At 42.1% G+C, this 288,358-nt stretch overlaps 3 protein-coding genes, 1 long non-coding RNA gene and 1 pseudogene across 7 annotated transcripts; 4 read left to right on the top strand and 1 right to left on the bottom strand.

Moving 5' to 3' along the window:
• Nucleotides 1-6,584: 6,584 nt before the first annotated feature.
• On the top strand, nucleotides 6,585-145,472 carry WDR64 (WD repeat domain 64). The gene is made up of 28 exons (XM_059413995.1): nucleotides 6,585-6,729; nucleotides 11,942-12,072; nucleotides 30,569-30,671; nucleotides 32,198-32,301; nucleotides 35,739-35,768; nucleotides 36,993-37,103; nucleotides 39,808-40,022; nucleotides 43,542-43,676; nucleotides 63,139-63,218; nucleotides 74,280-74,419; nucleotides 88,503-88,629; nucleotides 91,823-91,971; nucleotides 94,107-94,230; nucleotides 96,580-96,755; nucleotides 105,113-105,286; nucleotides 110,237-110,367; nucleotides 113,379-113,480; nucleotides 114,502-114,571; nucleotides 116,240-116,276; nucleotides 117,044-117,174; nucleotides 118,672-118,777; nucleotides 127,697-127,755; nucleotides 132,009-132,118; nucleotides 134,975-135,163; nucleotides 137,104-137,209; nucleotides 140,296-140,376; nucleotides 141,396-141,509; nucleotides 145,388-145,472. Exons 1-28 carry the CDS (start codon nucleotides 6,585-6,587, stop codon nucleotides 145,469-145,471), a joined length of 3,264 nt encoding a protein of 1,087 aa, XP_059269978.1. The 3' UTR covers nucleotide 145,472.
• On the bottom strand, nucleotides 72,750-72,848 carry LOC132026331 (U6 spliceosomal RNA; annotated as a pseudogene).
• Nucleotides 145,473-164,164: 18,692 nt separating the features above from the next.
• Nucleotides 164,165-166,170, top strand: LOC132026058 (uncharacterized). Its single transcript, XR_009406750.1, has 3 exons — nucleotides 164,165-164,340; nucleotides 164,732-164,813; nucleotides 165,177-166,170. It is a non-coding gene; the product is annotated as an uncharacterized LOC132026058 (long non-coding RNA).
• A 22,452-nt stretch (nucleotides 166,171-188,622) lies between these two features.
• Nucleotides 188,623-221,354, top strand: EXO1 (exonuclease 1). Of its 4 annotated transcripts, none has more exons than XM_059413996.1 (15): nucleotides 188,623-188,806; nucleotides 189,156-189,375; nucleotides 190,695-190,863; nucleotides 193,375-193,494; nucleotides 195,500-195,623; nucleotides 196,589-196,726; nucleotides 197,875-198,087; nucleotides 199,165-199,352; nucleotides 200,078-200,174; nucleotides 204,877-205,102; nucleotides 207,401-207,647; nucleotides 212,705-213,263; nucleotides 215,942-216,043; nucleotides 218,424-218,617; nucleotides 220,615-221,354. In XM_059413996.1, the coding sequence occupies exons 3-15, from the start codon at nucleotides 190,703-190,705 to the stop codon at nucleotides 220,754-220,756; spliced, it is 2,511 nt and encodes an 836-aa protein (XP_059269979.1). In that variant the 5' UTR covers nucleotides 188,623-188,806; nucleotides 189,156-189,375; nucleotides 190,695-190,702; the 3' UTR covers nucleotides 220,757-221,354. The 4 variants fall into 4 exon arrangements, with proteins under 4 accessions (XP_059269979.1, XP_059269982.1, XP_059269980.1 ...); XM_059413999.1 differs by having other exon boundaries at nucleotides 207,404-207,647; XM_059413997.1 differs by lacking the exon at nucleotides 189,156-189,375.
• A 39,309-nt stretch (nucleotides 221,355-260,663) lies between these two features.
• Nucleotides 260,664-261,962, top strand: BECN2 (beclin 2). Its single transcript, XM_059414229.1, has 2 exons — nucleotides 260,664-261,592; nucleotides 261,797-261,962. The coding sequence occupies exons 1-2, from the start codon at nucleotides 260,664-260,666 to the stop codon at nucleotides 261,960-261,962; spliced, it is 1,095 nt and encodes a 364-aa protein (XP_059270212.1).
• Nucleotides 261,963-288,358: the final 26,396 nt, after the last annotated feature.

Raw genomic sequence — 288,358 nt, forward strand, 5'->3', positions numbered from 1 at the left:
CACGCTTCCTTCCCCATCTACAGTAAGTTGTCAGTAAATATTCATTGAATGAATAAAGAAGGACTCACTATATGCTCTCCATTCATTCATTCATTCATTCATTCATTCAATCATTCATTCTTTCATCGGTGCTGACCCCCTGCCCTCACAAAGCTTATATTCTGATTGTGCTAGGACAGCAGACAATAGTCAAATAAGTACATGTGCGGTGTGTCAAGTGCAGATACGTGCCATAAAGAAAAACAAGGCAAAGAAAGGGTATGGGGGAGAGAAGGAAAAGTTATTTTGTATGGGTGGTTCTGGATGGCTGTGGAGTTCCGCAGGCACAGGGAACATGTGCTGAGGTGGGAGTGTGCTTAGCTCGTTAGAGGAAAAAAAAACAAGGAAACCAACATGGCTGGTGGAGCAAATGAAGGCAGAAAGGTGAGCCGTGATTGGGCAGATCATGCAAGGCCATGGCCATTTTAATAAAAGGACTTTGGCTTTTACTCTCTCAGGGTCAAGTCCAGAGCAACATGTATGGGAGAGGAATAACAGCAGGGAACGAAAAAGAGGAGTAGGAAGCTCTTGGCAAACGTGTAAGAATTCCGAGAGTCATTTTTACAATATTATTAATGCTTAAGGATGTTCATTATACTTGAGAGAAACAGGCACTGCTGCCACAAATATGATTTAAACTGTCAACAATGATAGGCCATTCATTGGGGAAGGGAAGGTCTTTCCAACAAACGGTGCTTGGAAACATGGATGTCCTCCTGCAAAAACTGAAGTTGGACCTTTCTCTTAACACGGTATAAGAAAATTAACTCAGAAAGGATCAAACAGCTAAGCTTAAGCACTCAAACTACAGAACTCTTAGAAGAAAGCATAGGAAAAAAGTTTTCATTGCACTGGATTTGGCAAATAATTTCTGAGATATGGCACCAAAGGCACAGGTAACAAAAGAAAAACATGGATAACTAAACTCCAACAAAATTTAAATTGTGCATCAAAGGATGCTATCAAGAGAGTAAAGTTACAATTCATAAAATATTTGCAAATCATAGATCTGTAAAGGATTAATATCCAGAATATAAAAAGAACTCCTACAACTCAACAGTAACAACAAAAAAAAACCCCCAAGGACCCAATGCAAAAATGGGCAAAGGACCTGAATAGACGTTTCTCCCAGGATATATGAATGGCCTATAAGCACATGAAAAGGTACTCAACCTCATTAGTCATTAGAGACATGCAAATCAAGGCCACAATGAAATATCACTTCACACCCACCAGGATGGCTATTCTCAAAAACTAAGCTCTTAAACAAAAAATGGAAAATAATAAATGTTGACAAGGGTGTGGAGAAATAACCCTGGTGTACTGCTGCTGAGAACGCAAGATGGCGCAGTCACCATGGAAACAGTGTGGCAGCTCCTCAAAACATTAAACGAGTTACCATATGATCATATGATATGATCTATGATATATAGAATTATCACATGATGACTATGTAATAATTATCATTAAGTATTATAATTATGTAATACATATGTAATAATATATTACACGTAGGTAATATATATCACCAAAAGAACTGAAAGCAGGGATTTGAATAGATATTTGTACACCAATGTTAATAGCAGCCAAAAGGTGGAAATAACCCAAATATCCATCATCAGATAAATGAATAAACAAAATGTGACATACGATGGACTACTACTCAGTCATAGAAAGGAATGAAATTCTAGTACGTTCTAACATGCATAAACCTTGAAAACATTATGTTAAGTGAAATAAGCCAGACACAAAAGGACAAATATCATGTGATCCTACTTATAGGAGGTGCCTAACATAGGCAAATTCATGAAGACAGAATTGTGGCTGCCAGGGGCTGAGGTGGGAGGAACTGGGAGTTAGTGATTAGGATCACAGAGCTTTGGTTTGAGATGATGCAAAAGCTCTGGAAATGGACAGTGGTGATGGTTCATAACATTGGGAATGTACTTAATGTACCTGATGAACACTAATGTATTTTTGTACTGAATGTACTTAATGCCACAAAATTGTACTCTTTTATGCTACATATATTTTACCACAATAAAAAAGTATGTGCAAATTGTGCCTGCATCTAACAGAGTAGGAAAATAAAACAGATGTAACCAATTTATTGAGCAAGATACTCAGCATGTGTAAGCAGAAAGTGACTTTATTCTCTCTCCCATTACTCATTTCAAACGTCTTCTCTGCTCCTGTTCTTTAACTGTCTTTGGATGGCATTATATCAGGTCCCAAAGCCTTTCTGGTCACTTTCAATTAATATAAAGTCCTGAATATTGTAATACTGAAATGTTAAAACTCATGGAAAACTCAATTGTCAACTCTCCAAAACAGAGCCTGCTTCAGGCCTGGAGAACTTCAGGAGGTAGGTATGGAGGGGACAATAAATTTAGCTTCTCCCATTCCCTAAGTCTACGACCTTGGGTGCTGCTCTGGGCCCCTCTGGGATTTCAAGCAAAAATCTTCCCTGATTGGTAAAGTTGTCACCTGATGTTGGCACCCTCTGATTGTACCAGATTTTAAGTGCTGTCATTTTCTCTTCTAGGGTGATTCGTGGGTTCTTTTGAGGACCTGAGATCAGGGAGATCTGTCTCTCACAAGTCCCTTGACAGGGGCAATGCGTTGGTCAGCTGGCTGCTTGCATCCCCCTCTGGGACCCTGGTTAGGGCCCCCAGACCCTGCAGGCAGCCTTCTCCAGTAGGGGGCCCTGCTTGTTTGGCATCTGGCCTTCTGGAAATGTATGCATCCTCGTCCCACCAAATTCTGAATGTGGACTGCAGTGGAGAACAGGCCAGCCCCAGTCTCTCCCGTTTGGTGCCCACTGGGTGGAAGGAAGTGGAGAAAAGTCAGGGCCCCTTGACTACTCCCAAAATTCCAAGGAAGTGCTCAGGAGTGGTCTCCTCAGTCTCCTAAGGAACTGCCTTCTTTTCAGTAGTTTGAACCACTACCTGCAGAACTGGTTTTTCCAGTGTCTCTGTACCCGCTTGTGCATCAACTATGCAGCCCTGTCCTTTAGATTGGGGGAGTTCTTCAGCTGTATTGTGGGGCCCCACCCAAGGCACCAGGGGATCCCTTTTACTATCATCCTACACCAGAGCATTAAGTCATCCCTCTCCCGTATTTCAAGTGAGTCCTTTATAATGTACAAGGGGGTGGGAGTGAGGGGATTGGAGATGGGTTTTATCTGCCATTCCTGCATGGGATCCCTGATAACCCCAGCCTTCTGCATCAGGCACATGTCACCTACAGGGAACTTCCAGACCCCTACTCAATGGAGTAAACGTCCAAGGACTGGGATGCTGGCTCTCTAACCTTAGTCCCTGGTGGGAAACCCTTACTGAAAAGTCTTGCCAAATATATCTGCACCTTTTCCTGCCTTCTGAAACATCTTTGGGATGCCTGGGTGGCTCAGTTGGTTCAGCGTCTGCCTTGGGCTCAGGTCATGATCCCAGAGTCCTGGGACTGAGTCCCACATGGGGCTTTTTGGTCCATGGAGAGCCTGCTTCTCCCTCTGCCCCTCCCTCGTCTGCCCCTCCCCCCACTCATGCTTGTGTGCTCTCTCTCTCTCTCTCTCTCTGACAAATAAGTGAAAGCTTTAAGAAATGAAATAAAGAATTTAAAATAAAGATTTAGTAAATGTAATTGAATTAAACAAAAAAAGAGAGAATCTGGCATGCCTAGTTCTGAACGTCAATTCTCTAGTGCATATAGCTCCTTGGGTGTAGGACTCAGCTTAATCTATAAACTGTGTATCTGTCCACACTCCTCTTCCCCAAGATGCATACATTTGTTTAAAAATAAAACCTCATTTACAACCTTGCTCTTAAAAGCAGAGTGCGAGTGACCAAGGAGATAGGACAGAGTGGACACTCGATTTCTTGAAAGAACTGGTTAGTGAAGTTATGATTTGTATGTAATCAAGATAAATCAGAATTTGTCAAAGAAGGAATGACTGGGTGGCTCAGTCAGTTAAGCATCTGCCTTTGGCTCAGACTGGGATCCAGTCCCACGTCAGGCTCCTTGCTCGTCAGGGAACCTGCCTCTCTCCCTGCCTCTGTCTGCAGCTCCCCCTCCTCATGCTCTCTCTCTTTCTCTGACAAATAAAATCTTTAAAAAAAAATTAATCAATGAAGATATTACTCCTCTGGGGTGAAATAAGCATTCTCAGCTGATGCATGTGGCAGAGCACAAGAAGGGCATGATGCCAGCTGACCAGCTAAGAATCTGGACCATGTTTACTTGGACATTTTCAGGATAAAAAGATGACACAAGAACAGGTGAAGACATAGATCGATCAATCAATAGATATAGATAGATAGATAACCATACCAATACCATCGTAGTGAAATTTTTTATGTGTTAGTGAAATTTTGGGACAAAAAGAACCTTTATAAGCTTCCTGAGTGTGTGTGTGTGTGTGTGTGTGTGTGTGGTGGTGGGGGGGGGATAAAAACAAGTCATGTACAAAGGATCAGGGGTAGAATAGTTTATGATTAGCAGCAGAAGCTGATCCAAAAAGACTTTATAACAACATGAGAAGAAAAACAACAATGGAAGAATATCTTCGTACTATTCAACGAAAGTGATTTCCGACCTAGAACTATAACCCCAACCAAATAGCACTCGAATGCTATATCTTCAAATATGCAGGGTGTGTCAAAAACTTATCTTCCAGACACTCTTTCTGGATATAAGCCACCAAAATGAGGGAATCATCCATGGGAAAGAAAGGCATAGGATATAAAAGCGAGGATAAGGGGATTCCCTAAACGATGGCAAAGGGGTAGCGCTGTGACAGGGGTGTCCTGCTGCACAGATGGCGTCTTTCCAGGCTGCAGGAATGTGACCCAAGAGACAGGAGTGCTATCAAGATGCCTTCTTTTGTATCATCTTTTTTATACCAGCTCAGGGAAACCATTTCACCTATTATTTAATAGGGTTTTTTTTTTACTTTTATTTTTTTTTGTAATCTGTATGTCGGATATGGAGCTCAAACTCATGACCCAGAGATCAAGAGTCACATGTTCTTCCAACAGAGCCGGAAGATGCCCCATTAGAACAGTTTTAGAATTATAGAAAAACAGAATATAGTGCAGGCAGTTCCCATATAATACCTTCTCACTCTGTTTCTCTTCTTATTAACATCTTATAGGAGTTTGGCTTATTTGTTACAACTCATGAACCAATATTGATACTTTGCTATTAGTTTAAAGCCTAGAGTTAATCAGACTGCCTTATTCTCCACCTTATGTCTTTTTCCGTTCTAGCATCTCAACCAGGATACCACATTACATCAAGTCATTCAATCTCCTTAGGCTTCTCTTGGCTGTGATAGTTTCTCAAACATTCCTCATTTCTAATGGCTTTGATAGTTTGAGAAGTACTGGTCAGTGGGTTGTTGCTGTTGTTTTTTGTTTTGTTTTGTTTTTAGTTTTTTATTATTGAAATATATTTGACATACAGTGTTATATTAGCTACAGGTGTACATCATGATGACTGGACAATTCTATACATCACTCAGGGCTCACCATAAATGTAGGACCATCTGTCACCATCCTACATCACTGCAATCCTATTGACTGTATTCCGTGTGCCGTATTCAATTCATGACATCTTTTTTTTTTTTTTAAGATTTTTTATTTATTTATTTGACAGAGAGAAATTACAAGTACACTGAGAGGCAGGCAGAGAGAGAGAGAAGGAAGCAGGCTCCCTGCTGAGCAGAGAGCCCGATGTGGGACTCGATCCCAGGACCCTGAGATCATGACCTGAGCCGAAGGCAGCGGCTTAACCCACTGAGCCACCCAGGCGCCCTCAACTCATGACATCTTGAAGAACTTTCTTCTCAATCAAAAACTACTCCTTGCCCATCTCTGCCTCACTTATTTAAATCGAACGTCAATGGATAAAGGTAGAAGAAACGTTTTTATTTCCTCCGACCTCTAAAAATATCTTTTTCAGGAACATACATGGAAGGACACTTTCATCTTTAGAAGTGTTTTTAGAATGAATGTCAAGTTGACTTCCACAACATCTTGAGGAAGGCAGATGGTTTGAGGTAGGAGGAGTTAGAGGGGAGAGAAAGTGATGCCCAATTTCCTTCCCTAGGGAAGGAAATCCATTCTACTTCCCTCCCAGGGGGTGCCCCTCCCCCACATTCACTCAGTCACACACACATACACATTCAGACACACACTCACACAGTTTGTGAGGAAAGAAAGCTGAGTGCCCTCCTTAGAAAGGAAGGGGAGGTTACAGAGATATTATGATGCAATGAGGACCATATGAAAGACACTAGTAACATTATGAGGTCAGGGTTTTTACTGAAATGCTTCTCTATATGAAATGCATTAGACTAAGCCAGGCTAAGGTCCCAGTGGCGGCTCTGACTCCTACCCACAATATGAGATTTTAAGACCAAAGGGATGCGACCCAGGACAAAACTTGAGACAGCAGGGAGGCAGTGTGACAACTGGAGGTTGTTTCAAGTTGACAAATTTGTGCTCTTTCTTTCTGCACAGAAATAAGAGATTCCCTATGTCCCCATGGATACCAAGGAGCAAAAGCATTTAAACACTGAACTTCAGATTAATAATTTTAGGACAGCCTTGAAAGGGTTTAAAAACTTGGTTGAGCAAGCAGCAGCCCAGAAAAGAGATGAAAGAGGAGGACTGCTTACCCAGAAAGAAGGTAAGGTCAGTGATTATGAGCAGTAGAGTCAGGTGTGTGGATGAGAACCGTGAAATGTTTCAAGCCATCAAAGAGAAGCACCATGGCTTAAGAGCCAAGACATCGGGGCACCTGGGTGGCTCAGTGGGTTAAGCCGCTGCCTTCGGCTCGGGTCATGATCTCGGGGTCCCAGGATCGAGTCCCGCATCGGGCTCTCTACTCAGTGGGGAGCCTGCTTCCCCCTCTCTCTACCTGCCTGTCTGCCTACTTGTGATCTCTCTCTGTCAAATAAATAAAATCTTAAAAAAAAAAAAAAAAAAAGAGCCAAGACATCAAATGACTCGCTAAAGGCCTAAGTGGTCCTGGGGGAAGCTTCATTCACTTCTCTGCAGCTTAGTTGGCTCAAATGTAAAATTAAGAGATTGGATGAAGTGATCTCGAAGGGCTCTTCCATGGGATCTACACCCGATGGCTTGCTGGTTGACCTGGGACTCTCAGGAGTACACAGTGACCATTAGCAAACCATGGAAACCACCCTTCTCTCTCTTTACTTAAGAGTATGGTGAGACCATAAAGAGTTTCGTAAGCAGAGCAAAGTGTTTTTTTCTGCACCTTTGCTTCACTGTCTCGGCCTCTCCCCATATCTCTCGGCTGAAACGATTCAAGCATGCCAAGGTAAGCGGAATGAGGCAGGCAGTAGTCTGCCAAGAATATTAACAGCAGAAAAAATGACACAGAATGGGGGGTCAGCGCTCAAGGGGACAGCTTCAGGGCATTGTGGATGGCGCTGAGGACAGCAGTGACAGATAATGCTTACCAGCACAGTCCAAGACTAACAGAACAAAGCCTGCTGTTACAAGGAAAAGAGCAGAGCCCCTATTACTGTGATGGGTTTCACATAGCCAGTTTCTGCCTGTCCCAGGCTGTACAGCCACAAAAGAATGGAATTGTTGACTTTGGATGATCAAACACAAGCTGGTATTATTTGATAGTGGTCAAGAATTTATAAATCACCTTTGAAAAAGAGAATTTATAAATCACATTAGTAAATATAAGTTAATTGATTCTCTTGACAATTCTAATAGGCAAATATTACTATTATTGCTATTACCACCCCCCATCCTATTTGTTAAAGGATGGCAGGAAAATCATCTGCCCGAGAAATCTATGTGTTAGAGCTAAGCTTCAGAGCTTCAAGATGGACTTTTTAGATGAGTGTGAACTTGGCTGGGCTTCTAAACCACTACACAGAACTTTTATTTTTCCCCAGTCAGCCTGTTTACCCGTCTCTGTAATGGATTTCCCAAACCTTACCACTTCTGTTGACTCCTCTCTGGATCTCAGCTCCTTTCAGCCATGGTTCCAGCATCCTAAGGAAAAACAAGACCAAAAGACAAGAATCCCCTCAACCTCTCTTTCCTCCACTTCTGAATTTCCCCAAAGCAACATCTGTCATTTTGTCCATCTGTCCTCCTGTCCAAGGCTATCACTTTGCTGCAACAACTTCAAAATCTCCTTTACACCTGCTTTGTTCTCTCAAACTAAAAATATTCCCAAACATCCTGACTTTGACTTTCTCTTCCCTGTAAGGTATCACTGTATGCCTTTCTTTGTTTCTCCACTAAATTTCCCCACAGCATCACCACTTAATTTTCAAGCTATTCAAGTCTGACTTCTCTCATCACTTTGCTGAAAATGCTCCTAAAATGCTCCTACTGAGGTATCCCAGCACCTAATATGACTGCCAAGTTCGATTGTTTTCATTTTCCAGCATACCTGGCCCTTTCAATGCATCAGCTCACTCCTCTGCTTCCAGCTGCATCACAGCTCTCTCGTATTTTTTTCTTTCTCATTCTTTCTTTGCCTCTTTTTTTTTTTTTTTTGAAGTCTTCCTGTGTTCTCTCTCAGTCTTAAAGCCCTGATGCCATTCACCTAGTCTCCTAAACTAGATATCTTGACTATCTCATGGAATCTTACTCTTGGGCTATTACAACAGGGGTTCAATATAATCATCTTCTTGCCAAGAGTTATTCCTTATTTTTTTTTAAATGCCACATCCCTGGCTTATTAACTCTGCTCTAAAGTCCATATATGTGAACTTGGCATTTGGGGCTATTCCCAGCCATGCCTCGATCCATCTTTCTCATATCAGCTCCTGGAACTTTCCCTCTATGAACCTTCCATCCCAAAATGAACTTGTCAGCATTCCCAAGCACCTCATACTCATAATGCCTCTGATTTTGCATGTATCCTTCCTTCAGTGTAGAATATCTTTCCTCCCTTTCATTGTCCCCATAAGTCTTGCTCATTTTTTAAGACCAAATCAAATCTCACCTTTCTGTAAAGCCTTTCCCCAAACAAAGCCACCTTTAGCACAGTTAATGTACTTTCTTGCCATCTCGAGGATTTCCCTTGACCTGCAGAAACTGATGTGCGTTCCTGCCCCTTTTCTCCACAGCACTTGCCCTGTGAGTGCTCGGAAGGGGCTTTGTAACCCTAGGACTAGCCCAGTCTTGTGTCCAGGAAATGCTCCTTAAATGTGTGCTAAGCAGGGGTGCCTGGGTGGCTCAGTCGTTTAAGCAGCCGACTCTTGATCTCAGGTCAGGTCTTGATCTCAGGGTCATGAATTCAACCTGGGCATGGAGCCTATTTAAAAAAAAAAAATGTGTGCTAAGCAAACAAGGTAATCTTGCTTTCACTTCAACCTTCAAAGCTACATTGAAAAACTTCCCTCCTCTATAGTACCTATGTGTATATATGTGTAGGTATATGTATACATGTGTTGATACAGAACAAATATATTTCAATAGATATATAGTAATATAATTTTTAGAATATTATACTATAATACACTACAGCCCAATGTATAGTGGGTATATTATATGTCTATTATATATAATATAGATTCAATAAGAACTAATTACTGCTAGATTTCCTACTCTGACAGAGGGACTGATCTGAAAGACTATGAAGGAGAAATATAATCTTAACTTTTCAGACTGCTAAGGCTGGCATACCTTCATATTCGTTCTTAATACTGGAAAATAAGATCTGCTTCTCACTATAGGCAGGAAGCTAAGAATCAGAATGTTTTGATGTCAAGGAATTCATCTGTGCTCTTTAATCTTCTTGTCAATGACCTGATAGAATTAAAATCACCCTAGGAAAGAAAAGTTTCATCATCGTCCTCTAGCCACATCTACAATGAAATACATTTACATGGAGACACATTACATTCACCATAGTGTGAATTTAAAGAGACTAACCTATTTAGATATCTCATAAGAATTTTAAATGTTGTATGACCCAGAGGGAATGCTTTATTTTCCCTAGGAATCATGTTCCCTCCTCAGTTGCCCCTGCTTTGGTAAGTAGCACCAGAATCTGCTGAGTTTGAAAACCTGAGACTTAAGCATGAATCTAGAACAGGATTTCTCAAGTTTGGCACTACTAACGTCTTTGTTCTGTGTATATGAATGTGGGCTGTGGGAGGGGTTATCCCGTGCATTGAAGGATGGTTAGGCATATCTCTGGTCTCTATCGACTAGGTGCTGTAGCATTCCCATCCCTAATTCTAACAAGCAAAATTGTCTGTAGATGACGTTGCCAATGTCCCTGTAGGAGACGGAGGGGAAACCTCCCCTGGATGAGAACCCCTGGTCTGAATCCTGCCTGTCCTTCACTCATTACTCCTGCCCCACAAAAACCTCCAGTCCATTAGAAGTCTTTGCCATTCTGCCTCCAGCTGTATCTCACCATCTCCAGTACTACCTCTCAGTGCCTATATCACTTATCATCCAATCAAGGACATTTCCAAGCCAGAAAGGGGTTGTTATTAATAATAATTAATATTGTTATTAATAATATTGTTATTAATAACAATTAATAACTAAGTTGAAAAATCAGCTGCATTGTTCTGGCCACGCCTCCACGATCTGAAACCTGGACTAATGCACTAGCCTCTCTCTGGGTTCATAGCTGTCATTCTTACCTCTTGCTGCAGCCACTATGCTTTGAGAAAAGCAATACCTTACCAGCATGCTGAGAATAAAATACAAACTGCTGACTCCAGCCTGACCCTCCTTCGTGATAATCTCACGTGACAGTACTTTCCCCGCCCTCACTTCTCCCTACCCAGTGACCCTCCCAGAATATGCCAAGCTCTGTCCAGACTCAGAGTCCTTTTGTTTGTTGGCTTCTGCCTGAAATGCTCTTGTCTAGCTTTACGCATGGCTGACTCCTTTTTGTTTATCGGGTCTTGGCTTGATTTTTTTACCCATGTCCTTAAAGAGGCTTTCCTGAGGTCCATCGCAGCCCACCACCATTGATAGGTAATTCTATCACAGCACCGTATTGGTTTCCTTCCTAGTATTTAGCTCGCTCTGTACCTTTGTACTTTACACCTTTATACATTTACTTTGCTACTAAGGTGTGACATACAGGAGAGCTTCCGGAGCACGCTAATTAAGTGTTTAGCACAGTAGACGTGGACGTTGTAAACATTTCTGCGGCTACCAGCCAGATGCAGGCAAAGAACATTTCTAGCATCCCGGAGAGTCCCCTTACACACAGATAGCCGCTCATCCAATGCCTAACTCCAGGAATTAGTCTTGCCTGTCTCAATTGGTAAATATTTGTATCTTTGCATGTGGATTTTATGTTTCTCCCACTAGAGCATAAACTCCCTGAGGAAGGGAACTTGTTGATTTAGTTTGAAGCCCAGTGTCTAGCTCGGTTCTCACCCTTAACAATAATGATGCCTTTTCGTGTCAAACTCCTCCTTATCTTTAGACTCCATAGTAGCTCCCAAGTGAATCAGTAAATTTGGCAGAATCGAACTCAAGCATGGTGTGTGTGTGTCCACATACCGTCAAGGAACCGATTAAGAATTGCTCTTTGCTCCTGTCTCTTCTACCTGAGATGAGTTCTCGCAGACACTCCTGATTGGCAAAACTTTTCATAACAGGAAAGAATGAATCCACTTTCTTCTCTTTGTATTCCTGAACAAAACTCCTCGTTGAAACATAAGCTGTGGAGGAAGGACTGAAGACCAAATTTTATTCTAAGTAATATTTTAGTCAAGTACTGAGTTATGTTTCTAATGTAAAGAACCTTAAAATGAGGCCTTATCTGGTTTTAATTGGTTGAAATGAGGAAACTGATTAGAAGATAGGAAAAGGAGCTGAGTCCTTGGAGTTTGGTAACCATGTTCTTGCAATTTGTTACAATGCAGATGTAATCGATTATGACAAGTTTTATGAGGTTGTACAAGAACTCTTCGGTCCAGAAGTGAAGAGTCAAGATGTGAAAAGCTTTTACAGGAAACTCTGCAACAACCCCGATGTACCTATCGACTGGTGTGAGGTAGCATTTTTCATGTTTATCATAAGAAATCCAGGTATTGTTTCTCCTTGTTCAGAATAAATAATTTATCTAAGTGTGATTCCCACAAGGGTTAAGCCCACGGCGTGTATGTGGCATGTGTGAATGCCATTAAAGATGTGACCACTGTCCCTAACTGAACGTTAGTGAGACAGACAGAAGTTTCACTCTATTATTCATGGCTAACTCTTGAATACCTTTAGACGGAGCTGCCAAATGGAAGAAATATACATGCCATTAACAACAACCAATATGATAAATGCCTTCATTACATTCTCAAGGAGAGATCTTCCTTTTCAATAGTTTCAAAGCATACAAATATCATGTAAGAGAAGAAAAAGACTATGGTTGACCACCTCTACCATTTCCTGAGTCACTTCCTGTCTGTGCAGTTCTGTGTCCCTTCCACCATTGTCTGTTCTTGTATGAACGTAGAGACACATGTTTGGTTAAGTGATCTATGGACTATATATATATATCTCTATGGATCTACGGAAAAGGAGAAAGGAATGCCTCTGATCTTTGTTGAAACTCACAGAAGACTGCACTCTGTAGGTTTGTTTGTAAACCAGATTCTTCCTATTCTAAAAGGATTCGAGGTAACTTACAATTTAAAAAATTGCACACATGCTTATAAGCAATGGAAGTAATATTAAAAATTGCAGGCTCTTTCTCAAAAATCAGTAGATAGAGGGGCACCTGGGTGCCTCAGTCAGTTAAGTGTCTGACTCTTGATTTCAGCTGAGGTCATGATCCTCAGGGTTGTGAGATGGAACCTTGTGTCGGGCTCTGCACTGAGCATGGAGCCTGCTTGAGACTCTCTTCCTTCCACTCCCTCTGCCTCACCCCTGCTCAAAAAAAAAAAAAAAAAAAAAATCAGTAGATACAGTAAACAAAATGAAAAGCAAAGATGGAAAGGATTTGCCTATCATTTTTAACAAGCTGGTAGATGTCTATAAATAGAACTTTGGACCCAAGATATAGGAAAGACACATCTTGCCAACTATATACACATCACAAAGCTGTGCATGCATAAAAGTAAAAAAGACATTTCAGTAAACTCCAATATAAGAAAACTAGGAACCAATAATAAAAGATTGTCCAAACTCTAAGAACCGACCAAATAAAAAAAGAATTAGTTTTGGGGAAAAATTGTAAACAAAAAGCCTATTAAGCCTTTAAAGAATACATAATTCCTGCATTATATATAGTTTTGTACAACTTAAGAAAAGCCGATACGTTATCCCACTCATTTTATGAGACTGTAATAACATGAGCTGAACAGAGAAAAAATGCCAGGGAACGATAGGCCAATATTGATGCTGAAATCCTAAATAAAATTTTAACAAGTCAAATCCAGCAGTGCATTAAAAATTATTTCTGAGTAGAACTCATCCCAGAAAAGTAAGGGTAATTTAATATTAGAAAGTCCAGGAACATATTTCATTCAACATGTTAGAAGAGAAAAAAAATAATTTGATAACTTTGATTAGAAGTCAGCACGCTAAGGCCCACAGGTCAAACTGAACAGCCACGTGTTTTGCAAACAAGGTTTATCGGAACACAGAATACTCACCCATCTGTATACTCTGTGGCTGTGTCTGTGTTACAAGAACAGAAATGAATAATGTGACTGAGACTGAATGCTCTGTAAGTCAACAATATTTACTACCTGGCCCTTTTCAGGAAAAGTTTGCTGACTCCTGATCTTAAACTAACATAAAAAAATTTTTTGATAGAAATCTTGTAACCATTCCCGTTTTTACAAAGAAAAAAAAAAGTCTTAGCAGAATAAGAATGATGAACAATTTCCTGAATTTGGTAAAAGGTTGTGTTCATTTTCTGGAGCTGCTATAAAAAATGACCACTAATTTAGCAACTTTCCCCTGGGCTTTATTGACGTAGAACATTGTGTAAGTTTAGGTGCAGAATGTATTAATTTGTACATTTCTCTATGTCAAAATGGCCGCCTCCATAGGGTTAGCTGCCACCTCCTTCATGTCACATGATTACTGCTTCTTCTTTGTGGGGAGAGCATTAAAGATCTACTCTATTGGCAACTTGGAAGTACATCATGAGGCATTCTTTTTTACTTTTTTTTAAACTTTTTTAAAAAGAATTTTTATTTTTTTTATTAACATAATGTATTATTAGCCCCAGGGGTACAGGTCTGTGAATCGTCAGGTTTACACACTTCATAGCACATACCCTCCCCAATGTCCATAACTCCACCACCCTCTCCCTACCCCCCAAACCCCAGCAACCCTCAGTTTGTTCTGTGAGATTAAGAGTCTCTTATGGTTTGTCGGGAGATCCCATCTTGTTTCATTTATTTATTTATTCTTTCATCATGAGGCATTCTTAACCATAATTGCCATTCTGTACATTAGATCCCCAGAACACATCCATCTTGGAAGTCTGAACACATAATTGGAAGTTTGAACTCTTTGAACAACATGTCCCCTTTTCCCTGATAACCACCATTCTAGTCTCTGTTCCTATGAGTTCAGCTTCTTTTGATTCCTCATATAAGTGATATTATGTCTTTCTGTGTCTGACTTATTTTACTTAGCATAATGCTTACAAGGTCCACACGTGCTGTTGCAAATGCCAAGATTTATTTCTTTCTAAACTTCACAACTTCAGGAAACACACATTTACTATCTCACCATTTCCAGGGAGCAGGAGTCTGGACACAACTTAGCTGGGTCTTCTGCTCAAGGTCTCACAGGGCTGCAATCATGTTATTCTCATATGGAAACCCAACAAGTAAAGAATCTTCTTTCAAGCTCATTCCAGGGCTTGGCAGAATGCATTTCCTTGTTGTGTATGATGAAGGGACTCAGCTTTTTATTGGCTGGAAGCTGGAGACTAGAAGGTGCCCTCATGTTTCCAAGGCTGTCTGCAGTTCTTTGCCTTATGAAACACTACATAGGCAGTTCACAACTTCACTTCTTCAAGGCTTTCTGCACAGTCCCTGAGGACAGTCTTGTATAATGTAATATAATCATTGGTGAAATAATCCAGCACTTTTGCCTTATTCTTTTGATTAGAAGCAAGTCACAAGTTCTAGGCATACTCAAGGGATGAGGGTTCTGCAAAGGTGTGATGCACTGTTTGTGGGGGGAGGGGACTTACTTTAGGATGTGTTCTTCTTTTTTTTTTTTTTTTAAGATTTTGTTTATTTACTTGACAGAGATCACAAGTAGGCAGAGAGGCAGGCAGAGAGAGGGGGGGAAGCAGGCTCCCTGCTGAGCAGGGAGCCCGATGCGGGGCTCTATCCCAGGACCCCGGGATCATGATGTGAGCCAAAAGCAGAGAGGCCTTAATCCACTGAGCCACCCAGGTGCCCCTAGGATGTGCACTTCTAACCAGAAGTCTCTAGAAACCTCTTTAATCAAGGGTCATATTTAATGATAAAATAGTAGGAACAGTCCAGCGCCTGGGTGGCTCAGTGGGTTGAGCCACTGCCTTTGGCTCAGGTCATGATCTCAGGGTCCTGGAATCGAGCCCTACATCGGGCTCTTCCCTCGGCGGGGAGCCTGCTTCCCTCCCCCTCTCTCTCTGCCTGCCTCTTGGCCTACTTGTGATCTCTGTCAAATAAATAAAATCTTTTAAAAAAGTACTAGGAACACTCTCATTCAAGTTAAGAGCAAGAAAAGGATGCCTATTATCTTGACTGCTCTTCAGTACTTTACTGGAGATTGTAAGCAATGAAAAGACAGAACAAACAAACAAATAAATAAGATGTATAGATCAAGGACAATGAATCGTGACTGCCAAGCTTGCTTCTTTTTCTTTCTCTCCCTCCTTCTCTTCCTTCCTTCTTTCCTTTTTTCTTTTCCATTGTTTTTTTAGAGCCTGTTTCGGTCGAGCTTGCCTTTAGAGCGCTACATTCAATGGTCAATTTTCCAGTGTGTCTTGGGTTTTCAGCAGCAGGTTTCTGAGAGTTGCCGTGCGGTTACCTGAATTCTATACAGTGATGACCTATTTTTCTGGAAGGATCATGAGTTAATGTTTGTGTTGCTAAAATTAGAGGGAATGTTAGTCATTTTGTCAGAATCCACTACAGAGAACTTGAGAGTAACTGCTGGGTATTACCTGAGGAAAGGTTGGGCCAGGACCTGAAGAGGCCCCCTGATTGAAAGGCACAGGTAAAACGAGACAGCTGTATTGGTAATACGGCCAGAGAATGATGGGGAAATGTTGGATTTATCCTTAGTGAAGGTCCAGCGGCACAAAATATCGAAGAAGCTTTGCTAGGAAAGACCCTCATTGGAAATGGAACCCTTAGAAACTCTAGACTGCTGCACTGCCCAAAACACTTGCCCCTACCCACAGGAGGCTACTGAGGCCTGGAAATGTAACTAGTCTCAACGGAGATGTGCTATAATTATTGAATACACACTGGATTTCAAAAATGTAATACATAAAGGTGGTGTAAAATGGCTCTCTAGGAACTTTTTATATTGGTTACATGCGGAAATTATATTTTAGACACATCAGGCTAAAAATGTATTATTAAATGGTGCCTGGATGGCTCAGTTGGTTAAGCCTCTGCCTTCAGTTCAGGTCATGATCCCAGGTTCTTGGGATAAAGTACCGCATCGGGCTCTCTGCTTTGCAGGGAACCTGTTTCCCCCTCTCTCTCTGCCTGCTGCTCCCCCAGCTTGTGTTCTCTCTCTCTCAAATAAATAAATAACATCTTTTTTAATAAATACAATTAAATTAATTCACTCTTTTTACATTTTTAATGTGGCTACTAGAAAAATTTAAAGTTATATATATGGCTCTCGTTATGTTTTTATTGGACAGCGGAGAAAATGTATAAATAGACATAGAAGGAATTTGCCCTGATCAGCAAAGATGGATTTTTGCTGGCAAACGACTGAAAGATAGACAGACCACGTCCCACAGAAAGAGTCCAACTTTGTTTTTTAGGAACAGTTCCAGAAAGAATAAGTAGACATTTGGCATTGTTCTCTAAGAACACAAGAATAAGAGAAAAAAGTTTAATATAGTGTGTTTAGGGGCGCCTGGGTGGCTCAGAGGGTTAAGCCTCTGCCTTCGGCTCAGGTCATGATCTCAGGGTCCTGGGATCGAGTCCCACAGCAGGCTCTCTGCTCAGCAGGGAGCCTGCTTCCTACTCTCTCTCTCTCTGCCTGCCTCTGTACCTGCTTGTGATCTCTGTCTGTCAAATAAATAAATAAAATCTTTAAAAATATATATATATATAGTGTGTTTAAACATCAGAAGACCTAAGAAAATGATAACAATTAGCCACCATGATCAGAAATGCTCATTCTGAAGAATGTGACTTCAAATTCTTTACTCTCAACTGGTTCTACGGATAAGTCAGATGTGCAAAATATCCCTTTTTATTTGAGCAAAATTATAAATAGAGGCCCATACATCAAATATGTAAAAGTTTTTAAATTCTAAGTTTAGCAATTGTTAAATTAAGTAGGTTCTGTCCTCCAATTTTGACACACATGCCTTAGTAATGTCCTGGAAGTCCAAGTGAGAATTTAAAATTCTAGTACTTTGTAGTTTCATATCGAAACAGGGAGACAAGGGGAGAGTTAGGCCTGGCCTGTTCTCCTTCTTTGTGTGTGTGTGTGTGTGTGTGTGTGTGTGTCTGTGTGTATTTATATATAAGGATATAATATAAACATATACTCCGGGACTTCGGGATCATGACCTGAGCCAAAGGCAGTCGCTTAACCAACTGAGCCACCTAGGTGCCCCATATATGACATATATATTAACAAAAGCCCTTCATCATACAAAGATTAGCTTAAGAAATCCAATGAATAGTAAGACAGTCAGAGTTTTAAGAAATCAAATGAACGATAAGACAGTGAGTAATTTTGTGGGAATACAGAAATAGCTGTCTTTTTCCTAAAGGTTGTAAGTGTACAAAATAAACATGTTTTCTCAAGGATCTAGGCTCAATCACACTGTGTAAATCCTTTGGATACTGTCCCATCTACTCATAACTTGAATTCTGTCACTAAACTTGGAGTAGCAATAATTTTGAGAATCCACATATCCTCACTGTTCTCAATTTTTTAATGAACATTTCTCACGTGCAATGGTTCATGTACTTGAATTTCTAATGTAATATTTCTGGATGACCAAAAATATGAAAATGAGTGTATAATGAGTAATTCATATCAACATCAAATAATTTATGCATTTCAAGAAACAACAGAAGTCTGTTCATATTATATTACACACTTGGATTCAGAAAACCAATGCTCTAAAAATGTCCCAGGAGGCCAACAAAGGAGACACGGTCAATCCACTTATGTGAGAACCTGGCCTCCATGTTCTCAGTTTTGGAGAGAGAGAATTATGTTACAAATGTTTTGTTGTATGTAAACAGAACACTTCTTTGTCCTTAAAATAAATGGATGAAGGAATAAGTAAGGAACCCCAGACTGCTTCATTGTGTAGGTGAGGAATTAGAGCCCCGTTCTTTTCCACGTCTACCCCCTCTTTCTCCGTCTCCTTCCCCTTCTGGTTAGAACATCCTAATTATCTTGCATTTGTCTTTTTTCGGACACCTCCTATGTTCTCATCTACTCTCCTCAACAGCCCCTCCCCACCACGTAGACTGAGGCGGGCGATGTTTTGCAATAATAAAGATGAGGGAAATGAAACACAGAAAGGTTAATGGACTTACCCAAAGCCACAGCGAAAATGGGTTTTGGTCCTGGCGCTGAGACTTTCTCCTTCTGTCTGTACTAATTTCATATGACATTATTCTGTTGTATCACCTGGGTTCTTCTCTTCATAAATCACACGCAAGTTTAATAGAAACACTTGTGAGCAGCCTCTGTAAACTGTATATACATGAAGAAAAATGAGGTTTAAGAAAATATTGCAGGAAACATCTCCTTCTATTGTTCTGTCATTCTCCTCACAAACTATCTGTGTCAATGCTCCTAAGAGGCATTTCTATTCCAAGCGGTGTGACCTAACCTTTCTAACCTTCATATTCAACACCTGTAAAATGGAAATTCAGGGCTGGGAGACTAACTTTGTCTCAGAACAGATTACCATTTCTTAAAAAAATCAGCCACTGTTAACCTTATCAGGTAAGAAGAACTGGGTTTATTCTTTTAAAGTCAGGCACGAATGTAAAAAACTGATTCTTTTTTTAAAAGATTTTATTCATTAGAGAGCAAGTGAGCCCAAGCAGGGTGGGGAGACGGGCAGAGGGAGGAGAAGCAGACTCCCTGCTGAGCAGAGAGCCCAATGTGGGGCTCCATCCCAGGATGCCAGGATCATGACCCAGGACACTTAAACAACCGAGCCACCCAGGCGCCCCAAAACTGATTCTGAATACAAACCTCTTTGTTGTAGAAATGCCATAAAAAGGCGTACTTTCTTTCTCTAGATTTCATATTCAAGTGCACTTGGAAAAAATGAACGTTTATAGAATAATGAAACCTTGTAACTCAACTAAAACATCACCTAGACCTTTCTTTTCAATCTATAAGGAGAAAAATTAGATGTAAAGAGATCCAAGGAAATGTGATGGTATTAAGTTTATAAAACTAGTCAGTGCTAATTTTGGTAGAGATACAATCCACTTTTCCTACAATACAATGTTAGTCTGCATTTCCAGTGGGCAATTCATAAACACATTTTTTCCTAGGAGCCAACTCAAATTAATTTTTAAAAGAGGCATGCAACACCACATGGGTGCCTACAACTCTATTCTCCCCAAAGTGATTTTAAGTGAATTATTATAAATCTAAAACTGTATCTGCTAACTTCAAAAGTTTTTTTTTTTTTTTTAAGATTTTATTTATTCATTTGAGACAGAGAGAGAGCTAGACAGAGAGTGAGACACCATGAGCAGGGGGGAGAAGCAAGCTCCCCGCTGAGCAGGGAGCCTGATGCAGGGCTCCATCCCAGGAGCCAGAGATCATGACCTGAGCCAAAGGCAGTCACTTAGCCAACGGAGCCACCAAGGCTCAAAAGTATTTTTAAAATACTCCAGGGTAGATTAAAAAATAGGTTGACACCTTGCAGGTTTTTATTTTCTTCTATCTGCTTTTTATTTCCTTTGAATGTTTTACATGTTCCTTATGTAATCTGGGGAAAAAAGTGTAGTTTAATAAATGAATCACTTAAAGCATGGAGCAAGTCCTTTAAATAACATAGTTAACAAAAATTAATACTCTAATGCATTATTAACACTAGTTATAAAGTATTCCAGACATGTCACACGCACAACGACTCATCTGAAATTTAAATTGTTGAAAGAGAAATTTGAGATCTTTGAGGCTATAATTCATCATAGGAAATATGTTTTCTGCTCTTTAAAAACATTGTCTGAGGGCGCCTGGGTGGCTCAGTGGATTAAGCCGCTGCCTTCGGCTCAGGTCATGATCTCAGGGTCCTGGAATGGAGCCCCGCATTGGGCTCTCTACTCAACTGGGAGCCTGCTTCCCTCTCTCTCTCTCTCTCTCTGCCTGCCTCTCTGTCTACTTGTGATCTCTCTCTGTCAAATAAATAAATAAAATCTTAAAAAAAATTGTTTGATTAAAACATTTCCTTTCAAAACATAAAGCTGTTTGGTTTTGTTGACTGTTTCCTTTGCTGGGCAAACTGTTTATCTTGATTAAGTCCCATTAGTTCATTTTAACCCTTGCTTCCCTTGCCTTCAGTGATGTTTCTAGGAAGAAGTTGCTGCAGCTGAGTTCAAAGAGGTTGCTGCCTGTGTTCTCCCCTAGGATTTTGATGCATTCCTGTCTCACATTGAGGTCTTCCACCAGTTTTGAGTCCATTTTGTGTGGGGGGTAAGGAAATGGTCCAGTTTCATTCTTCTGCATGTGGCTGTCCAATTTCCCCAACACTATTTGTTGAAGAGACTGTCTTTTTTCCATTGTATATTCTTTCCTGCTTTGTCAAAGATTAGTTGACCATAGAGCTGATGGTCCATTTCTGGGCTCTCTTATTCTGTTCCATTGATCTATGTGTCTGTTTTTGTGCCAGTACCATGCTGTCTTGATGATTCCAGCTTTGTAATAGAGCTTGAAGCCTGGAATTGTAATGCTGCCAGCACTGGTTTTCTTTCTCAACATTTCTCTGGTTGTTCAGGGTCTTTTCTGGTTCGATATAGATTTTAGGTTTATTTGTTCCATTTCTTTGAAAAAAATTGATGGTATTTTGATAGGGATTGCATTAAATGTGTAGATTGCTCTAGGCAGCATAGAAATTTTCACAATGTTTGTTCTTCCAATCCACAAGCATGGAACATTTTTCAATTTCTTTGTGTCTTCCTCAATTTCTATCATGAGTATTCTTAGTTTTCTGAGTACAGAGTCTTTACCTCTTTGATTAGATTTATTCCTAGGTATCTTATGGCTTGGGGTGCAATTGTAAATGGGATCAACTCCTTAATTTCTCTTTCTTCTGTCTTGTTGTTGCTGTATTGAAATGCAACTGATTTTTGTGCTTTGATTTTCTATCCTGCCACTTTCCTGAGTTCCTGTATGAGTTCTAGCAGTTTGGAGTAGAGTGTTTGGGTTTTCCACATAAATTACCATATCACCTGCAAAGAGAATTTGACTTCTTCTTTGCTGATTCGGATGGCTTGTATTTCTTTTTGTTGCCTGATTGCTGAGCTAGTGCTATATCGAATAGGTGGTCATAGTGGATATCCCTGTCATGTTTCTGACCTTAAGGGGAAAGCTCTCAGTTTTTCACCATTGAGAATGATATTCATTGTGGCTTTTTCACAGATGACTTTGATGATATTGAGGTATGTACCCTCTATCCCTCCACTGTGAAGAGTTTTGATCAAGAAAGGATGCTGTACTTTGTCAAATGCTTTTTCAGCATCTGTTGAGAGTATAATATGTTTCTTATTTCTTTTTTTAATGAACTGTATCACAGTAATTTATTTGCAGATGTTGAACCCACCTTGCAGCCCAGGAATAAATCCCACTTGGTCGTGGTGAGTAATCCTTTTGATGTACTGTTGGATCCTTTTGGCTAGTATTTTGGTGAGAATTTTTGGATCCAAGTTCATCAGGGATATTGGTCTATAATTCTCCTATTTGATGGAGTCTTGGTCTAGTTTTGGGAATCAAGGTAATGTTGATCTCATAAAATGAGTTTGGCAGTTTTCCTTCCACTTCTATCTTTTGGAACAGTTTCTGGAGAATAGGTATTAATTCTTCTTTAAATGTTTGGTAGAATTCCCCTGGGAAGCTGGTCTTTTGGTACCAGTTGAGACCTGATTTGTGACCCAGAATGTGATCTATTCTGGAGAATGTTTCATGTGCACTAGAGAAGAATGTGTATTCTGTTGCTTTGGGATGGAATATTCTGAATATATCTGTGATGTCCATCTGGGTCCAGCAGGTCATGTAAAGCCTTTATTTCCTTGTTGATCTTTTGCTTAGATGATCTGTCCATTTCAGTGAGGGGAGTGTTAAATCCCCTACTATTATTATATTATTGTTGATGTGTTTCCTTGATTTCCATTATTAATTGGCTTATATAATTGGCTACTCCCATGTTAGGGGCATAGATATTTAAAATTGTTAGATCTTGTTGTTGGACAGAAAATTTAAGTATGATATAGTGTCCTTCCTCACTTCTTATGATGGTCTTTGGCTTAAAATCTAATTTGCCTGATATAAGGATTGCCACCCCAGCTTTCTTTTGATGACTTAGGATGGTAAATTGTTTTCCACCCCCTCACTTTAAATCTGGAGGTGTCTTTGGATCTAAAATGAGTCTTTTGCAGAAATCATACTGATGGGTCTTGTTTTTAATCTGTTCTGATACCCTGTGTCTTTTGATTGGGGCATTTAGCCCTTTTACATTCAGGATAATGACAGAAAGATATGAATTTAATGTCATTGTATTGCCTGTAAGTTGACTGTTACTATATATTGTCTCTGTAGGACTGGTTTGGTGTTTGCAAATTCTTTTCATTTTTGTTTGTCCTGGAAGCTTTTTATTTCTCCTTCTGTTTTCAATGACAGTCTAGCTGGATATAGTATTCTTGGCTGCATTATTTTTCTCATTTAGTGCTCTGAATGTATCATGTCAGTCCTATCTGGCCTGCCAGGTCTCTGTGGATAGGTCTGCTGCCAACCTAATATTTCTACTATTGTAGGTCACAGACATCTTGTCCTGAGCTGCTTTCAGGATTTTCTCTTTGTCTCTGAGACTTTTAAATTTTACTATTAGATGATGGGGTGTTGACCTATTTTTATTGATTTTGAGGGTGAGTTCTCTGTGCCTCCTGGATTTTGATGCCTGTTTCCTTCCCCAAATTAGGGAAGTTCTCCACTATAACTTTCCTCAATATACCGTCTGCCTCCCTCTCTCTTTCTTTCTGGGATCACAATTACTCTTTCTTTCTGGGATCACAATTACTCTAATATTGTTTCATCTTATGGTATCACTTATTTCTTGAATTCTCCCCTTGTGATCCAGTAGTTGTTTGTCACTTTTTCTCTCAGCTTCTTTATTCTTCATCATTTGGTCTTCTATATCTCTCATGCTCTCTTCTGCCTCATTTATCCTAGCAGTAAGAGCCTCCATTTTTTTTTATTGCACCTCCTTAATAGCTCTTTTGATTTCAACTTGGTTAGATTTTGGTTCTCTAGTATCCAGAAAGGGATTCTCTAGTATCTTCCATGCTTTTTTCAAACATGCCTAGTATCTTTATAATCATCATTCTGAACTCTAGTTCCAACATCCTACTAAGGCTCATTATGTTCCTAGTGGCTGGTACTGCCTTTTTTTCTTTTTTCTGAGGTGAGTTTTTCCACTTTGTCAGGTTGTCCAGGGAAGAACAGATGAATGAAAGAACAAAATGTTAAAAAGGTAACAACAACTCCAGAAAAATATAAAATATAAATATAAATATAAGTGGAAATATATATATATATATATATATATATATATATATACACACACACACACATACATACATACATATATATATCTCAAGGCTGGTGAATTGTAAGAGCCACACACTTGATTTGCAGTGTATAATGGTCCGTTAGAAGAAACTGCCTCCCAAAATTTTAAAGGAAAAAAATATATATATACACAAAAATAAGGGTAAATATGATGAAGGGATGGAATAGGACTATAAAGATGAAAATTTAAAAGATTTTCTTTAAAGATTTTATTTATTTATTTGACAGAATGATTACAAGTAGGCAGAGAGGCAGACAGAGAGAGAGGGAAGCAGGCTCCCTGCTGAGCAGAGAGCCCGAAGCGGGGCTCAATCCCAGGACCCTGGGATCATGACCCAAGCTGAAGGCAGAGGCTTTAACCCACTGAGCCACCCAGGTGTCCCGAAAATTTAAAAGATTTTTAAAAAGGAATTTATAAGATATAAAGTTGGGGAAAATAAATAAATAAATAAATAAATAAAATTTTTAAAAGGAGAGAATGTGATCAGGCAGGAGAGTAGAACAAAGCTATACACTAGATTTAGGGTATATTTGGGTCTGTTAGAAGAAACTGTATCCCAAAACTTTAAGGAAATATATATATATATATATATATATATATATGTTAAATACAGTGAATGGATAGCATATGACTATAAAATTGGAAATTAGAAAAAAGATTTTAAACAAGGTGTTGAAACAATATTTGGTTAAAATAGGAAAGAGGAAAAAATTTTCAAAAATAAGAAAAGAGGGGCGCCTGGGTGGCTCAAAGGGTTAAGCCTATGCCTTCGGCTCGGGTCATGATCTCAGGGTCCTGGGATCAAGCCCCGCATTGGGCGCTCTGCTCAGTGAGGAGCCTGCTTCCTCCTCTCTCTCTCTCTCTCTCTCTGTCTGCCTCTCTGCCTACTTGTGATCTGTCTGTCAAATAAATAAATAAAATTTAAAAAAAAATAAGAAAAGAAAAAATCAAGTTTTAAAAATTTAGCTTTGAAAGACTAAAGAATCATGGGGAGGAAAGCCATGAATTCTAGGTGCTGCCTTCCACTAGACTAGAATTCCTCAGTTCTCACTAATCAGTGAACTTGGTCTGGCTGGCTGTTCCTGCGGATCTTCTCTCCGGGAGACGCCTGCTGCGCCACTCTCAGGTGTGCTTGCCTGAGGCCAAACTGCACCGCCCTTGCCAGGGCCCGCGCTAAGCGATCCGGAGCTTTTGTTCCCTGAGCGCTTTCCGTACCGCTGTGGAGCACGGGAATGAAGATGGCGCTGCCCACTCTTGGGCGGAGGAGCCCAGAGCTCAGGGCCACACTCCTCAGTGCGCCCTCGGCGAAAAGCCATCAGTCCCTCTCCCTGGTCTCTGGCCGTGCTCCGAGCTCACCCCGCCTGTGACTCAGTGTTTCTGTCTCTGGCATGTGGCCCCGTTTGGAGTCTCCCCAAACCCCGCAGGTTCCTGCTGCGCTGCTTCTCCCAGAGCAGGAAGGGGAGTCTCCCTGGACCTGCCACTTGTGGCGTCGCTGCTCGAACAGCTGTGGTTCGGCTGCCTCGGGTTGTGATGTAAGGTAACCCTGAGCCGAGAGCTCCCTGCTCAGCTCCGTCTCTACCTCCGGCTTCCCCGCTCCGACACCTGGGAGCTCTGCTGCACTCAGACACCCCCGGTCTTCCTGGGACCCCGCGGGTCCTGAGACCACACTGTCCCTGCGAGGGCTCCACGCCCTGCTTAGCCTCTGGAGCGACGTCCCTCCGCGGAGCTGATTTCTGAAAGTGCCGACTTCGGGCGCTGCTCTACTGCTTGCTGTTAAATGGCTGACGGAGGGCCCCCCCCCCCCCCCACCGTCTCTCTCCATCCACCGCCTCGGATTCACTTCTCCACAAGTCCTACCTTCCAGAAATGGTCACTTTTCTGTTCAGAGAATTGCTGCTGCTCTTTTCTTTGATCTCCTGTTGAGTTTGTAGGTGTGCAGAATGGTTGGGTAACTATCTCAGCTGAATTCCTTGGAACAGAGGAAATTTAGGTCTGCTTCTCCTCCGCCATCTCGCTCCTCTGACCCATCCAGGTACTTTCTTATCTTCCTATTTACTAAGTAATCTAGTCATGATTTCCTCATTTGATTCTGACACCAAGGTGTGAGGTTGGGGTTATTATTTTTTACAGGTGGGGAAACTCAGGCACAGAGAAATTAAGAAACGCCCCTGAAGTCATGTGACTAGTAGGTCTAGAACCTGGCTTTAGACCCAAGCGCTAGTCAAAAGAACCAATATAGCCTGTCAAAGGAGCGCCTTCCACATCTGTTCTCAGACACTTAACAGATATGCTGTTCCTATGTCTATAAGAATTACTGCAGAATTGCAGATTGAGTTAAATAACTATCTGTAAACTGCTTTCACAGTATAAGTATTGTAGACATACAGAACGTTATCTCAAATTCAGTAATAATACATATGGTGTGCAATTCTATGACCCTGAGAAACCCTGGAATTCATTAACACAGAAATTATCATTTTTAACATCATCAATTTACATTATTATCTAAAAATTTGCCTCACTGTAGTCTGGAGTTAAATTGGTTGCAAGCATTTGCCATGTTTTTGTTGTATTTTACGCAGGGAATGTAAATCATACTGAATTGCACCTTATTTTATTTTATTTTTTAATTCAAGAGTTTCATTTTCTTTTAAAAAGATTTTATTTATTTATTTGGCAGAAAGAGATCACAAGTAGGCAGAGAGGCAGGCAGAGAGAGAGGAGGAAACAGGCTCCCTGCTGAGCAGAGAGCCCGACTGGGCCTTGATCCTAGGACCCTGAGACCATGACCTGAGCAGAAGGCAGAGGCTATAACCCACTGAGGCACCCAGGCGCCCCCTGAACTGCACTTTAAAAATGAGGATATGATAGGCAGAATTCTAAAGGTGCCCCTTCCAAGATCCCATGCCCTGGTTATTCAATCACACACTAATTTAGCTACTGCTACAAAAGGATTTTGCAGTTGCTAATCAGCTGAATTAAAGTAGGGATATTATCTGGGATTATCTGCAGTGGGATGGGGGGCAGTGTGGTATTTGAAGGGCCATTGCTGGTGTGAGACAGAGGACCCATGTCCTAAGACAGAAGAGAGGCCTCTGGGCAGAACCAGCAGGGAAACAGGGACCTCAGGCCAACAACCTGAATGAACGTAGAGCCAATTCTTCCCCAAGTCTTCAATAAAGAACCCGTCTCTGCTGACATCTGAATTTTAACCCATCAAGGCCCATGCTGGCCTTCTATGGAACTGTGAGCTAATACATGGGTGTTGTTTTAAGTCACTATGTTTGCAGACCTTTGTTTTGGTAGCCACGGAGAACTAACAGAGGGGAAAGTGTCAAAGTTCAAGAAGAGTGTATCTACTGTTACAACCACCAAAACCAAATGTGGCTCTAAGAGGAATTCAAATTCCATAGCAGTGAGAGGAGTTACAACGCTTGGAGCAGCAATGTTGAGACAGAAACGAAAGAAAGGGACTAAGGATTATTTTCTGTAATTGCTTTCGGTTTGTTGTATTTTTTTTTTTAAGATGTGAAATATTTTTTTTAAAGTAGGCTCTATTCCCAACATGGGGCTTGAACTCACAACCCCAAGATCAAGAGTCATATGCTCCACCGACTGAGCCAGCCAGGTGGCCCTAAAGATTTGAACAGGCCAGTAGGAAGTCAAAAGAATGCTAGTGAGAAGTGATAATAGCGGGAGAGGTGACAAGCTCGGAGGATGGCATCAAGGGGATGGAACCCAGAGAACAGGTGGAGAGATTTAGAAAGCAGAAATATTTTCCTCTGCAAGGGAAATTTTCCTTCTTCTATAGGAAGAAAGGATGTTGGTTTTGTAACTAGGGTGACAAGAATGCCAAGGAGGCTCTTGTCTGGTGGCTTGCCCTGTCATCTGGAGTGGGAGGGGGGTCAGCTGTTGAGAGTGACAATGAAGGGGGTGCATGTGTGGGACAGGAGCGCCTCAGGTTTGACTCTATTGCTGGGCACCACCAATGGGATCGCCTAGGGAAGCATGGGGGGGGCTCCTGAATATGGGGGGCCTCCAATGGGTGATTTTCTCAGAGGCTGATCAGCCACAGGGGCACAGGTATAAGACACACAGGTGGTCCTGTTACCCCGCAGTGGGGGGTGGGGGGGGTGCTTTCCAGGACAGTGCAGCGGTGGGAAAGGAAGGACCGTTGTGGGGATATGTGGCTGAGGCGACACGCCCCCAATTCTGAACTGGGTAAGAAAGGACTCACGGGCTACAGGGACCTGTTGGATTAGGAGGACAAGAAGCTGCATTTCCCTCCCAGTTCTGACTGGCTGGCTGGCCCTATAAACTTCTCTCAGTGACGCTCCCCTGCACTCTCCTGCACCATCCACTCAGTGCAGCACCTGCCCGACTAGCCTTTTTTTTATGAGCAGAACGGGTTCCATCCCCAAGTGCACTGATGGTTTTAAAGCACTATCCCCAAAGAGAGGCCAGTTTTCTCATGAGTGGTTGTGGTCTTGATATAATTTATTATTATTTTCCCTCTCTTCCATGCAGCCTTCTTAACCTAGGCTAATAATGATAGTTATAGCTAATATTTGTCTTAAACAATTCTTATGTGCCAAAGTGCAAAATGCTTTACACATGTCACCTCATTTAGACATCAGTTAAAAAAAAAAAAAGAATCTTGTGCCTTTATTCTACTAACGAGGAAACTGAGGCACAAGGGGTTGAAGGTGTTTATCAAGTGCTGAACGCCAAGTAGTTGTAGAGCTGGAACTCAAACACTGGGCTGTCTGATTCCACAGCGCATGCTCTTTGCCAGAAGGCTAAACCCTGAGTTCAAATGACACAGTGCTAAGGTGCAAACCAGAGAGGCCTGGGTGACTCAGCCGGTTAAATGCCCAACTCTTGATCTCAGCGTAGGTCCTAATCTCAGGGTCATGAGTTGGAGCCCTGCATTGGGCTCCATGGAGCCTACTTAAAAAAAAAAAAAAAAAATCAAGTTGCCGACCAATACATGACTGCTAAATGGCTATTATACCAGTCAGTGAGAATGAGAAAACCAGTGACACAAAATTCCTGTCCATTCCAACAGAGGTCTACTGAAAGCCCTCTTTCTCTCTTCTCAATCCTTCCCCAAAGCACAAGATGCTAAATCCACAGGTTTTGTGTGTATGGCAGAAGAGCCATGATTTCTGAAAAGATAAAATTTTGCTGGTGGGAAGAAGGGAAAACACGAGAGAGAATGTTTAGATCGCCTCGATCTTCCCACAGTGAAATCTAATCATAGAAAGTGATTAGGGCCGTCCTTGTGAGGCCCGCACGTGGGGGAAGATAAAGGAGGAAGTAATACCATTTGTGATGTCGCTGATGAAGAGACGTAGGTTAACATTAGTTGCTCAACTGCCAAGTAGCATCAAAATAAACCAATGTCATTTTAAAAAGCTAATACATGAGAGACTGTGGACTCTGAAAAACAATCTGAGGGTTTTGAAGGGGCAGGGGGTGGGAGGTTGGGGGTACCAGGTGGTGGGTATTATGGAGGGCACGGATTGCATGGAGCACTGGGTGTGGTGCATAAACAATTCTGTTACGCTGAAAATAAATTTAAAAAAAATTTTGGAAAAAAAAGCTAATATATGGCTGGTTTTGATTATTTTCAGTCGACTTGTTCTTGAGATCCTTTACACCAAAAGCGTGGCCCCTCATGAGGAGCTCATTAGAAATGCAGACTCTCTGGCCCCACCCCAGACCAACTAAATCGGAATCTGCACTTTAAAAGGATTCCCAGTGGTTTGTACATACGTTAATGTTCGATTCACCACAGTTCATTCCTTCATTCACTGACCAGCGCTAACTAGGCTCACCTGTATGAGAAATAATTGTGTCCTTCATTTATGAGAATTTTACTTCTGCTTATTCACAAAACAACTGAAGAACAGCTATCTTATTTTTCAAATTCCTTGGAATTACAGAATTTGACAGTTTATCTACAAATAAAGAATACTCTTCCTCCTTGGGATTCTCTCATAGTAATTTATTTTCATGCAGTGCCTAGAGAGTAGCATTTGGAACAGTTAAATAGAGAAACTATACTATCTCTTAAATGCCAAAACTCCCCTTAGTAGGGATGAAAAAACTTGCCCAGGAAGATTTATGGAAAATGGGTAGGAATGGCCAAATTCAATGTCAAGGTTCTCAGTGGGGACCCTGTCTGATGAAGGCTGATTTGATTGCCAAACAAAAATGTTAGCTCCTAAAGGAACTGTGAGTCTGAGCAAAGACACCAGCCTGGTACACCAGTTCATCCATCAGAAAGAAGAATTAGCAACTGTGTAGAAATCACAAGCCATCAGCATAGGATGTGTTGAATATAATTAGCTGCTTTCTCTTGCTATGGGCAATGCCCAGGCATTTAGAAAGCAAGGTGTTGACCACTCATCCAAATTAAACTTTAACTTCAACTAATATCAAACCTGTTACGTTACAACCAATTTTGAGATACTGCACATGTTTATATGCGTGTTGTTTGGCATTTTAGATCTTTGGATACTTCTCCTCTGAAGAAGATTCTCTTGCTTCCCAGATGGATGAAGAAAATTTGGTTTTCCTTATTTCCAGAAAACAGCGAGTTGTAATTTCAGGTGATATTTTTAATTTCCTTTCCAAATGAATATGGGTTTTAACATTTTCTCAAAAAAAATTGGGAGCTGAAGACAGAAATTACCCCTGCAGTTGAAAATAGCCCAGGTTGGGGGGAGCCAAAGGAGAGGGAGTGGTGGTAGCTTGGAACAGGACAGTGTTCTTAACCTTCCTTTCATTAGTTTGTCATTTTACTGTTTTCGTGTTTGTTTCAGTATAAGGGTTCCTAAGGAGTCTTTTAGACATTTTTTCCCTGATTGCACCCCCTGCACTCCTCCCCAACTCCGTAACACTTTAATATGTCGGATGTACTATGTATCTGTTTACGTAAGTTTGTGTATCTGTGCTTTATACACAAAAAGAGCAAGACTCATTTACGTCCCCCAAGAACCAGTCTTCACCCCCTTGAGGACTTTCTTTTGTCTTTTGAGAATACATGGATTAGGCTGATCACACTGGAGTATGAGATCTGTCCATTTGCTTTTCGAAGAGCTTACAATTATGAAAACTGATCACGCTGGATCACGCTGATCACGTTCAGCACATAGGCAAAAAACCAACCAAACAAACAAAAAACCATGAAGGAATCAGGTTTTTTTTTTTTTCCAAGACATTCAAAAACAAACAAAAAAATCCTTAATAACAACATTAAGGTGGTTTTATTCTCTTATGCCCCAAAGCCTGAGATCATATTAGGCTTTTACTCTGTGTAAATCATGATTGTGACTGTTCAAAGAAAGGATTCCTGAGAGATGTGGAAATCTCAAAATGGAATGATTCCAAAAGATGTTTGCAAAACTTGTTCTCTGCAAAATATGTGGCAGGAACATGAGTATATATATACATTTTCTCTAGGATTCATGCACCACATTGATTTGGAAAGTGTCATAAATTCAGATTAGTATCTCCAGGGCTGATGATAAAGCAATAAGATGTCCACTGACAGATGAATGGATAAAGAAGATGTGGTTCATATCTACGATGGAATATTACTCAGCCATCAAAAAGGATGAATACTTATCATTGATATTGACTTGGATGGAACTGGAGGGCATTTTGCTGAGTGAAATAAGTCAGTCAGAGAAAGACAATTATATGGTTTCACTCATATGTGGAATATATAAAACAACGCAGAAGATCATAAGGGAAGGGAGGGAAAATGGAAAGGAAGGAACTCAGGGAGACAAACCATGAGAGACTCAACTCTAGGAAACAAATTGAGGGAAGGTGGGTGATGGGCATGAAGGAGAGCACATGAGGTGATGGGCACTGGGTGTTCCATGCAACTGAGGAATTATTGAACTCTACATCTGAAACTAATGAGGTACTGTATGCTGGCTAATTGAGTTTAAAAAAAAAATTAGTGCTAAGAAAAACAACAGGTGCTGAGTTTTATGGTTTCATCTGCCTTTTCAGCAAAAAAGTAAAAAGTTTCTTTGCTTACTCTTTTCTTTTAAACACAGACCTAACAAATGAGTTTCAGGATCTTGACTGCTGGGAATTGAAATGCTTATTATGTTGTTGGCAGGTAGTAGAAGACGGGATGTGATTAAATGCATTGTCAAGGTCCCTCAGCTGGATTTACTAATCACAGCTTCTCAGAAAGGATTGATAACAGTCTTTAACAGCCAGGTAATTTGACAGCTCGGATCCCCCCTCCCCCCTCGTCACTTCCTCCTCCCATTCACGTGTTCCTTTGTTCATTCCCTCCTTCTCGGTCGTCTATGCACTGTGCATACTTACCAGCTGCAACAGCAAACATAAACATATTTCAGAGTGATTCCAAAAAAATAAAGACAGATGTTGCTAAAAAGAGAGGATTGCGGAGCCCTGGAGCAATTTTTGAGATTTTGGTAACTGCATTTGGCAGTGTTCCTCAGGGAGTTTTTTTGTTTTTGTTTTTTTTTAATAGTTATTTGTTTAAGAGAGAGACAGCACGAATGGGAGGGTCAGAGGGGCAGGGAGAGAGAATCTCAAGCCGACTCTGTGCTGAGCATGAACCCAGACACAGAGCTCTATCCTAAACCCTGAGATCATGACCTGAGCTGAAAGCAAGAGTTGGAAGCTTAACGGACTGAGCCACCCAAGCGTTCCTCAAGGAGTCTCACCAAACCATGTGGCATCAGCATAATTATAGGATGATCCTGGATAATTTCTCGGATAAAAATCAGAAAAACTCATGAGACAAGTGATTTTGTCAGAATCCTAACAAGTATAGAGGGTCCCAACAAGAACCTTGGACTTGGGGTTAAAAGGTGGTTCACATTCTGGCTCCTATGTTTTACCAGCTAGGCTGTTAAATAGGGAACTTTATGAGGCAACTTATTATGCCTCTTCTCCCATTTATGAAATGACACCAGAACCGGTCCTCTCTCCCTCAGCGGGCTGCAGTGAAGATGAATGACACAATGAACGCAGAAGCATTATATAAACGATAGATTCCCATGTCCGCGTAGCGCATAACTATTACTGTCCCTTCTAAATTCGTAAGTTTTGGGCTTCCACTTCCAAACCATGAGAGATTGTATTGGAATGTGTAATGATATAGACCACCCAGTATTTCACTATGAAAATAAAAGGGAATATCAAAAAATAAATATCAAAGCCAATAATTCCAGTGATGGGTTCATTTCCAACTAGAGATAAGCATTATACAAATAAACGATATTTAAAATGATCATCAAATGATTACAGTTTCAGCAGTAATGTTTAGTCCTTCAGGGATCAGGCTTCCTGGGCCCTGAGGAGGGGCGGTAGAAGGTTCCTGGTGTGGACATGGAGCTTGGCGTCCCTGCCCAGCTCGGGCACTCGCCAGCTGTGTGTGTGTTACCTGTGCATCTCCATGCCCTGGATCCTTCATTCAGAACCGAGGCAGCTGCGCTGCTGGAATTAATGCACACAGACCTAGCATCACTAGCATCACTAGCATTACCTAGCATCACTGTGAGCACTCAGGAGATGGTGGTGGTTGCAGTCACGGACAAACGGTGTGAACACAGAACTGCGTGGCCTCATCTAAACGTGAGCACTTTCCTCGCTCTCCTTCCTCCTTGGTGCCTTACTTCCCTTCTCATTTTCTTACTTTCATTTCCTCAAAGATAGACCAAAGACGGAGTGTAAAGAAGAACACGAGAAGAAAAATAATGATCTTCCTGATGACGTAGCTCAGGATTATGTGAAATAAGTGAGGGGGCCTTTTCATATTCCACAGACCTCTCTCTCACACGTGCACGCACACACACTCATTCACCCATGCTTAGAGGTGCGTACGTGTATATTCACAAACACATCTGTGTCTTATAAAAACCATGCGGTTGGAGAGAAAAAAAAAAAAAACGCTTAAAAATTACTTGAAGATTTGATACACCAGGGGTGCCTGGGTGGCTCAGTGGGTTAAAGCTTCTGCCTTCGGCTCAGGTCATGATCTCAGGGTCCTGGGATCAAGCCCCGCATTGGGCTCTCTGCTCAGCGGGGAGCCTGCTTCCTCCTCTATCTCTGCCTGCCTCTCTGCCTATTTGTGATCTCTGTCTGTCAAATAAATAAAGTCTTTTTTAAAAAAAGATTTGATATACCAGGAATAAACAGCATTTTGAAAGTTGTGTGTCTTACATATAGGATGACACATTCTGTGAAAAGCTAATGTTAAGGTAGGTCACAGGAAAAATTTATTAAAAGGTAGTCATGAACAACACAAAATATAATAGGTTAATCCATAATTTAGGTTCTCTGTAAAGTACAGTACACACAGTTAAGAATTTTCATGGTGTTCTCTAGAGGGTTTGGTGATAGACACTCTAAATGTCATTAGCAAAAATTCTTCCCCAAAAGGCTAGGTTTTCAAAATTCAGAAGATATCCATCAGGATTATGTAACTTTTAAGGATGGTAAAAGAAACTGAAGCATGTGCTTTCCACTAAGGATGGAAATACAGAAGTAGGAGAGGGAAATCACAAGAGTTCTGTTCTGGGCTCACCAGTTTCCTGAGGGCACTTAATATTTCCTGTCTGGAAAAACGTCCCTGGATGGAAAAGCGTCTTTGAACTCTTCAGATGAAGGACAGTCTGAGATGGCCACGACTCACAGTTTTAGGGATCTAATTTACGTTTCCCTCTTTTCACGCAATCTATTCCTTCTGGGCAGCCATTTTCTGTACTTTTCCCAAGACCACATGACCATGCAAAAGAAACTAGGTCATTCATAGACTTCAAATACTGACCTTGACCTTGGAAGCAATTAGCATGCCCTAAGGGGAGAAGAGGCTGCTCAGGTACCTTACAGGCCTGCGTGGAGTAAATCTATCTTCTCTACCTGCACGTACCCAGGCGTGAGATTCATGCAGTAGATAATTTATCCAGTAAGAGAGGAAGCCCACTGGGTAGAATATTCTTGCATGTCTCAGGGACCTAAGAGAGAACTTCCAAATGAAGCTGTGTTTTTCCCTGTGCGCACCAAGCTGTATTCATGCTGACCTAGTTCGCATTCTTTCAGACCACTCTTGCCATTGCTATCAGTATTATTTTGTATTCCCCCCTTTTGATATCCTATGTTGCTCTGAAAACTAAAGAATTTGAGACAGTTTGCAAACAGGGAAAAATCATTAGTACAGTGTAATCTAAGAGCAGTTATCAGACTTAAAGGCAAGCCACAGAAGCACTAACTATAGGGCGCTTGGGTGGCTCAGTGGGTTAAGCATCTGCCTTCTGCTCAGGTCATGATCCCAAAGTCCTGGGATCGAGCCTTGGGTCTGGCTCCCCACGGAGTGGGGACCCTGCTTCTCCCTCTTCCCCCAGCTCCTGTTCTCTCTCACCATCTCTGTCTGTCTCTTTCAAATAAATAAATAAAATCTTCAAAAAAGAAAAAAAAGGAAGCACCAACCGTGTCCAAAGCCAGCAGTGAATGATTCCACAGAGCCAGGTTTTTGAGGGAAAAGAGAAAAGGAGGAAACTCACAGAAGGTAGAAATGACAAGTAAGATTAAACCGTGGAGATAAAATGTTCTTTTAGAGCCAACTTTCTCCATTTTTATTATAGTGCCAGCGAGCTTTCATTCTTCTCCTCCTTTGTTTATAGATGAGAGTCCAGACCAGCACCAGTGTTACGGTAAGTACATGTTATAAACTCCTCATGAAGTCCGCTTTCAGAATGTGCTAACGGTTCCTCCATTACGAGCCACAATCTCGATGCAGGTCGAATAGGCTCTAAGAATAAGATGTCTTCATACTGTGAGTCTGTGACTTGGATCCGCACTAAACCTTGAGCAGCAGCAGAGGACCCTCACCTCGCTTGCTGAGGTTAAATTTATTTCAGAGAAGCGCTTGGAGACGGGACTCCCTGGAAGCTTCCATTTAAAAGTCTCCCTCAGGTTTTCCTGAGCTCCCCCTACTGAGGAACTAAAAAAACAAACAAACCCAACACTCTCCAAGTTGTGAGAACTACAAGGAAATGGCCAAGGGAAATAACTTGAAAACACTGTAAACTTGGAAATTGCAGAAAATATTTGAGTCCGATTTGGTAATTTACTTAATTCATATCGCTACCCAGAGAAGTGAACTTGCATTTGTAAAGCTGTGACAGGTTGCTCTCAGAGTCCCACCATGGCTTTGTGAGAGGTGTGGGGACACGCCTGCCTTTTCGCCCTGCTTATAGGCACTGAAGGCCCGGAACCACCCAGGACAGCACCAGGCCACCTGGCAGATGAGTCTGCCTCCTCTCTAAGCCTCGGAGCCTTCGCTTCTAAGGCTGAAACAAAGGTTAGAATTCTTAACGTAGGTCTGAAATGCGTGCAGCAGTGTCGGGTGCTCAGTAGGCCCTCGTAAACGGGGACTGTGGCTCTGGCCTTGTTGTGTGTCGTTGACATGACCGATCCCACCCGTGCCAGCTTGGTGACTTCAGGCAAAGCAAAACAGACTCAGCGGGCTCAACTCGGTTATTGACCTGGTGATCACTAAGGTCTTTTCTAGCCAAAAATTGTGTGTGGGGGGACAGGGCCAGAGAAGCGGCTTAATCTGGCCTCCCCCACGGCCCCGTGGAGAGGTGTTCTCCCGACAGTGAAGAGTGCACAAACATGCCTGCTCTGCTGGTGTCTCTTTGCCTCCAGGGAGCTGTGACAGGCATGAGCTCGTTCCTCACTCTCCAGCTGACCGTGCTGAGAAACTCAAGGGAAGTGTCAAAGGGCGAAAGATGAGAGCCTCTTCTCCAGACATCGGAGAAGAGACATTGCAAGGCTCCCCTGCAAGGAGATATAACTGACCTACTCTTTAGTAAGTAACCATGACCTTGGATAGACCAAAACCCGCCTCTCCCAATTCTGTTTTTTTCCCTCAGGACACCTCCTGGATCACAGGATGTGATTACCTCTCACAGCTGAAAAGAATCGTCGCCACTACAGAAAGGACCATCATTGTCTGGGATTATAAAGCTCAAGGCAGTGGCCAGGTACGGTGCCAAGAGGAACCCTCCAAGTACCGAGTTTCCTCTTCCAGCCCTCGAGGATGTGAGCAGTCCGCTTCCTCTGCCCAGTGTCAGTTCCTCATCTGTAAAATGAGGGGGTTAACTAATCCAGTCCTTGATTAAACAAGTTCAGCGTTACTATTCTGTGAGGCTCATTAAAAAGGAGCACTCTTTCCATTTAGTGCCTGTTCAATTTGGTGAAACTTGTTTTGTTTTTGAGAGAGAGAGAGAATTTCTTCCTTCTCTCATACCCTTCTCTGAATCCAGGTATTAACTCTTTGATTATGTTATCAAGTTCAGAGACTTTCCCTCCAGTTCAGCTTCATTTCCTAAGAAAATTACTAAAAATCAAATGACTCATTCTGGCAAAATATCTAATGGGGCAGATGCCAGTGTTGTTCCTTCAGTGCCTGACCTGTAACCACTAAAGTAATTTGCAGTATTTCCTGAGCACTCGCAGACGTATAGAAGCCATGAACAGGTTCCCTGCACTCAAGCAAAACTCAGTCTTGAAAGATGTCATGAAAAGACATAAAATATAACATAATGGTATAGCAAACTATACAGTAACAACAAACAACAACAACAACCAAAAAACCAAGGGCACCAGGAGTTCGTGGAGAGGCAAGATTATACAAAAATGCCCTCAGGAAGTGGCTGACTTCGAAGGACGAAAGACGAGGAGGATTAAGAAGTAATTAGCCTTCCTCCGTGCCCTGCTTGTCCCTAGGCTCAGTGAAAAACCAAACTTGTCATTCCTGTCCCCACTGTTGCACCCAGCGAATGATGCCAGCATGACTTGAAGAAGGCAGATTGTTGCCTCGCGTCCTTTGTTACGGGATGTGTCGCCAGCTCCTGGCTGCAGCCTCTTCTCTGCCCAGCTCCCTCCAGTTTTCAGTCTCGCTTCTCAGCCCCATGGAAGCCTCCATGGAAGCCTCCGGTTCCTCGAGGCCGTCCTCTTCCCTCTCCGTCCCCCTCCTCCCCCTCCTGTGCCTGCCTGCCTGCACCAGCTGGGCAGATCATCTGCGCCGAAGCCATCCCCACCTCCCACTCTCCGAAATCCTTTCAAACTCCAGTCCTGGTGAGATGTGACAGCCTGTTTCTTCGCCCTCACGGAGGCTCAGCCCTCCTGGAGAAAAAAGCCACGAAGCCACCACCGTTCGCATCACTGTAAATTCAGGGTCTGCAGTGAATCCTCATCTGAGGATTCACTGGCTTCTGTCAACTCTTTCTTGGCCTTGCCAAGTCACTTTCCCATCCCTGGCAATACTGCAAAAGGGCGAGACTGCCCTCAGGCTCTCTCCCTCTCAGCAGATGTACTCGTCCCTACTTTCCTGAGAAATTGGAGTCTACGAGGCCTGTCCTCTTCCAAATCCGGGCTCTCCCACCCACAGCTTCAGTGAGGACCCCTACTTCCTTTCCTCCTTCCTCTCTCTGGAGGCAAAATGCCCTTGCATCGGCCACTCCCATTGCCTCCTGCCTCATGCAGGGCCAAGCTCTTCCCTTTTTATTTTTTTGACCTTCATCTGTCCTTCTGGGCTCCTCATGTCAGTCGCTTCTGAATCTTTCTCTGGACCAGTTCATGCCAGATCAAAGGTCACCGTCCCAGACCCGGGGACCTACAGCGGCCTCTCCAGTCACTCGTTATCATAGCACCCTTGTTTATTTCCCCAGAGCACTTCGCACGATCCGAATGAAATGTTGTTTTTATACCTGCATCCCTGCCCTGGATTGGTGGTTCCGCCACGTCAGAAACTGGTATTCTTTATCAGCATATGCCCCATGCCTAGAACAGCTCTTGGCTCATCGTAGGTGCTCTGTGATTACTTGTTGAGTGACTGAATGATGCTCTAAATATGTTCAAATCTCACTCATCCTAGAGGAAACAAAACAAAACAAAATTTTCTTTAAAGATTTTATTTATGTATTTGAGAGAGAGATAGAGCACAAGCAGGCAGAGAGGCAGGCACAGGGAGACGGAAAAGCAGGCTTCCTGCTAAGCAGGGAGCCTGACATGGGGCTCGATCCCAGGACCCTGGGACCATGACCTGAGCTGAAGACAGACACTTAACCGACTGAGCCACCCAGGTGCCCCAAAACAAAAAAAAATTTAAATACTGTTTTCTTCTATCTTAGGTAGAGACTGATTTCTGGGACAGCCCTGGCTGTACAGCTTAGTGAACCCAGCACAACAGCCTAGAGGCAGCTTGATAGATGCTTGCTGAATATTTCTGGACAAACTTGGATGTTAGGATATGTGTTTCCTGATAACTTCTTATGACATAATTGGGGTATTAATACTTGATTTTCCTATTTTCCCATACAGTTTTATGTCAGCAGTCTTATAACAGCCAAACCTTCTTAGGCTTCCCATTAGTATTGCCTCACAAATCCAAGAGAGGGACATTCATAGCAACCAAATAGAAAATCTCATTAAAGTATTGAGCCCAAGGTACCTCACCTTTTTCCCAAAAAGTACCCAAAGCACGCAATGTTGGGCTCACAGTGAATGTTCATTAACTTTTACTTGCTTAACTTTTTTTCTTTTTTCAAATTTCTTTAACACAATGTGAATATCTAAAATTAAAAATATCAGAAAATAAGACTTTCATCATATCATAGGCAGTGATTACTATGTGGACATTTAGAGCAATGTAATAACTCACTGAAAGCATCCTTCTGCTTCTAGGAAAGCTATTTTGTCATAAAGCCTATGGATCACTGCCTTCTTTGTGTGTGTGTCGTGTCTCTGCCCAACCAGCTCTGCAGAGACGATATCCTCTTGGGGGATGATGGTGGTTTCGTGAACAAATTCACAATAAACAGTGATGACTTTGGACTAAAGCAGGCAAAATCCAAGAAAAAACTACAAAGCCAAGTCTTAGACTCAAAGAACTTTAAAAGGTAAGGGTATCACATGGGCAGTTGAATTTTTCTAATATAGACAGTGTTCAAGTATTTGTATAGAGAATGCAGTGTACCAGGCCCTATGGTAGAGATCTGAAATACAAAGCCGAACTAGAAACACTTCTTACCTCAAGGAACTTCCAGCATAACTGGGAAGAGAGAGAGGAAAATTAGCCACTGGAATTCCAATTGTAAATGTTATTGACAAAGTCTATAGGTATTTGAGTGAATTAAAGTGTGTAAATTAAATGAAAAAAGTTAAATAATGAAAAAACTGTAAAAAATATATATGACTATTTGCTAGCACTTGTATGGAAAGAGATCCTCAATGTAAAAGCAATGGATACAGAATTCAAAGAAAAAAATTGGGTAGATGTGGGAAAAAAATAAAAATTTCTGGACATCAGAAGATAACATTTTAAAAGTAAATAACAAACTGAAGGGGCACCTGGGTGGCTCAGTCAGTTAAGCGTCTGACTTAATTTTGGCTCAGGTGATGATCTCACAGTCCTGGTATCGAGCCCCACGTAAGGTTCCATGCCCAGCAAGGAGTCTGCCTGAGGACTCTCTCTCTCCCTCTGCCCTTCCCCCCACTCACAATCTCTCTTTCTCTTTCTCTCTCTCTAAAATAAATAAATCTTTAAAAAATAAATAAAAACTGTGATAAATATACTAAATATGAGAAACAATGGGTTGATACTCTTTAATAGTTTTAGCAGTTCAATTAGAAAATAATCATTCCCATGGGGCGCCTGGGTGGCTCAGTGGGTTAAGCCGCTGCCTTCGGCTCAGGTCATGATCTCAGGGTCCTGGGATCGAGTCCCGCATGGGGCTCTCTGCTCAGCAGGGAGCCTGCTTCCTTCTCTCTCTCTCTCTGCCTGCCTCTCAGTGTACTTGTAATTTCTCTCTGTCAAATAAATAAATAAAATCTTTTAAAAAAAAAAAAAAAAAAGAAAATAATCATTCCCCAAGAAAAATGGGCAAAGACTGTGAACAGATAATTTATGCAGAGACACACATAGTGCAAAGAGTCAATAAACATTTCAATGTGATCATCAGGCAAAAATGCTAACAATTATCTCCAAATGATGGGATTCTAGGTGATTTTTTGTTGTCTTTATAATGGACTGTCTTTTACATTTTTACAGTAAATATATATTACTTTTATTAGCAGAGGAACAAAGAAGTATTCTTAAAGAATTACAACTTAAAATTGGGTAAAATTTCTCATTTCTAACAATGAAAATGGGGTAGGGTTTGAAAATGGGGTAGATTCTGTAAATGGGCAGTCTCACCGACTATCAGTGGTGGAAGTTTGAGCTTGATCCCTTTCAGGAGAGAGATCTGGGAGATGCATCGATGTCTTACTAAACCTTTCTACATTAGGACCCAGGATCCCTATGCGTTTAAAAATATAAGTATCGTTATCACAGCATTGTTTCTAATAGTAAAGTCACTAGTGTCCAACAAGGGAGGAATAATTAATTTAAATGATTAATCATTTAGGTAAATAATTCAGATATTATATACATCTATAAAAAATATAGTTTCCACAAATATGTTTACATATTTTGTAAATATGTCCATATAAATATAATACATTTATATGTGAAATATATTTTTTTGTCAGACACCTTTTTTGGTTGGATATTTAAAATACCAAGAGTGGGGGCATCTGGGAGGCTCTGTGGGTTAAGCCTCTGCCTTCGACTCAGGTCATGATCGCAGGGTCCTGGAGTCGAGCCCCACATCAGGCTCTCTGCTCAGTGGAAAGCCTGCTTCTCCCTCTCCCTCTGCCTGACGCTCTGCCTGCTTATACTCTCTTTCTGTCAAATAAATTAAAAAAAAAAAAAAAGGCCTTTAAGTACCAAAGGCATTCAGTAAATCATAGTATAAGCATATTAGGGAATGCCATGCACTCTCATTTAATAATGTTTTGAAATATATATTTAATAACAAGGAGAATATTCATGATATAATATTAAGTAAAAACATTTAACTATTCTATGTACCTCGTATACCCTATTAAGCACTTCATTCCAGTTATGACAGGCTCTTTTTTTTTTTTTAAAGATTTTATTTATTTATCAGAGGGGGGGGCGGAGAGAGCGAGCACAGGCAGACAGAATGGCAGGCAGAGGCAGAGGGAGAAGCAGGCTCCCCACCGAGCAAGGAGCCCGATGTGGGACTCAATCCCAGGACGCCGGGATCATGACCTGAGCCAAAGGCAGCTGCTTAACCAACTGAGCCACCCAGGCATCCCATATGACAGGCTCTTGAATAGAAGCTGAGACATGAATTTTCTTTCTGAGATTTTTGTCACCCGTCAGAAAATTCCGTGGCCTCTTTCCCATTCCTGTTTCCATTAGCTGGATATGTTCGAAATGAGATGGGGCCTCTGAGGAATCTGAGGAATCTGGGTACAGCTAAATGAATGCTAATTTGCATTGGTTCTTTTGGGTGATTATTTACATGTAGATGATTTAATCATATAGAGATCTTCACGTACATGATTCAAATTATTCAAGACTGAGGAGGGGAGGCGTGTTCTTACAACAACAGATTCTCAAACTAACAAAATGAGAAGTATTAAGGCCAAAGGGGTAATTAAACTCTGGAGCTATCATTAATGTTTTCCTGCAGTAGATATTCACATAATTCATTCATTTTAAATGGGTGGGGGTAAGGGCATGGGTAGAAAACACCGGTATGCAAAATGTCGTACAAATTAAAGAAGAAAGTAGCCAGCACCAGAGTCCAAATTAAACACAGTCTGGCATGGAAGAAGAAATCTCTCTACTCTGTTTAATCCCATATTGTTGAACGTTCCCGCCTTGAGTTCTAAACACTTCTACACCTCAACGCGAATCTCAGGAACTTGGGAACAAGAATTTTACCTTAGTCATCCTTATGTCCTTTTACCTGGGATACAGTAGGCACTCAATAAGCGTTGCGAATGAGGAAACAAGTATACCGTAAAACATGAGTAAATATAACAACAGGAAGATGGTTTCCTCCCGGTTAAGACAAGAATTCTACCATAAAAGTTTTGACCCCTAATACTAAGCCTGTCACTGAAATGTCCTGTGCACCGATGAGCAAGGCTTTGGAGCCAGGAAGACAACTGTCCCAGCCTCAGCTTCAGTAGAAACACGGACTACCGGGGACTACAAATTTCCCCAGCTTTCTAGTTTGGAAAGTATTCATGGAAAATATGAACATGAATTGACTCATCCAAAACAAAATGAAACACAGTCCCTTTGGATGACCCGAATTTCTCAGTAAAGTGAGGATAATAGTGCTCGTATTAGACAGAGACGCTTCTAGGTTATTCCTTTAATTCTGAATCTACAGCTCGGTATTTGATTTGATAAATACATTTTTATTTTTCCATTTTAAATATGCTAGATGATAAATATTTAAACGGTTAAAAGTGGTATCAGGCACACGATGGTGCCCCACGTGCAAGCTTGTGTATGTCTAACGTAACCCCTCCCTTTTTTCTTCCCATTGCAGTGTTAAAAGGAAGCTGCATAATGACTGGGTGATGAAAATTAGATACATTACACCCCTGAGCTGTTTTGGGTCCTGCTCCTTAGACAGTGTTCATTCCCTGGTTTTGGAATCCTTGAAGAGACTTGAGGATAATTTGTAAGTACAGTAGTTTGTGTACATGAACTTTCTGCAACTTCAGACTTTTTACAACTACTAAGACCATGATGGCCCTGGAATTTACAAACTAGTTTTTAGAAACGTCAGGTGTAAATGATTCCATTTACTTGGAAGTCATGGACGTTACTCATGCAAATTGGAATATGATGTGTCCTCCTAGCAACAGTTTTGCTCATCTGATGTTTATTGCCACAATCTATTGGAATAAATCAATATGGGTCCATCTATAACCATATTGTTACAGTTCTGGGGGTAAGACTCATTCTTCCATGTCAACCGGCTAACCTGTACTCACAGGTCTGTAGCACAAACGTCATGTTCCAGGTGTAATAAAGACATGAAATGGCTTTCTTATAGACAGGTGCATTTGAAGAGTATGTAGTCTTATTTTTAATCTGGTTAAATATTTATTGATAACTATTCATATGTAATAATTATATAATATAACCATAACTATAGTATAACTATAATATAACCATAATTATATAACCATATAGTATAACTATAATATAACCATAACCATAATGATTAACACATAGTACCTGTGTGTTAATAATTATATTTACATATGATAACTATAAAACAGATGCTATACTTCAATTTTCAGTTGAAAAAATTAAAATTTTTTAAAAAATGTGTTAAGTTATATGCTACAACATGGATAGACCTCAAAACATGATGCTAACTGGCAGAAGCCAGACACAAAAGACTGCACATTCAGTGATCCCATTTATATCAAATGTCCAGAAAAGGCAAATTTGTAGAGATAGAAAGTAGATCAGTGGATGCCAGGAGGTAGTGGTAAGAGAAGGGATCTGAAGTAGAAACAGGGAAACTTTTGGGGATATTGAAATTGTTCCAAAACTTACTGTGGTGATTGTTATACAACCATATAAATTTACTAAAAATAACTGAATTGTACATTTACAAATCGGTGAATTTTGTGTTATATAAGTTATACCGCAACAAAACTGTGTTAAAAATGCATAGAGACTTCTAGTTTCTAGTCTAGCATGTGGAGTTTGGAAGTCATCACTTGGCCCTAACAGCAGGTGAAAAAGACAAAACTAAAAAATCAACAGCTCTTCTTCTCAAATCCTTCTTAAATCCTTAAAGAAGTGAAGTCACAGATCAAACTGCTGTCCTCAAATCTGGAGAGACAGACAGGCATATACTAAGAATCACAACTTACCAGAACAGAAATCCACAAACATGTACCTCTGGGAAACCAATATACTGTGATAGGAAAACCTAAACTGTGATTAACAAATCACTGGGGGCTCAACATAGAAAAGTCCAGGAGTTAAAAACTCCAAGGACCTAGTTAAAGGGGTCCCCATACTTTTGTGAATTTTACTTCCAGAAGCTCAACCAGTTTCCCACAGTGAATATTGGAAACTCCTCTCCTGCTTCTGATGGGGAAGAGGAAAATGTACCACATTCAAACACACCCAAACATTCTGTTCTTAGCAAAGTCTGTCCTCAAGCAAAACCATCTTACCAGATCCTAAGCTATTGGGGTTTTATCAAAGATTAAACGCCCTGGGAGAAGGAGATAACTCTAGCTTTCACACAGGAGAAGTGAAATACCAAATCCAGTCCACTCTAGTCATCCTGACTCACCTAAGGGAAGGGATGCTGCAAAACCATTGTGAAGTTCACAGTTCAGGGACACGGGCTCACCTAAAGACAGACCTAATCAAAGGGCTGTAGACCACTTTTGTTTCATCCCACCCACCTTACAACCTCATTATTAAATGCCTATTTGCAGCAGTTCCTTTTACACAATAGATTATGATCTCCTATCAAAAAAAAAATGTACAAGGCATACCAAAATGCAAAAACAGTTTGAAGATATAGAGCAAGTATCTAATTAAACTCAGATGCAGCAGGGATATTGAAATCAGAGGACTAGGAAGGTAAAATAACTATGAGTAATATGGTAAGACCTCTAATGGATAAAGTAGATACCATGCCAAAACAAAACAAAACAAAATAGGTAATGTAAACAGAGGGATAGAAATTTTAGTAAATAATCAAAAAGAAATGTTAGAGATTAAAAAAATAAATAAATAAAGAATGCCTTTTATTAGATCAAAAGTAGACTGACATACTTGTGGAAGGAGTCTCCGGACTTCAGAATATATCAATACTTGTTTCAAAAATGGTAAAGAAAAAAACCTTATATTTTTCACACACACACACACACACACACACACACACCTCAAAATGGATCATAGATGTAAATGTAAAACACAAAACTATAAAACTCCTAGAATAAAATCTAAATAGGAACTTTATAGATATAATACCAAAGCATAATCCATGAAAGGAATGGATGATAAGCTAGACTTCATTAACATTAAAAACTTGGGCTCTGGAAAGACACCGTCAAAATAACAACAACAACAAAAGCCACAGACTAGGAAAAAATATTTGCAAAAGGCATATCTGATAAAAAGACTCTTATCCATAATATACCAAGAACTCTTAAAACTCAACAATAAGAAAACAAACAACCTAATTTTTAAAAACAGGTCAAGGGGCTCCTGGGTGGCTCAGTGGGCTAAAGCCTCTGCCTTAGGCTCAGGTGGTGGTCCTAGGGTCCTGGGATCAAGCCCTGCATTGGGCTCTCTGCTCAGGAGGGAGCCTGCCTGCTTCCTCCTCTCTCTGTCTCTGCCTGCCTCTCTGCCTACTTGTCTGTCAAATAAGTAAATAAAATCTTAAAAAAAAAAAAAAGGTCAAAAGATCTGAAGAGACACCTCACCAAAGAAGACATACAAATGTCAATAAGCACATGAAAAGACATTCCACATCATAAGTCATTAGAGAAAGGCAAACTGAAGCCACAAGAAATATGGCAAACCCATAGGTAACATCATACTCATTAAAAGCTAAAAGCTTTTTCCTTTAGGATCAGGAACAAGACAAAGATGTACACTTTTACCACTTTTATTTGACATCATATTTGAAGTCCTATCCAGAGCAAGTAAGAAGAAAAAGAAATAAAAGGTATTCAAATAGAGAATAGAGAAAGAAGTAAAACTGTCATTATTTCCAGATGACATGATATTACATATAGAAAGTCCTGAGGACTCCAGCAGAAAGCTGTTAAAACTAATAAATTAATTCAGTAAACTGCAGGACACAAAATCAAATACCCAAATATGCAAAATATATACAAATATACAAGAATTAGTTGTGTTCTACACAATGAACTATTGGAAAGAGAAATTAAGAAAATAATCCCATTTACAATTGCATCACAAAGAAAACAAATTAGCTATGAATAAATTTCACCAAGGAGATGGAAGACTGAATACTGTATGACATTAATGAAAGAAATTGAAGAAGATACATGTAAATGGAAAAGATATTCCATGTTCATGGATTGGAGGAATCAATATTGTCACAATGACCATGCTACCCAAAGCAATGCACAGGTTCAATGCAATCCTTATCAAAATTCCAATGGTATTTTTTCACAGAAATAGAAGAAACAATTCTAAAATTTGAACGGAACTGCAGACAGCCCCAAATAGGCAAAGCAGTCTTGAGAAAGAGTAACAAAGCTGGAGACATTATGCCGTCTGATTTCAAACTAGTGCAAAATTATAGTAATCAAAATGGTATGGCATAGGTCTAAAAACAGACATGGAACAGAATAGAAATCTCAGAAATAAACTCACAATATACGACCAATTAATTACAACAAAGAAACCAGATGGAACAGCATAGAAATCCCAGAAATAAACTCACAATATATGACCAATTAATTACAACAAAGAAGCCAAGAATACACAATGGGAAAGGACAGTGTCTTCAATAAATGGTGTTGGAAAAACTGGACAGCCACATGCAAACAAATAAAACTGGGCCCCTATCTCACACCACACACAAAAATTAACTCAAAGTGGATTAAAGACTTGAATGTAAGAACTAAAGCCATAGGGGCGCCTGGGTGGCTCAGTGGGTTAAGCCTCTGCCTTTGGCTCTGGTCATGATCTCAGTGTCCTGGGATCAAGCCTCACATCCGGTTCTCTGCTCCAAGAGGAGCCTGCTTTCTCTTCTCACTCTGCCTGCCTCTCTGTCTGCTTGTGATTTCTGTCTGTCAAATAAATAAATAAAATCTTAAAAAAAAAAAAAAAAGAACTAAAGCCATAAAACTCCTAGTGTAAAACATAAGTGGGAAGATCCTTGACATTGATCTTTGCTGTGGCATTTTGAATCTGACACCCAAAGCAAAAGCAACAAAGGTAAAAGTAAACAAGTGAGACTACATCAAAGTAAAAAGCTCTGTGTAGCAAAAGAAATCAGCAGCAAAATGAAAAGACCACCTACTAAATAGGAGAAAATATTTGCAAACTATACCTCTGATAAGGGGCTAATATCCAAGTGTGTGTGTGTGTGTGTGTTTGTGTGTGTGTGTGTGTGTGTGTGTGTGTGTGTGACTCATACTACTCAAAAGCAAAAAATTGAATTAAAAATGGACAGAAGTTCTGAATAGAATTTTTTTTTCAAAGAAAACATACAGTTGGCCAAAATGTACATGAAAAAGTGTTCCACATCAGAGAAATGCAAATCAAAACCACAATGAGATATCACCTCACACCCGTTAGAATGGCTAAAGTCATCAGCATTTTCATGGAACTAGAACATATAATCCTAAAATTTGTATGGAACCAGAAAAGACCTCAAGTAGCCAAAGGAATGTTGAAAAAGAAAACCAGAGCTGCAGGCATCACAATTCTGGACTTCAAGCTCTATTATAAAGCTGTAATCATCAAGACACTATGGTACTGGAACAAAAACAGACAAATAAATCAATGGAGCAGACCAGAGACCCCAGAAATGGACCCTCAACTCTGTGGTCATCTGATCTTCAGCAAAGCAGGAAAGAATTTAACCAATGGAAAAAAGACAGTCTCTTCAAAAATGATGTTGGAAAAATTGGTCAGTCACATGCAGAAGAATGAAACTGGACCATTTTCTTATACCATACACAAAAATAAACTCAAAATAGATGAAAGACCTCAGTGTGAGACAGGAATACATCAAAATTCTAGGGAAGAACATGGGCAGCAACCTCCTTGACCTCGGCCACAGCAACTTCTTGCTACGTATGTCTCCAAAGACAAGGGAAACAAAAGCGAAAAGGTACTGTTGGGACTTCATGAAGTTAAAAGCTTCTTTACAGTAAAGAAAATAGTCAAAACTAAAAGACAACCTATGGGAATGGAAGAAGATATTTGAAAATGTCTTATCAGTTAAAGGGCTAGTATCCAAAGTCTTTAAAGACTTATTGAACTCAACATCCATAAAACAAAAAATCCAATCAAGAAATGGGCAAAAGATATGAATAGACATTTCTCCAAAGAAGACATACAAATGGCCAAGCAGACACATGAAAAAATGCTTCACATCACTCAACATCAGGGAAATACAAATCAAAACTGCAATGAGATACCACCTCACACCAGTCAGAATGGCTAAAATTAATAAGTCGGGAAACAACAAATGCTGGCCATGACGCTGAGAAAGGGGAGCCCTCTTGCATATTCTCACAAATGCAAACTGGTGCAGCTTCTTTGGAAAAAAGTATGGAGGTTCCTCAAAAAGTTAAAAATAGAGCAAATACAACCCAGCAATTGCACTACTAGGTATTTAACCAAAAGATAAGAACATAATGATTCAAAGGGGCACATGCACCCCAATGTTTAAAGCATCAGTGTCCACAGTAACCAAACTGTGGAAAGAGCCCAGATGTCCATTAACAGATGAATGAATAAATGTGTCTATACACACACACACACACACACACACACACACACACACACACACACACACGTATGCATAGCAGAATATTACTCAACCATGAAAAAGAATGAAATCTTGCCATTTGAAATGACATGGAAGGAACTAAAGGGTATTATCTAAGCAAAATAAGTCAATGAGAAAAAAGATAAATACCATATGATTTCACTCATACATGGGATTTAAGAAACAGAACAGATGAACATAAGGGAAGGGAAGGAAAAATAAAACAAGATGAAAATTGAAAGGAAGACAAACCATAAGAGACACTGAACTCTAGGAAGCAAACTGAGGGTTGACGGAAGGGAAGTGGGTGAGTGGAAGAAATAATTGGGTGATGGCCAGTAGGAAAACAGTACAGAAGTTCCTCAAAAAATTAATACAACTACCATATGATGCAGTGATTCCATTTCTGGGTATTTATCTGAAGAATATAAAACATGAATTCCAAACTTATATGGACCCAACATTAATTACAGTATTTTTTATAATATCCAAAATATGGAAACAAAGTAAGTGTCCCTTGATGGATGAAAGGGCAAAGAAAATTGTTACATATGTAGAATGCAGTATTATTCAGCCACAGAAAAAAGAATGAAATCTTGCCATTTTTGACAACATGGATGAGTCTGGAGGCTTATATCAAGTGAAATAAGCCAGACACAGAGAGACAAATCCTGAATGGTATCACTTACATGAGGGATCAAAAAAAAAAAAAAAAATCAAGCTCATGAAAACTAAGAGTAGAAAAGTGGATGCCAGGGGCTTGGGTATTGGAGAAATAGGAAAAAGTTGGAAAAATGTGTAAACTTTCACTTATCTGAGGATCTAGTGTGTAACATGGTGACTGTAGTAGATAACACTATATTGTACATCTGAAATTTACTAAGAGAGTAGAACTTAAGTATTCTCAGAAGAAAGAAAGAAAGAAAGAAAGAAAGAAAGAAAGAAAGAAAGAAAGAAAGAAAGAAAAAGGGGAAATGGGAGGAAGAAAGGGAGGAAAAGAAAGGAAGGGAAAGAAGGAGGAAAGAAAGAAAGAAAGAGAGGCATCTGAGTGGTTCAGTTGTTTAAGTGTTGGACTCTTGATTTGGGCTCAAGTCATGATCTCAGGATCATGATTAGGATTTTCTCTGTCTCCCTCTACCCCCTCCCTACTCCCTTACTCTCTCTCAAAATAAAAAGAAAGAAAGAAAGAGAGAGAGAAAAAGAGAAGAAAAAAAGAAAAAGGTAAATATGTGAGGTAATGGGAAGTTAATTGACTCAATGGAGGGGAATCCTTGTCATGGTGTCTTCATACACCAGATCCCAAAAACCCAAAAAGATAATAACAGAACAAAACACTGGCGGTCAAACCTTAAAACTATAAAATGCCTCCTTGATGATTTAATTCCATTATTTAAAATTCAATTTCTATCTAAAGAGTTGGTGAGTTGCAGTGACATTGCATCATAGCTGGAGGACTTGGGTTCGATTAAAAGGCAGCTGGGAAAATTGGTGAATAGTCTGTTTGTCCTACTAACAACGCACAGATGATAACTCCCAGATCCTTCCTATTTTTTTTTAAGAGAGACAGAGGGGGAGAGAGTGTGTGCAAGCTGGGGGGGGGGAGGGGCAGACGGAGAGGGAGAGAGAGAATCCCAACCAGCAAGCAGGCTCCATGCCCAGTGTGGAGCCCCACACAGGGCTCCATCTCCCGACCCTGAGATCATGACCTGAGCCAAAACCAAGAGGCAGTGGCTCAGCCGACTGAGCCACCCAGGCGCCCCTCTACTGAGTTTTTAAATGAAATGCACAAAAAGTGAGAGGAAAAGGGAGTCTCCACACATAGAGAGCTAGAATTTTTTTAAATTCTAAGATTTTCAATTTAAGAAACAGACTAACAAAATTAGAAATTTTATGAAAGAAAAGAGTATCACATCTCTAAAATGACTGACTATACCCTACATTTTCTTGAAAGTTAGAGTCTTCATGAAAGCCACATATTTCCCCCTCATTTAGAAAAAGATAAAAATGTTTATCTTGATGTATAACATATTGCACTGAGAAAATGAAGTAAAAACTTTTCACAGCACATTGAAAACAGTTTCATTTCCTAACATCAGATCTGATTCCACAAACATCATTTCTATGGCATAATTAATTTTCATTTAGTTTCTGTAACATAATTAACTACTAGTGATTATACTCTGACATTTTAAAGGAGTGCATTTCTGAAACATTTAATTAAGAGATAGATGCAACTTAATTTCTAATTGATTTGTATTATGTTGGCAATTTATAATATATTCATACCCATAAAGAAGCTTTTGGGAAACCATATGAAATACGATATGCCCTGTGGCCTCTATGAAGATGTATATTCTACTCCAACATCCAGAGAAAGGATTGTCATCTCCAAGATACACAAATCTACAGGCATGATTTTACCAGCACAAATATTCCCAGTACGTTCACCAGGGTAATTCTAACAGTCGACATGGTAACTGGAAAAGTATACACAGGTCATGTACTTCAGCCTTTAATCCAGAAGTGTATCAGTAATTCAATGAACATTTTTTAAAGATTTTTATTTATTTATTTATTTGACAGAGACACAGAGAGAGAGAGAGCGAACACAAGCAGGGGGAGTGGGAGAGGGAGAAGCAGGCTTCCCCAGAGCAGGGAGCCCAATGCGGGGCTCGATGCCAGGCCCTGGTTTCCTGACCTGAGCCAAAGGCAGATGCTTAATGACTGAGCCACCTGGCTGCCCTGATTCAACAAATATTTACTAAGTCACTATGTGTTAAGCACCGTGGACAATACAATATGTTTAAGGCTTGACCCCTGCCTTTAAGTACTTGAACTCTAAATGAAAAGACAAGAAATACAGCCTTAATCTCAATGGCATGCTGGAGTCAGCTCATATCAGCTGATGAGAGCTGATTGCTAAGATCTCAAGAAATTTGACAAACTTAATGAATACTACCATCATTTAAAATGTAATTTTATGAGCTCACAATTCCATTATATGAAAACCAAAAACAATAAATACTCAAAACTTGTCACTTTTTATTTTAGTACATTTTACTGTTCTGTATGTTCTTGAGGATTATATGACCTTAGGGACATAGGACTACTATATAATGGTGTTCAACTGTGTAACTTTCCCTAACCCCAAGTTCAGAGATGTCGTCTTGCTAGTTTGAAATTAGCTACCTTAAGAATACTTATACCATGGAAAACAGCAAATGTTATAAGCCAATGACTTCCCTGAGCCCCACTTCCCTGGCCCTTGCTCAGTATTAAACACTTACTGGCAACAACCGGTCAGTAAGATAGGATAATTCATACTGCAAGCAGAGCACGTTAAATTCAGTTGAATGGTTTATAGTTATTGGCATCATAGGGGTCAGAAAAAGGAGTAATAAATGATAGTATTTGAGCAAGCCCTAGAGGGAAGAATACGTCTTTTATAGAGGATTATGAATAAATTTGGCAGGGATATTATTAAATAAGAAAGGTTATGGCAGCTAATAATAAGCATGCCAAGTTGGCTTCTGAATGAATTAAGGGACTTATTTCTTCTTAAAGACTGTCTTTACAGTTGGTATATTTAGCTGTGTATTGGCACTCTCACATTGCAAAATAGAAATCAACACATTGTTCTGAAGAAGACTGACAAGCATCTAGAAGTTTTGTCTTCAGAAAACCCAATATCCCTCCCTGGCTGCTATGTCTTACATTTTTGGCTCTTGAAGGCTGTGACTCTCCCTATGCCTTCTCAATGGCCTCAGTGAGGTCTCTAACCCTTCATCTCCCCCATTAGCTCCAATTTCGTCAGCTCCCTCCTTGACTTCCTTCTCTCCCTCCCCACCTGGAGCCCAGACTCATCACCTGAGCTCATATCTCACCAACATTCTTCTGTGCTATGCATCCCCTTCGGCCATGCACCAGTCAGCAGAATCCTAACCCTTCTGCTCAACAGAGCCCTTGGTCCCTCCTCCCAGACCTTTGTGTCCTCATTTGTCCCTGTTTGGTCCCCTCAGACTATTCCCAGCTCCAGCTCTGCTTACTCTCCACAGATGTCCTGTCCTCCGTGACCACAAAACCCTGAGGCCTTTAGAGTAATTCCCAGCAGCCCAAATCATTTGGAATCTTCTCTATCCACACCTATCCTTGATCTTCTCTTTTTGTTTTAGAGGTTGAGACATCAAACATTTCATCATTGGCCTTGCATTTTTTAAACTTCTTCTGCAGGATCTTGCTGATCTCAGTTTCTCCCACTCTCTCATTTCCGCCTATAGTACTCAAGTCTCTTCTAATGTGAGTAATGTTTTGCTTAACATATAATCTCCTTTAAACTATTATACTATACCTCTTCCAGAAAAAGTACTCTTCTTCATTCACTGTCTCCACTACTTTGGCATTATTTGTTCTCTCTATAATCCTCTCTCATATAACCTTTCCCCATCCTACTCTGTAGAAGAGACTCTCAAGTTGGCCAGTGTCTACATTGTATAACTGAGAGACACTGAACTTGTCAGATAGCCTCAGGACATTCAGCATTACTTATCTTACTCAGTAAAACTCTATTCTCTTACCTTTTGGGAAGCCAAAGTTTTCTCCTGGTATCTTACTATTCCTTTTCTTTATGACTCCTCTTTTTGGTGTCTGCTGTTGAATGGGGTGTTCTCTAAAGTACTCTCCCTAGACAACTTTAATTCTCACTTTCTAGGCACTTCTTGGGTGATGTTCCTCTTCTCTAGCCTACTAAGACCTATATGCTGATGAAACCCAAGCTATTTTGGATTTTGGACTTAGTATACCTGCTCACCATCTCCACTTGGATATCTTATAGCCCCTCAAACTCATACGTTCATAACTGAACTTAACTCCCCCACTTCTCAATCTATATATTTTATAGGATTTTTTATTTCTCTTGATACATCAAATCATCCTAGGCAGAAGTCTGGCAACTCCTCGTGATTCCTTCCATAAACCACCAATCAACAAATTCGTCTGTATTCTCTTATGAACACTTGTTGGATCTGTCTTGTCTTTTGTATCTCTATCCCCTTAGGCTATGATCTCCAACTGGTATCTTGCCTCTATTTCATTACCACCAAAACTATTGTCTATTAGTCTTCCAGAGTATGTTTATGAAGATGATAGCCAACCATCTCAATAGCTTTCATGTTTCTCCATCCCCTACCATAGCACTTCCATAGTCTGGACCTGCCAGCCTCTTCACATCGTTCCCTTCACTGCCTTTTACTTAAGTTTCTTTAACTCTGAGCCTGTGGCTGCTCCCTGGATAACCCGTGCTGGGAGTTTGTACATGTTTGGTGCCGAAATACTCTTCCCAGTCTTCCTCTCTTCCTTTCTTTCAACCTCCATAATCTTTTTTTTTTAATTTTGGAAAAGAGGAAAAGTTTTTGTTTTTAATTTTTTTCCAATTTTATTGAGGTGTAATTGACCCCATAATCCTTCAAGGGTCAGATGATACCAATTCTAGGAAATTGTTCTAATTCTCTCTGAGTACCTCTTTCCCCAACTGGGTTAGGTATCCGTTTTGTGCCTCAGTCTCTTTATTTATTGTTTTTTAATTATGTTCAAGGGTGTGTCTTTAGAAGACACCAAGCTTTTTGAGAGTTATTAATATACCCAACATTGTCTAACTAATTGTCTTATGACTTGAGGAATTTGACCACTCTAGAAGAAACTCTAGAGCCTGAATATTTATTTGTTTAGAAAATACTTACTGATGAGTTACTAAATTTGACACACTGTTCTATATGCTGGGAATTTAAAGATGAGTAAGACTAGGTCCTTGCTCTTGTGTCTAATGAGAGAGAAAACAAAGACATTCCCACAGAGGATGATAAATGTCATGATATAGATATTAGAGAGGTATAGAGAAGAGCAGAAGAGAGTTCTTAGAACATCTTAAATAGGATTTTGAAGGGAGAAAAATTGGAGAAGGCTTCCTGAAGAAGGTGTCATGCATGCTGAGTTTTGAAGATCTGGTAAGGATTAGCCAGGCACGCCATTCCATGAGAGTAGATAAATAGCTACATGAAAGAGCTGGCATTTACGAAGATATGGAAATGAAAAAGAAAATAGTGAAACTCACTATAATTAGAGCACAGAAAGGGAGAAGGGTTGGGAAAGATGAGGAGGGACAAGCCAAACATGAAAAGGCCTACACACCAAGACTGAAGTCCTGGAGTATTAACCTGAGAGCTATATGAGCTATTCAATTCTTTGGCCGGGAGAATGGTCAATGAGGAGTTCTTGACAAACTGCCCTAGCAGTGAGAAGGGGAATGGGTTGGGGAAGGAGGAGGCAGGTTGGGAAGGAGGAGATGACTGGGGAGATAGGGTAATAGTTCAGAAAGAAGCTGACGAGAGCTGGAACTCAACTGGTAGAAGTGAGAATGGAGAGAGACCAGATCCATATATAATTTATAAGCATTGGCAACCTACTCGATGAGAGGAACAAAAAGAATCTAAGTTTCATTTTTTTGTTTGCAACCGTAATTTTTGCATATGTATTATATACCAAAAACTGTTCCAAGAATTGATAAACGGTATGCAAAAAAGACCAACTCTCTCCTCTCTTGGAGCACATATTCTAGTGGAAAAGACATAATCCAGTAAATGATACAAATTTAGGAAATGAAGTAGGGTTACAGGATGAAGTGACTGGAGGCATATTTTTGACAGGATGGTCAGGAGAGAGTACTCTGGGGAGCTCAAGTTTGAGCAAAGAGCCTTATGAGGTGAAGAGTCAAATCATGAAAGATCCAGAGGAAGTCTGAGAGCAGCGGAAGCTGCTGGGCTTCTGGCTGGGAGGGCTGTTTGCTTGGCCTTGCTGTTTCCTAGGAGAGAATGTGAGTGAAGGAGTATGCTGACAAGCAAGTGAGTTCTAATGTCACTTCTGCCACTTGTTGGTTGAGTGGTCTTGGGGATGTTACTTACCTGAACCTCAGTAACCTCGTTAATGAATGGGGATCATACTTTTTTATCTCCGAGGACTTTTGCATTGCTCAAACAAGCTGAAATGAGTGAAGGTCTCTTGAAAACTGTAAAATACTGTAACAGTTAAAAGGGTTATTATTTGCTTGTAGATATTTATGATCTTTCACAAAGAATTGATTTTTAAAGAACATTTTGATTTCTGTGTGCTGTCAAAATCCAGAATAATGACGGCACTGGGGGAAAAGAGAGGCACTAATCTTTTTCTTGGGGAAAAGTTATGACAGGGCCCATACTCCCTTTTTTCAAGCATTAAGATCTTTTAATCAAGTGGTGATTCTTGTGTTAGGTTTTAAATAGGGTAGTACTCTTTTTGCTCTCATTTAGATTGCAAAATGAGAGGGCAAATATGTCCTTCAACTAGCAGGATCCAAGGCAAATCTAATTCCCTTTTTTCACCCCAGTGGAGTAACCTCAAGAGCATGGCTTAGTTGTTCATATTCTCCTTTTTTTATTCCTTCTTTATGCTGTATCCCAATCCATTTTCCTGTGCATGTGCACACACACATACACACACACACTCACACACACCCACAAAGGCAATCATTCTGTTGGGTTTCATATATCTTTTTGTTTATACATTTCCTTAAAAATATATATTTGTATGTATTTTTAGTTTATGTAATGGTATTACAGGGAATTTAAATGCCTACTTTGCCCCAGTGTTCCACAGACTTGGTACTTAGTAGCTGTAAACGCTTAGATTCTCTGGAAGGTTTTATTTTTCAGACTAGCCAGTACTTTCTCATCCATGCTCTGGAAAGTGTCTATTTTGCAAGAGTCAGGAGTTTGTCTCTGAGCCCAATTCTGAACTTCCTAGTATTTACCATAACGCTTGGGACGTAGCTGATGATACATTCAGCTGGAGAGAGTCAGGATATGGAGGTAAAAATACTCAAGACAGCCTCAGCAAACGGTGATCATCGATCTATTCAGTCAGATTCTGGCTGAGCTTTTCAGCGCTTTCCTTGGGCCACTCTCGTAAATCTAGAAGCTATAGAGATTTCTCAAGTGATGCAGTATAATAATGTTTTCCCGAAACGCCGGTACCATTGGAGAGTCATCTCAAGAAGAGGACAGTCAGGTCCTCTTCATCGCTAGATTCAACATACCCCTATTTCTGCAATCTCCTATAATGAGTCTTAAGTCGAGCCAGATGAAACTGCAATTACACTAATACATGATTGGCCAGCTGTTAAAATGGGAGCCAGCACGGCTCCCAAAAAGGCAGGGAAAAAACTCCTCTTGAAAAAATTTCCATTTCAAACATGATTACCATTTTGGTTATAATTTTGTATGGTAATTTCACAAATGGAGTTTTGTACCAGCAAGAAAATGAACATCTGCAATTAATTATGCCGTGTAAAGGAGGTTGGCCTGTTGCAAGACAGAAGTTGAACCTTTAACCCTTGGATAGCTTGACAATTCCCCAGAGAGGAGCAGCTAACTATTCAGCATTACTTTTCCTCAGTTACCCAATTCGGTGGCAGGTCATTATACGGGAAAGTGGATAGTGCCCCCCCAAGCGGGTTGCAACAGAGCCAGGCAGAACTGGTCTCTGTCCTAGCACTCACGAGCTTTGGGACCACCGAACACCATGCACACAATACCATTAGCTCTTCTCCATCTGTTTTCCCATCTTTAGATGGGAAGGAAGACACCTACCTATCTTATCGTCTTATAAAAGGCACCTAAGTTACCTCATGTAGAGTGCTGACTTAATGCCTGGCACGTAGGACTCAGTAAATGTAAGTTCCTTTCTTTGTTCCCATCAGAGAGATACTGAAATGCATCCCCCCGCCCCCCAAAATGAAATAAAATAAAAAAGAATTTGAATCCTGAGAACAGGTGGAGTGACTGTAGAGATGTCCTGGTTTGGGCTTCGTGCTCCTGCATCTGGAGTAAGGGTCATAAAACCCCATGGACCAACTCCAGCAGGCCACCTGTTTTTGTAACATCTGCACACCAAGAATGATTTTTCCATTTCTGATTGCCGAACAAATCAAAAGAATAATACTTCATGCCCCCTGAAAATTATATGAAATTCAAATTTCTTTGCTTATAAAGTTGTGTGGGAACAGGGCCATGCTTGCTCATTTATGTATTATGTATGGCTGTTTTCATGCTACAGTGGCAGAGTTGAGTGGTTGGGACAACAGAGCCTGTATGGCAAAGTCTGAAATATTCATTATTTGGCTCCTTAAAAAAAGAGGCTGCCAACTGCTGATCTAGAGTTTTCTGTTGGACTCTCCCTTGTCCCTTGGGATTGGGCACAGTATGGATCAGTGGCAGGTAATACTGCAGAGTGTGGACCACTTAAAAAAATACCTCTGTGTGAGGCATTCTTACCTCACATCTTCTAGGAGAAAATAAAAATGCCTTCTTCCTCACTCCTTGCCTTGACTTCCACTAACTACCCCCACCTCCAAGGAGAGAAAAGATACTGGCTCAATAGCTTCTCTTTATCAGTCACCGAATCCCCCCCCCAACCCCCAAAGCCTTCCTATCTGAGTACCATCTTACATTCAATGAACAACACACCCCAGTTACCTCTTTAATTTCCATCTGAATAACTTCTTCCCTCCCAGATTTGCATTTGTGTGACAAGAGCAGGGAAGCTGAGGTGAAGGACACTATCATTCAGTTAGGGCCTTTTGATGGGAGACTGAGTTTTTATTTTTTTGAAAGAAATTATCAGGAAATGTTTCCCTTTCCAAAGTGCTATTGTCTCAAGAGGACCAGGGAAAACTTCAGAGGGAACTTCCCAGAATCAGTACATTTTTATTCTCTGTGATTCTGGAAAGAGGCACAGTCAACCAGGTGTTCATTTCTTAAGGATATTCAAACAAATATTTGTTGGGAGCCTTCTATGCTCAAAGTACCATGGTGTCTACATTTTATTTTCTACGGAACGGACCACGTGGGCCTTCCTTGTACATGAGACTGAGCCTGGAGCCATCCTGCCATGTGTGGTGTTTACGGGGCTCACTGAGACACCCTGGCCAAGTGGGTGGCCCACCCCTTCTCACCCACCACCTAATCCTTGAGGAGAGAAAATGGTGTGAGGGACCTGGGCTCAAGTCCAAACATAAAACCAAATATTTCCCTGCATTGTAAGATATGAGTAGAAACATTCTTCACTCTTTAGATGTAGGATGCTATAGAAATACCAGCTGATATTACCATGATAGATTTCTTACAAAGCGTTTGATTTCTTAGAATGGTCTGGTGTGTTTTGGTTAGAGTAAGATATACCCAGTAACAGAATAAAAAAGCAGCCATCAAAAGAAACGAAATCTTGCCATTTGCAACGACGTGGATGGAACTAGAGGGTATTATGCTGAGTGAAATAAGTCAATCAGAGAAAGAAATTACCATATGATTTCCCTGATGTGGGGGGTTTGGCGGGTAGGGAAGGAAAAAATGAGACAAGTTGGGATAGGAAGGGAGACAAACCATAAGAGACTCTTAATCTCAAACAAACTGAGGGTTGCTTTGCGACAGGTACAGAGAGGGTGACTAGGTTATGGACATGGGGGCGGGCATCTGTTGTGGTGAGTGCTGTGAAATGTGCAAGCCTGACAATTCACAGACCTTTCCTCTGGGGCAAATAATACATTTTATGTTAATAAAAATAATTAATTAAAAAAGAATATTATAGAGATGTGAACACACAAAAAAGCAATCTATTAAAAAGTACACAGTTGAATATGTATATAAAGTATCTATTTTTGAGTTTTCTCATCAATTGACATCAATTATAGCTTTAAAAGCTGAAATAGTTAAAGGTACAGTTCATTTATTTGTAATCCATCTAACAATGTGGGCCAGAAAAGTAGAGAGTATAATTCTATTGGGCAGGTATTTAAAACAACAACAACAACAAATGTAAATGCTAAATGTGTATAAGTTCCATTGCAGATGCTGAGAAATTGAGAAAATGATAGATTTTTTTTCATGATCAACTAACAGGATATCAAACAGTTCTTTTCCTGCTGCCTTGGGATTTTAGCTAATGCCCCATTTTCTAGGGAAGTCTGCTGAAACATCCTCAGAATTATTACAAGGTAGTCAGAGCAGTCCTGTGACCCTTCTGCCATTGTCCATCCCCAGCAAAGAGGGGACAACTAGCAATTCCAAAATAATTGAAGAGAAGAATCAAGGAACACAGCTGTGGGACTAATTGGGGAATGTTGGGGTGATTCATCTGTCTTCTCCGGGTGGAAAGTGGAGGTTGGAGAGAGAACTCCCCCTACCCCAAGCCAAGTGAGGACAGCTTCAGGAGAACCCATTCCATGAGAACCTGCCCCGGAAGAGCCAAAAGGGGTGGCGGGGGAAGGCTGCTGGCTGGGCCACATTGTGACTTATGTGGCCCTGGGTCCTTTGCCTTCATGGGTCCCTCCCACCATAATACTATTCCATATTCCACATGATTTTTGATATAACTTTACTTCCATATTTTTTCTGTTTTAGAAAACAGTAGATTTTCATGGTTTCTGGAAATATTTTTTTTTTCTGATGTGAGAAAAAATGAAAACATTTATCATGACCTCAAACTTACATTTTCTTTCCTTCTGATTTTAAGAACAATTAGAGCATTTTTGTAGGACCCTGAAAGTACCATGAGCCCAAGGCACTGTGCCTTCTGCTAATGGACACATTCCTCCCTTGGACCCATGACAGTGGGAGGGGCTGTGGTCACAATGACACTGCTCCATGTGGCAAGCCGTGTGAACTGTGTCCCGTGAGACTCAGGAGGTATCTTAATAGAAGCTGTGCTAATGGAAGCTGGCCCAAGAGGCCTTGCTGTCAGTGCAAAGGGACATGGGAAGAGGCCATGTTAGAGACAGAGGTAGAAGAAAATGGTGCCATTCCTGGTTTGTAACCCCATGAAGCTCAGCTCAGTCCATCTACCGGTGACAGTTAGAGAGTGTGTCATTGGCAAAACTCAAAATGAGTCCCCAGTCAGAACTGTCTGCTTCTTCTCTAGGACATTTAAACATTTTCACAATTCTGAATTCTGACTTTAGACTTATGTTACTACATTGAGGCTTCTTTTCATGAGCTTTGAAAAAGAAAGAAAAGATTGAGGAAGTATTTTATGTACTGATTTGGAAAGGTCTTCAAGATATAATATTAAGTGATAAAACAAAGAACAGAATGATATACACAACCGTGTGTGTTTAAAAGGAAAGGAAAGAACACGCAAGCCTCAGAGGCAAGAGGAGAAGAAGGCCAGTTGCTTTCCTTCCTTCCCTCCCCTCCCTCCCCTCCCCCCCACAATCTCCCACTCCCTCCCCCCGCCCTGGCTTCAGGGTCTGCTTACCTCCTGGTCTGGGGCTCCTTCTGGGTGCTCCCTTTCATGGCTCCTCCTTTCCCCATCTGGTCAGATGTAGTAACAGCTCTCAACTATTGCTAGCACCTGAGGGCAGTAGTAGTAGTATTATCCCATTTAATAAATTAAGACGCTGAGGCACTGGATGAAGTCAGGATTTAAACCTACACATTTTCACTCAAGCTCAGCTCTTTTAAGCCCAGCATAGTAATACTCACAGATACCAAGTTAACACTCAAAACCTATATGCCAAAATTATATAATAGATGCTCTAGTTGTAGGGAAAATAACATGGTACCAGGAGATAGAAAGAAGACACTACTCCATTAGTGAGGGCAGGACTGTGTTGAGGCAAGGCCCATGTGAAAAGGCAGCATGTGAGCTGACACTCACAGGAGGACGGTTGCTAGAGGGGTTGGTATCTGGGGCCAGCACATCTTGGGCTTGTGCAGAATCTCCCGAGGAGGGAGAGAGCTCAGTGCAGCCAGAAGGGGGGCAGGCTAGAGCAGAACGGCTGGAGCACAGCATGAGGGGAGAGAGGAAGGTATGGGGCCGCCCAGGACCACGCAGGCCAGGCAGGCCAGATGAAGGAGCTCAGCTCCTCTCGGAGCCTCAGGAAGCCCCTGAAGAGAAGTGCTATGCTATGCTGGTTTTAGGAAGACCATCATGGCTGAAGTTAGAGTTAGCAGACCATCATGGCTGAAGAATGACAGCAGGATTTGAGGTGGGAATGTAGAAAGAAAGATGGACAACAGTGGAAGCTGAGAAGTTAGCACTTTGTTGCAGAAGGTCTGGTGTGGGGGGGGGGGGTTGGAGGCTTGAACCTAAACACTGTAATGAGAATGGGAAGAAGTCAGATTTCAGGTGTATTTTAGAGGTTTAGTCAACAGGACTGGACAGCAGTGGGATGTGGTTGGTGGGAGAAGAGGACGTGTCCAAAGGTGTTCCTGGCCTTGTGTACACCAAACGGACACAGTTAGCCATCCATTATCCTTTCTGGATTAAGAAGGATTGGTCTCTGGTCACCACCCCGGCGGGGAGGACTGGGTTTCCTGTTAAGCAGAAACAGTACAGAGTACTGTGCTAATATCACCACATTATGGAACAAGTAGACTCTGTCCGTCAGTGCGGACTTCATCATTACTTATAATAGTTTCTGTGGTTACATAGATTTACCAGCTTAGAAATGAGCCTATTGTACACAACCTACATGTACGTTAGAATTAGTTGGATACATGGAATTGTAGAGGCTTTACATCTAATTTGTGTTTCCCAGGCCTGTCAGAGAGTTCTCCATGCCAAGAGGAGCCAACACTTTCTGTTACTGCACAAAAGCAAACGTGATTGTCACTGGAGGTAAGGGAACCGTTCGTGTTGTACAGAGATTCTCTACTTTGCCAACCGTGCTCTCCTTGATTAATCTAATGACAAAGTGCTTCTCATGAAATGACAGAGTTTTGCTCCTGGGGAGCCTTTCAGAGAGTTAAAACATTTGCATAAAGTTAAATCTGTCATTCTTTTTCTTTGTGCCTTCTGGATTTGATGGCACACTTAGAAGGTTCTTCCCCAGCACCGGGATATGGGTTATAAATTCTTCCATATCTTACTCTTTTTTATTGCTTTATATTTTATGTTTGGATCTTTAATTTTTAATTAAATTTTAATTTTAATTTTATGTTTGGATCTTTAATCTCTCTAGAAGTTATTTCAGTGAATGAGAGCATGAGATCCCAGCCTGGGGCCCCTGTGCGGGCTTTAGAGGAATTCTGGGGTCTCCTGTGGCCTATTGAAACTTGTGTGTCTATGTGCATTTTTCCGCAGACATAGTCCAAAGAGTTATCGAGTCCTCAATGGGGTTCATATTCAAAAGGGTCAAGGGCCAGTGTTTTAGAGTTAGCAGAAAAGAGGCCAAGGAGAGATCCTGGAAGCATTCTAATGTTTCAGGGTTAAGGAGGATGGGACATAGGACACACGGTCGTCTGTGGAGAGTATGGTATGTGTGGTTCAGAGGGGAAGGTGGAGGATAGAAACATTCCTCAAGCCTCATACTTGTCACCTCTAGCCCTAGGGTGCTAATACAGTAGGATGGCTTCGAGCCTGGGCTCTGGAGTCAGACCTTCTGGGTGCACATCCTGGTTGTCTTTCTGGCCTTGGGTAAGTCACTTAATCCCTTTAAGTTTCAGTCTACTCTAAAGTGGGACTGGATAATAGTACCCACTCATAAGATTATTATAAGAATTAAGCAAATTTGAATAAAGTACTTAGCACACAGTAAGTACACAATATAAATTTGCTAATAGTAATACTAACAATAACAAAAACACACATACTTCATATGGTGGTGCTTAAGATTAATTGAGATAATGTATGCCTGGGACATAGTAGATTTTCAACTAATATTTATTCAATCTGTCTACAATACATAGACAAAGTCATGTTGACAAAAATGTAGAGGTTTTGTTGGAATAAAATGAAACGGGAGGTTCCAGTCAGGAAGCTGTTCCGGGAGTCATGAGTGAAGTGGTGAGGGTCTGATTATTGCAAGTGAAATGGAAGAAGAAAGGACAGAGCCAATCCCATGGGAAAGAAATCAGTCATAAAACCTGAAGCCGGAATGACATTGGGATTAATAAGAGGGATCAATCAGCTCCGAGTTTGTAAGATCGGAAAACGGAAGAGTAGCAACTGTATTGTTACCAGAGATCAGGAAGAGGGTGCTCACGTGGGAAAGAGAGCAAACACATCTCAAGTTTGAGCTTGAATGTCAAGTGGGATTAGACACCTGGGAGTATGCTCCTTCTGGTGATGAAAAAAGACCCAGTTGGAGCTAAGGGTTATGAGGACCCCCAGGCTGCCAGTGTGAGTGTGATGAACTCCCAGGGGCACCTCAAGATCAGAATCACCTTCAACAAGGAGCATGTGGACTTGAAAGATATAAATGAGCAACGCAGAAACTCAAGTAAACATCAAGAAATGGCTTATACTGGAGATCTGAACATTATTAGGAAGGGAAAGAGTAAACACAATTTTTAAGAAAGCTCTGCCATCCAAAAGATCAACACATGTACCATTTGGAAAATGCTTTGAGCAAGAATATTTATTAAAAGAGCAAAAAATGTTTGATGAGTAAGTGCTCCCAGCTCCTTCCACATGAGATTTCTTCAAATTCCTTCCCCCAAAACACACACAGCTACGACATTTGGTTTTCTACCAAGATTAGCCTGCCTCAGCCCTGAAATGCCGATATTGGTAAGTACTGTTGACCCTTGAACAACACAGGTCCGGGATGCCAGTTACCCCCATGCCACCACAACCGACAGTAGAAAGTCCACACGTAACTTTGAACTCCCACAAAACTTAACTACTAGTCGCCTACCATTGACTGGAAACCTTACAGATAATGTAAACTTTGCATTTACACATATTTTGTATGTTCTGTATATTATATGTTGTGTTCTTACAATAAAGTAAACTAGAGAGAAGAAAATGTTAAGAAAATCATAAGACATGAATATGAATTTATAGTTCTGTAGTGTATTTATTTAAAAAAAAATGTGTATGAGTGGGTCCACACAGTTCAAACCCATGTTGTTCAAAGGCCAACTGTGTGAAGATAGCTACACTCTCACTTCACACCTGGCAATCTTCCCTGAGGACATAGAGCTAAAATGTTTTTCAGCAAATGCACAGTACTCATATTGTAATTTGTGCTCCGCTTTGGCCCTTCGACAACACTTACGTAAAACTAGCTTACGGTTCGAATATTATTTTTAACAAATTACATAGCAATCTACTGGAAAGCAAAACAAGCAAAAACAATGCATTGAAATTTAGAAGAGGTGGTTGTATTCATAGCTCAGACACTAACCAGCTGTATGATTTTTAGCTCTCATGTAATCTCCCGTTGCTCATGTTCCATATCTGGTAAAATGAGGAAGTTAGATTACAAGAATTCCAAGATCCCATTGAGCTTAAAGAATCAGAATTCTGTTGTTTAAAGAAATTTCTGTTCATGGGAGATAAATTAAAATGTCCTTTGGAAAATTTGGAACCCTCTCTGCCAATCAGGTATATTGTAACTTACTGGTACTCAGTGTATAGTCAGAGCTCTGTGCGCTCAGAAAAATAAGACGTTAATGGGCCACAGACTTCTAAATTTCAACTAAGGACATTAAGGAAAGAAAGCAAAGCATATGGGTAACAAGTCTGCAGAGTAGAATGTGGGGTTTATGGCTTGGACTGGGAGCAAGTTTCATGGCGCCTGGTAGTGATGATTCTAAGGACGAACAGGGGTCCAAGTCTTTGAGCTGTGCTAATTGAAGTTATCCTTTGAAGAGCTCCATGCCAGTCTAGAACTCATAAAGGAATGAATACTAAAATTACATGTTTTCAAAGCAAAAGAAGTGGCATGCTTATCTTACACTTTCTGGATCCCTGCTGCCCTTTGCTGAGTAGATGACTGTCTTGGCTTCTTCCTTGTGAGGGAAATGGCCCCGATCACTCAAGAGGAAAAGGTGGGGTGCTCCAGGGATGAGAGGGAAAGAGCCCAGTAGTCCTCAGAGAGGAAGCAGCAAAATCGCCCCAGAATCAAAGTGTGAGGGATATTGCCCTCAACAGGACAGGTCTTCAGTTCTGTGACAATCATGGCCTTTTGTCCTCCTTCAACTCAAACCCTCCACAGGAAACCCTCCGAGAAAGTAAAATGGCGCAGTTGAAGTGAGATCCCATTTCTAAAATCTGATTGTTCTGAAAAGATAAGCTATCCCATTAATCTTAACCAACTCCTTTGACCAGCCCTTTGTTCTCACACAAAATACTTCAAAATGTTAAGAATTGACCAGCTTTCATATAGTTTGTCATCTTAAGCATTTTAATCATTTCTGAGGGGAAAAAATGTGTTTAGTCCAGTTCTGGGATTCAAATCATTTTCGTGTTTACGGATTAAGATGTTTGACCTTCGTGAACCTCAACACTCATTATATTGTGAGATGGCCAGCTACATACAGCCTTGGAATCTTATTTTTCTAGCTCCTTTACCAAAACGAAACATTTAGCAGCATGACTGACAAGCAACTGATACTTCTCGCTGTGCAAAAATTATTAAATGGTCACAGTTACAGAGCCTCTGTTAGTGGAAGATGCAATTCCTCAGTGACTAAAGACACGTTTTCCTCAGGAGAATACTTTTGTTGATGAGTGACTCAGCCGAGCACGTTGCTAAATGTACCATGTGGCCCAGCTGATGACTCAACACATACTATGAAAGCCGCTTCATAAAGCATAGCTGAATGTGTGAAATTTGCAGGGACATTTGATGAGCTGGAGAAAACAAAGCCAAACCAGGACAAAGTACTTAATCCAAACAAAAATAAAAACAAATAAAATCGCAAACTTTCTGAGCATTTCTTTTTAGCTCATGGTTGTCTCTATCGGCCATTTTAAGAGTTAAACTCCTCCTTTGGGCGGTTCGATGTAGACAAACGATTCTCTGCCATGCAAGATAATATGGGGGCTCTGTGTGCATCTGTTAATATTTCATTCCACCAGCGTGTCTTGCACAACTGCTACAGACTAGGCGTCATGAATCACACAGATCAGGTTGCATTTTAACCTTCAAGAATTCAAAATTTAGTGGTACGAATAGGGCATGTAAATACACAGCTGTGATACCACGTGGTGCACAAGCAGATTCATGGAACTGAATTCATGGGACACATGGAACAGATTCATAATCAGAATAACAACAACACAGATTAAACACCGTCGGCTTAGTATCAGAGCTTAGTATCACCTCCATTTCTGGTCATTCTGGCTCTAAAAATCCACCGCACAGATAACATGAGGATTCCACTGCTATCATCAGAAAGCAAGCAGAGCTGGAGGACCTCTGGTAACCAACCAGAGGAGACCCTGGTAAGATGGGGCTTCCTTCATAATGCATGCTGGACAAAGCTTTTTGTTTGCCACATTTCCCACGTGGCAGTCTTCCATTGTACCCTTCTTCCTGTGGCACCCAAGTCATAGATTTCCTTCTAAGGGTAGCCTGACCTCATCTTCCAGGAGTGATAAAGTCCAATTCAGGGGCAGCCTGGCCAACCGCTTGGGGGCCTAAGGCTCAGGTTCTGAACATACTGCAGCAAGGGCGAGACTTTTCAGCCATTCCCAGCAAAAAGTCAACACAAGCAAGATACTGCTTTACAGGAATTATCTCGTGACCTTTACAATTCCAGATTGCTCTGTATTCCCACGGTAGTAACCTCTCCCTCCACAGCACACAATCATTAAACCTCAGAGTGGGAGGAAATCTTGGGAGATCAAAACTATACAGATAAGAAAATTGAGGCCCCAGAAAAGAGAATGGTTTGCCTCAACTCATCACCTGACATGTGACTAGGCAGCTGGGTGCTCCAGTCTGTTCTCTTTGCTCCCAGCCCCTGCTCCTCCCCCCTGGACCCCCAGGACCACTGTAACCTGGTTCCCACAGTCCGTCCCTCCCTTCCTTTTCTCTGTGCACTGAGCCAGCTCATGTCCTCAAGAGTGAGACATTTGGATCCACTGACTCACCAGCTGAGATAAGAACTTGCTAAAGGAAAGAAAACCCTATCTTTATATGTGACTCTATCAGAATCCTGGTTAACAAAAAGAGAGAAACTGAAAATAAATGGAAAATAACAAAGGAACAAGGGATTAACCCCTAACGAACCATAATGTATTGTTTATAGTATTAAGACCTACCTTCATATTGTTATTTGCTGTGACTACTTCCTTTTCCTCTCTAACTTTTATGCTTGCCCTAGAGGACCACTAGATTTCAAACTCTCCAGAGCAGGGCCCATGTTTCATACATCTGTATATCAGTTCCTTTCTCTTTCCCCCAAGTGTTTTATAAAACGTGCTGCAAAGGGCAGGGACTTAGAAGAAGAACAGAGTAGAATTAGCTCATATTCCAGGAACCGCTCAGATTATCCATGGATGACCCCATGTCATCTCACAATGAGGTTATGACATAAATTCTGGTCATCCCCATTATATATACAGATAAGGAAACCCAGACACAGGAGGTGAGATCACTTCTTTGAGCCATAAGGCTCGTGAGCTATAGAGCCCTGTTTCAAATCAAGGTAGACTTTCCCAAAACCAGTATTTTTTAAGCACTTCATGAGTTACTTGATTAGCCAACTCACTTACTTAGCAAACACATATTATGTACTTGCTATTTGTCAAACACTATAGATGAGAAATATGGCCTCACCAGATAATGGGTAAACAGATCTTTATACAAACCTCAATGGCTGGATAGAGTTCATGCCATAAACAAAATCTGAACCAATCGCCCTCAGAATGGGAAGAAGCGGCCTTAATGCCATCTGAGGCTGGGGACGGTGATCAGGGGCAGCATTAGGAAGGAAGGGTTGGAACTAAGTCTGAAAGGGAATGTTTTGGTCTTCTGAAGAAAAAAAAAAAAAGACTTTTAGTAGGGTCAGTATCTAGAATTTTTTTGTATCTTCAACATCTAGCAAAATGTCAAGTGTAAAGTAATTTCTCAAGATATTTTTCTTCTTGTTAATAAGGATAACATGGAAGTTTTAAGTTTAAAAATATATCCTACTTAAAAGAAAGAAAGAAACAAGGAAATGAAGCAAAGGAAATATCCCACTTACCCATTGAAAATAGTCCTTAAAATATCTTGGGTGCTGTCTTGGTCAGCTTAGGTTGCCATAACAAAATACCATAGGCTGGATGGCTTAAACAGCAGGAATTTATTTCTCACAGTTTTAGAGGCTGGAAGTCCGAGGTCAAAGTGCTAGGATGTGGTCAATGTCTACGAGAGCCTTCTAGATGGCCTGCAGATCCTGTTTTCTCGCTCTCAGAGAGGAAGCGAGCTCTCTGGTCTCTTCGTACAAGGACACTAATCCCATCATTAGGGCCCAACTCTCATAACTTCATTTAAATTTATTATCTCCCAAAGGCCCCATCTCCAAACACCATCACATTAGGGGTCAAGATTTCATCATTTGAATTTTGGGGAAGTAATTCTATCCATACCAGTTGCCAGAGAAATGGAAAGTAAGAGTGAGCTGTGGCCCTGAGATTTTTCAGCCCATCTCTAGACTCAGGTCCCCAGGGACCTCTGGAATGAAACAGGAGTCAGGCGAACATTCAACAGAGGCTTCTTTTTTTTGGATACAGGTTTTCCCTCTCTTGTGCTACTAGATAGTTAAACCTCTGGGCCAGGATTCAGCATCCCAAGATTGAAGTTATGGGAGCTCAATAAATACGTGAACTCCTACTGTGGGTTACACACTCGAGATGGTATAATAAGAAAAAGTTCTGCTTTTAAGTGGATGGTCCAGAAAATTGGGTCATTAATTTTAAAAGATGCCAGGGGCAAGGGGTACATAGGGAGGGGCTCTTGGTTTTAAAGACTATGAAGACATTCTGAAATAGTCTTGGAAATACAGTCAGGCTACAATTTGAAGAATGGTTTAGAATACTCAAAGGGAGGGGCCCCTGGGTGGCTCAGTGGGTTAAAGCCTCTGCCTTCGGCTCAGGTCATGATCCCAGGGTCCTGGGATTGAGCCCCGCATCGGGCTCTCTGCTCAGCGGGGAGCCTGCTTCCTCCTCTCTCTCTGCCCGCCTCTCTGTCTGTCAAATAAATAAATAAAATCTTTAAAAAAAAAAAGAATACTCAAAGGGGAGAAAGAAAAAGGTTAAGAAAATACTCTTTTCCCTTTTTTCATGGAGCCAGACAACATAAACATGGAATTATGAAAATATCTGTGTCTATCACATTTCCCTGGGTTATGAATATCCAACTGGCAAGTCACCTAATTCTCCCACGTAACTGACTGGTTCTTTCAGTGTGTGCAAGTATATGTCCATAAAAAGTCCAATATATATCAGCAAATTCATCCTGTGGACTACAAAATATATGCTACCTGCTTAACAATACCCCTTTGAATTTTAGATTTTGTTAATACATAAATTGTGAGTTTATAACTTAGGCTACCTATAAATTATAACTTAGGCTGTAAGGTTATTATTTAATCTTTTTTTCCTAGTGCCCTGAAGGTCCTGGGAAATAAATAAGATGCTCAAGAATGCATCAAATATTCCTACTGTGATACCATTTGCTGATATGTGATTCTGGACAAATTGCATTTAAATCATTAAATTAAAGTACAGTAAATCATTTAATTAAAAAAATTGGGGCACCTGGTGGCTCAGTAGGTTAAGCCTCTGCCTTCAGCTCAGGTCATGATCTCAGGGTCCTGGGATGGAGCCCCACATCAGGCTCTCTGCTCAGCCGGGAGCCTGCTTCCCCCTCTCTTTCTGCCTGCCTCTCTGCCTCCTTGTGATCTCTGTCAAATAAATAAATAAAATCTTTTTTAAAATAATTAGTTAATTAAAACAATTAGACTATGACTATGCATTAGTTCAGGTAATGCTAGATGCTATAACAAATAAACTCCAAGATGTGTAATTACTCAGACAAAATGGAAATGTGTTTCTTCTTAGTCATGTAAAATCTAGATCAATTCTCTTAGTTTACTGGCTAAAAGTCAATAATCTGACCACATCTAATTGTAAGGGAACCTGGGAAATGTAGTCTAGCTATGTGCCCAACAAGAGACAGTTAAAGGTGTAGTGATCAACTAGCCTGTCTTTACCATAAAGCTGGATGTGATGTGTGTGTGTCCATATGATAATAAAATATTATTAAATTTTAATTTTTACTACCACCAGAATTCTAATGGACCATGGGTATAGGATATGATCAAAAAATTCACAGGAAGAGATACAATTAGCAGATATACATGGGAGAAAATACTCAGCAGCATCAGCTGTCATATAAATTAAATAAAAACAAAGTTTCATTTTAGACATTAAAATGGCAAATATTGGGATGCCTGGGTGGCTCAGCAGGTTAAGCCTCTGCCTTTGGTTCAGGTCATGATCTCAGGGTCCTGGGATTGAGCCCGGCATCAGGCTCTTTGCTCAGCAGGGAGCCTGCTTCCTCTCTCTCTCTACCTGTCTCTCTGCCTACTTGTGATCTCTCTCTCTCTGTCGAATAAATAAATAAAATTTTTTAAAAATTAAAAATAAAATAAAATAAAATAGCAAATATTTTACAGCATGCTAATACCCATGTGCCGGCCAGAATCTGATGAAACTGGTATAATCGTATCTAGTTGATGGCCTTGGCATTTAGTTCGATTATTTTGGAAAGCAACCTAACAAAATGAGATTTTTTTAAGACTTTTTTTGTTTATTTGACAGACAAAGATCACAAGTAGACAGAGAGGCAGGCGGTGGGGGGGGGGGGGGAAGGGGGGGGGAAGCAGGCTCCCTACTGAGCAGGGAGCCTGATGTGGAGCTTGATCCCAGGACCCAGAGATCATGACTTGAGCTGAAGTCAGAGGCTTAACTCACTGAGCCACTCAGGCGCCCCACAATATGAGATTTTATCTCTGGTGTATATGCCCAAAAGAAAAAAAAAAAACCCACATGAATAACTATTTATTGCAGTGTTCTTGACTAGAGTTAGCAGGAACACTTATCGATAGACAAATGGTAGGAAATTTTGTTGTAGCAATTATGAAGGTGTGGTCCTGTGGTCTTCCATAAATGCAAGAAAAAAAATGAGCAAGTACATTTTATTACTTTAATTATATTGGATATATTAAATTTGTATTCTAAAAAAGGGTACAAATTTCCAGTTAGAGGATGAGTGAGTTTGGGGGATATAATATACACGTGGGACTACAGTTAACAGTATTGTATTTGTAGTTGAAAGTTATGAAGAAAGCAAATCTTACAAGTTCTTATAATAAGAAAAAAAAGGTAACCCCGAGGTGAGGCCCGTGTTAACTAACCTTACTGTGCAAATCACTTTGCAGAACATACTCATTCCATCCTTGCGCAGGGACAATGCTAATCTCTGCACTGTTCCAATTTTAGTATATGTGCTGCTGAAGTGAGCACTGTACTTTTTCTTTTAAGATTTTATTTATTTATTCATGGTTGGCGGGGGGGGGGGTGCGCAGAGGCAGAAGCAAGCTCCCCGAGGAGCAAGGAGCCCAATGCAGGACTCTGTCCCAGGATCCTGGGATCACGACCTGAGCTGAAGGCAAATGCTTAACCAGCTGAGCACCCCCCAAGTGACTGCAAGCCCTATACATACACCAAATAATCATGTTTCACACCTTAAACTCGCACAGTGTTTTATATCAACTATATCTCCATAAACTGGGAAGAAAACAAAAGCAACCAGTCCTGCCAATGTCACGTATGATAACAAAGTGACAAATCCATTCTACACAACTTTGATTTGGTCTGTCTCTCTCTGCTCAAAATAGCATGCTGTGATTTCGGGGTAAAAATAAATTTTAAGAAACAGTGATTTTTTTTTTTTAGCATTTTGATAACATTGATATTATTAATGGGTGTAACAAAGATAAAAGTTAGTGATCTTTTTGTTGTTGAGAAGTGGTGATCAAAATACCTGCTGAAAATAATTCAAAGTATTTAAATATGAATGGAAAAGTATTTTTCTTTACTCTGAAAATAAAAATTTATTTGTAAGAAAGAGGGGGGGGAAGAGTGAGCAGTGATTAACTATAGGGAGTGGAAGTAGGGATTCTGAGGGAAAAGAAGACTTTTTTCTTGAAGATTTAATTTATTTATTTGATAGAGATCACAAGTAGGCAGAGAGGCAGAGAGGCAGAGAGAGAGGAGGAAGCAGGCTCCCTGCTGAACAGAGAGCCCACTGCAGGGCTCAATCCCAGGACCCTGAGATCATGACCTGAGCCGAAGACAGAGGCTTTAACCCACTGAGCCACCCAGGCGCCCGAAAAGAAGACATTTTTGACAAAAATTATACCCTACTGTATTGTGTAAATCTTTTACTGTGTATCCATATGATTTTAACAATTAAAAAAATAGTAGGTATGCTATGGATGTAACTACAGGCAAATTATATATGCTTATGGATATGTGCTAGGAGGGAAGATGGAGACATTTGATTTGTTATAATGGTAGAGATTATGTGTAATTTTCCTCTTCCTCTGAATGTGAAAACAAAAGAACAGCTGTCTAAAATTCTTTGGGAAGTAAATAAAGCATAAATAATACATTAATCCATGAATGAGTGGGAAAGTACTGAATCAAGAAAAGGACTCATAAAATATTTATAAGAATTCACATTTGTGTGTGTAAATACAATTATTCCCAAACAGTCTTGACAGGAGGAAGGGGCTCCAAAACAAGTCAATCCTAGAGGGCGTCCTGGAAGAAGCAGACTGTGATTTGATATTAGAAGGACAATACGGTTATGATTGAGTGAGAGGGACTCTTTCAACTCTGACCAGCTGTGTCGCAGAGAAAACTAGTAACCCCCCATGTCGCCCTTTCCAGGAGATGACAAGGTACTCCGTTTGTGGCACCCCAACATCAGCACCAAGCCGGTGGGGAAGCTCCTGGGGCACATGTTCAGCATCACGGAGATCGTAACAAATGAGAAAGATCAACATATCATCAGCCTCTCCTCAGCAAAGGTAACAGAAAACAACATAAATGAAACCAGTCACATTTCTCCCTAAAATCAGCTACTGGAAAAACTAGAACACATAGAGTTTCTGACTGAAATAGCTGCTATCACTGAGAAGAATATTGTCAGGAAGGAGACGGAAATGATGAGCCACCGTTTCTGCCGGGGTTTCTGCTGACGAGGGCTTAGGGAAGAACACATCGGAAGACAGGCGTCCAGGGAGGAGGTGCTGGGAAGGAGCCAGTATGGGCCTCCCGTGGCAGATGGGACATTTTGGGCCAAGACAGAAAGCGCGAGGCTTCTGTCGTAGTGGCTGTCATTAAACAGAGTTTAACATGTTCTAACCAATGTGCTCAAATAAGAAAATAAACAACGAGTTACGAATATGAGATATGAGGAGATAGAATCATTGTATTTGCAAATAATGTGATTGTCTCCATGAAAAATTCAAAAAGATCGCCTTAAATTTTTAAATTTGAAGTACAGTTGATACACAAAATCGGCTTGAAATTTCAAGAGCAGATAAGTTAGTAACGTGGCTCGTGATGATAGCAATTTCTAAAAAAATAAGTTTCTGTGTAAGAGCAGTAACCACAGTGGTCAAAGAGCTAGCATTCACAAAAGCAAAAAAAAAAGAATGTGAAATACCTAGAAATAACCTTAACAAACAATATTCACTATTAATATTGAGATAACTCCGAAGTTTTTCTGATGTACTTTTATTTAAGAACATGAGCAGAGGGACATGCTGTTTCCACATAGGACTATGGTACTGTAAAAGGTATTCTCCATCAAATTAAGCTATTTTTAAAAGCTGTTATTTTTTATTAATTTTTATTTATTTACTTTTAAAGATTTTATTTATTTATTTGACAGAGAGAGATGACAAGTAGACAGAGAGGCAGGCAGGGGGTGGGAAGCAGGCTCTCCACTGAGCAGAGAGCCTGATGCAGGGCTTGATCCCAGGACCCTGAGATTATGACCTGAGCCAAAGGCAGATGCTTAACCCACTGAGCCACCCAGGTGCCCCTTGCTGTTATTTTTTAATGCTACTCATGATTATTGCAGTATCAGATTGCCAAGTTTAGTGTTAATGTAAAAATACTGACATACAAAAATATCTTAGAAACTTTGGAAAATAGCATTATAAACTGGCATTCTTCTTTCCCTATTAGATACGAACAGATATCCTAAAGCCACAATAAATGAAACAGAGCAGTAGTCAATGCAGAACTAGTTAAGACACATCCCTGAGGAAAGAGAAAAGGCAAGAATGAGTTCACATGTATATGGGAGTTTTTACATAATGAAAGTAGCACTCCAAATTGGTGGGCAATGATAGTTTGTTCATTAAATGTTGGGAAACATATAAGGAAAAAATATGTAATCAGATGATCACTTCATAACAAACCACAAAATACATCCCATGTATATTAAAGATCTTCAATGTAAAATATAAAAACATAGAAGTTCTGGAATTTTCCAGAAGAAAATATTCATATAGGTGAATATTCATATAGCCTTAGAGTAATTCCTAAGCATAACACCTGTGGCTAGAGGAAAAATAAATATGACTTCATAGACATCCAAACTTTCTATGAATTATAATAATAATTAACATTTACTGGGGACACCTCGGTGGCTCAGTCCGTTAAACAACTGACTCTTGGTTTCGCCTCAGGTTATGATCTCAGGGTCCTGGATCCCTCTGCTTAGCTGGGTCCCAAATCTGCTTGGGGTTATCCCCTCTACCTCTTCCCCACTCACGCATACCCATGCGTATTCTCTTTCTGTCTCTAAAATAAATCAGTAAAATCTTAAAAAAAAAATAATTACCATTTATCAAATATTCACCAAGTGCCACACACTGTGGACCATATTTTACATACTCAAACTCACTTGCTGCTAATAACAACCCTATAATTATCAGTTTTTTAATTTTTTTTATTTTTTTTTATTTGACAGACAGAAATCACAAGTAGGCAGAGAGGCAGGCAGAGAGAGAGGGGGAGGCAGGCTCCCTGCTGAGCAGAGAGCCTGATGCAGGGCTCGGTCCAGGACCCTGAGATCATGACCTGAGCTGAAGGCAGAGGCTTAACCCACTGAGCCACCCAGGCGCCCCTAATTATCACAGTTTTGCATATGTAAAGGCAAATGAGACCTAAGTAACCTGCAGAAGGTCACTTAGCTACCTGGTGGCTAAATGTAGCATCCAACATCAAAGAAAGAAAGAGGAAAAAAGAAAAGAAAGAAAGAGAGAGAGGAAGGAAGGCAGGGAGGGAGGAAGCAGCAGAGAACAGAGAAAGGGGAAGGGAAAGTAAGGAAAGAGAAGGAAGGAAGAGGGGGAGGAAGGAAGGAAGGAAAGAAAGGGAAAGGAGAAGAGGGGAGGGGAGAGGAGAGGAGGGGAGGGAAAGGAAGGGGAGGGGAGGGGAGGGAGAAAACAAAGAGTTTCTTCTTGTGATAAGGACTCTTAGGATCTACTCGCTTCTCAACTTCCCTGCACACCACACAGCAGGGTCCTCGGCAGTCACCGTGCTGTATGTGACATCCCCAGGGCTTACTTACCTTGCACCTGGAATTCCTTCCTCCTACTCCCCCTCCCCTCCACTCCGCAAGTTACGATGTATCTTTTCACGTAATCGAAACGTATTGACTTTCAACATTATATAGATGAACAATAAAGTGAAAATATCTAAACAATATATTATTTGAAATATCATGAAACAGTATGTAAGAAACTAAGCCATTTTATTTTTTTTAAGATTTATTTATTTGGGGGGAGGGGCAGAGGAAGAGGGAGAGAATCTCAAGCAGACTCCCCACTAAGAGCAGAGCCCAACGTGGGGCTCCATCTCACCACTTGGAGATCATAACCTGAGCCCAAATCAAGACTAGGATGCTTAACCAGCTGAGCACTTCACTGCCCCCAAATTAACACATTTTAAAATGTATCTTTGGGGGTGCCTGGGTGGCTCAGTGGGTTGAGCCGCTGCCTTCGGCTCAGGTCATGATCCCAGGGTCCTGGGATGGAGTCCCGCATCGGGCTCTCTACTCAGCAGGGAGCCTGCTTCCTCCTCTCTCTCTGCCTGCCTCTCTGCCTACTTGTGATCTCTGTCTGTCAAATAAATAAATAAAATCTTTAAAAAAATAAAATAAAATAAAATAAAATAAAATGTATCTTTGATCCTGTATTATCAGGGGAAATTAACAAGATGCTGGTGATTACCCAAGTACAAGATTGTGAATGGGTTAATTTTTTTTTCTTTTTTGTGTTTTTTTCTTTTCTTTCTTTTATTACCAATTTTTTGTAGTAAATAAGCATTGCTTTTATAATAAGGAAACTACTTTTAATTTTAATTAAACTACAAAGGAATTTTAATGGTACTGGAAAGACACTGAAGGTTTTGAGGCGCTTAAATTAAACCACATTATGAATTGAGACCTGGAGTCCCCTCTAGAGAAATGAAAGAAAACAAAGATATCTTTCTAGCAAACCTTTAGACCGCTCAGGCCCAGAGGTGAACAGACACAGGACATCAGCTTTCCAGTTTCTCGTAAACGGAGCGAGTTGTCTTAGCTTGATGCTCATTCAGGCATCCCAGCAGCTCCACTTGGTAAATTACTTAATATCTTCCACACAGAAATGTGTAAAATGTAGTTTTGCCTCCAGGATTGTTATAAAGATTAAATGAGATCATTCATGACTTCTTCAGAAAGCATTTATTTCTTGAGCATCTATTACATGACAGGGGCTTCAGAGAGAGAACACTGAGGCAGAGAGAGAAGAATGAGGCAGAAGGCAGAAACTTGACAGGAAGTCCATTCTAGGAGAGGAGAGACAAACAAAGCAGCAAATAAAATGGAAGACAGCAAGGAAAGTGTTAAAATGAACAGAAAACACAACCATGTGCGGTGACTGCAAATCACCTCTGAGGGGATGACAAGAAAGCGGAAACCGGAATGACCAGAGGCACCAGTCCCACAAAGACCTGGGAAACAAGTCCGTGAGGCAAAAAGAACAGCAAAGTAGGCATATGCATGTTTTTGGCTGAAGCTGTCATCACTATTAGGATCATTAATTACAGCAAAATTAACAGATGTTTTTACACATCTAACATTTGTTCAGATTTCTTCATAAACAAGTTTTCATCATGTCAAGCTTTACTAAATCGCCAGCCGGTGACATGACTTCTACTTCGCCCTTGGGTGAAGCCCTTCGAGCAGATTCCATCCTTTCTCCTGGTTCTGCAGACCCTCCGCTCAGCTATTTCTTACCTCTGCAGCTGCTACCCTTGTTTCTAGTCAAGGGCTCACCATACCCCATCTCCTGCCCCCAGAGAGCTGACCCAACTCTGACAGGTGCAGGGAGAAATAAAGACTTCTTTTCCGCTCCTTGACAAAAACCAATGGGAACCATGGCTGGCAACTTTCTCAAGCACAAGTCTAGATAGCAAAGATGATTTTTTCTTCTTTCTGCTGAGGAGAGACATGCTTGCTTTGATGACTTTTAACAGATGGCAAATGGGTTAACAGTTGTTATTTTGTTTTTTAATTTTCACTCTGGAAGTCAGCTTCACTAGGCTGGGAGTGTCCTCTAGAGCAAGAAGCAATGTCCTGCAATCAGGAACCATCCTGTGAATATTGTTGGAACAAGGTGAATATTGTCGGAGCAAGCCACAGGGCGTGGCGACCTAGCCTGCAGACTGGCTGGACACCATCCTGTTGAAGACCACGTCGAAGACACTCTCCCAAGTGAAGATGATGCTATTGTCTCGCTCCCAGGAAGCGTGGCTAAGAGAATGGCCTCGAAAAGTGGGCAGACCTGAGTTGCAGTCTGACTCTGACTGCTACAGGCTGTGACCTTGGATGAGTTATTTGAGATCACTGAGAAGGCTAACAGAACACCTTCCTCACAGGGTTGACGTGAAGATGAAATGAGATTAGCAAGCGAGCACACAACACAGTGCCTGGTGTGTAACGGGGCCTTGGGAAACATCAGCTGTCACCAGAAAGGCAGGTGCCCTCCACTCTCCATAGTCGGGGACGGGACTTGTGTTCATCTGTCTGTGTTGGTACTGGACCTCCTTTGTGACCACACAGGTGTAGATTATGGGTATGGTCTATGGCATGGGATGGGGGAGGCTTTCCAAAGACCCATGCTTCCGATGATGCTACCCATTTATTTATTTGTTTCTATCTTTCTATTTTTATTTAAATTCAAGTTAGCTAACATAGAGCATAGTACTGGTTTCAGGTGTAGAATTTAGTGACTTGTCATTTATACATATTTATATTTACATATAACACCATGTGCTCATCCCAAAAAGTGAGCTCCTTCATCCCCATCACCCAGTTAGCCCATCCCCCACCTGCCTCCCCTTGAACAGCCTTGTTTGTTCTCTGTATTCAAGAGTCTCTTAGAGTTTGCCACTCAGTCATTTATATTCATCTCCTGCTGAGTACCTGTCCAGTCTACATGACAATTAAACACGATCTCTACTCTCTCAGAGAGATGCTTGATGCCCCTCTGCACTCTTCACAAGCTACCTTATCTTCTGCTGAGCCGAGACTATCAGTGTTGCTTCATTAATTTCCATCTTTTCCACCTCAAAATTTTTCTGTATTTTTTGCTACTTTCTCTTCTTTTCCTCCCACCCAAGGACAAGCATTTCTCTTGCTTCCTGAATCGAATCCCTGCTCTTGTTCTCCTAGTCAAATATTGCCCCATCCAGAACCTTCTTTCAACAGCCAGCATCTGTCTTCTTGTTATGCTCAACATCCCTATCTTCAGGGTTTCTTGAAAAGGACCATTTGGTTTTTACTTACCCTTTACAAAATTCCTGCTTATCTACATCTGAATTGATTTTCCTCTTAGAATCCCCTTTTCCTGACTTCTGGTCTTCCTCCAGCTGTTAATGATATCAGCTGTTTCCCACTGAACCATGACCAGCTTCAAAGTCAACTTTAAACTTCTGCTTCCCTAACGCCATCCACTGGCCAGTCTCCAAGTCTCTGAAACATCTCTCATATCTGGCACCTCATTCTTGTTCGCACACTATGATCTTAGTTCACACCCACTGACAGGCTCCGAGTTTAAAGAGAAAGAGAGAGTAGAAGGCACTCGTGGTCTGCTACTTCAGTTTCTCTCATCTCCCCACCACCCAGATATTACACTGCCTCATGTTAATCACTCCCTTATCCACTTACAACCTTGTCAGTACCTTCTTACATATCTTCAGAGGCACCCCATACCTTGTAAATAAAATTCAAATTCTCTTTTCTAGTGTTTAAGGTTCTCTATGGTCCTTCTAGTTTTGTTGCTACTTACTTGTCTTTGGATAGTCTAAACATCACCCAACTCTTCCCCAAAGTCTTCATGCTTTCCTGACTTTGTCTGCAATCGCTCTTGTCCCATACCCACCAAACCATGCTTTAAATCTCAGTGAAATATCACACCTCCAAGAAGACTTCACCAAGAGAAAAATGGAGTTCATCTCTCTTTGGTGAATAAAAAATGTGGGTACTTGAAATAGACCAAGGGATAGGAAGAAAAACTGACCCTTTAAAATATATTTCCTTTAAATTGTAAAAATCAGAACTATTTTTTGGCTTTAGCTCCTTATGCTTTCTTTCCCTATGGGATTATTGAAACCAAATTCCAGCTGTTTTTGGTTTTGCTTTTCTTACTTTTTGGATAACTGGAAGCATCCATGATTGAGAGCCTTATTTTACTACTCCCAGCATTTGCCATCTTCTGCCCTTGCATTGCTCTTGGGACATTCCATTTTGGATAAACTCTTATCCTCAAGAGGTAGGAGTTACTAGTCTCAGATCTTTCCTCAGAGTGACTCTTGGAATTTACTGGGGAAGATCACTGTATGATATGAGCCTTCAGCTAACAGAATGTAAGTGACCAACTGTGAAGAGAACATATGAGTTAAGAGAAAGGAAGCAAGGGCACATGCTTTGGGATTCACACTCAACTTGAAGAGTCTGAAGCAAAAAAGTTAGCTTTTTGCTTATGTACAGGCCTTGTTCTCCTTCAATCTGTAACCCCGTGACGGCTCACTGACCATCTTCAAAAGAAGACTGTGTTGATGGTTCTGAGCCACGGGAATGGATATGCCTACAAAGACACTGGGGAACCAGCCCGTACATGAAGGTTCCTTCTGTCGTGGCTATCACTCTCTAGTTATATAATCTGGGACACTTGGCTGTCATTGCACGTTTGCTTAAGGTGGGCCATGATGTTTCTGAGTTTCTTCCTGTGGGACTGTTTCCCCTTGGCCCCACCCCCACTCCCGTCAGCTTTCAGGACCCTCAGACCTATTGAACAAATACACCTTTGCACGCACACACATACATGTTCACTACAGTCTACCTAAAGTGATTATACTTTCTGGGTGTGTTGTTGACATTAACTTTCATGTCTCAGTAAATAGCTCTTGAAGAAGCCTGACATGGTTCTTCGGCTGGAAATCTGGCTGTCTCTGAGCGATCCTACCAGGAATCTTGACTTCCCGCTGTCTTCATGTGAATCAGTCCATACATGAGGCCCTGCTCAGTGCCTCACACTGTATCCTGCCCAGGGCCCAGACATTGTTTCATGTAATCTCTGTCCGAAAGAAGTTAAAAACCTCATTCAGTAAATAAAACAGGACTGCCAAAAATCTTTGATGGCAAAACCTAGTAAAGACAAAAACATCAGGTTCAGCTCTCCTCGAGAACTGGAGCTAATTATGCAAGCTGGTTTTGCAACTCAGAATCAAGAAGGCATGAAATTGTAATCGCGGAAGGCAAGCTAGCAAAACTTAAAATGCTTACGCCCTTTGACACACAAATGCCTCTTCTAGGAATTTATCAAACGGGTATGTTTAGACTACTGTACAAAAATTACATATAATTTTTGCATCACTATTACTTTGCTAAAAGAAATAAGCCTACCTCCATCAGTTGGGGACTAATTAAAATAAATTAGGGAGCATTCATACAACAGAATACTATGCAGCCATTAGAAAGAATGAAGTAAATTTAAGTAGTTAAATGTGCCCTCACGTAGATGTAAGCTCTTTCTTTATGTGACCTTATTTAATATTTGCGACAACTGCATGAGATAGGTTCTGGTATAATCTCCTTTACAAATGTAAAAACTAAGGCTCAGAGATGTTTAGTGATTTGCCCAAGGTCACACAGCTAGTGAGTGGTGAAGGAGGATTCAGCTGAGCTTGTCGGTCTCCAGAGGCAGTCTTAGCCACACAGACTGACCTAAGAAGTAGAACTGGAGAGCCCAGAAGGACCTCCAGGGGAGGTGGGAAAGGGGATTTTGGTTTTTGCACAGCTTGAAATTTCCTACTAAACACATTGAATAACTTGGTCATTAAAAAGTTAATTTTTCAAAGACATCCTGGCTGGCTTCCCTTCGTTTCTGTTTGCCAGTTACCACACAGGAGAAATGTGAGAACCAGACAACCAAATTAACAGTTTTCATTCCACGTAGCAAAAAATTTTTTTTCTTCTTGTTATTTGTAAGAGCTTAAAAAACACATTTTTGCATTGAATTCCTACACAAGTAACGTTGAATGCCTACCATCTGTACCACTGTTATACATATCTATTTTCAAATTCCAAATGTGTCTATAAGACTGTGTCACCCTCAGAAGAGTCAGAATAGCAGCTGTCTTCAGGCTCTTCAATGTAAAGTCGTCTAGCCTTAATCTGATTCATTTGGGGTCTAAAATCTAATTAACCTCTTGTAATAGTTGGATAAAATTAGGAAGGCCAGCAAAATCCCAGCTTCCCTTGACAAATCAGAAATGCTGAATTCCCCATGCCCTTTCCACTATCTAAATGATACTGCAAATCTAAAGATTTCTGCCAATACAAGTTTTAGCACAGTGTTCAAACTTCCGCTCAGATAACTCTTACAGTGCATGATAATTCCTTGTGTTGTATCTATGCTCCTGAGCAGATAAAGGTCTGTTCAAGAACAGCTGTAAGTGTGCTTCTGCTGATCTTGTGCTTCTGTAGCACCTAGCTTGGTGTTCCAGAATTACTTACCGTATAAGGAATTGTGCGTGTCATGTCAGTTTTGCACCTTTTTACAGTCCTTTTTTATGTATCTCAAGCCAACTCCTACACATCAGATACTTTGCTCTAGGTCACTCTATAATAAATACCCTCCAAGATTAAAAAAAAAAAAAAAAAGAGTCCTTTATTTATTTTTTTAAGGTTTTATTTATTTGAGAGAGAGCGTACAGGGGCAGTGGGGAGCAGAGGGAGAGTGAGAAGCAGGCTCTCCCACTGAGCAGGGAGCCCGATGTGGGACTCTCCATCCCAGGACCCTGAGATCATGACCCAAGCCAAAGAAAGGCAAACGTTTAACCAACTGAGCCACCCAGGAGCCCCCAAAAGAGCACTTTATTAATGCATTTGGACAATAGTGATTGGTACTGAGTTTGCAAGAAAAGCCAGGAAACCTGGTTGAATCGAAACAGTCCTCTTACTCCTGGCTCAGATACACATAGAGTTTTCAAACTTTTTTGCTTCATCATTGTTTATTAATGATCCCTCACAAAAAAAATTCTTCAGAGGAGGGCTTTCTATTGTCCTTCTCTTTGATATTTAGGGATGGATGACTATCCTCAAAGCCTTACAGTGTTTCAGTTGAATTTTTCCCAATGTTAAAAAAAAATCCTTCCTCCTAACTCCTGCATTCCCAATTTATTTGGAAATCATTAGTTTTCTGCCACTAGGAGGTGAATATCTTCCGTAATTTCCATTTTACACATACATAATATTTAATTTATCATTGACAAACACTCCATTGTGCACACAGAGCTTCCTTGGTGTAAGTCACCTGTCTTCTCAGATTTTCTTTCTACAGCAACGCCGTCTCTCTCACAAACATCTTGCCCTTCCTAATCCCCGCTCCGTTCTGTGTCTCAGGCTTTGAAGCACTAACAGGGACCACAGGAACACTGTCAACCCCTGAGGGAGATGAGTAGGGAGGAGGACTAGGGAAATGAGTAGAGAACAGGGCTAGAATCAGCACAGCCTCACGCCTCCCCCTACTCCCCTTTCCTCCCAAGTAGTTGACGTATGAAGACCACCTAAAAACAGACTCAGTGAATTCTGTTTGCTGATGCCGTCCCATTTATTAATTGATTTATCCAGTTACAGTATGAGTTCTGTCTCTGCAGTGCTGCTCCTCTGTATGTTCGTACAAGGTCCTGGACCAAGACAGGGGATAAGCAAGCGAGCTGACCCAAATCCAGTTAAATAGCCAGTCGAACTAAAGAGAACACATAAGATACTGGGGAAAGAAATAGCATATGGTTCCTCCCTCAAGGGAGTACAGTTTAGTAGAGAAGCCCCTTAGCAAATCGTCACATGACAAGTGCTAATTGCTACACGTGTAGACGGGTTGTAATGGGCATCTGCAGGGGGGACATCTGAATTAGAAGGGTGACCAATGGAAGGTGTCCAAAGGAGAGGAGTTTTGGGATTTTTCAACTTAGAACCAGCACTATGTTTTATTACCATTAGTACATGTATAGATGTCCTTCAACCGTGGATAGTTTTATTTTGCATGTGTCAGTATTCTCTGTGAATAAATCCTACTGAAATTTCCTTTCTCAGCACTGTATTTTGAGATTAATCCACATTTCTACATATAGGTCTAGTTCACTTGTTTTAACTGCTACATGGGATTCTGTTGGAAGCACAAGATATGTGTATCCAACTTGGCCAATGAACGTTGGACTTGTCTCTACCCCTTGTAGCTTTGTGATTGTGGCTTTGCTTAAACAGAGATTTTTAATTCTAATTCAGTTAAATGAATCTATGTTTTATGGTTCATGCTTTTTTGTGCTTATTGAAGGCATCTTTTTCAGCTCAAGTTCATGAAGAGAGCCTCCTCTCAGTTTTTCTGAAAATTACAGTTTCTTTTACATATGTCTTCATGCTCCGTCTTCCATATCTGTAAACTTCCGCGACCTGGTCCCCTTGGGCAGCAGTCTAGAAACAGGTCTAGTTCCTGAGTCAGAAGTAGTCTTGGTTTAGTTTCTGGTCAAAGGCAGTGAGTGTCCTCCTCGCTCACAGGTCTCACAGCTTTCTGAACACTGTAGCTCCAGATGGAAGTAAAGCCTTAGCTCCTCGCTCTCGCTGCCCTGAACTGGGGAGCTGCTCCAGGTTCTTCCATGGAGTGCTAGGAGCCTCTGGTCCCCTCTGCCTGGGACTGCTCTCTGCTGGCCCAGCCCGGTCACTTCCAGGGCGCAGCCCCCTGAGGCAACCCCTCCCTCACTTCCTGTGTCTCTCTTGCTTGGATCTATTTATAGAGATATGTGTCTTGCTTTATAGGCTTGCTGTTTCTTTTTGCTTTCTCTTTTTTATATATCCTTTACTATTTCTCTGTGTCTGGAGAAGAAATGGCACATCAAGGCACAAACTTTTTGAGCTGTGACTCCTTAGTTCTCCTTATAACAGATTCGAGGAAAGGGTAGCAGTTCACTACACAGTGAGGGATATTGAAAGGCAGTTGTAGATGATAGGAAGAGTAGGTGGCATGCCCAAGACCAGAATGAGAAGGGTTTTGGAAATGGGGAGCTGGTTGGTATGGCTAGTAACAGAGATGACACGTGGGACCCGAGGACAGGTGTGGCAGATCTGCTAGCCCATCAGTCACCCCTAAAAATCACATAAAACACCTAAAGCACCAAACACTGAAGAAGAGAGAAATAAGAATAAAGAAATTAGTACTACTGTACAGAAAACATTACAGATTTTAAAACCCGCTCCCGTCAGTTCAGTGAAGAACAGAGTGCTGGTGTTGTATGTCTGCTCTAGAAACAAGAAACCTGAAGTTCCGGGAATCTAAGTGATGTGCTAGAGCTGACCCCTCTTCTGCCCTGTCCATTATTCTTTCCAGCAACCACCATTCAGAGCATATGCATATAGCAAAATGCCTGCCAAGCCTGAATGCATCTTAGCCAAAGCAATACAATCAGAGACAGTTTGAGTGGAGATAAATTTCTTTGGCACTCCTCGATTCTACTTTCAGGTTCTTCTCCTATTTGTCTCTCATCTGGACTCAGAGCCTAAATTTATAAATGGTTCGTAATACTTACTTACCGTATGGCACAAAAGACTGATAAGGTTCAATAGTTACTACCCTAAATTTGCATTTTGACTAGAACAAAGGAGGTAACTCCCAATCATACAGGTTCTGAGTACTGAGTACTGAGTACTGGCCCAAGGATCTGCACTTGAGGCCAGACTCCTCACCAGCACTCCCTAAATCACATGACTTAGACATCTTTATGTGTCTACACAAAAGAATCAAACTGCCTTTGCAACAATGAGGTGTGAACTCATTTAACTTGATTACAAGGGTCTCAAACAAGAAGTTAGTATCTCCCTGTTAACAAAATTACTCTTTTATATCTAGTTCCACAGTGACCACTCATTTACTCAACAAATATTCCAATTTAATGGGTTAATGATGACTATTATAAAGTGAAAATATTATTTAAGGATGCAGGCTAGAAAACATCACCTTGATCAAATCATGCTTCTTCCTGAAATTCAATCATGCTACAACTTGCTTACAAAAACAGAATAATGGAGAAGACTAAGATGGACCAGATATTTCAAGTGACCAAGGGTCAACTTGACTTACTTTTGCTGAATTTGTATTTTATTGTTTTTTCTAGTCTAATAACCCAAGCTCTCTTTAAGTAATTCGAGAGTTTAAATAATCTATTTCCCTACACTCTTACTATATCTAAGCCATCCCTAAAAATTACTTTCTGAATTTCTTAAATCCCTGGGCAGGAGGAGGGGGGAAGCTCTTAGAAACCTCATTCAGTAAGATGTTCCATCATTTTCTTTTAAAGATTTTATTTATTTATTTCACTTATTTACGGAAAGAACACAATTGGGGGGGGGGGGCGGAGGAGAGGGAGATAGGGAATTTCAAGCAGGCTCCAATGTGAGTGCAGAGCCTGACACAGGGCTTGCTCTCAGGACCCTGAGATCATGACCTGAGCCAAAATCAAGAGTCCAGTGCTCAACCAACTGAGCCACCCAGGTGCTCCAATGTTCCATCTTCTTATGTCGTAATAGAGCAATTTGAAACCCTCCACTTAAAATATGTCTTCTCTCTAATTTCCAATCTCTGGTGTAGAGAGAAGGGTGGCTTCATTTGAACTCTAAGTCATGATCAATCCTCCAAACTCTTAAAGAATAATAAATACCAGATTTCTCTGTAAGATAAAAAAAGAATCCAGTTCCTTTAAGCAAATTTTTAATCACTGCTCTATTTTTCTTTGATATTAACAATCATTGAACCAAGAACCGAATTGGAGTTTAGCAAAGACGTGCTTGTCAGATAAATCATACTTGTTGCAAGTTTTTTTTAACATCTTAATTTAATTTTATTTTTTTCAGTGTTCCAAGATTCCTTGTTTATGCACCACACCCAGTGCTCCATGCAATACGGGTCCTCCAAATACGCACCACCAGGCTCACCCAACCCCCTTCCCCTCCAAAACTATTAGTTTGTTTCTCAGAGTCCACAGTCTCTCATGGTTCGTCTCCCCCTCCGGTTTCCCCCAACTCACTTCTCCTCTCCATCTCCCAATGTCCTCCAAGTTATTCCTTATGCTCCACAAGTAAGTGAAACCATATGAAAAATGACTCTCTCTGTTTGACTTATTTCACTCAGCACAATCTCCTCCAGTCCCGTCCATGTTGATAAAAAGTTGGGTATTCATCCTTTCAGATGGAGGCACAATATTCCATTATACATATGGACCACATCTTTATCCATTCATCTGTTGAAGGACATCTCAGTTCTTTCCACAGTTTGACAACCGTAACCATTGCTGCTATGAAGATTGGGGTACAGATGGCCCTTCTTTTCACTACATCTGTATCTTTGGGGTAACCACCCACTAGTACAATTGCAAGGTCATGGGGTTTGCTGTAAGTTTTTAGGCGTGTACTGTAGGCTTTGGAAATGCTTCACCTAAATAGCTTTGAGTGGGGAACATACAGTGTGAAAGTGGTGAACTGTGTTCTTTGTTCCCCAGGTTTTCAGGGTGTGGGATGTACAGACTCTTTCACTATTACAAGTGTTCCATGACAGCCACGGGGGACCAGGAGACATGCAGATTTATTCCATGGTGTACGATTCCAATCATGGCATGCTTATTACAGGTGAGTGTGCCCAATTAGCAGCAGGCAAAACTCCCATCTTGACTTCAAGCGTTTTTTTAACTAACACTTGAGCACTAACCAGAAGAAAAATAGAAGCATAAGGGGAATGTGTTAACTGTGATTCATCACAGTAGATATTTCATTCTGTTCTACTCCTTCCTGTCTTTGCATGGCTGGGTAGATAAAATGCACCTGCACTTCCTTGGAAAAACTAGGTCAGCGCTTTAAGTTCTTGAGCCTTGGAAGATGGCCTTGGGCAAAGCAAGAAGTAGGATGTGATGTGTTGCTGCATAAAAGGCAAAGCCAGCTCCGTTTGACTCTCAGGAGCTGGTATATGAGCCGCCTCTGAGGGACTCCACCAGCATCCTTACCCCCTTTCTTCAGCAGGGCAGTTTGGTCCCATGCATTCTGGGGCCAAATGTCTAACCCCATGTCTGGCCCCAGGCATTCTGGGGCCAAATGTCTAACTTCTCAGACAGTTAGAAGGTGCTGATGTCCCCACCTGCCTTTGCATCTAGACCATAAAATGGAGAGAAAATAGAGTCCCCAATGACAGTTCCACAGCATGATGCCAACAGATTGGTTGCCTCCTTTATTTGTTGCCTCTTAAAAACACACTTCCTAAAGACACAAAACGTTGTTAGGCATTTACATTAAACGCGGCTCCCATGCATGCCTTCAGGCCTTAAAAGAAAAATGAATGCTATTACCAATACTTCCTCCTTCTGGAACACCAGCCCAGAATGCATTTCCTAAGCACTTTCCCACTGACCACCTGTTCTGAGTTCCTGTGGGATTAATTAAGGCAGGGAGACTCGCAGGAGACATGCTTTTGAAATGGTTGGTGCTATCTCTGCTAGTGGAGAATATAATTATTTTTAACTCTGGGTTTGTTTGGGTTTTTTTCTGGATTAGGAGTGAATGAGCACTTCATGCTTGATAGATAATTTTACATCTTGTAAAACAGAACTTAATTCTAGGTGTAAGCACTCCTCTTCTGTATTAGCTCTTCTAAAAAAAAAAAAAAAAACATGCTAATAACTGCAAGCAGATTTTCTCCTAGTATCCTTACTTGCATGTTTAATTAGTGGGCTCAGCATTCCCAACCCATTTATCACCAGAATAACTAAGGACTCAAGTATCAATTTTGCTACTACTTTGCTTATAAAAACATACAGCTCTGTGTGTCACTTACATTGACTGCTGCCATCAACTTGACATCAGAATTACATGAAGCTTATCTCCCAGACTTTACTTCATGCTTTGATTCCAGAGAAGCCACCATCGTAATCTAAACCCTGATGACAGCAGCATCACATTCTGGAAATGCTTTGTAGAATATACTGTTGTTATTGTCACTGTCATTTGTATTATTCCTCTGTTACAACAATGCCCTTTTGGAAAGTTCTTTGACAAAGTGCTTTCATGTGCTTTGTTTCATTTGACCTGCATAACCCCCCACAGGAGGTAGGAATGATTACTTATCCTAGTTTATAACTGACACTGAATATTGAGCAGTTCAGCTGACCAGTAGAAAACCACCAGGACTGATGCACCTGGGTGGCTCAGTCAGTTAAGCATCCACCTCCTGACGTCGTCTCAAGACATGATCTTGGGTTGGTGAGGTCAAGCCCCAGGTCGAGTTCCATGCTCAGTGCAGACTCTACTTGAGATATTCTCTCTCTCTACCACTCCCTCTCCCCCAACCCCCACCCCCACCACATGCTCGATCTCCTTCTAATAAGTAAAACAACAACAAAAACCCACCAGGTTAAAAAGTAGAGCTGGAATTCAATCCCAAAGCATGTGGCTTCTGAATCCACATTCTTTCTTTGTAACTGCATTGTTTCCACAGCAGTGCTGAAAACACAGAGGATTACCACTAGTTCATAAGCAGATCGAGTTTATGGTGTGGGTTCTGAATAAAGCTAGTCACAGTATAATAGTTAAAAGCTCTACCAGGAAGCTCCGAGTGTTGGTTATTGGCTTCCATATTCCTCCGTATTTCCATTAGAATATTTGAACTGAGAAATATTACCAAAAAAACTTTTTAAGTCCTTCTCTACACACGAACAGATTTTAATCTTAAAGTTTAAGCAGCTTTAGGAAAGGGCTTCGTTAACTCCTGGGGCGCCTTTTCCTGCAGGTAAAATTGGAAAATGGTGAGAAACCCAATACAAAGTGACCTTTGATAATTTAATCTCCATGACAATAAAACAGAGAAGTTTCATTTTGTCTGATCTTTAAAATGCTTTGGGATTCTTACTTACATTTTGAGACATTACACCAACACAGAATACATAGTTGGTTTTGAGAGTTAAATCACATTTGCCATTTGTTTTTGTGGGGTTTTTTTAAAGATTTTATTTATTTATTTGACAGACAGAGATCACAAGTAAGCAGAGAAGCAGGCAGAGAGAGAGGAGGAAGCAGGCTCCCCGCCGAGCAGAGAGCCCCATGAGGGGCTTGGTCCCAGGACCCTGAGATCATGACCTGAGCTGAAGGCAGAGGCTTTAACCCACTGAGCCACCCAGGCGCCCCCACACATTTGCCATTTTTAGTGTCCCTGTAAAACCAAACCAGCACCCTTAGGAAAATGCAAATGAGATATATCTGCTTTCCACCTACTTCCCCACGTTGATTTGGAAATTGGTCTTATTTAATATTGATGTTGCAAGCACTGGCCTGTAACCATTCTAATTCATTACATTTAATAAGACTGTGTTTACAGAGTGCTTTATCAGTTGTTGGTCGGGAAAGGCTAACAATAAATTCCAATCACTAGAGGGAAGCTTACCTTCAGCAAAAAGCTGACCATCACCGTGATTACTGGACACCAGATGGAGAAGCATGCGACAGGCACTCTTGAGAAGGAAAAATATAGACTAAAAAAAAAAAAAAGAAAGAAAAATAGGGATCACTGAGAAGAGGAGGTTGATAAATCCCATGGCCTGCACTTGAAAATTATTGATGGCCTCAACAAATGCTTTTTTCTTGCTGAATAACATCTGCTTTTCTTGTCAAAAAATGTTTTAGAGAAAATAAGTGTATCTTCACCTCATTAGATATCCTAGGAATCGATGTTACTTACCTCGCCGATGGGTTGTTTCCAAACACAACTGTTTGGGTAAAATCCTTTGTGCTTCAAAACTTCTAACGTTGGGTGTTTGTGACAATCTTCTTTCTGTTCCAGGATCTAGTGTTATGGACATGTACCCTCTGACCAGGATGGTCCAAGATACAAAACAGATTCCTCACACTCATGAACGAGAAATCAATGTCATGCTTTACAACAGATATTTTCACCAAGTACTTACTGTCTGTTCTGAATCCATCATCAAGGTGAGTGTATATTGGCTCTTCAGAAAGAAAAAGGCAAAGCAGAATGTTCTCTTTTGACAGGGAAGGCTTTGTGTGATTAAGTAAATGTAGTGGCCTGTGTGATGAGATCGACAGTATAGCTATTTTTAAACACTCACGAACACATGAAAAACAAGTATTTTCAGCCAGCTCAGACTGCTTGCTATTAAGCTGCAGCCTCAATGAAATAAATAAAGCCAGTTTTTTACTATAGGAATTTACTATAGGAATAAAATTCTTATTCCTATAGGAATAGGAATTTTAAAGGAAATATACCAAGGAAGGAGTACTAGGATGGATGGATGGACGGACAGGTGGATGGTGGATGGTGGATGGATAGATTAGATCGATAGATATGGGTAGATTAGATAGATTGATAGGTTTTTAAATCTGAGTTATGAGCAGAAGATAGGGTAAGAAGGAAGGGAGAGAAATTTATAATGTTTACTATAACCCCTATAGGTGCAGGATATGTGCCAAGTGCCTTCAATCCATGATCTTATTTAATCTTCATACTGGTTCCATGTGGACAGATAAAGCGTTTCATTTAAAGATAAGGAAACAGGGGCTCATGGAGATCAAGCAACTCGCCCCAGATTGCGTAACTAGTAAGCATCATAGCTGGGGTGTGTACCCAGGTTGGCCTGATGTAGCTCCCTTTGTCTGTTCCTGTGCATTCCTCCGCCTGACACTACCGTGCTCCCCAGAGGCCCGGGTACGCAACCATCCTAAGTGCATCAGTAATTACGACCACTGAAGCCATCTAGCAGTGATGACCGGCAGTGTTTGCTTCAAAGGAAACATGCATGCTCTCTGAAAGGAAACATCTGGAGCAGTAGAGAGCGTCCTCTGGAGGCGCTTTAAGGCCCCTCTCAATCCTGGACCCTCTGTACTCATCTGCTGGAGATTTTCTCAGGCCCAAATCTGGGAGTTCAGTTAACAGTCACCTAGTTCTGATAAACCTACAGAATAAAACCTACTCCGTTTTCATGAAATACTGACCTCTAGCAGGGACATGGTTTCCCTGTAAGGGAAAAGCGGGAAACTCACATCTGGGTGAGTTTTCGTACCTGATTGCTTGCTTGAAGAGAGATCATACTTCAGCCCAGAACATAGGTGACCTCTGAGACCCATTCATGCAGTGTCATTCATTTCTCTTCTCCTTTAAAGACCTTGTCTGCACTGGGGGCACTCAGAGGTTGAGAACGTGGGCTTTTGAGTCAGACTGGCCTCAATCAGGTCAGTCAAGAGCCCTTGGTTGGCCTCCAGATGACTCCATAAGTTCCCTCCGGTCTTGCTCTCCCTCCCTGATTCCAGCTGCGATGGCTGTCTTTCAGCTCCCTGGAGGGGCAACGTGCCTTCTCATCTCTGGCCTTTTGCTTCTGCTGCCTCGGCCCCACAGACCCAGAGGGTGACCGTCTGTCCTGCCAGTGCAGTTTCATTACTCACCGACAGTCTGCTTTACATGTGAGCACAGCAGATCCACGAAGAAGGAGAGATTTAGACCGAAAGGCCAAAGGTCTAGAGCCTCGACTGTGTTTCCAAAGAGAGAGAATGATGTATCTTGACATGTTTCTGGATTTTCTGATTATACCCAGCCTGATTACACAGACAGCCTTCTCTGAAGTCTCTCTCTCTCTCCCTCCCCACCTCCCTCCAAGAGGGAGGCCCATGCCCCTCATCAGATTATTTCTGTCCAGGGACTCCTGGCTAATTCAAATGAGTGTCAACAGGGAATAAATCCAGTTTTGTTTGTTGTTTGTTTGTTTGTTGTCCGCGTACTTGTTATGGTCACATTGCTATCTGGCGGCTAATCTTGTTTCATGCTCACAGCAGCAAAATTGGCGACTTCTTCCCCAGCCAAGGCTGCTGGAATAGTCAGTCTGTCTCCACCGCCTAGGTATGCAGCAGACACACTCGAGCATCCCAGGAATGATTCGACAGCACTGCATCTGTTAGAACTTTCTTCGGTCAAACCAACACTCAGGCCAGAATGTTGGAAAAGACTTTAGAAGAGCACAGCACTGATCTGGAGGCTGTGGTGAATACTACAAAATTTTGTAAGAGCCGAAGGGTATCTGGATGACTTGATTTTTTGTTGCTGTTCTTTCCTACAGGTTTGGGAACTCGAGACTGGCCTCCAAATATACCAGATTTTAGACCCTCATGGCTTCAGTGTTGAACTGACTTCGGCAGCTCTTGATGAGACTGGATTTCTTTTTGCCACAGGGGCATACAACGGTCAGATCCCTAACCCAAATAGGGCCTCCCTGCTTTAGTACCCGAGAGTTTGTGCTCAGAGCTCATCTGCTGCGTGGGTTGGAGACAGAGAGAACACGAAGCAGGCTGACATATGTCAGCATGCCAGAGAGATGGCTCTGCCTGGCTGAACAGCAGCAGACTCTGCTGTAATGGCCATCAAGGCTCAGCTGTCCATGCCTCATGTCGCATTTATATTATGGCTTTAACGTTCGCGGAAGTCTTTCACGCATATCTCATTCCATCCTTGGCAGGAATTGTGTTGCACGGATGCCTTTTGTCCTTTTAGTTTTGGGGACCATCAGCTAAAGGATGGATGTTTACATTTAGTAGATTGGGGGACCAGACAAAAATCCAACCAGCTTTGTTGTACAACACCCAGATTTCTACACGGGACTTAGGAGTCTCAGCTCCTTGGGGGCATGTCAGGCTCGGCAGTGTTGGTGTTACGTCACTTGCTGCTTCTCAAGCTATGGAGAACTGCATAGAACTTTCTAGAACTAAGCACTCCAGCCTGCCTTCCTTTTCACCTTACCTTGCTCTGACCTCCCACAAAAGAACTACTTTACCTAGACGATATGACCCACTTGTGTGCACTACTCATAGTTTATTTATTCTAGAGATGTATTTGCTAAGAAACTCTTGCTTGGAAGCCAGTGGGTGGGAGGAGTGAACATCCTGATGTGAAATTCTGATTTTTCCAAGTGTGACAGATAACAGTACACACGGAATGAAATCACGGATGCTAAGTTGATGAGGTGTGAGTAAACGCAACTGTTGTGCGTGTGGGACAGTTCTCCAGAAGGCAGTCTTAACTGCTCTCTGAGCATGCTCTCCATACATATGAAAATCAGTTATAATAGAAAGTCTGAGCAAAGCACACAACTGTTATCAGGAATAAGCCTTAAATTCATCCAGATAACTAAGATAGTACTTTTTGCAGGCAAGAAAGTCCTAGTTCATTGTTGGTGGTAGGGTCTAGAATCTCTTCAAACATGCCCAGTTTGTTCTCCTCAGAGGTCATTGACAAAGATGCTGTGACATCCTAGAGCAGCCTGGAAAGCAGGATTCTCTGGCTCTCAGAGCAGCTCTGCTCACAAGCTGGCAGCGCCCTTCATTCCTCTCCACCTTCCACCCTCTACCTAAGCTAAGCAATACTTCTTCCTGCCCTCTGCCCCATTAAATTTGACTGTCAAAGTCCTGAGGCAGCGAGAAATGCATGCTGTGACCCTGTGGTCCACATATCTGGGACTAAATGAGCGCATTCCTTCTTTCCATTGTTTGTAGGACTACATTCCTCCAGACCATAAAGTCATTGAGGGTAGGAAGCACCCCTGCTCACTCGGCATTTGTAGCTCCTCATGGAGTGCTGAGGATAGAGGGAGAATTTAGTCAGTGTTTAATGATGTCAGGAACAAGCAAATGGTAGGAGTTGTGAGTGTTGCTGATAGAGAGAACCTGGCAGAAGGAAATAAAAACAACATAGTGAGAACATTGTGGGTGTCCAGCAGGAGTAGAGCTGAGGATAAGGCATGGGGGTGGGGGTTGGGATTAAGGTCAAGCAAAGGGAAGAAAGTCCTGTAAGGAGCAGTCCCCTAGATTCTAAACCTGAGGTGACCCTTGGAAAAGCCCATGTGAAGAGACTTCCTACACGGTCTAGAAATAGCCATTCAATAGCCACGCCATTTATCACGCCCTCTGGCCTCTTCATCGAGCTCCCCGAAATCGAATGACCCAAGTTAAGTGCCAAGAAAGTAGGATTTCACATGTAAGAAGAAACTCAACACCCGTGTTGCATTTTCTTCCCATGCAACCGATAAAACAACTCAAAGCTTAAGCAATTCCTACCTGCTAGAATTTCTCTTAAAAGTTTTATCACCCAATAAGAACAACAGTCATCGAACACGTCAGCGCCTTAGTGACAATCACACTGGATGGCGCTTTCACTAGGAATGACAATTACGGTTTGATGTTAGACAAATGGAAAGATAGTGGGGAGTGTTCAGCAAACTGGAACGTTTGGGAGACTAAGGACAGAAAAGATGCACTTCAGCCAGAGAGCGCAGGAGAGTCTGAGTGTGTCGAGAAAACCGTCACAAATTTCAAGACTGCTGTCCTGCTCATTTTTTATCAGCCTGTGACAAAAGAAAGCATACCCAAATGTATTTTGTGCCCAGCAATGTGGAGGCTCACCGGTCACCCTGAGTAGGAAATAAATATACGATAAATTGTTGGCAGAACTCTTTCAATTAGATCGATTTTGTCTGAAATAAAAAAGCAAGCTCTCTATACGTTCTTTGTATCTACATAGTCTTTTTCCCGTGTGCTCAGGAACGATTAAAATCTGGGACTTCGGCAGCGGGCAGGAGATGAAAGTGTTGCCAGAGGGGAAGGACTGGAAGGAAGAAGAACACTGGCTACGGCACCTGGTTTTCCTGAAGGCCCAGGAGAAACACCAGTACTTGATCCTCACCTTGGAGCGCAATGGGAAGATCAAAATGGTCCAGGTGAGCAGTGCCAGACTTGTGTGTGCACTCGACGCGCTCTTCCTGTGGAAATCAGTGGCGTTCTGGGAGGAGTCCCATCTCCCTCTTCTGCCGGTCACTGAGAAGAGCGGCTCTCCACCAGTCTTTCTAGGAGGCTCTTAGTGAAGAGCATCCTTGCTCAGGTCCAAGCCAAGAGCAAAAAAGGACTAGCAGCTCAGGGGCAGCATCTCAGCTGCCCAGCGTTTGCTGAAGCCTCGGAACCTCTGCAGCAGGTATCAGAAAGGTGAAACTTACCCACAGCTTTTGCCCCTGACATTGCCTCTAACCTCATCTAGCGAGAATTCACCTGCCGGTGAATTCACCTGCAGGCTCCGTGCAGGGGGAGCAGGGATTTCTCTCTGTCCTTAGAACCCATCATGCATTCAGGGACGCTCAAGTCAATTTTTCAGTTTGTCACCAAAATTGCTTTGTTTACTTTAAGGTTAATGATGCAATCTGCTCAGGGCCATTTCGGGAGGATTGAGGTAGGCTAATTTATTTTTCTCTGTGAGTCTGTTACCACTGGAGAATGCTAATGCCTACTTCATATTTAAGATGAAGGCTGGATCATTTATCCTGGCTACCGAGTGGATCTCTCTGCCTGAAGCTCAAGGACTCATTGACTTTATTATTCTCCTTCTGAAAGCTGAGAACAGAAAAAAAGAAAATCTTAAATTAGGTTAGCAATCATGAAATTTCAGCATTGATTAAGGTGACTGATGGTGCTACTGCTGGAAAAAAGGAGTGAAAAACATCCCTGAATCAATATACTCTTCCCGTGTTGTCAGAGCCATCCAACAGCACCAGAGAAAGGAATTTCTCAGTAAAAAAAAAAATTTCTCTATAACACAACAATGGATTGACTTCCCTTCTTCAAGGGAGTGCAGCTGACCATCAGTATGCTTTTCCTAAGAGACCATGTCTATTACAAACACTCCCTTTTTTAAAGACTGCAAAAAACAGCCTGGTGCTGTTCCCACATCAGAATTGCTTTTGGTTTTACTGCAGCATTTGTCACATTGATTATTCTGCTTCTCCATGTCTCCAAAATCCATAGACAGAGCTTGATGAAGATAGAAAATCTCTCTTATTTGTACTTATATTCTTGCTCTGCCTGGGTAGGCAGAGATTGAGGATTGAGAAAATGAAGCAATACTGGAAACCTTTTATAAAATATACAATAGTAAATGCTTGGGAAGGGTTTTTGTTGTTTTCTTTTTTAAGATTTTATTTATTTATTTGAGAGCAAGCAAGCGGGTGAGAGAGCACAGAGAGGGAGGGAGAAGCAGGTCCCCGCGGAGCAGGGAGCCCGATGCGGGGCTCAATCCCAGGACTCCAAGATCATGACCTGAGCCAAAGGCAGACGCTTAACCCACTGAGTCACCCAGGCACCCCAGTGTTTGGAAAGTTTTAGGGAATTTTTATTAATGGTAGAGAAAAGAGCTTTACAATAAGCATAATGCTGAATGCACACTTACTTATCATTTATGGTTAATGTCTTATTATTATTATTTATTGTTATTATTTGCCTATTAAAAATAAGATATGGTTTGGGGCTCAGTGAGTTAAGCCTCTGCCTTTGGCTCAGGTCATGATCTCAGGGTCCTGGGACTGAGCCCCACATCGGGCTCTCTGCTCAACGGGGAACCTGCTTCCCCCTCTCTGCCTGCCTCTCTGCCTACTTGTGATCTCTCTCTCTCTCTCTCTCTCTCTCTGTCAAATAAATAAATAAATAATCCTAATAAGAAAATAAGATATGGTTTGATTCACATATTTACCTTCTTGAATACTGTTGACCCTTGCACAACATGGGTTTGAACAGTGTGGGTCTACTTATATACAGATTTTTTACAGTACTATAAATGTACTTTTTCTTCCTTATGATTTTCCTAATATTTTCTTTTCTCTAGTCTGCTTTGTTGTAAGAATACAGCTTATAATACATACAACATACAAAATATGTGTCAGTCATGTGTTGATGGAGTCGGTAAGGCTTCCAGTCAACAGTTGGCTATTAATTGTTACGTTTTGCTAGAGTCAAAAGTTGTATGTGGATTTTCAGTTGAGTGAGGCTTATCACTCCTAACATGTTGTTCAGTGAATGTATTTTCATTCACTCATTTTTTTTCCCAATGAGCATCTAGTAAGTGTGTCTCATGGGCCAGAAAGGTATCTTCCCTTTCATCATGGAACTTATAATTTAATATGAAGGATTGATATTCATCTACCCATAACAAGTGTTACAAATACTTACACAAGTGCCACATGAATTTACTGTGCTGGGCGTGGCCCAGCCAAAACAGGAGTCAGGGAGGATTTCTTTGTCCACTGATTTTCAGTGAAATTCAACACTTCAAGAAACACTTTGTGTGCCCCACATTGCTAGAAGTTCTTCCAAATCCCAAGATTCGATGGAAAATAAGGTATTTAGGAACTAGATTATTCAGACCCACCCTCCACTGGAAAGGATGAAAAGTTCTGAGTAAAATATTCGCTGAATCTCTTAATGAGCACTAAAGAGTTGACAAGATTGGTGACTAAAGATCAGACCAAAAATTTAGTATAAGTGGAGAATGAGAGGTAAGTGAGGAACTAAAACACCACAGCTGTTTTTGTCCCAAAGGCATTTTCCAAAGCTAGAGAGGATTCAGTTTTGGAGACTCCTTCTTGATTAGGAAAGATAAGAAGTCCAGGCCTAGGGCCTGCCTAAAGCAAAGAATTTAATACCACACCCATAATATGCTGGGATCCAAAAGTTATACTTTCAGCATAAAAGTAAACCAGAAAGAAAGGAACCAGCTTCCAAAGGGCAAGGCAGGAAAATCTGCCCTTACACAGGGCCAAGCAGGAAAGAAGGGAGAAGAGTAGGAAAACAAAGCAAGATGAGACAAAGCCCTGTTCCTCAGAACTATGGCCACAAGTAGGAACTCATATACATTTGTAGGCTAGATTGGCCATGCTTAGGAGGTCAAAGAAATCTCAGCTATGAACTTGATTTAAGGTGGTCTAAAACTGATAGTTTTGGCAGGCACCTGGGAGAAACAAATACAAATCCATCCCGAAGAAAGGCACATTCCCTAAAACCAGAGTCAGGATAATTAAGTGCACAAGAAAACTAGACAAGAAGGTTTGGGCACAGAGATAAGTAAGTAGAACAACAGAACAAAAACAGGTCCATATACAACAGAAGTGGCATAGCAGATTTGTGTGGCAAGAATATATTTTTCAATAAAAGGTTTTAGAGCAACTGGACATCCATATGGAAAAAAATGTAATTTTTTAATTCCTGTCTAAGACTATTCCTTGTAGATTAATGACTTCAAAATATTAATGGGAAGACAAAACAATACAAGGTTTAGCAGTCACTATAGGACATTGTCTTTATGAATTTAGGAAACTTACCTAAGTCTTATCTTAGGTAAGACTCAAAAACCACTAATTATTTAAAAAATGGACATATTTGGTTACATGAAACTAATAAATTTTCTTCATCAAAAGTCATCAGAATTAAAGTTACAAGACAAGAGTAGAGTTAAAGAAGAGATTTGCAACACATAATAACCAATTGGATTAGTATCCTGAGTTCTTAGATAATAAATAAGGGAATTAGTTCAATAGAAAATGAAAAAAGATAAGTGCTTCATAAAACAGCAAACCCAAATATTCAATAAATATATGCAAAGATGCTAAACTTCGTTAGTAATCAGAGAAATTCAAATTGGAATTACAGTAGATACACCACTAACAGTGTTGCCGGTGAGCGTCCAATGCGGATCTGATTATTTTTCCTCTACAGCTTATTCCCTTTCTCTGCAAACTTCGATGTTATCTTTGTCTCAGAAGCTTAAAGACTCTGCCGGTATGCATATGTTTTCTCATCAGTTCCACAGGAGACTTTTTAATCTACAGTCTTGGACATTTCTTACAGCTTAGGAACTGTTTTTGTACTATTATTTTTATTATTATATAATATATATATTATTTTTATATTATTTTTTGGTACTATAGTCTGTATTATTTAAGTATCTTTTCCACATCTGTGTCTTTTTCTAATTCAGGAACCCATACTATTTGGATTTTGGGTCTTCTGACTTTATCCTCTCAATTTCTTGTATTTTTCTTTATGTTTTTCTTTTTAGTCATGTTGTTTTGAAATATTTTTCTCTATCTCTAAGCTATTTGTTCCAGTCTCGAAGAGAAATTAATTCTCCTTCACTTCACCCACCAAATTCAGATGTTTGAAGGCCCCATTCTGTTGTTTTGTTTCAGTTTTGAACTTCCTTAAGGACTCTTCAGTTTTGCTCGAGTTAACATACCACCAACTGTCCAAGTCAGGGACCTGTTCTGCATATTTTGTCTGTAGTTCTTCTCTCCGGATACTAGCCCCTCCTAGTTACGTTTCTTTTTCTGCTCAGTAGGATCTGGCTGCTAGAAAAACACAGGAGTGGTAATTCTGAGAGGGTGAGGTATGCAGCCATGCTGTTCCTGAAGGGGGGTTTAAAGATTTTATTTATTTATTTATTTATTTATTTATTTATGTATTTATTTATTTGACAGAGATTGAGAGAGAGATATCACAAGTAGGCAGAGAGGCAGGCGGGGGTTGGGGGGAAGCAGCTCCATGCTGACCAGAGAGCCTGATGCAGGAATCGATCCCAGGATCCTGGGATCACGACCTGAGCCAAAGGCAGAGGCTTAACCCACTGAGCAACCCAGGTGCCCCAGTGAGGGGTGGTTTAGTTTAGAGACCACACAGCACCCCTGGTGGAGACCATAGCCAGAAGCCTTCCTGCTTCCCATTGTCTCTCCCAATTTCAGAAGTACAGAAGGCTCAGTCCAACTGTTCAGCTATTCCTCAACTCTTTGGTGGCAAGGAACACTAGGTATATGTCATACTTCCCATTGTCCCCTGGACCCCCTTTCTTCCTGGGATTTAGGTTTGTTTCCGGAGTAATCACCATGTTTAGAGCTTACCCTTGAACTCTCTCCCACCCTGGTTCCCAGGCTTTTGTTCAGCCCAGAGGGTAACAATACCATAATAACTTTCTTTCCCCCAACTCCAACCCTCATTCTCTGCTTGCCTCCAGAAGCTGCTCCCAGAGTCAGAGCTGGGAGTGGAGTGCAGGCAAGATAAACCCAACCTCCATCTTCCCAGACTCTCTGCTGCATCGAACAAACAAATAAGCAAGAACTGCTTCAGTAGTCGTATTCTGTTACTCAGGAAACTGCTAAATCATGATGAGTAAGGGGAAGCCCCCATACAATTTATGTATTTCTTCTTAGTGTCTTCAGACCAGTCCTTAATGGCTTGAGCTATAATGTCTCTCTTGTACTTACATACTTGGTTTTATTTTCCCAAGTCTTGGAAAGATGCTTGTGTCACTGCCTGGTCCTGTCACAAACGTCATTGTATGAACTTCTTCAGGCCTGACCTTCTGGCCACATCATGGGAAGGCAGATTATCAACTGCCTGGCCTGTCAGTGCAACGTCCTGACCAAAGAGAAGGACAATAATCATCTCACAATCTCAGTTTTAAGGAGACAGAATTATATCCTGCCTGTATAAAAAATTTTTAGAAATTTTCCCCCAAACCCTTGTTAATAAAAACCATAGATTGGGGTGCTAGGGCTCGGTTAGTTGAGCACCGGACTCCTGATTTTGGCTCAGGCCATGATCTAGGGATTATGAGATCAAGTCCCACAATGGGCTCTGCCCTCAGCAGGGAGTCCGCTTGAGACTCTCTCTGCCCCTCCCCCTACTTGCAAGCACACACTCTCTCTCCCTAAAATAAATAAAAATCTTCAAAAGAAGACATAGATCGGTGAGATACTACTGTTGTAACATCATGAACAGAGTGGTGTGGGAGTTCAGAGATTTTGAGTAATTAACCCAAAAATAGTTCAAATCCTGAAGATCCACTAACTTCCTTTCATCTGCCCTTCCAGCCACGTAACTTTATGTGTTTACTCCTGTAGCCCTATTTTGAGTCCCTTAAAGCAAAAGATCTTCCTTTCAAGGCACTTAAAGTCATTCATGTTCATAGCATCATGCCAACTGCTATTTTCCAGGAGCGCCAATTCCTGAAGGCCTGTCTGCCAATACCAAACTGAGATAAAAAGTTTCGCCACTTAGGGTTGAAATGAAAAAAGTAAGAGCAGTTTCTCATAAAGCTAATTTTACTTTTTAAATTTAAAGTTTGTATCTTTCCTATTTGTTGGTATTAAATTTAGCCTTTCTTTTCATAAAATGATGATAACAGAGTTTCCAGTTCCCTTCTCCCCCATGTCCTCTCGGCGAAATTAAATATTAGTAACTCTGAGTCAATAATTCAAAGTTTGTTTGTTTAATTTTACTGTCCCATGGATTCAGAAAGATTGACGGCCATAGTGGCCATCAAGGAGGCATTTGAACTTAACTGAGCTGTTACTCAGTATGTCAATGTCTGACCACTTCCTGGACACTGCTGAACTTCGTTCTGCTCCCAAAATGGCACAAACTCTAACCAGAGACCCACCCACCAGGTAGGAGGACCACTGGCCAGTACTTTTCAATTAACGTAGATACGAGATAACAGAGACCTTAGATCACCTAGAAACATGTTTTTGAAAAATGAAAGAACTTTTATCCATCCACTCACTGAAGTTCTCATTCTACAAATAAGGAACCTTAATAAATAAGGAAATAAAAGCCCAAAGGAAGAAAAAAACGCTTTGCCCAGGCTCTCGCTAGAACTGAGACTGGGAATGTGTTGTCTTCATGTATAGACCAATATTCTCTCCACTTTACCCAGCTGCTCTCAACCTAAAAGATCTGTGCTCTACTAGAAAAATCACCAACCTTAAAATTTTGACTTTTATCCCCACACAAAAATTAAAATTCTGAAAATTAATACTATCTCGACAATAATAACCAGTTAAAAAACAGAGTGATCACATTATAAGAGCAAACAAAAATATAAGATGCTAAATAAATTTAGCAAAAATTTTGTGGAAAGAATTTCTAGAGAACATAAACAATCATCTGAAAATATGGGGAGATACACTATATTCACAAGATGAGATATTACAAAGATCTCTTTATTACATTTGATAAAATGCCTTAGAAAAACAATGAAAAGATAAGTCACACACTGCGGAAAGAGGTAATATACTGTGTCCCAGGTAAATGAGAAAGTATTAGGAAACAGAATTGCTAAAGAAATCCCTCCAGAAGAAATAACCCAAGAGGAAAATAAACAAAGGACAGGTAAGAAAACCCCAATGGCTCACAAACACATAAAAAATGTTCAACTCACTAACTTAGGAAAATGTGACAATATAATCAATACATTTAAAATTTTATTTTTAAATATCTCATTTTGAACCCATCATAAGCAAAAACATCATCATCATCATTAGTTTAAACCAAGTGTTGACAAGAATGTGAAGAAAGGAAAACTGTTATCTAGATCTCATGAGGGTGGAAATGGGAAATGCTACTTTGAAGAACCACTCCTAACATCTAGTCAAGCCAATAATAGCGTATCTTACAATTTAATAATTCTGCTCTAGGCACATGCTGCAGACACTATGGCACCTGTCCATAAAAAGAAGCAGTGAAAAATTGGCAGCAACCTGAACACCCTAGTAGTAGAAGACTGGATAAATAAATTGTACAGTGTATTTGTACAATCCTACAAAGGAGCTAAAAATAAATGAACTAGATGAGTTCCATGTAATAATTTGTTTAAATCTCAAAAATATAATGTTAAGTGAAACAGTTAAAGAATTCATACAGTTTGATACCATTTATAAAAAGGTAAGAAGCCTAAAAGCAGGGTGCCTGGGTGGCTCAGTTGGTTAAGTATCTGACTATTAATTTTGGCTCAGGTCAGGATCTCAGGGTTGTGGGATCGAGCCCTGTGTCAGGCTCTGTGCTGGGCATGGAACCTGCTTGAGATTCTCTCTCTCCCTCTCCTCTGCCCCTCCCCTCCTTAAAAAAAAAAAGGCTGAAAGCAATACCATGACATATGTACCATGTACATGTATATACATATAACAATATATGATATATGCATATGTGGAATACATGTATAAGTTTATGTAGAAATACTAAGATTTTCATAACTAACGCTATATTCAGGTGGCCTCTGGGAAGGGCTAAGAGACAGAAACTGTATTAAAGAGGGCTAGACAGGGCTTAAGATTTGATCATGATAATTTGATAATCTACCTACCACCTTGCTACCCATCTGGTCAGTACATCATTGTATTTTCTGTGTTTCTCTGTATCTTTAAAACAGCTCCAAATAAAATAGTTAACTGAAATTTTTCATGCATTCGCTATATATTTATTGAAGGGTACGGAAGAGGATCTGTATCTCGTGGTGACCTGGGAGCTTCCCAATGTGGTGCCTTTGCTACAAGATGGGAATCACACTGTGCATCTGAAGCCATGTCCTAAACCCAGGAACATGCATATTCCTTTCCCAGATGTCCAGCTGGTAGAGAAAAACGTCTCTCAATGTGTAAACGTAAGTTTCATTTCCTGATTTTTTTTTTCCTTTCTATTATGGGAAATTACACAGAAGTAGAGATAGTAATGCATTGAACTTCCACGTGCTGGCCCTCAGCTTCAGAAACTGGGTGTGCATAGCTGAGTACTCCTTGTTATTCCTGCCGCGCGCCGTGACCACCACAAAAGAATGGTTTGAAGCAAATCCCACATACTGTGCCGTTTCATCCCTGGATATTTCAGTATGTATCTCTGCATGGTAATGACTCAAAAAGAGGCATGACACCATTACTTTTAAAGATTTCTTTTCTAAAATAATTTTTAAGAAGTCCTTGATTTCATACCATGTTCAGATTTCCTAGATCACCTCGTATTTTTTCAAAATTTACAAGGATCAGAACAAGATCCATTTGTGGCATTTAGTGGAAGGGGTCTTAAATCTCCTTTAATCTATAAATATCTTTCCATTTCTCTCTTTCCCTTTATTTTATTTATTTATTCCCTTTATTGTTTATTTATTGAAGATACTGGAGAGTTGGCGCCATAGTCTCACATTTTCTGTATCTTGCTGACTGCATGCCCCTGGTGTAATTTAAGGAATTCTGTGTGTACTTCCTCTAACCTGACTTCATTGCATGAACTTTGATTTTAGTTTAATAAGACTCTGCAGATGCTGTCATATAGTTCCATCAGGATTTACAAAACAATTGGTTGTCTTTCTTTCAAAAAATAGATAAATTAATTTACAATCTGTAAGACTTTTTGTGAGATATTTATATCCGCTCAGTATGGCTGGAGCATGTGTTCACCCCTGAGGGGTAAAGTGGGGGGCATGTTTCAGGCTGAAGAACAGAGAAATAAGGAAGCTGCCCTCTTTGTTCTCATAAAAATTTAGGTCGAGGGGTGTCTGGGTGGCCCAGTCATTAAGTGTCTGCCTTTTGGCTCAGGTCATGATCCCAGGGTCCTGGGATGGAGCCCTGAGTCCGGCTCCCTGCTCAGCGGGGAGCCTGCTTCTCCCTCTCGCACTCCCTCTGCTTGTGTTCCTTCTCTCGCTATGTCTCTCTGTCAGATAAATAAAATCTTAAAAAAAAATTTACGTCGACTGATTTTTTTTTGTTTTGAGATTTTATCCACCATTTGCTTACTCTAATATGAGCTCATCCTTCTCAGTTTTTACTAGGATAAGTGGTCAGAAACCAAAGAATGCACGAAACCACAAATTATAGAGGGAACGATCAAAAGGTCTGGTTTTTCGCTCCTGTCACTAGTGAAATAAACGTACTTTGAGAGAGAATAACATAACTTGTTTCAAAAACTCTGCAAACTATTTTTTAAAGATTTATGTATTTCTTTTAGAGAGGGGGAAAGCGGGAGCAGGAGTGAGGGGAGGGGCAGCGGGGAAGGATGGAAAGCAAGGTCCCCGCTGAGCACCGAGCCGCCTTTGGGCTTGATCTCACGGCCCTGATATCATGACCTGAGCTGAAACCAAGAGTCCGTCGCTTAATCCACTGAGCCACCCAGGCAACCCTGGAAACTATTATTTTATCATACTATGGAGAGATAATGTATTATTTTCCCTCAAATTTAAATGTCAGTTTAGCACTGCAATTTCAATTCCATTCATAGTTAGTTTAAATCATAAGTTTAAATCATTGTTTGCTTAAAGGATTTGGAGTCAAAATATACAGTGACTGTGTCGTGATAACATCATCTCATAATTGGGCCAAAGCTGGAAGAACAGAGTGCATCTCCTTAAACAGTCATTCTAGCCCATTTCTTCCAAGTCTGCACAACTGGAAACACTAGATTTGGTTCTATGTTCCTTGTTAAGAGCTAATAAGAACAGGACAATGATTACTGCACAGTGAGCCAGATCTGATACAGTTGGCAAGTTATTACATGGGTAGTGCAAAATGCTTGCTTTGGGGCGGGCAGGGGGGAAGGATCTGTAATAAATTACTGAAGTAATAAATGAAAAAAAATGCCTTTAGGATTATAATAAAAATGTAAATTGTCTTAGAGTTTTGAGCCCTTATGTTTTGTATGTATCATAATTAGCATTTCTAGCAGTTCCTTTTTTGCAATGTATTTTAAAATTACTATATAGATGGAAAGTCTGCAAAAGTCACATAGTGGGAAAAAAATTGGGTTGTACATGGAATTCTTCTTTCTCTAAAACTCTTGGATTTGGGAAGCACTGTTTTGTGAACACCCACTATGCAGCTTGCATTGTTCTTAGCACAGGGAATGCAGAGATTACTGAGCAGTGGGACCTGTTCGACTCCACTGGGGCAACCCAACAGAGAACTTGGGAGAATTAGGCCAGACGAGGGTCCCCCCAAATCATTGCTGATTAGGTCAGAAAGAATTACCAGGACTTAGCTCAGCCCAGATAGGAAGTTTCGTGGGGGAGCCGAGAAGACAAAGTGAATGCCAAGTGGAGGAGATAAAATGCAAAATGTCCCAAAGGGGATAAAGGGCCTGGCTGGTGGAGGGTTAACCGGAAGCACCATGGTGTGGCTGGAGGAAGACAGGGAGGGAGGGAAAATGGAGATGGACAGAGAAGGGAGGGCTGGCTCGTGCTCACGGTGTTAAAGCACTTGAGTCTCCTATACGAAAGGAAAAGCCAGTGAGGGGCTGTCGATGGGAAATGGCACGATCAGGTTGGTGGTGTGGATACCGACTATGCCAGCGCTTGATGAGAGCTTTGAATGGGACAAGACGGCCGGAAGGAGACTTGGGCAGGAACCCACTGTTGGAGTCGAAGGACGGAAGGCCATGACAGTGAGGAGGCTGGAGGGAGAGGTTTCCAGCAATGCTTCGGTGGCAAAAGTAGCGGAACTTGGGCTTCGTTAGGGACTGATGTCATGCAGCTGGGAGAGGAGGGTCCGGGGAGGACGGAGGGAGCCAAGGGCGGCGTGGAGCTAGCTCGAAGGACCGGACCGGGACACGGTGCTCCCAGGGAGCTGTAGAATGGAGGGAAATAATGTGCTTGAAGGAGGCAAGAAGTTACACCTATTAACTCTGAGATACCTGTGAAAAATTTCTTTCGGTAAGTATACAACCCTGAAGCTTCTGGGAGGGGACGGACTAGATGATCAGGGCATTGAGACTGGGACGATGATTAAAACACAGGCGCCAAGACTGCCCAAAAAGAGTTGGAAAAAGAAAAACAAATGGGCTAGAGGTAAACTCTCGGCATACTCATATCTAACAGATTGGCAGAGTAAGAGGCTGTCAGGTAGGAAACAGAAAAGGAAAGGTCATACGGACACAAGCAAAATTAGGGTCTAGTGTCAAGGTTGTCAAGAGAGTAAGAAGTTTCAGGAAGGAGAGAGCAATTCAGAGTGACAAGAATAATACACTTGTAATCTTTTTTTTTTTTTTTAATTTGAGTATAGGGCGCCTGGGTGACTCAGTGGGTTAAGCCTCTGCCTTCTGCTCGGGTCATGATCTCAGGGTCCTGGGATGGAGCCCCGCATCGAGCTCTCTGCTCAGCAGGGAGCCTGCTCCCCCCTCTGCCTCTGCCTGCCTCTCTGCCTACTTGTGATCTCTGTCAAATAAATAAATAAAACCTTTAAAAAAAAAACAAATTTGAGTATAGCTGACACACAGTGTTACATTAGTTTCAGGTGTACAAGTTAGCGATTTTTAAAAAAGATTTTATTTATTTATAAATAAAATTCCTGCACCTGGAAACCTGTGTCTCCCTCTTCCCAGCTCCCATTTTGCCCAGCTTCTCACTCCCTTCCCCCTCTGGCAACCCTCAACTCATTCTTTGTATTTACAGGCTCAATTCCACTTCTGGTTTATTTGTTTTTTAGATTCTACTTCTAAGTGGAATCATACAGTATTAGACTTTCTTGGTCTGACTTCTTTCACTTAGCATAATACCCTCTAGGTCCAGGCATGTTTTTCTCAAATGGCACGATCTCGTCCTTTTTCAAATTTTAATTCCAGTAGAGCTGACACACACTATATTAGTTTCAGGCGTACAATACAGTGAGTGGGTCAACACTTCCTGTGTCACCCGGTGCTCCTCGCGACAAGTGCACTCCTTAATCCCCACCACCTGTTTCATCCATCGCCCCACCCACCTCCCCTCTAGTAACCAGCAGTTTGTTCTCTAAGTTAAGAGTTTGTTGGGGGCGCCTGGGTGGCTCCGTCAGTTAAACATCTGCCTTCAGTTCAGGTCATGATCGCGGGGTCCTGGAATCAAGTCCTGAGTCTGGCTCCCTGCTCAGTGGGACATCGGCTTCTCCCTCCCACTCCCTCCCTGTGCTCTCTCTCAAGTAAATCAGTAGAATCTTTAATGGAAGGAAGGAAGGGAGGGAGGGAGGAGGAAAAAAAGAGAGAAAGGAAGTGCTCAGTGATCAATAGAAAAAGTTTTCACAGGGACACTGGACTCTTGATCTCAGCTCAGGATTCTGGGATCGAGCCCTGCATTCAGGCTCTACACGTGACAGGGTGTCTTCTTGAGGATCCTCTCTGTCCCTCTCCCTCTGCCCCTCCCTCTGCTGTGCACTCTCTCTTTCTCTCAAATAAATAACTGAATCTTAAAAAGTTTTCATTGTATACTATGGAGCAGAAGCCAATCAGTGAGTGAAAAGGAGGTTAATGAGGAGAATCATCCAATGCAAAAGATGTTCAGGAAGTCTGAAGGGCAGAGGAAAGATGGCAAGGTGATCTCACCGTTGGCTGGTCAAGGAAGAGTAAGTCAAGGCTGAGAGGAAGGAGTCAGTAGATGGAAGAGAGTATTTTGTTATTTTAATGAATGCAGCAAGTTAAAAAAATTTTAATGTAAAACTAATGCAATTTTACTAAATTTCATAGTAATTTATAATAGTAACTTTAAGTAACTTTAAAAAATCGTAAGATATTTTGTCTTAATGGTAGAACAAAAAAGTGTACACATAACATTTGTACTGTGGTTAGATACTGGTCCATGCGTCTGTTTCCTTCTTTCCAGAGTCCTGACATCAGTACGGAAGTGAACTGCATTGATTTATTACAAGTAGAAGGATATAATTTGATTGCTGCTGGAACCTTAAATGGTGTGATTATCTTATGGGATTTTATAAACCTTACTGTCAAAGAACTGTAAGTTTTTTTTTTTAAGCAATATAAAAGTTGTACTGCAATAGAGCCAAAGTAACATTCAATACTTTTTTTCTTTTTTTTAAGCAATAAATAACAGTGGCAGACCAGTAATGATAACTCTCAAGAGAAGCTTTTCTGGAAGTTACACTCATGAGATTTGCTCCTGATATCCAAATCCCAGAATTATATGAATAAGATGAACTTTACGTATTCATAATTCATAATTCAGATGCCTTGACTTTTACCCTTATCCCTCTAGTACATGCTTTCATGTGGAATCTTGTCCAAATTTATAACCTCAACAAAAAAGTTAAAATATGAGTCTTAAACACTAATCTCCCTGGAGCTTTAAAGACACATATCTGCAATTACTATCTGGGTTACCAACAACACCCTTAAAACCCCAAACTTTGTCCCAGTCTACCCCTCCCCCGTGTATCTCCTCTTCCTGTATTCCCAGTGACACCACCATCTATCTACTCAGTCACCAAAGTCAAATGGTAAGTGGCATTCTTGATGGGCTTCCAATGCTAACAAGGGTGTGGCATATGCAATTACATAAACCAGTATCAACCAATGAATTTTCCCTGAACCCATGGCCAAAAGCTTTATCCATTCCCTGATATCCATTTCTTTTTCTTTTCTTTTCTTTCTTTCTTGCTTTTTTTCTTTCTTTCTTTCTTTCTTTTTAAAGAGAGAGAGAGAGAGAGCATACACACATGAAATGGGGGAGGGGCAGAGAGAGAGGAGAAAGAAAAATCTCAAGTCGACTCCCCACTGAGCTTGGCGCTGGACTTGGGGCTTGGTCTCACAATCTCGAGATCGTGATTTGAGATGAAATCAAGAATCTGATGCTTAACTGAGCTCTTCAAGTGCCCTCCCCCACCTCCACTATCCATTTTGAAATGCTCTGACCATTGGCTGTAAAGGAAATAATATAACAAGGTATTTTTTTGCTATGGATGGGTCATAAACAATCAGCTCTCCCCAGTTGGCTATTTGGGCTGTAAACAGGAGCCATGCATGAACATCCTATGTCAAAGGAATTTGTAATGTTGTACTTTGAAGCATAAGATGGTCAAGAACCTTAATGAATGAATAAAAACAAAATCAAGACTATCTAAGCATTCAGAGGAAGAGAAGAGGCGTAAAAGAGGGAGAAAGAGTAAGAAAGGACAGGGAAAGAGGAAAATGCAGAAGACATCTCTGCCTCTTGACTTATAATGCCTTACATACTCCTGGTCCACTTGGATGCCATGCCTCTTTCCAGTCGAAGTCTGAGTCATTACTTGTAACCAACTTCTGAAGGGACATACTCCTTTCCTCTTTGGATCCTGAATTGATTCTCCTTTCAACCTTCTGTTGAATTAGCTCTTTCTGTAGCCCCTCCCTCTGCACCTCAGCCCCCCCCTTACGAGGCCCTGCCCCTGGAACATCCTTCCTTTCCTCCCTTTCAAACCTTGCCTTTTTGAAAGGCAAGGTTTACTTGCCCCTTGTCACCCGTACCAACATGCACTGTGCCATTCTTTACCCTCTTATTAAAGCAGTTTTGCTACCACAGCTTTAGGAGGGAAGCCCCCCCAGGAATGTTCCAAACTTGAAGGAGGAGATGCTCCTTGTTGAAGGAGTAGGCATGTTGCCAAGAAAGGCATATAAACCCAATACCCAGTCAGAGAAAAATAACAGTGCAGTGAGCCATACATCATATTCCCTTCCCATGATAAGATGATTATACAAATATAACTGATTTAGAATCACTTTAGTATTTTGCAAAACATCCAATTTAGTGCATAACTGTTGAATGTAGCTGGGGCCCAGCGTAAAAAAGGCTCTCAAGTTGAAGGTGGTTTCCATATTGGTGGCAGAAGCCATCTCTACCTCTACCTCCGATTTGCTTAGGATCCCTTCACCAGTCAGGAGAAATAGCCTTTCTCTTCCTGTTCAAAGGCTCATGCATTTTTAGGTCCAAACTGGAAATTGTTCTTGCTGATTACTAACCATTCGGCTCACCCACACAACAGAAGAATCCAAAAAGTTCGAGCTCCGTACATCATCAAGCTCACAGGCCTTTCTTCAGAGCTTGATTCGCTCCCTAGGACCTTCCTCCATCACTCTGCAGTGCAAACTGGCAGAGGCAATTCCCACTAAAGGAAAAGGAATGTTTTGCTGCAAGATCTATTTTCAGTAAAGAAGATCAAGTGTGACTTTAGGAGCCGATCACGAAGTACCACTCTAGGCAGCTGAGGGACTATCACCATGCTCCTGGGAACCAGCCCAGAAGGATGTATGGTTTGTTGGCAGCTGGGTTGGTGGGAAGTGAGCCATTAGAATAGGATCGCCCCTGAATTACCTGCTTGTCCCCTTCACTCATTTCTGTGCTCCCTGAGGTTAGTCCTATTTTATTCAAATTTGTCCCTCCATTTACTCAAAGAGTAGAATTCTATGCTTTAAATTTTCTGACACTTCAAGGAGCTTATCTATAAGCCCACTCTGACCTACAATTAGGCTGACTAGACCAGCTAATTGGGCTAACAGACATTTATTTATTTGTTTGCTCATTTGTTTCTTAAATTTTTTAAAGATTATTTATTTATTTATTTGACACAGAGCGATCACAAGTAGGCAGAGAGACAGGCGGGGCAGGGGGAAGCAGGCCCCCGCTGAGCAGAGAGCCCAATGCGGGACTCAATCCCAGGACCCCGAGATCATGACCTGAGCCGAAGGCAGAGGCCCAACCCATTGAGCCACCCAGGCGCTCTGTTTGTTTCTTTCTTTATTTTTATTTTATTTCATTTTGGATTAAAAGACTTTTAAACAGCAAATGGTCATAGTGTTACCCAGGGCCTCATTCAGGAAGACAGCTTCCAGCTCTATACCTTTGGGTTTTCTCTCGTGTTCCAGGACAGCCACACTGCAGGAGTTAATCAGCTCATCATGGCGTGTATCAAATGAGTGGTGTGAGTTGCCTGAACTTGTAAGTGTTTATTTTGTGAATGTGTGTTTCCTTCCAGGTACAGACCTGAAGATTGCTTCATTGTGGACCCTGATTTGGATCCCAAACGCTTTAGGATTAACAACATCCTGTTCCTCTTTCGAAACCCCGAATGTGCAAGGTAACTCGGTACCTACTGATGAAGAAATACTGCTCGGATATATGTAGCGATGTCCAAAGAGTTCTGATTATCCCAGAAGTTGCAACCAAGGGAGGACAAGTTGGCTGCCCTGTTTGGCTTAAGCTTTCTTCCCTGTTGCTGTCTTTTGTAGGCAGGGGGTCCCTGGGGATCCGCTTTGTGGATCCGCTTACCACGGCAGCCTCACACCAATCTCTAACACCAGTAGAGGAGACAGCAAATGCTCAGCTGACCACACTGTGGCCAAAATCGAGTTCTGTGAGCACTGACATGGGGCAGAAGGAAGCACTTGCCGGGCAAAAGTGACAGCCCCTGACAGCTGCTGTCACAGGAAACTGCCACTGAAACTGGGCCATGTCCACCCCTTTCTGAGGGAGCAAGACCTTGTTCTGTCCTCTTCATATATGCTTGAGAACTCTGATTTTCAGGCAACACGTAACAGTAAACATATCTCCTGGGAAGAAACCCAAAGCAGCAATGAGCCCGTATATAGAACCTTCCTTACCCCTTGACTTGAAATTGCCTTCTTCTGAGACTATTTTTGAAGATTTGATCCATATTGATCCCTGCGCCAGAACCTAGGCCACTTTCCAGCCCATTCCAGCAGAGCACTGCCGAGACGACCAGGCCAGGACTGAATACCACGGAGCAGAACTTAGCCAGGCTTCCCCGGGGCCCGGCTCCAGCCCGCTTCCTGCCATTTCAGGGTCAGCTTCTGGGACTGAATCTAGCCTGAGATTTGGGACAGGGCAGATTTTTATTTCCCAGACACGAGCAACAATCAATCTTAATTACCAAGGCTCCCCAACAGTGTCTAGCAACAGCAGACAGATGAACGTTGTAACACAAGGTATCAGGTGTGACTTCTGTCTTAAGGAAGTGGCTCAGGACCCCCAGATAATGAGAGAAGTGACCCACGGAAGTTCAAGCGGAGACAAGCACACTTCGGGTGTGATGGATTATCTTCACCTTTCCTCCTTGGGTTTCCTCCCTCTCCTTGTAGGAGACCGAGTCAGGATTCTGTGTGCTCTTCGTCCCAGTGTGATTCTAGTAAAGGTCCACAGAGTAGCAAGGTAAGCAAGGAATAGAGTATATCTTCCTGTTACACTCAGCGTTGGTTCAGAAATGGTGATTTGTCCCGTGTGAACCCCTCCTTTGACAGAAGGTCAAGGTGGGGAAATTCTGTGTGTACATGTGCGTTTAAAAACTCGTTTTCCTAGAAAACAGTGTCTAAACTGTGCTCATCACTCATTCCCATGTTTGCAAGACTTTCATATCTGCAAATCATCAACGTGTACTTATAAATAAAATAAATTTTAAAAATAAATAAATAAAATAAATTACAGATGCTTTTACACTTCTTAAATCATAAAGCAATTCTAGGCAATCTCTTTTGCTAAAAAGTAAACACATTTCACAGCACAACTTGTAACACGCTGGATTTCAAACTCTGTTCTCAGTCCCAGTTTTTATAGATTTTACAACATTACATCTCTAGGGGGATTTTGTTTAAAGGAGACTTTTTACCGCAAAACTTGTTTTAGAACCACTAGTTTTGTGGAAAGAATAAACTTTTAAGGATGTAAGAGTCAGACAGATGGAACACTTCAATCCCAAGTGTTCCTTTTATTTTCTGACTAGTTTTAGAGACATCACCTCATCTCTGAGCTTGTTTCCTATCCGTAAAAAAGGAATAACAAAGCCTAACTCACAGGGCTGCGGACAGAACTGGAGATCACAGACACCAAGAACTTGGCATGCCTTACAGTTGTGGTTACTCCTATCATTAAGCCCTACCTGAGGCACGAGAATGTGGCTCTCTAGGGTAATAAGAATGTTACCCTATTCGTGAACATGATGATCTCTGTGATACATTTTTTTCAGAATTAATTCAAAACTAACTGAAATGAATGCTTAGAGCCATCAAAAGAAATGAAATCTTGCCATTTGCAACGATGTGGATGGAACTAGAGGGTATTATGCTGAGCAAAATAAGTCAATCAGAGAAAGACAATTATCATAGGATCTTCCTGATATGAGGAATTTGAGAGGCGAGGGAGGGGGCTTGGGGGGTCAGGAAGGAAAAAATGAAACAAGAGGGGATCAGGAGGGAGATAAACCATAAGAGACTCTTAATCTCACAAAACAAACTGAGGGTTGTTGGGGGTTCTAGGGGAAGGGATAGGGTGGTTGGGTGATGGACATGGGGAAGGTATGTGCTATGGTGAGTGTTGTGAAGTGTAAACCTGGCGATTCACAGACCTGTACCCCTGGGGCTAATAATACATTTTATGTTAATAAAAATAATTTTTAAAAAAACTTAAAAAAACCCTAATGCTTAGAAATGTAAATTTAACAGAGAACAAAGGTGCTTGCCAGAAGAGAGGGTTGGGGAGATGGGCAAAATGGGTGAGGGGGAGGAGGAGGCAGAGTGTTCCAGCTGTAGAATGAATAAGTCACAGGAAAAAAAAAAGATACAGCATACAGAATAGAATCAAATGGTATTAGAATGGCGTTGTATGGGGACAGATGTGAGCATAGCATAAGGTAAAGACTTCTCTAGTTGCGAGTTGTACACCTAAAACTAAAGCAACAATGTAACATTGTGTGTCAACTATACTCCAATATTTAAACATTTTTTAAAAAGGAATGTGAATTCCCCTGAAAAATCTACTCACCCAATGTATCTCATTTCTTTACAATGTCACAGAAATATTTTCTTGTTTTCTCCCCTAATTCAGGGAAGCAAACAGAGCATACACGACAATGAGGTTAAAGGTCAGTGTGAAATCACCCCTCCTGTTTGTAACAATTCCTTTGCAACAGGGATTTTAGGTTCTAGAATACTCTTAATGAAGGTACAGTGTGTTCTCTTTTTTAAAAAAATAGATTTTGCTTATTTATCTTAGAGGGAGAGAGAGCATGAGTTGGGGGAGAAGCGGAGGGAGAGGGACAAGCAGACTCCATGTTGAGCACGGAGCCTGACACAGGGCTTGATCCCAGAACCCTTGAGATCATGACCTGAACCAAAGTCAAGAGTTGGACACTTAACCTACTGAGCCACACAGTCACACCTACAATGTATTCATTTTGTGACTAAATATTGACATGTAAGATTCTGTATTCTAAGAGGTAGAATTTCCATTTTTAAATACTAATTCTAGATTTTTAAAAACCCAATACATTACTGAAACTCTTAGTCTTCAGCCCATTTCCTTAAACTTATACTTGATTCATAAGCCATTTTGGACATGCAAGTCTTACACTGGATGTATATGGACTTTTCGCTGTTATATACAGGGCAGAGGCTTTTGTAATAGGGTCAAAATAAACTTTTCAGGCTTTTCCATTGATCCAGGATTCTGTTTGTGAATGCTTTTTTGTCCTCTGCCCTGAGTGAAGTTTTCTGGGGTTGAGAAACATGTTCTAAGAAAAAAGAATGTATTGGTTTACTATTTTCCTACCTGCCTCCTCTTTTATAGTCTATAAAATTTGAAATTCCAAGTATTGTAAACACTCACGGTAGCTCATTAACTTTTCTGTAGGTGAGCAACATGATGTCACAGCGGGACTGCAACAGCCAGTGGACAAGAAACATCCCGCAGGCATCGATACTCAGCCCCCTGTCATTGTCACCGCTCATGAGGATGGACACCTTCGCTTTTGGAAGCTGGAGGTGATGGGGCCCATTGCTTACCTGGAGCAGCAGAGAATGAGAGAGATAGAAGTAGTACTTAATGAATCCTAACCTAAGGTTCTAGAGTACATCCACTTCTAGTATTCTTCAACCTTTTAGCCAAATTGCTGACTTTGCAGCCTGCTCCCTGAACGTGCTATCCAAACTTTACAACAGGCCATTTTGTAACTCAAGAGGTCAAAACTACTAAATTAACTATTTCAAATCTTCGCTTTCTTTTTTTTTTTTTTTAAGGTTTTATTTTTAGGTCATCTTTACACCCAATGTGGGGCTGAAATTTATAACCCCCAAATCCTCTACGGACTGGACTATCCAGGCACCCCTAACCTCTCTTTTCTTTAAATCAAGCTATGACTACACACCACTCAATATTTCATTGGACATGTAAATAATATTAGAGGATATTAATGATATAGTAAAAGAATATAAGAACACTCAAGCGTTTGAATATCTATAAATTTTTAGTTATCCAAGCTATTGGAAGAAGTTATTACATCGTACTGTGTGTCCTTAAGTATTTTACCATGAAAAAATAACTTTTATTTACCAGAAGGTTTTAAATGACTTGGAGCAGAGTGTCGTGGAGTTTAAAGTTTGGAATATCAATAAAGACATGATGGAAGGAAGGAGGTAAACCTGGTGACAAGGAAATCATTAGAGAGGCTTGGGAAACTCAAGAAAGAGCAACTGTTCGCTATGGCAGAGGGTGGGACCCTGCATCACAGAACAACACAGCTCTCTGCTGGGCAAAACGCCCAAGTCTACCAGTAGCTTGTAGCTTCTCAGTGGAAAACCCGTGCTTTGAAAATACGAACTATCAACAGCTTTCCCTGAGAGTACTGAAGTTTTGGAGCAATGCCAAAATAAGAGAGAGAAACAGAAGAAAGATTAGATCCAAGTAAATCTCAGGAAACGAGCGGCAGGTGCAAATTCTTTCTTCCGAAGCATGGATATTTATTCTCTAATACGGTGTCTGTGGAAGTCCTTCCTGGTGTTGACTTATCCTAAGAGATGAAAAACAATCTGCTGAATTTGAATCTCTTACAATTCCGTTGTCTTGCGCCAATATTCAACAATAGATATTTCTGGAAAGGCAAATGTAATAACATTACTGCTTGAAACAAGTGAAGTACACTTAAACCTGAAAATAATGTTTGTTTAGAAGGAAAGCCTGTACCCAGAAAAGAGGTCTGAGGAAGTGCATGGAAACAGTCATAGGAGACGTAAGAATCACTCCCAAGTACAGCGGGGGTCTGTAATGATCAGAGTCTGTTGCTCTTAATTCATAGTTGTTACAATCTTCATGAATATTTCATTTCAAGGAAACCAGTCCCTACAGATAATCTCAGTTAGTTTTTAATCACAAAAAAGAGTATCCTATTCCAGTTGTAGAGATAATTTTTAGATGGAATTTTTAAAGAGAAATTTAACTCCAATATTAATATTTTATAGAATTTATTATCCTACTTTATTCAGGGAAAACTGCTGAAAAATATGCTGCCTTTCACAAAACATTCTGCCATTTCTCTGACATCGCTGTGTACGGATTTGTGCAGCCGGATACTTCTGACCGGGAACGTGGGTAAGTCCTGCTCAGGGTGTCGGCACCAGGAAGCTCCCCGACCTGCACGACCAAGAGGTGCAGACAGGATAACGCAGAGCTTTTATTGAGACAAAAGACTAAGAAGGATGCTTCAGCGTGAGAGAGTGTTAGGAACGGCTTGCTGAATAAATGGAACAATAAATGAGTGTCCTGACAACCTAGTCAATTCCCAGCTCTTTATTTAAAGCAAGACATCCTATTTTTTCTTCCATCTTTAAATGGGGTATGTTATTTTCCCCATCTTTAAATAGGACTACCTGTTCCCTCACCTTACATATGGGAAAAGTATACAGTTTTCATTTTGAATCTTGGAAGTTATATTGCGTTAATCTTCATTATTAAGGGGAGTAATGGCATTAATTAGGAAAGGGATTCTTCTCAATAGGGGACTTTTATATTGATTGTTACAACTCATAGAGTTGGTCCTGACCCTTTCATGTAATACAATCCTCTTTTTAAAAAGAGATTTTATTTATTTAGAGAGAGAGAGAACAAGAGAGAATCTTTTTTTTTTTTTAAAGATTTTATTTATTTTTTGAAAGAGAGAGAGCATGAGAGGTGAGAAGGTCAGAGGGAGAAGCAGACTCCCCATGGAGCTTGGAGCCTGATGTGGAACTCCAGGATCATGACCCGAGCCAAAAGCAGTCGCCCAACCAACCGAGCCACCCAGGCACCCCTGTGAGAGAGAATCTTAAGCACGCTCCACGCTCAGTGCAGAGCCCCACGCAGGGCACAGGACTCGATATCACAACCCTAAGATCATGACTTGAGAAGAAACCAAAAGTCGGACACTTAACCAACTGAGCTACCCTGGTGCCCCAACAATTCTCTTTTTTAATGCTGTATTTTCTTTAATTGTTTTAAATAAATCCTGAATTTTCTTCCTTGTCATCTCTCCCAACTTTGAAAGATTATGTGTGTATGCATGCATTTTTGAATTTTACTAGTGTTTAATTTTAAGTTCTTAAAAAAAAACAAACACAACCAAACAAACAAGAAAAAACCTACCCAGTTTGTTAGAGTTTATACTGAAACAGCATCTTTTCAGTTAAACAAAAGCTTGGCCCACTTTACCTTTCTTTTGTTCTACACCCACTCCTTCACTTACCATTGGCCAATTTCCTAAACTTGAGATTTGCATGCAAGATACTGCTGTTACCTTAATATTTAAATTTTACATCTTCTCCTTAAAGAACATTGTTCTCATTTCAAAACTTATTTTACCAAAGTCCCAACAAACCAGTTTGTGGCACCAATTAGTTCAGTCTTCTGGAGATTACAGAGAATTTTTTTTTATATTTATATTCAGTATAACCAGTAACTTTACAATATATGTTTAAAGTTATCTTTATTTTATCTGGTTTTATTGCTCACCACCTGTCCTGTATACTCCAATATCCTTATTCTTGAACTCTCTTATACGTCCATCTCTATGGTTTCTATCATTTCTGTTTACAGCCACCCAGAAAAATCTAAGGTCAAGCAAATTTATTCCTTTTAAAAAACATTTGCCTGCATATTTTTGCACGAACTGCACCTACTACGGCATAAGTTTTTTCTAGCAAAATACATAGAACTAAAATTTGACATTATCTACAGAATTCTCAGACGGCATCTCTGTCAGGGTTACTAAGAGGGAACCCCTCATTATCACAGAGTCCTTCTGCGTCTTGAGGTTTGTGTTTTTTGTTGTGATCCAGATAATTAGAGTGGGGTGGGTTCGGGATCCAATCAAGCTTCAGCTATAGTATAATTAAAGAAGATGTGTAGGTTATGACCTTAGGCTTCCTATTCCTGTGCTACTGTAGATGCTAACAGAGCTATGTAGTTTGCTGTCTAGTCACTGTTTTAAATCAGGAATCCTCGAACATTATTAGTTGTTGTTTTTTTGTTGTTAAATGGGCTTTTTTTTTTTTTTTTAATTTCAGCTTCAAGTTCACAGAAAAATTCAGTAGAAATTACAGAGTTCTCATACACATCCTGCCCTCACCCTCCCTAAAACAGTCCCCACCCCCCACTTTTTTAAAAAAGATTTATTTATTTATTTATTTTTAAAAGTGTGTGCATGGGGCGCCTGGGTGGCTCAGTGGGTTAAAGCCTCTGCCTTGGGACGCTGGGTGGTGGCTCAGTTGGTTAGGCGGCTGCCTTCAGCTCAGGTCATGATCCCAGCGTCCTGGGATTGAGTTCCACATGCCTGCCACTCTGTCTGCCTGTGCTCACTCTCTCTGACAATAAATAAATTAATTAATTAATTTTAAAAAATAAATTAAAAAATAAAGTCTCTGCCTTCGGCTCAGGTCATGATCTCAGGGTCCTGGGATCAAGCCCCGTATCCAGCTCTCTGCTTGGTTGGGAATCTGCTTCCTCCTCTCTCTCTGCCTGCCTCTCTGCATACTTGTGATCTCTGTCAAATGAATAAATAAAATCTTTTAAAAATTTAAAAAATAAAATAAAATAAAAAATAAAATGTGCGTGCATGCAGGGGCTAGGGGTGAAGGGGCAGAAAGAGAGGGGGAAACATCTCAAGCAGACTCCCTGATGAGTGTAGGGCCCAACGGAAGAGCTCAATGGCAGCGCCCTGAGATCCGACCTGAGCCAAAAGCATGACTGGGGTGCTCAGTGGGCTGCACTCCCCAGGGAGCCCCTGGCTGCCCCCACTTTCAATATCCTGCACGAGAGTGGTACGTTCATCACAGCTGCAGTGCCTACAACAACATGTCAGTATCATCCAAAATGCGTGGTTCACGCCGGGGCTGTGTGTATTCTACGGGTTTTGACAGATGTCCGGTGACAAGCATCCACCATTCTAATACCTTAGAGAGTCGTTCCAGCAAAAATCCCCTGCGTCCTGCCTCTCCTTCCTTCCCTCCTCCCCAGCTTCTGGCAATTATTGACCTTTTTATTGCCTCCACAGTTTTGCTTTTCACAGAATTTCATAGTGGAAATTGCATAGTACATAGCCTTTTCTGACTTCTTTCATTTAAGAAATAACCCATTTAGGTTTCCTCCGTGTGTCTTCATGGCTTGAGATCTCGTTTAATGTTAGTGCCGAGTAAGATTCCACTGTCTGGATGGACACAGTTTACTCATCCATTCACCCGCTGAAGGACATCTTGGTTACTTCTACGTTTTGGCAATAATATACAAAGCTGCTGTAGACATCTGTGTGTGTTTGTGTGGAAAACAGTTTTCAATGCCTTTGGGTATATACCAGGGAATACAGTGCTGGATCATATAGTAAGAGCGTATTTAATTTTGTGAGAAACTTCCAAACTGTCTTCCAAAACAGCCATACCATTTGGTGCTCCCACCAGAGATGGACGAGCATTCCTGTTGCTCCACGTCCGTCTCAACATTTGGTGTCCTCGATTTTTTGGATTTGGGCCATTTTAAAAGCCTTGTAATGGTATCTCCTTGTGGTTTTAACTTGCATTTCTCTACTGACATACAATGGGGATTATCTTTTCATATACTTTTTTGCCATCTGTCTATTTTTCTTGTTGAGGGGTCTGTGCAGATCTTTGGCTTATTTTTTAAATCAGGTTGTTTATTTTCTTATTGTTGACTTCTAAGAGTTTTTGGTATATTTGGGATAAGAGTCCTTTATCAAATATGCCTTTCACAAATATTTTCCCCCAGTCTGTGGCTTGTCTTTCTGTTCTCTCAATAGTGTCTTTTGCAGAGCAGAACTTTTCAATGTTTTAAAGATTTATTTATTTGAGAGACAGAGAGCACAGAAAAGGGACAGAGAGAGAAAATCTCTAGCAGACTGTCTACTGAGTGGGGAGACTGACTCGGGGTTTGATCCCAGGACCCTGAGATCATGACTTGAGCCAAAATCAAGAGTTAAACACTTAACCGATGGAGCTACCCAAGCGCACCTGGAAGTTTTCAGTTTTAAAGAAGTCCAGCTTGTCAGTGCTTTTGTTCATGGACTGTGGCTTTGGTGTTGTATCTGAAAAGTCATTGCCAAACCTGAGGTCATTAAAACTTTCTTCTAGTTCTATACTTACACATGTTACCCTTAGAATTGTTTTGAACTGGTTTATTTGTGTGCACGTTTATGTGGGAAAGGTGTAAGGTTTATATCTAAACTGAGACTTTATATCATGAATTGGTGTTGAATTTCATCAACTGCTTTTTCTATATCTTTTGAGTGATCATATGATTTTTCTTCATTAGCCTGTTGATGTGATGGACTACATTAGTTGATTTTTAAATGTTGCCCATGGTGTATAATTTTTCTCCCTTTTTTTAGAGAGATAGAGCATGAGAAGGGGTGGGGGAGGAGGAGCAGAGAGAGAGAGAGAACCTCAAGCAGGCTGCATGCTCATGCAGTATGAAGCCCAGCTCAGGGCTCGACCCCAGTGGCATGACCTGAGCTAATACGTCTTGGATTCAACTTGCTAAAATTTCATTGGGGGTTTTGTACCTATGTTCATAGGAGCCATTTGTTTATAGTTTTCTTATGATGTCTTTGTCTGGTTTGGTATTAGGACGTGCTGGCCACACTGAAGAAGCTAAGTAGTGTTCCCTTTTGCTTCTATATTCTGGAAGAATTTGTAGAGAATTGTTAAGATTTCTTCCTTGAATGTGTGTTGGATTCACCATTAAATCCATTTTTACCTAATGGTTTCTGCTTGAGAATGTTATTAATTACTTTAATTTCTTTAATAATATGGCCTACTCAGATGATTTATTTCTTCTTGTGTGAGCTTTGGCAGATTGTGTCTTTTGAGGAATTGTGCTGTTTCATTTGGGTTATTAAGTCTGTAGGCATAGAATTCACAGATTCCTTTATTATCCTCTTAATTCCCCCTGAGATTTTTTTTTCTTAGTTAGCCTGGCTACAAGTTTATCAATTTTATTGATCTTTTTAAAGAACCAGCTTTTGGGGGCACCTGGGTGGCTCAGTCGTTAAGCATCTGCCTTTGGCTCAGATCATGATCCCAGGGGCCTGCCCCTCCCCTGCTGCTCTCTCACATGCTGTCTCTCTCTCTCTCTCTCTCTCTCTGTCAAATAAATAAACAAAACCTTGGGAGGAGAAAAAGCAGCTTTTGCTTTCTTTGACTTTTTCTATTGGGCTCCTCTTTTGAGTTTCATTGATATCTGCTCAGATTTTTATTATTTCTCTCCTTCTGCTTACTTTGGATTATTTTTCTCTTTTTCACCTAGTCCTAAAATGGAAGCTTGGATTATAGCTCTTTCTTTTTTTCTAACATATGCATATAAATTGCCCTATAAGCACTGTTTCTGCTGCTTTACTCAAATTTTGATGTCATGTTTTCATTTTTATTTAGTTCAAAATATTTAAAGATTTCTCTTGAGGTTTTTTTTTCTATGATCTATAATTTAGAAGTATGTTATTTCATCTCTACTTACTCTAGGATTTTCCAGCTCTCTTTTTCTTATTGATCTCCAATTTATTCTATTGTAAACTGAGGGCATTCACTATATGATTTCTATTATTTTCAATTTGTTAAGGTATAATTTATTGTCCAGAATGTGGTCTGTCTTGGTGAATGTTCCATGAGAGCTTGAGATTAATACATGTTGGATGCAAAAGCAGTCTACAGATATTAATTATATCTAGTTGACTGACGGTGGTTTTTTAAAAATATTTTATTTATTTATTTGACAGACAGAGATTACAAGTAGGCAGAGAGGCAGGCAGAGAGAAGGGGGGAAGCAGGCTCCCCACTGAGCAGAGAGCCTGACGTGGGGCTCCGTCTCAGGATCCTGAGATCATGACCTGAGCCGGAGGCAGAGGCTTTAACCCACTGAGCCGCCGAGGTGTCCACTGATGGTGTTTTTGAGTTCAACTATGACTTTACGGCTATTCTGCCTGCTGGATCTGTCCATTTCTCATGTCCATTTCTCAAAGAGGGGTGCTGAAGCTTCCAACAATAAAAGGGCATTATCTATTTTTCCTCTCAATTCCATCAGTTTTCACCCCACCTAACTTCACACTGTAATGTTAGGCATGTGCATGTTAAGGATTGAGGTCTTCTTGGAGAACTGACCCCTTTATCATTATGTAATGCACCCAATCATTCCTGATAATTTCTCTTTCTCTGAAGCCTTCTCTGTTTGAAACATAGCTGCTCTTGCTTTCTTTGATGAGCATTAACACGGCAGACCCTTCTCCATCCCTTTACTTTTAATCTATAACGTGTCCTTATGTGTAAAGTGGATTTCCTGTAGGCAACGTGTAATTGGGTATTGTCTTTTAATCCACTCTGATAATCTCAGTCTAAGTGGCTTACTTAGACTGTTGACATCAAAGTGATTATTGATATAGTGAATTAATATCCATCATATTTCTTACTGTTTTCTATTTGTTACCCTTGTTTTCTGTTCTTACTTTTGTCTTCAACTCTCTTTCTGCCTTTTGTGGGTTTTTAAAAAATTTTTATCTATTTTAAAAATTTCTTTTCAGTGTTCCAAAATTCATTGTTTATGCACCACACCCAGTGCTCCATACAATACGTGCCCTCCACAATACCCAACACCAGGCTCACTCAACCCCCTACCCCTTTCCCTTCCAAAATCCTCAGTTAGTTCCTCATAGTCCACAGTCTCCCATGGTTCATCTCCCCCTCCGATTTCCCCCAATTCCCTTTTCCTCTCCATCTCCCCATGTCCTCCGTGTTATTCCTTATGCTCCACAAATAAGCAAAACTGTATGATAATTGACTCTCTCTGCTTGACTTATTTCATTCAGCATAATCTCCTCCAGTCCTGTCCATGTTGATAAAAAAGTTGGGTATTCATCCTTTCTGATGGAGGCATCATACTTCATAATTATATGGACTACATCTCCTTTATCCATTTGTCTGCTGAAGGGCATCTTGGCTCTTCGCACAGTTTGGTGACTGTGGCCATTGCTGCTATGAACATTGGGGTAGAGATGGCCCTTCTTTTCATCTGTGTCTTTGGGGTAAATACCCAGTATGCAATTGCAGGGTCATAGGGAAGCTCTATTTTTAATTTCTTAAGGAATCTCCACACTGTTCTCCAGAGTGGCTGCTCCAACTTGAATTCCCACCAACAGTGTAAGAAAATTCCCCTTTCTCCACATCCTCTCCAACACATGTTGTTTACTGTCTTGTTCATTTTTGCCATTCTAACTCGTGTAAGATGGTATCTCAATGTGATTTTGATTTGAATTTCCCTGATGGCTAGTGATGATGAACATTTTTTCATGTGTCTGTTAGCCATTTGTTTTTGTTTTTGTTTTTGTTTTAAGATTTTATTTATGTATTTGACAGAGAGAGAGATCACAAGTAGGCAGAGAGGCAGGCAGAGAGAGGGGCGGAAGCAGGCTCCCTGCTGAGCAGAGAGCCCGATGCGGAGCTCGATCCCAGGACCCCGGGATCATGACCTGAGCCGAAGGCAGAGGCTTTAACCCACTGAGCCACCCAGGCGCCCCTCTGTTAGCTATTTGTATGTCTCCATTAAGTGAACATTTTATATCATCCCACTTTCTTTTAGCATAGCTTTTCTTCACCTATCAATTAGATCTTTTTAAAAATTTTTGAGTGGTTTCCCTAGAGTTTGAAATAGACATTTACAACTAATTTATGTCCACTTTCAAACTACACCACCTCAGTGGTAGTACAAGTACCTTATAATAACAAAGTATTCCTAGGTTCTCCTTCTCATCCCTTATGTCATAGCTGTTATTCATTTCAAGTATCTATAAGATACAATTGTCAAATATATTATTGCTGTTACTGCTTTAAATACACTGCTGTTAGTTTTTAATTTATCTTCACTTATCCCTTTTATTATGCTCTCCTTTTCTTTATATAAATCTGAATTTCTTACCTGTATCACTTTCCTTCTCTTTTAAGAACTTCAGGGATGCCTGGGTGGCTGAGTAGGTTAAGCTTCTGCCTTCGGCTTAGGTCATGATCCTAGGGTCCTGGGATAGAGCCCCGCATCAGGCTTCTTGCTCAGTGGGGATGCTGCTTTTCTCTCTGTTTGCTGTTTCCCCTGCTTGTGCTTTCTCTCTCTGACAAATAAATAAATAAAATCTTTTAAAAAGAACTCTTAGTATTTTTTAAAAGATTTTATTTATCTATTTGAGAAAGACCATGCCTGAGTTGGGGAGAGGGACAGAAGAAAAGGGAGAAGCAGGCTCTCCACTGAGCAGGGAGCCCACTATGGGACTTGATCCCAGAACCCTGGGATCATGACCTGAGCTAAAGGCAGACGCTTAACCGACTGAGCCACCCAGGCATCCCAAGTACTTCTTTTTGATATTTCTTGCAAGGCATGTCTACTAGCAACAAATTCTCTCAAGTTCTGTTTGTCTGGGAAAGTCTGTATTTCCCCTTCATTTTTAAAGGACAACTTCACAAGATACAGAATTCTAGGTTGATGGTTTTTTTCTCAATCCTTAAATATTTCATTCCATTCTTCTTGCTTGCACACTTTCTGAGAAGTTAGATGTAATTCTTATATTGTTCCTTTATAAACAAGCTATTTTTTTCCCTCTAGTTTCTTTCAAGATTTTTTTTCTTTCTGCAGTTTGAATATGCTTAGATCTAGTCCTTGTTGCTTTTTTAAATCTAGTTTTGTAATTTGGACTGTAGGATGATTCTCTGTAATGGTGCGTTTATTTCTATTTCTTCTACCCTGACATCTAGAAGAACTCTGAGTATCCACAACAATAATAAGTCATAATGAAGTTGCCATGTATACTCAACAAAACAGGATTCCTACATAGAAATATTGATAACAGTTTTTTCTTTCATTTCATTTCTGGTTTTTCAGATTCTGTTTTATTTACTCTTATAAATGCCTAAGTCAGATTAGTTTGGTGGTCTGGGTAGTATCTGCTTAGGTAACATGGTATCTAACTAAAGATTCCAATGTTTACATTTTATACAGAAGGACATGTTATCCTTTGCAGTATTAGTTCCTTCCTGGATCCACCCCACGAAGAAAAGGTAAGAACTTTAGTCTTAGTTTAATTCATGAACCAGAATATACTAATTAACCATTTCTCTGTGCTAGATATGACAAAAGACAGAACAAGACATGACTCCCTACTCTTGAGTCATATCTAATACTATTGAATCTTTCTTTTTTAAGATTTTATATGTTAATTTGAGAGAAAGACAATGAGAGAGAGCAAGCATGAGAAGAAGAAGGTCAGAGGGAGAAGCAGACTCCCCAGTAAGCAGGGAGCCCCATGTAGGACTCGATCCTGGGACTCCAGGATCATGACCTGAGCTGGAGGCAGTCACTCAACCAACTGAGCCACCCAGGCACCCAATACTATTGAATCTTAAGAGTACTCTTATCTTGATGGGCACCAAGAAATGTATAGAATTGTTGAGTCATTAAATGGCACACCTTAAACTAATATACCATTGTATGCTAATTATACTTAAAATAAAAACAGAAACAAGAAACAAGCTACGTGCCAAATAACAATGGTTTAGTGGTGAAAAGAGAGGATGAGTGAGGGAAGGAACCCGCAGTGAGCTACTTTAGGTCATCTTCATGTTTTCACTTACTTGAGAGAATTTATGCCGAATCCTAGAGCTTAAAAGGGTTCACACGTTGTCTAGTCCTCTGTAGTCAGTTTATATAGCTTATATATCTTCACAGAAGGAGATTCTATAACTTTTCCTTGCAAGTCTAATCTGTGTCCAACCATTATAATAAAGTCATGGGGATGAAAAGTACAGCATAGGGAATACAGTCAACGACGCTGTAACGACTTTTGAGGGTGGCAGATGGCAGCCATGCTTATCGTGGTGAGCGCTGAGTAATGTACAGAGTTGTCTAATCAGTGTGTTGTACACTTGTAACTAACATAACATTGTGTGTCAACTATACCTCAATTTCAAAGAAAGAAACTCTTCCTCACATCTAGGCTAAATCCTCCTTGTAATTCAAACATGTTTTATGCTCTTTTTAGTGTTAATGCAATGTAAATGTCACCAGTCTTATTCATAACCATTTAAATATGCATTTTTGTACAAATGTGGATATACAAATATAGCTACATATGTTATAAAGACTCAACACTAATTAAAGGTTGCAGCAACGAAGCACTGTTTTACCCTAGGCTTATTTCCCTTTACGTTCATATTTCAAATCCAAAAAGCAAGCAAATAGCAATTTTTTTGCTTTGGGATTATAGGCAGTGACATATGGTTACGTAGATGAGGATTGGATTCCTTGCAGAGTGTCACAGAATGGTTACTGTTTCAAACATTATTTCATTTGATCCCTAGAATTTTCTTTTTGTTTCCAGGAACAAATCAGAGTCTTATAATGTTCAGATGTTTAGCTTTAGTATCATTATCTCCACTTTGCCCAGGGGAAATCAGAGACTGGCTTGCCTAGGAGCACACAGACAGGTAGTGACTAAGCTGGGGCTAGAACCAGGCTTCTGATCCTCAAATCTAATATTCCTCCCTTATATATAACCCTCCCTGCTATCAAATAGAAAACAACGTTCAGGGGCGCCTGGGTGGCTCAGTGGGTTAAAGCCTCTGCCTTCAGCTCAGGTTGTGATCCCAGGATCCTAGAATCAAGCCCCACATCGGGCTCTCCACTTGGCGGGGAGCCTGTTCCCTCCTCTCTCTCTCTCTGCCTGCTTGTGATCTCTGTCTGTTGAATAAATAAATAAATAACATAAAAAAAAAAAAAGTTCAAACTCATGAAGCCTAGAGTTTCATTTATCAACAGCTATAACTGGCCTACAGTCGAGGCATGTTGTGAGAGGAACAAAAACAAATAACATTCTTGAGCCATGTATAGGTGGAAAGTTATCTGTTTTCTCTAAATTGCAATGATTATCATATTCTATTATTAATTTTAAGACATAAAAATATGACCCAAAGCCTATAGTTTTGTAAATGGACTTTCCATAAACTGGCAAACAAGACCTTTACAGACCTTTAAGAGAAAAATCTTAAAAACAAAGCTGTAACATAATATTGAATTAGACTTAAAGCATTTTTACCAACTTAAAAGCAAAGACTTTAATCACTTAATTGAAATTCTTCTATAGTCAATCTCATTTCAACGTTTTCTGGATGCGGACAATGTATTTTTTCACTTCGTACATGTCTGCCTATTTACAAATATACAACAGAGGGGCACCTGGGTGGCTCAGTGGGTTAAGCCTCTGCCTTCTGCTCAGGTCATGATCTCAGGGTCCTGGGATCGAGCCCCGCATCGGGCTCTCTGCTCAGTGGGGATCCTGCTTCCTCCTCTCTCCCTGCCTGCCTCTCTGCCTGCTTGTGATCTCTCTCTGTCAAATGAATAAATAAAATCTTAAAAAAACAAAACAAAACAAATATACAACAGAGTCTGGTTACAGGAGGCCTCGCCTCTGCACAGACCAGTATATACCATGAATGAAGCCAATTGCAGTTATAGATTACAACTACAACCAAAATCTAATAGGTCAGTCTATACATAAGGTGTTAGTTATTTTCTTTATCAATCATTCATAAATAATTAATAATTAGTTATAAATATACCTATACTACTAATTAATAATTAACAATTATTAATTATTTAAAAGATGCTCCATGTAATAAAAATCTTCTAAGAGATAGGATAGTCAAAATCTGCCCACCTAAAGAGAGATCATTCTTATGATAATATACACAGGTCTACAGGAAAAAAAGTCTTTGAGCAGTGCTTTTCTTTTCTTTTTTTTTTTAAAGATTTTATTTATTTATTTGACAGACAGAGATCACAAGTAGGCAGAGGCAGGCAGAGAGAGAGAAGGGGAAGCAGGTTCCCTGCTGAGCAGAGATTCCGATGTGGGGCTCGATCCCAGGACCCCAGGATCATGACCTAAGCTGAAGGCAGAGGCTTTAGCCCACTGAGCCACCCAGGTGCCCCTGAACAGTGTTTTTCTAAGTACAGGTCATAACCCACTTTAGGGTCATAAAGTCAATTTAGGGGTGGTGACTGTATTTTCATTAAGAAAAGGTAATAGAGTGGAATGCAATGCAGCAGAACAGACTAGACAATAGCAGCGTGCAGAGCACTGAGTTAGGTTAAGTATATGTGTGTGAATGATACTGAAACGCATTCAGAATGCATGTGCAGGTATTTTATCTGTTTACTGGATCATGAAGTAAAATATATTTCTTACTGTAGATATGGCACATAGTAGAGAAACACTTGCCTTAGAGACAAATCCCATTCCAAGGCCAAGAAAGAGCTCTTGGATGCCAAGATGTTCTTGACCAGCTATGAGACAGGAAGAAGTAGGAGAAGGCAGATTTCCCCCTGGTTTTCTAAGAACAACTTGAGGGAGCTGAGTCAGAAAGCCAAGAAATGTAGCAGGAATTGTGTCTGGCCTTGGTTAGAGTCTAAATGAGTAGGAGACTCGTAGGATAACTCCCAAGCTGCCAGAATTCTAGCCACACAAATGCTCTAGGTAGATGACCCAGGAAGAAGTCATGTTGATCTGGGATCATCAGAGAAAGAAAGGGAACATGCTCGAAGGGGACGCTGGTGCAGAGCCAGCTCCCCAGTTGGCAAATCTAGGGTTCTACACTTGAGAATAACACACAACTTGAAGGAACATACCAATCAAAGAACAAAATAGCCAGGGCTATCTCTGGATAAAATTTTAGGCTAGAAAGTTTTGCCAGCCTCCCCTTTGGTCCTCACCTTTCATCTCTGCTCCCTCCTGCTCCTGATTCCACTCTGCCTTGGCCTCCCCAACACCTCTCCTCCTAAGGCTTTTCCTTCATCTGCTCATCTTGTAATCCTCAACTAAAGGCACTGTTAATCCTCACTTAAATGAAAAATTGCTAAAGACATAAGATCTTGGGGCGCCTGGGTGGCTCAGTGGGTTAAAGCCTCTGCTTTCGGCTTGGGTCATGATCCCAGGGTCCTGGGATCGAGCCCCGCATCGGGCTCTCTGCTCAGCGGGGAGCCTGCTTCCTCCTCTCTCTCTGCCTGCCTCTCTGCCTACTTGTGATCTCTGTCTGTCAAATATATGAATAAAATCTTAAAAAAAAAAAAGACATAAGATCTTTCCTCTCTGGGATATGTGCAGATTAGCAGACACCAGGGAGAGAGACGACATCTTGTACAGACGTCCACACCATTCACTCATACACTTGGCTCATTAGTGGTTAATGGTTTTGCTCAAGATTGGATTTTGATCAGCATATACTTATTGCAAGGGATATGTTTTATTGTTGCTCTCTAGAAATTGAAGCAGCTGCTTGTCTGGCGTGCTCATTCTTTAGAAATTGTTCAAGTAATCTATATAGAAGACAAGCAATTGGTGCTTACTGCCTCCATCGATGGCTCAATAAGGTATGGACGTCCATATTGTGAACTTAAGGTTTGGAGCATGAGAAGTCAAACTTTGGGTCTAAATTTCAAATATATATATATATATATATATATGTATGTATATATCATGAATACACTCTTGATTGGGTAATTAAAATAAATAAAATCATGAACAAAGAGTCGCATGCACAAAGGGCCATGGTTTGGAATTCTTTTCCATGCCCAAGGAGATGAGATGCCCTGCTCATCTACACTAGAAGTATAACAAATACTTAATTAAATGTGTTTTTTGGTGGACTCATTTGGAAGAGTTAAGCAAGATAATTATCTCAGAGAGATAGACCCACACCCAGGGAGGGCCACAGGAGACACAGGGTCAAAAGTCACAAAGAAAATAGTAGCAAAGTGCTACTTAATGCTGAGAAAATGGGAGTGAGCTAACGTTTTCACAGACAGTGGGATTGATTTTGCAAAGTCTACTTGTTTCTCATCACCTGGATAATGCTAAGTTTACACACACAAAATGCTGAATACACACACACACACACACACACATTGACAAAGAGAAAGGAAACGTCATGACACTTTGTGAGACCAATTGCTGCATCTTAAAATGCCTCAAAATCATGGTGATGAATTATTCTCTTGGGAGAATAAAGTCAGGAATGATCAAGAGAGGTAGAGAGACTTCAAAGTGTATTGGAGAGCTCAAACATAGTGAAGGCCAAAGGAAGGAGTATCTGGCATTGTATAAAAGACCCTGTGTGGACCTGAGACTGATCTGGATCTTCGCCTTGAAAGAGAACAGCCACCAACGGACTGTAAGCGAAGGACTGACATCATCTGATTTACATTAAAAAATAATAATAATAATATGTAGGGAATGGATTTCAGAGCAGCAAGGTGGGAGCGGAGAGAACAGTTTGAAGTCTGTGCCGACGGCAGTGGCCTGGACTGGGGCAGTCGCAACTGTGCCGCAAGGAAATAGTCTGGGTCTGAGAACGGTCTAGGAGGTAAAATGTGGGAGACAGAAACTTTAACTGAAAGGGGAGGTAAGCGACAGATGTCAAGAATATCTCCTGGCTTATACAACTCAGTGAATGTTGGTACCATTTGGGAAGAGAGGGGGCGCCCAAAGAGGAAGATATTTTTAGTGTGGAAGAGTGAAGGTCAACTTGTAGAAATGTTGAGTTAAAGGTAACTCTGTGAGGGTAAGGTCAACCTGGGGTCCAATAGAGCTTTTCCTCAGCCAGAAAGGGAATCTGTTGTTTTATTCATAGGAAAAGTTAAGGACATGACATTTCATTATTATAGATGGTTTTCACGACTCTGTCCCTTGGGTCTCTGTTCCAGCTTATTTTCAGCTACCTGTCAGCAGAAGTGCTAATTGGGGAATGGTAGCACAAGCACGTACACACACCCCCCCACATGTCACATGTGCATATAGTCCCGTTGTTAAAAGCCGTCCCTTCTCAGACCAGTCACCCTTGGCACGGAGAAGTCACTTTCAAGATTCCTTCAAGTGAAGATCTCCCTGGATACGCAGCTCAGAAAAAGTAGCTCTATGAATAGCTCCTTCAGAGACGGTTCTCTTCATAACTAAGCTCCGTCCTTTTGTGAACACTAGCTGCCGCTCTCTCGCAGGGTAGGCAATTTTAACACTAAATCTTTCTCGTCAAAGAGATGAGGATTTTATACTGTAATAAAGGCTTAGCTCTTGGACAGAGGCTAGAAGGGGTGAAGATCTGTATCTGAGGCACAGGAAATCAGGCTGCGAGGCGGGACCAATTGTCTAGGAGAAGTCCACATGCCAGAGCAAATGCCACAAAACCAAGGAGAGCAGAAGCTGCTTCAGGTCTGGCCAAGAACACAGGGAGTTTGGAGTTGTCCTGAACATAGTCCTTACCCTCTAACTTCCATGCTGGAAGGGCTGCTCCATTTCACTTTGGTCAAGGCTCCAGCAAGGGCACAGTGTTGATAGAGTGTTGGGGAATTCAAATATGTAGGGGATATCAAGTGTTTATGCTACATTCTTAGGATGCTGTCAGATGTGAGCAGTGCTGACTGGATCCCTCTGCTGTCTTCTCCTCAATGGCTGCCCCCTGGACCTGGGAAACCACTTGGACTTTGTGGAATTACCTCTTAACTCATTTAGCTTGTCCTCCTCATGGGTCATGATGACTGTGTCCATTGTTTGCTACTCTGAGGTTGAAATCAAGATATAAAAATCTTCCACAAAGCGTTTTGTCTTTCTTTGAGACCTAGAGCACATACTCTTGCAAACAACATTCTGTAGTACTTTAAAGCAAGTAGCCTGCTAGAGGGACCTCATACACTGAACCAATGGAAAAATAATAAATACAGATGGGAGCCATTTTTTCTGCCATTTAAGAGCTCAGTCCTGAGAAATTAGTATGGTGTTTCCTTAATAGTAGGAGTTATGGACAGAGGTTGAGAGGGTGTGGTAATAGGAAAAGAGTCCGTATAAAACCCATCCCACAAGTTCTCCTGATGTGGATACAGAGGTAAACAGCTGAGATGTAGCCCACTCAAAGGCCTAATTCAGCTAATACCCAGCCAGTATGGCTTCTGATCACCTTGGATGAACAGGGTTATTCTAGGAAATATCTGTTCCTTGAATGGGTTTCATAAGTACAGATTCAAGTTGACAGTTCCTAAAATTGTTGTAGATTAGAATTTTAACTTAAAAAAATGGATCTGCTCTGATTACTTTCATGTATTTAATAGGAAGAGTTCTAGCATCAAGCTCCAAATCCCTAATGTATCAGTGAAAAATCCATATAAATGATCCAATAAACAGAATAACTTCCACTGAATTCCAGCCACTTTCTTCTCCCTACCTTTGCCTCTCCTCAGGCTCTGGCATGCCTTCAGTGGTCATTACTGTGGGTATTTTGGACAGCGAAGAATGTTCGAACTATCACAATCAAGTGATTTCATTTTGCCATGTGATGTTAACGAATATCCGGTAGAAATAAAAGAAGAAAACAAGTTCACAGAGAAGAAGCAAAAATATGAATATCCTCTGGTATTTGACCGGCAAAAGTAAGACCATTGTTTTTGTTTTTTGTTTTGTTTTGTGTTGTATTGTTTTTATTTTTTTAAAGATTTTATTTATTTATTTAACAGAGAGCGAGAGATATCACAAGAAGCAGAGAGGCAGGCAGAGGGGGAGGGAGAAGCAGGCTCCCTGCTGAGCAGAGAGCCCGATGTGGGGCTCCATCCCAGGATCATTACCTGAGCCAAAGGCAGAGGTTTAACCCCGTGAGCCACCCAGGTGCCCCATGTTGCGTTGTTTTTAGATGAAGAGACAAGAATTAAACTCTTCCGCCACTGTGACGCTGGGCTGGATGTGGAGAATTCAAAGGTGAACAGTCCAGGGCTTTTCAATAATGTCACAGTCCAGGGGAGGGGAGAAATACGGAAACAAAAAACTATAATTAAATATAATGGTATTTCTAAGAAAATTTAATTCTTAAGATAATCACAGAGGAATTAGGGGATATAACCAAACAAAGAGGACCAAAGAGGCAATTTTGGTATTCTTTGCTTAGTTGAATCCTATTTAAGGAAAAGCACTAATTAATGAAACACTATGATACATCATCAAGTTTTTCAAGACTTGGCAGTTCAGTGAGCCAACAAAGAAGACATGGTAGGAAATAGAGCAAGGAAAGTTTGTAGAGGCCAAATCACAATGGGCTCTTGGTATGGGCCAACATAAGGATTTTAAACCTTAGAGAAATCACAAAAGAATACACAAGAAAAGGGTCTGAAGAAAAGGATAGTGCGTTTGGTTTTGGACAGGTTTAAGTTTAAATGCTTGTGAGACATCCAAGTGGAGATATTTAATGAGCATTAAGATAGACTCACCTGGATGCCAAAAAGAAAGCCACAAGCAAGTGCTTGAGAAAAAAATAGGAGACATGAGGTGACAATCCTTTAGGTTACTTTGTAAGGAAGTCAGATAGCTCTAAATTTGAATAAGAGTGTGATTCATGGGCTTGATTGTGTCTCAGAGACATGACCATTGCTTAAAGTCTTGGAGGAAGAAACAGTTCCTCAGGAGGAAGTAGGGAGTTGGTGGAAGGTGTTTTGTCCTTTTGTAATGTTCAGTTCTGGTTTTGATTGGATCTTTGTCATAATGGAAGAGATCAGTGCTCATTTGAGTTCAACATCAGCAAAGCCTGGTGGATAACCTCAGGGGACCAGTCCTACCTGGACTGGCAACATGGAATAAATTAGGCCTGGGAAAACTGACTAGATGAGCCCAAAGTGGGAAGAATCAGAGGGGATTATCTAAAATAAAGTCCTTTAGGAAAATCCCGAGTGGGTCAAAGCTAGAGAGACTCAGTGCCATTATCCAGTCCAACAGCTGGTAGAATAAAAAGGAAGAGAAACTAAGAGTCACAGTCAACATAGAATTTGGATTAAGACAGGACCAGTTTGAGAAAAATCAACAAGGATTCCAAGTGGCTGCCAAACCCTGCTGAAGAGCTCAAGACTAGCCAGCAAGAGCCCTGGAGAAGAAGTCTTGCCAAAACGTGAGAGGTGGTGTCATAGAGCCAAGACTCCAAGATGTAGTAAAAGTTCACCAAGCAAAGTTGGTCATTCTCCCTTGGGTAATTGCTGAGCCTTGACCGCAACCATCTGTCTTAGTACTCAAAATTGTATATTCTAATTTGGTCATATGCATCTCCTTCACTAACTCTGTGAGTTCCTTGAAAATTAAGACCATGTTCTGTACATCTTTCTATACCCAGGTCTTAGCTTACTGCTAAGCACACGGTAGGCACGCCCAGGGTATTCAAGTGAGCCAATAGGGAGTGACCTAAGGGCAGCCATAGCATCATCAGGACTGGTGCCATGGGAGCCAAAGAACCAGGGACCAAAGAAAGAAGGATGTAATGGCTATTTGTTTAGTAGGCAAAGGATAAAAGATGTGGGTATGCGCTGAACAGTTTTCTTTGTATCTTTTTATGCAGATGGAAAAAAATGAGCTCAATGTCTTTGCTTTTCAAACGTACACCTCCCAAGGCCTTTGAAGTGGATCATGACTTTAAGTTTTTCAAGTCTCTTTCTTCTCCCAAGGTAGCCATGAAACAAATGAACAAAAAAAAAAAAAAAAAAAAAAAATCCCAAACAAACAAGAGAAAGCTCTTGGCTTTTGTTTTCCTGAATTTAGATCTCCCCAGTGTATTAGCTTTCTATTGCTGCTCTTAGGAATTACTACATATTTGGTGGTTTAAACACGAACTAATTATCTTACAATTCTGTGTGTCAAAAGTCTGATCTGGTTGTGCCTGGGCTAAAATTAAGATGTTGCCGGAGCTCTGTTCCTTTCCTGGAAGCTCTAAGGGGAGAATCTCATTGCTTTAGTTTGTGGCCCTCTTCCTTTGTCTTCAAAGCCAAAAATATGGTTTCTCCCTGATGGTTTCCTGGGGGTCACAAGTCTCCAACCCAGCAGGAAATGTTCTCTTCTTTTAAGGATGCTTGTGATGAGATTGGGCCCCCCTGGAAAATCCATCTCCAGGTTTCTGACCTTAATCACATTTTGCCAAGTGACGTTTTGCCAAGTGAGGCCGTGTAGTCATAGGCTGGGGGTGGGGAAATAGGGTGTGGACATCTTTGGTTGCCATGATTCTGCCTATCACGGACTGACACACATCAATGCTGAATTAGGGGAGAAATGGGTCCCACTATTCATTCTATTTCTTTTTTTTTTAAGTATGCTTTTTTTTTCTTTTTTTTTTTTTTTTTTGGGAGAGCGAGAAAGCAAGCACAGGCAGGCAGAGGCAGAGGGAGAAGCAGGCTCCTCGCTGAGCAAGGAACCCGATGTGGGACTCGATCCCAGGACGCTGGGATCATGACCTGAGCGGAAGATAGCTGCTTAAGCAACTGAGCCACCCAGGCGTCCCTATTCATTCTATTTCTAATATTCCTTGAGAGTGTATATAGCATGAACTGATTTCTTCAAGATCTTCCACACAATAAACCAAACTTAACCTTTCTAAACAAATCTCCCATTATCAACCTACTGTGGCCCTCTACAAATCAGTTTTGCTAGTTGTTTCCTGAGCATTCCTGTCTTCTGTCCCTTAGTTCACATGAGCTGTCCTTGTCACATCCAAGGCTTTCTCTGCCTGTCAAGTCCATCCTATCTTTGTAACTGACGAGGGATTAGTGTCTAGAATACAAAAGAATTCCTAAGAAATCAATAAGAAGAAAAGACAGTCCAATTTAAAAAATGGTAAAATACTTGAATAGATCACAAAAGGAAAAAAATTGCCAGTAAGCACATGATGAAATGCTCAGCCTCATTGGTAAAAGGTGGAAATTCACATCAATGACATTAGGAGGTACCATTTTACACCCAGCAGATTGGCAAATATCAGAAAGTCTGAGTATCCCAAGGGCCAGTGTGCATTTGGCACAATCAGAACACTAATGTGCGGGTGGAAGTTGTGTAACTTGCTCGAAGCACTTGGGAAAACAATTTAACATTAACCAGTGAAGTCGAAAATAGGTATAGCCTACTAGAGATGTTCCCTAGAGAAACTCTTAAACACGGGCTTCGGAGGTGGGTACAAGGGTGCTCCGAGCAGTATTCTGGAAGAGCAACAACCGGAAAGCAGCCTAAGTGCTCACGAACGGTGTAATCGGTACAGAATTATAACACATTTACAGATTAGGATACTATGGAGCTGTGAACATAAATGGACCAAATAACCCTCTCCTATATGGATAATAGTCTGACAAATGCTACTGAATGAAAGAGTGTGCTTAAGAACATGTATGTAACGGTGGGGAGGGTACGTGCTATGGTGAGCGCCGTGGATGGTGTAAGACTGATGACTCACAGACCTGTGTCCCTGAAACCAATAATATATTGTATGTTAATTTAAAATATATCTATATTAATTATCATTCATATAAAAGTCAAAAAGAGGCAAAACTAAAAATATTGCTAAATTCATAAAAGAAAAAAGTTATACAAATAAAAGCAAGGCAATTAAAAATACAAAATTCAAGACAGTCATTACATTTAAGGGCAGATGAAAAGGACTGAGAACCCCAAAGTTGACAGAATTGTTTCAACATGTAAAACAGAGCAGTGGATCTACGGGTGTTCGTTCTATCATTATTCTTTTACACTATCAACTTCATATTAATAAATACTTACTTTTTTCCAAATGAAACAATTTCCACAACCCCCACCTTTCTATCCAGATGGCACTGGGCTGCTCCCAGAGGGCAGGAGCACCGACGGGAGAGGGACCAGTATGTGGAGTGTGAGACTTAGGTTTAATCTTAGATAAATTATTGTATCTCTTTCCTCACTGGAAAGCCCTTCAAAGTGTTGTTGTGAGGATTAATTGAGAAAAAAGTACACCTGTTAATCCCAGATACTCAAACAAATGTTAATACCACATTCGCCAACAACCCCCATCTCTCCTGCCTTGTGTCTTCCAGCATATACATTTATTGTGTTCTCTAGTCAACCAGAATATTTGTATACTTACTTTACTGCCTACCCACCAGAGTCCTAAGTTCTTTATGGCCAAAGACATAGGCATAGCACATAAGAGATACAAAATTTTGTTGAATAGGATTGAAATAGCACATCCTAAAAATAAAGATTGGCATAGACTTTCAATATCCTCTTCCAATTTGAAAACAAGAAACAATCTTCTAAAGTGATTTAACTGAAGCATTAAATACATTCGGGGAAATCTGGAGCAAAGTTTTAAAGCTCTTTAAACGAGTGCCCCAAGGATCTCCTCCTCCTTTGGACACCTTTGTCTTCTCAAATGGTTGGTAAAATAGCAAAACTTTAATGCTAAAGTTGAGTAAAAACACCTTTCTCTTAGGAACCTCTGATTTTTACCAGAATCTTGTTTTGCCCATTCATTTTCTTTTTCAATTGTATAAAATGTATTCATTTCCTTCTTTTTGATGTACCATTATCAGTAATAATAATACGATACTAAATCTTACATATGAGTAACACCACGCAATGTATGTTGTTTCATTTCATCTTCATAACTAGTCAGTAGAGGAAGAACTTCCCCAAGATCGTTCAGTTAATAAGCAGCAGAGTCAGGATTTGAACCCAGGAATTTTGCTGCTGATGGAGTGTGCCCTCTGCATTAAACATTCACTCCTGTGTTTTGCAGATTCGAAGACGTGCCTTAGAAGGATTCCTGACAGAAAACCGGGAGGCAGGGGTTGTTTTTGGTTCTCTGCCTATATACAGGGTGAGTTGGAGGTTTTGAGGACTGTGGTGGTTTAGAAAACAGTGGGGAATCTGACGTCTCATCCCTGACCCTGGGCTACCAAACAAGGCTGAAGAAAATCACATCGCCAAGCCAGCTGTTGCTCCTATGCGCAAGCTGGGTCCGATCCCAAAGAAGTCTCTAGTTCCCTGTGTCCGTGGCCTTGATCCCTTGTCTCTGCCATTCCACATTGAACACCACAGGAAACTAGTTCAGACGCTATCCTGGTTCTTCATCACCTACGGCATAAAATTCAAACACTTTTAGCCCAGCCTGCAAACCTTCCATAATCTGGCTTCTGCCTTTACTGTCTAACCTCATTTTCTACCATTTTCCCCCACGTACCTCACACTGCAGCCAGGTCACACTAAGGGCCTTTCCTGAAACATCATTTCTCTTCCCTCTTCTGTGACTCTGCCTGTGCCGTCTCCCTGCCCGGAATTTCTTCCTCCTGACTCACCCTTCCAGTTTCCGCTCCAGATAATCTCTGTTAAATTAAAGAACTAATTCGATTGGGGCGCCTGGGTGGCTCAGTGGGTTAAAGCCTCTGCCTTGGGCTCAGGTCATGATCCCAGGGTCCTGGGATCGAGCCCCGCATCAGGCTCTCTGCTCAGCGGGGAGCCTGCTTCCCTTTCTCTCTCTCTGCCTGCCTCTCTGCCTCTTTGTGATCTCTGTCAAATGAATTTTAAAAAAATTTAAAAAAAGAACTAATTTGACCAGGAATAATAAACTGAAGATGAAATTATAATTAATTAATCTTAATTTATTTCTTAAAATGTTCTTCCTCCTTCCCAAGAGCGTGTTCATCATTACAGAAGCTAACACTTCAGCTGTAGGTGATGATAAGGACAGATTGTCAGGAAGGACTAGTGGGCATCTGGGAAGGAGAGCATGTTTTAAAGCAGTTGGAACTTTTTCCCCCTATTCTCCATCCCTGAACTCACATTACAGAAGTAATTGGCTGAATTATGTCCTACTAACTCTTTATTTATGGCTTCTAGGTACCAAGTCCCACCAGCCTGAGATTCCTTCCACTCATTGGTTCAGAAGCACAAAGGGAATCTGCAAACAGCATTGCAGGGAAAAAGAAGGGAGGTCATGTTCAACATGATAAAGTGAGTACCCAGAATTCCAGAGTGCATCCCCTTTCTGTCTGGATTGTTAATTAATTGCTTTGTTCCCAGAGACATGCTGGGACTAAAATTATCTCAATTCATACCCTCGTCATGAATATTCCAGGATGCATGCATTTTAGCTTAGGGGAGATGGAAATCATGAGTTTGCTGATTGGAGAAAAAAATCAAATAGGATCTCCTAACCTGACAAGTGAAACGTCTCCAGAGGTAATTTAAGACTTGGACTCACGGCCTACTTTTAAAAGCTAGGCCATGTGACATCACATGTCTGCGGGCTGTTTGGCACCCTTGAACCTGCAGGATAGAGCCATGATATCAGTAAGATTCTGACTCACCGGCCAAGTCAAGTTTTTTCCTGCATTAAGAAGTGTAGCTAACATACAAAGCTTTAGAGTTTACAGAACATTTTTACAAGTGATTGCCTTCATTTTCACAATAATTGCAAAGGAAAAAACTGGGAAAAGATGCAGCCTAACCAGAGGGTAAGTGACTTGCCAAGGATCCCACAAGAATGAAGGGGTAAGGTGAGATGGACCGTGACTCCTGATTTCCCGCTCATCCTATTAAACTGGGCAGCCTAGAAAGTTCAAATGCTGTCACTCTTCTACTCGTTCAAGGAAGCTGGTATGGGCCCAGCCAAACCTGCGGCCATTCATCCCATCGTTAAAATAGATCAAACCTTAACAGGAGAAGATCTAATATACGGTACTTTTTAGAATGCTCTGTCCCATGAAAACAGAATAACAGATAAACAATCACAGCTACCACAACAAAAAGCTGCTTTATTTAATTATATAGAAAACTTGACCGTCATTCTGTCCTCAAGGACATAATGAGAGTTTGAATGATTCCTCTTAATCCTCAACTCTACTAGGAATTTTTGGCAAAAGAACAGTTTTCTATAAAATAATACAATTTATTTTTAATTGTTTTGAGTGATGAATGAAACACAGTGGTATAAATATTTCAAAACTAACAGATTGTCAAAAAAGTGTTTTGGGTTTTCTTTCTTTTTTTTTTTTTTTTTTTTTTTTGCCTATATTTGTTTTGCCTCATTGGGTACTAAGTATACTTTACATTCTCTAAGTACAAACCAAGTGACAGAAAGAAGATGGCCAGGTATGTCTTAAATGCCAGGGGGAATACAAAAATGGAATTAAAAGTGAATCGTGGTTAAGGTACATAATGAACAATGTACACTGAGATAATCAGGAATTGATTGCAGTATGATTAGTTTTATCAAAGCATGAAATATAATAAATAACTTGCCCAAAAGCAAAGGAATTTTTTATAGAGCTGTTGTTTTAATAGACGCTTAAACTCTGGGAGCTCATTAACCACACAAAAAGGGCAAAGGAAGTAGACATCTCCATTTGCTGATGGAAAAGGGACCACAAAACCATAATTGAAAATTCTCCTTCTGGTTTAATGAAGAGTTAAATGTAGTCAGGGATTAAAATCTCTCCATTAAAATGCTTCCAAAATAAAAACTAGGTCATATTCAGGAAAATTATATACCTCAAAAGATTAACAATAAATTCTGGAAACTGGCATAGATTAAAGGACCACTGTGTCGACTGTCAGCAATTGTAGGAACCCGTCCAGCCTAAGTGGGGAAATCGTGGGGGAAGCCAAATCTAGAAATATACATTAAATGCCGATTTTCATGAAAAGCACCTCCAGGAACCTGGGCATAAATTTACCTCAGAAAGTTTAGTGTTCAAATTCTAATTTTGTGAAGCACACATGTACAGAATACCTTGAAATCCCTACTATGTGCCTTACACTGTGCTAGACGCCAAAAAGCCTTTCATAAATCAAGGCGCTCACAGTACAGAGGCGAGAAAGATCTCTGAGCAAGGAGTCCCAAAACAGGTCAGTTAATGTCTTTGACATTATTTTTAAATAATAGAAATGCTGATTCCAACCATTAATGTCTTTAAGGGGTTTGTGAATCGCTTTAGAATTAAACAAGTTACAAGACATTAACCATAGTACAAGAAAATACACATACAGTTGACCCTTGGACAACACAGGTTTAAACTGCAAGGATCCCCTTATATACAGATTTTTTCAAGAAATATAGTACAGTTCTTAAGTGTATTTTCCTGGTGATTTTCTGAATCACATTTTCCTTTCTCCAGCTTACTTTATTGTAAGAATAGGGCATCCATACTAATCAACTGTGCGTTACCGGTAGGGCTTTCAGTCAGCAGTAGGCTGTTGGTAGTGAAGTAGGGGGGAGTCAGAAGTGATACATGGCCGTCCTGCTGGATGGAGGATTGCTTAAGGGTCAACTGTAGTTCCGTTTCAGCTTACACGTGGGGAGAGAATGGGAGAACATGAACTTTGTGACATGCTCCATTTACAAAACTCTGAGAGCATATCCAATAATAGAAAAATGGTTACATGGAAGGAGATATACAGGACAGCATATTCTAGTTTTTTGAAGAGTAACAGAAAAACTCACAGTTTTATTTAAGGTGCAAGGGGATATAAATTGTAACATTGATATTGCTGGGGAAAATGGCTAACATTTGTTTTTAAATTAGTGTCACGGCTACAAAACCAAACGTTCCATATGTACTCTTTCAATCAATCTTCATAATGTGGAGGTAGCTATGATTACCTCCCCATTTTATATTCAAGAACACTGAAGCATAAAAGGTAAGTAATTTAAGATCCCCAGAGAAGGAAATCACAGAGCTGGGATCTAAGCACACCAAGTTGACTTCAGAGCCCGACAGAGTCTACGAACAGCACTGAAGGACTCTCCCTTCCGACCACTCTCTGTCCCCCGACCCAGGTTCATTTTTCTTCATCTCTACCTGTCATTATGGTCTAGAAAAGCTCATGTATTTGTAATGATTCTTTCCCACTAGAATGTAAGATGCACCAAGGCAGGTACTTTGACTTATTCTCGGCTGGAATTCCAGCGTCGAGAACAGACTGACACAGAGACGACCCACGTTCAAAACATCTGCTGAATGGAAGAATGAAGGACACCAAAGAAGGGAAGGAGGTGCGGAAGGAGGTGCGGGAGGAGATGCGGGAGAATGAGCGCAGAGAGCTGAAGAGAGAGACAGGAGTGTACTTGGGAAATTGCTTCGGTTGGTGGCAGACTGATATGGGGGGCTGAGTTTCCCACCTTGTGTCTCAGAGGGAAAGAGCGGTCAGGTGACCTGGAAGTGTTCAAGCCAAAGAGACCTTTAAGTGGTGGAATTTGGACGCTGGGGCTCATTCTTTTTCTTTACCTTGACCTCTCTGTATTTCCTCTCCTCTTTTTCATCTTTTCTTCTTCCTTATAATAGGCCATAAAATCAAATCAATGTATGCTATAAATCCTAGTTGAATATTATGGACAAAATTTCTGAATTTTTAGACTAAAGGAGTTTAACTTTTTATAGTTCTGTGTTCCAAAAATAACCAATTCAAAACTCATTTTCAGGTCTTATTTGTGGGATGACCAACATTATCAGCATTATCTTCATTTTATTTTCCTATAAGTCAATGGATTCTGAAGATATTAACATAAAACATCTCTGTGCCTTAAAACAACCTAGCAAACTTCTCTAATTTGCTTTGTTTTAACCAAACCTGAATAGACTGGGCAGTTGAGTCCCAGCATGGATAACTGCCCAGTCAAGTAGTTCGTCTAAAGCTTCTGCTCTTCTGTCACATCCTTCTGGAACTCCACATTTTTATCCTGGAGGCACACAGGATAGTTAAGTAAATAATTGATACTTTCTTACTCAGAAGATTAAAATCCTTACAAAAATTGTGGTGCAACTTGACCGTGAAAAATTGTATTGGTCATATAATGCCAGTGACTAACCATCATGCCCCTTATCTCACAGGTATCACGGAGGAAAAGTCTGAAAAGACATTTAGTCCCACAAATAAATCTGGCTTCTTCCTTCTTCCCATCCATCCCCAAGTGAAGAGAGGAAAATTGGAAGTGGCTGCTGTGTCCAGAGCTGCACGAAGAATGGCAAGATCTGAGTGATACTCCATTCCTCATTTCAGGATGAACGTGAGGGCCCAGCAGACGCTGTCACCCACAGCTCTGTCCTGGCGCCATCCTATCCGTGGAGAAGGTTACTCAAGGAACTCCGCTCTGAACAAGCAAGCCACAAGCAGCCAGGTGTGCAGTTTCTTTCCTACATGGAAATCCACTTAACAGATAAGCAATGTTTCTTGTTTACTATCAGTCAAATGACACACAGGGAAACAAAGAAAATCAATAGCATTCGTAGGTCTAAAATTATACGGTTATCAATGACCAGCTTTTTGCCTCCTCTGTCCCCAACCCTTGCTCACCCTAATTCATCACCAGAATTCTTATCCAAATATGTGCAGTGAAGAGGCCAGATGCTATGCATTATGCAAAGAAAATTATTAAAAAGAAAAATGTGCCAAGTAAGCCTCTAGCGTTTTGTCTTCTTCATTTAGGGAAATGTCATGTGTAAGAAAATGTTCAGAGTTTCTTAGATAAAGTTAGAAGTTATTTACATATCCTCTAGGAATGACTCCAGATAAAATGAATTTGAATGGTTTTATGAGCTTTCTTTTATTAATTCTTTCATTAATTGATTTCAGTGATTTGGCCAAATGATGCATTTTACCAATGGGTATTCATGTATTTTTACTTTTTTTTTTTTTTTGTATTTTTGTATTTGTATGAAAGCATCTAATTTTGATCAACAGAAAATGAGCTTTTTGAAAGATAGATTAATTGATTGATCTGAGAGAAAGAGAATAAGTAAGTGGAGGGAGGCAGAGGGAGAGACTCTTCAAGCAGACTCCCTGCTGAGCTCCACGCGGGGGGCGGGGCTCCATCTCACCAACCTGAGATTATGACCTGAGGGAAACTAAAAGTTAGATGCTTAACAGACTGAGCCACAAGGTGCCCCAGTAAATGAGATTTTTAAATAAGTCAAATGCATGAGGAAAGTATCAGAATTGAAGCCTGCAGATTCACTGACCCAAGTCTCTTTGGGAAATGATTCAAATGATGAAAGTGATTGCCATGTCAAGGGTTATATGCACCCAAAGCACCAGGACTCGGTAAGAAAAAACAGGGGTCTCTTAGTGTTTGACTCTGAGTCTCTAGACTCAGAGTCTGTAGAACTCTCTCCATTTTGAAAGGGTTCTATAATTCTTCAAATCCCAACAACTTTGGAAAAATAAATTTTTTATTCACATAAACTTCATTTACATGTATTTTTACTTTTTTTCTAGGCAGGTGCTAATTTTTGGTGCTTGTAGGAACATGATCATTTCTCCTACTAATTTTCTTTTTCTTTTAACTTTCTACTTCATGTATTTTTTGTTTTTAGATTTTATTTATTTATTTATTTATTTGACAGAGAGAGAGAGAGACAGAGAGGGAACACAAGCAGAGGAGAAGGGTGGAGGGAGAAGCAGACTCCCTACTGAGCGAGGAGCCCGATATGGGACTCGATCCCAGGACCCTGGGTTCATGACCTAAGCTGAAGGCAGACGCTTCACTGACTGAGCTACCCAGGTGCTCCTTCTTTATGTATTTTAATTACATAAGAAGCTAAAGTTCCAAGAGAAAATATTGAACATTATGGTTTTTAATTGTTAAAAATAATTTGAATCGTTTACTCAAATGAAAGAAGAGACTCTAGAAAAACAGCATAGTTATGGAAAATTAGCACCTATCAATACCTAAGAAAACCAAAAGATCCCTTTTTAAAAATTGAGGTATAAATGACATATGTATGACTTATATCAGCTTCAGGTGTACGACATAATGATCTGATCGTAATATTTACTGTAAAATGGTCACCACAATAAGTCTGGTTAACATCTGTCAACATACATAGTTATAAAATTTCTTTTGTGTGTGTGTGTGTGATGGGGACCTGTAAAATCTACTCTCTTAGCAACCTTCAAATAGGCAATACAGTATTATTAACTATAGTTGCCATGCTGTCCATTCGTAAACAGGACTTACTTCTCTTACAACTAACCGGAGGTTTGTACCTTTCGATCCTACTTTATCCACCTTGCCCCGAAGATTTTTTTAAAGAATTCTAAAAGCAAGAAAGAAAACTTCCAAGTTTATGAAAATGATTCCATTTCCCTCCTGTAATCTCATCGTAAAAAAAAAGGCCATTGTATCCCTAGGCACGGATTTCCTAAATTAGACCATTCTGAATAGCCTGCCACATACTCAATCCCCTTAACATGGCACTCAAGACCAAAAATTTGCATTCCCTTCCCTTTTTAACTGAGGAATTCTCTCAAACCTCTTTTAATACACGTACATTTTCTTGAACTTAAAATTTAAAAAATATATTTCAACATTTCTGCATGTTATATAATAAGTGATTTCATTTTAGTATGTTGCTGAAATGGCACTATAATTATAACAATATAATTTTTATGACATGTTAATTTAAAATTTTTATCTTACTTTTCATTTATCCAATGATGGGCTAAGTTAATCATTTAAGAAAAGGTTACACTTGTAAATAAATTAAGAATAGTTCATTACACCATGTTTGGTGTGGAACGTTTAAAATGTTTACTAAAATATAGGTAATGATTTCTGCTTCCCGTAATGGTAGACAAGGTAATTTGGGCCAATCACTCCCACTGAGGTTGACTAGAAAACATGGACAAGATATAAAAAGAAATGTTAATGAAGGCATCCAAATGCAAATAAGATGGTGAAGCATGAACATGCCAGGTGCCCCTGGGAGACTGAGGCTCGGGTAGGTGAGCCCAGCTTTTGAGGACAATTTTCCCACATGCAAGCATGTGTTGATTCCAGAAGGGAAGAGTAGGAAGCTGAGAAGCTGAAGTGGTAATTAGGGCCAAGGGGACAGGGAATGGAATCCAGGCCTCATTGAGGGGTAAAGCCCGGTCAGTTCGGATGAGGCCCCAAAGAACTACAACCTAGAAATATGGGTGACAGAAAGGTAGACAGATCTCTACTGAGGACTACAGTTCACCGTCCAACTATTCCAGTTCCTGAAATTGGACTAAGATAGTCCTAATTTGGTAGATCCCCCAGGAGCCTGCAGAAGGAAGGGTAAAATACTGTGGGAAAAGGTGACATCATTTCAGGCCTTCAATTACATATTCATTATCTCAATTATATGTCTGACACACTATGAAAAAATGACTAGTTACACGAGGCAAAACAAGAAGGAGAAGTGACAGAAAAAGCAGGTAATAGAAACAAGCACACTGTATTATTTTTTTAATCTTTTTTTTTTTTTAAAGATTTTATCTATTTATTTAACAGACAGAGATCACAAGTAGGCAGAGAGGCAGGCAGAGAGAGAGGAGGAAGCAGGCTCCCCGCTGAGCAGGCAGCCCGATGCGGGGCTCGATCCCAGGACCCTGGGATCATGACCCAAGCTGAAGGCAGAGGCTTTAACCCACTGAGCCTCCCATTTTAAAGCCACTTTTAAATAATTGTGCTTTCTCTATTGGAGATAGAACACAAGATTTAGAATTTCAGCAGAGAATTAGAATTTGTTGATAAGAATCAAATTGAAAATTCTAGACCCCCAAAATAGTTACCAATATTAAAAATTCAGTCAAAGGTTATAATGACAAAATAGGTCAACTGAAGAGAACATCAGTGAGCTGAAAAATAGGTGGTAAGTATATAGGTATTTGTTATGGAATTCTTTCAAATTCTCTGAAAATTTTCAAAAAGCTTTTAAAGATTTTATTTATTTTCAGAGAGAGCACACACAAGCAGGGGGAGGGAAAAGTAGCCTCCCTGCTGAGCTAGGAGCCCAGATGGGCCCCTTGATCCCAAGACCCTGTGATTGTGACCTGAGCCAAAACACTTAACTGACTGAGCCACCTAGGTACGCCTGAATGTGGCATCCAGGGGCACCTGGATGGCTCAGTGGGTTAAGCCTCTGCCTTTAGCTCAGGTCATGATTTCGGTATCCTGGGATCAAGCTCTCTGCTCAGCAGGGGAGCCTGCTTCCTCCTCTCTCTCTGCCTGCCTCTCTGCCTACTTGTGATCTCTGTCTGTCAAATAAATAAATAAAACCTTAAAAAAAAATAAAACAACTACTGAGTGGCTTAAAACAACTATTTTATCTACTCATCGTTCTGTGGGTCAGTCATTTGGGCTGGGCCCAGTTGAGAACTTCTGATCTCCTGGCTGGTGTCAGTCACTGCCAGGGAGTGGCTGGATGGTCCAAGATGGCCTCCTCACACATCTCATGGTGAACCTCTCTCTCTATGTGGTCTCTCATTCCTGCTGAAGCTAGGCCAGAAGTCTTCACCAGATAGTCTTAGGGTTTCAAGAGGATGAGAACAAAAGCTACAAGACATCTGGAAGCCTAGGTTGAAGATTCACAGAACGTCATTTCTGCTGCTTTTGATTATCCAAATTCAGTTACAAGGCAAACCCAATTCCAGTGAAGGAGGGGGGTGATGGTGATGAAGAAATACTACAAAGGGGCATGCGTACAAAAGTGGGAAAAATTTGTGCCTATAATTTTTGTGAGCTACTGCACCCACCAAATTGATCTTTAAATGTAATACCATCTTAATCCAAGTCTCTGCATTTAAATTAAAAAATTTTAAATTGACAAGCTCTTCAGAACTTTAATTAAGAATATAGAGAGTCCAAAATGATATTAAAAAGGTCAAGAATAACCAATACTGTAAAGAATAATTCCTCTTGAAAGATCAGAGTACAGAATTGCTTGACTATATATCAAGACTTATTATAAAGCTATAGTAATTAAGACTGAGTGGTATTAGCACAAGAATAGACCAATAGATTGGAGGAAAGGGCACAGAAAGCAACCCTCACCTATCTAGACATTTGATTTATGTCATAGACCACACAGTATTTAAATGTCTTTTCAATAACTGATCCTGGGAGACTTAGGAGAATTAGAATATTGAAAAACATATGAGAAATGAACTCTACTTCATGCTATGCATAGAAATCAGTATCATGTGATAATCCTAAGAATGAAAAGCAAAATATAAAGTGACTTTAAAATTAAACAAAGGATAATTTGTTTATGAGCTGGGAACAGGGAAACCTTTTTTTTCTTTTTTTAAGTAGGCTCCATGCCCAGACAGGAGCCCAGCATGGCTCTTGAACCCATGACCCTGAGATCAAGAGTTGGAAGCCTAACTGACAGAGCCACCCAGATGTCCCAATAAGTCTTAAATAGTTCACAAAAAAGTACCTAAATACAAAGAAAAAGTTTGGCGAATTGACCTATATTAAAATTTATAATTCCTGTTCACCAAAAACACTTTTTTAAACATTTTTATTTTATTTGAGAGAGAGAGAGAGCCCAAAGAGGGGGAGGAGCAGAGGAAGAGGGAGAAGCAGACTCCCCACCCAGAAGGGAGCCCGATGTGGGGCTCGATCCCAGGACCCCAGGACCATGACCCAAGCCAAAAAGGCAGACACCCAACAGACTGAGCCACCCAGGTGCCCCTCACCAAAAACACTTTTAAGACAGTAAAACAGCAAGCCACAGAATGGCTGAGATTAGTATCACGTATAAGAAAAGACTTTCATCAAGAATATATGAAGAACACCAACAAATCAATAACAAAAATACAGATACTCCAGTAGAATAGGCAAGAGACACAAGCTGACATTTCATAAAAGAGGATATCCAGATAGTCAATACATGTGTGAAATGATACTTGATCTCCCTAGTAATTAAGGCAATGCCACCAAAACCACCTTAGATATCTCTATGCAAACCCCAGAATGGCAAAAATTAAAAGAACTAACAATGCCAAGTATCGGCAAAGATAGACAACATCAAGAACTCTTACATACTTCTAGTGGAAGAAGTGGAAGTCTAAATTGGTTCAGTCACTTTGGAAAACAACTTGGTATCTATTATCGTTGAACAAATGCACATTCCATGACTCAGAAATTCTATTCTCAGGTCTATATTCCCCACAGACGTATGTGTGCAAGTACCCCAACATGTAAATAAGTGTCCAAAGCCCTGTTACTTACAATATCCCCATACTGGAAGCAATCCAAATGTTTTTCCACCAATCCATGGTGGAATGGATAAATAAATTTTTCATACGTATTCATATAATAAACATAATAAAAATGAGTAAACTATAGCTATACACCAAACAGGGATAAATCTCACAAATAATAATGTTGAGCAGGAGCCAAACACAAATTTACATAAGGTATAGGATTCCACTTGAATAAATCTAAAGACCAAAAACAAGAAAGAACTATAGTGTTTTAGGTATGAATTATAGTTTATAAATTAAAAAGAAAAAAAAAGAAATGCAAGGAAGTGACTGCTATAAGAATCAGGATATTTGGTTACCTTTTAGGAAGAGGGAAAGTGTAGTTATCGGGAGAGTATGGAGGGAATTTGTACTGGGTCAACTTAGCTTATCTGCACTACTTTTTCCAGAATTTTCCATTCTATCATTTTACGTTAGAGTAGGCTGTCTGAACTCGAGCACAATATGGAAGGAAGGCAAAAGTGAAGCAGTAACCATACACACACACACACACACACACATATATATATTTTTAAATGCACAAAATGTGGTTCAGAGTACCAGGTATGGTTGCATTTAGTTCATATTGTCCCTGACTTCCTGGTTCATTTTGGTCCTACTGACAGAGGTACACATGGGATAGTCCTGCACTCCTACCATGACCCCAAACCTCCTTCAGCTTCTCCAGCTCCTGGGCCAGAGTGTCTGCTTTGCTGACTTCAGAACCAGAGGCAGCAGTTGTATATAAACTGTTTACCCAGCATCTACAGTTGTATAAAGATAAATCCTATATTCTAGAGCAAACTTCATCATTTTCTGTAATGGAACCTCGATTGATTCCTTAAGTGTTGGAGGCCACGGCACGGCTGGAATCGAGGACCAAACCAGGCCCTGACTTGTGTCTCCTTCAAAGTCCGGACACCTTGATAAGGTTAAGGACGGGAAAGTTGAGTAACACTGAGAAAGGGTCTGTGCTATGTATTGTGTGCTCACCTGCGTGACTTCCCACACACTCTCCCTGCAGTAGGGAACAATGTGGCCAGAGTCCTGAGTTCTTAGTTAATCCTTGGTGTTCTGTACCTCCCATGATCCACTCCCTGGTGGATTGTCTTGCTAATAGCTTTAGCGGAAACTACCTGGGCTCCCGAGGTTTGCTTGTAGTTAATGTAAACTTGTTATAGGAACTTGCGGTCATCTGACTAGGTACTGATGTAATGCTCCTCCTATTCTGGTTTGCCTTATAAATGCTTGTAAGACGTGGAATAAATTTGGCAGTGTTGGACATCCTCTTCAGTGTCCCTCCTGCCCCCATCTCTTTGTCTCTTAACTTTTTTTCATCATCTTCTTAGCCCCCACAGCTACCCTGGTCGATTTATCGCGCTGGCTGCGACACATAAGACCATGAGAGAGTCTTCCTGGGTGCTGGGAACATTTTATTTTTTGACTTGTGGTGATAATGTGAGCTTTCCATCTATCTTTAGACCAATTTTCTATAGATAACGCTATATTTCACAAGAAAAGTTTAAAAAATAATTAAATTACATATTATAGCCAAAATAGACCAAAACTCCTGTCAGGACTTGTTTAGAATTATTGCACTTACACATTTAAAAAATGGTTTCTTTTAATAATTGTTGTCTCATTTCTAAATAATGAGATTTGAGAAAAGGGCTTGGGATGCTAATTACAGGTTCTTCTCTGAAAATCTCACATTATCATAGGTGTGTATGGCCTTCTTTCTAACAAGAAGGAAGCCAAAATATAAACACCACTGAGTTTTTTCTCCTTTAATTCTACTTTGAAATGCTAGAGACATATTGATGTGCTATTTAAGAATGTTGATAAATGGATGTAATATGTGAATTTAGTTATGACCTTGAGGACATTTACTGAATTAAATGTTATTGTATTTCAACATCGACATTTGTTACAATTCCTGCCTTCAACCGATATCCATTATGAGTATAAATGCAACAAAATAGGAAAATGTTAAAAGCTTATGAGATCCTTGCTAAACCAGTGTGACCTCCACAAAACATTACATGTCTATACTATATATACTCAGAAGCTCTTAAATCATCCTATTTTAAAGAAGAGAAATATATAAAGTATTAAACTGTTAACTTTTAAAAATAGGAAACTGAGGGGGCCTGGGTGATTCAGTCGGTTGAGCACCTGACTCTTGGTTTTGGCTCAGGTCACCATCTTGGGGTGGTGAGACAGAGCCCCACATCGGGCTCCCCACTCAGCATAGAGTCTACTTGAGATTCTCTCTCCCTTCCTCCCTCTGGCCCTCCCACTTTTGTACTCTCTCTCTCAAATAAATAAATCTTTTTAAAAAATGGAAATTGAAATATAAAGTATTATTACTTTAATGATAGAACTCTCCAAGACACCATTCACAACTCATGGGCATTCATTAACAACTTGAGAAATCCCACACGGCCAGGTCTAGTCCCAAACTAAATATTCAGTCTTACCCTCATGCTAAATTTTAGGCAATCCAGGCTACTCATCACTTCCCAGTGGGCTCTAAATTTTCCTTTTCTCTTGCTCCTGGCCATCAAATATCTCCAGTTATCAAAACAGTACCATATTTCAAGGCTTGGGTAATTTTACCTCCTCCATAAATCCTTTCCCTGTGTGCTTAACCTCATCGGAAATGATATCTCTTCTCTCTGGCTTGCATAGAACTTTTCCCCCCTGAATCTGCCTTGTAGTGTTAAACACATTCTACTTGGAATTCATTAATTTCCAGAGATTCATGTATTTCCAGAGTTTCATGATTTGGTAGAGTTCTTCTGAGAGAGGGAGGTTTGGGAATCAGGAGCTTTAGTGTTAAGCACATCAGTAAGTGTTGAGAAGGTCAACCAGAGAAACTTCATAAGATGAAAAGACAAGGGAACTAAAGACAGAACTCCAAGGAATATCAGTATTTTTTTTTTAAAGATTTTATTTATTTGTTTAACAGAGAGAGATCACAAGTAGGCACAGAGGCAGGCAGATGGCAGGGGAGAAGCAGGCTGTCCGCTGAGCAGAGAGCCTGACGTGGGATTCGATCCCAAAACCCTGAGATCATGACCTAAGCCAAAGGCAGAAGCTTAACCCACTGAGCCACACAGGCACCCAGGAATATCAGTATTAAGAGGCAAATAAAGACTTACTTAGAGAGGAAGAGTCAGAGGAGAGCCAGAAGAGAATTGTACACACAGAAGCCAAGACTTTCAAGGAAGAAGTTATCAATGGTGTGAAATTTGGCAATGACTTCAAGGAAAATGATGGGAAGGAAGCCCTTTGTGTTAGCTGGTGATGTTTTTACTCAGCTTCCTTGTGGTTCTAAGAATTTTGAAATATCTAGTCTGTATCATTCTTCCAAAAACAATATATTTTTGGCTGTGAAAGTAGGGTGGCCAGAAGAGGAAAAACTGAAGGTATCTGTGAAGATATCTGATCTGTGATCAGTGATATCTGTGATATTTGTTGAAGGAAAATTTGCCTTAGACCAGAGGCAGTACTTATCTTTTGCTGTGATGGGAAACAATGAGTAGATACAGAGGTGAAATAGTAGTCTCATGGAAGAAAAGTTAAGGGAGTTCCTGCCAATTTATCTCAGCTTTCCCCAAGAATAATGATTAAAAACTAACATACATTTAATATTTATTATCTATCAGTCCCATGTTAAGCGTTAGACATAGATTTTCTCATTGACTTCTTGTAATACAATAGTGCTATTAGTATCTAAATTTACATAGAAGTAACATACAGATTCTAAGGGATACAACGCACCCCAATATTTACAGCATTATCAACAATAACCAAACTATGGAGAGAGCCCAAATGTCCATCGACTGACGAATGGATAAAGAAGATGTGGTATATATACACACATATATATATTACAGAATATTACTCAGCCATTAAAAAGAATGAAGTCTTGGCATTTGCAATGACGTGGATGGAGCTCGAGTATATTATGCTGAGCGAAGCAAGTCAGTCAGAGAAAGACTGCTATCATATGAACCCTCACTCATGTGGCATTTAAGAAGGAAAACAGATGACCATATGGGGAGGGGGAGAGGGGAAAAGAAGGGAAGAGACAAACACGCTGTAAGAGACTCGAGGACAGAGAACAAACTTAGGGTTGATGGAGGGCTAGATGGGTGATGGGTATTAAGAAAGACACCTGCTATGATGAGCACTGTAAGTGACGAATCCCTGAATTCTGCTCCAGAAATCAATATTGCATAGTATGTTTATTCCCTAAAATTTAAATTAAAATAAATATATTTTTAAAGTAAATTTATGTAGGAGAACACAGGGACTTAGAGAAATTAATTTGCCCAAAGTCACGTCTTCAGAAATGGAGAAGAATCAAATTTTGATTCCCAGGCCCAAATCATTAGCCAGTCAGAACCAGTAGTGAAACTGAAGCAGGGGCTTTAGTGGGTGGTTGAAAAGGAATAAGGAAACTTGGATATTGATGAAGAACGGAAGAGCATGCCAGGTAGAATTGAAGGTATAACTGAGTTGTTCAAAATATGAAATGGCAATGGTTCCAAACTACAGAATCATGGGATCTTCTCTAAAGCTCTTGCAGAGATGGGAAGCTCTGTGGTCTGATGGGGGATTTAGAGAATGAACACAAAGGAAGGACAAGGGTCAAACGATTTGGTGAAATGGCAAGGCGGTATTTTATGGTGAACCACGGTATGGACGCTGGTCAAGAAGTTGGTGAAGCTAGCAGAGTACTGATAACCCAGGGAAAGTTTGTGGCCACGGACCACTTAATACTTTCAAAGCATTTTGAAAAGTAGGAGTGACTAAGTTCATTGTAGGTTGTGGTCTGGTCAGAGTAGATTAATGAAATTTTAGATTATAGAAGTGGAACAAATCCAGATGCTGAAGTCTAGTGAATGACCATAGGGAAAGACAACTGGAAGAAAGTGGAGGTAAAGTTCATTAAAACTGAGATCAGGAAATACGAACATTGTGCATTAAAAACATTTTGAAGATATAAAAGACACCCAGGAAGATGGTGGAACTGAATTTGAATGAAAAGAGCTTGAGCCAGAAGTTCATTTTGCATGAAGTTAAAGTAAGAATGATTTTGAAAAAGAAAAGTGGGGGGAGGCTAGAATGTGTCCTTGTCACCATCTGACCTTGGGCTGTGCTAAGAGAATGGAGTCGTTTGCATCTGAGTGGAGAAGCTGGCAAGCCTGGTAGAAAGGACTAGCAAGTAGGGCAGGAATATGGGGACAAGCCAGAAGAGAGGAAGCCCCAAACAGAACTAGGATAAAGGACAAATGAGGATAGGTGACCGGAACGGCCGGGATTTGGGGGGTGAAGGTCAGCAGGAATGAGACATAAGTAATATTGGTCAGTCTCGGGATTCACACTGTAATACCCGTATGAAGATATTTCCATGATAGCTACGTTTGGGGCAAGGCAAAAATTGCAGCTCTCAATGAACTTCCAATTTCTCTGAAGTTTAGATAGAGGAGATCAGGATAGTGGGAACCATGTTTCACATTATGCATCTTTTCTTTGGATCTGGAGCAAACTCTACCCTTCTTTTCACTTTTCTGAAGCTTAGCCACCCTTAAGACCTACACAACAACCAGCTCTCCCCGAAGTCTGTCTGTCTTCCTTGAACGAGGAACTCCTGTCCTGTTTTCTATCATTCTTACACTTCAGCCTCGATTACTCGCAACACCAATCTCACTTTTCAGTAGTTATGGCCTCTTGGGACAATGAGATAACTTTTTCAATGAAACACAAAGAGGAATGTGACAACCAAAGATCTTATAAATTCATGCCCAACCAGACACCATGGGAGTGAAGGCAGGGACCCAATTCCAGAATTCCGAACAAAGCTGACCTAAGAATTCGGCGTGGTCTTCTTCCCACTTGCCACTGCAAACTTCGCCCATTATCTAAAGATAAAATTATCCTCAGTCTCCTCCTTGGTGACTCCCGAGTCGTCATGTCACCCATTTCAAGATTCGAACAGTACCTGCTTCAGAGGGTTTGTGAGGGTTAAAGGGGTTAATATTCGGGAAAGGCTCAGAGCCCCACCCACAGGAAGCATTATTCAAATGTTTTCTATTATTGTTATTCTTACTATTGCTTTTGTTATTATCACTATAATGCTCTCTCCCATCATTGGTTAGAAAAATGTAAAAACTGTATAGATTCTGCAAATAAAGGAGGAAAGCTATTTTCATGGACTCACTAGGGGAGCTTTCATAATATAAAACTGGGGGGGGGGGAGGAGTGAGAGAGACAGAACAATTCCCCCCAAGTGTGTCCACATTCTGACCCCCAGAATCTGTGACTATGTCACCTTTATGGCAAAAGGGACTTTGCAGACATGGTTAAAGATTCTAGGATGGGGAGTTTATCCTGGATTATCTAGGTGAGCACAGAGTAACCACCAAAGTCCTTACACAAAAGAGGCAAGAGGGTGAAAGTCAAATGAGAGTTGACAACAAAAGCAGAGGTTGAAACAATGTGCTTTGGAGATGGAAGCCCAGGAAGGCAGGCTGCTTCTGAAGCTGGAAAAGGACAGGAAAACAGACTCTCCCTGAAGCTTCTAGAACACAGTCCTGCTGACACCTTTGATGTTAGCCTTGTGAGATCCACCTCAGGCATTTGGGCTGCAGAACAGTAAGTTAATGAATTTGTGTTGTTTTAAACCATTACAGCGGCAGAAAACAAGCCAATGAGGAAAAGGGGTTTAGAGTGAACATTTCATTCTGCTCGAGGGACCCAGGCCTTGTTCTAGCTGTCGTTGGCTTGGTCTTGGCTTCACCTCCCCTGAAGACTTCCCCTCACCTGCAGCCAGAGCTGCGAAGTACTAAACTGGGAACTGGAGGACAAGGGGAAGGTTTCTGAGACTAAAAGAAGTGACTTTATCACAGAGTCGGTCCATCTAAAGGCACCATGTAAGGTTACAGAATAAGGGCTAGGACGCTCCAATGTGGGGCAAAATGAGAAAGAAATATGGACCCGAGCAGATCCAGATGCTGGGTTTTCCACAGAGGATCCAAGAGTCTACCAACTCCCATGGAAGCCTGCCTCAGATCTATGCCAGTCGCTATTATTTAATTAATTTATGCGTGTGTGTTTCGGTGGCTTTGTTCATTCGATTGTTTTCAGCCAAACTCAACTGCAAACTTTCTGAGATTAGGGAAGTTTTGTACTTTTTAAAATCCAATTGAAATGTATCCTTGGACTCATTCATTGTGGAAGATACAATCTTGGCCATAAAATTCTGGCTATCTTTGCTCCGTAATATCTTGAAACTCCATCCCATCTGCTCTCCGATTCAGCCCGGTTTTGATGCTGCGTGTGGCCAGGATATTTTGGGCAATGTCTTACCGCATTTTAGGATGACATAATTAGATTTATTTCAGTCTAGCAGATTTTACTCCCACCAAACTGGGAACACCTCATAATAATTACCAATGTGATCATAATCACCAAGGGCATCTTTACATGGGGAAAAAAAATAAGTCTAAAATATATATATGCGAGGGGCACCTGGGTGGCTCAATGGGTTAAAGCCTCTGCTTTCAGCTCAGGTCATGATCTCAGGGTCCTGGGATCGAGCCCCACATCGGGCTCTCTGCTCAGCAGGGAGCCTGCTTCCTCCTCTCTCTCTGCCTACTTGTGATCTCTGTCAAATAAATAAATAAAATCTTAAAAAAAAATAAAATATATATACCCGAGTATCAAAAAACAGGGTTATATACCTTAGCCACCATATCGGGCGTAATAGGAAAATATTTTCCTCTCAAGGCGCTTCACTTCCTTCAGGTCTCTGCTCAAATGTCACCTTTAAAAAGTTCTTTTTGGGGGATTCTCATTTGCCGCGGCACCTTCCCCTCTGCTCTGGCTGGCTGTCTTCCTTACTGGTCTCTATAGCACTTAGCACCCCATTGATAATATCCATTTGCTTGTTTTTTAAGTATCTGTTACTCTTCCCCCTCCAACAATAGGGACTCTGGTAACATGACTTACTGCGTCCCCAAGCTCTAGAACAGTGCCAGCCTAGAGCAGGTCCCCAGTAAGAACTTGTTGAATGTACTGCGGAAAGCGCTGGGCTTGGAATCAGGAGGTCACTGTTCTGAGTGCAGCTTGTGGGGACGCCTGGGTGGCTCAGTCGGTTAAACATCTGCCTTCCGCTCAGGTCATGACCCCAGAGTCATGGGATCCAGCCCTGCCTTGGGCTCCCTGCTCAGCAGGGAACACGCTTCTCCCTCTCCTTCTGCCCCTCCCCCCAGCTGGTGATATCTCTCTCTCTCTCAAATAAAGAAATAAAATCTTAAAAAAAAAAAAAAAAAAAAAGAGGGTCCAATTTGTGCCATTTCACAAGCTGTGTGACATCAGATAAATTAACCTCCCCGATCCTAGATGGTCTTCACTGCAAAATAAGAGCATTTGCTGTCCTGCTTACCTCTACGTGTCTTAAGAACTATTGAATGATGCACAGACCTCCTGTGCTTACTGTGCCTGGTGCTGGGGGGCCTTCCCAGCAAGAGTCCACCCCTCCATATATGTGAAAGGCAATTCAAATACATGTTTTGTCCCTCGTATCCTATCATTCTCTTTGAAAGCTGCCTACTCGGGTTACATTATTTGTCGGTTCATTGAATTGATTGTACCAAATGGCGCTTCGGCTTTCTTGGACCGAAATGGAGGGACGCTGTGTTAAAGAGCCAAATGGAAGTCTCTGTTGTACTCATCACGGCCACACAGAGATGACACCAGCATCCCCAGCTCACAGGGCCCTTCACAAAGACTCAGCGAGAGCGCTCTCTCGGGTCTCAGGATGAGGGAAGGCTCTGCTTTGTCCAGAGAACTCATCGGCTTTGATCTCAGAACACCAGAGTTCGGTAAGCGGACATTGTTTCTTCTCTGATGGCTTAGAACATTTACAGCCAGATCTGTATCCTTCCTAGCAACTGTTTTAACATGATTACGTCTTATTTATGTTCTTGCACAAGGAGTCCCCTGGCCCAGATTGCCTAAGTAATTTATGGTAACCTTTTGTATGGTATGTATTTTTATAAATTAATTTAGCCTTTTCATGGGATGAGGTCAAGAGCAGATGAATTACATACACATATACGTGCATTTTATAATTAAGCGTTTAGAGAATAAAAAAGCACAAAATCTGTTTCCAAATGTCTTTCTCAGACTCTAGTTCTCTTTTATGAATTGATTTTGACTGTCTCTGTGATGTTCTGCTAGTGAGTAGTAAGTTTCCTCTCCCGAAGCTGACCGGCGTTTCATGCAGCACAACGGGAATAAAGCAGTCTCCCTGCAAATCCAATGTCAGTGGCCAGCGCTTGTGCAAACGAGGGCACCTCTCCTGAAATGGGACCCACGAAACCTCTAGAACTGTAGACACTACCTTAGATCCTGCCCCATAAATAGGCATCTAGGGGAAAGAGAAAAGAAATAAGAATTAAAAGCCTTTCCTTTTTTCTTACTAAAATCATGACAAGACAAAAACCAAAACCCAAAGCAAAGCCCAACAAAAACAGAACTTGGGGCATGAAGGACATTTGTCGTAACTGATGAAGCCTTCTTTTTTGTTAACATGCTCCTCTTGGGCGCCTGGGTAGCACAATCAGTTAAGAGTCTGGCTTCAGCTCAGGTCATGTTTCCCGGATCCTGGGATTGAGCCCCTGTCTGGTTCCCTGCTCACCCTGGAGCAATCTTTCTAGTTCTAGAACGTCAGCCTACCATGCCATGTGGAATCCAAATGTAATTATTTTCTACCTTCCTTTAAAGACATCTTCCCCATTTCCCTGCATACTTGATTTCCACCGAAACCAACCTCACTCACTACTTTGCTTTCTCTTCCCCTACCCCACATCTCTGCCAAAGGAGTAATTCAGTTCCTGCTTCGAAGTCACTTGTCATGGGTCAGGATACTCTCACACTTCCCTCCAATTCCCATTCCATCCTCTACATTCTTTTAGCTGTCTTAAAAATTAGTAAATTGACCTTCCTAAGGACAGGGAAACTAAAGAATACCCACCCTGCTAAACGTATGCAACCTGAGAAGATCCTGGAATCCCATTCTGATGTATATTAAAGATACGAAATGAAAAACACCAGCATTGATGGCATTAACTCTAACACTACAGGATTCAATTTAGTTTGCCTTGATTGACTCAGAAGGGTTGTTATAATAATCCCCCTGGTATTATGCTGCTCCTTAGAAACCACTGTTACTTAGTATTTTCCCATAGTCTCCCGTTACTTAGTAGCTCATGTCATCTATTTTAAAGATATTTTAAGAGTGATCTGTGATGTGTACGCTCTGTCTGGCACATAGCTGGCACTTGCTAATATTTGTTGTTTGATTGAATTTCATGATTGCCATAACTAATTCCATTCCAATACGCCAGATGCTCTTCCTATTAGCACTGATTAGCAAAGCTGAATCATGAACCATCCCAGCATGACAAGTAAATTATATAGAAGTCACATAAGAGAAAAATGCAGACATTTCACTTGGGAAAAAAAAATGGACTTACATTTTTCCTTTCTCTGAGCTTTCACTTTACGACATTATAAAGCTAAAAATTTGCCCGAGTTTCTGAAAATTGTGTCACTAAAAATGAAGAGGTCAATGAACATGGCTCCTCCAGTTATATCCTCATGCAGACATATCAGTGGAGTTTTACTTAGGTGAAATATGGGCCAGTCGTTTCTCAAACCTAGCCCACTGGCTGCATTACAATCTTCTGATAAATTAAAAAACAAAAAAATACAGGTGTGTCCGGCTGGCTCAGTCCAAAGAACATGTGACTCTTTTTTTTGTTTTGTTTTCTTAAGATTTTATTTATTTATTTGACAGACAGAGATCACAAGTAGGCAGAGAGGCAGGCAGAGAGAGAGGAGGAAGCAGGCTCCCTGTTGAGCAGAGAACCCGATGCGGGGCTCGATCCCAGGACCCTGGGAACATGACCTGAGCCGAAGGCAGAGGCTTTAACCCACCAAGCCACCCAGGCGCCCCGAACATGTGACTCTTGATCTCGGGGTTGTGAGTTCGAGACCTATAAGCCCCACGTTATGTGCAGAGAATACTTAAAAGTAAAATCTTTAAAGAACAAAACAAAGCAAAAACCAATAAAGATTTCGGGCTTAATCCCCTAAAAACATTGACTTGGTTGTGTCTAATGTGGACTCAAGGCATTCTTATTATTTTAAGTATACCAAAGTGATTGTGATGTACAGACAGGTTTAGGTTGTTAAGACTAACTCAGAACATTACATAACTGGAGATCAATTTCTAGATGAGTCAGCATATAGACAGCTTTAAAAACAGGAGGCATATGTTTTCTTCATTTTTATTACCCACTGTGCCTAATGCAATGTCCTGCTCACTCTAGGAGCGTCATTATTGCTTATAGAAGGACTATAGTCAGAAATACCTGCTCAATCAGACCCTGTCCAATTCAGTTTTGTTCTGTGTGAGACTGAGAAAAACATCTCTTTAGTAGTTTTAGACTTGTTTGAAATACAAGGTAAAGAAATATTCAGTGGACATAACTTCTCGTGGATACAACTAAAACCTCAAGAACTTTCTAACTTTCCAGAGGGATGCTGAGGCAAATCTGCTGTGCATAGTTATAAGCATGGACCAAGGGTTGAGAAAGAAAAGGAAGGTGATGTGGTGGGCAAAGCTGGAGGGTGTCTGTGCAATGAAGCCTCACGGTCAGGACATCTGGGCACTCAGAACCGATGGATCTGAGTTAGAATGTTCTTTTGTGTTCTGGTGGGTTTCAGTATGAAGTCATCACAGTCAAAGCTAAGATTACATAACTCTTTATGATGGGGTGACATACCAAAACCAACTCTTGCCAAGAAGTGGGGAGTGTTCTTCAGAGACATGCTTAGAATATTCAACAAAAGTGGTTTGCATTTTAATCTCAGGAATTTGGGTTATCTGCATAGATCACAGAAAACAAGAGGCAATCTTGTGCTTCCAGATTTTTTGCAGAATGATTCAGTTGAGTCTGTAAAGGCATATCTGCTGTTTTAGTCATTTATTCAACAAAATGTTTCCTGAGCCCCTACTTTTGGCCAGAAAGTGTGCTAAAAATGGAAGAAACTATTCTAAGCATTGAAGATAAGTACTTTCATTGCTAATCAACCACAGAAGGAACAGATGCATAAATAAATAACTATAATACATCAAGTGATAAAAGAGGAATCTAAAGGTATTACATTGTCACCAAGTACAGAGCAACCAACTGTTTGAGGGTAAGGGGTCTACAGAAGGCAATGGGGAGTGAGGGGAGAGAAGCCTGTAGTGTCTTGAGACACACCCTGGGAGATGCCCAGTGAGTACTTTACAAGGGAAGTCTGGGACTGAAGACATGTATTTGAGAGCTGAGGCCATGGCATCGGTAAAACTTCACAGGGGGGAAAAAAAATCAAATGCATAGAGAAAGGAGAAGTAGGGAAAGCAAAAAGGCAGAGACCACAAAGCATCTCCCCCATGAAAGGAGCAAGTGAGACAAGAGGAAGTTAAAGAGCCTGGGAGTGAGCGGAGGCAGGGGTAGATGTCAAGGGGAGGAGAACCAGAAGGCAAAACGGCTCTACTGTTTGTGAGGAAGGAGAGGGTTTCAGGAAGGAACGACCGGTCAACACTGTACATTTTCAAAGGTCAGAGAATTTAAGAGCTGAAAGTTGTGCAGTACGTTCTGAGAACTAAGAGGAATTTGGAGACCTTCTACCGTGGAGAGGTGCAGGCGGAAGCAAGGTGGGTGTGGAGCAAGGGCAGGGGTGCAGCAGAGAGAGCAGAGCGAGGGCAACCCCTTCCAGCTGCTTTGCTGGAAAGGGAGAGAAAGCAAGGTGGCCGCAGAGTGAGGGGCAGACAAGGTGGACAGAGTGGGTTCTTTTTCTCTTGTTTTTGTTTCGGTGGGGGAGGGGGATCAAGGTAAGTAGAGCTGCCATTCACATCACTGAGGGCACTGCTGGACAGAGATTATCCCCAAAACTCTGAGCACAGTGGGGAGACTACATGGGAACAAAGCATCCGGAAAGGAAGCCCCAGGTAGGACAGCCAGCAGAGAATCGGGTAGAGCTGGTTTCAATTGCTGATTGGCTCTTTTCCTAGCTGTGTGACAGGGCCCATTGTTCCACCTTTGCAGGATTTGGTTTTCTCCTGTATTTCTTCAACCAGAATCCCCCCCAGAAGCTGGAGTGGAAGGTGCCCAGCATGGTAACAACCAGGTACAGGCATTCCCTCCCCTTCCTTTTGTCCTAAGCAAAAATCAAAAAGGATTTAATAAGAGCATATAATGTATTTACTAATCTTGAAATAAATATGGACATGGCAACTGAAATTTACATAGGTACCTACCCAGAACCAGTAACTGTATTCAACCCAGTAATTCTAGATTTGAAAATGTGATAATGGAAAACATAAACGTTTCATATTTGGAAAACACAGGAAACAGGAGAAATATGTAATAGGCATTTTTAAGTTTGATGAGCAAATGAAATAATGTAACCATAACTACTTCTTTTTCTTCTTCTTCTCCTTTTTTTTTTTTTTTTTTTTTTGTAACCATAACTTCTGTATGGGCACATTAGCACACAGACAGAACCTGGAAGAGACAATTTGTTAATGTTTATCCTGGCCAGGGGAGCAGACTGCTGACTGACTGACAGCCACAAATTCTATCCAAAAGAGAAGAGGTTGATTCATTTGGCTCTACTCGCCTGGGATGAAAAAATTCTTGCTGATACATCCCAGCCTTTGCTTGGCAGAATGGTGTTCAAGGAGAGGTATTGCTGGGGGTCGTCCTGAGTGGACTGTGGGCTTGCTCATGTAATCTGGAAAGTGGGTTCCGAGCCTAAGGACTATGACACGCAGACTTTGGGGTCTGGAATTTGAACCCCCATCGGTTTCCCCTACCCCCAAAAGGAAGGACAGACATCTCATGACAACTGAGAATGCTCTCTTGGTCAGCAAAATCAACTGTTGAAATGATTCCCTGCCGGATGATTCAGGCCAAGACAGGAAGGTCTCAGTCCAGTTACATGTTAATGGTGCGGGCAGTGCGCAGTTTCATCCCTCAAATCAATCCTTTCTGTAAACTCTGCAGTGTTGGTCAATGCTAGTCTTCCAGTATCCAATCAAGCATATCATTCCCGAATCCAGATTTCCAACCCTACCTACAGCTTGAGAAAAGGACTGGCTCTATAGACGCATTTGAGGGGCGCCCCGCTGGGTCATCCAATAAAAAACATTGTTTCTGGGGGCGCCTGAGTGGCTCAGTGGGTTGAGGCCTTTGCCGTCCGCTCAGGTCATGATCTCAAGGTCCTGGATCCAGCCCCGCGTAGGGCTCTCTGCTCGGGGGGAGCCTGCTTGCCCATCTCTCTCTGCCTGGCTCTCTGCCTGCTTGTGATCTCGGTCTGTCAAATAAATAAATAATTGGGTGCCTGGGGGGCTCAGTGGGTTAAGCCGCTGCCTTCGGCTCAGGTCATGATCTCACGGTCCTGGGATCGAGCCCCGCATCGGGCTCTCTGCTCAGCAGGGAGCCTGCTTCCCTCTCTCTCTGCCTGCCTCTCCATCTACTTGTGATCTCTCTCTGCCAAAAAAAAAAATAATAATAATAAAAAAATAATCTTTAAAAAATAAATAAATAAATAAATAAGATCTTAAAATAAAAAATGTTTCTGGATGCCAAAATGTTCAAACGGACCTGTGCCCTAACCGCCTTTCACCGTCCTCCGTGAAGACATCTGTGAAGCTGAGGCCGTCAGATAATCTGATACTTCAAAAGGCTGTAAAGGAACGATAAGGCACGAGAAGGTAGGTAGCAGAGGTAGGCAGGAGGCGTGCGCGCGTACACGTGAATGCTCGCTGTGCGTGTGCGTGCGCACGCGCACGTGCGTGATGGCAGTGCGTGCGTGCGTGCGCGCACACGTGTGAGCGCCGCGGGGGCGCGTGCTACAGCGCGCGGAGGGAAGAGATGGCGAGAACCCGGGCGGAGCCTGGCCGCGCGGTGACCAGCCCTCAGGAGTGCGGGTCGGGAGAGCCGGTCTGGAACCTTCCAGTGGAAGCTCTCCCCACCGAACCAGCCAGGCCTCCCCCATTTTAATTTACCTGTTTCTGAGCTTGCCTACCTGTATATTGCTCTTTGAGATACCAGGTTTTTTAAAGATTTTATTTACTGTGTGACAGAGAGAGGGTCACGAGTCGCGACCGCGGCGGGCAGAGCTAGAGGGAGACGGGGCGGCGGCGCCCCGCCCGGCAGGGAGCCCGCCCGGCCGTGCTGGACGCGGACGCGGGGTCGTCGCCTGAGCCGGCCGCGCCGAGACGCCGGTGCTGACGTGGCGGACAGTGTGAGGTGCGGACGGGAGGGGCGTCGGTTTGCGCCACGGAGGTCCTGTGCGGTCGCCAGAGACGCCTGCGAACACGGGAGATGCGCTCCACGGGCCCCACTGCCCCGAGGCGCCGCGGACGCACTCGGACTGGGCACCGGGGCGCCGGCGGGGCTAGGCCGGCGGTCAGGGCGGTGCCGCAGGGGCTGGGGAAACCTGCCGGTTCTGACGACTGGGCGCCCGGCCTCCGAGGACGGCCATCACGGGGGGCGGGGAGGCACGAAGAAACACTTATTTTTAAGCTGAATGAAAGCCGTTATCCAATTTTTTCTGAAGATTTTATTTATTTACTTGACAGAGATCGCATGGAAGCGGAGAGGCAGGCAGAGAGAGAGCGGGAAGCAGGCTCCCCGCTGAGCACAGAGCCCGGTGCGGGGCTCGATCCCAGGACCCTGGGATCATGACCTGAGCCGAAGGCAGAGGCTTAACCCACTGAGCCACCCGGGCGTCCCCATTATCCAGTTTTTATAGGAAACGCACACCACGTTAAAGGCAGGTAGAGACCAATACAACAGTCACCAATATTTGGAAAAAACAGAGGAAGGGACGGAAAAGGGACCAACAAAAAGGAGTCTTATTTATGCAGCTAGTCCCCGTTTTATATTGTCAAAAGATAGATGATTACATGTGGCATCTAAGTCAAAATAAGTTTTAGTTTACAGCCCTAGACCATCTGCACTACTTACTATTTTTATTATGGCAATATGTTTGAAGAAGCATTTGATTTTAAAAGAAATGTCATATCTACTTTTAGAATTATTTTCCTACAGAAAAGGCTGTAGACTGCAAGAAAAGCTCAGAGGCATAGGTGGCTAAATAAGATTTTTCAATGAATAGAAATAAACTAAAAGTCCCTAACATTTCCTTAAAATGTCTTATGCTATCAGGACAAGTGGAACAAGTTAATGCATTGCTCAGGCATACACACAATTTATTTGTGGTATAATGACTCAGATATGGTGCTTGGCTAGTAAATTCAATTTCTGCATTTCTGTTCACTGCCTGGAAATATTATTTTCCTGTCATACTGACTTAATCATTCATGAATAAAAGGAGATTAACATGTTGGGGAGAAGACAAAAATAAAAGGTTTCTGCTACAAGGATTTTTTATGAGAACAATCTTGAGCAAAAATTATATGCTGAACCAATAGTTAAGGGATTTCATTAATTTTACTATTTATGTTCTTCTGAATATGATAGCCGAATGATAGAAATGCTGTATATAATATTTGCAAAACCAGATCAGAAGTCAGAACAATAGAAAAAATATATATGCCTCCAGTTCCCCTGTACAGGCGATAATCATGTGATTGCCCATCAAACATCACAGTAAAGGGGCGCCTGGGTGGCTCAGTGGGTTAAAGCCTCTGCCTTCTGCTCAGGTCATGATCTCAGGGTCCTGGGATCGAGCCCCGCATCAGGCTCTCTGCTCAGCAGGGAGTCTGCTTCCTCCTCTCTGCCTGCCTCTCTGCCTACTTGTGATCTCTGTCTGTCAAATAAATAAAATAAAATCTTTAAAAAAAAAAAACAAAAAAACAAAACAAAACAAAACATCACAGTAAATAGAATTCCTCTCCTTCTTTTCAAAATGCCAGGCCAGTTCAGCCCAGACCCAGAATATGTTTCTGACCTGCGGTTCCAGGACTGTCTCTGGAGGTGAGTCACCGTCTGGATCTACTCCCGTCTAAAGATCACACTCGCCACCCACACTTATCTTGAGTGGCACTGTATCCTCAAAGAAACTGTAAGTGCCTGCTCTTCCTAACTCACAGAACTAACTCAGACTTACTTCCATGGTAAAGAACTTAAGTTCTGGAATTAGCCCCCCACGTATTAAAATCCAGGCTCCACACAAACGTGCTTTGGGCCAAGTTCTTTGAGATCTCTATGTGAGAGTCCACCTGTCTCTAAAATGAATTTACAATAGTACAAACTTAGTAGTGTTTTTATTCATGCCAAATTACATGGTGCCTGTGAAACTGCTTAGCAAAATTTATATTACACATATATAGTTACTCAATGTATAATTTGTATGTATAGAGATGATGGATATAGATATGTGTATGTGCATTTATATGTTTTTCACTTTTATTTCTCTTAGCATTCACCCCGCTTTGTTCTTATCTTGCCACTGTTATATACAAAATGGTTTCTGATGTTTCCCCATCCTTACTCTCCTTCCATGCTGCCCTTTGCCAAAATAAACACAAGCAGTCTAACCAGAAGGAAAACAAACCAACAAAGCTCACATCCTAGAAACTGTCTTGTTTTTTATCCGTGTCCATCCTTCTGACATTTCCCTCATTGCTTGAAATAGCAAAAAGATAAATAAAAACAGCTCGGGTAATCCATAATGTGCTTGTCCTTCACCACCTCGAGTTCTGAGACTCTAGATCCTGGGATAGGAGCAGCTTCCGCTGATGGGAGCTCTTCAGAAGAGCATCTAAACCTGGGACTGAGGGGGCGCAGGGAGAGACAGGCAAATAGTCACCCGCGGGAAGTTTATTCCTGCCTATGTTCTAATACCTTCCTGGGGCTTAATCACTGCCTGCATGTCAGAAGTGAAGAAATGGAAAGAACAAGCAGGATGGATTAGGACCGACTGAATGGAAGGGGAGAGTTGGAGCTCAACCTGCAGACCTCCCAATTTTGTGTTCAGGCTACCAGGGCTCTGTGCAGCCACACCCTGCATGGTCACAGACCCCCTAGAAGAACAGGACCTACCACGAGCTGTTTTAAGCCAGGGCTGGGCCTTCCAGCTGTTTTGTTTTCCTGTGGGCCTAAGCTTCCCAAGGAATCTAGGACTGAACAGTCTTTGGGCTAATGGTTGGTTCCAAAGTGAAAATAGCCCCACCTGTGCAGCTGGAAATAGGAACCTTCCTTCCCTCCAGCATCATTTACTACATCCTGAGGTCACTCATGCACATGGGAGAGGATCCACAGACAGAGAAGCTGGGTGTCCTTGAGGGCCTTTCTGAACACTGCCTGCCCAGTGTTATCCAACTTCTCTTCCAGCCTCGCTGCTGGGGATGTACTCCCCAGGTTCCTTCTCAGCCTCGCCCAGGAAAGACAGTTGCATGGATTCTGAAATCCATAATATTGTGATACAATAACAAGTACTTGGTTTGTATCCCTGTTCTAGCACCCAGTTTCCGAAATTCTTGCAGTTGTCCAAGAGACCAACCCTGTGGAATTGCTTTTGTTATGCTAATTTGGAAGGTTCCTGGGTCACTTAAGGATGGGGTTACCAGAGGAACCTACCACGTGACTGAAAGGTTGCTGCTTTCAGTCCCTCCCACCCCAAATTTCAGCTGGAGACTGAGTTTAGTCACAGCGGCCAGTGATTTCATCAGTCAAGTCTGTGTAATGAAGCTTCCTTAAAGACCCTGAAGTCTGGGTTTCTGAGTGCTTCCAGGCTGGAAAACACAAGATCTGGGGAGAACAATTTGGTCAGAGAGGACGTGGAAGCACCACACCTCTTCCCCACACCTTGCCTTGCGCATCTCTTGCACCTGGCTGTTTCTGAATTACATCCTATAGCCTAAGTCATGTCCTGGATTATATATTCAACAAACTGATATTCTAGTAAACAAAACGTTTCCGAGTTCTGTGAGGCACTTTAGCAAATAATGGAACCTGTTAAAAAAGAAAAGTACAGGCCCAAAATGGTGTCGTTTAAGTCAGTAAATTAAGACTTAATATATAACTTAACTGGGGTTTCAACTCTCCCCTCCCTCCACTCCCCTACCCCCACTCCAGGAAGATAACCTTTAACAAGCCAAACTGGAATTTCCTAGTCAGCACTAACAAGTAGGTAATCTGATTGACCCCCTTCTAGTCTAGTCTAGGAAGGGACATGCTTGCCTAAAGCTGCATTCCTTGCTAATAAATTCCTTTTTCTTGCCCCTCTCCGTCTTTGGAAAACTTCCATTTTGTACAGCTTCTTGGAGCTTTCCTTTGCTTGTTAGATGGGATCCTGTCCAATTCATGAATCACTGAATAAAGCCAATTTGATCTTCAAATCTACTTGGTTGAATTTCGTTTTTTAACAAAACCGAGGAGGGGCTCATGGGAGCCACTGGGTTATAGTTGGTCAGAAGCACAGACTCTGGACCTGCAGTTTGGCATCTGAAGTGGGGACGTCTGAAGTCTTGTGGGGCTGAGCCATCAGTCTGCGGGATTGGACACTCTCCAGGTAGCTAGTGTCAGAATAGAGTTGAATTATAGGACACCCACCTGGTGTTGGAGTGTCACTTAGTGTGGAATTAGAATCAGAACAGTTCAAATCAAGAGAAAGAGCTGCTGACCTAAAAAGTGTGCGGTAGAAAACTGGGAGGATCATAAAGCCAAAAACAAGATGGTGGCCTAATGACAGCATTTAACACAAAATGGAATACTTACCATCTTCCCGGTAGTTTTTATGATTAAACCATGGAAATTGGGACTGGCCAATTCTTCCTGGAAGAACTCCATTGGAGAATACTTTAAGGAACCAAGTGAAGGAGAAGCACCATCCCAACATGTGAGAAAGCTGTCACATGTTATCCATGTCCTTTTCTCACCTTACTGGAGCTGGCAGTGAACCAGTGCTGCCAGGAATGGAACTTGAGGGGCTAGAACTAGGTGAGAACTGCAGGAAAGCTTGGAAGAGCAAATAACCAGTTGCCCCTGGGGGGGTAGTGAGAACCCAACTCAGTGGCAACAAATACCAACTAGGGACTTGAAGGCTGAGTGAACCAGAATTCAAAGATGGGCAGAGAGAGCAGGAACAAGGAAGGACCAAGCAAAGACAGCACAGGATGATTGCCAGGAAGGAGCCAAGCTCCCTTTCTAAGCAAACAATCTGCCAAAGGCTTTCATGCGCAATGAAGCTTCAAGACCAGCTCAGCCACAGGACATGAGGCCAACAGATATGCAAGAATCAAAGATGGTTCTAATCAAACATCAAATTCAAAGGTTCCGTAAATATGCTATCTGAGGTTCACTTTAAAATAACAGGGAGACGATCCTGCATGTACAGACCAAACAAATCTGGCCCTCCAAACAGAACGGTATAAAAAGCTCTTTTTTCATTCAGGATACATCACTCTGAATGGAGATAACAATAGCTAAAAATTACATATATTCATAAAAAGTACCAGCTAATCTTGTTAGTGAGGAAGGAAACTTATCCTGTAATGCAAAATTTCCTCTTGATTTACATCTACATAAAAATAAGAGAACATTCAAGAAAGGAGTCAACTTCACGCAGTTTGAGAGCAAAATCGTACCATGTTGTTTCTTTCCCAATGTTAAAATGTTGAAATAAAGAACGATTCCATCCTTAGAGCCTGAGGTCCTATTTTTACGGTTTTTGTTCCCAGTATCATCTGTTATGTCACAGCAGCCCTGTGGAAGAGGAAGAGCAGAGTTACTGTGCATGTTGTACTGTGCATGAAGAAAGTTAAGGCCCAGTGGGATGAAGGAACTTGTCCAAAACCCAACAGCTTCAGTAAGTAAGAGTCCCAGCATGGAGCCTCAGTCTGTTGGCTCCAAATTCAGGCCCACTTTGTTGTACCGTGTTACTTCACCCAGTTCCATGGCTTGGTTCTAATTATCGGTTTGGTATCCCATCATGGTGTTTTGCCTCCTTGTTCAGTTTTTTCAGCCTTGACCATTAGGATCATTCCAAATGATGGAGTTCAGTTGGCCCTTGATAACATGAGCATAGGTCCCACCTATACACAGAATTTTTTTTTGCTAAACATAGTACCATTCTGTAAATATATTTTCTCTTATGATTTTAATAACATTTTCTTACCTCTAACTTAATTTATTATAAGAATACAGCATATAATACATAGAACATACAAACTTAGTGTTGATTAACTGTTCATGTGATCTGTAAGGCTCCTGGTCAACAGTAGGCTGTTAGTAGTTCAGTTTTAGGAGAGTCAAAAGTTTTATATGAATTGTCAACTTTATGGAGGTTGGCACTCCAGTCCCCATATTGTTCAGTGGTCAACTGTATTCTGGTGTGCCAGAATATCATGCTATTTTTGGAAATCCACGTATTTTGTATTTTTCCAAGCATAGCACCCTTATTTCAGTATTTCAAAAACCTAAATTCTGAATTATGTACATTATGAGATATATCCAGAGAGTTCTATACTGCATTTACATTTTATATTAAATAGAGATGACTTGGGGGCACCCAGGTGGCTCAGTCAGTTAAGTGTCTGCCTTTGGCTCAGGTCATGATCCCAGGGTCCTGGGATGGAGCTCCTCGTCCAGCTCCCTGCTCAGTGGGGAACCTCCTTCTAAAGCCTGTTCAAAGTACCCTTTGGTTGTATTAATTCCAATTTTCTAAATTACTAGTGAAGTGAGCATTTTTTGTTCTCAGAGCCTTTTATTTCCCAGAGCTAGTTTGGGCTCAGTTTCCAGAAGTCCCTGATGGAATCTGAAGGGGGAGCATCAGGACTTAGGAAGGGACTGTGTGGAAAATGGAGTGGCAGGGAAGGCGTAGGGCGAGGGGGGAAGAAAAGATGAGGAAGCTGTAGGTTAACGTTCTTCCCTGTCTTTCCTGAAAGCACCGAACCTGTTTTCTGAGAAACAGATGATTCTCCTAGGGGATAATTTTTAACTTCTTCCTAGTTTACCTTTTCTAGAATATTTAGGCTAGAAGGACACAGGAATAAGCAGTCCTTGGCTCTCTCTCACATTCATCAGTTTCTGATGACAACGTATGGAATATGATGGCATATAATTCTTTTTTAATATATAAAATACTGTCAGTAAGACCAGCATTACTGCCACCATTTTGGGATTACGGGATTATGGGATTATGAAAATGCCATTATCATTTCTGTCTAATGCTGCAGTTACTAAGCCAGGGAACTGGAACATACCAGGCCAACTTCTGTGGCTCCTCTTGTGGCCTTGCCTCATGCCACGCCACCCACCAATGCCATCATATCCAAACTTCACAGCCCTAATCTCAGCTTCCAATGCTTGGCAGCTCTCGTTTGGCTCCACTGCTACAAAGCGAACACTGGTCCACTAGGAAGTCCTCCTGCTCTGGGCAGAGCCGGGATTCTGGTATAACTGTCCTCATTCCCATTCAGGCTACCACGGGTTAAAGGCTGGTGTATAAAATGCAATGAATTTTTGCCAGAACCACCCAAATTACCACTGATAAAGAATTGGTCCATTCACTTGTAGCACCTGCATACAGTGCATGATTATAAGTCATTAAAAGAGTGAGTTACCTTTATATGTATCGACATCCAAAGTCAAACCAGACTGTTAATGTGAAAAGCACAAGTCTGCAGATGAGCCCATTTGTGTCATGAAACATATAATCTCATTCATGTAACGGAAACTCCATAATCAGGGTCTGTCTTCTGTTTCTCAGTCAAGTTGGTTATGTCTTTATAAAAAGAAGTCTGTAGAATTTACTGGACTGAGAATACTTAAATGCACATAAAATTTATTTAGCACACAAAGAGAGTATCCAATTCCTTTAAAGTGTAAAAAAAAAAAAAAAATTAGGCAAACCATGAATCGAATCCAAAATAATTTTTTGGCAGGGAGGAAGCAGACTGCTAGCCAGTGCAGAGATACCCGCTTAAAGGAAGGCAACAAAGTCAGGAAGAGCCTGTAAAAGAGTGAGTAACTGCCCCATCCTAAAGCAGACTCTTCTCACAAGGGATGAGACACTCAGTGTTCCCCTTCTGATAACAGCGAGAGGGCTGTCCTCTTTTGCTAGCAGTCCATTACGGAGTCTAAATCCCGTGCTGCTTGCGCATCCTTTCTCTCCCCTTCCTTTGATCGAGTCAGTGGGAATCCCTTCATCTCGGGCTGGGGAAAAAGAAGAAGCAGGTCAGGGTCATCACTGTCCATTAGTTGCACCTTTGTCACCAGAAAAGGAGACAGAGGTCCCCACTTTTCGTTAGCTACTGCTATTGCAGGCTGAAGGGCATGCCAGGTGACCTGACCATGTTACTCACAGTATTAAGGAGAATTTGGCCTTCAAGTTCAACGTAGATGCCATAATAGAACAGATTTGACAGATACTAATGTCCATTACTGTTCATGTTTATTATACATATTTTGCTCTTAGGTGGGCTTTCTAATTTTCTTAATCACTGCAAGAGCTTACTCATTTTTTTTTCTGGGTAAATTCACTCCCTCGCTCCCTCTCTCTCCACACCGCCTCCGCACCAATTATTTTAAGATAGACCTAACTTCTACTCTGTATCCCAGATGTTTATTCCATCAGTAATGGTTTTATGTACAACAAAAAGTTACATAGTTTTACTTTTTTTTGTAGATTTTTACTTTGTTCTTTGGAAATGAAGACAATCAAATTGAAATGTATTGTTCTCACATGTTGTACTTATATACCTGGAAAACCCAAGAGGGTTAACTTAAAAGCCATTATAAACAAGAAGAAAATTCGGTAAGTTGTCTTAGGTACAAAATTAATGCAAAAAAAAATCAATAGTTTTCCAATGCACAAACAATAACTAATAGATACCAGAAATATACAACAACAATTAAAATATTAACTTCTTAGGGATACATTTAACAATAAACATGCAAGATCTATATTAAAAATTTTAACCCTATTTTAAAATGTCAGTGAAAAAATTTCAGCCATGAAGTAGTTCAGTTCTTTGGGATATATACCCAAAAGTGGGATTGCTAGGTCATATGGAAGTTCTATCTTTAATTTGTTGAGGAAACTCCATACTGTTTTTCACAGTGGCTGTACTATTCTATGGAAAAGTATGTAAGGTTCCAGTTTTTCACACCCTTGCCAACATTTGTCTTTTTTTTTGGCAGTAGCCATCCAAACAATGATGGTCTCATGATGGTTTATATCTGCATTTCCCTGAAGATCAGTGATGTTGAGCCCCTTTTCATATACCTGCTGGCCATTTGTATGTCTTGATGGAGAAATGTCTATTTGAGCCCTTTGGCCATATTTTAATCAGGCTATTTGTTTTTTCCTATTGAATTATGAGATTCTTATATATTTGTTAACCTCTTATCAGATAGATGGTTCACAAATATTTTCTCTCATCCCATAGAACACATCTCACTCTGTTGATTGTTTCCTTTGCTGTGAAGAAGCTTTTTAGTTTGTAGTCTCCATTGATTGTTTTGGTTTTGTTGCCTGTGCCTTTGGTGTCAACCAGAAAATAATTGTCAAGAAGTCTTCCCTTTGTGTTTTCTTTAAGGAATTCTGTGGAATCAGGTCTTACATTTAAGTCTTTAATCCATTTTGAATTGATTTGGTGTATGGACCGCTTTGATTTTTTGCTTATAGAAATCGAGTCTTACCAACACTATTTGTTGAGAGACTATCTTCTCACCATTGTGTGGTCTGACTTTCTTGTAGAAGATCAGTTGACTGTATATATAAGCATTTACCTCTGCGTTCCCTATTCAGTTCCATTGATCTACATGTCTGTCTTCACATCAGCACCATACTGTTTGAATTACTATAGCTTTCTACTATATTTTTCAAATCAGAAAGTGTGAGGCTTCCAGCTTTGTTCTTTTGTCTCAAAATTATTTTGGCTATTCAGTGTCTTACAGTTCCATATGAATTTTAGGGTGGTTCTTAATCCACATCTGTGAAAAGTACCATTGGGATTTTGATAGATTGCAATGAATCCGTAGCTTCCTTCGGGTAGTTTGGACCTTTTAAGTATTAATTTTTCCAACACATGAAGTCTTTCCATTTATTTGTCTGCGTTAATTTCTTTCATCAGTGTTATATATATATATATATATATATATATATATATATATATGTATATTTTTTTAGTATAGTTGACACGCAAAGTTACATTAGTTTCAAGTGCACAAAGCAGTGATTCAACAAGCCTATACACTATGCTGCCTTCACCACAGGGTAGCTACCACCTGTCTCAATCCACCACTTTTACAATATCATTGACTGTAGGGACGCCTGGGTGGCTCAGTTGGTTAAGCGGCTGCCTTCGGCTCAGGTCATGATCCCAGCGTCCTGGGATCGAGTCCCACATCGGGCTCCTTGCTTGGCAGGGAGCCTGCTTCTCCCTCTGCCTCTAGCCTGCCACTCTGTCTGCCTGTGCTTGCGCTCTGTATCTCTCTCTCTAACAAATAAATAAAAATCTTTAAAAAAAAAAACAAAAAACAAAAAACAAAAAACAATATCATTGACTGTAAAAGGCATGTGTACTGTTCCTTTTATTCCCATGACTTACTCCTTCTGTAACTGGAAGCCTCTCTCTCCCACTTCCCTGCATGCATTTTGCCCAAACTCTCACCATCAGATTGTTCTCCGTGTTTATAGGTTTGATTCTGCCTTTTCTTTGTTTATTCATTTGGTTTTATCATCAGTGCTTTCTACTTCTTAGTGTATCTCACCTCCTTGTTTATTCCTAAGACTTTTGTTCTTTTTTTATGCTATTGTAAATGGGGCTGTGTTCTTAAGTTCCCTCTGGAATAGTTTATTGTTAGTGTGTATAAATGCAACCAACTTCCTTCCGTCTTCTCTTCCTCTTTTCCTCCATTTGTGGATTTGTCTACTTCTGTGTCATAAACATGATTTAAGAATTTTAATGGGGCTCAGAGAGGAAGCAATTTTCAATGACTGCTTTAAGGTCAGCATGGATCTTTTGTACAGATTGCCTCATTTGAATTAAGACAACTGATTTATTTAGTTTGAGAATAGTTTTCCACTCGGTTATTTGTGTAGGAGCCTAGAGAATATGGAGGGCGGGAGAGCCCCACCTCCTGGCCTTTCAGAACAAAGAGGGGGAGAAAAGTAGAAAAAGTCATTACTGCTGTTTCTTGTTACCTACCTCTTATTTACTAACAATTAATGTAGTCTTTGAATAGAAGCTGGACCATTTTTATTTTTATTTTAAAACTAAAATTTTCTTCTGAGTTAATTTCTTTTAAAATTTAACTGCTTTATTTATATTTTTTGTTTTTTGTTTTTGTTTTTATTTTTGTTTTTTCCCCACTTAAAAAACCTCAGAATTCTTTTTATCTCTTTGGTAGCCTTTTCATTTTACTTAGACTCTTTTATATAATTTCCAGTCATTTAATTTAAATGGAAATTACTTATTTTTACATAAGGCTTATTTTAACTACTCTTCCCCCCCCCACCCCCTTCCAGAAAGAAAAGGATGAGTTTTAGGGAGGGACATCAGTTTCTTTCAAGGAAGTGTTGGCCCCTAGTGGATCAAAAGTGACAACACACGTTTTGAAACAACTGGTTGACGTCTTGGGAAGAAAGCAGTAGAACAGGTTGTTAGTGCAGAAGAGAAACAATTTGCCAAATATCACAAATATATTGGATGAAATCACGTAATACCATTAATAGATCTGACTATCCACTAAATTTAAGACGAGTGTATAAAATAGCACGAACAAAATTAAAATAAATTGGAGAAAACACTGCTAACAAACATGATGTACAAGTAGAGCAAAACATGCAAGAGACTCATATATCTTTATATATCTATAAAGAGCCCAAGTAAACCTGAAAACATTTAAAAACCGCATAAAGTCTGTGATTAGTCAAGAGAAAACCCAGACCGAGATACTCAAATTCATTAGCAATCAGAGAAATGCACAGCAAAATAATAACTACTCTTTTTTTTTTTTTAAAGATTTTCTTTATTTGACAGACAGAGATCCCAAGCGGGCAGAGAGGCAGGCAGAGAGAGAGGAGGAAGCAGATTCCCTGCTGAGCAGGGAGCCTGATGTGGGGCTGGATCCCAGGACTCTGGGATGATGACCTGAGCCAAAGGCAGAGGCTTTAACCCACTGAGGCACGCAGGCGCCCCAATAATAACTACTTTTACCTGTTAAAGTGACCAGTAAGTATGGGAAGAACATAGGGGTTTAGGAGTTTTTGTGCACCCCTGGTGGGAATTCAGACTGGAATAGCCATCTGAGGAGCAGTGGGCAGTTAATCACATCCGGTAGCACCAAGCAATTCCCCTCCTGCCGAGTATACCCATATCCACCCGTCATGCAGTGCTCTGCAGCAATCAGAACTAATGTACTAGATACACACAGAGCAACACAGGTGATCCTTAAAATTGTGCTAAGTAAATGTAATACTAATACTTGATTTATATCAATCTGAAATCCATGCCTACAATAGTACGTATTTCACAATGCATATGAATGAATACACCAGGAAGCTTGCCTCTGTCGGGTGTGGGGAGAGGCAGTGAGATGGGATGAAAGGGAGCAAAGTGCATGAAAAAAGGAGTATCATTACCTCAACTCTCTCCATTTGAGGTCCAACATCAATAAGAGAAAGACAAGAAAAAGAAAAGAAAACTTGAACAATCTAGTAGAAAAAATAAGCAGAGAGCATCATGAGTGAGCATATAAAATAAATGCAAAAAAAAGGAAAAGGCATACAAGACTTGATGCTCAACTTCTTAGCAGTCAAATAAATAAAATGGAAAGGAAGAGTGTAATATCATCTTTCACCTCGCACGCGGTTGAAATGTCTCTTAATGAAAATACCCTACATCGCTGGGGAAACATTAGAAGAGGCCCTTTAAAGAACTGGTGGTTTAAATTGCTAATCATTTGCAGAAGGGCAGTCCATAAACATGAAGGACAATAAGATCAAGATAATCAAGTTCTGCAATTCCTCTCCAAGGAATTCATTCCAAGGAGGTCATGGGATAAGAGGATAAAGATGTAACTATGTTCACCATCTACAAGGAAAGATAAAAACACAAGCTAAAATATCCAACGATAGGTAAACAATTCAATCATAATAACTCATCCATAATGAAGAAATATATAATACGATATTTTCAAAAATACTTCACAGGAAAATGCTCATGAGATAACATATGAGAAGAACTTGAGACTATGTATACACATACATATATATACACAGTGCCAAAAAGACATAGACTGTTAACAGTAGTTACCTCTGAATAGTGGGATTTCAGTCTTCCTGGGGACTTTTGTTTCCTTCTCCATACATTTCTGTGTTTACCTAGGGTCACTACAAAATATGCAGTACAAAAATATGTATTTCTATTATAATGAGAAAATACACATTTATTTAAGAAGCACAAGGACATCTTGACTTGTCATGAACAGGTAATCTGAGGAAGAAGGACAGGACATCTGGTCTAAGCAGAAATTCTACCCAAGGATCACAAGATAATTGCCAGGAGCATTTCCGTAGTTGTTATTCTTTAGGAGCCAGATCGAAATACAAAATATACAGTATGGCGGTGGGGGGAAGTGATGAGCAGGACTTCTGGTGCATTAGGACCCCTGCCGTTAACCACCAGCTCATTTAGAGGAGACGGGATGTGCTGAGTAAAACAGAAGGAGCAGATGGTCTGCGGTCCACTCACAGTCATGATCAAAAGGTCACCCAACCCGAGAAGATTTGATGGATAAAGTCAGTGCCCTTTTCAAACAAAAGGTGCTTTGAATCATTACAGTTTCCACTGAAAAGGGATTTCTCGGGTGGTGTGATAATTTCTAGAAAGCTACTAGCAGCATTTCACCAGTATCACTTACAGAGAGACCTGAAAATTAGAAGTTTCAGAGAAAGTATTTATATCACTTGAAGAACTAATGAAGACAAGCGGGTAAAGATACAATGGCATAGACATCAGGGTATGACATCTGGGTTATGCCAACCCAGGAATGCTTTTGCCAAAAATATTTGTAGACTCTACACTGCCTTATAGGAATTTCGAAGCAGAAAACGTTAGTTCACATCGAATGGAGACAGACTCCCCGTGGAACGGGCTGAGTTCACTATGACTGACACACTTCTTGAGCCAAGCCTCCATAGCAGAGGATCTAGTCCCCAGTGGGCAGAAATACCTCAGCCTGGAGACCAGCTGTAGGTGGTGTGCATAGAGAAGGAACCCAACCCCTAAAGAATCACTGAAAGTCAATGAATTAAAATCTCCTTCTGGAAGGGTCATTGGGATCATCAGCTGTGGTGGTGGGCATGGTCCTGCTGAGCCTTCTCAGTAGCTTCTTCTCATGAAGGTACGAGGGCGCTGAGCACCTACCTCAGTGGGAAAGAGTGATCCCTGAAGGTAGGGCAGGAAAAAGCAAGGAGGCCGGGAGGGCATCAGTGTGGGGACAAGTCGGATACCCTTCTTTGTGTCTTTGTGGAAATTTAATCATCGAGAATGAGCAGAACAGAAATGAAAAATATATATCACCTAGACAGACACCCAAAGATTTATGAAGGCATACATATTTTATAAAGTCACCACATTTTTTACTCCTGAAAACTAATCAAGCAGAGCAGTGGGGAGCTATAGCGTGTTCTGCTGAGGTGCTTTTGAAAGCTAAATAAAGCAAATGTTTGGAAAACAATGTTCTAGGGGAGACGATTCATTATACAGTAGGTAAAAAGAACTGAAGAAAGTTGTTCAAAACTCCGAGGAAAGGACAGTGCAAACTTCAGAGCTTTGAGTCCTCTGTTTGCAGAATGAATGGAAGTGAGCAGGAAGGAAAGCTTGGATGTAATGAACAAGTGATCCTGGAAATGTACACGGAGATGAAGACTCAGAACTGATAAAGCAAGACCAGGGCTTAATGACATTTAGCTTCTTCAAATAAGACCCACTTCATTCTTCCCATCACTCATTCCATAAATGCTTAATAAATACTCTCCAGGTACCAGGCTCTGCAAGGTTTAATGATATCATTGCCTCCCAGTGCTCTGACAGATTAACCTGGCACAAGTGTAGTGAGACTTTTTTGATAAGTGTGAGTAGGACCTTTCCCAACCCACCTGCTATACTGGACCCCCCTCCCTCTCCCTGCCTGGGCAGATTTAATGATTTTCATAATACTATGTTCCTACTTCCTACTGATTCTGTTCCTATTGTGGCTCCCTTCTATTTTACAGAAAGATGTTCAGCGTTTTGGTCTATCTCCCCATTGGTCTCTAAGCACCATGGGCACAAGGACAATACGTGTCCTTGCATTCATACTCCTTAGCTAAGAGTGTGTCTTACATGTCGTAAACACTCTGTAACTCTCTGGCAATATTGAGGTCTGCCAACAGGTCTTAATGCCTTGAGCCTCAGTTTCTTAACTAGTGCCATGGAGAGTTAGGCAAGAGTGTTGCAGTAGTGCTTGACACAGGCCTCCTGAGCGCTCTAGCCTTTCTTCTCCTGGTAATCAATTAATTTCTCTTTTGGAAGTCACCTTTTACCGCTCTTAGATCATGTGATTTCAGTGACGCTGAGACGGCCTGCCTCTTCTCCCAACCCTGCTTTCTAGGCTTGGGCATAACCAAAGCCGGGTAGATTAGAGCCAGGAAACCCTTGTCCTAGGCCTTTTGCTGAAGCAGTTGAGAAAGGGCTCCCTCATCCCATGGAAGTTGCTAAGTGATTAGATACTAACTTCTGTGCTGCCAAGATTGCCCACACACAGCCTGCCTACAAACACTTCATGCCAAGTGTTGGTGATATCATTTGTTCTCTTAGATCCACCCCTGCTTAAATCCTACCCCTGAACTTCCCAGGTATAAGAGTGTGTACCACTTTGCCAGGGCTCCTGCAACAAAGAACCACATACCATGTGGCTTAAACAATAGAAATTAATTATCTCACAGTTCCAGAAGATAGAAGTCCAAGATCGAGGTGTTGGCAGGTTGATTCCTTCTGAGGGCTGTAAGGGAGGGATGTGTCCAGGACTCTTCCCCTGGCTTGTAGATGGCCAGCTTCTCCGGTGTCTCTGACATTGTCTTCCTTCTATACACATCTCTGTATCCACATTCCCCTTTCCATAGGACCTCAGTCACAGTGGTGATATCCCACCCTAATAACCTCATTTTAACTTAATTATCCCTATAATAATCCCATCTCCAAATATGGTCACATTCTGAGGTACTGGGAGTTAGAGCTTCAACATCATCTTTTTTGAGGGGGATAGAATTCAACCCATAACAGAGGGAATAAAGTCCCTTCTTACAAGAGCTAGTTTAAATTGGGTCTCTGTCATTTGCACCTAAAAGACTTCTGCACAATGAATTTCAATTTCCATTCCTTACCTAACTAAGTAGTCTTTTAGTTCTCAGCAGGTTTCCAGAAATGGGTGATAATATGCACAGGCACAATTTTTTTATTTCACCAATTCAGTTCCTTCTGAGGAGTTCTTGAGGGAAAGCTGAGGTTCAGATGATTCGTGCAGGAGGGGACCTGGGCTCTCATTTTGATTCTTCCGTTATGAATGAAGTTGGCCAAATCAACTACCAAGAGAACAGCAATTTTGTTTTAAAGGGAAGTAGCATAATGCTGTAAAAAGCCATTAAGTTAAGGAGGAAAATGTCTTAGATAAAATATTCTGACTCTACCATTTGTTCTATGCTATTATGTGAGCCCTTGAACAGAGCTAAAAACCTTTCTTTTTGTGAAAATGACAAACCTGAACTCTCACTCAGTGACAGTGAAGACCAAATAAAAAATATGTCTGAAAGCTCTCGGCCCGGTCGAGATCACTACACACTATTAAATGTAGTGGGCTTCTTTTTTTTCACTTAACCAATATTGAGACATTGTATTTGCTTTACATACAACATCTCACTTAATCTTCGCAATCCTGTTAGATCTATTACCCACCCTACCTTCAGATAAACTGAAAAATAAAAATAAGGAGAGGAGGACATTTTCCCTAAGTCAGCTGATTCATAGCTCACGGGGGGCGCAGACCAGATAGGAATCCAGGTAATACAGGTCCTGAGCCTAAGCTCTTAACCAAGCGAGGCGTTACATAAGGAACAGCAGACGGTAGCTACGGAGATAAAATATGCTTGTAGATGTACAAAAGAACAATGGGAAAATTGGCCGCAGATGTTTGGTAAAAATATTTATTAGATTTTAAATGGTGAGATTAAAGCCTGTGTTTATCCTCTGCTTCTGAAAATAGAATTGCTGGCTGAGTAAGTGCCCCGGAGGCTGAAAGACCAGTAAGTGGACACGAATTCATTATTCTTTCATTCTGAGAGCAGCTGCTTCATGCACAGTCTGGCTCTCTCAACACAAGGACCACTCGTCCCCTCGTAATCAGTGTGACTCCTTTGTTCAAGCCCAGCCTCTCCCATCTTGCATTTCTCCTCACTAAGCAGGCTGGTACTGGTTGTTCTCACTCTGTTGATGTATTGACATCCGCTTCGTGTTTCAGGTTGAATTTCACTGAGTTTCTCAATGGCAGTGTCCCTTTGAGCTGTCTGGTGAAAGAGTGTCCTCCGTCAGTGTACCACCTTGGAACGATTATCCTGCCATCTTACTGTGAGCCACAACTTCCCACTCAAGTCAAAAAAAGCCACATCTATTTTCCCAAGCTCACAAGGAAAGGGGATTGCATCTTCTCAGCTTTGGTTTTTCTAATGAAAACAAAACAAAACCAAAAACTAGAAGCTTTGAGATGAGTGAGTAACCTGGGTGAGGAACCAGTGAAGGTCTTCTGGGAGGGCTGGGTGAGGGGAACTTGTTATGTTTATTTTGGGATAATTGGCTTAGCATTTGTTCATCTTTCTGTGTATATTATACATTAATTAAAAAATACACAATAATGAATGGAAGAATTTGAGAAAGCGAAAACAAACAACTCTCCCCTTCCCCCTACCCCTCCCCAGACAGTTCTGTCAAGACATTTTACCATAAGGGAAGCAGAGAGAGATAGGACAAAAGCTGAAGGGGTATTTTAAAGGTGGGAGAAAATGACTGTTTGGGAAACTCCATTTACTCATATTTGCCACAAAGGAGAAACACCTGTCCTGTTATTTACTTAATAGGTTTTCTTTAAATTGACTCATTTTTTAACTTATTTTTTTTAAAAAGCAAATTTCCTAAGTATCACTTGCCATAACAGAAGTAACTAAAAATGCAATGAAAACAAGTCAGTCAATTAAAATAATTTAAAACAATTAAATGGAAGTAAAAATAAGTCAGATTGGGCTATAAAAACGGACACCTAAAAATAAGTCCCTCAGTCAGAAAACTTGAACCCTTGATGACCATTCTTTTCTGTTGCAGGACAGCAAGCTTCTTGTCTCATGGAGTCGAAGAAAGACTCTCACAGACCCAAAAGAGTGAAGTGAAGTGAAAATTTAGTAAGTGAAGGTAAGAACAGAAAGGAAAGAAAAAGCTCTGTAGGGTGAGAAGGGTCCCAAATGGGCCGCCACTGAGGGCTTTTAGTGACAGTCTTACTGAGAACTGACTGGGAAGCTTGTGGCCTTGAGACTCTTCCGCCATCTTGGTTTGTTCCCTTAGCTCTGTTTAGCTCTGTCTCGGCCTCTCCGGGAATAGTTTCCGAGCCCAGTCAGGGGAGTCAGGGTCCTCCTATCCCTCCTGTCTCTCCCTTCACCTCTTCCCTACTCACGGACAGAACCTGTAGGCAGGAAGCGTTATCAAGGAATGAGGAGTGACTCACTGAATACTTTTTAATTCGTGGGGGTTAGGGATGGGCAAGTCTTCAAGGAAGCGAGGCTTTCCGGAGGGGCCAGCTGCTACCAAGATAAGGTTCCTTTTAAACATGAAGGCCCTCAGGCAGCCAAAAATTCCTTGAGGAAAGTCACACTCTGAGTGTTTCAGGGATCTGTCTCTGGGCTGTAAGCTGGAAGGAGATTTTAATTTAAGTGACTTTTTTTTTTTTGGCCTTTGTTCTCCTCATCAGTTCCATGTCTATACAACAATCACACTGTTGCTTATCCTCTTCACCCTTACACGGTAAGCATCCTGCTTCTCACACATTCGTGTTGAGCTCAACAGAGAAACGAAATGAAAATACAGTCCCCACAATTCTATGACAAAGAACGCTGACCTTCCCAGCACCTCAGGTCATTCCTGGTTCCAGGTCTCCATGGCATGGAAGGAAATTTGGTGCTGAGCAAAAGCCTCCCATCCTGCAAGAAAAAGAACCTGTTTCCACCTCTTTTCTTGGAAAATGCTCATTTTTGTCTAAGTGTACGGGGTTGGGGGAGGGGGGCACATGCTCTTCAGCTGTTGCTCTAACACCCTTCCTGAAATCAGACAAAGGTGGAGGGGCATCCCAGAGGGGCCCTGAATGATCACCCCTGTTCTACATTTTAGAAAACTTGACTCCATAAACACAGAGGTAGTATTTTCCAAATTAAAACTGGGATTGCATGACCTTTCAACAAATTAAAAATCAGAGCTGCCCAGAAAAATCTAGAATGCATAGTGCTGCACCTAAGACATTCATTTGTTAGTCCACAAATTCTGACATTTTTTTATCAGCACCAGAGCTAAACATCAGGGATATGAAAATTAGGAGACTTGATCCTTGCCCCCAAGGTAAGGTTTCCAGATAAAAATACAGAATACCAAGTCAAATTTGAATTTCAGATAAACATGGATTTTTTTTAGTATGTCCCAAGTATTGCCTAGACATACTAAAAATGTATCTTTGGCTTGTTTGAAATTCAAATTTAGCTGGATCTGTATTTGGTAAATCTAGAGACAAAATCGATTAAAATACAGAACATGAGATATGTCAGGGTGAAGGGGTCATTGTAGGGTGTTTGGGTGCATTTAGGGAAAACTTCAAAAAATAGTCTTCAGCTAAGAACTTCAGGGCTGTACCACTCATTGCAGAATTTAACAACACGCCACCATGATTTGTTCTCTGACAGGTACATGTTTTACCTGTATACTCAGAGCCTAAGTTGCTTGAGGACAGAGACCATTTCTTTGTGTTCCACATACCTAACATATGACAGGGACACCTAACACATGTCACTGCCTGAATTGACTCAAATGGTTCTATTCTCCCAAAAAGTCGAAAGATTCTTTTCAGTAAAATGTAACTGGCGTTTTCTAAAAGTTCCAGGCTTCAAATGCTGCAGCCGAGAATCCAGTCTAACACTTGAGAGTCAAATTAGCAATAAAGGTATGTACTGTTCGTACCCCGGCACCTCCTGTGTTTGCTTCGTGACAGAGTCCATGGAGCTGGGCATCTTTCCAAGGTCTGGGTTCCTTCCTAAGAACCCAAGTGTGGCAGATTCTTGGTTGGATCACAGCTGGGCAGTTCAATGAGTATAAGTTTTCTACACACGCACTCCGCCCACACTTAAGCTCCTCTTTCCCCTCCTGCGGTTGGGCACTGTCCCACAGGAACCCTGTGGTCAGTTCCAAGCTGGCCTAGGGTGCGGTCTACCCATTGCCATTGGAAGCACAAGGGAAGACAGCTCCGCTAGCCTCAGCTCTAACGACCAGACCTGGGGAGAAGGCAGCCCTATACCCACTGAGCACAGAACCCAAGAGTGGCACCCTTCCAACAATTTCTAAGGTAAAATGGATTTTGATAGATGTTAAACCAATCATGAAAAGACTTTAAAAGAAGCATAAGAGAAAGGTACAGATCATGAAATGGGGAGCATTTTTTTTTTTTAAACAAGCTTCTTTCCCTTCAGCTCTTTGAGTAGGAGTCATCATTCCTGCTCATCCCTGGGCCCAGAACACACTCCCTCGTCTGGTCTGAGGTTCTTCCCCAATTTTTTTTAATCACAATATCCTTAAGGGAAGAGGACAGATACAAGGTCTAGAGCATCTTGAGGACAGGAAGCCTCACCCCCTGTGACCACCAGAGTCTGAAACGTCTTTCAAGTCTGCGCACCATAGGGCTCAGTCTCATTATTTGGCTACAAAGCCTGCCTCCTCCGACCCCATTTAGGTCAAAGATGAATGAAGGTGGACGCTAGGTAAAGCGGTAAGGACAGTTTTAATCAGTGATACAGTATTGCAAAAGGGAGCACCAGTCCTGCTCTTAACTGGTTTGTACTGAGGTGGGGCAGGGGGACGGTTGTTTTAAAGGGGGGATGGCGGAGGGGCAGGGGCGGAATGAAGTCTCAGCAGATTCAAGGAGGTGAAAATGACAAAAAGAAGGGAGTGTCACCTGTGAGCGTCACCCAGCGAGTGTAGAAGACGGGCTCCTACCATCCTACAGACCCTGGGAGACAAGACCCTGCCATCGGGTGTTGGCTGGGACAAAGTAACTCCTGTCGCAGCCTTGAGGTTCATCAGGCAGGCACGTTAAAGGTGGCCAAGGGCATCCTGGGGATGTGGCCTTGAGCTGTTGGGAACTACTTAAGTGTTTTGTTCAAGCCTTTTTGGGCCAAAGATGAGGCCCCGCAGAGAGGAGGGCTCACGAGTGGGGCCCAGGAGCCACTCTCACTTCCTAGCTGAATTCCTTACTAACCGCCCCTCTCCCCTCCCAAAGTCTCCGCGAAGGGTCCATGGAATATTGTAACTCAAGCCGTATCTTGTTTCCCTGCAGCCCGCCGCGCAGGGGTCTCTGGAGAGCCTAGGGGTCAAGTGCACACCGCAGTGACTGAGGGACTAATTTGCAGCAGTGATCTTTCAGGTTGTTTTAAAAAACCCACACAAACGCGCGGTGGCGCTCTTTAAACCACCGCAGCCCTGACTTGAGGCCGCCTTCAGCGGAGAACTACAACTCCCAGCAGCCCCGGCGAGAGCGAAAACGACCGACTTCCGGGCGCCGTTTCCCGTGGGCCCGCTGCTCCAGCTCCGCGGGTGCCTTCCGCAGGCCGCGCGGTATCCGGACGGGCGCGGCGGCAGGCGTCGCCGGGCCGCGGCCACCATGGCGTCCGGCGAGGAGCGGGGCTCAGGTCCCGGAAGCGGAGGTCGCGAGAAGCGGAGCCGGCGTCGCGGAGGGCGCGCTGGAGTCACTTCCGCTGGGGCGGGCCCTCGGGCTCTCCCGCGCAAATTGAAAAGCCTTCGGTGCGCGCAGGCCACGGGCTCCCGGTGTTCAGCGCAGCCCGCCTCGGGCGCTCCGGCCCAGGTGAGCTGGGGGCGTCGGGAGCAGGTTTCGGGCCCTGGGCTCGCCGCGCTGCCGCGGACGGGGAGAACCGTTCCCGCGAAGGGAGCGGAGCGGGCGGCGCGTGGGCCCTGGGTGGCGTCCCCTCGGGGCTCTGGTCGCCGGGGACCGGGAGGAGGGGCTCCGGCGGGGGCTTCCTGCCGCGGCCGCAGGATCCCGAGTCGCGCTGCAGGCCCGGCCGAGGCTGCCCCGAGCGCGGGACGGTCCGCGGGCTCGGGCTCCCGCCCGGCTGCCCGAGCTAGCAGCCCCGCTCGCACGTGCAGCGCCGACTCTTACGTGAGGAAAAGCGAATTTTCTTCTGGGTGTCTTGCAGGCGAAGGGAAACCTGTCTCCTGGAATGGGCTTGCGGGGCTCTCGTGCACGGCCGGTGGACGGAGTGAAGCGGGGAGGTCGCCGGTGCGGTCGTGCCTAGCGTGTGGCGGGCGGGCGCCCTGGGATGCTGCCCGCCGCGGGGCCCCGGGTCATTCCCCTCCGCTGAAGAGGAGACGCGTAGGCGAGCGTATTTACCTCGCTTAGAAGGGACGTTTCCCGAGGTGTGTACTCCGTCCGGTTCCCTCGAAGGGGAAGGAAACTCTTTTCAGAGGCCTTATCTGAAGGAGGCTGATGGCCTTTGTCCGGCTGTGGCTTGAGAACGCCTGCACCCGAATTACCCGCGGTACTTAGGAGTCAGAATCCCCCACCTGGCCCCACAGCCTGGCCAGTGCGCCGCTGTCCTAGAGCTCGGAGCGTTGATACAGGCTCCGGGGGAGGCTGACTTCGGCCCCTGTTCTTTCTTCTCTCCGCCCCACCCCCACCCCCACCCCCACCCCGCGACTTCATTTTTGCTGGGAGGGGTTTCTGTTATGAAATGCTAATCAGCTGTTCAGCCTCACTGCTTTTACTTTATATTTTGAGTGGGGCTGACCCTTGAACCACAGGGGTTAGAACTGTGAGGTTAGAATCCACGGATTCGTGGATTTTTTTTCGACTAATGCAGTACAGTACTATAAATGTATTTTCCTTGTGATTTTCTTAATGCCATTTTCTTCTCTCTCTGGCTTACTTTGTTTAAAGGATACAGTGTATAATACACATAACGTACAAAATACGTGTTAACCGAGTTTATGAAATTGGTAAGCTTCTGGCTATTAGTAGTTAAGTTTTGGGGGAGTCACAAATCATATATGGATTTTCTGCTGGGTGGGGGTGGAAGCATACAATCCCCCTCCTTGTTCAAAGGGTCAGCAGTAGGGGGCGCCTGGGTGGCTCAGTGGGTTAAAGCCTCTGCCTTCGGCTCAGGTCATGGTCCCAGGGTCCTGGGACCGAGCCCCGCATCAGGCTGTCCGCTCCGCGGAGAGCCTGCTTCCTCCTCTTTCTCTTTCTACCTGCCTCTCTGCCTACTTGTGATCTCTGTCTGTCAAATAAATAAATAAATAAATAAAATCTTTAAAAAAACAAAGGGTCAGCAGTAGTGCTTCAGAAAGGTGTGAGCCAGCTCCAGAATTTCTGTAAAGAAGGCACTAACGGGCTTTTTCCTGGCTAGAAGGTCGTAGATCTTAACAATGCCTTTCTGGAGAGATAGAGTTTCGAGTGCTTTCGGCACTTGCTGTGTGCCTAGTCTTGGAATGCATGTCCCGATTCCAAGGGAGAAAGTACTTGGAAAGAATAAACCGTTGTGGAACGGTTGACATTAGCATAAATACCGTGGACTGGAACTTCCAGGCAGAGAGGAGCCCAGTTAACGTATTGAAGAGCAGTGATTCTCAAATATCAAGCAGTAACAGTTGCTCTACCTTATTTTTCTAAAACTTTTGAGTAAATGTATTTTGCTCTAAATATTGCTGTTTTTCCTTTCTCCTCTCACATCACACAGTTGGCGCTATGGGGATACACGGCCTACTGCAGTTTATCAAAGAAGCTTCTGAACCCATCCACGTGAGGAAGTATAAAGGGCAGGTAGTAGCTGTGGATACGTACTGCTGGCTTCACAAAGGAGCTATTGCTTGTGCTGAGAAACTAGCCAAAGGTGAACCTACGGATAAGTAAGTTGGGACCTCGTATAAATTCTTTGCCAACTAAGAATCAGACTTATTATATTGGGATCGTTTTCATTCAATGCCTGGTTTATCAAGAAGTGAAACTGACAACATTGCCAAATCAGGAGCGACTTTATTCTGTGATGTAGTATCAAGACACCGAGAGACAAAAACCAAGGACCATGTCTTTTATTTTTTACCTAAGAAACTGAGCCCTGTTTGCAAAACAAAACAGTTGCTTCAAAGGGACAAGGTTTTTCTGACTCCCCTTTACTGTACGTGGGGCCCAGAGTGGTGGGCCTTGCTGATATCCAATCATAACTATGACCTCATTTGAGGCATGTTCCATGGACTAATATCTTCTCTATTTTTTACGTAGAAACATTAGAAAAAGAAGCAAGTATAATTTCAGAGCAGAGATTTCCTAGAGCTGTGTGATCACTATTACGAATTTTCTTTTTTGCAATATGTAATTTATCTCCTAGAGGAAAGGCTCCCAGGTCCTTAATGTGACTTACTTAATCACAATGAAAAATAGGTAAAATGTATTAATGCTGTTTGTTTCCTGGAGGAAAGAGGGAAAGGCGTTATTGAATGGTGAATGTTTTGGGCTTTCATTCTTCTCCAATTAATTTGACCAAAAGTGACCTGGACCAGACAGTACATGTGGGATCTGAAGGAACCCAGGCCCTGCTGCCACTCCATCTGCTGGTTTCTTTTTTCTTTTTTCCTTTTCTTTCTTTCTTTTTTTTTTTTTTTTTAATTTAAAGGCCGTTTCTTTTCTGCCACTGAATTTGAGTAACTGTAGGTAGCTGAAGACTGCAAGTTTTTCATTCTACCTGTAGAGTTTCTTTGAATAGCTCTTCACAGGGAAAGAACTTTCTTTAGTTTTTTGTAATCTTGGGGATTCTGAGATTTTTGACTAATTGGAAGAATTATCCAAAATACAGAAAACATCCTTTATTAAAGATGTCATTTATGCATTCCCCAGACCTGCCCTGTAGTAACTTACTGAACTAAAAAGCTTCAGGACTTCCTGCAAAGTACTGTGGACTTTAATTTTTTTTTTTTTCCTCACAGCAACTAAGTCACTTTTGATACAGTTTACTTTTTCTTTCTTCTCCACCTTTGGATGGGGATATTTACCAGAAAAGGTGAGAAAATTGGGATAAGTGTATGACAAGCCGTTATGACTATTATAAGGAATGAGATAGATCTAATACGCTGACCTGGAAAGATTTCGGCAATAGGAGTCTGATGTTTGGATTCTGTCTGGTGAAAAAAATATGTGAATTTCCTTTGAGATTTATTATGGTTTTGTATTGGCTTTCCCCTGTTTTTTACATGATACTTCCTTAGCAGGCCCAGAATTAGCACAAAGTCACTGTTCTGTAGACCAATTCGTGTCTGTTGCCACTGGTTTACAATAAAAAGAAGGATCACATAATGAGTCTTGCATTAAGATGAATGTATGTGCTTTAAAAGATTATCTTTTAATATTTTGTCTATTTCTGCTCGTTAGTTAAAGTATCCTTTTCTTTATAGATCATGGAAGTTGTAACGTGGCTCTTTTTGTTAACTGCATTGCTGGAATGAAACGTGATACAGATCCTTGTCTGGATCCTAGACTGTGGGGCGGTGGGGTGATGAACAACGTTGTGCTAGAGCCAGCTCATGCGAGTTTGCTGTCTAACACCTTCTCTCCGCTGACCCCACGTTGGTGGTTTATTCACCATTGAACATATTCATTTCAGGGAAATTGACAAATGCTAGGGAGCAGGCACTCCTTCCCCCAGAACTGGCTGTTAAACCTTTACCAGGACACCGCTGCTTATAAGAAATACCGGGACACTTGGACAAAGTTTAATATACACTGTATATTGGATGATATTTTATTTATTTTAAGTATCTCGGGTACAATAATGAGTTGTTGAAGGAATCTGATATTTATTGTACCATTCTTTCAACTTTTCAGTAGATTGGAAATTTTTCGAAGCAAAAAAATATCTATATATATGTGGGGGAAAAGGCAAGATTTGGAAGCACACAATATCAGAACTGGAAGAGATGTCAAAGCCTTTTCATCTGCAGATAAGAAAAGCAGGATGTACAGTGTCAAATAACTCACCAGCTGTCACAGACCATAGGATCCAAGGCAGGATTTGAACCCAAGTCTAAATTAGAGTTTTCATTTCCTGTGAAAGCATTTGCTTAAAAAAAAAAAAGTAATAACTTCCTTTTTTCATAATCTGTCTCATCTGGTTTTAAAAAGAGCAAGAGTAGGGGCGCCTGGGGATCTCAGTTGGTTAAGCGACTGCCTTCGGCTCAGGTCATGATCCTGGAGTTCTGGGATCTGAGTGCCGCATTGGGCTCCCAGGTCCATGGAGAGTCTGCTTCTCCCTCTGACCTTCCCTCTCGTGCTCTCTCTCACATAAATAAATAAAAACTTTAAAAAAAGCAAGAGTATTACCTTACAAGATGCCCTGTACCTAAATGCATTTTTCTTTATTTTCATAGGTATGTAGGATTTTGTATGAAGTTTGTAAATATGTTACTCTCTCATGGGATCAAGCCCATTCTTGTGTTTGATGGATGTACTTTACCTTCTAAAAAGGAAGTGGAAAAGTCTAGAAGAGAGTAAGTTGATTATCCATTCACTCTCTAATTTAATTGCATTAAGGTCTGATGCTATAGTCTGTATACCAGTTTTTTTTTTTTAATTTTAATTTGTTGAGACTTGCTTTATAGCCTAGTACTTGAACAGATTTCTTTAAATGTTTCATGTGTGCTGGAAAGGAATGTGTATTCTCCAGTTATTAAGAGGAAGATTGTATATCGACCAGTCAGTCAAGCTTATTGATTATGGTGCTCAAATCTGTATCTTTACTGTTTTGTGTCATAAATTACCAAAAATAGTATATTAAAATTTGGTACCGGATTTGTCATTTACCTTATAGTTCTGTCCACTTTTGTTTTGTTTATTTTGAAGTGATTTTATTGGTTGCATTCAAGTTTAGAATTAGTTACATTTTTGTGGTAACTGAAACAATACGTAGTGACTCTTTTAATTTCTAGTTATGCTTTTTTTTTCCTAACGTCTGTTCTGATATTAGCATACCCATAACTTTTCTGTTTCTACCTTTTTTTTATTTATTTACCTTTACTACATTCATACTACATTACTGTATTTTTATTTATTCAGCTTTACTACATCACTAGTTTTTTAGGTTTGCCACTTAAAAAGAACACATTACTGTGTGTGTATGTGTGTGTGTTTTAAGATTTACTTATTTGAGAGAACATGTGTACTTGAGTGGGGGAAGAGAGGCAGAGGGAGGCACAGCGAGAGAAGGAACACAAGCAGGGGGAGTGGGAGAGGGAGAAGCAGGCTTCTTGCTGAGCAGGGAACCTGATACTGGGCTTGATTCCAGAACCCTGGGATCATGACTTGAGCCAAAGGCAAACACTTAACAACTAAGCCACCCAGGCGCCCCTGGAGGCTCTGATTCTTAAAGCCAGAACTTTAAAAATTTTATTTGCAAAGGTGTATCTGAAATTGTCTGAGCCCGCATTCTATTACAAATATACAGTTTACTTAATTCTAATTGCAGATTATTATTTTCTCTTGCTAAGCTCAAAAACGGCAAAAACAACAACAACAACAAAAAGTTACAACTATGTATCTCTGACCCATGAACTCTTTGTCTTTGTAGAATCAGCTTTTTCTGTGCCATTGAGAGAGGCACTTAAAATCCTTTTCTCCAGGTCTCTTCATCTGTGGAGCCCCGTCTAAAAGTGGAACTAGGGAATGTGTGTGTTTGTGTGTACGTGCGCTTACTTAAAGATCAAAACCTCATGGGTTCTGACTCATTCTTCTGGTTCAGACTCACGGCTGTGGTGCATCTTTATCTCCTTTCTTCCATATGGAGAACTTTATTTTTAAGGGCACAAGGGGGCATGAAGTTACAGTATCTAATAATGACTCCTTTGTCTTATCCCAAAATAAATATTGTGTAACACTCAACAGTAGATTCAGAATAAAATACTGATACTACCATTACCAATACGATTATTGAAAACAGTTAAAATGTCTTTCTTTCTTCCTCTCTCTTTTCCTATTTTAAAATTAGTAGTTCTGTATTGTCAGAATGTGTGCTGTCACTATCTCCCTGTTTAACCGTATTTAGTATTAGTTCTACAAATTTCCACATTCTTGATTATTATAGACCGTTCTTATGTAGATGTTACTTTGGGTCTTTCTGAAATTAGTTCTGGTAGATCCCACAAGCTCACAGAAAGTATTTCTCAAGTTCTTCATATGTTGATAACTGGACATCTTTATGCCTGAAAGTTCGTTTTGATGGTGTGAAAGCCTTGATTCACATTTTCTTAAGTGTCTTAGTTACTCCATTTTCTATTGACATAAAGCATTTCTGTGGATAAGCTTGTGTACGTGTATATTATAAATCACTTGTGTTCCTTTTACCTGGAAGCCCAGAAGATCTGGATTCATGTTCTCAGGGACCTGGTAAACACTATCAGATGAGTCAAACTTGCACCCCCTGCCCAGGAAAAGTTCTTGAATTACCGTTTTATTATGGTTTCTTGAGTCAGCCTCTTGATATTTTTTTTCCCCTCGCAGAAGACGACAAGCCAATCTTCTTAAGGGAAAGCAGCTTCTTCGTGAGGGCAAAGTCTCAGAAGCCAGAGAATGTTTTACCCGTTCTGTCAATATCACACATGTGATGGCCCACAAAGTTATTAAAGTAAGCCAAATGGGAAAGCCAAAGTAACATGGCTAAGTTCATCAAAAGTAATTATGAGTCATTTACCGATGGGGGAGCAAGAAAGCAAAGGGAGGGAATTGATTCTAGGCCTAACTTTGAAGGAAGTGCCAGTCTCAGGAGGAAGAGAGCAGCATCTTTCAACAGAGCAAAGGAGTCCAACAGTCTCCAAGGGATAAATCCTAAGGACTAAGGGATGCCCTCCCCTTTAGGTATTTGAGCTCGGTGGGCACCTTCTTCTGGAGAGAGGAAAGGGATGGTTCTTGGAGGGCCAGCCTCACCCCGCTGCCATGCAGTCGTCAGCACTTCCCACCGCACTCCTGGTGGCCGTGGGATCTGTTCAACCAGCCTCCCTGGCTCAGGACCTCTCAGACCCCTAGTCTCCTCAGCCTGCTTCTGCATGGAAGCTTCTTACCGCCGTAGATCTTTCCACAGCCAGCAGCCCCAGCCCGCAGGTCCCCTGCTTCAGGCCTCTGTTCAGATGGCTTAGTAAACATGGGAAAATAAATACAGTGATTTGTAGTTTTATCAAAGCAGTGTAGTATAGACTTTTGTAGTCTGAAAAGAAAATGTTGTTTTTACAGGGAAAATACATTCAGAGCTCCAAACAAATATTCTGTAAGCTTTCAGAGCCTAGACATCTTAAGATGCAAGCTTTCTACTGTTTGAAATAATTAAGTTTCTGGCTTGTAATTGTTTTTCTCCCTCTGAATGTACAGCAGTATTTTCTCCTATAAATTGATTTTTTTAAAAAAGATGGCTATATGATTGTGGCATTGTATGATTAGTTCAACATGTGCTAGGCCTTGAAGTAGAAAAACTTAGGCTGAAGGAAATGATTTCTGAAAATAACATGAGCAAGTACATGTGGGCTGGTGATGAGAAGGGAAGTTGCCGGGTGCTTTCTAGACGCCGTGCTGGAGATTGACTCCGACCTTCTCTGGCAGGCTGCTCGGTCCCAGGGAGTAGACTGTCTCGTGGCTCCGTACGAAGCAGATGCGCAGCTGGCCTATCTTAACAAAGCTGGTATTGTACAAGCTATAATCACAGAGGACTCTGACCTCCTCGCTTTCGGCTGTAAGAAGGTACTTGACTCCCAGCTACTATATGCTGCTTTTCTGTGCAGTTGGCAGTGGCGTAAAGTGAGGAAATAAGGTTTTTCCTCTCCAGGAATCACTATTTTATTTAACACTTGCCGTTAACCTCTACTTATGATGCTAATAATTATTTTATTTAAAATGAAGTTTTTGCTGCTTGACATTTGTGTAATATGGACACTGTTTCAGAACAAGCCCTTAAGGTTAGAAGGTTTTGTTGTTGTTTTATCCAAGTTCTTCAGTAGAGAGTAGACCTTTTTTTTTTTAAGGATTTTTATTTATTTACTTGACAGAAATCACGAGTAAGGCAGAGAGGCAGGCAGAGAGGGGGGGGGGGGGAAGCAGGCTCCCTGCTGAGCAGAGAGCCCGATGCAGTACTCGATCCCAGGACCTTGAGATCATGACCTGAGCCGAAGGCAGAGGCTCAACCCACTGAGCCACCCAGGCACCTCAGACTTATTCTTATTTTTGCTATAACTTTATATGCTTTACATTTTTCAATTAGGTGAGTTAAATAACTTATCCAACCATATGCTTTGCAGTTAGAATTATGTATAAAACTGTTCAGTGGAAAATGTTATCATGATATTGTAACGGGGGAGTTAAGATACAAAACCACAAAATGATCTCATTTTTGTTACTGCCAATGTCGTTTATATCATCTGTATATTTCTTAGATGACTCGAAGGATCTGTCAAAGGGTTAATGCTGGGTGACAGTGATAGATGAGAGATGTCAGGCAACTTCTGTTTTCTTCCTGAATTTCCGTGTTCTCCAAATTTCTTAAGATGAACATGTATTACTTTAAGGATAAGAAAAAGGGATTTTTGTATGAATTGCTGTTTGATTGCCATGACAACCCTGGGTGTCAGTCAGAGGTAAGAGGTGCAGAAAGGGCATTCTTTCTCCCAGAGTCCGAACAAGGGAGTCCAGGCACACAACCTTCTCTGTCGTCGCCTGTGCTTCAGTTTAACTTGTTTACAGATTCACACTAATTATCTGGCTTGCCTACCTCTCTTCTCTCTCAGTACGATGATAAAGAACAAGAAAGAATTCTTAGGAATATCACAGTGGATTAGATAATGAAATATTAAAATGAGCCTTTTAGGTGTTAAAAATTTCCCTTCCTTTTGAAGGTGATTTTAAAAATGGATCAGTTTGGAAATGGACTAGAGATTGACCAGGCGCGGCTGGGCATGTGCAGACAGCTTGGGGACGTGTTCACGCAGGAGAAGTTCCGCTATATGTGCATTCTCTCTGGCTGTGACTACCTCTCCTCGCTGCGTGGGATCGGCTTAGCGAAGGCCTGCAAAGTGCTAAGATTAGCCAATAATCCAGACATCGTGAAGGTAAGAGTGAGTCACCCACTGTCCTGTTGAATTTCTGGAGCATTTCTTACATCATAGATGACCACTTCAGAATATAAATTTTAAATATTTTATCCTGCCGATAACCCATATGTGTCATCAAAAGGACAAAATGACAAACACTAGAATTTTGCTTTTGGCAACTTTTTAAAATGAAGACCAATCTAAAGAGATTTAAGAACAAAATGTCCTAGATAGAATTAATGTTAAAATGTGTAGTCTTCCAATTTCTGTGCTATTCTCTATAGTAGTGGTTCTCAAATTCTTTGGTGTCAGGATCCCTTCACACTCAACTCGAGTCTCTTGGTGGCAAAATTTTTGTTAAATGGGTTATAGCTGTTGATATTTACTGAATCAAATTCAAACCGATAAAATGTTGGCTATTATAAAGCTAATAATAAATTCATTACATGTTAGCGTATATAGGATATTTTAATGAAAAGTAGCCCTGTCTTCTGAGAAGGTGAAAATTATGACAGGAATTGATAATTTATATAAATCTATTTCACATGGCTTGATGAAGACCACTGGGTTTCTTCTCTACTTCCTCTGATGCAGTAGCATGTGTCAGGGAAACTGAGGCTCCTGCGTCACCGCTCTGTCGCTTCTCTGATACCTTTACCTTCCAAAAAAAAAAAAAAGAAAAAAAAGCTAGCATACCAGCTTTAGTCATCCATGACTCTAACCAAAGTTAGAATGTTGCCTTCATTTTTAATTCTCAGGTTTTGTATGTTTGTATTTTGCTTTTTGGGTGAACAGGACTTTGAGGGCAAGGAATGTGTCTTAATTGTCAAACCTGGGAATATAAACTGGGTGTGTAACTGACAGGTTCATTCTTTGGGTTAATTATAGAGAAATCAAGGAAAATACTGTTACAGAGATAGTTTTTAGTGATATGAAATGGCCATGCTTGCTGGTAGAGGCTTTCGGTACAGATGTAATCAATAGATACTGTGTCTCCTCAGCCTCCTCTAATGTGAATGACTTGATCTTGGTGACGCTGCTTTCCCAATTCCGTATTTGCAGATAACTAGTAAATATTTTTACATCCATTATTAGGTCATCAGGAAAATCGGACACTATCTTAAGATGAACATAATAGTACCAGAAGATTACATCAAAGGATTTATTCGAGCCAACAATACCTTCCTTTATCAGCTAGTTTTTGATCCCATCAAAAGGAAACTCCTCCCTCTGAATGCTTACGAAGACGACATTGATCCTGAAACACTAAGCTACGCTGGGCAGTATCCTTTCTGAACCAGAATAGTAGAATTTTGCACTTCCATATTTTTATTGGTGGTATTTTTAGTGAGGCATTCAGTAAAAAGCCTACAAATTGTTTTTGCCTTTTTTTTTTTTTTAAATACAGTGAAGCTTATGTTTTGTTCATTTTAGTTACTGTGCTGGTGAAAATTCAGAGCACCATTTTGTTTATAAACCTGTGGCTCATCCATTATAATGTGCTCATTCTTAGCATGCCTTGACTGAAACACACACTGAGTCAGTCACTGAAGATACACATTCCAAAGGTGACACTTCTTGGCCAGCAAGCTCCACTTCCCAGGAGGGCACTGCGGATGTGTGAACACGCCAGCTGAGGGTGCCCTCTCTATCCCCCTTGGAAGGAAGTCTACGACTTGGGGCTTTGCTTCCAAAAATAGCCAGTCCCCGTAGTGACAATAGAATATACTTTTTTTAAAAATTTATTTTATTTTATTTATTTATTTGACAGAAACACAGCAAGAGAGGGAACACAAGCAGGGAGAGCGGGAGAGGGAGAAGCAGGCTTCCCACTGAACAGGGATCCCAATGCAGGGCTCGATCCCAGGACCCTGGGACCATGACCTGAGCCGAAGGCAGTCGCTTAACCAACTGAGCCACCCAGGCGTCCCTAGAATATACTTTTCGATCTTCTACGTTACTGTTCGTTGTTAATAAAGGCATTTTTTCCTTAATCTTACCAACCTAGGTATTTTGATGATTCCATAGCTCTTCAAATAGCCCTTGGAAATAAAGATATAAACACTTTTGAACAGATTGATGACTACAATCCAGACACTGCTATGGTAACATTTTAAGGACTTTTTAATGACTTCACTTTTATTTTTATTTATTTCGAAAGATTTTATTTATTTGACAGAGAGAGAGAGATCACCAGTAGGCAGAGAGGCAGACAGAGAGGGGGAAGCAGGCTCCCTGCTGAGCAGAGAGCCCGATGCGGGGCTGGATCCCAGGACCCTGAGATCATGACCTGAGCCAGAGGCAGCGGCTTAACCCACTGAGCCACCCAGGCACCCCATGACTTCACTTTTAAAGAGCACGTTTTAGTTATGTCTCAGGAACTATGACTAAAAGATTTTTAGTTAATTTATTAAAGAGAGAGTGAGAGAGAGCATGAGCAGGGGGAGGAACAGAGGGAGAGGGAAAAGCAGACTCCCTGCTGAGCAGGGAGCCTGATGCGGGGTTGGATCCTGGGACTCCTGAGATGATGACCCGAGCTGAAGGCAAGTGCTTAACCGACTGAGCCGCCCTAGCGCCAAAGGAACTATGACTAAAGGCAAATCTTCATTTAATATAAACTAAGCATTTCTGTGTCCCAGAATGTGGAGTGTGGGTTTAAAACAACTTGATGCTAGAGAAATTCTCTAAGAACATAGGTATATTGGTCAATTTCCTTAAATTAAGCAACCACATGATCCGTCACCAGGCCTTTAGACATGAACATTTCGTCTGAATCTACAAGCCTTTGATGCCTTTCTTCTTGTCTCACGCTTTCAACTCTGACATTTGGCATAGTTGAAGGTTCAAACCTAGAAACACGGGAAGTAAACGCTGTTTTCTTGCTCTCTCACAAGCACTGCACAGATATTAGTGCATCAGCCCTGAGCTGTGTCTCAGCCCTCTCCTGTTCTGCTTTTTCCCGGTTGCATATATCCCTCCTGACACCCCCCCCCATTCTTTCCTTCCTTGGACTCCACTCTTTTCTGCTCCAATGTATTCCTTAAGTAAGTGCTGATGACTAGCCCTTACTTATGCAGAGAACTCGCACATCTTTAACCTAATCTCTAGTAACAGCCACATAGTTCTGAATGTTTCTTGGATCTGTACATAAGTGATTTCCTATAACTTTAAATCTGCCCACAGTCCCATCATTCCTGATCAGCTTTCCTTAGCGACGCTTCTCCTTTTCAGCACTTACTACTTGCCTAAGGTGTGTTTCCGTGGTTTACTCTGATCCTTCCCAGCAGAATATAATTTTTATAAAGGCAAGGGCTTTGTGAACGTGTCTACTATAGTATGTTTGCCACGTCTTATTTGTTGAAGGAAAAAAGTGGGGGTTGGGGAGCATGTACATAACTTCACCCAAGGGAAGAGTGCTTCATAGTAATAATAGCAAACATTTATTGGGCACTTACTACATTATAAATGCCTTTTTTTTTTTTTAAGATTTTATTTTTTTGAGAGAACATGAGCAGGGCCAGGGACAAGCAGACTTCCCCTGAGTAGGGAGCACAATGCAGGGCTTCGTCCCAGGACCCTGAGATCACGACCTGAGTCCAAGTCAGTCCAAGTCTCAACTGAGAGAGGCACCCAGGCACCCCCATTCTCAATGCTGTTCTCAGCAGTTTGCGTGCAGTCACTCATGTACTGTTCAACAAGCCTGTGAGGTCAGCACTATTATTCCCATTTTTCAGAGGAGGAAATGAGAGGGAGATCACACGTTTAATAAATAGGGGAGCTGTGATCCCAGGCCAAGCTCTGTCTCTCTCCTTGTAGGGAAACTGGTGTCCTGGGTTTGCAAAGATCAGTGGGGATTTTCAGGATGAGCTAGATGAGTGATTCCAGGCTGAAGCGATCAGTGTGCACGGAGTAATGAGTAGCTAATTATGGCTGGCCCAAGAGTGTCCTCGTGTTCACTATGTGAAGGAAGCACAGTTCTTGAGAAGGAAGACGAGGTGAGCCTGGAGAAGCTGGCCAGTGAGAAAGCAGGACCCGTTGAACATTGAAAAGAAATCATTACCATCAGCTGAAACAACCCAGGCTAGCAAGAGAGCACAAATACCTAAAGATACTCGGAAAGAACCTTGTTCATCAATTCAAATCATGGAAACCTTACACTCAGGTTGCTCATTTCTGTTTTCTCTTTCTAGAACTTCTCTCTTAATTAGACGTTAGATTTCCTAGTCTTTGGCATTTTCTGTCTTATTCATGTCTGTCTTGTGTTTTCTCTGGGAAATGTTTGTCTTCCAACTTTGTAATCCCCAGCATAGTAGCCAGTAGCTATATGTGGCTATTTAAAATAATTCACCTTGAATAATATTTAGTATATGTGCTGCCGAAGCGAGCACAACATTGAATATTTAAATTTTATTTCTTCTGTTGCATTGGCCACCTTACAAGGGGCTAACCATATTGGGCAGCTCAGGACATTTCTGTCTTGCTGAAAATTCTGTTGAATTTTTTTTTCTTCTATCATCTTCTTATCTAAGGGTGCTTTCTTTAATTGTACTTTATAAAAGATTCTGTGTCATGGATTTCTCCGAGAATATCATTTACGATTTCTTGCACATGTTCTGTCTTTTGTAGTCTCTGTTTGCTTTGAATTGGCTTTTTTCAACTTGTTTTGGCCTTTTCTCTTTCATGATGAAGACTCTTCAACATCCGAAGCTTCTTGTCTGGTTGTTCCTATTTGAGAGATGGTCAGAGCTGCTGGAGATTTGTGTGAACAAGCCGGGCTTATAATCTTGGGCTTTACTCTTGGGTGATCTGGTTGCCAACAAGCTGGCTTGATTTTGTTTTCTCTGCACAGTTCCATTTTTCCAGAAAGCGACTCTCCAGTTTCTACTTAGCACGGGTATATGCGGCAATTTACATTTTGAGGAGGTTAGCAAATGCGGGTTGGAGTGGGCCTTTTATTTGATCTCTGTCTTTTTAGACAAATGGATTTTTCCATCTTCTGAGCTGCCTACTGTTTCTGGGTAGGTCAGGTGGAAGATAAGGGCCCTGAGGTCAAATAATCCTTGTCTTAGCCCTCCCCCATGTGGGGCTTCCCTGGTACCTGGTGCCTTAAATCCCTGAACTTTTCTCATGATTGTGTAGGAGAGATTGACTCCCCTTTGGGGTTCTTTTCTGCAGACACTTGGGCTTGATTTCCTGGTAAGTTCTTAAAATTTCTCTCTGTACCCTGTCTTCGCATGGTTTGGATCATACAGATATCCTAACTTTATTGCAGATGAAATTTGTCTGCTTGTTGTTTCTGGGAGATGGTAATCAAAGGAAGGGGACTGAAAAGTGTTTACTCTGCAGTCTTCTTTACACATTTGACTCATTGCTATGATTATAATTTCATCAGGAATGATTCTTAAGCTAGCCCCTTTGTCTCAGAAACTCTAAAATAGTTGGTTGTGTTGAATATGTCTAGATATTAAGAAGAATGTTATGGCTCACTAAGATGGCCATCCTTTTACAGAGAAATTTTTGTAGGAACCATTAATTGTACCAAACTAATTAATTCTTTTTATCTAAAATTTAGTCTTCCCAAACTGGTTTTCTACTTGACTATTTCTTTTTTCCAGTAAAACCATCAGTGGGATCTAATGCCATGAGCTATTATGCTTAAGCTCTTTTTTATAACCATTCACTCAAATATTCTAAATTACCTAAATTACTTGTTAATTCTCAGAGTGTATCCTGAATAATATTACCTTGTTTTAACTTCGATAAAGATTCCAAGTGTAGGTGGGATTTTTGTCGTGTGGAATCATGCCCTAAGTACCAACATTTTTTATACCTTTGCTAATTTTTCCCATTGCCTCTCTGCCCTATTAGAATATCATTGATATCATCTTAATAGATCATTGTCATCCAAAATATGTTGTAATTATAAATAACTTATATTAGCATTAAGAATGATTGCTTACCAGTGCTTATTGGCAATAACTAATTCTCAGAGAAGGTTTTATGTAAGACTTAGTGTCGACCCAAGTAGCTTTCTGTTTGTTCATGTTGTCCACTAAAGATGGCACCAAATATGGGTCAAATAGAAACTAGAGTTTTAAATTAGATCATTTTAGGAGCGCCTGAGTGGCTTAGTCAGTCTGCCTTCTGCTCAGGTCATGATCTCTGGGTCCTGGGATTGAGCCCCACATCAGCTCTCTGCTCAGCAGGGAGTCAGCTTCTCCCTCTCTCTCTCTCCCTCTATGAGCATGCATGTGCGCACTCTCTCTCTCTCAAAAATAAATCTTTAAAAAAATAAAAATAAATTAGATTACTTTGGTTTAAATTCAACGAGGTTTTAGAGATGGGATGGTTGCTTGCTTTAAATAAAAAATTGTATGGCTTTGACCTTCAGGTGCTTTGTAAAGGGTGAATGACTGTTTTGAGGCTTATTGCCAGATCTCTATTAAACTGGTGGCTATTGTGTTTTGAAATAACACTCACATTTTAAAAGTACTTTGTTCTGGCTATTTTTCTCCAAGTGTATTTTCATTTCTTGCACTGTTCATCTTCAGAAGATTCACCATTTTTTCCTTAGAAATAAGCTAACAATTCACTTGACCTTCATTAGAAAAGAAACAGACCCAGGAGTACAAGACACATTTAATGGAAAAGTGTAGTACCATCAAAGTAGAAAATGTTATTAGAGAACAGATATTTCATCAGAGATTGCTCAAAAAAGTAAATTATTTACTTATAATTTATGTTGATAGGAAAATGATTTGGCTATTTTCCTTCTTCAAGTAATTCTTTCTGTTTTTACTATTTTAGCCTGCCCAATCAAGAAGTCAGAGTTGGAATGACAAAACATGTCAAAAGTCGTCTAATTTTAATAGCATTTGGCATAGGAATTATTGCCCTAGACTGGAGCTGGATGTTGTTTCAAATGCTACCAGATTGAAGGAGAATCCAAGTACTGTGGGCATTGAACAAGTGATCAGTATTAAAGGGTTAAATCTTCCAAAGAAGTCATCCATTGGGAAGAGACCAAGAAATGGTATGTATTTCTGCTTGCTGTACATATTTTGAAATATTAGTGAGTGTTGCACACATTTAAGAAATCTTTGCCAAACCCAAGGTCACTAAGGTTTTTTTTTTTTCCTGGTTTTTTTTTTTCCTAGAACTTCTATAGTTTCAGCTCTTAGATTTAGGCCTTTGATTCATTTTGGATTAATTTCTTTTATATGGTGTGAGGTAAGGATCAAGGTTCACTTTTTTTGTATATGACAATCTGCTTGTTCCACCATTTGTTAAAAGATTGTCCTCACCACTTTGAACAGCCTTGGCACGTTTGGTAACAATCAGTTGACCTTGACCACATATATGTGTGAGTCTGCTTTGGACTCTGTCGTTCTGTATCGTGGATCTCTTGCTGTCTTGATGCCAGAGCACGGTCATAGTTATCATAGCTTTATAGTAAATCTTGGAATTAAATAAAATAATTCTAAGTGTACTCTAAGCATGAGTTTGTTCTTTTTTTGCAAAGCTGTTTTGGCTGCTCTCTGTTTTTCATGATTCCATACAAATTTTAGAATCAGCTTGTCAATTGAAAAAAAAAGTTTTTTGAGTTGTTGATTGGAATTTAGTTGAATCCATAGTTCAGTTTGACTTCTTACTAAGAATGAGTTTGCTGAAGTCTTCTCATTTTGCTCAGCATTTCTGTGCAGTTTTTAGTGTCTTACCCAAATGTAATGTCAAATTTATCCCTGTGTGTCAGATTTGTGCTGCTACTGTAAATGATATTTTAAATTTTGATTTCTAATTATTCATTGCTAGAAACCGAGTTGACTTTTGAACGACAAGGGTTTGAACTGCACAGGTCCTCTTATATGTGAAATTTTTTTCATAAATATGGGGCAGTAAATACATTTTCTCTGTATGAGTTTCTTAATGATTTCTTTTCTCTAGATCACTTTGTTATAAGAATATGGTGTATGACTCAAATAACATATAGAATATGTGTTTCTTGGCTGTCTCTGTTGTCAGTAAGTCCTGCAGTCGGCAGTAGGCCATTAGTCGTTAAGTTTTTATCCACTTTTTTTTTTTTTTTAAGATTTTATTTATTTATTTGACAGAGATCACAAGTAGGCAGAGAGAGAGGAGGAATCAGGCTCCCTGCTGAGCAGAGAGCTGGATGTGGGGCTCGATCCCAGGACCCTGGGATCATGACCTGAGGCAAGGGCAGAGGCTTTAACCCACTGAGTCACCCAGGCGCCCCGAGTCATTAAGTTTTTAGAGATCGAAAAGTTACAGACACAGACTTCTGACTCTGGAGGGGGTCAGCCCTGAACTCTCCTGTTGTTCAAAGGTCAACTGTAGGATTGATTTTTGTATTTTAATGTCCTGTTTGGCAGCTTTGTAAATCCACGTGTTAGTTCATCATGTTTTCTTCACAGACTCCACAGGATTCTGCAATTAAGTCACCTGCAGACAGAGACAGTTGTGCCTCCCCTTATCCAGTCTAGATGCCACTTATTTGCTTGTTCTTTTTGTATTTGTTCATTTCCTCCCCTCCTCTTATTTCTTCTCGTCTTCTGGACCCTCCAGTACAATGTTGAACAGAAGCTCTGCATGTGGAATACTAAGTATTGGGGGAAGGTGTTTTATTTTTATCACAGAAGATATGTAGAAGTAGAAAGACTAGGGGCGCCTGGGTGGCTCAGTCGTTAGGCGTCTGCCTTCAGCTCAGGTTATGATCCCAGCGTCCCGGGCTAGAGCCGCATGTAGGGCTCACCAAAAAAAAGGAAGAAGAAGTAAAAAGATTATGTAATCTGGTTCCTTTTCTCTTCTTTCCCTCAGACACGAATGAATGAAAGTCTAACAACAAAACAAACCCTTTGCAAATCTTCTGGTTCATGCTTTCATTTTTAAAATTTAGGCATAGATTATTCATGTTTTGTCAAAATGTATTGATTCCTTATGAGCATAAATCTTTACCTGGTGATATTTCTGAATCTTTGTTTTGTCTTCCACAAATGTTCGTATACGCTGTGCGCAGTAACATACCAAAGTGCCGGGTGCACAGCAGGTACACTGGCACGTTTGTTTCATCCCTCTGTTCCCACGAGGATAAGCTGTTCATTTTATGTAGAGAGCTCATTATCTCTCAGTTCTCTATGTCACAGTCTGCTTTGTTATAACTGTCACCTATCAATGGCTTTTGTGCCCTGAGCTCACACACAAACACAAAATAAAGCGGTAAGCTTTTTCCCTCTTTTATTTGACAGCCCTTTGTGGATTTAGGCTGCGTCTCCCCACGGAACAAGGATTTACAGACCATTTTGTTTTTATTTAGAAGAGCTGTCAGAAGACGACCTGTTGAGTCAGTATTCTCTTTCCTTGACGAAGAAGACCAAGAGAAGTACCTGTGAAGATCCCAAATCCTCGAACACTCCGGAAATGCTCCTGCCCGACCTGATGAATGGAAGCACCGCTAGGAAAAACGGGAGTGCAGCACCTGCGACAAGAAATAAATTTGCGGCGTTTTTACGGAGGAAAAATGAAGACCATGGAGCCGTTGTGGTCCCAGGGACCCGAAGCAGGTGCGGTTCATCTACGTGGTGTTGTGTGTCTGTTGTGTCACCTGCTCCGTCAGTCCTGATTCCGGTTGTCTTACAGAAACGCCGAATCTGGGTTGTGTGTGTGGAGCCCAGCTTCGGCCGTGACCTGGTTGTGTCACGCGTCGTCTGAGTCCAGACTGAAATGCTCCTCTGGTCTCTTAAACATCTCTTCATACTAAGAGTTAATAAGAATTGTAAGATAATAAGAACATAATAAGAATTGTAACTTCTAGTTCGCATGAGAAAAACTGGTTTTCGAGGGTCCTTTGCTTTTTTGTTTCTACTGGTTTTTTTTTTTAAAGCTAAAATACAATTTGCCAGAGTAGTTTTTTGTTTCTTTCTTTTTTTTTTTTTTTTTAAGCTTTATTTATTTTAGAGAGAGAGGGAGAAAATGCGAGTTGCGGGGAAGGGCAGAGGGAGGGGAAAACCAGGCTCCCAGGCAGACCCCCACTGAGCAGGGAGCCTGAGATCATGACCTGGGCTGACCTCCAAGAGTCAGGAGGCTCCAGTGATCGAGCCGCCCGGACCCCCCAGCATAGTTATGCAGATACACTCAAATACAGACGCTGAAGTTCTCATGTTAATTGAGAACCTAATACTATACTGGGTGTTGGCTTACAAAGTGAGAGTATTTGTTGAGAAGCCGATAGTGTGGTTGGAAAGGTCGGGGGAAGGGACAGGTGTCAGGTGCCACTACAAAGATTGGAGCCTCTACCTTCCCCGTGGGCAGAGGCATGGAGTGTGGGGGCCACTCCTGTTTCTGCTCTGGCCAGAATGGAAGTCTGCCAAAGGACACTGACGGAGCCGAAATGGGCGGCCAGTTCATGGAAGGTTTGTAAGCCAGGCCAAAGGACTTGTAGACTTTAGAGGTGAGAGGAACTGTTTGGAGGGTTTTAATCCGGGGAGGGGTGTGATTTGATTCCTGTCTGTGACAGACCGTTCCAAGTGGGCCGTGAAGGATGGCTTCTAGAAGGCCTAAAGGGGAGCAGGAAGATCGCTTCGGCTGTTCTGTAGTCCCTGTGAGTGGCGATGAGATGTCAGAGTCAGTGTAATGCAGGGCTCAGGAGTTGGGACCCTGGGGTTGGACCACCTGGATTTGAGTCCTGTCCTGTTCACTCATGAGATGTTTGACAAGGGCAGGTTAATTTCCGGGTGCTTCAGTTTCCTCTTTTTGTAAAATGGGGCCAACAGTTAGGACAACCGCAGGGCCATCGAAAGGATTACATTTTGACTCTACATAAATGTGCCTAAAACAGTACCTGACGGCTGGTAAACACGCAGGGAATAGCTCTTCCTCTGTGGCCAGGATGGGAACCCCACCGAGCAGCAGGAAGCTGCAGTGTCAGAAGTTACTGGGGCCTGACCTAGCGGCCATTAGAGAAAGGTGATCAGCCCCCGAACTCCTCTGAAAGACCGAGAATGGATGTGTTCTTCAACCAGGCAGCGGCCAGTCTAACTGTGACGGTGGGAGATGGTTGTGAAGGAATCAACCGTCGGTCAGCCCCGAACCTCACTGTAGGTGGCGTTTCAGACCCGTCTCCCATCGGGCCTTCGCAAGGAAACTCTCCCATCCCGGTTAAATGATCCTTCTGAGTCGGCCTTTTCTAGTCCCTCTCGTTGAAGGTGCTTATTACCGGTGGAATGCTGAAAAAGGAGGCTGCAGTGATGGAGAAGGCGGCTTGATACCTGCTGGTCACTGCATTCTAGAAAGTCGGCTTTCCTCACTTGCAGAAATCCCTGAAACTTGCATTTCATTTTTCCATGTGGATGAAAATAAAATTTCCCTGTTCTGTCCCTCGATGTCCAGCTGTTCTCTGAGGACAACTGATGAGGGCCATGTTTGCTTATGTCCACACAAGCTTACTCTGAGATATCCATGCAAAGCGGCTTGTGTCCACACTCTACAGTTTAGGTAGATGTGTCACTGATAAATTGTGAAGAGATCCTTGGAGAAATGCATCTCTTCATCAGCTTCCTGTGATATAATAATTGTAAGTCTTTGATATAGAATGTTTATTTTTTTAAGATTTTTACTTATTTATTTTAAAGATTTTATTTATTTATTTGACAGAAAGACACAGTGACAGAGGGTACACAACCAGGGGGGACTAGGAGAGGGAAACAGGCCTCCTGCCGAGCAGGGAGCCTGATGTGGGGCTCGATCCCAGGATTCTGGGATCATGACCTGAGCCCAAGGAAGATGCCCAAAGACTGCGCCACCCAGGCGCCCCAAAGATTTTTATTTATTTAATTGACAGAGACAGCAAGAGAGGGAACACCAGCAGGGGTAGTGGGAGGGAGAAACAGGCTTCCTGCTGAGCTGGGAGCCTGATGTGGGGCTCGATCCCAGGATTCTGGGATCATGACCTGAGCCGAAGGCAGATGCCCAATGACTGAGCCACCCAGGCGCCCCAAAGACTTTTATTTATTTAGTTGACAGAGACAGCAAGAGAGGGGACACTAGCAGGGGGAGTGGGAGGGAGAAACAGGCTTCCTGCTGAGCTGGGAGCCTGATGTGGGGCTCGATCCCAGGATTCTGGGATCATGACCTGAGCCGAAGGCAGATGCCCAACGACTGAGCCACCCAGGCGCCCCAAAGATTTTTATTTATTTAGTTGACAGAGACAGCAAGAGAGGGAACACCAGCAGGGGTAGTGGGAGGGAGAAACAGGCTTCCTGCTGAGCTGGGAGCCTGATGCCAGCCTCGATCTCAGGATCCTGGGATCATGACCTGAGCCAAAGGCAGCTGCTTAATGACTGAGCCTTCTAGGCGCCCCCTGATGTAGAAGTTTCTGACTTGGTGGTATAGCAACATCTAGTAACTAGATATGATTAAATTGGTTTTTTAGCTAATTTATGAAGTTGTTTAATACACTCTCTTATTCCTCATGGCAAAATTATGAGATATTCAGGGTCACTATTATTTTCTCTATTTTGGGTTATGACCTTGAGGCTCTGCGAGATTAAACCACTTTCCCGGGGGGTGTAGTTAGTACCAGCGACAGAGAGTTTCCTAGTCTTCCTCAGGGAGTTGGGTCAAAAGGAGCAAACAGGGACACCTGGGTGGCTCAGTTGGTTAAGCAGCTGCCTTCGGCTCAGGTCATGATCCCAGCGTCCTGGGATCGAGTCCCACATCGGGCTCCTTGCTCCGCAGGGAGCCTGCTTCTCCCTCTGACTCTGCCTGCCTCTCTGCCTGTGCTCACTCTTGCTCTCTCTCTCTCTCTCTCTGACAAATAAATAAATAAAATCTTTAAAAAAAAAAAAAAAGGAGCAAACAGTCTCGTCAGCCCGGATGTGAATTCTCACTGTGTCACTGAATTAATTGAGGGGTGTGAATTACCCTGAGCTTCTTTATAAAACATGAACGATCAGATCTTGGAGGCTCTTCTGGAGACTAGCAGAAATATATCAAGCACCTGACACAGTGCCTCGTCCCTAATATATATATGTGAGAATTTATCATCACCCACTCTGTAATGTGATTTACATTTAATATTACCTGCCACATTAATGTAATGCAACAGGAGCTATTAAATATGCCAAAGGTTGTCTCCATCCCATCTGCTTTTTTGGAATTCTACTTTAACTCTTTTTTAGGAAATAGATACTTATCCTAGAACCATGCCGTTTTATCTTTTGAGACCTAGAAATAGAAATATCCATTAAGCAACACTGTAGGCTAATTGGGAAGAAGTAGCCATGATGTGGGAGAGGTTCTGGGTTTTAATTTTTAAATTTCTAGCTGAGTAATTTTATAACATTGGACACTGTCTCTAACTTCTCTTACCCATGAAATCCTATCTGGAAGACTGGATATGATTTACTTAAAAATGAATTATGTGCTCAGACCTGGAAGCTTCTGTTTTGTGCTTCATGTGACTAGCCATGGCCCGTTTCCTTCCTGGCCTGTACCCACACCTCAGCTGGGGATTTGATAAAGGATGGAGAGGATTGTTTTCTCTCCAGCGTGTAGTAAATATCATTTATCATTTTGGATTTGAACTAATGCTTATAAGGAGGTAAATTCTCTTTAGGTTTCATATTTGATCATATACTCGGGGATTTCCTTTTTTTTTTAAGATTTTATTTGTCAGAAAGGGGGGTGCTGAGCGCAAATGGGGAGTGGCAGGCAGAGGGAGAAGCAGGCTCCCTTCTGGGCAAGGAGCCAGTGCAAGTCTCCATCCCAGGACCGTGGGATCATGACCTGAGCCGAAGGCAGTCGCTTAACTGGCTGCCCACCCAGGCACCCCTGAGAATTTCCTTTTTAACCTCGGAATTCTCCGAGTACATCTTCTCCATAATGATATTGTTCTTTCTTTTATATTGGAGTGTTTATAAGGTTTTTTTTAAAGCTGCCACACTAAGTAATACCTCTTACTAATACAGAATTGTATGATAGATGTGAAAGTCATAACTCCGTATTTACACTAGTGTAAATTTATAGAGTATTTATTTTAAAAGCTGGTAGAGTACATACCACTACAAGTTCCCAGATGATTTGCTACTAGGAAATAAGCTAAGGTAAAGAATAAGTAGCTAATTTCTTTCATTTTGCTTTTACAAAGTAAGAGAGCGTAGTTGTAAATTGTTCCCCTCCGTTGCATATTTCTGTAACTCTTCAAATATTTGACTCTCAGCCACGTGTTAGCCACGAGTGTAGATGCTGTGGATGGTACCTGTCTTCGGGGAGCTGCTAGTCTGTTTGGGAGTTTTTTAAATAAAAGTTTGAGGGGAAAGACCTATGTGACAATTAGATATAGAAGAAATAAGCAAGTTCCACATACACATATGTAGAAAGGACCTCTTTTTAGGAAATCCTCTCTACAAATTCATTGTGTAAATAAATTCCTAAATGTGTGAATGTTGGTATAACTGAAATTTAAGCTTTCAAGATCTGTTTTGTCTTTATTTATGAAATTATGTTTTTGAGATTTTTTCTTAAAGAACCTAGGCCAGTTTTCATTTTCTGAATCTTAATCACCTTTGTGAGAAAGCTCTAAAATATTTATAGGTTCTTTCTGTTGTTTTTTTTCTGGTAGGTTTTTTTGCAGTTCTCCGGATTCTGTTGACTGTGTATCCGTGGAAGCAAGCAGTGAGTGCCTGGAGGAAAGCGCCGTCCCGGAGGAGGAGGCAGGAAGTGAGTCAGAGCGTGTAGATGGCCCGGCCCTGGCTGGGTCAGACGGAGCCCTTAGCTCAGGTGGTCCGACGGCAGACAGTGGCGCTGGGACGACGGACAGGGAGTCTCAGTCTCCTGAGACCAGCAGGTTCACCAGGACCATTTCACCACCCACTCTGGGGACACTCAGAAATTGTTTCAGTTGGTCTGGAAGTCTTGGGGACTTTTCACGAACTCCAAGCCCCTCTCCAAGCGCAGCGCTGCAGCAGTTCCGGAGGCGGACCGATCCCCCCACCGCTCCGCCTGGCCAGAGGGAAGTGTCCCCTGGGTTGCAGCTACAGTGCGATGGGTCAGGTGATGAAGCCCTTCCCTTACGGCCCGAGGGGTGCTCTCCACAGTCTCGGGAAAGCGCAGAATTCTCGCCGCGTGGTGTAAATGCGTCAAAACTTTCTCAGCCTTCTAGTAAGGATTCGGATTCAGAGGTGAGTCATGTTATAAAGCCTTCGTTTTCAAATCCGTGTGTAAGAGAAAGTAGGTTGTTCATCAGCTTGTTGGGAAAGTGTTGCCTATGTTTTAGAAATAATTGGCTGTCTAGATGTTTTATTCTAGATCTTGCTGGTAGAAAGTTCACGTTCTGTTCATCTTAAGGCCTTCTCTGGATGTTCATATTTTAAACTCTCGCACGTTTTCTCTCACCCTGTATTTCCGGAGCTCGTGTGTGCTCCGTCGATAGATTATCTCAAGCTGTGTGCAGTTAATACGTAAGCACAGTGACACACTATAATAAATTTGGTATTTAATTCCTTAATATACTCTCAAATTCAGATAACATTTGAAACCTTATAAGGAAATGGCCTTCTTAATGTGCTGGGGTTCATCTGAAGCTTGAGTATTAGAGATGTGTTTTCATTTACTCTTATTCTTGCACGTTTTTTTCTTATTTAAAAAATATCTTTTAGTCTGACCTAAATCAAAACTTGAAGTACCGCTCATAAGCCCCAGGGATGTTCTGTTTTAAAATGATAGTTTTCTTTTCATCGGAGCCCCCGCAGACTTAGCAGTGTACCATACTTCCTTCTGTCCTCACCGGCTCCGATCACCAAGTTGTAAGAACGATCACAGGCACGGAACTACTTGACAGAGTTTTGAGAATCCCGAACAGGGACGAGTATCTAATAAATCAGGATAGCTTGTGTTTATCAAAAGGAAAATATTTTATTCAAGTTCCCAAAGGAGACGTGAGTTGTATTGGACTCAAACTGAAGAAAAAAAGCTAACTTAAAACCAGTTGTTTCCACTTGGGGAAAGCAGAAATCAGTTAATATTATGGAATCCAAAATCTATTCCATGTGATGTTTGAGTGTTGAAGAGTCGGGGCGGCTTTTGAGACTGGGCTTTTCTTTCTCCTTTCCCTCACTTTGGCTTCAGTTCAGCCGTACTGGTCCGGAAGCCGCTGTTTCTTTTTCGCATAAGCCCCCATTTTAATACCATCATTTTCATTTCGTGCTTCACACCCAGGCGTGCCCCCACAGCGGCTGTGTCTTGAACATCTTTCCTAAAAACATCCCCAGCTGTTTACGAGAATATTCTCCGCTCTGCTGAGCTCTTTCTGTTTGATCTTTTTACTTTTCTCCCCTCTTCCTTCACTTTGTAAGATTTTCACCGTGTTTTGCCGAGAAGCCTTCCCAGCTCACAGGCTACAGGCTGGACTTCCACGTTTCTGACTTCTGGATAATCATTTTTTTCTCTATCTCACCACCAGATGTAGTAAACTGTTAGGATAAATAAATTGTTAATTCTCAAAGAATTAGAACATTAACAGGTAACATAAAATTATAGAATCTTTCTCTGAGTCAGAAAACCTTTCAGAAAGCCACAATACTATTGGGCTTCATTTTTAACAATAGTTTTTACTGGACGGCTCTGAAGAAAATATTTCTCTAGTGGAGCCTTCCGTTGATAGTTGACTATGAAAAGCGACAACCGTAGATTCTGTGTGAATTGAGTCCATTGACCCTATTTGAGGTGAATTAATCTTAGGACCTTACTCATGGCCTTTATTTTAAGGAATTTAACATCCTAAACTAACGGGTAGACTACACTTAAAAAGAAGAAAGAAAAAGAAATGATTTATCCCAGAGTCACCACAACTGTTAGCTCTGAGCAAGGAATATTGGTTACAAACCAGTTAATGAAGTATTTTTCACTTTGGGGTTACTTTTAAGTGTATAATACTGCAAAGAATCCCAAGATAATTTTTTTTTTAAATCCTCTTGAATGTAAAGTCTTCTGAATCTTCCTTCATTGTCCTTTTTTATGTGACTTTTGTGGGAAGCCAGATTATTCTATCTGTAGAAAAGATACATGATGGGATAGCCAGAGGTGAGATCTCAAGGTCACTGGGAAAAGTAACTACATTTGGCACAGTATTACTCTGTTTCTTCAAAACAGATCACCCCCCCTCTTTTTTCTTTAATGTTAAACATGTTACACAATTAAAAGATGTGATCATACTGGCTCAACTTTTTGTCACTAGTAATTTATAAAAATTATCAACCAGGCTTGGATAAACCAATAACATTACAGTAAGAGATTTGTCTTACTTGAGTCAGCATTTGGAGAGGCTCCTGAAAGGGTTAGGAAAGCCTTCAAATTTAAACAGAACCTTTATTTTATACAATTTCCTAAAAAGCTAAAAGCATCTTGCTTTAGCTACAGGAAACTTGAGGTAAGCTGGCAAATACCATTTCCACTTAGATTCGTTTTATTTTAATTTACTTCATGTTTTTGTTTGTTTGTTTGTTTGTTTGTTTTTTAAGATTATTTATTTATTTGACAGAGAGAGAGGGAGATCACAAGTAGGCAGAGAGGCAGGCAGAGAGAGAGAGGAGGAAGCAGGCTCCCTGCTGAGCAGAGAGCCCGATGCGGGGCTCGATCCCAGGACCCTGAGATCATGACCTGAGCTGAAGGCAGAGGCTTAACCCACTGAGCCACCCAGGTGCCCTCATACTTAATGTTTTATATTTTTCTGAGAAATTGCATTTTTATTTATACTGATTCTCTTGTTTTACTTGTTTCACGTTTTGTTGAAAATGGGTTCGTTGTCATAAAGAATCCACAGTCAAAATCTAATTTTTTGTTTTAATCTGGGGGAATCTAGGAATCTGAGTGCAGTATGAAGTCACTCGATAATCAAGGTAATCCGAAATCCAAGCTACGTTTATCTCAGCTTTTGAAAAAAGACACACTTCTAAGAAACAAGGTAAAACAAATACTTAATTTTTTTTAATCTCAGAAGCAGTGTATGTTTATTATCAGAAACTGAGAAATATCAACAAAATTAAAAACTAAAATGCCTACATTTTTATTTACAGGAATAACGTCTACTTTCAATCCTGTTAGGGCCATGTTTATGCCTGATTTGAGGTGGTAAAGTTGTGAAACCCTGATCTTCTCTTGCAGTATAAAGATCTTTTTTCCATGTGCTTCCGCAGATTACTTCTAATGACTGAGCAATATGCCATTGTATGAATTTAGCAAATTCCCGTACATTTGTCATGTACCCTAACATGTTTTCCTGTAGCCGACACTACTGCATCCAAGATCTTGTGGCTAAGGATTTGTGTACCATTTTTGATGGTTTCATAGGGATGAATTCCATGGACTGGTATTACTGGTCCATACGATTTAAAGCTTTGATATATGTTGCCAAAGACCTTTTAGAAACTGTATATCCAAAAAGCCAGGTTTTTGTTGTTTTTTTAATCAAAAAATATATAAATATTTCCATTGACTGCATAGTGAAAGCTCACAAGTTAAAGCATATTTTATGTGTTATGTTAAGTGTTCTTGCCTGTTAATATGAAAATGCTCATTTCTAACTCAAAAATTCACAAGGGATATAAACCGTACAAAAGACCAAGTACAAATGGTTGATGAGTATATAAAAGCATGTGTGGCCCTAATAACTAGTCAATTAATGCAAATTAAAATAATGAAATATAATTTCTTACCTCTCAGATTTTCAAAAATATTCTTAATTTTAATTGTACTCATTTTTATGAGTATAAAGTGAGAAAATATTCTCAAATTAATTGTGTATAAATTGCTCTGCCATTTCAGAAAAGCAATTTAAACAGGTTTAAATAATTCAACCCAGTCAGTGCATTCTAGAACTCGAGTCTAAGGAAATAATGAGAGTTTAAGTACATGAATACTTAATCCTGCATTGGTTACAATAGTGGAAAATTGCAAAGAGCCTAAATATCTAAAAATAAGGGAGTGAATTATTAAATACATAATTGGTTTTGGCTCTTGGGTGGTGGGAATACAGGTGAATTTTTTTTCTTTGTTTTCTCATATTTTTCCATACAGATTATTTTTCTAATAGATAATAGATAATAGATATTTTTATAATAGATAATAGATATTTTTCTAATAGATAATAATAGAACAGATTATTTTTCTAATAGCATAAGCACTTTTTTAAAATTTGAAAAGAGGTCACCACCTCATACTACAAAAATATAAATCCTAAATATATTAAAGATTCAGATGTAGAATATGTAAATATAAGACTCTTTTTTAAATCTTTGAGTATAAAAGGCCTTTTCAGACCTACACTGCCTTGGAAAGGTATCCATATTTTTTCTAAGAGGCAGAATAGGAAGCAGTATGTATGATGTGGTGTTTTTGCTTAAGTATTCACAGTACTCGTGTGCACTGTGTATGTTTATATAATCATAGTAAGATACCAGAATTACTTGCAGTGACAGGACCGGATAGGTAGAATGTACTTTCCCAAAAGAAGTTTATGTCTAGGCCTTAAACTGTCATCTCATTATTATTACCATTATTATTATTCTTGCTCTCAGAAGTTTTTGTCAGGGTTTTAACTGTCACTTCTGTTTTGGTGAAAACTCCCCAGATGGACCTTCCCTCATGCTCCCTAATATCCATCTTTAATATCTAAAATGAAACTCACCTTTGTTGTTGTTGTTATACCTCAAACCAGTTCTCAGAACCTTTATTTTCATCTGCTACCTAAGATTATATTATTCTTTTTGTCATTTAGTTTCAGAATCTTAGGGTCCTTTTTCTCTATGACTGCCAGCCCGATCCTTCTGCAGGGGGTAAAGAAAAACCCGTCCGTACCTGTCCGAATTCTCATGCTTCTGTCTCTCTATTATTTCTCGCTCACTCCTTTCCCCCGCACCAGTACCCTAAGTCAAGATGGCGTCTTTGACGTGTGGCTCTTCCCGTTCCTTATCCCTCACCTGGCAATTTCATCAGTTTGAAAGTCTTGTTGTATATGCCTCACCCTTACTATCCTAGAGAACAATAACAAAACGTTGAGGGCTCTATATTTCCCACAAGATAAAAATCAACCCTGGGGTAGAGGAAGCGCGATATTGATAGACATCTGTTTGAACAACCTACTCAAAAAAAATTCACTTCTACGTGTGAAAAGGAGAACTATCCAAGATACATTATTAAGTAGAATCAACACATATTAAGTGAAAAAAAATTTTATATATTGCTTATTTGTTATTTTTCTATTTTAATGTGGAGAGAGTAATTTGAAGTTAACTAAAGGTCCTTCCTTGAACAGAACAGTATTAAAAAGGGCATTTACTCTTCAGGTTCCTGGGCTGTATAAATCTAGTTCTATGGACAGTCTTTCTACAACCAAGATCAAGCCTCTGGTTCCTGCCCGAGTCAGTGGGCTCAGCAAGAAGCCATCAAGCATCCAGAAGAGAAATCATCATAATGCCGAAAACAGGCCAGGATTACAGATAAAAATCAATGAGCTCTGGAAAAATTTTGGATTTAAAAAGTGAGTTTCCTTGTTACTTGTTCTAAGGATAAATTATTGTTTTTTTGTAATTTCTTTGATTTTTTCCCAATTCTTTCTGTTTTCATAGGAATCGATTATGATTTCTCTTACCCTAAGAGAATTATTTTCCTCTATTCTCTTTAGCTGACTCTTTTTAAGTATATTTAACTTCATTGTCTATGCCTTCATTTAGTGAAAAGATGGCAAACTAAAAATCCTCAGTCCTTGATCTGTCTTTGGAGTCTATAGTTAAATGACTTTTTCTGGCCTGGCCTAAATGTCTTGCCTGCCTTCCTTTTGAGGCTCTCAGGATTGTAATGAGAATAAAGTTGGTTTAGATGTGAGGGTAGGAGGATGCTGTATCCTATTTCTTGATTCAAAGCAATTTTTTCCCCTAAATCATCACATCTGAAATGGGGAAAATTACGAGCATATATGATGATTGTGCCAGATTTCTAATGTATGGGGCAGACACTATTTTAAAAGAGCCGACCCTCTGTGTATCCGCCTTCCTTGAGCCACACAGCACTTCCTTCTGTTAAATTATAAAATTAATCTCAGAGTAGCTACAACTTATAATTTATTCTCCTGTTCTTCTCCATAGAGCAAATAAATATGCTAAGAATAGAGGAAGGGTGGTGGGATTAAACCTTACCTAATAGAAATGTCACAATCAGATAAGATGGTATGAGCAGAAACACTTTGTAGATAAGTGCTGGGCACGATTATTTATTTATTTATTTATTTGCGAGAGAGCGAGAGCGTGTACATGGCAGAAGGCGCAGAGGGAGAAGCAGACTGCCGGCTGGGCAGGGAGCCATCTCAGAACCCGGAGATCATGACCTGAGCCGAAGGCAGACTCTTCATCTACTGAGCCACCCAGGCGCCCTCTTTGTTCATTTTAGAGAAGCCCTTTGCCGGATACCTAACTGAATAACCACGATTTTTTGTTGTGGGGTTTTTTTTGTTTTGTTTTTTTTGAGTGCCTCGTGTTGTGTTTCCCATTTTGTCAGACAGTACTAAGAAGTCAAGAAGTTTGAGGTTTAATTAAAATTAATGATTTTTACTACTTCATCAAGAACTTTTTTTCTTTGTATGTTCGGTGAGCCACTGTTTGATGTAGCGTTCAGAGCTTTGTTAGCGACTGGTAACACCCAGTACTCATCACAACACGTGCCCCCCCACTACCCATCACCCCACTCGTTCTTCAGTGGGACTGCAGGTACCTGGAACTGGGCAGCACAGCTGCTGCCAGTATTTCTCTGCGGTTTGGCGCTGGCGTTCTGATCCATGCTGAGTGCCGGTCGCTTTGATTCAGTTTTGCTTTCGGATCATCAGTACTCATGTCGGCACAGTGGAAAAGGCAGATAAAGTCTAAATATTATTATGGAATAGTTTTAATCTTGGAAACTCCCTGAAAGGGGGTCTTGGGAGTTTATAGTGGCCTGTGGGCCACACTTTGAGAGCTGCTACTGAAGAGAAATTGTATTCCTAAATGCCTTTTAGAAAATAAGACTTACTTGGATTTTTGTTGACTGGAGATAGAATTACCTGTGTTCTCTTCATAACAGGATGAATTTTTATAGACTTAAGCTCCTTTCAAGGCAAGAAAATAAGTTGGAAGAGGGAGGAGTAACAGATAGGGCTTAAACCTTCCCTGGGTTTCACTTAGGTTCATGCTTAGCCAGACTTGAGAAGGGTGCGAAGGAGAAAGGAACTTGAGTTTCTTTATTGGAATCATTCTGCCTTAGCCAGAACACATTTAGTAGTGGCCTTGCACCTGCCTTGAAAGGGGATTTAGGGAACAGGAGGGGGAACTAAGAAGCAAAACTCAAATTTTATAACGATACTCAGAGGAGACCCCGAATGTGTCATATATTAAATTAAGACAAACTGAAAGGTCTTATGCTCTCCATATACCTTTCTTCGGTCTAGGTAGATTATTCTCTAGTAATTAGTACCCTAAAAACACCAATTCCTTTTATTCTATTTTGCAGAGATTCTGAAAAGCTTTCTTCTTGTAAGAAGCCAGATCCCTTGTCGCCAGTCAAAGATAACATCCAGCTAACTCCAGAAGCAGAAGAGGATATATTTAACAAATCTGAATGCCTGCGTGTTCAGAGAGCAATATTCCAATAAACGCAGGCAGCTGGGACGCTGTTGCCTGCAAGAGAATATCAGTTTGAAGTGCTGTTTGGGAATCAGCGATTACCAGACTGAAAGATTAATTTGTAGACATACACCATTTTTTAAATAGAGTCCATTTTATATATTAACTATGTAATTATTTCTTTTGTTTAGCTTTTTATATTTTCGTAAGAAGCTAAGTAGAGGTTTTATTTTTTTGATGGTTTTTGGAAGTTTTGATATTTGGGGGCAAGTCCTCTGGAATTTATAAAAATCTGCTCTAAAGATTTCTGTCATGTTGTCACGTGCAAGGATGGAAAATGAAAACCCACAGTTCTGTGGTCATTTTTATCCTGGAGGGCATCACTGTATCTCTCAAGCTTTAAATGTTACCCCCTGCCTTTCCTGTCTCTTCCAGCATTGAACTGAAAATAAATTTGCCAGCATGGGAGGGGTAGCTGGAAGGGTTAAAGATCATTGCCCACCTGGGACAGTGCTCTGTGACCCCTGAAGGTTTGCTTGGGTTATGGATTGACAGTGAGGGAAAACTGCTTTCAATATCCTGTGAAAAGAACTATTTATATTGTTAATATTCTTAAACTTCAAAGTAGTCTTGTTTTTCTACTATGTCTTTTTTAAAGTGTGGACTGAAAATCCCTTAACTAGACTCTAACGTGTTGATGTAGGATCCTAAAGCATCAGGGTCTGTGATGTGTACACTCTGCAAAAACATAGGTGGGTACCTGGAAAGAGAGCCAGCCGTGCAAGTGAATACTGGGGGAGAGGGGGAGGTACGGAAGGATGGGTCTGGCCGGACACAAAGGTGTGACCTGAGATACGGAGGATAAAGTCAAGGGATCCAGAGTGTTTTAATTTTTAAATAAGACGATAGAGGACTCTTGGATAAAGAATCAGAATGGAACAAAAAACCCAAGTTACAAGAAACAGCATAAAAGTTGTAAAAGAATTAAAAACCAATCTGAAAAAGACCCAAAGAGCATAAGCAAATTTGAGCTCTCTATGAATGTTTCCTGTTCTAGAACAAATTAAAAATGTGATTCAAACATTGTCTACAAATGTTTATCTCTTCACCCACTTAAAATGCCACTTAAATGACAGAAAAGGAATAAAACCGTATAAACCCATAAAGGTTAACAGAGGAAGAGACAGCAGGCAAGGAAGCAGATGGGTAAGTGGTAAGCAGTTTAGCAAAGAAATGATCAGTTCTGCAGTGGTAGAAGCCAACAGGAAGCAGACGTTTAGATGGTCTTGGTAAGTGGAGACATGCAGCTTCCCGCAAGCCAGGGCCTTGAGCGGAGTCTGAAAATGGAACTGCTGAAAACCTCCAAAACAGTACGGGAAGACGGCAACAAGGCCATAGTTTGCGTCTCTGAATCCCCACGTAACAGCAACTGGATAACAAAGTCAAAAACCTGTGACCAGCACGACTGCAAATTTGGGTGACACTATCCGTAAATCGCAGAATATATGTGGGTGAAGACGAGCCACCGACAACCACAAGTACACAAGATGGGAAAGCAGCGGGAGGCCACAGGGCATCGGCTGGACCCGGGAACAGACCATTAGAGTAACCCAGCTGGAGCTAGGAAATCCGATTCCCGAGGAGGGTCTGAAGGAACTGGCTGGCCCGGGCCACGTGAGCTGTTGGGACTGATCCGCAGGCTTGGCCAAGGCTTCTGGGATGGGGTCTCCCACAGAAGAGAAACTGGTGAGAAGGAGACCAAAACGGAGCCGGACAGGGACAAAAGGAGCAGAGGTTGAAATACAAATAGGAAGACCAGGTGACCAAGAAATCTCAGCAAAATACTGTCTAGGCGCTAAAAACAAGTGCTGTTTGCGGCCCCTGGGGGCCCAGCAGTTAACAGCTGACTCTTGATTTTCCCTCAGGTCATGATCTCAGGGTCCTGGGATCCGAGCCCCAGTCAGCAGGGAGTCTGCTTGAGATTCTCCCTCTGCCCCTCCCCTCACTCTCTAAATAAATAAAATCTTTTTTTAAAAGATGTTTAAGGGGACGCCTGGGTGGCTCAGTTGGTTAAGCAGCTGCCTTTGGCTCAGGTCATGATCCCGGCGTCCTGGGATCGAGTCCCATATCGGGCTCCTTGATCGGCAGGGAGCCTGCTTCTCCCTCTGCCTCTGCCTGCCACTCTGTCTGCCTGTGCTCGCTCTCTCCCCCCGCCTCTCTCTGATGAAAAAAAAAGTTTAAGAATCTCCCATGAACTGTGCTTCCTTCTCAAAGAACACTAATTTTACTTAAAAAAAAATCTTTTAGATCAAGATGATAGGAAAGAACTCAACAACTAGGAAAACTTGAATAAGGTAAACTCAGAAGAAGCATTTCAGGGACGCCTGGGTAGCCCAGTTGGTTAAGCAGCTGCCTTCGGCTCAGGTCATGATCCCAGCGTCCTGGGATCGAGTCCCACGTTGGGCTCCTAGCTCCACTTCTTGCTCCTTGCTCCTGCTTCTCCCTCTGCCTCTGCTTGCCATTCTGTCTGCCTGTGCTCACTCTCTCCCCCTCTCTCTCTCTGATAAATAAATAAAATCTAAAAAAAAAAAAAAAAAATTTTTTTAAAGAAGCATTTCAGAAGTGAAAGTAAAACCAGAATGAATGAATACAAGCAAATAAATACTACAGATAATGCTTTAAAAGATAGGAGGTAAAAAGTAGAACAAAAGAGGCGGGGAGACAAGATTGGGAAGTAACAAATATTGATAGGTATAGGAGGTCCGATATACAGATAATAGTCTCTGAAGGGAAAATGATAATTTCAGAAAACATTACTAATTAAATTTTGAAACTTTATTTTCTTAAATTGCACTTTAAAAAAAAACATTTTACTTATTTAGAGAAGAGATGGAGCATAAGCAGGGGAAGGGGCAAAGGGGGAGAGAGGGAAAGAGAATCTCAAACCAACTTGGTGCTGAGTTTGGAGCTTGATGCAGGACTCCCAACCCTGAGATCATGACCTGAGCTGAAATCAAAAGTCGGGTGCTTAGCTGACTGAGCCACCCAGGCACCCCTTAAAATGCACTCCTGAATCCAAGATGATTGATCCAAAACCTGCAACACCAAGTTAAAGAAGAAGTCCTGGGGGTAGGCAAAGACAGCAAGTGACAAGGAAAAAGAGGATCATGAGACTATTCCACAATTGTTCTTTTTTGCTTGAAGAAAATGGAGTAACATTTTGAACATACTCAAGGGAAAATGTAAGGATTGGGGGAATAGTGTTCCCTTAAACTTTTGAGGAATCGAGAAAATGAGCTCCATTAAAAAACCAAAGTAACTAGAGAAAAGACACCATAAAGACCAGTGGTCAGCATTCAACATAGCCTGTACAATTAATTAGCGTTCCGAAAGGGTATAGTATACAATGCCTGTACGTCCAGATGACAGTACAACTGAAAAGAGAAAAGCAAATGCAGAAATACTTGGCTTAGCTGATGGTAGTCTAATAGTGTTGTTTAGAGTTGGGCATATAATGTGGGGTAGAATAAATGGACATTTATAGGATATTTTAATTCATCCCCAGTTTTTTTGAGAACCAGGATTCTCAATGTGGGAAAAAGGAGGTGCAGATATGGGTTATTTTTTTTTAATCCCTGTAGTTACAAATTTGAATTGGAAAAAGTTGTAGAAATTTAAGCATATATAAAATATGTGTGTATGTATATACTAATTATACATATATGCTAAATGTATACATGTTGAAGAGACCTAGGAAAAAATCCAGTACCAATAAGTATTACTCAGTTTGTAGTCTTAAAATACTATTTTTTTAATCAAAGGAAACCAGAACATCTTGGCAAAAAAAAAAAAAAAAACCAGTCTGGCAGGAAATACAGAAAAGCCTAGAATATCTTGTTAAAACAAGTTATCACAGGCTTCTGTGTAATTTCATAAAATGTAGGAGCCAACTTGAACAGGTCCAAACATGGCTAAATTTGATCTTGAAAAAGGATGATAATTGCAACTTATTGAAATGTATCATAAACATTAAAGACAATTGAAACATTAAAGACAATCTCGAAAACAGGGAAATGGAGATATCAAGCATTATCCTGTCCTTCCTCTGGATTGTACCACTGGATAACCAAATAGCAGAAGAAGGGGCAGAGGAAACGCCTTTTTGGTGTTCCAATAGTGAAAAAGAAATGTGATCATATCACCATTTTACAACACCTAGTGAATTACTAGATTTAGACGTTGAACATGGGCTTCCATTAATATCCCAAAGAGAGATGACCAAACGTGTTAACGCCTCTTATCAGTGAAAGAACTCAGCATCCTGCATAGTCTTGCCAAGGGATGCCTCTGGGTCCAGCTGCTAAAACGCAGGAACGAAGAGAACAGAGGAACTTGTGGAGGAACGTAAATGTGCAATTAGCTAAATGTGCAATTAGCACAATCCAGACTGGGAAACCACAGGTTTATACCCTGGGATTTTTAACAGATAAATTGTAAGGAAAAGGATGAGGAAGGAAATTCCATATTTTTTCTTTAAATGGACAAAACTAAACTAGGTGATTGAGGGAAGCACTCTTTGTTGATAAAATCTAGATAGACAAGTGATAACTCTAAAATTCAGGGTGGTGGTTACTCTAGGGGTGAAAGAGGTCATTGATGTTTGGAAAAAGCACAGTGGGGAGATCCTGGAAGTGGCTGGCAGTTTTATTTGATGACTTGGGTATAGTCTATAATAGGTTTTGTCCTATAATTACATAATAGCTTATTAAGCTATCCATTATCATAAAGTGTTAGCCTTACAATAACAAGCTATTTAACTATTTGGCATGGTTTTCTGTTTGACATTTTTTTAGAAATAGTAACATCATATTGAACATGTAAGAGGCACCATTTTTTTTAGTGTTGTTTTTTTTTTTTTTTAAAGATTTTATTTATTTGAGAGAGCAATACAGAGATAGCACAGGTGGGGAGGAGAAGGAGAAGCAGGCTCCCCACTGAGCAGGGAGCCCAACTTGGGGCTCCATCCCAGGATCCTGAGATCATGACCTGCCCTGAAGGCAGACACCGACTGAGCCACCCAGGTGCCCCAACATTATTTTAGTTTTATCATTGAAAGAAAAAATCTAGGAGCCCCTGGGTGGCTCAGTGGGTTAAAGTCTCTACCTTCAGCTCAGGTCGTGATCTCAGGGTCCTGGGATCGAGCCCCACATCGGGCTCTCTGCTCAGCGGGGAGCCTGCTTCCCCCTCTTTCTCTCTGCCTGCCTCTCTGCCTCCTTGTGATCTCTGTCTGTCAAATAAATGAATAAAATCTTTAAAAAAAAATCTATTACATTGACGCTATCAACTTTAAGACACTATTTTCAAAAATGTTACAAAGCAAACCTTTAAAAAGTTGAAATGCAGCAAATAGACACCACTGATCTTGTCCATCATGCACAAAATCCAGCGACTATCCTCACTTCCCAAAGACTTGAAGCTTACTCTGGAAAGAAAGAATGACATGGGTAGACCCTCCCCCCCCATCCCATCTCCCTGCTTAGCTCCCGTTCTCACAAAAGTCTGCTGGGAATCCCAAGTGTATTGTGTTAGACTTTCAAAATTGTCCCACGCCTCTTAACGTTGTTGTTTTTATTTTCTACACTGTTTTTCTCTGTTTTTAATTTCAGTAATTCCTACAGACCATCTTCAAGTTTACCAGTTCTTTCCTTGGCTCTTCATTACTGTGTTTTTGTTTTTTGCTTCTAGCATTTCTGTTTTCCTGTTGCAGTATCCGACTCTCTGGTGACGTTCCCCCATCTGCTCATGCGTGTTACGCATTTCTCCCCTAGAACGCATATTAGCCATAGTTCTTTTAAATGCTCTTGTCTGGTATTTCCAACATCTGGGTCATCTCTGAGTCTGACTGTATCTGGTGTGTTTGGCCATTTTCTTTTGCCCTGTGTGCACGTGTGTGTGATCGTTTGAATGCCATCTACGTGGATACAGGATGTAATGACTGAAATAATGTCTGCCTGGGAGTGGGCATGCCTCTCCTACTACTAGTGGTTAGAGTGGGGCGTTGGTAAAGACTAGTCAGGAGTTTAACAGGATTGGGTTTGTTGTTACTATGATTACTGTAGATGCAGCAGAGACTTCATTTTCCTCTAATGCTACCTGTGGTTGGGTGGTGCTCTGGTGCTCGGCTGTGTTGCTGTTTTCATCAGCGTTCTCGCTGTATGCTGGATGTCAGCCTTCCTCATGCACCTGTGGCTCAGATGGGGTCTCTCTGCACACTGTTACCCTCCTCCAGCTTAGTGGTGCTGTTATAACTAGGCACAAACTTGAGGGTAATGCTCTTATTACATGTGACAATGCTATTAGATCTCACAGTCCACTGCACAATAAAAGCATTATCCTCCTTTGTTTCTCAACTCCCAGCAAAATCCTGGCAATAAGGTCAGCGTCCCATATCCCTCTTATTGCCTGACTTCTAGCTATCAGCCCCTGTACATTGCAGAGGGATGACTTTCTTTCTTTTTTAATATTTTATTTATTTATTTCAGAGAGCGCACACACAAGCAGGGGGAGTGAGAGAGGGGAAGCAGACTCTCCACTGAGTGGGAAGCCCCATGTGGGGCTCCATCCCAGGACCCCAGGTCTGTGACCTGAAGTCAGACGCTTAACGACTGAGCAGCCCAGGTGCCCCAGGGATGACTTTCTAAACACATTCTGGTGTTTTACACTTGCTGACTTACGGTTTAGGGAAGGCAGGCAGAATCATTGAAGAATTCCGGCTAGGAATCAGAAGACTCCCATCTGTAATTCTGACCTGCCTAAAGTAAGTGACTTGGGGTAAACCACAGAACCTATGTTGTCCTCTTTCTTCTTGTGGGAGACACATGAGGGCTTGACCTCTAAGTCAGAATTGCAACTCCAAAATTCTGTGAACAAAACAATAAATTGATTTGGGAGTAATCTTTTAAATTTAAAAATTACCTTTTAAATTCTGATCCACAAGAGGGCAGCCCCTCCACATGGCTTAAGGTCTGAAGAGCCTGTGCAAACACCATCAAGTCTATCTTAAAAATTCTCATGTGCAATGTTTTATCTTTATTGCTTTTAATTATACAAACAGAGCACAAATATATTCTCACTTATAAAAATTCTAACATTACAGACTAGCTTCAAGTCTCTTTTGACAAGTACCCCCAATCCTAACCCCCTCTCCCTGTTATCAGGTCAGTGGGTAATCTTTCATGATGTTTTGTTTTATGTGTTTTCTGAAAACATGATTTACACAACTAACTTTTTAAATTTTATGCTTGATTTGAATATCTTTCCTGTTTAAAATCAATTAACTTATTTCTAATTCCTCTTCAACTCTGGAAGATACAGGTCATAATTTGCTTGTTTCTTAATGACTTTTAGATTTTTTTTTTTCAGTCTTCAAGCACTTCCTCAAATATTTCAAGTACTGCATTTTGAAAAAAGCGAAGAAACTCGCAAGATTTCATGGTAATCAAGACTTTAAAACTAATTTGTTAACCAAAGTGGGACTTTATTAGTAGTTTTACTAGCCCCAAAAATTTGTAGTCCATTTTCAGAAAAGGGACTAAAAGGGGAAAGCATGTAACGGTCTTCCTTGGAAGCATTAGGTTTACTCCATCCCCCGGTGTAAATCTTCCTGGGGTGCCACACCTGTCAAGGGGGGCATTGGGTAAGTATTTGTTTTTCCTAGACTGGATTAGACCCAAGCAACACATGGCCTCATTGATGCAGTGAACAGAAGCCGGAAAGGAATGGCCTAGTGGCCATCACAGTGCAGATGGGAGCTGGGTCTTGGTTACTTCTGTATCTTCTACAATGTCAAGGAAATGTTTGCTGGGAACAAACCAGTGTTATTCCTATTGTATGTGCATAAGGAAAGTTAAATATAAACATGCCTGACAATATTAATATAAAATGAGTTGCACATACAACAAGTCTTCTTGCAGAAAAGGATTGACCCCACTTTGGGACCTTTTTAAGATTTACAAACTGATGGTGCTTGAATGGGATGTATGCGAGGGAGATAGATAAAAGGCAGTGGGATGGAGGGGGTGTTCCATGCAGGGACTTTGTGTGAGCAAAGCTTAGGGGAAGGGGACGCACAGAGTATGTTTGCAGTAAAGAGACCAGCTGGACCCGATCAGAGACCTTGCACGGCGGGGAGCAGATTGGGGGTCTGGTAGGGGCTCAGACTACAAAGGTCTTGATTGGAGTTTGGACTCGACCTCTGGGCAGTAAAGTAGGTGAAGGTTTCCTGAGTGACCAGTTTCTGTTCTGTCTCCATGCCTAGTTGTCAAGTTCCAGTGAGCAGTTACTGTGTGCAAGTGGGTAGGAAAGGGAAGGGTGCGTGGGCCAAGAACTAGTAACTGAAATCCAGCTGCAGTCTGATACCCACTGCCAGCCCCCCGGGTAACATTCTTCACTACAAGTCGCACTTGGGCTCTTACCTAGATTTGTGTGTTTGTCATTGTGACCTGTCTCCTCGGTAAACTGTGAGCTCTGTGAAGACGGAAAGACCGGGTAACTCCAGTGACCGTTCCTCATCGACCCTCTCAGCACCTAGCACAGTGCCTGTAACCGGGCAAGACATTTTCTCAGAGTGAGTAAAGGAATGAATGAAACTAGATTGTTATGGAGTTGAGATGATTATTTCCACTATTTTTTAAAAGATATATTTACTTATTTTAGAGAGAGAAGAGCACAAGCAGGAGGGACAGAAGGGGGTAGAGAGAGAATCCCAAGCAGACTCCACACTCAGCACAAAACCCAACATGGGGTTTGATCTTGCAACCCTTGGATCACGACCTGAGCAGAAACCAAGAATCTGATGCTCAACTGACTGCACCAGCCAGGCGTCCCAATTATTTCTGTTACTACAGAAGAGGAACAGAAGCTCAGGGAAAGTGAGACCTATGGTAGCCGGCCACAAGATGCCCCTGACGGTCCCGGCCTCCTGGTAGTCACAGTCTTGCATTTTTTTCCCCAACTGAAAGAGGTTCACCTGTGCAAACCACAACAGTGCAGGAATGCCGGTGTGTGACTTCTGAGGGTAAGGTCATAAAATACTGTATGACCTGATTTACATGTGGAATCTAAAAAACCCAACTCAGAGGAACAGAGATTGGCGGTTGCCAGGAGCAGCAGGGCGGGAGAGGTGAGAGACTGGTCAGAGGGAACCAGCTCCCAATTATGAGATGAAGTTCTGGGGATCTAGCGCACAGCACGGTGGCTACAGTTAACACTACTGTATTATATAATTGAAAATTACCAAGAGAGTAGATCTTGAAAGTTGGGACCGCACCCCAAAAAATGGTAACTGTGTGAGGCGATGAGCCTGTTAACTTGACTGTGGTCATCACTCCACAATAAACAGTTATATCAAATCACTACATTGTACTCCTTAAATTTATGTTTTAAACATATATAATTCAATAAAGCTGTGAGAAAACTAGACATTGTGACTCTCACCTTGTTTCCTTCTAGGTCAGAGAAGCCAGCTGCCATGTTGTGAGGACAAACGCCATGATGTTGTGGTCCCTGTGCCAGAGCACTGAGGATGTCTGCCAACAGCTGGCATCAGTTTTCTAGAGACATGAGCGAGCCATCTTCTGGTCAGTCCTTTAGGTGACACAAGCCCTGGCCAGCATCTTGACTGCAACGGGGTGAGGCACCCCAAGACAACTACCCAGCTAAGCTGCTCCTGAATTCTTGACCCACGTAAATTGTGTGAGAGAAGAAATGCTTATTGTTTTGAGCCACTTAGTTTTAGAGTAATTTGTTCTGCAGCTATAGCTAACTGATACAGCTCCCAAAGTTCTGATAACCAAGCTTTTATGAATCAGGTCACCTGACTGGGGTCAGGCTGGGAAAGTTCTTAAGGCATGAGACCATCAGGTCACGGTGATTGACTGGTGCTGTATCCTTCTCCCAACCTCCACAACTCTAAACATGGAGCTTTCTTAGGAGGCCAGAGGGCCAATGGCCAGATGTCTTTGGGAGTACATTGTAACAGATGCAAGAGATCCAGAAAGCAAGAATTTGCTTAGGTGACCCACAAGTTCCAAATTGGTTTGGAATAAGCTATTGTATAAATCGATCAATACATTTAACCAGTAAAGGAAGAAATAAATGGGGAGGAAGGAAAGAAGGAAAGATTGTTGGGAGGAAGCGGGGGAGGAACGAAGACCGGAAGGAAGGATGAAAGGAAGGAAGGGAGGAAGGAAGTAATAGAAACAAAAGAAAAAAAGAATTTGCTTTGAAAAAGGGGGAAAAAAATTGCTTAGGATCTTAGAAAGGGCTTGGAACCCCCTCTGTGGCTGATCCCATCAAGGTCTACCACGTTCTCCAACTGGGTTTCCAAATTGTTTTCCAGATCCGTCTTAGGATTATTTCTCCCTTCCTATGTTCTTGGGTCTAAAGAATGTTCTGAGGTCATGCTTTTCAATCCCCATGGGTAAGACACAAACTCCTACAAAGCTGACTCATGAAAGGAGACCAGGGATTATGGCCAGGGGTGATGGGGACTGTCAGACAAGACCTTGAGTCACTCACCTCAGAACCCAGAGGACCTAAATGCAGCCTATTCACCTTCACTCAGGGATGCATGGTTTCTAAAAAGACCATCTGTGATGCCTTTGGGGGGACTAGGGAAGGAATAGTCTTCACATCTGGAGGGATAATGAATTCATTCTGCATTTTTATCTGAACGCTGAAGGTTTGTACAATGTGAGGTATAGAAAGTCAGGGATAAGGAGACTACTAGAGGGCTGCCTCAGAAAACATTTCTACACAAACCACAAGATTTCCTACCCCAAAGTTTTCTACTTAAAAGTCAAGAATGGGACACATAATGAAATGAGCATGGTTTTGTGTGATATAAACACAGGTTCACATCTCACCAGCTGTGCAACCCAGAGCAGTCCATTTGAGCCTCTGGACTCCGATTCTCTTTTTTAGAAGAAATAACTGAGAAAATACGGGTAGTGATTAGCACAGTGTCAAACTCACTTCACAAGTGTTCTTCCTTCCTGTTCCAGTGAGGGATAATAGTGATGGTGAAGAAGACGTCTGGGCTGTTGATAAGCCACGTCTGGTGTCCAGACCAACCTTGTCTGTTTCATAGACCCTGTGTCACCTCTCTGAACCTCAGACTCTTCATCAACAAAATGGTGAAAACAGTAAGTAACTTACACTTGAGTGGTACTGCCAGTGTTTCCAGTCTCTCTGCGTGTATCCGCTAATTCGCCTGATGCTCACCGTCACACAAGGTACACGTTAATAATATTATTATTTTGTTTTGCACACAAGGTAACTGAGGTGGAGAGAGGGGTATATCAATTGACCCAACACCACACAGCTAGTAGATGACAGATCCAGGGTCCAAATCCAAGGGGTAGAACTCCCAGAGCCCCCACTCTTTTTATATGTGAAATATGAAAATGTAAAACCAATAAAGAACATAATAATTGCTGGGAAAATAACCAACAATCTCTGTGGTGGAGAAGAGTCATGCTTACAAGCATAGGTAGGGTCAGATGGTTACTGTCCATCCATGGAAGGTGAGGGGCACCCACAGTTACCACTTAGAGTTGGAGAAGGTTAAGAGCACGTGTTGCTGCCCCTTGTTTTTTCCCCTGAACTTTTGGAAGCAAAAGACTTTGACAAGACATAGTTGCCACACGTGAACATGAATTTCTTCTGGAAGAGAGACAAACAGGAAAGCCTCCTACAGGAGTTGGGCTTGGACTATGATGTCGTAAGAATCAAGCTTTTGTTATTTTCACTTTTCTTTTCTTTTGTCTTTCTTTCTTGCTTGCTTTTTTTTTTTTTTTGCACATACATGACCCAGGGGAAGGGGGCAGAGGGAGAGAGAGAGAGACAGAGAACCCCAAGCAGGCCCCACACTTAGCGCAGGGATCGATCTCACCACCACAGCTGAAACCAAGAGTCAGAGGCCCAACCAACTGAGCCACCCAGATCCCCCTCCTGTTTCACTGTTGAATGCTGGGGTGTGCGTCTTACCGCAGCAGCACAGCCTGTAATAACTACAGAGTCATAGATGGTAGTGATGATTTTTCTCTTCAAGCAAATATAGATAACTTCGGAAGGAAAGGTCATGGAGTTGGTATGGAATATGGAGAACTCTTTCTTGTTGAGCCATAAGAAACGTATTAGAAAGCCCCACAGCTCAGCGGATTGGTTGAATGATGGCCATGGGGACAGGGAAGAAGACAAGAGGCTAAGGTAGGGATGAGCGAGGGGCCCCGAGGCAGCTGAGTCTCCATGGGGGAGGAGGCAGGACCCTGCAACTAATGCTACTTTGATGCTCACCAGGATTTAACCCCAGTTCTGCTGCTTCTTATGCGGACAAGTCAGTCCACCTTTCTGGAGTGTCTGTTTCTTACTGTGAAAACTGGCAGCACGTTACAGGGGAAGCGAAATGCGTCACCAACTTGCTTCATTACTAGCTGAGGCCCGTGGGGCCATGTTAGAGTGCGACCTTGTGAAGCTCAATTTCTTCAGCAAAGAAATTACGAACCAGTTTTGAGCAAAGTGACTTTTCTGAGCAGCGTCTGTCCTGTCCCCATCCTCAGGACTGACCTCCTCCTGCCTGGGGAGGGTCGGAGAGGCCTGAGGTCACACAGCCCTACATGAGGGGCCCCTCTGGGCTGCTGCGGGTGGTTTGGATGCGGCTGAGGAATGAGTTAGGTCCTGGTTGTGGGGATTTTGCTTTTTAAGTGAGACCCAGACACTGTTGACCAAAACGCAGACTCTGCAGAACACCCAAGCCTCAGACCCTTCAAGAAGAGGAAGAGTTTAGGTGACATTCTCAGAGTCGCTGTCTGGGTTCTGGCCCTTGAGACGGGGAGCGAAGAAGACACGGGGTTCTACGTGCTGACGTAGTAATGGGATCTTCACTGTTGGCAGCAATCAGAAGGGCGGGAGTTGCTCGATTCTGGAAGTTCCCCCACAAGATCCTGGTCGAAGATTCCACTGTGCTTCCTGCGAGGGCCTGAGCGCCGGTGTTCAGTGAAAACCAAAGCCCACCCAATGGCCTCCTCATCTCTGTTCCAAGTTCCTAAGACACGGAGAATGGAGTGTGTTCTCTGGCACCTGCACTGGAGAGATTCACACTGACACTCTTGGCAGGTGGTTAGGTCCCCGTCAGACAAGACCAAGTCCCTGGTTCCATGGGAGCTGACCATGACCCAGTTCCTCAGCGTCATCTAGGAGGTGACACAGTGCACAAGGGAGTATGCTGTGAGCACCCAGGATGTTTAGAACAAAGAGGCTCTAGCAGAGGGAGACGGGGAAGAGTTTCTGCTCGACCTTTTCCCTTCAGTTGTGACTTTAAAAGGATGATCTCCAGAATGACCGATTTTTAAAAGGTGGCAGGTACCTTGTCATCAACTCTAAGGAAAGGGAGCTCTCAGTTTGCCATGACAGGCGTTTTCTCTCTAAGTTTGTCACGTTTTGGGGGAGCTGAGTTTTAATTTCTGGCTTTACATTCTCTAAGAATTTTCCAGAGGAGCCTTTGGAAATGAGTCCAAAGAAGCCTCCGGTTTCAGGTGTTTTAGAAGCCCCACGACAGATTTTTGCCTCAGGAATTTTTGATAAGGAAGTTCTCTGTCCCCCGGCAGGAATCCCTGAGCAGAGGAGCCAGGCTTCCCCATATCCAGCTTCCTCCCACTCAGAACAAGGAGACGCAAAGTCAGACAAATGTTGCTGACTTTAAAAATAAAGCTGAAGGGATTGAAGTTGTCACCCGCCAGCTGGCCTCAATAAAAAATAACGTGAAACTAAAAATAATTGACTGGAGGCTCAGTTAATATGGCGGGGGTGTGAGTCTCCCTGATCTGGAAACCAGCACTCCAACATTTTGGCAGATGCAGACTTGCCTCAGGGTGTTGATTATGACTTTTTAATGAGCTCTCCTAGAACACTCTGCATTCTCCTCTGACCTGCAAAGGGTTAGGTTAATTCAGTGGAAAGTGGGGGCAGCCATAGGAAAACCAAAGTCAGCCTTGGGTCCCAACTCCTGTCAGGTTCCAGATGCCGGGGGTAACAGTGTCTTTACTGGAAAGTGAGTTTGGACACCATTTCCCCCTTGTTTCCATATAACTGTGCCTCAGTTTCCAGGCACTCCCCATTCTCCACCCCAGTAATTCTGAGTCTCTGCATTAATGCATCTGAACATACTGATAGGAAGGACCCGTTCCACACCAGGCACTGTGCTGGGCTCCGCACAAAGAACAGTGAACAAAACAGATGAAAATCCCTGCCCTAAACATCTTCCAAACCACAGAGTTCACTCTCGGGGACCCCGTGACCTTCCCAAAATGAGAGTCTGTAGAAGAAAGGAGCTGGGGGCCTGTGCTGAGGCACAAGAGGGCAGCAGCCCCTCCGCCTTTCCCGGAGGGCCCGGCAGCCACTCGCTCCCCACGCGAGAGCCGTGCGATGGTGAGGTCTTGGACTTCGGCTCATCCACCTTCCAGGGACCAGGTTCGGAAACCCTTCCCACCCACCGTGTAAACTCGGCCCCTCGTCACCGTACCCCAGGAGTGGCCTGGCCGTGCCCCTAGTGTTTGGGCGGCTGCGAGTAGACACGGCTCCCCCGTTGCCAACAGACTCACCCCGCTGTGAACTCCAACCCACGGGGCTGCTTCTCAGCAGCGTTAACCAGGGAGGAAGAATTTCAGACTTTCGAGCAGTAATTCCTTCCCAAATGCTCCCCCAGTGCTGCTTCCATGGCTTGTCCAAACACACAGGAAACTCTTCGCTTTGAATTCAGAGCAGACAGAGACACCTTTGCTTAGCGTCTTTGAGCCGTGACTCTGTTCTCTGGCTCCTGATGCAGTTTGAGCCCATCTGGAGTCCCAGGGCGTTTTGAATCTGCAGGGCAGTGAGCAGACCTCCGGCAGGATGCTAATGGCTGTCCAGCTGCCCCAGAGACACTGCGGAGACAGCTGTCCTTTCATTTCTTCCATTATTTTATCTTTAATTGTGATCAAAACATCATCTGAATTATTCTTAAGAGCGCAGTGCGGAGGCGTTAAGTCCATCCACACTGGCGTACGACCAACGTCACTGCGGAGCTCCGGGACTTCTCCATCTTCCCAAGCTGAAACTTGGTTCTCAGGAAGCACGAACTCCCCATTCTCGGCTCTGAGCCCCCCGCAGCCAGCATTCTCCACGGTCTCCCCGATTTTGCTAGTCTGGGTCCTCATACGAGAGGAATCGTACGTCTTTTCCCGGCTGGCTGACGTCACTTAGCATAAGTCCTTAAAGTTCATCTGTGCTCTAGCAACTTCTTGCCAGAATTTCCTTCTTCTTAGGCTAACACTTCCTGGATGTACGGTCCACCTTCGGTCATCCCGCGGACCTGTAGGAGGGCACTTGGGTCGCCTCTACCCAAACCTCCAACTTCTGTGTCTTGGTTTCTTTCTCTGTTACCAGGGAACCAAATGGGACAAGGACTGAAGTTTTGTATAAAAAGTTAAGTAATGACAGTGACTGGCAGAGGAGGGAAATACATGTGACACTTCGACAGACTCCGGGCAGCAGCAGGGGCAGCGGACGGATGGAACGGGCTTCTCGAACAATATTTCTCAAGGTGAGGTCTGCCTGTCTCACAATCCTGCGGATTCCCAGGCTGCTTCCTGAATCTGCTGACCCACAATCTGTGGGGTGGGGCCCGGGAATCTGCACTTTCAACAGCCCTCATGGGGAACTGTCAAGTTTGAGGACGGTGCACTCGCGCGGGGAGGTGGGCTCCTTGGGTAGACGTGTTTGCGGCGGACAGACAGAGGTTAAGTCCGGCCTTGGGTCAGGGGCCCATTCCCTGCCCCTTGAAAGTTTTCCCGTCCTGCCCTCTCCTTCCTCCACACCCAGAGCCGCCTTTCTGATCGGCAGCGCCCCCACGACAGGAGGTCCGGCCGTCCCTGTATCTTTTTTTTTTTTTTTTTAAGATTCCATTCATTTATTTGACAGAGAGAGATCACAAGTAGGCAGAGAGGCAGGCAGAGAGAGAGAGAGAGGAGGAAGCAGGCTCCCTGCTGAGCAGAGAGCCCGATGCGGGACTCCATCCCAGGACCCTGGGATCATGACCTGAGCCGAAGGCAGCGGCTTAACCCACTGAGCCACCCAGGCGCCCCCCGTCCCTGTATCTTTGTGGGGCTCCTTGCTCTTGCGCGCTCTGAGACAGCGGGGGGCTCCTGGGATTCTGTACCTACTGAGTCTCTTCCGAGTAAGAAACGGTGAGCTTGTGTGACAGTTTTCTGCGATGAGCTGGGGATGGATTTTAAGTGACTTTGGTGGTGGAGCCGGCTGGCCCTTGGGGAGCTTGAGTTCAGCCCCGTGTGGGGAGGAGTCCCACGTGGGCTCGGTCACAGGGACCCTCGGGTGGTGGACGGGTCCCTGTGGAGCCTCCACGGTGTGAACGGGCTCATCTGGGGGCAGGGGCTTTCCTCTGTCCTTACAGAGATGATCGCTGTGTTTCCAGCGTTAGCTCTTCGATTCGTTTCTGTCCGTTTATGGGGTACGGATTTATGCTAAAGTTGCAACCACTCAGTTCCAAATAATGTAAATGAATAGTCTTCCTTAGGATAGAATTTTAAAAATAATGGCTTTCCTCTAAATCTTCATTATGGACCTGACTTTGTTCCAAGTACTCTGCATGTATTAACTCCCCATAATCATTCTATATGTTAAGTACTTTTATTCCCATTTTAAAGATAAGGAAATTGGGTCAGAGAAAGGTCAAGAAACTTGCTGAAGTTCCCCCAGCTAGCGAGCAGCAAAGCCGGGGTTTGGAATCCAGCAGACTCCTGACCCGCCGGCCGGTCTTCCTGTCCAAGACAGAAGGTGCCTCACTTCTGGTGGGACGTCACGTCTTGCACAGAAGGTGCGTCGCCCTTGCTCACCCGTCCGCACAGGAGACAGAGCTGTGCACCCGGAACTGCAGAGGGACTGGGTCGGGTGAGAAGACTCCAGTCCGCGTGCAGGAGACCCAAAGGCTGCGTGCTCAGCTGTGCTTGGAGTGTTTCTTCTGGGAGAGTTTTGTAGGGAGTCAACTTTGACCTATGCTTGAAGAATGAAAAGCATGTTGATGGGAAGGAATTATTTTGTCATTTTTAATTCACTTCTGGTGAGTAAAGTTCGAATAAGCATCCCTTGTGTGCCAGGCGCTTCTAAGACCTGGAGCGACATCAAGGAGCGGGACAGGTGAGGGCCCAGGCTCCTGCCGCTCTGTCTAGTGAGGGAAGAAGGGAAATACAGAGAAGCGTCTCCGTGTCTGAAGACAAATGGGTCCTGGGATAGGGATGGGAGGCCACTTTACCTCAGTGGTCAAGGAAGGCCTCTCGGGGGAGGTGACGTTTGCATGGGGCCATACAGTACAAAGAGCTAGTTCTGCGTGGATCCTGGGGACAGCCTGGACCTCTGCAGGATGGTGAGTGGAGGTGCTTGGGTTTCTGGTTTGCTTTGCGTTGCTCTGTTTCACTGTTGCTGCTTCCCTACATGTTTTGGCCTCTCTGTTGAAGCGAGATGTTTGCAGTGGCTTTATTTGCGATGGGCATGCGGTAAAAAGTTCAGCAAATGTTTATTGGTAATCTTTCACTTAGTCTTTTTTTCAGACCCTAGGGCTCGTGAGCTCTCTTTCGTCTGTACCCATTCCTTGTGTTACTTCATTTGATCATTTATTTGCCACTCCTGGGTCAGGGGGGAAATCTGAGCCAATTTTTGTTGAACAATGAACACTATTACATAAACCAAATTAAACTAGCCCGTTCGCTTAAGTGACCACAGTACAGTTAAGGCATTACACGTCAGACATCACAACCATGAAGAGTGTCCCCCTGGGGCACCGAGTGGGGACAGGACTCACTGGAACAGAAGGGAGACACACAGGGCAGAGGAGGCAGAGAAGACCCCCGGAGACCTATTTTCTCTCCTCTGCTCTAAGCCTGGTTTGAGGTTTCCGGTGGGTTCTGCCTCTTTCTTTTCCTTTCAAGCTTTTTACCCTCAGGGCAAACATAGGCAATAAAACAAAGTATACCCCAGGTTTTGTTGACTGCTGCTGCCTAACAAGTCACCTTAAACTTGAGTGATGTAACACTAGGATTGATTCTTCCCCATGAAAGTGGCCGTCCCGTGATGCTGTGGGCTGGGTGGCGGTTCCTCTGCTGGTTTCTCCCCGCCTCTGGCCATCGGCTGGCTGCCATAGGCCACCCTCATTGTGTCTCATTTAAGGTGTGAGGAAATCACTCTCACCTCTTGATGGCAGTGGTTTCAAAGAATCTGTGGCCTTATTTCATCCACCACATGCTTCTAATAAACACACCGGCCTCTTCCTCCTCCAGCCAGAGCCTGTAGTCTCTGCAAATTATAGCCACCAAGAAGGGCCCATTTCCTCACTGTTCCCCGTTCTTCACTGTGTTCCCACAGTCCTCTGTGTCCCTCGGCCCCTAATACCTACAGCAGGTCCTTTCCAAAGCATGATGCTATCATGTTGATGTTAACTAGAAAGTGGCATACCACAGGCTCATAGTGAAATACATAGTTTCAGACTTGATTTCGTTCATTCAACAGCTTCCTACTGTATGCTCGAGGGTCAGCACGTCACAGCGGAGTGTGGTAAAGGGTACAGTGCTCTAGGGAGGTACCTCCAGTGGTTAGCTCAAATCTGTTCTCTGGGAATGACTCCTGGAGGAAGTGATGTCACAGCAGATGTGTGATGAGAAAGAATTAGCCAGACCACGCCAAGGGGGGATAATATTGTAGCCACAGAAAACAGGATGGAACATTGGAAGAACGCGAACCATTATGGCATGGCTGGACCTTTGAGAAGGGAGTAGAGCAAACAGGAGCAGGGCAGTAGGAGGCAGGAGACAGGCAATGGCCTTAATTAAATATAAGACAGAAGAGCAAACTTTTGGGGCGCCTGGATGGCTCAGTCAGTTGAGCGACCCACTCTTGATTTTGGCTCAGGTCGTGATCTCAGGGTCCCAGGATGGAGCCGCACCCTCGGCTTCACACTCGGCGGCGGGGCGTCTGCTTGAGAGTCTCTCCCTCTCCCGGTGCTCCTCCCCCTGCTGGCGCGTCAGCTCTCTCTCTCCCAAATAAATAAATAAATCTTTAAAAAAAAAAAGAAGAAGAAGAAGAAGAAAAAGAAGAGTGAATTTTCTCCTGAGAAGACCAGAAGGGACAGTGGGTGCTTTTAAAGATGGGAGTGCCACGGTCCAGGTTCCCCATAAGAAAGATCGTTCTGCTGAAGAAAGTTCTCAGTTTTCTTCTTTGATAGGCCACTGTCCAGAAGTTACTAAGGATAGTATTGTAAAATATGTTAATAGGCCAATGAAAGATTTTTAAGGAAAAGAACAACAAAATTTGATTCCTGCTCTAGGGGTATGATGTTTTGGAAGAAGGTTCTAAGAGGCATAGAAAGATGAGGGACTGAGGAGGTGGGGAAGGTTTGGGATGGAGGGGCGCTGGGCACCAGGAACGCTGTGGGCGTCAGTGAGGGGCTGGGCAGCCCCCGAAACTGGACGAGCTCCCAGAGATGCTGGACTGGGACTCACCTAGGACACAGCACTTCCACTGGCCCCTACAGCTCAGGTGACCAGGCCCCAGAAGGTGCCACCTGGCCACAGGACGGGGCCCTTTCCAGACCCTTCCCCAGCATTTGGAACAACACTCACAAAATGTCCCCAGAGTCCTGTCCTGATTGAGACTAAGGGAAGCTAAGGACACTGGGGCTGTTTTTGCATCCTCTCAGTCCAGAGAGACCTGGCTCTCCCGCTGCGCGGACAGCCCTGGGGATGGGGGGGGGGGGGCCTTCCACAGGCTGGACGCTCCTCTCCGGCTCAGAATAGGGTGGGCAGAACTGCAGGTTCTGTCTCAGGACCCGGGGGCACAGGGGTGACCCTGAGAGCAGGCAGGAGACGGAGCCAGGGCGCAAGGCAGGGAAGGTGGGCACAGGAAGAGCCAGAAGCAGCACGGAGAACAGAGTGGGTCTGGGCATTACAAGCAGAGATATTTAACCCAAGAAGTTGGCTATAAGATGTTTAAAAGCAGGAGAGAAAAACGGAGAAGAGGGGACTAGAGGACCAAGGGGATACAGAGGAGAGAGCCTGAGGATGCGGAAGGCGGGCCAGACCTCAAGCGGGCGCCTGCTGCGGCTCTAGGCTCTGAACACCCCCAGAAGCCAAAAGCAGGAAGACTGTGAGTCCCTCCTGCTGTCCGTCACCTCCCCGCCAACCCCTCAGCAGCTGGAGAGGGCGGGGGTGGCAGCAGCGGACTGCACAGAGAAAACAACAGGGAATGACCTGCACCTGCCCACTTCCTCAGACTTATATTTTTGATGTCAAACAGTATTCATGTGCATTTACATGAATCGTTTTTAAAAATATATTCTTTTTTTTTTTTAAAGTAATCTCTACACCCAGGGTGGGCTCGAACTTAAAACCCCAAGATCAAGAGTCCCACACTGCATTGGCTGAGCCAGCCAGGCGCCCCTTGGTGTATCATTTTTGAGTTCAGTGGCGTTAAGTACGTTCACACTGTTATGCAGTCACCATGCCACTGTCCCCGGAGTTTCTCATCTTCTCAGATGGAAGCTCTGGGCCCTGTAAACGATTCTCTATTCTTCCTGCCCCATCACCTGGCAGCCGTCATTTTTAAGTATCATCTAGGCCATAGGTGTACCACTTCTAAAATCATTTCATTTATTGAGGTTCGCTGGGGATGAGCCTTCTTGTTCTTGACGTGAAAATGTCTTTGTCTTCATTCTTACACACGTTTCATTCAGTGTAGAACCTGAGGTTTGCAGCGCCTGTCTTCTCTCGATTCCCTCTGAGATCGCTATGATCCTGGGGAGTGATTTACCCCACCCCAACAGATGTGCCCTCTCTCATTGCTTTGCCCTGTGGCCAACGTGGGCTATTTCCTTCAGTCTAATACAAGGTGGGCAGCTAGACTGTGGACATGGGCTGCAGGTTTGAGCATAAATGTAAGTGATCACCCGGCTAAATCCTGCTTCTGAAATATTTGGACTCACTCAAGTTCTAAATGCATGAAACTAGAATATAAAAGGAAGCTGTAACACAGCTCGGCTTTTTGTAACCTTAGGTGGGGTCAGCTATGTGTGTGACACAGAAAAGAGTGTGATGGGAAGAGTAGATCACTTTTTTCCTACCTGGAGAATAAAATAGTTTTACAAAGAAACAAAAATAAAACTGTCCCATAGGATCCCAAGATATTTAGAAAGAAAGAAAAGAAAAGGAAGGAAAGGAAAGAAAAGAAGGAGGGAGACAGAGACAGAACCTGGAAGAGAATATGTCAAAATGTCACCAGCCATCAGAACTCACCCATTGCTGGCTGGAACATTATTTGGCGCAAACTCAATTTGACAGTTATAAATTCGCATTTCTCCTGATGCAGCACTTCCACTTCTAAGGGTAGTTTGTGATATGCTCATGTTTGCAAGATAATATATGTGCGTGCTTACTAATGCAGCAGAGTGCAGAAAAGCCTGGAAACAAAGCATCCCTCAGAGAGCTTGTTAAATAATTATGACATGCAGCTGAAGTTTGTGCAACTATAACACAGAAAGAGAGAACACTCTATGAACTCATACGGAATCATCTCCAAGATATATTTTAAGTGAAAAAACTTAGATACGTATATAAAATGGTTTGGATTTTCTATGCTACTATTTGCTTTAAATAAAATCGGGGAGAAGGAATATGCATACTTTTTAGTGTAGTGTGCATATAAAATTCTGGTTGCCCTTGGGGAGAGAAATTGAGTGGAGACAGGGAACTGTTTTTCAAAGACTTAATTTTTCAGAGCACTTTTCAGGTTTACAGCAAAATGGAGAGGAAGATACAGAGATTTCGCTTATACCCCTGCCCCCAATACATAGTCTCCTCCATTAACAACACCAATAACCCAAAGGTACATTTTCCCCAAGGATGAATCTATATCACAATCCAGGCAAGTTCACAGTTTACATTAGGGCTCACTCTTGGTGTGCATTGTATGGATTTGGGGAAATGTATGACGACATAAGCCCACCGCCATAATATCATACAACATCTCTTCATTACCCTCAAAAGGAAGGTTTTCATTGCACACTCTTTTGTACCTCTTGAACTTGATCCGTGTAAATGAATTTACCAGTTGAAAAAACATTTAATTAATAATTTAAAATATTACCAACCTGCTAGAGAGTAAGGTTCGTGAGGTAAGGGACATACCTTGTATGTAGTTCTGTTCACAGCTCCCAGCCCAGGGCCCAGAATGCAGTAACTGCTTAATAACAACTGATGCATTAATGAAGGGTTAATGTTTTATAGTGGGATTCCAAGAAATTTCTTGTAATTTGTAAATATTCTATGGCACACAGGTATTGAGTTTTTGGTCATCAGAAATAGAATTTTTGAGTGGAAAGAACAACTGAGATTAGGGTATAACTCTTAGACCCAGGCAAATGGGACCCCTGTCCTGGGTCGGCCTTGTGCCTCTGGAAGCCCTGTGCGTTGAAGAGTCTTCCTCAAGTTTCTCTGAGACCCCTCTTGTCAGCTGGGACCGGCTGGGGTGTGCAGTGCCATTGCAGCACAGTGCCACAGGTGCTCGCACAGTGCCACAGGTGCTCCCCAGTCCTTGGCCACTGCTCCCCTCAGGGGTAACCAAGGAGCTCCAGGACTCACATATATGCACCCTCCCTGCCTGGTCCCCTGGCTGGGTCCTGGTTCCAGATCAGAGAGCTTGCATTGGCTGGTATGGTATTTCTTTTGTGGAATAGTGTGGAATGGGCCACCAGCTGGTGCTGATACCCTAATTTCATGTGACCGTCATTCACGTCAGACAAAGGTAGTGGGTAAATTCAGGGCTTGACCACCGAGGATTCCCCAGGGAGCCTGGGGCTTGAGTTCTCATGGACTGGTCACCTATCTGTGTTCTGACATTGTGTCACCAAATTGTTTTCGTAGACAGAAAACACACATACACACACACATACAAATTTTTCAGGGCTCACACACCCCAAGGGTGGCCCTGTTCTATTTTAATCATTTGTAGTATTTGGAGGATTTCAGTGAGAGCAAATTAAATTATTTAACATTCTGACAAACCAAAGCAAGCACTTTGTTCTAGAATAGAATAAAAGAAATAAAATGGAATAGAATAATGCCGGTAAGTGAGAAAAGACAGCTAAGACCTACCCATCAAATCCAGAATCAGAGGAGCCCAGTGAGTTACACAGTGGGCTGTTTCCATAACCCAAGTTCAAGTTTGACAGTGACTCTTAGAAAAGTACATATGAATACATGAACTTGCCCATTCCTGTCAAAGCTCGGAAGAACTCAAGCTGCACCACCCCAGCCCAGCTGCTCTGGACCTTCTGCTACCTGAGGCGACAACCCACAAGGTCTAACACTGTGAAGAGATTACCCAGCCCTCGACTTCTTACACGGTCATCGCCCTGCACTCCCCAGCACACTCTTCCACAGAAACAGAACTTTAGAGAAAGAGGAGGGTCAGAAAGCGATTAGCTCGAGAAGAAGCCACCTTGGGGAGATAAAGTCAACTTTGTCCTAAAATCAGAGACTGCTCTTCACCTATGCTGTGCTGAGTCAGGCAACTCTGTACAATCTGAAGAAAATGCCATGTCCCTGACTGAAAACCCCTGGGTCCTTCCTTGCTCTAGACCAGTCCTTTCTGCTGCATCTCAGAAGATTCTGACCCTCCAAGTCAGACCCAAAGCCATGGAGAGACCCTCACTAAGGCCCACAAGCAACTGCCCTGATGTTCTGTGAGGGTCGCAAAGGAAGTGAAGCTGTAATTCACGACTTAGGTCAGGCCAACACACTGTCACACTCAGAAATCCAGCCGAGTCTCTTTTCCATGTTCATGGGTGTACCTGGTATGTTGCATGTGAGGAAATGTGTTCTCTGGCACAGGCAGAGGGAAGGGGCAACACAGATGGAGCTCTTGTCACTCAGGCCAGACCCAGCCAGGTACCGTGGACACGAACACACTTATAGGGCTACCAGTGATGGGCCTGGGGATGTTTGACTCCTGTCTCCCCATCATTGCTCAGAGCCTAACCCCCACGCCATCAACCTCTTGGTCCTGCTTAATCCACAGAATCCATGATCCTTGTTTAGTAACTTGCCCTTCACCCACTCCCCCAAGCTGAGTGAGAGTCCACACAACCAGATAGGGTGGCCGGCATTTATTTTGGAAAAGAGTTACAAGGCCCTGGGTGGGAGGTAAAAGTCTAGTAGTTTATGAGTGGGGGTGAGCGAAGTGGATGCCGCCAAGCAGCCCGTTTGTGGCTGTCCTCTGATGGCTGGGCCTGAACATGCAGGCGTCAGCAACAGACGAAGTCAGGCAGAAGGCAAGCTAGCAAATGCAAGAGGAAGCACCCAAAAAGCACTGCTAGTGGATTGCTCACTGCTGATCCCCATTCCTACATTTATTAGAAGACTCGTTTTAAGCACCTACTACAAGCAACTCCAGCAGGAGACTTGCTCAAGTATCTGTGCCTGGTCTTACATCTGGGTGGGGACAGCACACATCTAACCAGGTAACTGCAGTAGAATCTGTCTGATCAGTCCTGGTCTAATGACAGGGAGGTTCTGACACGGAGCAGTCGAGACCCAGAGGGCAGAGCGGTCCTTCCACTTGGGCCGTGGAGGTGGTGTGGAAGGTAGATGTCTTTTCATGCATGACATGAAGCCTGAGCTGAGTCTTCTAGAGGAGGAAACTGGAGACCATGATGGGTCTAGAGATGTACTCGGTAGAGTGAGCAAATGGGAAAAGGGGGCACATCAAGGAATAGTAAGATGTGCCAGGAGAGGAGTGGTTTCACCGGCGAACGTGACCTGTGTGTCAGGGTGGAAAGACAAGAGCAGAGAAAGGGCTGGGATGGGGAAGTGGGAACGGGCCGTAGGGTTAGACTTAGCTCATTGGTGATGATGCAGAGGGATCACAAGTCATGGCTTTGCATTTTACTGTATTTTCCCTTTTGAATATTAAAAAAAATCTATATTCTATATAGATGTAAATCCAGGATACAAAATCATTGTGTGTCAACAAAAATAATAGCGATTTTTAAAAAATTTTTCCTAGATTCCCATTTATGGAAACAAGTTCATTACTATATAAATCCAAACAAGGCAGTAGATACAGCCACAGGGAAACCTCTGCCTTGGACTTTAAAAAAATCACAGCAAAGGCAATTAAGGGGGTGGGCTGTAGAGCACCAATGCTTACAGAATAGGCCGAGGAGAAGGGCCCCAGGGAGAGAAGTGGTCTTGGTTAACCAGTTAGCCAAAGAGTCTAGGGGAGCTCGAAGGGACAACAGGAAGGTGAAGGGGAGTCGGGGAGGAAAGTGGTCAAAGGAACGCTCGCGGAGAAGTTTGGCCAGTAGGAGATCATGGGCTGCTGCGTGGTCCAAAAATGTTCACCAGCCCATGGGGTAGGAGCCCAATAGCCTCAGCAAGCAGAAGAGGGAGACTGAGTGAGAAGGAGGAGACAGTGAGGGTGCAGGATCCTGGATCTTAGCTGCCCAACGAGGAAAATAGGAAGGGACTTGAGCACAGTTGAAGCTGAGAGAAGGGGGTTAGGACAGGAGGGAGAGGGTTAATTGGCAGTGGTTGCGGGGGAGGCTGAGCCTGTGGGTCTGAACTGGCAGTACCAGAGAGAGAGAGCTCTCATCCAGAGCATCTCATCTCCTCCTCTGGGACCACTGGGAAGGTAGAGGAAGGCCCTGGCTTAGAGCACGGAGGCAGGAGGCAGGGTGACTGACCACTGTTCTGATAGTTTACAATTGTTTCTGAATAAAAAGTTTAAAAGAGATAATCACATTCATAGTTCATTATTAGTTTTTAAATAAAAATGGGATTAAAACAACTATTTTTAGTTGAGCAGCTCTTTTCCCCAGGTGACTACTGCTCAAAAAAAAGAAAGAAAAGAAAAGAGCTGCTCAGACCTTGATAGTAACAAGACCCTATAAAGGAAAGCGCCGTCCTCCTAAGTCCTGGTGCTGCCATGGCAGCTGGAGGCCTGCATGACATCATCCCAAAGGCAGCAAGTGGCCTAGGTGACTGGTGGGAAGAGGGATGAGGACAGAGGACTCCAACCACCACAAGGGAAATGGAAACCAGAGGAGGGAAAAAGAGAGAATTTCTGGTAAGAGTAAAATTAGTCACAGCTATTAAGCTACAGTCACAAAATCTTGTGCAGCTTTTGGCTGAAAAAGAAGGAAAAAGACACTAAGTTTATTTTATTCTTGCATAGATCTTCCATCAGAGGATGTTAAAACACTTCACTCACACCAAGCACCTTGTTCAGGGAGCAGCTGTGTCTATTTCATGAGTGTTGCTGTGTGTCAGTGATTCACACTAATGGATCACATGGAATGTATGAATAAAGACTTTTCATGGGAATTGGCCCTGGTCCTGAACATTTGCAAACTCATTTGAGCCCTCAAAATTAAACCTCCTGTTTTACCAAACCATTCTCTAACCTCATAAATAAAAATGTGAGATTAAAGGAAAATTACCTTCAAAAACCACATTGATTGTGCAAAATAAAAACAAGTAAAATTAAGACTGAGGAATCATCATGAGGAAATGGTGCAGACCTGCTTTAACCAAGGGGAAGGGATGAAGACAGGTCACTAGCAGAGAGAGCACGTCATGTCTACTCCAGAGCCAAAATCACAGGGTTTCTTGGAAAACCCACAAATAGCTGAAATTATCCTTCCTTTTGCTCCTTTACTTAGCTCTCAGCCTGAGACAGAGGAGAAGCCTCCCAGCCGGGAGCTCGCCTGGTACACACATCTAGGCAGGGGGGTCTCCAGTTGACATAAAGAGTTTCAGAGAATGAAAACGCCTTGTGACAGAGACAGAACAGGACAAATCAAGGCCCCTCCATAATCATGTGAACACAGACAAAAGCAGGAATGTCATCCAAACCACAAAACTGACCAGATATCATTTATCCTGGTTAATGAATGATGGCTGATTCTTGACCACTTGTAGCTTTTGCCACCATCCATTCTTCCTACCTTCTAGGTATGAAGTATCTAGATATCCAATCATAAAATTAGCCCTACTCCTACCCCCTAGCAAGGACCTGCCTCCTAAACACTCCCCAAATCTCTCACACAACCTTAAATCCTGTAACTCCTTTCTAACCCTCTAGCTGGGACACCCCACAGTTCCCTATGGCATGAGTTCTCCTTTGCTGTAAAGAGTTAATAAACTCAACTTTGTTCAGCTACAGCTGTGTTCCTGGAGGGTACTGATTAGTCAATTCATTTACATAAGGGGCGTGGGGGTCACTGTTCTGTAGATTCCAGATTTGCTTTTATAAACCCTGCCTTGCTTTTGTTCAAAGATAAATCTGGTGATCTGAACATTTTATCATAATGGTACCTCCCCTTTATCTTTTTTAATGCTTTTTGCCTTTAGGTCAATTTAGTCTGTTACTATAGCTGTACAGATTTGGGGAGAATTAATATTTGCATGGTATATATTTTTCTGCCTTTCTACTCTTAGTCTACATGCATGCTTTATTTTTTTTCTTTCCCTTTTCTTTAAAGATTCTATTTATTTTAGGGAGCAAGGGATTGAGAGAGCACAAGAGGGGAGAATATCAGAGGGAGAAGCAGATTCTCCGCAGAGTTGGGAGTCCAATGCGAGACTCCATCCCAGAACTGTGGGATCATGACCTGAGCTGAAGGCAGTTACTTAATCAACTGACCCACCCAGGTACCCTACATGTATGCTTTAAATGCATCTCTTTTTATTGGATAATAAATTTTAATAAATTTTCCTTGAGTTACAGTCCATTTACATTTAATATAAAAATATGACACATTTGGGTTTATTGCACCATAAAACCTATGCTTTTTATTTGTTTTCTTGTTTGTTTGGTTTTTTCTGGTCTTCTCTGTTCTTTGCTTGGCATCTATTATATTTTATTAATCTACCTTTCCCTAATTTACTAATTTAGAAGTGTAGAAAGAAAGAAAGAGAGGAAGAAAAAGAAAGGAAAGGAAAGGAAAAACCCTCAGGCCCAAAATGGTATCACTTAGACCAAGTTCCCAAATGAGGCATTAATACCAAATCAAACTGCTGTTTCAACCTCCCCGAAAAATGTGGCCCTCCCTGGTCAGTCAGAAATGTTCTGGTCAGCACCAATAAACTAACCTGTCACTAGGCCCTCTCCATCCCTCAAAGGTAGACAAATTTTCTTTAAGATAAGATTCCGGCCCTTTACCCCAAACGAAAGTGACCTTCCCTGGGACAATCTTTTCTTTTGCTAATAACTTCCTTGCCCCACCCTCCTTCCAATAAAAACCTACTTTGTACAACTTCTTGGAGTACCTCTCTACTTGCTAATTGAGGTGCTGCTCAATTCTTGAATCATTTAACAAAGCCAATTTCTTTAAATCTACTTGGTTGAATTTTGTTTTGTTTTGTTTTTAACAGATTTTATGTATTTCTGTTCTTTTTGTCGTGGTCAAGAAATTACAATGTGCTTTATTAATTTATTAATGTCTAAATTCAATTTATTTACCTCACCCTCAATAAGAAAAAATTTAGGGACGCCTGGGTGGCTCAGTTGGTTGAGCAGCTGCCTTCGGCTCGGGTCATGATCCCAGCGTCCTGGGATCGAGTCCCACATCGGGCTCCTTGCTCGGCGGGGAGCCTGCTTCTCCCTCTGCCTCTTCTGTCTGCCTGTAGTCGCTCTCTCCCCCTTTCTCTCTCTGATAAATAAATAAAATCTTAAAAAAAAAAAAAAGAAAAAATTTAGAACACTTTAACTCCATTTACTACTCCAAGTTATCTCCATTTCATGCGGTTTTTAAAATAAACTCTATACAACATTTTCTGCTTGATGAAGTCAACATCTGTCTACATTTCCCCACATATTTACCACTTCCTTTAGAATTTTTATCAGATGAGAATCTACAGGTGAAGAACTCTCCAAATGTTTGCTTGTTCTGAAAATGCCCTTATTTTTCTCACATGCTTGACAGATATTTCATTCAATGTAGGTTCTAGGTTAGCAGTTTTCCCCCAGCTTATGAATGGACTTATTCCACTGTATTTTAATGCAAACAGAGAAGACAGCTTCTAATTTCACTGCTACTCCTTTGAAGATACTCTTTTTTCTTTCTTTTAAGGTATCCCCATTACCTCCTAATTTCTCCAGTTTTATTATGATGTACTAGCTATGACTTTTTTAAAAATTTATTCAATTTGAATATGTGACTGGAGTCTTTCATAAGTTCTGGAGAATTCACTACCATTATTTCTTCATTAATTCTCTCTTTTATTTGGGACTTTGATTAAATGTTGTATTAGACCATCTAATTCTATCTTGCATGTCTTAAACTTGCTACCATCTTTTCCATCTTTTTGTTTGTGTGACATTGGGGATACTAATTTCTGACCTATCTTCTAAGTCTGCAACTTTCTTTTTTATTTTTTTTAAGATGCTATTTATTTGTTTGACAGTCAGAGATCACAAGAAGGCAGAGAGGCAGGCAGAGAGAGAGGGGGAATCAGGGTCCCTGCTGAGCAGAGAGCCCAATGCAGGGATCGATCCCAGAACCCTGAGGTCATGACCTGAGCCAAAGGCAGAGGCTTAACCCACTGAACCACCCAGGCACCCTAAGTTTGCAACTTTCAAATTTTAATTTCAGTTATTGAATTTTTTCCTTTGTAGAAGTTTCTTTTTTTTTTAGAAGTTTCTTTTTTGTTACTTTTTCAAATTTACTATGACCCAATTTATAATCTTTTGTTTCTCACAGATATTTTTGAATGTTTTATAATTTAAATATTATAATCATCCTTTAGAATAATTTGCCTTATACATCCAGTTTTTAAAGTCATTGGAGGTCAGTTTATATCCTGTGCTGTTTTAGCTGATTGTCATTCAAAATAAACTTTTTCTTTGATGATTCACTTCTCATAGCCCTGGAACAGTTGTTGATGTTCCTAGGAGAATTGTCTCTTTTCACTACAGAGGGTTGCAGTTGTATTTGCTGAATTATTCCAGCATTTCCAGTCTGCAACCACTGCAACCACTTTAAATTCACTGTTTGGTTCTGACTATATAAATGGGATACCATTCCTAGGAAGCATGGGCATTAGGTTTATAAACTCACAGAGACCATTTCTCATCCATGACTCCTCCATCTCTCCACAGGAAAACTCTGGAAAGATGGTACATGGAGAATGGCTTACCCTGGGTTCACTCTGGTTGGTTTGCTAGAGTGACTCACAGAATTCAAAGCAACATTTTACTTACTAGATCACTGGTTTGTAATAAAAGGATCAAAGTCAGGAATACCCAGAAGGATAAGTTGCATGGAGCAAGATGTGGGGAAGGGGTATAGAGTTTCCATGTTCTCTCTGGGCACACCCCTCCCCCTGAATCTCCATGTGTTCACCAACCTGGGAGTTTTTTCAACCTTGTCCTTTTAGGATTTTATGGAGGCCTCAACATATACCCATGATTGAAGAAAACACTGGCCTCCAGCTCTTCTCACCAGCCTGGAGGTCCTGGGGGAGGGACTGAAAATTCTAACCCTCTCATCGCATAGGTTGGTTCTGCTAGCATCCTTCGGCAATGTACAAAAGTTTCAGATGGTTTTAGCAAGTCCGTGCCAGGAAGGGGGTCAGAGACCAAATATATAGTTATTATAAATGACAATATCTCAGTTAGAGAAAAGAGAATTAAAAATTTGCAAAGTTTCCCCGGGGAAGGGAGAAGTTCTAGAGGGAGAGAAGAAAGGAAGGAGGACTTGCTCAGTTTTCCATTTCCTCAGAAAGACCTGAATTCTCTGTACTAGTAAGTCTTCATGTATTAGTTATGAGATTAAAATTAAGCAACTTTAAAAAAAAAGATTTTATTTATTTTTATTTACTTGGGAGAGAGAAGGGGCACATGCAGGGGGTAGGGCAGGGAGAGAAAATCTCAAGCAGACTCCAGACTGAGCTCAAAGTCTGAGACTTGGGGCTTGATCTAACTACCCTGATCAGGATCGTGACATGAGCAGAAGTCGAGAGTCAGAATCTTAACTGACTGAGCCACCCACGTGCCCCAAGCAACATTTTAAAAGAAGCATTGGGACAGAATTCAGAACCACCTTGCAGAACCACCTGGGAAGATGAAGGGGCAGACTCAGAGGGAGGGCTCGGCATGTTCAAGAGAGAAGAAGTCCCCAGCACTGCATACTGAAAATGGTCTCCCCGCACTGATGAGGGGTCAGGCTGGGTAAATTCCCAGACACCACAGCAACAAGGCAGGTGGGGATTGAACACTGTCAGAGGAGTTTCTTCCTAGGCCACAGGGCCATGTTCAACTGACTTTGGGGCCAGTCTGACCCTGAATGCAGTACATTTGGAAAGCAAAAAAGTTACTCAGGATCTTTGAAAAATACACTGGAAATAACTTTTCTGGCTGACTCTGTGAAGGTCTGATATCCTTCCCCAGCTGATTTCCAAACTGCCTTTCCATCCCATGTTCCATGCTTTTTCCTTGCCTACTTTCCAGTGGTAAGGGATTAGTAAGCCCTGCAATGCTTCTTTGTCCCAGAGCATCATTTTTCATCCTGAGGGTTGAACACCTGGAGGGGTGACTCACAAGAGGAGAGGAGCCAGGGATTTCTGGCAGAAGAATGTAGGAGCCCTCAGACAGGGTCACATTATTTCCACTCTCCCCAAAAGGCACTAGAGCAGTCAGATTGTATTTTCTCTGGGATGCTATGTCTCTTCCTAACTATACTGTGAAGTCCACAGGTAGGGAGAAGGGAGAGGAAGGGCTCTCAGCAGCCAGCCATTTGCATCCTTAAAGCATCTGAGGCTACTTCGTTGATTCAGAACTCCCATCAGGACATTCACTCCTGGGAGGATCTCAAGCTCTTGTACTTGGGCTACTGAAGGAATATTCAGTTAGCATTTTCGCTCAGATCACTTTTCTATTTTCAGTCAACTGTTGCTTTACTCATCAAAGACTAGAGTTGCCATGTTTTCATGGAAAGCATGGGTTTTGATTTGTTGTCAGCTATGCCTGGGCCCAACGCCCAGGACCTGAGGGCTTCTTATCCTCACCTGAGATCCTCTTGTTTGTTTGAGAAAGATTAACACATCTCAATTACTCAGCTTTTGCTGTGATAGTAAACCCCAAGATTTAGTGGTTGACAACCCAAGCATGTATTTCTTACTTAGAGTTTTGCAGGTTGGCTGGGCTGGGCTCCAGATGCCTTCTCTCTTGGGGACAGAGAGGCAGAGCTTTTCTCATGGTTGCAGACAGGAGCACAAGAGGGCTAGGAGATACTTGCGGTTGGAACTAAGACACTGTCACTTCAGCCCACAGTCCATGGTCCAAAATCACTCCAAACGGAGGGAGAGATTGATGAATATTTGCTTGACAATAGAATTGCCACACGAAGCCAGGAACATGTTAGGTCTTCAAAAGGTGTTAGCCTCCATCCCTTTCCCCATGCTTGCAGTAGGATTCAGTGAGCCAATGGTGAAGATGATAAGCCAGCACTGTTGTCAGCTTAACTTTGAGTGTCAAGCCAGCTGGCCAGTGATCACATTGGCCCCAACAACCTTGGTCTTCTCCCCAGTCTTAGTGCCCAAAGCATCTCACCAGCCTCAGCTTCCTCATCCTTCCCAGATCCTCGCCTCACTCTTCCATGTGCCACTCAACTCGTGCCCTGACAGCTGGTGGTGGTCCTCACTTTCCACCTACTCCATGATCCCAACAGCCCCTGGATCCACACAGTTTCCTATCATTCCAGTCCATTCTAGGCTGTGATTGTTAGGCCTGTTATGAGTGTGTAGACAAGAATATGACATCAATCACCAATTTATTTGTCATTGAAAAAGCATCTCAAACTACCAAAATAGGTGAAACTTAGTCCATGGTCATATGTTTTATCACGTGGCTGTCTTTGGGTATAAGCTTACGCATTTTAATAATTTCTAGTTCTCGAGTTATTTCTCAGTGGTATTATTATGGGTGTTAGGAGGGAGTGGGGTGGGCACAAGAACTAGCTGCCAACCTGGCCTAAAAAGAGATGGAAAACTTATAAGAAGAGAGGTTGTGAGAACTTTGAATATCCTTTGCTCCAAGTCCCTTATTTTACAAATAAGAAAAATGAGAAGTGCAAAGAACTGTCTATAGTAAATTACGATCAGAAACCAAGCCTCCTGAATCCTGGGCCAGAGCTCTTCCCACAGCAGCAGAACAGAGGGAAGAAACCTTTAGGCCACCGAATGCCCAGAACAGGCTATAAGAGGGCAGTTACGTTAATTTAGCCTCAGAGTGAGGCAAATATATTATGGGGCCTATGGCATGGATGAGAACATCCAGAGCAGTGGGCATTGTCCAGGGGTGGGCAGCAGTTTGGCTTCCACTAGTTTGGCCTCAGGTATAAAATAGAGTCCTGCTGTGAGCATTCACAGTCTTGAAGGGACTGGTTTAAAGCATCGAGATTTCAGCTGCTTTCTATGGACCTTCTTCTCCTTGCTAATGATTATGAGAATGATGAGAACAAGGGCCTGAGCCCGAATATTGATGATTATATTTTCCATGTTCATATAGCCAAGGTCTTGGAAGTGGGTGATCCTCACAGTCCTTCTGTGAGGGAATGATACGCCATCATCAGGAACTTCTAAAGGTACTCCTTGTGACAAGGGATAGCAACCCACCACATGCAATAAATTGATATTCCTAGATTTTTAGTCCAATCATCAAATCATTATGATTAGCATGCAATTCTCTGAAAAAAAATTTTTTTACCAGTATATTTTGGTAGAATGAGCTGTCTCATGTATGGGATTATTTGAGTCAGAGTCATGGTATCTAGAAGTCCTTCCCTAGGAATAAAAAAAAGAAAAAAGAAAAGAAGGAGCAAAATGGGTGAATGGGTGTTAAAGATATAAGATGGATTTTGTGAGACATGTAGTCCAGTGGTGGGGTTGGTACACCAAGTGCCATCCACTGAGACCACTGAATGCACGTGTCAGGGCACAGGTGAAAGAGGTTTCAATCCTCATGGGTGGATTGACTTGGGAGATTTTGCCCTTCAACCGGCATTGACTCCCAACATTTTAATATTGATTATAAAGAGTTAATGTTTGGGCGCCTGGGTGGCTCAGTGGGTTAAGCCGCTGCCTTCGGCTCAGGTCATGATCTCAGGGTCCTGGGATCGAGTCCCGCATCGGGCTCTCTGCTTAGCAGAGAGCCTGCTTCCTCCTCTCTCTCTGCCTACTTGTGATCTCTCTCTGTCAAATAAATAAATAAAATCTTAAAAAAAAAAAAAGAGTTAATGTTCTATCATGCACTTTAGTCAGCAAACTATTTGTAGGAATTCTGTGAATCTTTTTGCAAATAGAGAATATTTGTTTTATAGGAATAAGTTAGCTCTGCATAAATCTATATTTTATTTTTCTGGCATGGCTTTAGCTAGACATTCGTGGGGAGGAGCAGGAGGTGGGAGCTCCAGTCCCGCAGGCTGAGCACTTCCATGCATGAGTAATGCATGCAGAATCTAGCAATGGTTTCCCGAACACTTACTTGACACCACACATGGTACAGAGCACTGACGGAGCACGGTGCAGATGTCTCTGCCCTCAACAGCTATTGTGAGCAAAGTTTAATTGCTAGCATTGCACCTGTTTCACAGAGTTTAAGCAGCCTGTGAGCCGAAATGACTTCCTAAGTCAGCATCTGACCTGGGATAGAAAGCCAGAATCTTGGCTCTTTTGACAGTCTGAGTCTTGAAAAAAAAAAATTCTCATTCCAGCCTGTCATGATGAACCTCCCTGGAGTTTCTCTAGCAAAGAGGACGTTGACTAGTCTGAAACAAAGCAAAATGAATTAAAGCTTAAATTTCCTTTAAAAATTTTCTTATGTGAACGAGAAATCTGGGTTCCTCTGTAACTGTGAGCGCTGCCTTCCCGTCCTGTGTGAGTCACATCTGGGCCCACAGGTGTCTGGCCCTCTGCAGCCTCAAGAGTCCTTCCTCAGAAACCTCACATCCCCACACCGGCCTTGTGAGGCCATAGTCCCAGTCTGTGGAGATTTGCAAAGAAACAGGGGACATCCTGAGTCCCAGAAGTCAGTGCAACCTTGCGGTTTTTAAACTGTGGTAAGACATAACAGAATTTTTTTTACTTTAATCATAGCAAACATAGGCATCTTTGCTTAGCATTTTTGAGCCGAGGCTATGTTTTTTCTAGTTAATGATGGGTCTAGTTAATTTTGGGCCCATCTGAGAGCCCCAGGTCATGTTAAATCTCTAGGAAAGTTTCTAAGAGTGATCTTATCGCCTCAGGGGCTCTGCAGAAAGAGAGCCGCTTAAGACACATCCTTTATTTTATTTATTTTAATGGTGATAAAATACCATGTTTACAATTTTTAAGCGTGCAGTGGCATTAAGTACATTCACAAGATTGTTTGAGGGAGTTCAGAATGAACCATCCTGGAAGTGTCCCTTGGGCATGCAGATTATCTTGAGCTGAAAACCACCAAGGATCATAAGACTCAGGAAGAAATTTTTACCTTCTCCCTAAATGTCTAAGAGAATTTAGTTGGAAGACCTGCTCTAGGACAGGAGTTATCGCCATAGATAACTACAGTATCTACTCTCAGTAGTAGACTGGGAGGAAAAATTTTAGCAGTCTATTTGTTAAAATTCCTCTGTTTCCCATTGTTTCTGAATAACCCAGAAAACACAGGTTTACCAAACATTTACACCTTTTCATCTTCCCGTACATTGCTTTTCTTCTCTTGGAAATCCCAGACCCCAATCCCCTTCTTAGTCCAGGGCAACATTTACGGTTTACTTTGCCTGACTTTGGAATTTTATATTTTTGTGGATTCCCCAAACTTAGGAAATTAAATGTTATCTTCCCCAGTTAATCTGTCTTATGTCAATTTAATTCTTAGGCCTGCTAGAAGAACCTTGAAGGGTAGAATTGTTTTTTTCTTCCCACATGTGCAACCATCATCACCATCCATCTCCAGAACTTTTAATCTTCCCAGACTAAAACTCTGTACCCATAAAACACTCACACCCAAATATTCTGACACCAACCAGCACTCTGGTCCCAATTCCAGTGTGTGGGCTTTTTCCTCACACCACACAATTCTGATACCAACTGCATGTCTTATAATTCAATACTGACACTATATGGCATCAGATCACAGACTGAGCTCTGGGCTTAGCCTTATAATACCCATTCCCCACTTCAAATGCCAAGTGCTGCAAATCCATGTTGTCACCTCGGCTCGAAACCAAATGATTCCCTTGACCCCTCCTCAGTTTGATTAATTTGCTGTAGTAGCTCACAGAACTCAGCGAAACATTCACTTACCAGATTACCAATTTATTATAAAAGGATATAATTTAGGAATAGTCAGATGAAAGAGATACATAAAACAAGACACATGGGAAGCTTGTGGAGCTTCCATGCCCCCTCCAGGCTCACTGTGTTCCCCAAACTGCCACATGTTCACCCACCCAGAACTTCTCTCAGCCCACTCCTCTTTGGGTTTTCATGGAGATTTCATTATATAAGCACACCTGATTAAATCACTGGCCATTGGTAAGTGATTTAATCTCCAGCCTCACACTCTCCTCCTAGAGGCTGTGGGGGTGGGGGTAGAGCTAAAAGTTCCTACCCTCCAATCACATGATTGGTTCTCCTGAAAATCAGCTCCCATCTTTAGTTGCTTTCTGATAGTCTCTTCATTAACATGACAAAAGACACCTTGATCACACTCTCATGGCTTAGGAAATGCCAAGTGTTTAGGACCTCTGTGCTCCTACAGAGAAGACCAAATGCATATTTTTTATGTAAATCACAGTATCACAGTTTATAGAAAGAACCCTTCTTTCCCCCAACCCCTGGCAAACACTATCCTACTTTCTTTCTCTATGAATTGTATCTGACTACTCTAGGTACTTCATTTAAGTGGAATCATGTAGTATTTGTCCTTTTGTGATTGGCTTATTTCATTTAGCCTAATGTCCTCAAGGTTCATCCATATTGTTGCATGGGTAAGAATTTCTTTCCGTTTTAAGGCTCAATTATATTCTATTGTATGTATATACCACATTTTGTTTATTAATTTACTCATCAATGGGCATGTATGTTGCTTCTACCTTTTGACTATGATGAATGATACTTCTATGAACATGGGTATAAAAGCCTTGAATTTTTAGGGCGCCTGGGTGGCTCAGTGGGTTAAGCCGCTGCCTTCGGCTCGGGTCATGATCTCAGGGTCCTGGGATGGAGTCCCGCATCGGGCTCTCTGCTCGGCGGGGAGCCTGCTTCTCTCTCTCTCTCTCTCTCTCTCTGCCAGCCTCTCTACCTACTTGTGATCTCTCTCTGTCAAATAAATAAATAAATAATCTTATAAAAAACAAAAAAAAGCCTTGAATTTTTAAAGGAGGCTTTTATTCACACTTTGTAAGCTTCAGAAAAGTTTAGTTGTCTATATCAAAGACAGATTTTTATTTTTTAAGGTTCAGAATCTCTTGGCAGGATGAGTCAACAAGGCAGAAAAGGAAGATCAGAGATCTAGGAGAATCAGAAGCAGCAATTCTCTGGAATCCAAATAATGACTTTGCTTTCCTCTTTTGATGAGGAAAGGATGCTAATCACCTCCAATGTTAAAGAATGAGCACCAGTTGGGAAGAGGGCAGAAAAAATGCTTTGGGATTTGCTATATAAGAATTCATTATTGACGTTAGCAAGAACCATTTTATTCTATTAATTATAGAGACAGATGCCAGATTGCAAAGGTTGAAAGAGGTTTGGTGGGGATTTGGAAACAGTGAGAAGTAGTGAACTTCTCTTTTGAGAAGTTCAAGGTGCACAAGGAAGAGAAAGTCAGGTACTGGCCATACAGGTGACTCGTAGTGAGAGGTAATTAATGTCATTTGAGGTTCTAAACATCATCTTGTTTAATCATCAAAGCAATCCTCTTATGATAGTTTCTGTTTCATTCATTTTCAAATGAAGAATCTGAGTATCAAAGGGTTAAGTAACTTGTCAGGTAAATAAGATTAGAACCCAAGACCCTCTGACTCCAGGTATTGTGACATAGGCCTGGAGGAGCCAAACAAAGGTCCCTTGTTTCAGGATGCAGAGATGAAAGATGATTATAGACTGGAGGGAGCAAGCCCTCTGTTGTGTCCATTTCATGCACACCCTCTGACTACCTCCTATATTCACTCATCTGGTCTGATATCCTGACTCTTGACACTCCTTCAACCTCCCAGAACAGAAATACAACTCTCCCACCTTTTCCTTGTGTCTCCCTCCATCCCTCTTCTTTCTTCCCAGGATATATTGCAGTCAGCCTTCCTAAACACTTCCCAGCTGGCCCCTTCTCTCCTACCTCCCTCGTTTAGTCTCACTTGCTTGACAAACCCATGCCGTGAGTGGCTAGACAAAAATGTATACCTACTCATGACAGCAAGTCCCACGTGGACCATTACAAGTGAAGAGCAATCATGCCACTTCTTTCCTCCATTCAATCTCCTACTGGTTTGGGTGACTCACACACATCTCTTCCCCATGCTTATTTTTGGCTGAAGACCTTTCTTCCTATTCCACCAAGATTAAATTTAACAACGTAGATAACATTTATGACTTTGATATTACTTCCTGTAGAGTACTGAGATAAAGTTGAATCACAGTGGGTTTAAGAGAGGACAGAAGAAGAGGAATTGGAGACAGTAGGTATAGACAAATCTTCCCTGGAGGTTTGTGACAAAGCCCAAGGAGCAAAGGTTGGAAAGGGAAAGGGGACAAGGTAATTCACCTAAGTGCTCTCAGTATGGTAGTGCATAAAATCCTTGTTGCCAATACTTCCAACCCACAGACTCCTCACTCTTGGGCCTGTTCCAGTCTTCCCAAAGGAGACCGTGGAATGAGGAGGTAAGAATTGGAAGAAAGATCTCCAGAAATAAGGGATTTCCTTCCCAACTATAAGCAATACTCCAGTTCCACTCATTCCTCCACAAAAGGAAGGCTTTACAGAGGGATCCTGGATTATCCTGGAGACATCATTCTGCTGTTAAATAAACCAGAGGCTGAAGGAATCTCTACTGCCCTTCACCTCTGTGTTCTTTATCTTGTTTGGGGCATGATCTATCTGGGCTGGTTCAAACTCAAAGCCAGGTGTGGCTTGGGTTTGTTTGGTTTTAGTGGGTGGGTAATTAAAATGAGGTTTAGTATTTAGCAGTGAATATACTATTCTACTCTGAAGGATGAATCAGGACGCAGAATTGACCATGACATTGAAAGCAGTTCCAACTTATTCTGATATTCCCCAGTGCTTTGGGGAGGAGCATTTGGATGAGGAAAGGCATACTTTGCATGGTAGATCCTTTTCAACCATCACTTCAGGGATCATAGAGAAGCCTATGAGTGAAGGTGGCAAGAAATTGGGACAGAAGTAGTTGGGAAAATGAGAAGAGGTCTTAGTGTCAGGTTAAGATAATGGGACTTTATTTTAAGGTAAGATAAGAGCATAAAACCATTTTAAGGAGGGAAGTGCCGCAATCGGAGCTTAGTTATAAAGATTGCTCTTAAGATATGCCTTGGGAGTGGTAAAGGACAAAGTGAGATGATCAGATTTTCCTTTTAGAAAGAATGACTTGTCTGAAAGTCTAAAAGGAGCTAAAGGAGGCCTAGAGGTATCTAAGGAGGGTACCAATGTAAGGTTTTAAATAGAAGAGTGACAAGATGAAATATGCATTTTAAAAGAATCATACTTTAAAAAAGCTTAAAAAAGGTATAAATGGCTGCCCACCCAGAGGAAACTTGCAATCAGAGTAAGAGCCAAAGTCTCCCCATGTCTTCCATCCGATTCATCTGCCAGGGCTGCAGGCAGCCCATGAAGTTGGATCAGTTTATGGGGACCTTGGATCCTGAGACCACCCAAGAATCTGCAGCTTCCACATTCACCTCAGCTCAACAGGAGCCAGGAGAAACCCCGGAGCATGGCCCTCCTGCCAGGTCAGAGACAGACAGTAAAAAGCTGCAGGATGGTGCCTCCTGTTCTACCCACCATGGCGATGACAAGATGCCAAGGGACAGTTCTAACAAGTTCATCTTGCTTGGAAAGTTTGACTCTGGAAGAACACTCACTAACATCCAGAAGACTATTAGGGACATTTTTGACATCCTCACTGGTGAAAAAGATATGGACCACCCGCTTTGTGAGGACTGTACTGACAAACTTTTAGAGGAGATAGACACCCACCTCATTATTGTAGAATCCGAGAACCAGAGCTACAAATATTGGATGGGGAGGATACATGAGGAGGAGACAAAGACCCTGCAGGAGGAGCTGGAGGGCCTGGAGCTGGAGGAGGCGAGGCTGGTCCAGGAGCTAAAGGAGGTGGAGAAGAACCAAGAAAGAATAGCAGAAGATCTTGAGGCAGCCCGGGCAGAGACCAAGATGCTGGACCAGCAGGACGAGCAGTACTGGAGGGACTACAGTTACTTGCAATGGCAGCAACTGGAACTGCAGGACGAGCTGGAGAGCATGAAGAACCAGCTGAGACATGCCCAGATCCAGTGGGGTCGGCTGAAGAAGACCAGTGTCTTCAGTGCCACCTTTGAGATCAGGCATGATGGTCCTGTGGGCATCATCAACAACTTCAGATTGGGCTGCCTTCCCACCACCCCTGTGAGCTGGAAGGAGATTAACATGGCCTGGGGCCAGACAGCCTTGCTGCTCCTTGCCCTGTCCAATAAGATTGGGCTGGAGTTTCAGAGGTACCGACTCATCCCTTGCGGAAACCGGTCCTATCTGAATTCTTTAACAGATGACCCCGTTCAGCTGCCATTGTTCTGTATTGCAGGACAGAGAACTTGCTCACAGGTCAAATTTGACCAGGCAATGGTGGCTTTTTTGGACTGCATGCAGCAGTTCAAAGAAGAGGCTGAGAAAGCCAAGTGGGGTCTTTGCCTGCCCTACAGGATTCATGTGGAGAGTGGCCTAATGGAAGACTCTGGAAGCAGTGGTGAGTTCTATTCAATCAAGACCCACTTGAACTCAGAGGAGCAATGGACAAAGGCACTCAAGCTCATGCTTATAAATTTTAAATGTAGTCTCGCTTGGGTCTCTTTAAGATGCCAAGAATAGCTTGTTCTTTTATGAGGGAGAGGGAGGATTTTTTGCTTTAAAATATTTTATTTGAGAAAAATATCAGAAATTATAAAATTGAAAAATATAACGTGCTTATAATTGTAAAGATAAATGGCAACCCAAGCATTAATTGTTCAGAGCACACCAAAAGCCATTACTGTTTTTCCCTGCATGTCTTTGCCCTCCCTTCCTTGTGCTTTCCTGTTCCCTCCTTCCCCACCTCAACAAACATCCAAAATGGCAGCAAAGATTGAATTACAAGATGACCAGATTAGATGTGGTACAAAAAAAGGATCAAGAGATGCTGAGGGAAAGCACAAGGGTGGGGCTGAGGGAAGGGGGTGGTGAGGAGAAAGCTGGGGTCTTCATAATGGTATTTGGGCCACTAGTACATGTAGAGGGACTTTCGCAGGGAGGATGGATATTCAAAGATACTATGTTTTTGCAGCCGTGTGTAATGTAAACCCCTCCTTCATCCCTGAAGAGCTTTCAGTAAAATTCTATACTTTCTTCAGTGATTTAAAAGTGAGAAGTGTGTCGTATTGGGTTGTGCCCTTATGTTGGGACTGACCTGGTGGGGGTGTGGCCAAAGAGGACTGGTAACATCTTGGCTGATAGGCCAATCCAGTCATCAATGAGTTGAGAGTCATCAGGTGAACCCTTACAGAGACCTGAAGATTTAAAAGAAGTCAGCAGGGGTGGGGGTATCTAGGTGGCTCGGTTGGTTAAATGTCTGCCTTTGGTTCAGGTGATGATTTCAGGGTCCTGGGATTGAGCCCGGTGTTGGACTCCCTGTTGAGCAGAGAGTCTACGTCTCCCTCTGCCGCCCCCCCCACTCATGCTCTTGCAAGTTTGCTTTCTTGCTTTCAAATAAAATCTTCAAAAAAAAAAATGTGTTAGCCAGAGAACTTTTTAAAAATGCAAATTGTAGGGGTCCCTGGGTGGCTCAGTGGGTTAAAGCCTCTGCTTTGGCTCAGGTCATGATCCCAGGGTCCTGGGATTGAGCCCTGAATCAGGTTCTCTGCTCAGCACGGAGCCTACTTTGTCCTCTTAAAAAAAAAAAATTGTATCATTTTTCATCTGCTGCTTCATTGTTCTCAGGGTAAAATTCAGGCCTGGGTCCCTCCTTGTCTCTCCAGGCTCACCTAAAATTCTTCCAGCAATTCTTCCAGCACCTTCTTATTCCAACATGTGCTAAGTCCAAACGTCCTCTGCCCTTTGCCCAGCTGGACCAGCAGGACGACCAGGGTCTTATGTGTCAGGGGTCTTCTAACCAAACTTCCCGAGAGGTACTTTATCTTTCAGTCTAGTTAGTGCCTAGAACAGCACCTGCCCCATACATAGTAAGCATCTATAAATAGAAGTCGTTGTGGAAAATGAGAAAAGGAAGGTGATTGATTTGTCACAGAGTACGGCACCAGGAGATTGACTAAATAAAGGTCCAAGCCTGTGATGGGATACCACGGAGGCACCAAGATGCTATAGAGGAATATTTAGTTATGTAACGTTTAGTGGCAGTGCTTGTATTAAGTAAAAATGTTAAGAAGAATCTGAAGACAGTGGAGAAAAATGTGTGCTTATGGTATGTGAGAGGAGAGCTCCCAGCAGCGCGGACACTGGGCCTGTGGCCAAGGATGACAAGCGCAAGGCATGCCTGGATGGCCTGCCCTCACGTTCATGGCCAGTGGAGGTCGAGGTTTCCACTGGTGTCCAGAGTGTCCGCGAGTTTCGCTTATACCTTCTTTGTCCCATTGCTCTAATGAGAAGCTGCTGAGAAGGTGGTCTGGGACATCTGATTAGAATTCACTAGAGAGTGAGATCATTTGGGTCCTGGAGATTTACCACCCACAGGACAGTTGACGCTTAGAGTTCTGGGGCTTTGTAGAAAAGTCAAAGAGATCTGATGCCACTTGAAAGAAAAAACCCTTCACCAGAGTTTTCTTCATGTGCTTCGGTGAAGGCTGGTTGAATCTCTGATAGAATCATGGTGGCTTCCAGTGACCAGTTCTATCTGTGGCTATATAGGAGAGCTTGGGCCAGCTTCTAGACAGTGGTGTTGGAGCCGATCTCACTACAGGGATCTCGACAGGGGTTGGAATCCATTAATACAGCTAGAAGCCATGGCTAGTCTATAGATTTGAACAGTAGAGGGGATAGGGTTCTCCTCAGAATGAGTGATCCTAGGACAGACATTTTAACTCAGAAGAGATGAACATGCAAATTTCCTTAGCTAGAGCCAAGACAGTAACAAAGTGTGGCCTGGAACATGCCCTTCCTAAAGGGGTCAAGGGCTTTATAGCTCCAACCAGTTACAACCTAGAATCCTAGATCCCTGCATCAAGACTTCCAACTTTTCAGGAGAACCTAGATATCTGGATTTTAATAAGAAATCCTTTAGTTTCTAAGTCATGGTGTCTAATTAAAATATTTGAAAACACTTTGGGTCAAATGAAACAGTTTTGGGGCCATGTGTGGCGTAAGGCCATTAATTTCTGGCTTATTTCACATGGTTAGCCTGAGAAGTAAGGAGATAAAATTTATGAAAGACCTTTGTCAGTGAAAAAAATCCTATAAGAACAATTTTTTTTTTTTTTTCTTGAGAAGGTTAATTGGAATAACAAGCGACCTGTTTCTTCAAGGTGGAGAACTGGGGTATTGCATCTTTGTAATGCTCGAGTTTTAGTCAACAACTTACAGTAAGGAAGGTAAAACACAGCTTCCAGATCTTTAAACATTTGTCTTAAAGAAGAGGTTATTATCAGGCATTAGAGAGAGGGGGGTGAGGGGAGGGGAAGAGGGAGAGGGAGAGAGAATCCCAAGCAGCCTCCATGGCCAGTGCAGAGTTCAGTGCCGGGCTCCATGCCAAGCTCGACACAGGGCTTGATCTCACAACCCTGAGATCATGACCTGGGCCGAAATCAAGAGTTAGATGCTTAACTGACTGAACCACTCAGGCAGCCCTATCATATTTCTGATGATCATTCTATATGTGCAGATTTGCAAGTCTTCTATTTTATCACTCCATTTCAATCATCATTTTATACCTACCTAACCTCGATATCATAACCATACTAATACACTTATCAGTTATATGTTGGCTTCACCTAAAAAACTCAGGGAAAGAAACTACCTATTGTCTCAAAAATGTCTTTCAACAATGAGTTCTGTCCATTTTAAGTTACCTCTTGAGGGAAGGACTGACATGGAAGGGATAGAGATGGATGTAAGACTTTTCTGAGTGTATTTTTCATAAGGTTTTAACTTTGGAATAATGCAATTATTTCATATATTCAAAAAAGGTAAAAATACTTCAAAGAGAAATAAAAACCAAGTGTAAAACTAATCATATAATCCTAAGATGTCAGGGGCACCTGGGTGGCTCAGTGGGTTAAGCCTCTGCCTTCAGCTCAGGTCATAATCTCAGGGTCTTGGGATCAAGCCCCGCATCGGGTTCTCTGCGCAGCAGGCAGCTTGCTTCCCCCTCTCTCTGCCTGCCTCTCTGCCTACTTGTGATCTCTCTCTCTCTCTCTGTCAAATAAATAAAATCTTAAAAAAATAAGCCTAATATGTTAACTTTTAGCATCACAGAGAAAAGGATTAAGTACTTTTGTTAACAGTAATGTGCATATTTTTAGCTATACTCTAAAGACTAAAAAGTACTACAGTGAGGTCATGATCTCAGGGTCTTGAAATTGAGCTCTTCCTCAAGCCCTGCCTTTGGGCTCCAAGCTCAGCAAGGAATCTGCCAGACACTTTCTCCTTCTCTCTCTGCCCTGCCACCCCACTCTCTCATGTTCTTTAAAATAAATAAATACATCTTTTTAAAAAAAATACTACAGTTAAATATTAAGCATTACCTTGTAGTTTTATTGGTAGTAGTAACATGATTTATAATCTTTAAAATTATTATATATATAGTAAGATAAATCTATCAATATTTGAACTGGAAATATTAGTATGAATTATTGAGTGCATGTTGTGTGTTTGTTTTCTTAGCTCTGTTTACTAAAAGGGTCTGGAAGCAACAACAAGCCGGTCACCATAAGTGCCCCGTGACCAGATCTTGGTTTCTAAGTCCCATTCCCCCACGAAAAGGACATTTTTCAGAGAAAAGATGGAGAGTGGAGTTCATCATTTCTCATGTTGAATTTTAGCCATATCAGTGACCTCAGATCAGGATAAGCGAGTGTTTTTCTCCTTCCGTTTCTGGTATCCCTAGGAATTCAGATTCTTTTTTGGGAGGCACTGCAGTTCATTACCAGATGATAAGGGAATATTGTTTAGAGGAAAATGCCACCTCATAAATGTAGAAAGAGCAATAGAATAGAAATAACCATTTTGCAATCCGTGAGGAAATAGTTGACTCAGGAAAGGATAATCAGAGACGCTGAAGAAGGGTCCTGGGGAGGAAGAGATTTGTGGAGTGCCCAGGGTTACCCCACAGACTGAGCAGCTCATTGACATAAGTTTATAACAAGAGAAGTGTGGCGCCACGCTTTACTTTGGTTTTCAAACTGAACATCACTGATCAGGAGATGATCTGATATTACGTGTCTCCTGACAGGATATATTAACCTAACAGCAACACCTGTGAAGTCTTGTTATTTGAAAAGTTAAATGTAAATTTTACTGAGCCCCTAGACCTATTTTCCAATTTACTGGAACAAACTCAGTGCCATTACAAAGAAATAAACAGATTAATCTAGAATGTGAGATTTCCTACAAGATGATTGGACAAGGTTTCAAAAAGTCACTATTAAAAAGTAGGAGGAGTGTATTAGATTAACAGATACAAATAAGATGTAACAACCAAATAAAACATGAACTCGGGGGAAGAAGCCTCGTCAGCTGAGCAGGCCTGCCACTGACGGCCAGGCGGCGGATTCTCCTGACGAACATAAACAACTTCACAGAACAAAAATCAGGGCACTCTGTGACCAAGACGGAGCAAGACAAAAACCAGACCACTCTGTAATTCTAAGGACGGAGAAAAACAAGAACATTGTCCAAACCACAAAGATGGCCAAACATCTCCCTTCCTTGCCTTGTTCCTCCTGCTTCTATAAAAAAAATTTAAGAAAATCGCAGAATTGCCTTTGCTTTTTGTCAGCCCTCAGTCCAGAGCAAAACCACCAGGCCCTGACCCCTTCCTTACCAAAGAGAATTTCCAGCCTTTCACAGGGCTCTTCCCCACCCCACTGCCCTTGCAAAGAGCCAGTCAATCCAGCTTTGTTCAAAGCATGTTCCCACAGAATCTGGAAGCAGAGCATCAACAACTCAGACTAGATCTTGGTTTGGAAAAAAGAGAAGACAACTGTAAGACATTCTGAGGAAGAATTATGGAAATACAAATATAGTCTGATATTAGGTAGTATGTAGAAATCATGAGTTTTCTTGGGTGTGATAATGATGTTGTCATTATGTTGGAGAATATAATTTTTATGTATATATTTAGGCTTAGGATGTGTGTTCAGTAGATTTTGAAGTGATTCAGTAAATTAAGAAAATGTAGTCATAAAATCATTGTGGTAAAATGTTGAGACTTGGTCGTGAGTAGGTATGTATTTATCATACAATTTCTTCAACTTATTTTTTCAGTGTGCACTTTTGAGATAATTGATGTGTAACATTGTATCAGTTTAAAGTATACAACCTAATGGTTTAATGTATTTGTATCTATTGCAAAATGATGGCCACAATAAGTGTAGTTAACCTCTATTGCCACACATAGTTAAGCATTTTCTTGGGATGAGAACTTTTACTTTTAGTAACTTTTATTAAAGATTTTATTTATTTGACAGAGAGAGACACGCAAGAGAGGGAACACAAGCAGGGGGAGTGGGAGAGGGAGGCGGAGGCTCCCTGTCGAGCAGGAAGCACAAGGCGGGGCTTGACCCAGGACCCTGAGATCATGACCTGAGCCGAAAGCAGTCGCTTAACCTACTGAGCCACCCTGGTGCCCCATTCTTTAACTTTTAAAAATAAATTACAAAAAACACATATTTTTAAATGTTTTTTAATCTTGAAAAATGTCAGATTTAGAAGTTGAAAAAAATTCCCACCTCCCCAGCTGTGCTACTTATAAGCTAAATGAATGGAAACTGGATACTCTCTTTAAAGTTTAATTTTCTTTACTATAAAATGAAGATGATAGTATTAGTCTCACCTAATTGTGAGGATTCAGTGATAATATTTAAAGTGCTCAGTAAAGAGCTTGGCATTTTATTACTATTATTATTATCATAATTATGAAGATGTTGTGAACATCTTTGTACTTAAATTTGTGAGTATTTATGACTTACACAACTTTCTACATCATAAGTTTCTGGGCAGGGGATTTCTGGGAGAACAAATATGAATATTTTTTTAGATTTAAAAAAGTTTTTACCAAATATTGTTCCACATGATTCTATCCAGACGCATGCTAACATTTGTGGGGCCCAGAACAGAAGGACAAGAAAAGATGTGCATATCCTATGTGTAAATACTTGAATCAAGCGGCAGACTGTTCAGTAAAATATGTTCCGTCCTCTACCTTGTCAAACACACCTTTGTTATTACCTGGAAGTCCAGTTTCAAATTCGGAACTCTTGGACACTTGAAGTGGTAGCCCGGGGGGTTCTGAGTGGGTCCATAAACCAGCGGCCACCTTCCTTTTCCTCCTGCCCCTGCTCTGACTCCACAGAGTCAAGGCCGACGTTCCAGTGCCTCCATGTGAACACACCAGCTTCAAGCTTCGTATCTAAGCTTTGACGTCACCCTGCAATCAGCCGCCTGCGGGCTGCCCCTGCGGGTCAGAGATGCACACACCAGCAGCACAATCTGCCTTTGGGAACATGGTATAAGGAAGTGAGAGTCCTGTTTAGTTCTTGACATGGGCTCTGGGCCATTTTTGAGAGAAGTGCAGGGCCCTAGATGTCTGGAGAAAGATCTAGAAGAGTGGGGCATGGGCTCCAGGTGAGTCTGCTGTCTTCTGCTATGGAGTATTCCCCACATTCAGGAAGCCTGTAGCAGACCAGGGCCTGAATGGGGTCCTCTGAATTACAAAGAAGCCTCTCTTGTTTCTGTAAAGTTTTTTCCGGCGAGATAAACACAACACCAGGCAAAGTGAGTGCAAGGCAAGATTTATTAAAAACGCTCTCCGGGGTGCCTGGGTGGCTCAGTGGATTGAGCCGCTGCCTTCGGCTCAGGTCATGATCTCAGGGTCCTGGGATCGAGTCCCACATCGGGCTCTCTGCTCAGCAGGGAGTCTGCTTCCTCCTCTATCTCTCTGCCTGCCTCTCTGCCTACTTGTGATCTCTGTCAAATAAATAAATAAAATCTTAAAAAAACAAACAAACAAACAAAACGCTCTCCGGCGAAGTTTCAGGGCTCAGGAGAAGGGGAGCCAGGAAAGTTGCGCCGGGAGGAGGTGGGCACCCTCGGGCGAGGTTCTGCGACTCTGGAAAGCAGAGTGGCGGAAGTCGCGCCCAAGGCAGGGAGGAGGGGGCTTTTAAGGGGTCTTGGGGAAAGCTCAGGGGTCTTTTGGCAAGTTTCCCTTATTTGGATATCCCGCCTGCTCATCGGGATCCCATTGGTCCACAGGAGCCCGGGGCTGGGGTCTCAGATTCATGCTTGGGCCTTTGTTCTCCTGTCCCAGCTCAGGTCTTGTGTTGGGAACTTTCGCCATCTTTGGTAGCCCTTCCTGCCAGCCCAACAGTTTGTGTTGAAGTGGGTTTAACCAGTTTATATTCCCACTGAAGGTGTCTGTTTCATCACAGCATAATTAACACTGGATAATATCAAGCTTTAAAAATATTTACCTATCTACTACATGAAAAACATCTCAGTGTTTCAACTTGAATTTCTATAATCATTGTTAAACATCTTGGTACTTTTGGATTTCCTCTTTTGTGAATAAGACAATCTTAATTTTTAATTTTTTTCTATTAAGTTGCAAGATCTTTCTCTATATTAGAGAAATCAGCAATTTGCCATATGAGTTACACGTATTTTTCTCCTCTGTTTTCCCTTCCATTATAAGTACACGGTTAATTATCTGGAAATTCTTATTTTCATTTTTTATGTGGTCAAGACTGGTAGTCTTTCCCTTTATGACTTCTGGGGTTTGTGTCATGGTGGGAAAGTCGGTCTCCATGCCAACATTATCAAATTATTCACCCACGCTTTGTTTCCTTCATAACAGTTTCGTTGTTTTTACATTAAAATATCTGATCCACCTGGAATCTATTTTACTGTAAGATTTGATTTAGGGCTCGCGCTTCCCTTTCCTTCCAAATGGCACGCTTCTTGTCTCAACCGCATTTATTAAATAATCCATCCTTTGGGGCAGATAGCCTGACTTGCACGTGGTATACACACACCTTAACTCCTTAACAACACCCCCCGGTCTTCAAGGACAAAGACCGCCTTTCTTCTCTCGGACCCGTCTCCACAAATCCTTGGGAAAACGGGAGAACTTGCTGGCAGCTACAAAGAAAGTAGTTATTGCAAAGAAGAAATGAAAGAATGGTTATAAAGTTCTTAGTATAGCATTGCTACATATTAAGGTACCGCAGTATTCTTTTGTTTCAGTTTTTTTAAAAAAAATTATCTAATGTTCTATTAGGACAATGGTATTAACACTATAAAAGAAGGATGATTGTTGCCTTCTTGGTCGAGACTGTTTCTCCTTGCCAGCCTCAGCGCATGAGTCACTCCTTCCCCTCCCCGTCCTCCGTCCTCCCCAAAGCTCACAGCAGCTCGGAAGCCAAATGGCTGCACACACACCTACTCCCAGCTGACCTCAGATTTTTCCTCTTTTTCTAATTCACGTGGCTTACCATCAGGATTGGATATTATGGGGGAAGAGGGAGAAAAACACAACAGCTTTTGTTTGCTTTTGTTATAACTATAATAATGAAGGAAAAGGCTCCTTCAAACCTAAGTTGATTTCATATTTACAAACACGGAATCCTGGCTGTGTCAGCACCCCCAGGTCTGTCCCCTGCTCCGCCTTTGCGTGCTGGTCCTGAGGCCTGCGGAGATTCTGAGCAGAGACCGCCACTTCCCTGGGACACTGCTTCTGTCTGTTTGCCACCGAGCTTCCCCCAGCTCCGAGCTTCTCAAGGCAGATTGATTGAGTCCCGTGAGCCCAGGTCTAGTGTCTGGACAACCCTGGGCAGTTGTGACCACTCTGTTTCTCTTCTACCCATTGGAGAAGCGCCCTTATTATGGTGGGTCTGTGTCCATTCTTTTCTTTTTTTTTTTTAAGATTTTATTTATTTATTTGACAGAGTGGTCTGTGTCCATTCTGTTTAGTTCTGCTAAAACCAATTCAACAGAACAATTGGCAAATAACCTTGGCCAGCCTTGCTCCCGGTGGCTGAGGTGTCCTGGGAAGAGCCCCGTCTTTGTAATCAGACAGATCTGGTTCCAAAAGATAGGCTCTGCACTGGGGGCCTGGGAGAGTCACTTAATCTCTGTGTGGGATTTCCTCATCTATAAAACCTGATCATGTGATATGGAAAGATCCAGAGGCAACTGGGCAAGACCAGTGATCTGTAGCATAGCGATTGGGAAATGAGATGGTCCCAAGAGAGCTCCCCAGGAATAAAGACTCACGATGATGTCACTGACGAGATTGCCCCTCTACAGTGTGCTCTTTTCACTTGGACTCTACCACTGCTCACCTGGACACAGGGGCAATCCCGCACCTGCATCAGCGGGCTACGGAGAGGATTCAATGAAATAATCCCAGTAAAGCGCTTACAATCACCCTGGCACCTGCAGACGATCTAGTCATATCACTCCTGTTTCTTCCTTCCTTTCTTTCTTTCTTTCTTTCTTTCTTTTTTTTTATCTTTACATCTTAGATGATGGAATTAACACGTCTAAAAATGTCAAAGGGGAGGGCACTTGGGTGGCTTAGTTAGCTAAGCGGCTGCCTTTGGCTCAGGCCATGATCCCAGGGTCCTCGGATCGAGTCCCACTTCGGGTTTCCTGCTCGGCGGGGCGCCCGCTTCTCCCTCTCCTCTGCTCCCCTGTCCCTGCTCTTGCGCTGGCTCTCTACCTCAAATAAATGCACTAAATCTTTTTTTAAAAATTATCCTACTTCTAGGAGCCTTGGAATATTTGTATGAGAGTGTGAAAACTAGACAAGCACACATTCGTCAGGTAATTGTGAGGATCAGCTCAGGACGAGGCTGACACGAGGCACGAGGAGGGGAGATTTTTCTCACAGACTCAGAACCAAGACAGCAGAGGCACAGATAACTACCATGATTTCAGGTTGCCTGGAGGAGTGGTGAAGAAGGTGATGTTGTGAAGAGAAAGCCAACTGATCAGGGAGAAGGAGGAGGAACATGGGTACTGATGATAAGATGGGTCTCTTTGAGCGAACCAAGGGCAAGGGAGGGCACAGCCCAGGAGAAGGTATGGACAAGAGCGTTTGGCTCTTTGGAGAAACAGCAGAAGGATAATAATGGCATAATTCACCATAAATAGAGGCGTGGGTCAATAAAAATAAGTAAAGATAAATCAATTTTATGGGATATGCTAGGAAGAATGTTAGAAACATGTCAGAGATACATACATTTGGGGGAAAAGACATTACTGAACAATATACTGTATACAGTATAATTATACTGAAAATATATATATATGAGTGAATATTTTTCATTGGCATGAATATTTCATTTTTTTAAAAGATTTTGTCTATTTGACAGAGACAGTGAGAGAGGAAACACAAGCAGGGGGAGTGGGAGAGGAAGAAGTAGATTTCCCACTGAGCAGAGAGCCTAATGCGGGGCTTGATCCCAGGACCCTGAGATCATGACCTGAACTGAAGGCAGACGCTTAATGACTAAGCCACCCATACGCCCCATGAGTATTTCATTTTTTAAAAACAGAATCTGTTACAATGAATTTAGACTATATTACTAATTTTTAAAAATTCTATATGTGTATATAATGTTTTTAAAATTCAATGAACTTATTAACTCTTTCCCAAGGACATCCGAAATATGAACAAATTTTGCATGCCCTTTTTGGCGGCTCCTGTATCAGATTAAGAATTCCTGATGCCAAGTTTAGGAAAAGGAGAAAAAAGAATGAGACAGGTCACGTGATGTCAACTTTGTTTCTGAGCTGTTTTACAGGGTAACTCACAGTGTATGTTTGAGAGTTAAAACTTTTGGGAAGAATTCTTGATGCTGTTAGTTCTGTAGCTTAATATACATGTAATTTGTCTTGTTTTGTCTCTATGTTCGTCAGGCAGCCGTCTGATTATAACCTGGCTTCTTGCTTGAATTAGTTTCCAGGGAGAGGATATGCTGATCATATTGGTCGTTTGATGGTTCTTCTTTTAAAAAGTGTTTGTTATTATTAGGGTTTCTTGACGGTCTTCTATGAGTGTAGTGACAAGGAATTGTCAATGAGAGGTAGCTGTCCATGAGGGGTGGCACAGACAGGTAGAGGAGAGGGTCATGAAGCTGAGGACCAGCTCAGGGACAGGGTGTCCTGACCCTTCCAGGCCCCATGGAGCAGCCTGTGGCATCCCGAGCTGCCACAGTATTGCTCCATCAGCACCTATCTGGACAGACACGCTGCCCAGTGGTGTTAATTTTGTCTGCCCCTCCTCGATTATACATCAAGTATCTCTGATCTCAAAGAGTGTACAATATTTTCTGAGAGAATGGATTGTTTGATGGAAACTGGAAAAAAATAAACTACAGTGCAAGATCAGAAAAATATTGTAAAACTTGATAGAATTTGTAAATAGTTAAGGAAGTTACGAAGGGCTGATGGGATTATCTGGAGAGATCACATTCCTAAATGGACTTTCCCTGGATTTGATTGCATTTCCTTGGTTAAAAAAATCCTACAAACTGTGTGGGTTTGTTTTCTTTTACCTATTACCGGAAGGCCTGGCCTCACAAAATGTGTGTTTTAGAGATTTATGGCAATGTAATAGTTCTGTACAATGCCTTTCCAGGGCAAGAAGGAGAGAGTCTTGTCTCCGTCTCATTTACCACAATATTGATACTTTGACCTGGAGACTCCCATTATGGATCTGAGAAAGGAATTTGTTTAGGCTTCCAAACAGAGAGCAGTTCATAGGAAAGGGGCAGCTACCAGGTGGCTTGGCCCTGTACCTCCACTCACACAATTTCCTGTGTGACCTTGGGCAAAGTATGTAACTTTTGTTTCCACTCCTGTTCACTGATAAAATGGAGGCGGTGGGTGATAGTATTTCATTGAGTTGTTGTGGGAATTAAAAAGCAGGTAGGATTTCATGATATGTAAAAAGTATGTGAAATTCACATTTTCATAAAAAAGTTCTGTGGAACTTTCAATCATTTATGTACACTTCCACACATGCTTTGGGGTAATCTTTCTTCTTTTCATTTCTTTTCTTTCTTTTCCTCCCTCCCTCCCTCTCTTTCTTTCTTAAAGAGTGAGCAGGGAGGGGCAGAGGGAGAGAGAATCATACGCAGACTCCACGCCCAGCACAGAGCCCAACACGGGGCTGGATCTCACAACCCTGAACTCATGGCCTGAGCTGAAGTCAAGAGTCCAACGCTTAACTGACTGAGCCCTCCGGGTGCCCCTTGGGTGTGCTTTCATGTGTCTTCATGCCACAATGGAAGAGTTGAGCAGTTAGGACAGGGACTGTATGACCCACAGGTCTAAAGTGTTTGCTCTTTGATCTTTCACAGAAAATGTTTTCTGACTCTGACACTAAATTCAAGCCCCAAATGATTATATTCAACAGACAGGAAATTACTCTTATAAATGTTAAAGTCCATTTTTGTACTTTTCTTGGTGGAAAACTGTCATGAACAGTTTGCAAACTACGTGTTGGTTCTCCCAGCTTTTCGGCACAGCTGAACACAGTCTGTGGACCGCACCCTGAGCAGCTCTGAGGTAGAAGGCAGAGGAAGGGGACTTGCAACGAGCCGCAGGAGAATTCCAGATACGCCTGGAATGACGAGTGTGCAACCACTCACGGGGAAGAGTCTGGCATCGTCTAGGTTGACCACTAGTCCATAGTGGTAGGCAGCGTTTCTACACAAAGGTATTTGGGGCCTACATGGGTATTTAGAACAAATTAGAACTCTGTGCCAGTGTTTTTGTGTGGAGTGGTTTCTGTTAAAACCTGGATTTCCGGTTCTTCTGAGACCATCTGGAGACGTGGCATCATGGACCGACACAGGTTACTTAGTAAGCTGGGGCTGAGAAGCATCTTCCTGCCGGAAGGGGATTTGTGCGTGACTGACAGGCAGCCGGGCCTGTGACCCCAGTTTCGCTGCTGACACAGGCCGGGGGCCGGGGGCTGTCTGGAGAGGCAGGACCGACGGGTGCTGGGAGACACTGAAGCGCAGGGCTCCGAGTCCGGGAGCAAGTTTGGCTATGAAGGTCACCTAAGGTCAGTCTTCAGTTGTGTTGATAACGGACCGACGGCGGAGCGGCGGCGGAGCTGTGGCGGCCGGAGCCCCGGAGAGGGGGCGGCCTGCCCCGGAGATGGGCAGAGGAAGCGAGGAAACTGAGATGTATTTTGTAGGAAAAAATCAGTAGGACTTGTTGACAGACTTGAGGTGGGGCTGGGAAAAGAGGAAAATCGAAGGTGGAGGATGACATCCAGGTTTCTGACTGGCCCCGCCGGCGGGCTGGTGCGGCTGTTCATGCGGGAGAACCCGCTGAGGGGGCGCCGGCGCCATCTTGGATCCCATGTGGGCGGCTTGTCATGCTCAGAAGCGAGGCTGCAGGGGCCCAGACCACCCCTTTCTGTCACCTCTTAGCGAGAGACCCTGCGGTTACCCACGGTGCGCCTTCTCCGCCCCTGACCCGGGGAATAAATGACCAGTCGTAATTATGTCTCTCACCAAGAAGCCCTGAGCCTTCTCAAAGCAGGATGCAGCTGACACTTCTGCGGTGGGGGAGCAGTTTGCTCAGCTTCTCAGGGTTTAGAAATACCTGAGAAATAGTTACACGGAAAGATTTTAATACCCTGAATAGGTGAATGTGAATTGTTTGAGAGGACCTGGGAGGGTCGTGGATGAGGGGAGGGTGTGCGTACAGACTGCAGGGGAGTGGACTGCGCAACTCCAGGGGCGTCCACGTCCACCGAGCCCAGTGAGGACAGAAGCCCCGGGCGTCCCGTGGCATCGTGGGTCCTGGGTTAGCTACAGTGTTAGGCGAAAGGCAGCTAAAGAGTTTCCTGTGAGTATTAACCAAAGGGCATCTGAGCTGTCAGTCAGCTGAGAACATCTCGCTGCAGGGAGGAGGAATGCACAAAAAGTCCTCACAAAGGAAAACACAACTTAGAAATCTCTCAGGCTGCCATGACAACAGGCGGCTGGGGGACGCCGGAGATGAGGGCAAGATCCCACCGTGAGGGAAATGGAAACCAGGCCAGGGAAAATGCAAGCTAATCCTTGTCACAAACATAAAGTCGGTCACAGCTGTTAGCTGTAAGAGGGAAAAAGAAAGAAGTGAATTTTACTTTTGCATGATGTCTTTCATCAGAGGTTATTAGAACGCACTTGACCATTATTAACTCATTCCTTCAGCACCACGTGGAGTGTGCAGTCGCCCATTTTATGGTCAGCTCAGTGACTCATGAGGAGGACAAAAAGAAAACATTCCATGGCAGATGGCCGTGGTGCCAAGTACTGCACACTTGTTTGAATTCCCAAATTCTCCTTTACCAAAATTTATTTAATGAAGTGTAACATTAAAAAAAAAAAATCTCTCAAAAATGGGTAAAATGAAATCCATTGGCTAATCTTGATAAAGCGTACTGTATTATTTTTGCAATTAGTTATACCTTTGAATTCTATCAAAATACAAAGCCACAACAAAGTCATTGCTTTCATGGGCAGGGTTTCCTGGCTCTTTTTTTGTTTGTTTTTGAGAGAGAATGTGTGAGGGGAGGGGACAGGGAGAGGGAGAGAGAAAATCTTAAACAGACTCCCTACTGAGTGCAGAGCCCTACCCGGGGCTCAGTCTCTTGACCCTGAGATCATGACCTGAGCCAAAATCAAGGGTCGGACACTTAACTGACTGAGCCACCCAGGCCCCTGACTGTTGTGTCCACTGCCGTGGCCCAGTGCCAAGCCTGGAGCTTTTCTCCTGTTGGCTGGTGCTCAGTCCATGCTTGTTGGACGGATGGTGGGCATTCAGTGAACAGTAGCAACTGTTCGTAAATGTAGCTTGCCAATGCCTTCTCACCAACGAAGCGACTCCAACAGGTTCTACATCATGGAACATTCTCTGATGACTTCCGTGGCCACTGATCATTTTCTATTTATTCCACACATATTTCGCCGAGTGTCTGTAGGATGCTAGGAACTGTGCCACATGTGGGTAATCAGGGTTGATGAATATCCAGTCCATGCACTGGTTAAATTTAGACACACATGAAACACATGACTCACAAGTGGGAATTGACCCCCATGGTGACAGAAGGCTGTAGGAGAGGCAGGGCAGAGAAAGAGGAGAGGTGAGGAAGAATGAACAACATGTAATGAACAAAGCAGGCGACAGGATAGCACCAGCCTGAACAAGTGGACAGATGGAGACAGATGTGGGTAGAATGGCTTTCCCTCCATTCTTCCGAGTTCTTGACTGAGCGCCCTGTGATAAAAGATGTTAACAAGAGAAGAACAAAAACTTTAGTAACAGTGTAGGAGTTCAGAATATGTTATCTGCAAAATGCCACACTGCGTGTTGTTTATTTTGATTTAAAGTTAATTTAAAGAGAATCAGCTGGTGTGAAAAAGACACTCTGACCTTCCCTCGTCGCCCTGAACTCAGGAAAGCTAACCCCCTGCACCAGGAGGGTAGAAGACACCCTTAGCACCAGAGACAGGAATTTAGGGCTGAGAAGGCCATTAAAAAACAAAACCAAAACAAAACAACAAAAACAGAAACAAACAAACAAAAATTTCTTCAATTTTCTACCCCAAGCCCAACCCGTCTGCCTTGTCAATTCTTTGCCAATTTATTTTCTTTTTCTGAAAGATATAAAAGCTTCCCGCCCAGGTCACTTCTTTGAAACGTCTTTATTTTTTATGGGGCTCTTTTACATAGGTACTAAAATTGAATTTTGTTTTTCTCCTGTTGATCTGGCTTATGTCAATTTAATTACTAGACTAGTCAAAGAGCTTAGAAGGGAAGAAGGAGAACGTCTTCCCTCTACAACATGTGTACCTCGTGTACATGCGAGAGACCCAGGGGAAAGAATGAGCAGATTCCCTGAGGTAGCTTAGGGTTCAGACTTCAAAACCATCTTAATAGGGAAAAGAGAGAGGGACGTAGGCTTCTTAGCGGAAAGTAAATGATTTTTAGGGAAGGGGAGAGGTCCCTCAGAAGAAAGGATGGGGGGTGTGACTGTGACTCAGCTTATCTGGGCGTGGTGAGGACTTCTAGTCTCCTCAGCTCTGACTAGAGTTTATCCTCTCAGGCTGAAGAAAGTCCTAGGGGGGGGACTTAGGACAATCCGTCCCTTTTGGAAGATCTGTCCTTAGGCAGATACAGAGAGTTCTGAGGAAGCCGCTTCATACCTGCCTACGATTCACAACCACCAGTATGCCTAAGTGGCTGATCCATTATAAGCACCATTATGCCCAAGGGTGACACGTTCCACCACCCTCCACCGGCCACGTCATGGCTACGCCTACAGGCTACGCCTTGTAGCCCACATCATGGGCGCAGCTTTTACGTCAGAGCAGCAGGAACCCCGCAGGATGTCAGCTGGCCCAGCGGCCTGACCAGACTAGTGCCTTTTAAAGATCCTTCAAGCTCCTGTCAGAGTCTGAAGTCCTTTCCACTGAGTTTTACAACCTGGCTCTGTAGGGGGGGAGGATGGAATTTCCAAAAACTGATAGAAAGTAGGGGCGCCTGGGTGGCTCAGTGGGTTAAGCCGCTGCCTTTGGCTCAGGTCATGATGTCAGGGTCCTGGGATCAAGCCCCGCATCGGGCTCTCTTGCTCAGCGGGGAGCCTGCTTCCCCCTCTCTCTCTGCCTGCCTCTCTGCCTACTTGTGATCTCTGTCTGTCAAATAAATAAATAAAATCTTTTTTAAAAAAGACTGACAGAAAGTAGAGCCTTTGTTGGTAACAGCCCCGTGAGGCAGCCAAGTACACGGAACCCCTCAGCCAACTGCCTGAGAACAGTCGCTAAAGCTTAGTCAGTGCTTCATCGTTGTCAGGGATTCTTTTAATTTTAAGTTCGTTCTACACATTAACTCATTAAATCACCGTGAAGTCTGTGAGGCATCTATTTTGATCTGCATTTTTTACAGACGAGGGTTCTGAGACTTGGAGAATTTTTAAGTAACTTTGCTAAAGTCACAGAGCGAGTAGGGGCAACAGTGCTCACCTTCCAGCGGGCGGGCTCCCAAACCGGCGATGGCGGTGGAGAGGGAGGCCCGGGGTGGCACCCCAAGTATGTCCTTTGGTGTGAGAATTATCTGGAGCTGAGGGCGCCTGTGTGGCTCAGTCAGTGAAGCGTCTGACTCTTGGTTGCGGCTCAGGTCATGATCTCTGGGTTGGGAGATGGAGCCTGCCCTGGGCTCCGTGCTCAGTGGGGAGTCTGAGATTCTCTCCCTCTGCGCCTCCCACACGGTCTTTTCTCTCTTTCTCTTTCTGTCTCTGAAATAAATAGATGAATCTATTTGCATGTCTTTTCTCTTGTTAGCATGTCTTTCGTTAGCTTAATTTGCAGGCCCACAGGGACTGAACCAAAAAGAGTAGAGGGAAGTTTTTTCTCCCTTATCATAGTAATTGAGTCTGAATGACAGAGGGACTGGGCATGGGCAGGTCACACATGCATGTGGCTGCCCTAAGATTCCCAGCTCCCTGGATCCCAGACCAGCACGAAAGCATTTGGTGACAGAAAACAACCACAAAGTAAAACACACATCAAACACTATTTAAAAACAACCCCGCAGAGCCACTTGGATTCTGTTTCACAGCCCTGGTTTCTCTTGTCACTGGTGGAGAGAATTTCTGCAGAGATTGAAGGGAGTTCAGCCGCAACCCTATACCCTCTGGAATCACTCGGGCTGGGGCTCCTGGAACCCAGTACCCAAGACCCAAGCCCACATGGCAGTGGTTTTTTGTTTTTGTTTGTTTGTTTAAGAGAGAAATTGAGAGAGGGAGAGAAAGCTTGCATGAATGGGGGTGGGGATAGTGGTGCAGTAGAAGAGAGAATCTTAAGCAGGCTTCATACTCAGCACAGAGCCCAACACAGGGCTTGATCTCCTGACCCTGAGATCATGACCAGAGCTAAAATCAACAGTCAGACGCTTAACCGACTGAGCCACCCAAGTTTCCCTACACCAGGCTTAGGAGGCCTCTTTAGCACTGTTGGGTGCCTTGGGCTCTCCTAGAGTTGGCATCTTACTGTGCTCTCTGCCTGCTGCCTGGCCCGGGTGTGAATCCTTTGCATCTTGCCTCCTTCTTGCCCCAAGACACCTCTGATGGACGTCAGCCCGGACGTTCTGGGCCACAGTCACTGCTGCTTCAGGATGTCGATGACTCCTACAACAGTGACCGTCAGCAGGGCTGGATATGATGAGACTGTGGCCATCCTCCAGTTCTTCCCGAGGTTTCAAAACGTGTGGTTGTCAGACCTGCAGCAACAGACCGCCTGGGAACCTGTGAGGCATGTTCAGGCTCCTCAGAAACACGGGTGAGACCTTAAAGTCTTATTTAATAAGCCCCCCAAGGAGGCTGATTAATGCTGCAGCAGGGTCTCTAACCCAGTTCAGACTCCGCGAACTGTGGCCCGTGGGTCACATCCAGCGTGCACCTGCGTGTGACAAGCTTGCAGCCTAAACATGGTTTTTACATTTTCAAAGGGGGGGGGGTAGTGGGATGGGTGAAAATCTAAGGAAGAATGACGGTTCCCGATAGGGGGAAAATGGTCTTAAAGTCAAATTTTGGTGTCCATCAATAAAGTTTTATTGGCACACAACCGCGCCCATTCCATTACACATTGTCTCTGGCTGCTTTTACACGACGATGGCAGAACTGTGGCAGAGAGTAAAGCCTAAAGTATTTACTCTCTGACCCTTTGGAGAAAAGTTTGTTGAGCCCCGCTCAAGGCAAAACGGTGTGAAACCAGCCACGTTTGGAGTAATGTGGCAGCTGTCAGCTGCGACCCAAACAGGCTCATAACACAGAGCGCAAGTGGTCGTCCCAGACCCGCTGTGCAGAGCCCGTCTGTGTGCTGTGCAGGTCAATTGGTTTAGGTCTCCAAGAGAGGCTAAAAATAGCACTGGGATTTAGAAAAGTTCCCAAAGGCCCAGCCAGTCCCATATCCAAATAAATAAAGCAGCCCCCAAATGTCTGCTTTCACTGTTGGAAGTACTGCCAGGTAAGCCTCCGTAGGGCAAATACAGGGCAGGGAGCTCGATTGTCCTGGGCTAAATCAGAGTGACTGTGGAAGAAGACTAACGAAGAGAGGAATACAGAGGTCTGGGGAGTGTTTGGCTTGAGCTAGGACTCAGCTACACTCTGCTTCTAGTGAAAGCCACGAGCAGAAGCCACGTTCACTGAAACACGCTGTGTACCCAGGGGACTGGCCACGGGTGAGGACAGGCTACAAGATGTAAATCAAATCTGTCTGTAGCTTCTGGCATAAGAAGTGGAGTCCCAGGCAGTGAGACTAGGCATTAGATCTCTGAGGACCTTGTATAACACTCCGAGGTTTCAAAATGTGTGGTTGTCAGACCTGCAGCAACGGATCGCCTGGGAGATCCTCTAGCATGGGTAACTAGGGTTCACGGCAGTGTTTTAAAAATGAGGGTCGCATCTCCTGAATGCCAGATGGTATTAGGCTCTAGGGATATAAAATAATGCTTTTGCCCATAAAGAAAGCATGGCCCAGTAGGAGAAACCTATGTAAACACAACTTCTTACACTTAAGAAAAAAAAGATTTTATGTATTTATTAAAGAGAGAGCGAGAGCAGGGGGAGGGGCAGAGGGAGAGAGAATCCTTGAGCAGACTCCCCACTGAACAAGGAGCTCAACATGGGGCTCCATCCCAGGACCCCAGGATTATGACCTGAGCCAAAGGCAGATGTTTAACGACTGAGCCACCCAGGCACCCCAACACTTTAAATTTTCGATTACTCCTAGGATTTTGAAAAGTTTGTGAATCCAAGAGCAAGACACCTTAAATTTGGACGTGCAGGTTCCCAAGCATCCCACAGCCCTGCCAGCCTCCTGCAGAGGTGTGGGTGCAGGAGGACAGAGGGGGCACGTCATACGGGGTAGGTCAGGAGCAGCCTGATCGGGTGGAGGCTGGAGGTGGGGGCAGGGAAAGAATTCAGCCAAGGCCGAACAAAAGAGATCCGGAGTGAATCAAATGCACCACAAGGGAGGGCAGGCAGGACAGGAGAGGAGAGAGGGTCAGTGAGGGGCTGTAGTTACAGGCAGAAGAAGGAAGTATGGGAAGGTACCGAATTTTCCCTTTTTTGATAATCTCAGGAACTGTGCCTGAGTGTGACTGGCCAGGTAGGGTTGTGGCTATTCTGAAGTGGGTCACTTGGGAGCTTGTTTGTGTCAGCTCGGTGGGCGCTGGGGACACTTTGGCCTTGCTCCGGTTTCCACGGCTCAAGCCTATTGCCTAAAAGCAGCCTCTGCACGAGGCAGGGAGTCTGGGCCACCACAATGGCCACTTAGAGGGCCCGCTGGTAATCACCATTGCTGACCACAACAATCCAGGCTGATTGGTCTCACATTCCGCTCCTGGGGAGGGTGACACCGCTGTTAGATTAGCTATTAAGTCTTGCTGGATCTTAACCAGAGTGACTCCATTTGGGCCCTGTTCCTTTTTAACATTTAGATTTTACATTACTATTGTATATGAGTTCCAAACAATGAAGCCAGAAGCAAATTAAGCTTTAACGTAAGCAACTACGTCAGCCCTGTTGGTTGCCAGAGGTGGGACACTGGGGGGCCGGCCATATGCGCAAAGGGGGTCAAAAGCCACAAACTTCCAGGTACCAGATACTTGAGTCCTGAGGTTGCCACGGATACACAGTGACTGTAGTTAGCAATACCGAACTGCAGATGTGGAAGTCATTTGCTAGGAGAGAAGATCTCAGAAGCTCTCATCACGAGAAAGAATGTGAGGTGGTGGATGGTGACGAAATTTATCATGGTGAGCATTTTGCAATACATACAGACATCAAATCATGACGTTGTGCGCCTTAAACTAAGGCAAGGTTATATGTCAATTGTATCTCAATAAGACTGGAAACCAACCAACCAACCCAAATAGGCCAAGTGCCTCCTTCCCTGTGGTCAGGGATAACCTCACTCCTTGCTTTTTTTTTTTTTAATTTATTTTTATTTTTAATTTTTTTACTGTGTTACATTAGTTCCCATAAAATACGTCATTAGTTTTTGGTGCAGTGTTCCAGGATTCATTGTTTATGCACCACACTCAGTGCTCCGTGCAATCTGTGCCCTCCGTAATCCCCCCCACCAGGCCCCCCCCCCCCCCCCCCCCCCCCCCTCTAAAACACTCTGTTTCTCAGAGTCCACACTCCCGGCTTTCTAAGTGCCCACCTGCTATGTACCTTTATGACTATAGCTCCCAAATGCTTTGTTCCCCTAGTAGCAGGAGCCACAGAAAGAGGGAGCCTGCGGGACTCAATCCCAGGACCCTGGGATCCTGACCTGAGCCAAAGGCAGACGCTTAACTGAGCCACCCAGATGTCCTCTCTCTGCCTTTAAAAACCTTTTCTTTCCTACGGCTTGGCGGAGCTCCCCTCCACTTGCTAGATGGGCTGTTGCCTGATTTGTGAATCATTTAAAAATGCCAGTGAGATCTTCGAATGTGCTTGGTTGACGTTTGTTTATTCTAGCAGGTCTAAGGATGACTTGACTGGTGGTTACCTGAGTGATTTCTAGCTCTCTGTCGAATGCCTACAGCGACCCAAAACACCAAGGGTGCCACACTGGCTGAAACAGAGTTAAACTACGTTAGTTTGTCTAGGAGTCAAGTAAGATGACAAAAAATACTTAAAATGCTCCCGAGACCCGAGCAATTCTCCCAAATTATATTCAAGATCATTTGGTCCCTCCAGTTTCCATGGCTCCTAGTGGCAACAAATGACCTACTTGGAGTAGGGGCCCAGCCCCGGCCAGCTGGGGCTTCTCTGCGGTTCTGAATGCTGGGCTGGTCCTGCAATCTCAGTGACTCAGAAGAGGCTGGGGGCATCCAGACTCAGGGATGTCCGCAGCTGACCTGGGGGCATTGAAGTTGAGGGTAGATTTAACTATGGTGAAGTCATTTAGGAAGGGATGGCCCACCTTGAATCAAGACTTTTAAGGGCCCCTGAGACCTATAGCTGGAAAGAGAGAACTTTCTGTCCTATGTGACTAGCTAAGTGACTGCAGCCAAAGACAAATGTCTATACCCCACTCTGAAGTCAGGCCCTCCTGGAAAAGGTGAAGAATCACTAAAGGGCTCCTCGGAGAATGTCTTCACAATGTGCCAAAGCCCTACTTTCTAAGATTTGGCTTCTCTTACAGAAGGGATTTGGGGTTTCCAAATCTAATTTAAAAAACCGTTTTAGTATAATTTGTCCTGAAGAATAAAGGAGTCCTAAAACACAAATCGCTCAGGTAACTGTGAATCAGGTCATCCTTAGACCTGTTAGAATAAATAAAAGTCTTTAGGGCAAGTTCTTTAGGGTAAATAAAATAGTCTCTTTCCTGCTCCTACCTCCACCCCCATCCCTACACAGAGAGCTACCTTTCTCCCCACACCGCATCCACCTGGGTCATTTCTTCAGGTTTCAACCCCCAAAAATCACTTTTTTTTTTTTTTTGAAAGGTCTTTAGAACTGCCTGAGAAAATCTGAGCAGGTACAGTTCAATCCCCAAAACCACTGCAGTCATTCATTACTTTTCCCTTTATTTGATCTGATTTCATGATTTCAGTATCTGGTTTTTGTTAGTCATTTCTCTGAAGGTACTTTGGGCACCAAAATCCAGGTCTGTTATTCACGCGGTGTCTTCACTCATGTTTCTGTATTTTAATGACCCCCCTGTTATCCGCAGATGAACAGGAATCTATTTGAAAGAGTAAATACAAAGAATTTGAGAATACATTCATTGTCTCCATAATGGCTTGTTCATTCATGCATGTATTTGTTAATTCTCACATGCGGTCTTAGTTCATGCTGATTTTCCCAGGCAGGGTACTACTCACAATAATTAAGACATGGTGGAAGAAGCAATACTAAAGGTATGTAGAAATGTGTGTGCAGGAAGGGGGACTAGCCACTGGGGTAGTAAAGGCCAGTTGACTTTGGTTTTAAAGATTAAGTTGTCATTTTCCAGTGACTCAAATTGGAGAACTCCCTATGGAAAGTTTGAGACCCAGAAGCTCGGTGTAGATCCATTTGTTGAAAACTCACCATGCAAAGGGAGAGTCCCAACGGACATAGTTAATACTGGCCCATATTAGAGGTACACATGGGGTTGCCAGATATAAGAAATAAAAACACAGGATATATAGCTAAATTTTGGATAAACGACAAGTCACTTTTCTTTCTATGTAAGTATGTCCCATGCAATGTTGAGAACACAGGAGGATACGGATGTGAGTTTGATCTAGAGGTTTATTGGGCCCATGCCTTTAGAACTTGACTTGACTTTTCTTAAGCTCAGCGTCTTCATCCTTAAAATGGGAACAACAACAGTCATAAGTATTTTTCAAGGTCTTGTATATATTGACTATGAGATCGAGGGTCAGTGGAGCTCCCAGATAAGTCATTGATAAACTGGAGAGAGCACAGAATCCAGTCACAAAGCTGCCTTGAATCTTGCAGGATGAGTTGGAAGAGTTCATCCTTCGAGAGAGGGGACTCTCTAGGCATGAAAGACCATGGGACAGGGAGTGACAGGGACACAGAACGAGGAGAAAAGGTGGCGTCTTCGGGGGACAAAGTGAGGGGTTGTTTCCAAAAGGGTATTGTGCCTAGAGGGAACCACAACACTTAAATTCACAAGGCACTGTCCATTTTGTTTTATGAACGGGGTTGGTCATTTTCAGTGGCTGAAAACCCTGTATTCCCCACGCGGAGCACCCCTTCTTCCAAGGTGTCATGGAGATTGAATCAGTTTAAGGGAGCTACTTGTCCAGAGACGGTCCTCCCACTCAGACTCCTGTTTCCTGCTGACCCAGGGGTCTGTGCTGTTGATTTGGAAGTGTTATATCCAGTCTCCGTGGAAAGTCGCTCTAATACCGTGGCTCAGGGTCTGAGATCATACCAGTGGCCGAGCTCTCTGAACTAGGTGCTTAGGGAGGAATAATACTTATTCTTCTGATAAAAGGCATCAAACAAAGGTAAAATAACACTTGGGACGTGTTTTATTTCTGCTACTACAAATCTGCTGTTCGTATCCGTCTCTTGACTTCTTTTCCCGCATGGTGGTCTCTGGTCCTCGCTCTCCCACGCTGCCATCTGGGCCATTTGTGCCATTAGGAGGACTCTGGTTGCCATGGCAACACCAGGAGTCCGGAGGACCAGCTTTCCTTTCTGGTGTCTTGTAGCTCCAAGGTCTAGGCAGTTTTTTCCTGTGGTCCAACTTGCATTCATGTCAAGGAAAGACCTTTAATGTTCTGTCTGTTTTTCCCCAGTATTTATGTCTGATTTCCTCTTGGGCTAGAGCTAGCCTTCAAAAGTTTCGGTTACCCCATTAGGAACTTTAAAATTGGGGGGGTTAGGTTGATTGACAGCGAAGGGCTTGGCCAAATCGAACGAAGTGGTGTTGGCGCCACCTGGTGGTGACTGGCGGCTCCGACGTAAACGCCCGTGGGGTCCCCTGGGATCCGAACTAGTTGGGCTTTGTAGGGTAGAGGAAGCCGCTCCTGGTGTGGCTCCGTTAGTGCGGACCTCGCTGCCTTTGATCTCATCACTTGTGGGAAACTTACATAAGTGATCTGAAAACTTTGGTACGAAATGTTTGCTGATCTTTCAACAACAATCTGCTCAGAAGGTCTTCATGTTGTAAAGCAAAAACAAGAGATTTTTTTTTTCCCAGATGAGGACATAAATACTCCCCGAGACCCATGGGGAAGACTCTTCTTCTGAACCTGGGTTTGTCTGATGATAAAGTTCTGGCTCGTCGCAGGATACCACGTTGTCTCTTAATACGGTGCTGGGCCGAGTTGTGTGCTTACAGAAGGGGCAGGGGAGTGGATGGAGCACGATGTCTGCACTTTCCAGCCTACGAATCACCTGAGTGATCTTGATAAATTGTCGATTCCCATCAGTAGTTCTGGAGACAGCCCTGAACTTCTGCATTTTGAACCAGCTCCTAGGTGAGGCTGACCCGTGTGTGTACAGGTCTAGAGCAGGCTTGAGCTGTGGTTTTGAGCAGGGAGCAATTTCACCCCCCAGAGGACATCTGGCAATGCCTGCAGACTTTTCGGTGTCACCACAGGGGTGAGGGGACGGTGCTACTGGCATCCGTAAAGAGAGGCTGGGGTGCAGCTAGTGCCCTAGGATACCACAGCAGCCTCCGCCATGGAGAATTACTTACCCAAATTCAGTTGTGCCCAGGCTGGGAAGTCCTGCCCTGAATCTGGAATCTAGTCTTGTGGAAGCAGCTGAGGTCCCCTAACTTGGAAGAGTTTTGCTGGGAAATCGGTGTGAACTGGCTTCTTTTGTTCCTGGAGGGAAACAATTCACACCTAGAAATCTCCCATCCATGTTTCAGAAGCAAATGAAAGAAAGGTGAGTGAGCCCAGAGGAGACTTGGAGAGTATGAGCTGTGATTAGGAGTGCCTGTGGACCTATGGTCTCCATTCAGTCAGGGACTAGCCCAGCAGCCTGGGAAATGCTGCCCTTCCCAGCTCAGGTAGGACCAAACAACAACAATGAAAAGAAACTTCTTTCTTACATGATTTATCCCAGGGGGTCTCTCTCTCTCTCTCTCTTTTAAGATTTTATTTATTTATTTGACAGAGAGCACAAGGCAGGGGGGAGGTACAGCGGAGGGAAAGCCAGGCTCCCCAAGGAGCAGGGAGCGCGATGCGGAACTCGATCCCAGAACCCTGGGATCATGACTTGAGCCAAAGGCAGATGCTTAACTGACTGAGCCACCCAGACATCCCGCCTGGGATCTCTTGATGAGAAAATTATTACCATAAACCTGGACTAGGGGGTCAGCAAACTTTTTCTGTAAAGGGTCCAATAGTAAACATTTTAGGCTTTGCAGGTTATATGGTCTTCATCACAAATTCTCAACTCTGCCATTATTGCCCAGAAGCAGCCAGAGACTATGGCAGAGAAATGGTGAGGCCGCATTCATTCCAGAAGTCCTTTATTTACGCAGATAGGCCCCTGTCTGATGCTGGAGGCGGCAGTCTGATGGTCT

This window comes from Mustela nigripes, chromosome 10, assembly GCF_022355385.1.
Source record: "Mustela nigripes isolate SB6536 chromosome 10, MUSNIG.SB6536, whole genome shotgun sequence".
NCBI classification, from domain to species: Eukaryota; Metazoa; Chordata; class Mammalia; order Carnivora; family Mustelidae; genus Mustela; species Mustela nigripes.

Bases quoted from the DNA above. Each gene is read 5' to 3' on its own strand.
- WDR64 (XM_059413995.1), top strand. From the start codon at position 6,585: ATGGATACCAAGGAGCAAAAGCATTTAAACACTGAACTTCAGATTAAT. The intron at 6,730-11,941 runs GTAAGGTCAGTG...GTTACAATGCAG, and splicing joins ACTGCTTACCCAGAAAGAAG to ATGTAATCGATTATGACAAG. The intron at 110,368-113,378 runs GTAAGTTTTTTT...GTTTCCTTCCAG, and splicing joins AACCTTACTGTCAAAGAACT to GTACAGACCTGAAGATTGCT.
- EXO1 (XM_059413996.1), top strand. From the start codon at position 190,703: ATGGGGATACACGGCCTACTGCAGTTTATCAAAGAAGCTTCTGAACCC. The intron at 193,495-195,499 runs GTAAGTTGATTA...TTCCCCTCGCAG, and splicing joins GTGGAAAAGTCTAGAAGAGA to AAGACGACAAGCCAATCTTC. The intron at 218,618-220,614 runs GTGAGTTTCCTT...TCTATTTTGCAG, and splicing joins AAAAATTTTGGATTTAAAAA to AGATTCTGAAAAGCTTTCTT.
- BECN2 (XM_059414229.1), top strand. From the start codon at position 260,664: ATGTCTTCCATCCGATTCATCTGCCAGGGCTGCAGGCAGCCCATGAAG. The intron at 261,593-261,796 runs GTACCGACTCAT...CCTGCCCTACAG, and splicing joins ATTGGGCTGGAGTTTCAGAG to GATTCATGTGGAGAGTGGCC.